We start from the raw sequence: 275457 nt of genomic DNA, 5'->3' as shown, positions 1-275457 counted from the left end.
AAAAACCCGCATTGAAGGATAGTCTTCAAAATTACTAACTTGTGCTTTTTTTTCTTTTATTTATTTTGAGAGACACTGAGACAGCGCAAGTGGGGGAGAGGCGCAGAGAGACAGAGAGAATCCCAAGCAGGCTCCATACTCGACACAGGGCTCGAACCCACAAAACTGTGAGATTATGACCTGAGCGGAAACTGAGGGTCAGACACTTAACCGACTCAGCCACCCGGGCGCCCCAGTTACCTTGTGCTTCTTAAAGGGGTCCATCACGCACCCTTCCAGATTAGAGAAGACTAAACAGACATAGCAGCTGAATGGCAAAATCTAAGTAAGTTTTGTTGTAGGTTCTGTGATGTGTCCATGTTAATTTCCCAGTGATAAGTGCACTGTGGCCTTGTAACGTCCTTGTTTGGCAGGAAGACGCATGTATTTAGAGGCAAAGGAGCATCATCTCTGAAACTCCCTGCCAAATGGTTCAGAAAAAGAAATGTGCACGTGCACAGAAAGAATACAGCAAATGAGGTAAATGTTAATATTTAGGGACTCCAGGGGCGCCTGGGTGGCTCAGTCGGTTGAGTGTCCTACTTCAGCTCAGGTCATGATCTCGCGGTTCATGGGTTGAAGCCACGCACCTGGCTCTGTGCTGACAGCTTGGAGCCTGGAGCCTGCTTCAAATTCTGTCTCCTCTCTCTCTGCCCCTCCTCTGCTGGTGCTCTGTCTCTCTCTCTTAAAAAATAAATAAATGCTAAAAAAAAAAAATATTTAGGGAATCCAGGAGATAGGTAAATGGGAATGTTTTTGCAATGGTTCTGTATATCTAAGTTTGCCAATATATAAATGATAAAAGAGGGGCTCCTGGGTGGCTCAGTCAGTTGGGCATCCGACTTTGGCTGAGGTCATGATCTCACAGTTTGTGAGTTCGAGCCCCATGTCAGGCTCTGTGCTGACAACTCAGAGCCTGGAACCTGCTTCAGATTCTTTATCTCCCTCTCTCTCTACCCCTCCCCTGCTAATGTTCGTTCTCTCTCTCCTCTCTCTCTCTCTCAAAACTGAATAAACATTAAAAAAATTTAATGGTAAAAAGAAAATACCATTTCATTACCTAAGAGAGAAAACATATTCATCTTACATCAAGTATCCCAAGTATAGCTTTAGTTACTTGTAGTTGGAGGTGTGTGCTCAAATATGCCAAGACCAGGCCCACAAACAGCCCTCCCACACCATTCCTCCCTCCCTTCTGCTTGCGCCCATAGAGCTCTCTGGTTTCTTTAGGGTTAGGGTTACAGTCTTATCAGAAGATTCCTTATATTCGCTGGGTCATGGCCCCTTTGAGATCCTGGTCAAAACTGTAGATCATCTCTCTGAAAAGAATGTACATATACAGAGGCTTGAATGTAATTTGGGAGAGGGGCAGTTAGGGTTCTCCTGAAGCCCAGGGCAATGGGAATGGTCCTGAGTTGCAGTGAGGGCCCTTCTGTGGGTCTAGCTTGTGAAAGAGATTGCCAGGAGCTGGACATGTGACTTGCATGATCAGCCAGTTTCCCGCTGATTCCACTGGGTTATGAGATAATCCCTCAACCAGGAGGGCTCCAGAAGACACAGTTTCTACTTACCGAACATTCTCTGCACGCCAGGCTCAGTGCTGGATGCTTCCTAGAGCCTGAACAACCTCAAGTTATGTGTTTTCATCTTTCATAGACATGGAGCTGAGGGGACTCCATACACTCAGCCCTCTGACACTCACCACAAACTCCCCAAACCGAATCACCTTTGGCCCCACTGGATGGGGAAGGCTGCAGTTGGTCTGCATGTCAATGAATCCTGTCTTGTCCCCAATTCACCACACACACCAGAGTCTAGAGAACACAGATTTAATGAGACAGCGGCTATGGTGTCAGTACAACCAGGTGTCCCTTGCTGCTTTTCTGTGAAGCGCTGGCCGTGCAAACTGGCTCTTTGGTGGGTTCTGGCTACAGTGCTCGGATTCCAAGACCCACACGTGATCTTGTTTAAAGACTCGGTCATCCAGAAGGGGAAGATGGCGATATGGGGGGAGGAGGGAATGGGGGTTGTTAAAAAGAAAAGGGGGCCAACTCCTCGTCCAGCAGATGGCAACTTATTAACGCTTTCTATGGACGTGGCGATTGTAACTACAATGATGTGACGTCCATTACGCGGTAAAGCCGGGAATGGCCAGTATCCTTCTGACAGAAATGGAAAGCAGTGGTGGAAAATGTGTGGATCTGGGGGTGCAGGAAAAGGGCATCTGGACCTTAAGCCCCTCTTCAGCCCTCGAGAGGAAGGGGAAGCAGGGCAGGGACCTGTTGACCCAACCTCACCAATGTTTGCTTCTCACTGTTACCCCAAGGCGGATCAGAACACTCAGCGAGAGGATTGCCTAAAGCCACCAACGGAGGCTTTTCTGATGGCGCAGAAGAGCCAGGAGGAGGGGACACGGTCTTTAGCCACCCCTCTGATCCTCCAGCAGGCTAAGCCGACTTTTCTGCTGGCTGAAGCATCTCCTCTTGGGTTTCCTAGCCAAAGGTGATGGATACCCAAGTGGCTATGTTCCCTGCCCACCCCACCCCCACCACATATGTGTGTCAACCATGTGCATCAACAGCTGACCACAATCTGGGCAAGAGGGCACAAAAGGCTGGAGAGCCACATCCTGAAATGTCCCCTTCCCACAGGACTCCCCCCTCAATGGCAAGGTCTCTAAAGCACAAAACGTCCCTGCAAACACTGAGGTTGACTGTGGCTCCACCAGTGAAGAACCTGTGGGTTCTCACCCTCTGCCTGAGGGTCCCATTTGTCAGCTGGTGTACCGGACCTTCCACATCCTGTGCTCCAGGCTTCCCGCATGGGCTCTAAGATTCCTGCCCAAAGCTCCCTTGAGCAAATACTCCCAGCACCTCCAGGCCCCAAGCCAAAGACCACTGGCTGGTGGTCTCTGGGCTGTCCAGAGCCCTCCGCAGGCACTCTGGCAGCAGCATGGAGCTCCTCAGGCAGAGAGTTCCCAGAAGAGCCACACAGGCCTGCTGCTGCCAACCCCGTTGCCTAACCTAGAATTCCCCCAGGGGCATAGTCCCTGCTCCAAACTGGGAAGCAGGACAGCCTCTCCCAACTGGACCCCCAGCCACCCAGCCTGGAGCACCAGGGTAGGCTGGGCTGAGCAGCGGCAGGGGGAGTAGGAGGAAGACACCACGGCCCCCTTCCCTCCACGTTGTGCAGAACAGGTAACCCCTGGGCTGGTCCTGTCAGAGGAGAACCTAGAGACAGAACCTCAAGAGGCAGGGGCAGAGCCCTCAGGAGACAGTCGTGGACGACCCCAGCCAGAGACAACTAGAAGCCTCCAAACAGACAAGGGGCTGGGGGATGGGAGCCTCCAGGTAGATCCAAATCATCCACTGCAGATTTTCCTCAGGCCAAGTCTGGGTGTATGTAGCCAGCATGCCCAGGGTTTGTTGGCTACTCCCACAAAGTCCTCTCTGGGTTTTCAGGGTGGCCAAAGCCCAGCAGCCTCGGCCCCAAGGCTCTTTGCCACCGGGGAGGTGAGACGCCCTTTGCCCACTCCCCTGCTTACGGAGCCCTGAAGCCTTCACAGCAGCACACCCAGCAAAGAGCCAGGCTGCACCACATCCCAGCAGATGCCTGGGAGACAGATGACGGGCCTCATGGTGCTGCTTACACCCCTCCGGCCCAGCACAAGGGAGACGTCCAGGGGCTGCACCCTTGGGGTCTCCAGAACACAAAAACACCTTGACTTTGGCAATGACCAGCAGGTTGGATGCCAGAAAGGCTTGGGTGGGGGTGGGGGGGTTGCCTGCTGCTCTAGGCATCCACATCTGGACCAGGCTCCTGGAAGAGTGACCGCTTCCGCAAGGTGAGCCGGGCACACTTGGGGCACGTGGTAGAGTTGTCATAGTAGCAGTCCCTGGGGGCGGGGGGGGGGGGGGGACAGGGGGTCAGCCCTAGGAAAGGTCCGGGCTCCCTGCATGTGAAATTCTACCGCTGAGCCTTCACAGGCTTCCTAAGTCAGGCTCTAACATCCCCCTTCTCCCAAAGGGCAGAAGCCAGGCGGGCACCCGGATGTGTCTACCGGGCCTGCGATCCGGCTCTCAGCGCAGGCCTTCCCACAGGGTCCACACCTGACCGCTGGCTACCATCCGCTGGGCGCTCTCACCGCTTGGCTTCCCCACCTGTGCTTACCACCACTGTGCCGAGCCTCCGCCCAGGGCACTGGGGGGGCACAGGGTCCTGGGGACTATTAAGATTTGGTGGTGACACAGCAATGCTTGACATCTGTCACATGGCGCACACACTGCTAGCTCAAGGGAATCCACGCCTGTAGCATGTGTTTTTGCTACGGTGACGGCAACCCCAGTTCCACGGTGTCACTGGATGCTAGGACAAACAGCAAGTGCCAGGCAAAAACCCGTGGCACAGGAATGGGGGACAGAAACGGGGGGGGGCCATCTGAGTCCAGCGTGAGAAGTCACGCAGGGCCCAGCAGGCATCACCTAGTATTAGTGACTGCGCTTATTAGAGAATTAAATTATTTTTCTTCCAACATATGTGTGTTCTTTTTCCAAACAACCCACTAAGTCTTTTTGTCACAAATGCTTAAGTTGTTTGGATCTAAGTGCTTAATAAAAATGTTGGTATTTCTTTCGGCCTAGGGATGTTTGAAAAAAAGTCACCAGGACACTGAGGGTGCCAGGAACCAGGAAGTCTAGGAACCTCTGGCCTCTGCTACGTCTCAGGTCTGGTGGAAAACGGGAGCAGGTCAGACACCGTGTGCACACCTGGGGTCTGGGCTGCAGCACCCTCCCCAGCCCCACAGGTGCTTGTTCCCAGGGGAACTTTGCATTTAGTTCACATCAGGGTCTAACCCCGTATCTAGGATCAAAGCCAAGGGCTTTGAAAATCAGGCAGCAAAGACCTGACCCTAAATGCCCCCCACTGTGGCAGGTGGCCCCCTCACCTGGCCTCAGGGTGGGTCGGAGCCACACTAACCTGTGGAAGACAGCAGAGCACTCGGTGCAAACGGACGTGTGGCTGTCGAAGGGGAACAGCACATCACCCTCTCTGCAGAGCTCGCATACGAAGCCCTTGGCCTGACACCGCTGGGGGGCAACAGTGGAGAGTGGGGGGCAGGTCAGCGCATGCTCCGAAGGGCACACTGGGCCAGGCTGTTTTCCCATCCTCCCTGCCCTTGAGACTGGGAGCAGAGGGCGATGCCCCCTGGTCCGGGCTAGGGGGCCCACCTCACAGTCCAGCTTGATGTGCTTGGCAAAGAGTGTGTGGGTCTCCGTGAGCGAGCAGCTGAGGCGGCCCGTGTGCGCATCCAGCAGGTCCTGGACAGAGTACATCTCATCGTTCTCCACAAAATGCTGCCGGTCCTGGAGCTGTGGGTCCCAGCAACCGTGACCCCAATACCAGGTGAGGGCCCCTTCCACCGCCCACCCCGACACTCCCAACATCTGGGCCCTAGGGGTGCTCACGGAAGCAACAGGCTGCAGAGGGTGTCTGGGCCCCAGGGAGCACCCCCTGCACCATCCACACCGGTCACCTTGCTGCTTCCAACACAGCGGGCACACCCCACCTCTGCCCAGCATGCCATACCTCCTCCCGGCCTGGCCCTGTTTACCACCAACATTCTGCACCTCCTTTCCCTGCCGTATCTTGTCCACAGACCTCAACCCCCGCCCCGACATTCTGCTTATTTTTCTTCCCCACCCGAAGGGTGCTCCCTGAGGTGAGAGCAAGGATCCCTACCTGTTTTGTTCCCTGCTCCCTAGGATCTAGAACAGTGAATACCCCCGAATATTTGTTGAACAAGTAAGTGAGCCTGGAAAAGTGTGTTCGTGGTCAGTCTTGCCTGGGCAGGCCTGTGCCTGGTCCACGCCTGTGCCTGGTCCACTGCGTGGAGATTCAGGTCAATACCTGCTTCTCCCAGTGTTTCTCGCACGGACGTAATCAGAGAACGCTTTTGTGGGCAGAATGCCTGTTTGCTTACTGAAGACCTCACGTTCCTTGGGAGTCTGGGAGACCCTGTGCCAAATGCACAGCACACATAAGCTATCGACTCGTCTGAAAAAGTCTTGGGCACAGCGTGTCCTCATTGCCCTGGCTCTCTGTTTCCCGTGTGCCCTCCTCCTCCCCGACCCCGGACCCCCAGCTCCCGCTCCAGTGGCCTGACCTGCAGGAGCAGACGTGCCTCCATGGCCTCCTTGCAAGTGATGAAGTATGGCTTCATGAGGAGGATGTCCTGGCGCAGCTTCTAAGGACGAGAGGGGCAGGTGGGCATTCTCGGCCAGGGGGGAACTGCACCCTGGCACATCTGGGTGGCTGAGGGGGCTGGCACTCCAGGTCAAGAGGGGACAGGATGCATCCCCTAGGTCACATCCCCCGGGATGGTCCCAGATCTGAGAGCTGCAGCCAAGCTCAAGTTCAAATCACAGCGTCCAGGCCAACTGCACTCTGAGATGCATTTATCCTCAGACACATTGTACAAAAAAGAGAAAGAATACAATACATCTCAATAATGTAGTACGTTAATTATGTTGCAATAATCTTTTGGATACATTGGATCAAATAAAATATATTGTTAAAATTAATTTCACCTGCGTTTTACTTTTGAGGCGGCTACTAGAAAATTTCAAATTGCCTCTGGGCCTACTGTCATTGTGACCGGACACTGCTCTAGTGTCTTTAACCCTAAAGATGGCCAAGGGGCCTCACTAGCCCTCAGCAGGTGGCACCTCTCCTCCCAGGATGGGGGGGGGGAGAACAACATCCACCCTGCCCCCTCCAGCCTCACCCTGATCTCCACCAGCTCCTCCACGTAGTTGAAGAGCAGAGGGTTGATCTCGCGGAGCCTGAGGACCGGACGAGACACCATCAGTGCCAGGTAGCGCATGCTGCAGCGGGACACCTGGGGGACATGATGGAGTGGCACCTCCAGCATTACACATACTACCCCCCACGCCCCCCCCCCCCAGGACCAACATCCGCTCCCCCCACCCCCCCAGGCCTGAGCACTGGCTCTCCGTCCTTGGGGCTACAGTTCTTCCCCACTCAGCCTGTATACGAGCCCCACCCCCCCCCTTCCTGCCCCTGCCTTGCGCGGCTCAAAGTCCCAGTTGTGCACAACTCGTGCAGGGATGATAGCCAGGTCATTCCAGTGGCAATGGCTGCAGTAGTACTGGCCGGTATAGTCACACTGCCGGGCCTCGCTGGGCACGCCCCCTGTGGAAGGAAGGGGCCACATACAGGGAAACAGCCACCCTCCAGACCTGACGCAACCTCTTCTGAGCCCCAAGACCTGAAGCAAATCAGGCACCCGGCTACCCTCAGCTTTGTCATCAGTAAAACGGGACAATAACCCCCACCACGGGACTGCTGAGAGGACCCCATAAATTAACATCAGTAACTCTCTGGAAGAAGGCCTAACACATGACGCACGAGCGAGCGACTATCGTGCCGTTTTTCCCGTCCAGGCGGGCTTCCTGTGACGCTGGGGCCGCCGGGGAGGCTGGAGCAGGGCAGCCTTGTGAGTACTCCCACGTGACCTAGGCGGGAGCCCGGTCTGCTGAGCGGGAAGAGAAAAGGCACCAGTAGCAGCCCCTTCTCACTCCTCAAGGAGAGAGAGCAGGACACCATCCACAGGAGCCAAGCCGTCCTTAGCGTCTGACTGATCCAAGTTTCTCACACCTGTTGGCCGGGGTACCCTGCCCGGAGCAGCCTCCCTCACCCTGCGCCCTGCTCTCTCCGGGGGCACTCACGCAGAGAGATGGGCGCCCGGCACTCCGCGCAGCGGTAATCCTGGCTGTCCAGCCCTGTCTCGGGGCAGATGTTCAGCTCGTATTCCGCTTGGTGGCTGACTTTGGAGCGCACGCAGGGCTTGGAGATGAGGTTCAAGCACTTGCTATGACAGCGGTAATAACAGCCTGGGGTGGGGAGGACCAGCAACGTGCCTCTCAGACGGGGGAGGGAGGGGATCCTGCAGCCTGGACCGGCCTTCAGCTCTGCTCCGATTCCCACATCGACCTGAGAGCTTCTCCAGGCCCCACCGCAGGCCCCAGAACTTGAAAGACCTAGTCAGGCCCCCTCCCAAGCCTTGCCCTGTGGGTGCGTGCGGGCCTTCGTCCTCAACTCCAGACCACCGGCCGTTCCCACCTGGATGCCTGAAGGGCATCAGACTCGCTCAGTCTAAATGCAATTCTCATTCTTCCTTGACAAACCCACCTCCCACACATGGCTTTCCCGCCTCACGCTTCAGTGACTCCAACCTTCCACCTACTGAGACTAAAATTTGTAAATCGTCTCAACTCCACTCTCACGCCCATTTCCAGCCCTTCAGGCAGTGCTGCACCTGGGTTCTTCTCCTCCAAAACAGCCCCACCCCGATCAGAGTGCCATCATCCTCCCTGTCCATCTCTGCACTTCCTCCTTCCGCTGGTGCTCAGCTCAGCAGCCAGAGTGATCTCGTTAAAACCTAAGCATGTCCAGCACCGACCTACGGCCCCCGGTGCGCTTAGAGAAAGTACCTGGTCGCCTCTGAGCCCACCTCTACCAACCTCCTCTCAGATGCAATGGCCCAGCCACACTTTTCTCTGCTCCACACGGAAGACACTGGACACACACCAGCCAGTGTATCTAGCCAAGTCCCCCCCACCAGGGGCATTCTTCCCCACATATACTCCTGACTTGCTCCCTGACTTCCCAGTGTTGCTTGAATGTCACGTGATGCCTTTTTATTCCACCCTAAAGTCACACCCATCACAATCCCTGACCTACGCTATTCTCTTTCCTTACGTTTCTTCAACTGTCTAACGCACCATATGCTCGTTCAGAACAGCACCATCCATAGAGATGTTCAGCCATAATGGAAACGTTTTCTTTGCACTGACCAATATGGCAGCCCCCAGCCTCATGTGGCCATTAAGCACTTGTAACGTAGACAGCACTAGTAAGGAACTAAATCGTTACTTGTTTGAATCAGTCTGAGTTCACGTGTGGCTCGTGGCTACTATACTAGAAAGCCGAACGTGGATGTGAGCCTGATAAAGGCAGGAGTTTGAGTCTCTTGTCCCTTGTTTTATGCCCAGTATTCCTCAGGGCTCAGCAAATACTGAGCACACTGCAGACAACTCACCGGAACACAGCCCAGATGTGGCAGCAGGGCTGAAGGTCTCTGCCCTGCCCTGGGGACCAGGACTACCCACCCAGAAGGAGCAGGTCTGGGGCTCAGCCCACCTGTACAGGTGTACCAGGTCTGAATGAGCCCCCAGATAATGGTGTTGCACTTGTCACAGGTTTGCTTGACACTCTTGCTCTTCTCCTTGTAGAAACGGTGCTCGAGGAGGACTCGGATGTTGGGCTCGTCCTCGTTGGGGTCCTAGAGAGACCAGACAGGTGAGCCTGCTGTAACTCCTTTCCCTTCCCATGAGCCCCTGGGGCTAGTTCTTCCAGGTACCGTTTACAGCACATATTGTGAGCTCTCCCAACATCACACCCCCTTTTCCCTTTAGCGAACGAAATCGCCAGTGATGAGTCAGGCCTGAACCACCCAGAGTACAGACTGATTTTCCCAACATCTCCTGCACCTAGGTGCTGTCCTGGGACCATGTTAGGGCCAAGGGTGTGTGAGCAGGAGTGACATGGCCTTCTCCCCCCTCCCACGTTTTTTCTGCTAAGTACAGACCCAAAGTGCCATGAGGCCATCTTGGATTCTCACAAGGACTGGAGGGCCTGGGATCCCCAACACCATTAGCTGCCGTATGGGCTCTAGGCCACCTATAGGGTTTCTACATAAGTAAAAGTATACATCTGACTCCTTTAAACCACTGGATTTGGGGCATCTTTGTTACCATACCCTTACCTATATCCTAGTGAATATTCTAGTTTCTAAGTTCCCAGGGATTCATGAGCCAGTCTGGGACCCAATGGCAGCCAAGCTAAAGAGTGCACACACTCAAGGACTTCAAGGACAGCTATGGGTTTTGGCCTCCAGAATCCATTACCCTTACCACTGTCCCCTTTGCAAAATCCTCAGGAACCACCCCCCACACACACCCACCAACTCTAGGTAATGAGTTTCGAGGCAGGCCTTACCTCACTTACTTGCTCCAGTAGGTGGCATGTGACCAGGACTGGCCAATCAAGATCAGACTAATAATAGAGAACTAGCCTCCACAAGGGGCAAAGGCCCACCCTTTCAGCCCCTCAGCGTCTGGAAGGGGAGATTCCTACATTCCCCACTCAGCCTCCATGGTAGGTAGGTCAGCACACACCTTCAGCTCCTGGAGTTTTAGCCGGAGGTGGATGAGCCGAACTACGGCATCCTTCTGCTTCTCTGAGTGCTCGGGCAGCTCCAGAATCACCTGCTTGCACTCCTCGATGGCCTGCCGCAGCTGCTGAATGTCAGAGGCCAGGAAGAGACCCTGCCCAGTGAGGGGGGGGGGGGGGGGCAGGCATCAGGTTGCATCAAATGCCCACCGTGCACGCTCTCCATGTGAAGGTGAAGCCCAGAGCAGACCTCCCTGCTCCTCACTCGCCTAGATGGAGAAACTGGAGCCTGGCAAGAGGGGCCCAAGGGCTTGCTCAAGGCCCAGGAAAGTGAACAGCACAGGTCAGAACCACCCCATGCAACCAGACCCTCAGCTGGACCTGTCTACTCACAGGCCCCTGAAAACCTGATTCAGGATGTTTTTCAAAACACAACTTCCTTCTTTCAGAAATTGAACTGCAGGGCGCCCGGGTGGCGCAGTCGGTTAAGCGTCCGACTCCAGCCAGGTCACGATCTCGCGGTCCGTGAGTTCGAGCCCCGCGTCGGGCTCTGTGCTGACGGCTCGGAACCTGGAGCCTGCTTCCGATTCTGTGTCTCCCTCTCTCTCTGCCCCTCCCCTGCTTGCTTATTCTCTTCCCCCCCCCCCCCCAAATAAATAAGTAAACGCTATAAAAAAAGAATTTTAAAAATAAAAAAGAATCAAATAGAGAAATCGAATCACTTTTCTCACTATGCTATTTTCCTTACTTCTACAGAGTTTCCTCTTGGATGAAAGCTGGGGAAGGGACAATTGGCCTGTCATGAAGGAGAGGAAGTGGCCTCTAGCTTAATCACCAAGCCCAGAGACACACCCCTGGCCCCAGCACCTCACAGGGACCCGGGGCAAAGGCCCAGCAAAGCCCCTAGTCTCAGGACACTGCTGCCACCGCGGAAGGAGACCAGGCCGCAGACTGGGCTGGGGAGCTGAGGCAGATCCCACACCAGGAAAGACAGCTGCCCTCAGGAGCCGCCCTTCGCCAGGAGACCAGGCAAAGAGAAGGTGACACCCCTACTCTTGGATCTCAGTGGGCGGCCCCTAGGAGTGGCTCAACATGTTTTTCATGAAATACATATCCGTACCAGTAAAACTTAAAGACCATATTCGAAATAAAACGTCAGTGAGAACTGGGGGCTTCTGGGTGAATCTTTTTTGACTTAAGTTACATTTGAAAATTTTTTTTCCTTAACGTTTGTTTGTTTGTTTGTTTATTTATTTATTTTAGACAGAGACAGAGCATGAGCAGGGAAGGGGCAGAGAGAGAGGGAGACACAGAATCGGAAGCAGGCTCCAGGCTCTGAGCCATCAGCACAGAGCCCGATGCGGGGCTCGAACTCACAGACCGTGAGATCATGACCTGAGCCGAAGTCGGACGCTCAAAGGGACACTCAACCAATGAGCCACCCAGGCGCCCCTGACTTAAGTTACATTTGAGTGTTACTATGTTTCTCTCAAATAAGAGCTGAAGATACTGGGGCGCCTGGGTGGCTCAGTCAGTTGAGCGGTTGAGCAACCAACCAGCTCTTGATTTCAGCTCAGGTCATGATCTCACAATTCATGGGACCGAGCCTGCATCAGGGTCTGTACTGACAGCGTGGAGCCTGCTTGGGATTCTCTCTCTCTGCGCTTCCCTGGCTCCGGCATGCACTCACTCTCTCTCTCTCAAAATACATAAACATTTTTTTTTTTTTTAAGTTAAGGATACACAGGGGGCCTGGGTGGCTCAGTCGATTAAGCATCCGACTTCGGCTCAGGTCGTGATCTCACAGCTGGTAAGTTTGAACCCCGCGTCGGGCTCTGTGCTGACAGCTCGGACGGAGCCTGGAGCCTGCTTTACATTCTGTGTCTCCCCCTCTCTCTCTCTGTCCCTACCCCCTCCCCTTGCACTCTGTCTCTCTCAAAATAAATAAACATTAAAAAACAATTTTTTTAAGTTGAGGATACCTTGCATAAAAATAAAAGATTTTCAAACTTTATTTTTTTTATTTACTTATTTTGAGAGAGAGAGAGAGTATGAAAGTGGGAGAGGGCAGAGAGAGAGGGAAAGAATCCCAAGCAGGCTCCACACTGTCAGCACAGAGCCCGATGCAGGGCTCAAACTCCTGAACCATGAGATCATGACCCAAGCAAAAATCAAGAGTCGGACACTTACATCAGCTGAGCCACACAGACACTCTGATTTTCAAACTTTTTAAAAAGAAATCATTAGAGCCCTTTAATTAAAACAAAACAAAACAAAAAGTTTCCACGGAACAAAATATCGAACAGAGGAGAATGGCCCTGCAGAGCTGAGTGGAGATGGGCAGGAGGACCCCTCCTCTCCCTCACCCTGCTGCACAGCTGCAGGATTCCCTAGGACCCCACATGGAACCACATCTGCCTCACAGGAACCTGGAGCATGGGGAGGGGGAAGGCCCAACACAGGAAGAGCAGCTCCAGGCCCCAAACCCCAGGTCAGCCCATCTCTGGTTCCCAAGCAGGTTTTCAGGGTGAGACTCGGCTGTCATGTGGTCTCAGATCCAAGGCCCAGGAGCCCCAGCTCAGGTGGACTGGGCGGGGAGACAAGAAAATGGCCAGCTCCCCCTGTCTCAGGGGCTCGCCCAGGCCCAAACCTTACCACAGGGCGGGAGAAGTGGTCCTCCGAAAGGCCGAGATCCATCACTCGCTCAGTGCAGTGGAATTCTGGCTCTCCAGGGGGCAACTCAGGCAGGGCCTCTGGAGTGGGTGCAGGGGTGGAGCACAGCAGAGAGAGAAGGAAAAATCAACCTGTGTTTCCACCAGGAGTAGGCTGGGGTGGGAAAGACCCTTGAGATGACAGAAGCCCACAGGAGGTGCTGAGGGAAACCAGGCCCTGCCCTGCAGCTGCCTTGTTTGCATTTGCCAAGGCACCCATATCCTTTACAAATAAGAGAGAGCCTTTCCAGAAAATGAGGTGGGGAGACCCTGGGTGGCTCAGTCGGTTGAGGTTGAGCGTCAGACTGTTGATTTCAGCTCAGGTCATGATCCCACGTCAGGCTCTGCACTAAGTGTGGAGCCTGCCTGGGATTCTCCCTCTCCCTCTGCCCCTCTCCCCTGCATGCACACACTCACTCTCTCTCTCTCTAAAAGAAAAAATAAACAGAAAAATAAAAAGAGGTGGAAAGACACACATAGTGCCAAGAAGAGGTGTACAAAACAGTATCAGAAAAACACCCCAACTTCTAAGGCATACTTTGCGTATGTGTATATGGGTTGAAGGCTGCTAGATGGTTGAACAACAGAATTCCTAATGATAGGAGACCTCTGTGTGCGCACGCGCGAGCCCACACACACCCCGGATACCCCGAGGTGACTCAGTCTGCCGTTCGTAGAGCTCACACCCTCCTGACCTCCCAAGCTGCTGGCTGGGCCTCTGTTCAGCGCGTTCCAACGTCTCCCTGATGAGACCTCAGCTCTGAGCTTACGCTCCAAGTGTTCCTTTAACGAGCATCTGCTATGTGCTGGGCCCTGGGGCACAGCAGTGACAAGACAGTCACAAATCCCTGCCCTCGGGAGTGTGTGTGTGTGTGAATATTTATTCTGGGGAGAGCACAAGTGGGCGAGGGGCAGACAGAGGGGGACACAGGATCCACAATGGGCTCTGCTGACAGCAGCGGGGCTGATACAGGCCTCGAACTCACAGAGATCATGACCTGAGCTGAAGTCGGACACTCAACCGACTGAGCCACAGAGGTGCCCCAGGACTGTGTGTTCTCATGGAGGGGCAGAGATAAGTAAACTAAAGAACAGGTGGGAAGTGGTTTGTGCTGTGGACAAAAGGGAAGTGGCCAGCACGAGCCCAGCTCCATGGGAAAGCCAGCGTGCTCCACAAGAGGAACTAGGAAGGGGGGGGCACAATGTGAGGGGTCGGGTTGCCCACGCAGGCCTCCCCCAGCACCCGCCTTCAGAAGCGAAGTCTGGGGCCTCCTCGCTGGCCCTCTGCTCATGCTGCCTTGGCCCCAGCTGCTTGTTGAAGGGGTTGAGATGGGCCTGCCGGAACCGGGCCAGCTTCTCATCATATTCCATAGCATCCCACCTGCAGAGGAAGAGGGGGGCAGAGACGACCGCCCGGCTCCCACACTTGTTGCTTTGCCGTCCCCTTCCCGAGTTCCTGGGGTCTCAGAGGGGATGCCTGGCCTCCTTCCCCTCCCCAGGAGGGGCCAGGTGGGGCACCCCCACACCACAGGTGCCGTCTGCTGCCCGGCCCCGAGCCAGCTCAGCCCCTTCACCCAGGCCCCACCGGCAGCACCCCCTCAGTAACAGCAACCCACTCAGATCCCACAGGTGACACAAGCAGAGCTAGGACAGGGGGACGACCTACCCGAGGGCGCCCCGCCGGTCGGAACCTAGGCCCCTCGCCTCCCGTCGGCCCCAGACGCCTCGTTCCTCCCCAGTCCAGCTGGAAGAAAGGCCTGGCTGCCCCCGTGAGACACCACCTCCCAGGACCCGGTTCCTTACTTCCGGCCCCAACCAGACGTGCTCCCTTTCTGTCAGAGCGGAGCCACCGGTGAAGACTGCCAGAGGTCACAGTGCTGCACCCTCTGGAGCCCAGAGCCCAGGCCTGCTCGGCCACCCGCAGCGTGGCCTTGGGCAGGACCCACCTTCCCAGGGCCCTCGGAGCTCCAGCTCTCTGCTGGCCACGTAGAGGAGACCCCGGCATCGCTCGTTAATCATCATGTCAGCAAGGCTGGCACCTCACTGGCCTGGATTCCCACCGAGGCTCCATGTGGCCTGAGTCAGGACATGGCCCCACACCCTGGGCTCCCAGGAAGGGGGAGGAAGTTCTTAGTTCACCACCTGGTGCTGCTTCCCCTCCCGAGGGCTCGGCTCGGTCCACAACACACAGGGCTGATGGCCTCCGACAGGGAGAAAGGGGCTTTGGTGAGGTCAGGGGTTTCCTTCCTAGCTGGGGCCACATTCCTTAGCCTCTCCCTGCCTCCAGGGTGACAGCAAGTCAGATGTTTTGTAAAACAGCTTTGTAGAAAGTGACAGGTATTAGTTGCTTTCTTCGTGTCATTTAGTCTGAAATAACTTGCGATCATCAAGGATAATCCTGTGACCCCTATCTGCACCCCCTGCAAGAGAAACAGAACTGAGCCCAGACGGATGGCCTTGGTAAGTCACCCCCCACCCCTGCCCAGTGCTGGTCGCTGTCCTGCATCTGGGTCAGAAACGCCCACACTGTGAGACCTGTCCTGCCTGTTTGGCCTCTGGAGGGAGGATGTGGGTCAGGAGTTCTGGTCCGGCAGAAACCGGCACCCACTGACTGGCTGCCCCTGGGTCAAAACACGGGAAATTACAGGTGCCATGGGCTTAAGCCTCCTCTCTCTTGTTACCTGACAGCTTTGGGTGGCTCACACAGGGTGGTTGGGCCCCCATGCCTGGTGCCTCTCCAAATGGCAGGGGCCACAGTGTCCTATGAAGCAGGACTCTGGGGTGCAGGAAGGGCCATACTCCTTCACCTCTCCTCCCCAAGCGGTGACAAAGATTCTTTACTTGACCAGACTTGAGTCAGGCTCCCAAAATCTATCACAGGCCCACCTGTGCCCTTCCTGTAAAATCCAATTTTAACAAAACCCTGCTGTTTGAGTTTAGCAAGAGTCCCCCACTCTGATGCCTGGTCAGCCTCACATCTGGTATCACCCCCAGGTGACATCTGATCACCCGGCTTGCCCTCAGCAAAGATCCTGTCGGGTGGGTTTAGCCAGAATCCTCCCCTCACCCCTGACGTCTCCCCCGCATTAAGTTTCCACACAATGATTTTAAGCTGCTCCTTGGCTATAAACTCCCACTTGCCCATGCCGTATTCGGCGTCAAACTGGGTTCAAGACCAACGGCTCTTTTCCCCTACTGCAAGAGCCCTCAATAAAATCTGTGTTTACTATTTTTAACAACTATCCAGGTCTGTGTTTTCTTTGACTGTGGGGGAGCTAGATTTTTGGCTTAGCATCCCTACAGCTAGATGTGCTCATGTGACTATGTTAAGGCCGATAGAATTTAAACAGGAAGATCTCATGAGAATTGTTCTTAAAAGGAGGCACTGCCCCTCTTCAGCTCTAACTCTGGTCACCTGGGATGCAGAGGTAATGGGTGGAGCTAGAGTAGCCACCTTGGGTTGTGATGTAGAAACCCTGAGCTGCTTCACCCCCAGGCTTCATTCAAATAAGACAGACATAAACTTCTGTTTGGGAGAGGGATTTCTGTCTCTTACATCCAAAACAGACCCTGTCTGGCCGCCCTGAGCGCCTTGTGGTAATAAAACGAATTGGTGCTATTCGAATCCCAGCTCTGCCAGCTCCCAGCTGACGTGCATGGTCTCCGGCAAATGCCTCAACCTTTCTTTGCTTTTGATTTCTCATGTTTCAAATGGGGATAATAATAGTACCCGCTGTATAGGATTATCACAAAGATTAAATACAGAGGTCTGAGCATCCTGGCCAGCACGCAGCATGCATCCAATAAATATCAGCTACAACTTAGCATCATCATTGTTCCTAATGTTAAGAATCATACGGCCCTGATTTACATTCTGGGCCTCCCAGTGATGAGGTATACATCTCATTTTCTTGCCCACAAATAAGGGAGAATACCTACCTACTGGGGTGGGTAGAAGGACCAAGTGTGTAGTTAAATAAGGCAGGAGAGCCCACAGCCCAGAGGTGCTCCTAACCGAACTGTCACTGTCATCACATGATGCCCAGCACAACCCCCAGGAAATCTCCCAGCATTTTAAAATATGGCCAGAGCAGCTCAAAGGCGGGAACACCTCTGGGCTGGAAGCTCCCTTGGAAAAGCATCTTTCATTTGCCTGCTTAGGGGTAGTGCTGGCTCCAGGCTTGGCACAGAGGCCACGGATGGATGGATGGATGGATGGATGGATGGATGGATGGATGGAGGGTCCCCTGACCCCTCAGCCTCAGTCTCTCTCCTGCCAGGTTGGAGAATCATGCCTCACTCAGGGCTGCCGAGCACAGTCAGGTGATGTCCCAACATACTGGGCCACCGCAGCCACACAGCAGCTGATTCGGACCCACACACCGCAGCCCGTGGGGTTCACCCCTCAGAGAGCCCTGCCCCCACATTCAGGCTTGGCCTCCCACGGAACAGGCAGGAGGGAGGAGACTGAGCGAAAGGAAGGAAAGCGAAAGGAAGCCACTAAGCCCACTATCCACCTCTGCCCTCCTCCCAGACGACCCTTCTCTGGCAGAAGTGAGGGGAGGACAACGCGAGTTCGCAATCGAGGGGACTTCAGGATAAAGCTCGGGGTTCGTGACTCCGCCAGCCTCGGTGTCCTGCCTGGGGCACAGCCACCAAAAAGGGTCTAGCGTCACCCCCGCCACAGCTGGAGGGGGGTTGTCTGCCACTGACGCCGGCGGAGTGGCCGCTGGCCGCCTCGGGAGCAGGCACCTTCCCCAACTTGGCTCACAACAACAGGCCACACTTTGGGGACCCCCGCGAACCCGCGGCGGGCGCGCATCCATTTCATAGGCGAGGAAACTGAGGCTCGGCGCGGCCCAGCATTCGCGGACAGTGGCACAGTCCTGGGAGGTGGCGCGGGCCCCACGTCGAGGCCGGAAGCGGTGACACCGTCACCTGGGGGGCGGGGAGGGGGCGGCATTCCCCCTCTCGGGTGACAAACGCGTCCGAGCCGCGGAGCACCGCAGCGCGGGTCGCCGACGCCCTCTGCGCCCGAGGGAGGCCCGGAGGGTGCGCGCCCCGACCCGTCGGGTCTGGATCCCGCCCCGGGTGGGGGCGGGGGTCCGGGGCCCGTGGCTCGTCCCCCGCGCCCTCGGGCAGGGGGCGCCGCGGCCGGCCGAGAGAGCCCCCGCGGGCCGAGCGCCCCTGCTCCCCGCACCCCCGGCACCCCCGCCCCTCAGCCGGCCCGCCCCGACTCCCCCCTCCGCCGCTCACCTGACCGCCGCCGCCCTCGCCACATTGGAACCCGCCCGCCGCCCTCGCCACAGTGCAGCCGCCGCCGCCCGCTGCTGCCGCCTGCGGCCCGGAGGCTCATGACAGGCGGCCGAGCCCGCAGCCTCCACGTCCGCCTCCGGGAAATGGGTGAGGCCTCGCCCGCCCTGTTCCAGACGGCGCGGCGCGGTGCTGCATTTTCTGTGTTCCCTGTAATCACAGAAGTCATGTTTATTCATTTTGAGAGAGAGACAGAGACAGACAGAGAGACAGAGAGACAGAGAGACAGAGACAGAGCAGGAGCCGGGCAGGGGCAGAGAGAGAGGGAGACACAGAATCGGAATCAGGCTCCAGGTTCTGAGCTGTCAGCACAGAGCCCCACGCAGGGCTGGAATCCACAAACTGTGAGATGGTGACCTGAGCCCAAGTCAGATGCTTAACCGACTGGGCCACCAGGGCTCCCCAGAAAAGTCATGGTTTAAATCGAAACCACAACACTTAAGGAAAAAATGGTGGTATTTAATTTCTTTAAAAACAACAACAACAACAACAACAAAGCCCAGTGGTTGAGGGGAAAAGGGAAGTGGGAATCACTGTGCGAACAGCCGCTGCTGGAGGGCACCTGCACGACCCTGGGCGGTGTTCACCGCTGCTGAGGGAGGGGGAAGGGAAGCGCTGCGTTCTGTTCCGTCTTACAGAAGAGGAAACTGAGGCACAGTGAGGCCAGGGGAAGAATCGGTGGAGGATGGGTTAAGGGACGTCGGTGAAGCCTGGATCTGAAGTAGCTGGTATTATTACTGCTTTCTAGGTTTGCCGTGCCCTTGCTTCATTTCTCTCTATAATCCTCACCACTGTCTGGTGTCCTCGGTCTCATATACTTAGTAGTAGTATTTAATGTGTGGTTGTTTGTTTGTTTGTTTGAGAGAGAGGGAGAGAATGAGCAGGAGAGGGGCAGAAAGAGAAGGGAGCAGAGAATCCAAGGCAGGCTCTGCACTGACAATGGAGAGCCCAATGCGGGGCTTGAACTCACAAACAGTGAGATCATGACCTGAGCCGAAACTGAGACTCAGACACCCAACCAACTGAGCCACCCAGGCACCCCTGCCTCATACCTTTTTGCTTACTGTCTGTCTCTACCATCACCCCTCCCCCCACCAGAAACCAAGGGTTATGGACAAGTGTTCTGTTTACTTTCTTCAGGGCTGCTTGCCCAGAACAGTGGCTGGACACAGGAGGTGCTTCCTTACATGGACTGAGGAAGGAATAAGTCCACGAGTGAGGTCAGCCTTGAGTGAGAGAGGCTTCCACAAAGGTGTGTTAGCACCAGCTGTTGAACTGAATCAGTGTCTGGTAAACCAGGCCTTGGCTGAGGTACTGCGACACAGCAGAGAAAAGACAGACAAGGTCCTAGCACTCAAGGAGCCAGACAGACAATATGCAAAGATACAAATTGATAGGAGATAGGATAAGCACCAAAAAGGAAGTAAACAGGGTGACCAGACGGTGCAAAAGGCCAGGGGAGGAGGACAGTAGGCTCCGGGTAAGACCCAAAGGGTAGGACGGTGAGAACCACTGGAGGACTGGGGAAAAGCACAGTGCAAAACACTCGAGGAACCGAAAGATCCAGGGTGCCCGTGGAAAAGAAAGCAGGTCGGTGTGGCCAGAGACTGGTAAAATGGGAAGCCTGGTGAAAGGTGAAGTGAGAAGCAAAGCTGTAGCATTTGTACCCACATCGGCTTTGATTTGTGCCAAGACAGGAGCCACTGGAGGGTTCTTTTTTCTTAACAGCTTTATTCAAGTATAAATCGAGGTCTTGTAGATAAATACCCAGAAGTGGGATTGCTGGGTCATGTGGTAGCTCTCCTTGTAACTGCTGGCATAAGCTCCACACGGCTCTCCCTCGTGGTTGCACCATTTTGCATCCCCATGAACAGTGTGCAAAAGTTCCAGTGTCTCCACATCCTTACCAACACTTGTCGTCTTTTATTTTTCTGATAATAGCCATCCTAACAGGTACGAAACGATATCTCACTGTGGTTTTGATTTGCATTTCCCCGATGATTAGTAACACTGAGCATCTTTTTTTTAAGTTTGTTTATTTATTTATTTAGTAATCTCTACACCCAACGTGGGGCTCAAACTCATGACCTTGAAATCAAGAGCCACATGGTCCTCCAACTGAGCCAGCCAAACGCCCCAACATTGAGTATCTTTTTCTATACATCTTGGCCATTTGTATATCTCCTTTGGAGAAATGTCTATTCATGTCTATCTTGTCTATCTATTCATGTGTCTATCTTGTAATCAGGTTGTCTTTTTTACTATTGAATTGTTGGAATTCCTTATACATTTTGGAAACAAACCAGTTGTCGGATATACAGTTTGCAAATATTTTCTTCAATCCCACAGGCTGACTTTCTACTTCGTTATTTCCTTTGTTGTGCAGAAGCTTTTTAGTTTGATGAAAACCTGTCTCTTTTTACTTTCATTGCCTGTGCTTTGGGAGTTACATCCATGAAATCACTGTCAAGGTCAATGTCATGAAGCTTCTCCCCTATGTTTTCCTCTAGGAGTTTTATAGTTTCAGGTCTTATATTAAGTGTTTAATTCATTTTGTGTTGAGTTTTTGTGTGTATGGTGTACGATAAGTGTCTAATTTTTAAAAATTTTTTAATGTTTATTTTTGAGAGAGAGACAGAGACAGAGTGAGAGCAGGGGACGGGCAGAGAAAGAGGGAGACACGGACTCTGAAGCAGGCTCTAGGCTCCCAGCTGTCAGCACAGAGCCCCATGCAGGGCTCGAACTTACAAGCCTTCGAGCCGTGAGATCATGACCCAAGCCAAAGTTGGACGCTTAACCAACTGAGCCACCCAGCTGCCCCAGTAAGTGTCCAATTTTAATACTCGGCATATGGATATCCAATTTCCAAATGCCGTCTGTTGAAGGATAAAAATCGCAGGGTCATCTCGATAGATGTAGAGAAAGTATTTTTTAAGACTCAATACCCCATCATATTAAAACTCTCAAAAGTTAGGAATAGATGCAACTTAGCTCAACATAATAAAGGCCATATAAGAAAATCCACTATTGCCTCACCCCTAACCCCCTGCAGCCAGAGACTTAGCCAGGAGCACAGCCAGAGGCCAGGCCAGGGCTCCAGGGAGGGTCTGGACATTCCCCCGCTCCCCTCTCTGGGGTATGCTGGCGAGTTTCCAGCGTCACTGCAACCACGGGCGACTCTCGCATTTTCTCTCTTTATTAATTTTTGTTCTATAATTTTCCTGTGACATTCAGCCATCCTGGAAAACTGAAGGTTATTACACATATGACGGGTGCTGGAAAGTGGAGGGATCCTGGAGAGAGACTCTAAGACTCCAAGACTGTCACAAATGGTTTCTGCTGGCAACGAATCCAGTCCTCCACCAAACACCCTCAGAGAAGGAGACAGGAGCCACATGCAAGCCTTCCATATTGGCTCCAGGACCAGGAAGTCCCACTCCACATCTGACCACTCATGTTTGGCCTCCACGGAGCAGCAGCAGCTTTGCTGGGCTGGCGTCTTCAAATTCAGAACCTTGAATGTTGCCACCAGAGTCCTGCTGTGTGATGCCCTCCTACGCACACCTTAGGGCCCCTGGTGATGAGCTTCCTGGCTGGTGGGCTCAGAGATGAAGACCGGGTATGAATTATGACCCTGCCAGGAGCGGTAAATGACACCATCTCAGTCGAGCACTTGTCACAGACCAAGCGTGGTAAACCTGTAAAAATGGCTTTTGTGAATTAGCATTAAGGTTGCTCTGAGTTTGTTCAAGCTGCTATAACAGAGCACCACAGGCTGGGTGACTTATAAACAATTTATCGCTCACAGCTCTGGAGGCTGGAAGTCTGAGGTCGGAGCACGAGAACGGCTGGGTGCCGGTGAGGTTGCTGTTCTGGTTTGCGGACCGCTGCTGTCTCCTGGTGCCCTCACAAGGTGGAAAGGATGACAGAAGTCTCTGGGATCTCTTTAAAAGGGCACTAATCCCATTCGTGATGGATCTACCCTTATGACCCAAACACCCCACTTCCAAGTACCATTACATAAGGGTTAGGACCTCAACATACGAATTGGGGGGGGGGGGCACAAGCATTCATTCCATAGCAGGTGCGATGCTGAGAAACCCTGCTTTTGAAACTCACGGACTGAGGAACACTGTTTGTGATCATAATAGTGGCAACGGGTGTCCAGCTCCCGCCTGGGGTATGAAAGTCACACTGGCCACCGACTCAGGGGAGCCCCAGTGTGAGCTGTTCCCCAACACCCCATATCTACTTTAACTCTGTACTTCCCCAGGAAATGGGATTCTGGTCAGGTTCCAAGTCCTGGTCAGAAGCCCATATCTTCACACTGGGCCACAATGACTCGACTTCAGTTCGTTCAGTGTTGTCTGAGCCTGCCATCCCTCCAAATCCCACGGAAGCCTGGCTCATTCTTTACGTGGGAGAACTCCCACCCTGCCCCACGCCCCACTTGCGGTGGCCGCGACGGCTGCGTCTGTCTGGCAGTCTCTAAAGGCTGGATCTCAGCAGCCTCCAGTGCATACACTCGTGTTTGTTATTATCTAAGCAAGTAGTTTTCAAAGACTTGTGCGAGCACAATGAATCTAAAGTCCAAGCAGGCACCTGATCTTTGCGGCTGGGAAAAGTGCTCTTAAGAGGGGAGATGGCCTGGCTATAAGGAGCGGGGCAGCAGCCGAGGTCACCTCCGTTTGGTGCACTCACCTTCCTCTCCTCAGGTTGCTGCTGTCCCCAGGGGTGGTGGGAATGGTGACGACTCAGCCCCCAGCCTCCTCCGTTCAAACTGTGGCCCTGCCACTGGCAGCTGGACACCCTGGGACAGTTTTGCTTGTCTCCTGCCTCAGTTTCTTCGTCTGCTTCACAGGGTCACGCGAGGAGCACACGAGAAGGTGAAGAGCTCAAGATTGCCTGACCCTGCCTGGCCCAATTGCAGGGCTGCTGAAGAGTCCTAGGCTAGGATTACTGGATTTAGCAACTGAGGCATAATTGCTCGGCATAATCATGCCCTCAAGTGGAAGGTTACTTGTTGTTTGTCGGAAATTCCAATTTAACTAACTGGGTGTCCTGTATCTGTCCTGGCCGCCCTCTCCAAGTGTGAACTAAACTCCTGGCCCGAGTACCTCCTGCAGGGGACCAGGCAGAGGGTTAGGGAGGGTTGGGGCTTCTCCCCTATGAGGGCTGGCAGTGTGCCCAGGGCCGGACACCCCCGGTCCTTCACCTAGGCTGAAATGGACAGGCGGACCTGAGGGTGAGGTAGCCAATGAAGTGGCCGTCCCAAATGCCAGCCAATAGGGTCATTCCCACTGAAGGGTGCTGGGCCAATCAGAGCTCTCGTAGGAGGGTCTGCAAGACTGGGCAGCCACTGAGCTGGCCTCTCCTGCGCCCTCATGCCGGTGCCCCTCTGGAGACAAATTCCCTTTACTAACAATAACAGATACACTTAAGAGCTTACATTTGTGGCCTTTATTATGGGCCACATGCTGTTCTAGCCACTCCCCACGCGTGTTCTTGCTTTCTGTTGTGTAATAAGCCCCTCGGAAACTCAATGGCATAAAGCATCAGCCATTTCATTATGCTTCGGGAATTCGTGAGTCAGGAACTCACGTAGAGCACAGGGCTGGCTGGTTTCTGCCCCATGTCTGCAGCGTGGGAAAACAGCAGAGACCTAAATTACTCCTCATAAGAAACTAAAGCTAGAGGTTCATGGGGGAGAGTCAGTTGAAGGAGAGGGGAGAGGGACGGAAAACAAGGAAGCACGAAGCCCCTCCCACAGAAGAAGTCTGCGGAGAAGCAGAGATGTGCCAGGGGGCCGGAAGCGATGGGCTCCCACGCCTTCACCTCCCCACACCCCCACCACCACAGTCCTCACAAACTGGCCCTGCACACTGGCGCTAAGCCGGGTTGTGGGCCTTGGGAGAAGGAAGGAAGGGATTGGCCCGGGAGCCAGCCCCACAAAGGCAGGGTGACCCAGGCAGGCCAGGCGCATCGGAGAGATGTGGAGGAAGAGGAAGTTCTTGTGGGTGCAGGTGCTCGGGAGGGAAGGGCAGTTTGGGGCCGCTTTAAGCCAAGTGGAGACGTGCACAGCCTTGGGCCAGACACGTGGCTCTTCAACTTGCCAGCTGGCAAGTGCCCTCACTTCTCGGAGCCTCCATTTATTGGCCTGTGAAATGTGGTAATAATGACATGTTCCTCGTAGCATCATCGTGAAGGTTCCCTGAGGTGTCTGTGTTGAGCTCTCAGGAGGAGCCCCAGTAAGACAGTGGACCTGGGGCCCAGGAAGATCATCTGTGAATGTCAGGAGCCAGAAGGACTTTTCTCAACACTGGGCAGGTGTCTCAACTCTTTTTGGGTCCAAAACCCTTGTAGTTGGACACTGGTCGCCCTACAGCCACAGGAGTGCCACCAGGGGGCGCCTAGGGCCAGCACATTGCTCCCTGCCAGGGGTGTGCCCAGGTGCAGTGGCCCTGGCTCCCTAACCCCCACCAGCCCCTTGCCAGGGCCCAAGACACAATCCTCCAACACACCATAGTTTTCCGGGCGGTGGGGGCGGGGGGGGGGGGTGGTGGTATGTTCAAAGTCCTCCCTTCCAACCCCCACTGGGGTCTCTGGCTGTCTGCACCCTAACTTCCAGCACACAGGTAAACCAGACAGAAGCTCCGGAGTACGTCTCCCTGTGGGAGACTAGAGGTTCTCAATCTAGGGTGAGCTGCACCTGGTGTTCGGGATGAGCCTCCGTCTCCAGGACCCCCCTTCCAGAAGCTCCCCAGGGGCTGAGCCTTGACGCACCGGCAGCCTCTGAGCATAGCCCTTCTCAGCCACCGGCCTGGGAGACGATGCCTCTTTGCCCTGCTCCCACACAGACCTCCCCGTCTGCCCCTCCTCACCCCTTCAGACCCAACTTTCCAGAACAAAATGAAATCTCCAGCACCAGGCAGGGATATCTGACAGCAATAAATTTATTAAGTATCCCCTCCCCCAAAAATATAAACACAAACCAGTAAAAAACCAAAAAAAAACAAAAACAAAAGAAACAAAATAAGCCATAAAACATCAGGCCTGCAGCTGACAATAAAGCAGACACAAAAATGGAGGTGACCTATGGCGGGAAGACAGGACTCACGTGGGGTGGGGATGCCGTAAATACTGGAGGACAAGCTCTCGGGAGCCCTAGGGTGCTGTGAGCAGAGCTGGTGGGGGCAAGCCTGGGGGTGGTGTCAGTAGCGACGTGGCGCCAGGGGACAGGCCTCGTGGCCCTGGCCGCAGCCCGGCTCGCCCCTCCAGCCACTTCACTTGGGGCCCTGAGCCTCGGACTCCTCCTCATCGTCTTCGTACATCTCGCCCTCCTCCTCGGCCGTGGCGTCCTGGTACTGCTGGTACTCGGACACCAGGTCGTTCATGTTGCTCTCGGCCTCGGTGAACTCCATCTCGTCCATGCCCTCGCCCGTGTACCAGTGCAGGAAGGCCTTGCGCCGGAACATGGCCGTGAACTGCTCGGAGATGCGCTTGAACAGCTCCTGGATGGCCGTGCTGTTGCCGATGAAGGTGGAGGACATCTTGAGGCCCCGGGGCGGGATGTCGCACACGGCCACCTTGACGTTGTTGGGGATCCACTCGACGAAGTAGCTGCTGTTCTTGCTCTGGATGGCCAGCATCTGCTCGTCCACCTCCTTCATGGACATGCGGCCGCGGAACACGGTGGCCACCGTCAGGTAGCGGCCGTGGCGCGGGTCGCACGCGGCCATCATGTTCTTGGCGTCGAACATCTGCTGCGTGAGCTCGGGCACCGTGAGCGCGCGGTACTGCTGGCTGCCCCTGGCGGTGAGCGGGGCGAAGCCGGGCATGAAGAAGTGCAGGCGCGGGAAGGGCACCATGTTCACGGCCAGCTTGCGCAGGTCGGCGTTCAGCTGGCCCGGGAAGCGCAGGGACGTGGTGACGCCGCTCATGGTGGCCGACACCAGGTGGTTGAGGTCGCCGTAGGTGGGCGTGGCCAGTTTGAGGGTGCGGAAGCAGATGTCGTACAGGGCCTCGTTGTCGATGCAGTAGGTCTCGTCCGTGTTCTCCACCAGCTGGTGGATGGACAGCGTGGCGTTGTAGGGCTCCACCACCGTGTCCGACACCTTGGGCGAGGGCACCACGCTGAAGGTGTTCATGATGCGGTCCGGGTACTCCTCGCGCACCTTGCTGATGAGGAGGGTGCCCATGCCCGAGCCCGTGCCCCCGCCCAGCGAGTGGGTCAGTTGGAAGCCCTGCAGGCAGTCGCAATTCTCACATTCCTTCCGCACCACGTCCAGGACCGAGTCCACCAGCTCAGCGCCCTCCGTGTAGTGACCCTTGGCCCAGTTGTTGCCAGCCCCGCTCTGACCTGTGGGTGAGGGGGAGAGGGGGCAGGGGGAGCACAAGACCAGTCAGGCCTCCGGTGGCTGCCTGAACAGGCCACTCAGAGCACCACTGGGGACACCCTGTGCCTGTCTCCCTCCGTGCAGTGGGGGTGCCCACACCCGCACGCTCCCTCCATGGCCCTCCATGCCAGCCATGCTGTGTGCTGGGGACCCCACTGCCTGGTGCCCCGTGTTAAGGGCTCGAGACAGGAATTGAGGACCTGGGCTTGCAGCTCTCGCTCTGCCTCCCTCGGGGGTCCTGGGTGAATCTACCTGTCCCCCTCCCACCCCCCCCCCCCCCGCAGCCCACCCACCCTCTGGCTGGCCATGCTGGCAGTGTAAGCGGTGGCCTCCAGAACCCCAGAATCCCTCACGGCTTGGGGTCTGAATGTGGATTCGAGCCCCTCAGCTGGGGTGTTGAACTCCGGAAGACAGAAATGGGGTGAGGGTCTCTTGATCACAGCAATGCTGCCTGCCCATGAACTTGAATCCTCTGGAGACTGACTCGTGTCCTGCCAGCTCTGTAGCAGTCTCCTAAGCTTAATTCTCTGCCTTACACATTGTTCTGCCTGAAATACACAAGTGGTTTCTATTCTCTGCACAGAGCCTTTTCTCTGGGCCCACTGCAACAGGGGAAGGTCATTTCTGTCCTGCTAAGTGGCGACTTTGCTCTGTTGTTTCACTGATCTGGATCTGCCTGTGATGGGGGTCTGCATCAGAGTGTGGGACAGGGGAAACTTACCGAAGATGAAGTTGTCAGGCCTGAAGAGGTGCCCAAAGGCCCCAGACCGGACACTGTCCATGGTCCCAGGCTCAAGGTCCACGAGAATGGCCCGAGGCACATACTTATGAGCTGAGGAGGAAAGGGGTGGGTTATGTGGGTCACACAGGGGAAGGGACGCCTACCGCCCTGTCCCGCCAGAGTCATGCTGTCACCATGAGTGCTCAGACTCTCTGGGACCAGAGAGGTGGGAACCACGTGTGAAACGGGGATCGTGGTCAACACCTCAGACAGCCGGGACCTCATCCTACGTCCACGTGGGCAGGCTGATATTTCTCCAGTTCGCCGTGGACATCATTTTACACCAGTTGCTAAATAGCCCCTGCTCTGGACCCTCCCAGGGGCCTCCTGCGGGACCTCCAGGACCCTGCCCAGCCCTGTCCATTCCCCTGGACTGTGTATGTGTCGTGTGACCATTACACGTATTTGAATCTCACTAGGGTGGCAGTTCCCAGGGTCCCTTGTCTTTGTTTTGTGAGTCTCAGGTTGCATCTGCCAAGCTGCTGCTAGGCGGGCAGAGATGCCGAGACCCGGCAGTCAAGAAGCCCTCTCCCCACTCCTCCCAGGTCGAGCACGGGGCAAGGTGGGAGCTCACAAGAGGCCTCGTTGTAGTAGACGCTGATGCGCTCCAGCTGAAGGTCCGAGTCCCCCACATAGTTGCCACTGGGGTCTATCCCGTGCTCGTCGCTGATCACCTCCCAGAACTGCAGGGGGAAAGGAAGGGTCAGCAGGTGCTTGCGGCCCCCACCAGGCCCTTCGCCTCCCACGGACTCAGCCCTGGGTATAGATTAAGGGGCCTGGATGCACAGCTTGCACTCACTCCTTTCGGTGACTTTGGAGAAGAGCCCCCAAGCTCTGTCATCCGCCACAAGATTGTCCCAGCAAATATGCACGTCCACTGTCCGCACGGTGGGCGCGGCCTGCAGCCCTCAGGGTGGTTCCGGGCTCAGCTGACACAGACCCGGGCCCCCAGACTCAGCCCTGCACTTGCTAACCAGGGGCCTGGGACAGCCACTCCTCCGTGAAGGGGTAGTAATAATCACCCTCGCGGGGCGGTTTTCGTTATTTCTCTTTTCAGATGAAGAAACTGAGGCACAGAGATCAAGGACTGCCCACAGCAAGTGACAGGGTCCAGGATATGTGTGCCCTTCGGTGTCAGGGCAAAGGCTGTCCAGAGACAGGGTCCGGCAGTGCCCAGGACACCATCAGCCTCAGCCACCAGGAACCACAGGGGCCCCGAGTGGGAACTGACTTGCCTGGGGCCCCCCAGCCAGTCCTCAAAGACCTGCCCGGCCCCAACCCCCGGGGCTTCCTTCCTCCACTGCCTCCTGCCGTCCACACTGCCCTCCTCCGACTCCGCTCCTGCAGCTGTAGCAGGGCCCAAAAGCCTAGAGCGGGGCCTGCATTCAGGAACGGCACCACCTCTTTCCAGCTGTGTGACCCTGGCCGGGTCCTGAGGATTCTCTGTGCCTCGGGGCCCTCATCCGTTCGGTAGGCCGGATGGTGGAAACAAGGCTTCCCAGGAGTAAAGCGAGTTAATCTGTGTGGAGCGTGTGAGTGGGGGCTTGTAAGTGAGCACACAAAGACACACTCCCCGGGGGAAGGGAAGGCTGCCCGGAGCTCTGCTCTCATCCCAAGGGCATCTCCAAGCTTTTGTGGATACTGTGGGCCCACTCAGGGAGGGTCACTGGTCACATGCCGTGGGACTTCCCGGTGCCCCTCCCCTTTGCTCCCCAGGGTTGGAGTGACTTTCAGAAGATGAATGGGATGAAGGGCTCAAGAAGTAACAGACCTCTACACGTGAGTCATGTGCTGGCAAAAGACGGCTCAGTGAAAAAAGCAGTAAGAAACCAGCGTGCTCGTCCTCATCGATATGTAGATGTCTCTAACAGGCACACAGAGGTCTGCTCCAGGGAGCTGTGCCTGGCAGTGTGGTTCTGGGCTGGGGAAGGGTTCTTTTCACTGTATACCCTTGGGGTTTTTGGAATTCTTTGTCATGTGTTAATTTCTAAACAACAACAAAAGATTAGTTTAAAAAACATTTTTAAAACCCTGATAGTTATGGGACGCCTAGGTGGATCAGTCAGTTAAGCATCCAATTTCCCCTCAGGTCCCGATCTCAGGATCTGTGGGTTCGAGCCCCGCGTCGGGCTCTGTGCTGACGGCTTGGAGCCTGGAGCCTGCTTCGGATTCTGTGTCTCCCTCGCTCTCTGCCCCTCCCCGCTCATGTTCTCTCTCTCTCCCTCTCTGTCGCTCGGTCTCTCTCTCAAAAATAAACATTAAAAAATTTAAAACCCTGATCATTATGAAAAGTGTTATTATTATAAAATGCATGAAAAGTCTTGGTAGTTCGTCCAGAGAAGGTGTGTTTGGAGGTCATCCCTCAGTGAGGACAGGGGCTGGACTTATTCCCCGTTTTGTCATTGTTAACTGTTCTTTTTACACTGTGTCTGTTAATTTTGTAATTAGAAACAAACACACAGAAATGTCACTGAGGTATTTGGGGCCTGATCAGAGCTTCCTACCGCTGCCCTCCTCAGTCCCAGGCCTTTGTGAGAGCCTGAGCCAGGGCCTTGGTCCCCAGGGCTCCAAGACACCCCAAACCTCTGGTGTCAGGGACACCCGCAGCCCCTGTAGAGGAGTGATGAGCTCAAGACAACAAGTGTGGGGCCAGCAGAGAGTGATTCAGTCACCCTGCCATCAACATATCTACAGAAAGTTGTTGAAAATGCATCTGTGAGAAGCACGGTCTTCCAGGAGAAGACGGACCAGATCCATCCAGCACCAGTCAGTGTGTGCCAGTGACCCCAGCTTTTGGGACCTCAGTTTTCTCAACTGTAAAGTGGACACGATAATAGTACCCACATCACATGGTTAGCACAAGGCCTGATGCATTCAGCAAATGTTGGCTTCATTGAGTTAAAAGGTCTTAGATGCTATTTATTTTTTTAAAAATTTTAAGTTGTATTTCTTTATTTTGAGAGGTGTATGTGGGGGGGGGGGGTGAGGGAGGGAGTGGCAGAGAGAGGGAAGAGGAGAAAAAGAATCCTAAGCAGGCCCCACAGGGTCAGTGCAGAGCCTGAGTGAGGCTCAAACTCAGGAACGCTGAGATCATGCCCTGAGCTGAAATCAAGAGTTGGTTGCCTAACCAACTGAGCCACCCTGATGCCCCTTGGATGCCATTTAAAAAAAAAATTTTTAACATTTATTTGTTTTTGAGAGAGAGAAAGAGACAGAGCGTGAGCAGGGGAGGGGAGGAGAGAGAGAGGGAGACACAGAATCCGAAGCAGGTTTCAGGCTCTGAGCTGTCAGCACAGAGCCCGACACAGGGCTCGAACCCACAAGCTGTGAGATCATGACCTGAGCCGAAGTCAGACACTTAAGTGACTGAGCCACCCTGGTGCCCCTAGATGCTATTTTAAAAAAATTTTTAATGTTTATTTATTTTTGAGAGAGAGAGAGCAAAGGAGGGGCAGAGAGAGAGGGAGACACAGAATCCGAAGTAGGCTCCAGGATCTGAGCTGTCAGCACAGAGCTTGACGTGGGGCTTGAACCCACAAACCACAAGATAATGACCTGAGCCAAGTAGACACTTAACTGACTGTGTCAGCCAGCCACCCCCCTTAGACGCTATTTAAATTTGTAAAGTCCTATGTAGAAAAAATAAATAAAAATAAAAGTTAAAAAAAGCAATATACTTTGGGGCCCCTGGGTGGCGCAGTCGGTTAAGCATCCGACTTCAGCCAGGTCACGATCTTGCGGTCCGTGAGTTCGAGCCCCGCGTCAGGCTCTGGGCTGATGGCTCGGAGCCTGGAGCCTGTTTCCGATTCTGTGTCTCCCTCTCTCTCTGCCCCTCCCCCATTCATGCTCTGTCTCTCTCTGTCCCCCCCAAAAAATAAATAAACGTTGAAAAAAGTTAAAAAAAAAAAAAGCAATATACTTTGAGATAGTGTGGTGCAGTAAAATAACATCACTGATAAAAGCCGATTCCAAGACGCATCTTTGAGGGAAAGGCATATCGCATAATGATGCATGGAGTAAAAAAGCAAACCTCACAAAAGATGCTGTATCTCTCTACAAAGATATACAGATAACATGCGCAGGAAACAGGCTGGAAGAATGGAAACAAAATTGCCCCCCAAGGAGAGCAGAACGTGGAGGCAGGAAGGAGGTGGTAGGCACTTTGCCCTCATCTGCAGTGTCTCCACTTTTTACAAGAATATATTAAGAATTGCTTTTGAAGTTAAAACTAATAAAATGTGATTTAAAATAAGGATCTTGGGGCTCCTGGGTGGCTTAGTCAGTTAAGCGTCGGACTCTGGATTTCGGCTCATGATCTCATGGTCAGTGAGATCGAGCCCCGTCTGAGGCTCTGCGCTGACAGCGTGGAGCCTGCCTGGGATTCTCTCTCCCTCTCTCGCTGCTCCTACCCTGCTGGAGCGTGCCCTCTCCCTCAAAAAAATGAACTTCTGAAAAATCTTAAGAAAAATAAGTATCTTGTTAGTAAAATATGTAATATAAAATAAAACATAATTTTGTAAATTAAGTAAAAAATTACGACCATCACTGCAGTTGAGAAAACTGCCAGATGGTGTGTGGACCCCAGGGTCCAGGCGGCATTTCCTACCTCAAGACACCGTCACCACCCCCCACCTCCGCCCCCGCGGCGCTGTCCGTGGTGCTGATCCGTTGCCGCGTCCGCGCCCAGGGGCCGGCCAAGTGTCTGGGCGGGCACAGGAGCCCCAGGCAAGTGGGGTGCAGCAGCTCCGCCAGAGGGAGGGCTAGCCGATTCAGGGGCGTTAAACCCTTTTAGGTCCTCGATGTCTTTCCCCGCTTCGAGCACAGAGAGCGTTGCCCTGACCCATTTAGGAGGCGCTGGGAGAGGAGGCGGGTGCGAGGAAACCGGAAATCCCTCCCCACACTGGCCGTCAGGGCCAGGGTCCGGGCCCGCCCCTCCCAGGCTCCGCCCAGCGGCCGAGAGAAGGGCGTGCAGACAAAGGCTCCTGGCCGGCCCTGCACCCCAGGGGAGGAGGGCGAGGCCCCCAGATTCATCCGCCTGTTGAATGGACGCGGTGGGGGGGGGGGGGCATCCCGATATATCCATGCAGACCTAAACTCAAAACTCCCGCCGTGTCCCCCCTGGGCGGGTGCCTCAACTTCCTGGAGCGACCCTTGGGAGGAGAGCGGTACCCCATCTCACCACATACCTGCGAGGTGGTGCGCCTAGAGCACCTGGCACAGCGCTCAATACGCAGCGACCATTGTCATGAGTCAGTAATGCGCCAAGCTCACCCTCAGGACAGATGTGTTCTCTCCTGGCCCCAGTCTCCCTGACTGCCCTAGATCCCCCACAGCCAGGCCCCTCCCTGGAGCAGGGACCCAAGCTGAGTCAAGCACCACCCAAGGACCTGCAAGCCTGCTGATCGTGATGGAAAGGAAAAGTTTGCTCTCTCCCCTCACCAGGGAGCCCCAAACCCCCAAACTAGTATGGGATTAGGAGACTGAAATGGCCAGTGCACTGCCTGTCCACAGGGCAGATGGCAGCATCCACTAAGCCCGTACATGGGGCCTAGCCCAGGGGGCTTTGAATACTTTCCGAGACAAGGAGGCCAGAAGGAAAGGGCTTGACAGCTGCCACTGGTCACCAAAGAAAGGCAGCGGTGGGAAAGGGAGAAGCAATCCCCCTCCCTGCAAACCCCATCTCTCCCTGGTTTGAACTGTTAGAAAGGATCAGATATTAATGTTTAAAACAACATACAGTAAGAAAATCAACCCAAAAGGAATAAAAAGTAATGAGCAATCTCTAAGAAGCAGAAAAAAAATCTCCCCGGAGGACACTGTCTGGCACTCAGGCTACTGCCTCTGCCTTTCTTCCTCCCACCCCTGCCCTCCTGGCCGTCCCCCCACCTCAGCAATACCTCTGGCGTGGACTTGCCTTTGCCTGGTACATGTCTGTCCCGGTCACAGAAGGGAGGGGTGCATAACTGGACTCGCTACACGCCCAGGCTCAGGCAGGACTCGGGACTGCCCTCCCTCCCCCCAGTGACCCTTGACACCCCCCCCCTCCCCCCGAAGCAGATGTTCAGGGCAGGCCTGGCCCCTGTGACCACATTAGTGAGCCCTCCGCCCCTCCCACCTGGCCAGGGCAGCTGTCAGTGACTGCCCCAGGAGCCCTGATTTGATTTGAGGCCATCATCCCCCGGGCCTCCCCCTCCCGCAGTCCCCTTCCTGGGGCAGACACAGCTGTCTCCTTGGGTGATTAGGGAGTCTCCCTGGTTCCACCCCTCCACCCCATCCAAGTCGCCTCCACCCTAGAGAAGTTGCAATTTACATGTCAGCCACGAGGCTGCCCCAGCCCTGTCGTAATTAGCTTTTTGTTCTTGCCTGGTTTCCATGGCAACAGCCTCCAGAGGAACCTTTTCCTAGGCCCCTTCCCCTCCAAGACCTGTCTCCTCCCACAGCCTCCTTCGGGAAACCCGCCCTCCACCGTTCCCACCCCGCGTCCCTGGCCTTGGTCCTGACAAAGCCACTCCTGCGGCCCCGTTTTGTTCTGAGGGGTGCCCCAGTGGGCAGCAGGCCCCACCCACCCAGCCTGAGCCCTAGGCTGGCCGTCTGCAGAGCGTGGCTCTGTCTCGCACTTGCTGTGTGACCTTGGGCAAGGGACAATCTCCAGGATGTGACACCTGTCTCCTGGGTTCCAGCGGGGAATATAGGACCTCTTCTTCCCCTCAGTCCCAACATCTGTGAGGTGGGCTAACAACAGTGGAGGGGAGGCGCGGGCGATGATGCAGCTGTCCATCCCGGGAGCCCGGCTTTGTTCCCGCGTCCTACCCCCAGACTCCGCGGTCCCGGGGTGGGTACTGCCCACCCAGCTCCACCGGGTGCTCTGACCAGGCTGGGCTGAGCCGAAGGAGAGTCCCGGCCCGGACCAAGGTCACCCCGACTTTGTGCCCAACCCTTCCCCCCAACAAAGGAACAGGGTGGGGTCAGGAAGCCCAGGGCTGTAAGAGGGAGGTTAGGGACACGGGGGTGGCCTGGCCGCTGGGAGGACATCCTGTTGCTGGGGGGCTGGGGGGGGGGCGGGCGGGCGGAGTGGGAGCACGGCCGACAGAATCGTTACGGCTTTGAAGGGTGACGCCCCACCCAAACCTGCCCACCCATCCATCAGGCTCAAGGCTGCGTAGGGACCCCGGAGAAGAGGGCCACGCCCAGACAGTCCCCGCAGCCGCAGCCGCTGACTCGAGCCGTGCTCCGGCAGGCCAGAGGTGCCCGGGCAGGGACAGAGGACACACGGCGTGCAGGTGGCAGGGCGGGGATCCCGATGCCCCGGTCGCCCGCCCGCCGCGGGGCCCGGCTCGTCCCTTTGTTCTCTCTCGGCTTCGCAGGGGCGAGTGCGACGCGGGGTGCGGCTCGCGGGGCCCGGGCGCCTCCCTGCTTCCCTCCCTCCGGGGCCCGGCGCGGGGTGGGGGTGCGGGGGGCGCGCGGGTCTCGGGGCCCGGAGCGGGGCGGGGGTGCGGCGGCGCGCCTCCTCACCTTGGCCCCGATCTGGTTGCCGCACTGGCCGGCCTGGATGTGCACGATCTCCCTCATGCTCGGTGCGGGCGGCGGGCGGCTGCGGGACACGCGCGTACAGGCCGGGGCTGGCTGCGGAGGCTCGGGCGTCCCCGCCGCCCGCTCTTATAGGCCGGGCCCCGCCCGCCGCGCCCGGCCTGGCGTCACCGGGCGCGGCCAATCGGAGGGCGCCGCCGCAGAATGCGGCACCGGCCTGCACCATCAGCACCGCGCATCCCCACTCGGCCGCGCGCTGCGGCGCCTCCTCCCGCCGCCGCCGGGGTCTGGGGGCCCGCGGGGGGCGGGGGGCGGGGGGCGGGGGGTGGGGTGGGCCGCACACTGAAAGGAGGGGCTGGAGGGCTCCGGGGAGGACAATAGAGGCCCCTCTCGGCTCTCGGACGCCGCCTAGGCCGCCCTCCCCGGTCCCAGCGCAGCGGCAGCCCCACCCTGAGGCTTTGCAAGGACAGCCTTTCTCCCCCACACCCGTTCAGGGACCACCCCCACGTTCCCACCCCAAAAGACCGAGATGGACGCCTCTCAGCTCCCTGTCTTGTGGCATGAAGGGACAAACAAGGTACTCTGAGCTTTGCCGGATCCCTTAGGGGTGGGGGACGCGGGGAAAGGCTGCAGCAGTCACCGAACCCTCCAGAAGAGAGCGTGGGGCAGGGCTCAGAAACGCCGAGTCAGAAGGGCGGTGGGAGAGGGTGGCAGCTTCTGCAGTGGGGGTTGCGATCCTGCCTCCTCCTCCCCCAGGGGCCTGCCACGCCATTCCAGACGGACCTTGCACATGTCACAGCGCCTGCCATGTGTCCGCTGCTCAGTGAATACCGGTGTCGGGAATGGTCATAAGGACACAAGCCAGTCCAGGGACTGGCAGGGTGGGGGGTGGTGGGCAGTGGGTTCTGTCTGCTTCACCTCCTGATTTCACTTGTACCCCTAGACCCTTGGTCCAAGTGAGGCCAGCACAACGTGGTGGGGGGGGGGGGTCTATGTGGTGAGATGGTGTGTGCCTAAGGCAGAGGGGGTGGGGCTCTTGGGGGAAAAACTGGGAGGGGGTCCCCTGGTCAGAAAAGAAGGGAGAGAAAGAAGCAGACGAGCCGTGCGGACGTTGTGCTGCACGTACATATGCCACTGGCTCGATGTTCCCCTGGGGTCAGACATCGTACTGAAACCACCTTATAATAAGGTCCTTCTGATGTTTCAGTAAGAAAATCTTCCAGGGCCTCAGTCACAGTGCCCGGAGGTTCCATAAGCAGCCGGCGGTGCGCCTGTGTGTTGCCTGGGTGTGGCTGTGCACAAGCCCCTCTTTCCCTCCTGAAGCTCTCCAGTTTGGCTAGTCCAGAAATGGGTCTTTTGTTCTCCAGAGACACCCCTCCCCCACTACATGTCCACGATGTGGCTTTCTGTGGTTGGCTTCTGGGTGTCTGGGGCCCCTCCCTGCCTCCCCCCTCCACCACCACACCCCCTGTTCAGGGGGTCGTTGGTGAGCCTTGGCTTCTGGCTGCCTGGGGCCCCTCCCTGCCTCCCCCCCCCCCCCACACCCTGTTCAGGGGGTCGTTGGTGAGCGTTTGGATCTTCCCCGGAGCTGGCTGCACCTCCCCGTCTGAGCGAAGGAAGAAGCTTTGCAGCATCCTGCTGGCCAGGACCCATTACCCACATGCCCTGCCTCCCTGAGTGATGGCATCAGGCCAGGCCAGCTCTCCCTCCATCCCCAGAGGGCTCTGGTGCCAGGTTCAAAGCTGACTCACCATCCTGTCTCCCAGCAAAGGCTGGCCCTGCCGGGAACCAGCTCCTGGCCTTGAGGCCAGCAGTCTGGGCTGAAGCTGCCAGCATGGGTGGGGACTGGCTGGGGCAGCGCTGCGGGGCGGCTGGCCGGGGGCTGCAGGAGCCCTCAGCGTTACTAGACCTGCCTTCAAACTGGCTGGTACCGTCACTTTGGCCTCCGCCGAACCTGTATGAGGAGGGGGTCGTCTGTGCGCTCAGTGTGTGTGGAGCAAACCAGGTGGGCTCTTCAGTGAGAAACGCAGGATCGCAACAGAGGGGGGACCCAAGGCTTTCTGGCACCAGGCAGCATGGTTCACCCCAGATGTCCACTCCCTTGGGGTGTGGACTTGGACAGGCCTTGGACAGACTTACTCCATTCGGGGAGGCCTTGCCTCAAACACTTCCCAGAGCTGGCTGAGTCCTAACCCCCCTTCCAGAAGGGCAGTGCTGGGGGGAGAGCAGACCCCAGCCCCCAGCCCACTCTACACTGTGGGCCCCTCCATGTTGTTCAGAGCAGACACGGAGGAGGGGTGCCATGACTGGGCCGAGAGAGGGATGTGCTCGGGCTGAGGTCACAGATGCGTCACGGGGGTCCAGCTTTGGCTGCAGCCTGGACAGTGCCGAGTCGTGTCACCATGGAGGTGTCTGGGGTGGTGCGGCTGCTGCTCCTGCTGTCTCTTTACTCTGGTTGCTCTGAGCTGGGGGTTTGCGCCATGAAGAGAAAACCGGACACGGGCTCAGAGCAGGTGTGAGTGCCTCCCCCCACCCCTCCCGCCACACTCTCCCCATGGGCCGGGCTTCAGGCACTCTGGGTCCTTTGGGGCTATGGCTTTTTTCTTCTTTCTTTCTTTTTATTTTTTTTTTAATTTATATCCAAGTTAGTTAGCATATAGTGCAACAATGATTTCAGGAGTACATTCCTTAGTGCCCCTTCCCCATTTAGCCCATCCCCCCTCCCACAACCCCTCCCGTAACTGTTTGTTCTCCATATTTAAGAGTCTCTTATGTTTATGCCTTTTTTTTTTAAACATATTTATTTATTTTGAGAGAGAGAGAGAGAGAGAGAGAGGGAATGAGCAGGGGAGGGGTGGAGAGAGAGGGAGGAAGAATCCCAAGCAGGCGCTGTGCTGTCAGCGCGGAGCCCCGTGCAGGGCTGCGTCCCATGAAGGGTGAGATCGTGACCTGTGCCGAAATCAGGAGTGGGATGCTTAGCTGACTGAGTCACTCAGGGCTGTGGCTTCTTCACCTGGGCAGGCCAGCCACGGTTTCTGGCTGGTTTCTGGGACTCACTTCACCCTGTTCATCACCCTCAACCCCACCCCTGCCCCTCCCCCTTCCTCCTCCCTCTGGCTTCAAGCAATTTCCAGAAAGAGGCAAGACGGGCGGTGGAGGCGATGCATTGAGCACAGCATTTATTACCAGGCCACTTCCCAGCCCTGAGACCCTGGGCTGACACTGGCTCACTGCTTCAGGCCGACAACCCCCGCCTTGGCCTGAGCAGGCACTGGCCGGCGCCGTCTGCCAGATACGTGGGGTGCACACAGATAGCCACCCCCAGCCCCCATGCTCTCTGGTCACCGCTGAGCCTTGGATCAGCCCCGCCCTCCGCCGGAGCCCGTGCAGACACGGTCCCTCTGCCTGAAACAGCAGCTCACTTCTTCCTGAAGCAGGGCTGCGAAGCCAGGTCCTGCTGGTCACAAAGTCCCTTTTCCAGAGGCCCTCCCGGGGAGCAGCGCTTGTCATTCGGCCCACACGGAGACTTCGCATCCCGACAGGCCAAGGGGCACAGATCCATAGACTTGGCAGCAAAGGTGGGTGTCCTCGCCTGGTGCCTGGCTGGAGGTGGAGCGCTCCAGGGGTGGGCAGGGTCCCCGTCCAGGGGCCCAGGACCCACCTCTAGTGCCTGCGGCCCCGCCATCTCCCCAGCCTCCAGTCTCCACAGCAACTCCTGGAGGTCTGTGCTCTCTCCCTTCTCGGGCCCCAGAGGGTCCATGCCTCCGCACCGCCAGAGATCGGCTCATCCGTCCCCTTTGGCAAGTGCCTGCCCCTGTCGCACAGGAATCAGGCCATAGGATATCCCCACCTCCCTCTGCCCGGCACCCTGGCCCCGAGCCCGCAGCCTCACCATGAGCACAGCAGCACCTCTTGGAGCGTCTTCCGGAGCTCCTGGCTGCGGAAGGCGTAGATGAGGGGGTCGACGATGGAGTTGCAGATGATGAGGGTGAGGAAGAGGTTGAAGTTCTTGAAGACGCAGCCACAGATGGGGTGTCGAGGGCAGAGGACCATGAGCGAGAGGTGCAGGAAGAAGGGGCCCCAGCAGAGAAAGAAAATGCCCAGCAGGATGGTGAGCGTGGCCGCGCCCTTGAGGCCCAAGCCCTGGTGGACGGGGCGCTGCCGCTTATGGAGCCGGGCGATGCCCCGGGCGTGCTGGCACGCCCGGGCGAGCATGTGGACGTACAGCACGGCCATGAGCACCAGCATGGCTACAAAGAAGCTGACGAGACAGAGCAGGACGGCCGTGTGATCGTAGTAGGCGATGAAGAGCGTGCTGGAGAGGACGCTAGCCACCCAGATAGCTGAGATAGCCCGCCACGCCCGGGGCAGCGTGACGATGCTGTGGTACCGCAGCGCGTAGAAGATGGAAATGTAGCGGTCCACGGCGATGGCGCCCAGGAAGCAGAGGCTCGACACCATGGCGCCACAGACCAGCACGTCAATGATGTCGTCCAGCTGCTGCACCACGGCGGCCCGGCCGGCCAGGGTGCCTGCCTCCAGCAGCAGCATGACGGCCGTCTCCAGCACACTGCTCACGCTCACCAGCAGGTCGGACACGGCCAGGCAACAGATGAAGTAATACATGGGCGAGTGCAGGTTGCGGTTCTTGGCAATGGCGGCCACCACCAGCACGTTCTCCACCACGCTCACCAGCCCCAGGCTGAGAAAGAGTCCGTCGGGAACGGACACCTCCAGGCACCGGGGCCCTGTCTGGTTGGCGGCCAGCCCGAGGCGCGGGGCGGCTGGGGAGGTGGAGTTGACGGAGCCCAGCAGCCTCCTCTGGGGGCCCTGCACGGACATAGTCCCGCCAGGGAACAGGAACGGGGCCTCACTCCGCGGCGTCCTGCTCAATAGTGGTGCTTCCGGCAGGCTTCATCGGTCCCCCCGGGGGCCGCCCTCGCAGTCACCGTCTCCCCGTCCGGACAAACGTCAGCTCGGGCACAATGCAGCTGGAAAGACCCCAGCCTCCCACCAGAGCGGTCACTTCTCGGCCAGGACCCCAAGCTCCCTTGTACCAACCCTCTAGTCTCTCTGGACCCTCGGCCCACCTCCCCACCTCTTCCGTGGAGGTGCGGTGGCTCGGGTCCGGACGTACGTTTTTCTATGCCTCTTGCTGCCTCGTGGCCGGCCAGGCCTCCTGCTTCCCCAGGCCCGGGGTGGGCTGAGGTCCCAGGAAGAATGAAGCCTTTCTCCGGTTCTTCCAAGTCCCCGGAGCCCCTCCTCCTGAGGGCGGCCACGTGATGGGCGTGCACCCTGGACGCACCAACAGAGAGCACCCATGGTACCCCGGCCTGCTGCCAGGCAACACAAATGGCATCCAGGGCCGTCCTCACTCCAAGGGCCCTGGACCTTCAAGGGCCCCTTCAGGGCTCGGCTGGGGATCTCCCGTCACCTGTGTTCCACCATCACTCCCAGCCTGGCTCTGCTCCCGGCATCTGTTTGGGTGTGGCGCGGGGATGGGTGTGTGTGGGGGGGGTTCTCCTCTAAATCTACCCCAAGACTTCTAACCCTCCTCCAGGCCCGCTGCAAACACCACCTCCTTCCTGGAGCCATCTCTGATCCGGGACACCCACCTGATACCACTCTGCCTTGGGAACAGCCATTGGCTGTTGACCACCCCCGGCCTGCAACACCCCCATGTTAAATGCGAAGGGTAGCCCCTGCCCCCAAGAACCCCACCCCCTTCACTGAGACCTGCTGCAGGGCATCCTGGTCACAACAGCCTTTTGCTCTGCCTCATCCTCCACTGGGGGAGGGGCAAGCCCCCATTTCCTCTGCGGAAGAAACCACTTCAAGGGCAGACCTCAGTCTGCGACCACGACCACGTGGTGCGCTGCCCAAGCCACCGCACAGCCTGCGGGCACCTCGCCCCAGAGTGCTCCCAGCGCTTTCTCACCGAAGACTGCCATCTCTCTTCTAAAGGGCGAGGGTGGGCGGGGGGATCGAACTGTTGGTTGACAGGCAGAGAAAATCCGGAGCGAGAAAGCGGAGTGACTCGTTCTGTGGTGGTGGTGGGGCCAGGAGGGGACCGGGAGGGAGGTCTCGGTGTTTGGAGCGTATCTGTGACATTCCCGTTGAAGCCAGGTGGCCTCTGATGGCAGGGCCCACACATGTGACCACACGTCAGTACCCGCTTGTATTGCTCATCACACAACTCACAAAGCTCCTTTACCCCCTTTGGTTTGTGCTCTTTATTGAAGTACCTCATACGTAAGAAGTACACAAATCATAAAAAGTGCAGGTGAGTGGGTGCCCCAACCTCCACACAGCCAGGAAAGCAGCACCCAGATCAAGCCATCAAACATGAACTGCACCAGAACCCTTGGGGCATCCCCCCTGCCCTGGGAGCCACCCCATGACCATCAGTGAATTCTGCGTGTGCTTTCCTGCTTTCCTCTGCTTTGCGCTCAGACACCTGTGCGGGTGCGAGCAGCGGTCCTTGGCGTACAGAGCACCCTGGACGTCTCCCCAGACCCGCCAGGCGTTCCTGTCCCATCTTCTGGTGGACACAGGGAAGGGCTCCCGCGGGGCAACGCCTAGCAACGCGCGGGTCTGTTTCTGGCACGAGCACTGCCCCCCCCCCCCACCATAGAAGACAAAAAGCCCAAACCCCCCAGGAACCAGGCACATGATGGAACACACCAACTCCCCCCCCCCCCCACCCCGGCCCAGCTTTATGCCTTCTGTGGACTCCACCTCCCACTCTCTCCGCCTGATGGAGAACTCCAAAGGGAGCAAAGGCTCCCAGGACCACAGGGTGGTGCCACGGCCAGTGGGGGTGGTCCCAGGACTCACACTGTGGCTGTCCATCACCAGGGACCAGCTTCTTGACCACCCTCCACATGTGGGGGCACCGACCAAGAGTCTGTCGTGGGAGCAGCCTTGTCCCCCGCCTCTGTGCCGTCACACTTCAGGGCTGTTAGTATTTCCAGCTCCACAAATGAGGCCTTTGAGATGGACGCGCCCTCCCCACCCCCACCCACCCCCGGCCTGAGACTTCAAAGGGCCTGAGAACTGGACAGCCTCTGGCGGACAACCAGTCTTCTTCCTGGTGAGGCCTCGAGACTCCCCATCTGGTTCTGATGTGCCTGTTGAGGACTTCACGGGAGGGAGACAGTCAGCGTGATTAGTTATGGTTGTGAGGGGAAGGGTCTAAAGGAAATCACAGATAATCCCCAAGGCCTCTTATAGCAACTCCGACCTCCAGTGCCCCTAAGGGAAACTGAGGGACGGCCAGGGGACAGGTGGTGGACACAACTGTCCCCTCAGAGCACGTGTCAACATGAGACAACGTGCCTGACCCACACGTGAGGAGGCTGTTAAGGGCAGGAACCCCTCAGTCGTCGTGTCCCCAGCACCGAGCGCAGTGCCAGGCGCACGCAGGCTGACAACACGCGAGCATTCGATGGGTCAAGGAGCTCCGTGTGGGGGCTGGGGTGCAAAGTCCGGTGGGATACCTGTGCCTAGCCGTGGCCACAGCAGGAGGTAGGGGTCACTGACCACCGGGCCCAGGCCCTGCTTCCTTCACAGAGGTTACCCCCCGAGGGCTGGCTAGGGGACACGGCCGCATGAGCAGACATGTGGGGCGTGTGGCCCGGTCCCCCTGACTCTGGACACGGCGGGGGGGTGGGTGGGGGTGGGGGAAGGATCTCGGGAAGGCCTGGCTCAGGGCTGGGTCACAGTGGGTTCTTTGAACTCAGGGAGGGGAATGGCTTCTGCGCCCACCCTGCAGTGTCCGCGCCAGAGACCCTGAGGTAGGGTCTGGCTTGGTGGGAGAGGGCACAACATATCAGCCCCGGGAGGAGCCGATTCACGCTCACCTGGACACGGGGTGGCAGGTCGAGTCTTAGAGCGGATGTTCAGACGTGAGACCTGGCTGTCTTCTTGTCTCCAATAGAAACAAAGAACTGCAAGTAATAACCTAAACCCAACCAGCCTGGCTGAGCACTGATGAGCTATTAGTCTCTCAGGACAGCAGGCCCAGAGGTGAGCAGTTTCATCACGGGCTGCGGCCAGCCTCTCTCTGCTTCACTACCCCTAGGACACTGGCTCTTCATTTTGGAGGTCACCGACTCCTGGTTGCAAAATGGCTGCTGCAGCTCTGGACATCACCTCCCCATCTGGATGTATTTAAGGCTGGAAGAGGCAGGGTGCCAAGTTCTCCTTGCTTGCCTGTCATTTTCAGAGAACAAACCCCTTCGTGGAGGAACCCAGTAGACTCTTGTCCTATAGGCTGAAGCTCACCGCAGGACACCCTAACAGGACACCTGTGCGTCCAGGACAGTCTGGGATGATCTCACACTCAATCCCACCTACCGAATCCGGTTATGGGGACAAGGAATGAAGACACCAACACATCTGTGGGACACATGCCCTGGCCAGGGGTGTTCAAAGCAGAGGCTTCTGTTCACCCACAGATGCTGGGAACTCCTGACAGGATAACCTCACGGATGTCCCCAACAGGTGACTGCACAGTGAGGCCAGGAAGAACGCTTCCTAGGAAGAGGGACTTCCTAGAAGGCAGGCCTCCGGACCAGGGCTCAGAAGACACCGATCCTGGCCCACCCAGAGCACACCAGCAGTACCCCGCCCACCCGCCTAGTCTGCTGCCTACAAGGGTGGGGATCAGGGCTGGGAGGGCACCCAGCAGCCAAGAGCACCCAGCTCAGTGCCCTTGGCCCTTCCACAGCCAGTCAGGCTCCTGAGTCAGAGGCAGCCCTATTTGGTAGCAAGCTGTCAGGCGGGCCAGGGCCAGGACTCGCCCCGGTGATGAGCCCTCCCCCATGCCGTGCTCACTCCCTAATCAAATGCCCCCTAGTCTCCGCCATGACGTTCTCCAGAGCGGCCAGAACAGCCTTTCCAAAGCCTGCATCTCAGCCTCCCTCCAGCTCGGGGCTGCCCTGAAGTGTCCTAATAAAACCACTCTGTCAGCGTGAGCAGATTCCGCACCTGTGGAGCCCAGCCCAAGGACTCCGGTGTCAGCCCCTACGGCTCCCAGCCAGCCTGTTCCACGTTCCCGGGGGAGGGATGGGCGGGGGGGGGGGGGTCGGGTCAAACACTGGGGCGTTCTCAGCAGGGACGCTGCACTGAAGCCTGTGGGACCTCGTCTCTGCTCTGTGCCCCAAATCGTGGAGGGGCAGGGTGGCAACGGAGAGAGCTCACACGGAGCCTGGGCGTGGCTGTGTGTGACCGTGGGTCATGTTCTCTCCTGGGAAACCTCGGGGGCTGTGCGGATCCAGGACCCACCTGCCTCACACTGGGCACTGACCCCAGCCCCGGAAAAGAAGAGCCCAGGCCACACACAGCGTAACCCACTCACATTTATAGGAGACACAAAGGAGGAAGGCGGACAACACATCAGCATTTCTACTCCAGGGAACCGGCCAATTCCGACCGGAACAGCAATCGGGAACATAATTGTACAGCGTTGGGGTGCGGCATCTACGCGGGCTTAGTCCCACTCCCCGTCCCCCTCGGGGTTGTCCTCACGAGCCGCCTCCACGTCGTGGAAGTGAAAGTTGGCCATCATGTCTCGCACGGCCAGCATCAGCCTGTTCAAGCCTTGGTTGTGGTTCAGACCCCCAGCCCCTCCAGCCTCCAGCCTCTCCCCCTGCGGCAAGGAGACTCGTCTGAGCAGGGGTTGTCCTGGGCCCTGAGGCCCAGCGCTCCCAACCCGGCCTGCCCAGGACCCTGTCGAGAAGAGGAAGCCCCCAGACCCAAACGCGCGTGTCTAACAAGACCAGGCCCCAGCACGGGGTCAGGGAGCCGCGTCCGGTGGAGGGGCCGAGGTGGTGGTTATCGTCAGGCGGGCACGTCCCAGCCTCCCGAGCAGGCCGGCCGCTGGCCCCAGCAAGGCTCTCTACCCGTGCACAATCAGTGGCCCTGCCTGAACCCGCCCGGCCGACACGTGCCCACGTACCTCCATGGTGTAGTTGGGCAACAGCGACCGGAAGAAGAGGGCGATTGTGTTTCCGTGGCTGACAGGACTCAGCCTGGAAGAGGAGGAAGGAAGGTCAGCAAGCGCCCCCGAGGGCGGGGAGGGACAGGAAGGCGGCCCGAGCCCCAGCTGGGACACGGGGTTGGACCACCCGGACTCCTGCTCAGCTCTGGGTGGGCAGTGGGCGCCCAGAGGTACCGGTGAGGGCTGCTTAGGCCTCCCGGGGAATGGCGTCCAGAGGCGGTGGGCCCTTCGGGAGCCGGCTGGTTGAGCCGAGCAGGGAGGAGGGTCACTCTTGAGGAGAGCTGTGCAGGGGTGCAAAGGGGTCGGTCACATCAAGGGAAGATGCCAGGGTGTGCTGGAGAGTGCCCCCCTGAGAAGACGCCACGCTGTAGGCAGCTCCAGCTGGACTTTTAAGGACCGGCAGCCTCTGCTGGGCACAGCCCTTCGGCCACTCCTCAGGTCGGGGCGACAGTGTCCAGCCGGTCCGCTTTCTTTCTGAACCTTCCAGTGTCACAAATTCCTGACTGTCGTCTTACTCTACTTACAAATTCAACCGGGAGCTATTTCCCTAGAAGCACGTAGTCTAACTGTTATAGCACAATTCAGTCAAGAAAAAGTGCTTCAGGGGCACCTGGGTGGCTCAGTCGGTTCAGCGTCCGACTTCGGCTCAGGTCATGATCTCACGGTCCGTGAGTTCGAGCCCCACGCCGGGCTCTTTGCTGACGGCTCAGAGCCTGGAGCCTGCTTTGGACTCTGTGTCTCCCTCTCTCTCTGCCCCTCCCCTGCTTGCACTCTCTCTCTCTCTCTCTCTCCCTCTCTCAAAATTAAACATTAAAAAAAAAAAAATCCTTCATCCTACATAAGGTGCTCTACTGAGATCTGGAAACCACACGCTTTCCCGAAATGGGCAAATCTGTCTGTGACTTCCACATCTACCAGACTGTGCTCAAGGCTCTTGGTAAGTCAATCACTCAGCTTTAAAGACTAGAGGAGAGGAAAAAGAAGCTAGTGCACGATTCAAGGCTAACCACTGTCCACAAATCCACTGCAGACTTGGGCTCCGCTGTGCTCTCACCGCAGCCCTCCTGGCTTGGCTGTGTGGGTCTTCTTTACTTCTGGGAACGTGCCCTGTGCCGTGCTCCTTGCCAGGGCCTTTGCACGCGCCGACTCTTCTCATGTACCAGCGACATTCCCTCCCCCTTTACTGGTCGAAGGTCTATTATTCCTTCACACAGCAATGACCGCGGCCTTCTCGGAGAGTCATGTGCACCAGAAGTTTCTCACTGCAGTTTTGACTCCACATTTAAGCCTCGATCCCGTAACGAACGTGTGTCCCCACTGCCCTGTGAACGCTCCATGAGGACACAGGGAATGCCTTCCTCTTGCTTCCCACCGTTACCTCCAACGCCTGCTCTAGAAGCTGACCCAAAAACGCGCCTGCTGTCGACAAAGGAGTGGAAGCACACGCCTGGCAGAGCTGACCCGCGACCCCAGACCGCACCGTCCTCTGCGGGCCTGTGTCTGCGGGAGGCAGTGAGCCCTAAAGCACTGACCTCAGAGCTGTACGAGAGCAAAGGAGCAAAGCGGGAGGCGGAGAGGTACCTCTCTGGCCTGACGTAGGAGTAGATGGTGTCCAAAGGAGGCAGGGGGTCAAAGCCCATCACAGACTGCGTGGTCACATCCTTCAAAGGGAAGCAGACCTGCCGTGAGCCCCTGCCTTCCCCTCCGCAGACTCTCAGCCAATTCCAGCCCGGACCGGCCTCTCTGCTAGGAGTCCGTCGGTCAGACAGAAACGGTCCCCGGCCGCGAGGCCATGCGTCCCGTCCTAAGCCACCGGGTGAACGGGCAGGGAGAGCCTTTCTTCCACGGGGACACCCACTCTGCCCGCTCAGAGGGCTACAGAGGACACCCGTGGGCAAAAGTGTGTGTGCCGTAGGGAAGGGACAGAATCATACGGTCACTTGTGTCAGGAGCCCCACTTTAGCGCTACGGGACGCAGGCTCCAGGGCCCCGAATGGCTGGGTCACTGCTCTGAGCCCTGTGAGGTCACAGCTCCACCTCTCAAATCCCTGGCTGTGAGGGGAAGGGCCCGGCATGTGACAAAGCTCCCACCCCCAACCCCTCTGCCTTACCGGGGGGAGGGCGGCAACGGCTTCCTTGACCTCAGACAGGACCACGTGGCGGTGGATGTTTCTGGGCGCACGCTGGTACAGCACCTTCCGCCTGGGGCCGGGAGTCAAGCGGCAGCACGTGGAACGGAGCCCGCACCGGCCCTGCTGCCCCGTGTGTGATGGCAGCACCCGAGCAGGTGGGCCTCGTCCTACGAGGATCCTGAGGCCGCCTGCCGCCCTGTCACCCCTGGCCCCAAGCCCACCTGCTCTCACATGCTTCCACCGCAGGGTCCCCGGAGTCCACCGCCCGCAGAACCTCGCGGACGTTCTCCTCCAGCCAGCTCATGGTGGCCGGCTCCTTCCAGAGGAAGTGTGACCTTCCGAGGTACAGGCTCACCAGCTGGCTCAGGGCAGGGGGCTGGCTGCGGGAGAGCGGAGCCCGTGAGCAGACTCCACCAGGGCGAGGCCTGCGTGCACCCGCCGGCGCCTATGGGCAGCGTCCGGCCCCGTCCAGCAGCCGGGGGGGACAGGAGACCGCCCGGAGGGGCTGCCGACCGGGGCAGGCAATCACCCGGAGTGGGGCGGGGGCACACACAGCGGTTGCTTTTATCCAGGGTATGTGTTTTTTAAGAAGCACAAGTTCTTTGGGGAGCCTGAGTGGCTCAGTCGGTTGAATGTCCGACTTCGGCTCAGGTCGTGATCTCACAGTTTGTGGGTTCGAGCCCCACGTCACACTCGGTGTGCTGACAGCTCAGAACCTGGAGCCTGCTTCAGATTCTGTCTCTCACTCTCTCAAAATATTTACTTTTAAATATATTTTAAAAAATAAATAAATAAAAAAGTATGAGTTTTTTAACAGCAACATAAGATAGAAAAAGAGTATGCACGTGCACGCACAGAGACGCCGCAAGAACCGCTGTGGTTTACAAACAGGGTCTGAGGGTGGCTGGCTCCCTTACTGCACGTTTTTCTGTCGTTTTCTAATGAGAAATTTGGAAAACATAGCACGTGCCATGCAGACGCATGAACCACGCTAACAAGTGTAATGATACTAACCCCACCCCGCAGCTGTGGGCACAGTGGGCCCCGTGCCCTGCTCACTCCTCACCAGGAAGGCTTGTGCTCTAGGCCGCAGGCTGCTCACGCACCGGCCGGCTCTGTGCCTGACCCTTGAGGCGATGCCCCGCCTGGACCCGAGACCCGGCCACCCAAGTGGGACAACATCCAGCCGCAGGAGTCTCGAGCAGAGAGCACCTGCCAGGCCCCTCCCAGTAGCGGGGAGAGAGCAGTGACAGCCAGACTCCCAGGGTCTGCCCCCAGGAGCGTCCCCACGACTCACACACAGGTGGGCACTGTCCTCCCAGGGCCCGTCGGTCTTTACCTTATCTCAGCATCCGGTCCGAAAAAGCTGTGAGTGGCGACAGCGGCGTCTGGCCGCACGCTGCAGTACTCGAGCAAAGGGAGGAGGGCTGCAGAGAAAGCAGGGCCCCCATAGGCACGGTGACACCAGGGTGAGGCCAGTCTGCCCACACCAGCCTCTGCCACCTTGGAGGGGGTCGTGCGTCCTGCTGCCTCCCAGTGGCCCGGTCTGCATCTGAGGGGTTACACCCGTGCCCCCCAGGCACACGCACAAGGCGTTCTAACCACTGACATCACAGTCTCCCTCCGCAGGCTGGTGGGGAGGCCGGCCTGCAGGGTTCAGGCCTGGGGCAGAGCCTGTCTCTCTCCCTGAGCAGCAGTGGCCTCCCCACCGGAGGTCACCTGGAGAACCCTGTCTTCCGAGTGACTTTACAGGCGGCTCATGCCCCGATCCCACACAAACAGCCGGTGCCCACGAAGGGCCTCGCCTCGTAACTTCACGCACCTTGATGGGAAAGGGTCGGTTGTCCTACGGCCTGGCCAGGCAGCCCCGTGTGAGCACGGATGGAGCGGGGCGGGGCCTGGACACACAGGCAGAGCTTGAGAACACTGTCCAGTGGGCGCCCCGAGTAACATGGGCCTCAGCCCTGCCCTGGCTGCCTCCTCAGACCCTCACCATGCTTGTGTTCTCTGTGTGTTCCCCAGCACCTGGTACTACCTGCCACTCTCCCCGCCCAAGGATGTGAGCCCCAGGAGCGGGGACCCTGGTCACCTCCTCTCCCGGCCTGGGACGCAGCAGGCTCACTGAGGTTAAGGGGTCACCTCAAGAGCCTGGGCTGCCCCTCCAGCTGGGGGCTGGGGGGACAGCGTGCCTAAGTCCCCACGGCCCGTCCCCGGGACTCGGCCCTCTGTGAAAATGCACGTGGTAGGAGTACCGCACTCCAGCGGGACCCTGACAGACCGCACAGCTCTGTCTCCACACAGACACCAGCCCACTACTCCAGGATGCCTGGAGGTTGTCTGAGCAATCCCGGACAACCCTGTCTCCGAGTTATTCAACCCAGTGAAAGATGGGATTTGAGGACAAGAACAGAAAGCCGGGGCCCCTCCTGCACGTTCTGCTAAGAACCAGCAGCTCACTTCTCTCTCTAGAAAATACCACACGGTGGCGCCTGGGTGGTTCAGTCGGTCGAGCGTCCACCTTCGGCTCAGGTCATGATCTCACGGTTTGTGGGCTCGAGCCCCGCATCGGGCTCTGTGCCGACAGCTCAGAGCCTGGAGCCTGCTTTGGATTCTGTGTCTCCCTCTCTCTCTGCCCCTCCCCCGCTCGTGCTGTCTCTTTTTCTCTCTTAAAAAGAAACTTAAAAAAAAGAAAATACCACACCTTCAGGAAGTAAGTTTTTCTCAGTCAATATCAGAAACTTATCCTGAAGCCCCAAGACACCTGAACGCCAAAGTCGCTTCTGACTCATTTTCTGCTTTTGAACTGTAACTACGCCTTGTCCAAAAGCCCTGAAGACACGCCCTTCTGTCAGTGGAGTGTGTGCGCTGGGGCCCGCCGCACCCACCTCCAGGGAACATGGTGAGCGCCTGTCGGATCAGGAGAGAGGCCTGTTCCCTCGCAGAGCTGAGCTCCTGCTCAGGGAGGTCTGCTTGCTGACTCAGCAGAAAATAGGCCAACGGCACAGAGAAGGCAAAATTCGGGAGCTGAGACAGGTTTCGATGAGCCTGAAAGGGGCAGAGACACAAAACCTGGAGCTCTACTGTGCAAAGACAAAAGACTCAAGACCCACAGCTGCTCCAGAGTCAGTGGATGCGCCCGCGATGAACACAAGTGTCGCGCTGGCATCCCGTCACTTGGCATGAACGAGAATTTTGTTACGTCTGGGGGCTTCCTCGGGGCAAAAAAAAGCAAAAGGCCCCGGGAGGGTAGAAAACTGCCTGGGATGGATGAGAGGAGGGGCCTGGGGGGAAGCGGAGTCAGGTGGGGTCACCGCCAGACGCCCGCCCTCGTGACGGGCTCGGCTCTGAAAGCAGCCAGCCTGTGCTCTGTCTGTCACAGCGGAAAACTGAGTGAGTCGGGCCGGCAACGAAGAACGTCCCTCCTGCTGCCAGGACCCGATCAAGTCTGCTCTCATGGCCGAGCACTCTCCTTGCCTTTCTCCACACGGGTAGGGAACAGACAACACGTGGCGTGCCGTTTCCTCCGCTAAAATGGGACCATGGTCTCCACGGTCATATAAACTTTCTTCCTCAGCCCTGTTGTGGCGGGATGGGGGTGCTCCAGGAACCTCTGTAAACCAGATCCCCAGAGGCGGGACTCCTCGGCCAAGCAGCCAAGCGACACAATTCAAATGATCTACGCAGTCATTTTTCGATCGCGCACCAACGCGCGGTGACAGAAGATTCCAGCTCGGAGACCAAGGAGGTAAGCTGTCGATTCCCTGCCCGCCACCCCCGCCCCTAACGGTGGTCAGGTTCACACGTCCCAGGACAGCAATGCCCAACAGGAACACTCGTTCTCTAGCAGCCAAATTAAAGAGAAAACAGGTGAAGTTAACGTTTACTAATGTTCTATTTAACCCAAATTCCTAAAATAGCATCACTTCCGCACGAGATCACTATGAAGGTCTCATGCCCAGTCTCAGCCTCGACGTCAGGCTGGAGGCAGAGCCCGTCTGCAGGGGAAACGGGCGGCAGTGGAGACAAAAAGGGAGGAGCACGCGGGGTGTGGCCAGAGCCTCCCCACTGCTTCGCGGAACCGCCCTGGGGCGCACAGACCCTGGACGGAGAAAAGCAGGGCGGGGGGCGGGGGGGGGGGGATCTGGCCCCGCGTCACGGCGCACACGCACGCCTACCTCCCACTCCTGGAAGAGGCGGATCAGGTAGTCGTAGTTGCGCGCTCGCAAGGCCAGGTGGTCGATGAGCAGCAGCATGCACAGAGGGTCCTCGTCCGGCTCCAGGCTTCCGGAGGCGGCCCAGGGAGTGGCGGGGGAGGGGGAGGCGAAGGGAGACAAGGGGCAGAGTGGGCCGGCGTGGACATCCACGGGCCCAGGCCGCGAGCACACAGGCGCCAGAGGCAGGCACCCACCTCAGGATGAGCTTGCAGAACTCCAGCGCCGTGCGGGGACAGCCGCGCTTCTCCAGGAAGCTCATCTGCTTGTAGAGGGCCAGGTAGAAGCTCCTAGATCCAAGACAGTTCCTCGTGAGCCAGAGCGGCAGCCGCCAGAGCCGCACTGCCCGGAAGCCTCGTCCAGCACCGCCGCTGCCCTCTGCTCCTTGGCTGCGCTGGCCATTTCCCGCGTGGCCTAATCACCGCGAGTGTTCGCAAGTGTTCCTGTGTCTGCAGAGAAGGTGACGCTCTGCTTGTTGTTTGTGGTTACGTGTGTGTCCGTGTGGAGAAAAACCAGCTTATCTGGGAGTTGCGACCATCGTGTTTTTTGTTTCCTGCTGTTCGCTTCAGAGGACAGGTCAACATCTCCTACTGTAATTACCACCTTAATTTGCCCTCAAACCTCAACAGTTGCTAGGGGCACTGCTGCTGGATGCATCCAGTTCTGGGACTTGAAGCATCCTGGTAGGCTGTTACTTGCATCAATAACCAACACCCTGCCTGTAGATGTTAGTATTTTATGACCTGTTTCTGGGAACTAAGAACTTAACTGGAGAGACAAGACTAACACAAACAAAACCAGACAATCTGTGCAGTCAGGATCAGCGTGCCCAGGCTGACTGCCAAGGTGTGGAGGGCGTCCAGTGCTGGAGATGACCACAGATGCTGGAGGCCGTGAGAGCGAGGGCACCGGACAACAGAGGACCCTCCCCCCCCCACCCCCCCGCAGCCCCATGAGGGCAAGAAGCCAGGGGGTGAGGTCAACAGGGAAGCCACCGTGGCTGTTCGGGCTCCATTAGTGAGGGCTGGTGCCAGAGTGGGGCTTGGCGAGAAGACTGGCACCCAATCCTGACCGCTTAACACCGGGAACAGGATCAAGCCAAGTGAAAGCAGCTAACTGGCTTAGGAACTGGAAGGTATGGCTGCCCGCAAAGCATTCCAAAGCATTCTAAACTCAGGTGGCACAGATCCTACTGTCCACACATACAAGGAAAACACAACTGCAGCCCCCAACATAGTGGAGTCGCTTATCAGACTCACTTGTAACAAGGACAGAAGTAACCCCGGGCTGGCCCAATCGGTGTGTCCGTGAGCCCAGCCATCCTGCATTCAGGTTGTACACAGTGAGGTGCCCCAGTGTGAGCTGGCAGGTGGGACGCCTCGGGGACAGTCCTCTGCCGTCTCCCGTTGCAGGACAGCTTCGACACACCTGCCACCGTGAAACCCACCTGTTCTCGGGTCTGCGGTAATCCAGCCGGCAGGTCCCGCTGGTGAGACTGAACAAGGGATGAAAGGCACACTCCATGCTGTAGAGCGCTCTCTCTGCAGGCCACACAAACACCAGGGGAGGGGGTCGGGGCCACTGTGTGGCAAGTGCAACCTCACCACCACCACCACCCCCCCCCCCCGCCCCGGCTCACAGAGAAAGCTCTCAGAGGGAGGAGGTCACACGGCAAGGGTTTGGGAAAAGGCGGCGCACCACAGATGTGACCCTGGGGATCACCGAAGCCACTCTGTGCGTTTGCTTCACCCACAGACCACTTGTCGGCCCCAGGGTTGTATACAAGCACACGTGCTCACAACACCCACAGGCACACGACCACAGCAGCTTGTTCACGCGATCCAGGAAGTGGAAACGCGCCGAGTGTCCCCCACATGCCGGCAGGCACACAAAACATGGGTCTGTCCACACTATGGAGCATCACTTGGCCGTACGAGAGGGGAGCTCTGAAGACGTGAGTCACAGGATTCCACTCACAGGCAATGTCCGGAACAGGCAAATGCACAGAAACAGGAAGCGCACCAGGTGGCCAGGGGCAGGGGGTGGGGAGGCGTCAGGTGACGGGCAAGCGTTCTTTTAGAGGTCACGTAAATGACCTAGAATCGGTGGTGACAAAGCTGCACGACTCTGCCAGAACCTAAACACCAGCGAGTCATACACCATCAATGGCAGCATCGTAAGGTCTATGAACCGTACCTCAAGAAAGCCGCTGTTTAAAAGACACCCTGGCAAACCCTGTGTCCCCGCCATCGCTTTATTCAACGCCTGTGCTCCGCCAGCGAAGGCGTGTGCGGGTGCGGAGGAACAGCAGGGCGGGGTGCCCACGCGCCCCCTTACCTACGAGGTCTCGGGCCATCTCCTGATCCTCCTGAAAGCGGCAAGCATCGCTGAGCTGCAGGAGCGAGTCAACGTGGTACGGGCTGGTCTGGAGCAGAACCTGCGAGGAGGGGGACACTGATGGGGCAGCAGGTGTTGCCCCTGGACCGGCGAGGCCCCAGCCCCAGGCAGGCCTTTCTCTCAGGCACGTAAACCTTGTGAAAATTTTACCAGCGGTGGCATCCACGATACCCTCACCTCGAACCAAGCTCATAACCAGGCCTGTGGTGGGAACCGGGACCTCTGTGCCCCGGGACCCCCATCTTTACCCTCTGCCACCCCCCCCCGACACAAGCAGCCCTTGGAAGATGAGGCGAGTCCTCGGAAGCATCCTGCCGTGGCCCTCAGCCCCCATGACCCGGGCGTATACTGGAGGTGAGAGGAGCCAGGAGGGCAAGGTGCTTCCGGGCGGAGTGACCACAGGCTGGGCCCCAGGCCCGGGGCACCCTGGGTAACTGTGGGGAGGGTGTGGGCTGGGCGCGGACCCTCTCGTGGGGACACACGCACCACGATGTTGTTGGGCTCCATGGACTCCACGGCGGCCAGGAACTTGTGCTGTGTCTGCTGGTACTCCTCACTGTGCTCAAACGCAAAGAAGGAGAGGCCTCTCTTGGACTCCAGCAGCCGCATCGACAGACCTGGGGAGAGTGCGGCGTCAGGCCCCGTGGCGTTCCTGGACAGGAATTTCTGCGTGCACCCAATGTGAGTCCCTGTCACAGCGTTTGCTCTCCCAGGATGCCTGGGGCTGACCGCCCACGGCTCGGTCCACACCGGCACCACGTCCCATCTACGCCTTTCCTAGGAAGATGTCCCCCCCGCCCCGCCCCGCCCCCGGGGGTGTGGATCGATCATCAATGTCCCAGGACAACAAACGTGAGGACACACACGGTGCCACCCCCATGGCATCTGGCTGGGCCTAAACGCGGTTGGAGCCCAGATCCAGGTGGGCATGGGAGACCGTGCAGGGGCTGCGGCCAGGCCTCTGAAGCAACGGCGATCCACACCCCACGAGTGGACGGCCTTTCTCTTTGTGCCACGTGTTGGGTAGAGGCCCAGTTTCTTCTGAGGAACCACTTACCTCCACAGAACAGGGGAGTGGTTCCAGGCTACCCTCGACCCAGTCCCTTCTGACGGCCCCACCACAGAGCCAGGAGCTTTGTCTGTTCAAAGTGGCTCGGGGGCTTCTGCCAGCTAAGTGGGGGTGTCCTCACTGCCAGCACACAGGAATCACGCAGAACCCCAGAGACACAGAAGCAGGGCGTGGCTGTCACACGCTCCCATCAGAGTGGGCACCCCGGCCCCTCCCCTCTGTCCCGCCCGACCGGCCCAAGGGCTCTAGGATGCTCCTCCTTTTGGTGTCGTGATGTCAACCACAAGCACACAGCAAGCCTTTCTGCACTGTGGCTGTTTCTCTTCAGATACGCGTACTTATTACATGGCAACAGAACATAAAATACCACGCTTGAAAGATGAACTTGATTGCCTCCCGTGGTACAGTATTCACAGGAAAAAAGAAAAAGGTAGACAGAAGCTGCATTGAACCGTATTTGAGAAAACACGCAGCTGGCCTGTGTTGGGGGGTGGGGGGCCCTCCGTCCTCCAGCACGAGGCCGGGGCGCACGCTCACACGCCCGCACGCTGGCTCTGCCGAAACAGGGCAGCGGCCCGGCCCAACGGGCGCAGATCCTCGCGGCCCGGTGCCGGCCCTCACCTGGTTTGGTGTACCGTGGCCAGGTGCTCTTGGGGGTCGTCAACCACGTACACTTGGGGTACACACGCTGCCGCTGCCTCGGCCTGGGGAGAACGGACACGGTCACGGCTTCATCTTCGCTGCCTGACCTCTGAGGGACCTCGGAAGCAAAACCGCGGGGAGGGGAAGGGAAGGGCACGGACAGGGCGGAATGCAACAGCACTGACAGAACGTCAGCAGTGCCCAGCCAAACTAAACGCCACATCTACGTAACCAAACAACCAGAGACAGAAAGAACCGGAAGTTTTTGGGTCTAGCAAAATGGCAGGAAAGAGAGGTAAAAAGGAAACAGAAGTTGAAAACCAAAAACAGAGAGGAGGAGGAGAGCAAGCCTGTGGACGCGATTCCCTGGGGGCCGGGCTGGACAGATGCTCCGCTGGCTGAGCACAGAGGGCAGAGGGCAGAGCTCTGTCGTGAGGCGGGTCCTCTCCTCGCCTCTCAAGACACCAGCGACGCAAGAACAGGATTTATTTGAAGAGGGAACAAGGGGAACCACGGAAGGAACCGGTGGAGGGGGGGGTGGGCATCAGGACACTGACACCAACACACTCCTGGGTGAGAACGAGCCAGGCAGCACCAGTGGGCAGCAGGGGAGGGAGGTTGAGCTCCCCGAGATGTGGCCCACAGACTGCCCTCATCCCTCAGCCCGGTGCTCCTGCCTCGCTGGGCGGGGATGTCTCCGGCGGTACCAGACCGCCCCCCGCAAAGCGGTGGTTGCAGGGAGGCGTTTCTGCTCCGTCACTGACGCTTTCTTTCTTGAGCTGAGTAACGGGCATGTGGACATGTGTATGTGATTCTGTGTATTTTCTCGATAATATGAACCATTTCGTTAAGAAAATAAAGATGAGTAAGAATCTGGCCTGCATTACAAACAGGGTAAAAAAGCAGGTTTCTTATCCCACCAAGAAGGCAAAATGCAGGAGAAAAAAACACGGTGCCTCAAAAGCACAGTCATAGGGGCACCTGGGTGGCTCGGTCGGTTAAGCGTCCGACTTCGGCTCAGGTCACGATCTCACGGTCCGTGAGTTCGAGCCTCGCGTCGGGCTCTGTGCTGACAGCTCGGAGCCTGGAGCCTGTTTCAGATTCTGTGTCTCCCTCTCTCTCTGCCCCTCCCCTGTTCATGCTCTGTCTCTCTCTGTCTCAAAAATAAATAAACGTTAAAAAAAAAAAATTAAAAAAAAAAAAAAAGCACAGTCATAGTCTGAAGAACACTCAAATGACTACCTCTAAAATGTTGAGTGTCTGGCCCTGAAACTTTCGCCAGGTTTATTTTTGCTTCTCAACCGGCATCAAAACCAACGTGAGGTTTAGAACCTGGGATAAGTCTGATCTTTGTCCACTTAACACTTCTTAGCGGTTGGCATCGTGCGGTAGATGCAGTAAGAAACGCTCTGTGCACGAAGGCCCGTTGGCAGGACTTTCTGTAGGAGGTGTGGGTGTTCAAGTTTCCAGATGCTCCAGCACGGAGCCCAGTTCTGACCGGGAGCTTGGTAGGGTGTAAAGAGGAGAATTAACTGGATATGCAGAACTGCCTGGTCTATGGAAGCCCAGGGACAGCCCGGCCCTGCAGTGAGCTGTCCGCACAGAACAGAGAGGAGGCAGGGAGGTAGGTGGGGGAGGCTCTGCTGGGGGCAGCAGGGGGCGGGGGGGGGGGGAGACAAGAGCAGCAGGAGGGCGAGTATGCCATATGCGTCTGTCATAGGAAGCTTTCCGAGAAAGAGCTGTGCACAGGCCATCTGCACGTTCTGAGACGGCCACCGGACAGGGACAATCAGAAACACACTGAGTGTGTCTGCACACAAGGGGTACGAGGGAACCGTGGCTTCTCAGGGAAGCCTTCGGTGGGACTTAAATTTTTAAACAAATCAATACCCTAAGAAGTATAATAATACTACAAAAACAATAAATGTAATTACATTAAGTACCATTTGCACAGAAACAAGACCAGGCATAAGTGTGAAGAAAACGGCAAAGACAGGCCAAGCACATGCAAACAAGTGGAGCTAGGCTGGGGAGAGGCACGACGTTCAGACCAAGAGGAACATTTTATGCATTTATTTATTTTTTAAGTTTCTTTATTTTGAGAAAGCACAAGTGGGGGGGGGCGGAGAGAGGGAGAGGGAGGGAGGGAGGGAGGGAGGGAGAGAGAGAGAGAGAGAGAGAGAGAGAGAGAGAGAATCCCAAGCAGGCTCTGCACTATCAGTGCAGAGTCTGACGCTGGGCTCAAACTCATGAAACGTGAAGTCATGACCGGAGCTGAAATCAAGAGGCAGATGCTTAAGCACCCGAGCCACCCAGGTGCTCCCCAAGAGGAACATTTTTAAGCGAAAATGTTTTTCATCAATATTCCACAAGAAGACATAAAGTCAGAAACCCCTGTGTCCTGAATAACCTAACACCAGAGATAAAACCAAAAACCATCAGCAAATAACAAGAAAAGTCCTCCACGTGTATATTATGACAGAATCTAAAACCCCTAACTCTACGACAGGTCAGAGGAGGCAGAAACACTCAGGCGGTGGGTAGGCTAAGGCACACAGGTATCTGGAAGGCAGCGGAGAGACTTGGTGCTAACACCACAGGGGAATACCCATTCCTGTGCAATTGCACTAGAAAAGACCACACGGACGCAGGGAGAGTGCGGCCAGCACACAAGCCGGCACCTGTCCCCGGGGCGAGGGCATTCCCCTCGTGCACCGGGCGTGAAAATGGTGCCTGGAATCCAACCATGAAGAACCATGCGGTGTGAGACGCCAGCAGAGCCCTGTGGTTCCGGGGAACAAGGAGTGTGTGCAGAGGGGCCCCGGAGAGGGGCAGCAAGCTGTCCTGACTGGTTATCTTCGGGGCTGTCAGAGGAGACAATTCTGAATTGCCTCAGTTTTTTCTTTTATAAAAAGCATTTAATTCTACATTTAGAAAACACACGGACAGTACTTGAAAAGACAAAGCCTCTGCCGGTGTGACAGCTCCTGGTCAGAACGGACTCGGTGCTGGAGCGTTGGGAAAGCTGAACACCCACACCTCCTACAGAAAGGTCTGCAAACAGAGCATTTCCCCCTGGGTTTACCACTAAGAACTATTAAATTAACAAAGACCAAACTGATCCCAGAACCTAAACCTCGTGTTGGTTTTGCTTGCTAAGAAACAAAAATGAAGTTGGCCAAGATTTCACGGCTAGAAGCTCAAAATTTCACGACTTCCAGAATCCCTGCAAAACGCTGGCTCACAGGCTAATAATAAAGGCAGTGTGAGGGTTGGAGCCCAATGGCCATCAAAAAGGTCAACCACCAACTTCTCCCCAGCCCCCTTCAGATCCCTCAGAACCAGAAGTCCTTAGGGTTTCCTCCTGTAAGGCCCTTTGCCTAACCTCCCCCAGGGTCTAACTGACCTGGAGAAACTCCCTCCCCCTCCCCGAGGACCCCCTCCCCCTCCCCAAGGGTCTAACCCATCCGGAGAACCTCCCTCCCTTCCTTGGGGACGAAGCCAGTGTTGATCTTACCTTTGTTCCCCCAGGACAGCTCGAGCACCGAAATATCTTTTCAGTTCTGTGTCTGGATTCAAGTGTCTAGAGAATTGAACATTTCACGAACAGAAATGAAACTGAGTTCTTCTACACTGAATCTGGGAATTCTGAAAGGTCACATAAAACCCAGCAGAGAGAACAGCTATTCTGGCAGGAAGACAACCGGCAGGCCTCCTTCAAAACCACGCTAACCTGAAGCAGAGGCAGCCGGTCCTGGGGCCAAATCAGAGCAGCCTCAGACCGGCGACTAGATCAAGGTGTGCTCACTGACTCAGGAAAAGAGATGGCTTTTTAAACACTGGCAACAATCTCTTCAGTAGGGACAGGCTTTTCATAGGCATCTATGAGGACAAGACAGGAATAACCTGTCCCAGGATGACCTCTGACTTCAGCACCTTCCGAGAAAAAAACACTCCCAGAGATCTACAAAGCTAAGTGATGGGTCCCTGGAAACAGAGGGGTCTCCCTCGCCTTCTGTCCTTGCCCCTGCTGCCTCAATGTTTGGCGATAAACCTACATCACTTTTAGATCAAGACAGTAAGTTTCCTTCTTTTTGAAATATTACCTTCCCTTTGCAAAGAGGCTCTGTGTCAGCCGGGAGGGGGACGGGCTAACCTGTGCTCCACATACAGGACGTGCTTCTTTGAGCTCAGGGGAGGCGGGCCTGGGCGGCTTAAACCACCGCCATCCTCAATCCTCTCCAGGATGCGATCAATATCTTCCAGCCCGTTTTCCTAAAAGCCCCAGAAGAACATCTTCATCACCACACAGACTTTATTTTAAGTGTAAGATCAACAATAAAACGGTTTTCACAAAGAAGCAGCATTCTCTTGGGTCTGCTTCCTGAACGCCGCACTGCACACATATTTGGAAAAAAAGGAGAGGTGCTTCGTTAGAGGAAGCTCAGAACCGGCGAGATCACAGAACCAGAAGGACTCTTGAAATGACCGAGCCACAGGCCTACACTGCTCGTCTCTCGGATGTGCCCGCCAAGCTCTTCAGGTGGGACTTGGGCCGTAACTGCCAGTGACAGGCACAGAGGGCCACAGCCTCCTCAGGACACACAGAACCGGGTGACGAGGGCCGCAGGCGATAATGAAAACAGATTTTCTGACAACCGACTGGACCTGGAGGCTTACACCTCAACATCTGATTAGTCCATCAGCACTAGAGAAAGGTCGGGGCACATGGGCAGTCCAGTGACAGAGGCTGCACCATCCAGAGAGCACCATTTCAGATGTCACCAGAAAACAGAAAGCACAGAGGGAGGTCTGACCCTCAAGGAACAAAGTGAACAAACACGAGTGAGATTTGGTAAGTGACCTTCCCTGACCCCCGAGTTAGACTCCTAACGGGAAGGAATCAAAATATCAAATGAAAATGAACTGCCCTGAGAAACAGCCAGATGCACATACCAGAATTTCTCCTGCAGTGTTTTTCTTATTTTTCTGTTTCTTTTTCTTCTTTCGGAGTTTGCCACTTATATTAGACTAACAAAAGAAGCACATTTTAGTCAAGGAAAGAGACAATAAAATCTTACATGCTGACAACTAAAGCAGCAAGCTACAGAGGGACACGGGAACACAGGCTTGGGTCCCCTCCCTCCCACCCTGAACGTCCTGTGAGCTCACCTGCTTCAACAACACAGACCTCCCACTGGCCCACAACTCTGGTTCCCTCCAAGTTTCTCCTTCCTGACAGAACTCGTGGCTTCCCAGGACCTCAAGACGCTCACAGGGTGTGAAGCATCCACCCACCTGCCCTCTGCCTTCATCTTTCACTTTGCCAACCACTCTCCCTGCCGCGCTCAGCCACCCTGGAGACTGGGACCCCGCACTGCACTCCCCCACACCCTTGGTGCCTCTGCCCGAATCGCTCTCGCCCCTTCACCTGGCCACCTCCTTCCCCGCCACGTGAAGCACTACACCACCCCAAGCTCAGGCAGGTGCCCCTCTCTACGCCACGAGTCAGGGTCCCTCCAGCTGCACTTGTCTGTCCTCGTCTGTCGCTCTCTCGACCAGAGGCCCCAGGAAGGCAGACTTGTCCCCAGAACCCGGCAGGCTGACAAAAAGCACTTACTGAGTAAACAAGCAAAAGATCTCCTGAGGGACCCTCTCCCGCACTGCCGTCGTGCACACCAGCCACAGCCCAACGCTAACCTGACCTACGTACTTCTTCAAGGCACGTCCACCCAGGGTCTTGACCACCTGACCAGAGCTCCAGACACACAGTCACAAAAAACACAGCCCCTGGGGAGGGAGGAGCAGACCCTCCCAGAGTGTGGAGGCCACTCTTGTGCCAAGAAAACTTGACTCGGGGACGCTGTGTGGGGCCTCCTCGATGCCCACAACTCGTCTTGAGGGTGTCATGCAAATCTTATCAGGGGTCCCAAGGAAAAGTGGGGACGACTGGGACCCAGAAAACGACAGCAGAGGGTGTATGTGGCTGGCACCTCCTAGTCCCCACACCTGCTCTGGGGGTGCTGCTTTGCCAGCCACTTCTCCAGCTTTCTTGGCATCTGCACCTCCACTCTGGGATCTCCTTCTGTTCCCTGTGAGCAGACACTCGGGTCTCTCCCCATTCAGCACTGGTCCCTCCTCAAGGTCCTCAATGTTTATCTGGAAGACAGATGGGAGAGAACAAGGGTGTTACAGGTGTCCTGGTCACAGATCCCATGGTGATACTGAACTGTGTTAGAGACAAGAGAGCAGGACAGGGCGGAGGTGGGGAGGGGAGGCGGGGAGACACGTTCAGGATCACCCTGAGGTCACAGGAGGAAGAAACGTAAGTCTGTGTGCCTAGCAGAGCCGTACTGCTCACCTTCTGAACAGCTCTGGTTCACGGTTACTTTAGTCAATAAACTCCAGAGAATGCTGGGCACCGTGTGGCCCCACGGGGTCTCTGTCTTCAGAGGGGACATAATGAAGAACCCCCAAACGTCACAACTTACCTCCCTTATGGAACAGAACCCTAGCACAAAGATTCGTATATACATTTGTTCTGTCGATGCATTAATATTCTTTCCTCCTACTGGAGACACTAGGTAGCTCATCTACAGTAGCAGACAGGAAAAGAACCTGGGGGAAGAAACAGTACCCAAGGACTGACCTACCTGGAAACTCTTCCCTGATAAAAGTAACACACGATAATAAAAATAACTCAGGACAGAACCTTACATAGTAGCGAAAAGGAAGGATCCACACATGCACACACTCCCGCACACACTAAACACTCACACCCTGGAGGCGAGACAGGGGCAGGGGTGGGTACAAGTTACAGGGGAAGTTCTGGCCCTTTAGCCAGTCAATGAACAAACACATAAAAGAGGTTAGCAGGAATACTAACTATGCTTCGTAAACCAGATGAGATGGGACGGACCCAATCTAGTACAGTGAAATACACAAAATACACAAAAATAAAACTGTATGTTCAATTTAGAACCTCTGAAAAATATAAAGCTAAAAAATAAAAATAACATCTATTTTTTTTATTTACTTATTTATTTGTTTGTTTGTTTATTGAGAGAGAAAACACGAGCAGGGGAGGGGCAGAGAGAAAGGGAGAGAGAGAATCCCAAGCAGGTTCAGTATCGTCAGCAAGAGCCTGACGTGGGGCCGGATCCCACGAATGGCGAGATCATGACCTGAGCCAAAATCAAGAGCTGGACACTCAACCACCTGAACCACCAGGCACCCCAAAATAACATGTTTTAACCCCCACAACCCTGAGACAATTTCTTGTTAAACTTGAGGTCACACCGCAGCCGGTGAGTTTTTCAGTGATGGTTCTCTTTTGGCCTACCGTCTCAGCTGGGAAAGTGTCAAAGAAAAGAACACGGGAACAAATTTTTGTGTCCTTTGGTTTTGCTTTCTTTACCAATGGAGCCTACCAAGGACACAACCCAGAAGTACGTGATGCCAATCTGTCTGCAAATCCATATCTGACTCACACATGCTCGACTTCTAGCACAACAGTTTCTGTCCCCACGTCGCCGATACTGTGGGGACTCCTACTGCAGACACCTTCTCTTGAGTGGTGGCATTGTAAAGCCAGAGGCCCATGTGTGGTCTGGTTGGTTTGGGTGTTGGAGCAAAGGAACAAAACTAGAACGTGGCCTCCTGGGACATTTCCTCTGAACAAGTGGGGGAGGCACTGGGGAACGGGCACCTACACTTCCCCCGGTATTCCACAGAATTCTACCCCTAATGCCTCTAGTGAAGCCGGGTGCTGGTTTACTTCAAGTCACGTCCGCTTCCTTAAAAAAATTTTGTAAGAAAAATTTTTTTTGAGACAAAGAGGGTGCATGCACACGCAAGAGCAGGGCAGGGTCAGAGGGAGAGGGAGAATCTTCAGCAAGGTCCGTGTCCAACAGAGAGCCCGGCTCAGGGCTAGGCCTCACTACTGTGAGATCACGACCTGAGTCAAAATCAACTGCGCCACCCACGTGCCCCAATAATTTTTTATTTTATTTTTAAGTAATATCTACACTCAGCATGGGGCTCAAACTCACAACCCCAAGATCAAAAGTCACATGCTCCACTGACTGACCTAGCTAGGCGCCCCACTAAGATATTATTTTTTGAGCCCCTTCTGGAAACTTGAGGTGTTCGGAGAAATTCAAATGCGTAAGCTCTATGCCAAGCTAAGCTTCACCTGAAATATTCTGGGTCTGTGCGCACATGTGCAAACCTCCAACGATATACATACTCAGTCTTGTTTCTTTACTGGAAACAGTTGCTAACTGCGCATGATTCATTGCTATTTGTATCAGCAGGCACCAGCACTCAAGGACTCTCCACCCACCATCCTGAGGTAAATCTCATTTGGTATCCAAAAGCTAGTACTTTCATCAGTTTCACGGTCTCAAATGGGTAACAATTTCAAGAGGTTCTTGTTCACTACACACATATTCTCTGCTATTCCACGGGGATAAGGCTTGATCCATACTTCAATAAACACCGGGTGGGAATTTCGTCTTTTTCGGGGGGAGGAGCACGGAACTGGAGTATAATTTACGTGGCTTGAAACAGACGCACAGTATGAGTTTTGGAAACTGCATAAGTATGTAACCCACACTCTTACCAAGATGTAAGATGCTCCCATTACCCCAGAAATATATGCCTCCTACCATCTCCAACTAACATTTCCTGCTGACTCCGGCAAACATTGCTAAGATTTCTTCCACCAGAGATGGCCTGTGCCTGTCTTAGAACTTGGTGCAGAAAGCGCCAGAGTATGCTTTCTTTTGTGTCTAGCTCCATTCACACAGTGTAATGTGTTGACGCTTATCCTGCTGGTGCCTATATTATTGGTCACCAGTACTCCTTTGTGTGGACGCGCTACGTTAGCTTACCCATCAGGCAGAGGAAGTCGCTTGAGGGTCTTCCCATCTGCGGCTGTTTGGATGAAAGCTACTGTGTGAGCGTTTTTGCAGAAGTCTCTTTGGTAAGTATGCAGAGGTAGAATCACTGGGTTGGAAGACACAAGATTTATGTTGAGGGGCGCCTGGGGGGCTCAGTGTGTTGAGCGTCCAACTTTGGCCCAGGTCATGATCTTGTGGTTTGTGAGATCGAGCCCCGCATAGGGCTCACTGCTGTCAGCGCAGAACCCCCTTCAGATCCTCTGTTCCCCTCTCTCTCTCTGTCCCTCCCCTGCTTGCATGGTCTCTCTCTGAGAAAAATTACTTTAAAAGTACTGTTTCTGTGGGGCGCCTGGGTGGCTCAGTCGGTTGAGCGCCTGACTTCGGCTCAGGTCATGATCTCACAGTTCGTGGGTTTGAGCCCCACGTCAGGCTCTGTGCTGACAGCTCAGAGCCTGGAACCTGTTTCAGATTCTGTGTCTCCCTGTCTCTCTGCCCCTCCCCTGTTCATGCTCTGTCTCTGTCTCAAAAATAAATAAACATTAAAAAAAAATAAAAAAAAAAAAAAACCACAAAGGATCAAAATCAACTCGATATCAAAGATGACACATGTTGAACACCAACTCAAAGATCACTGAACAATTTCAAGTCCTTATTCCAGCCAAACAGCAGCAGCCTAATCACCGAAACTTATTTTGGAAGAAGTTCGGTTTTTTATTTAATTTTACAACTTAGATGCTTATTTCAATTACTTTCCAGGCATGACCATTATATTGAACATAAAAACAGAGACATATACACATACAGTTAACCCTGTAACAACACAGGTTTGAAATGTGCCAGTCCACTTATATGCAGAATTTTAAAAAAGAGAGAGAGATGATTTCTAATCTAAAGCCAAAACAACAACAACAACAACAACAACAACAGCAACAGCAACAGCAACAGCAACAAAATCACCCAAGGGCTAGTTGTCAGGATAAATCCATGAACTAACAACGAAGAATGTCTCCTGCTCTGCTTCCCTCTCTCCAGGAGAGCACTTCTAAGTGCCCCGGAAAGGCTTCTCAGTAAACCACTTCAGGTCACATTCCTACCGTGGTTTTCAATTTCATTCAATACCTACATTTGCAGAGCGCCGTCTGCCCAGTATGGGCTAAAGGCGACACACGTTATTACTTCATTTATCACTCATGAAAATCCCATGAAGTGAGATCATCGCCCAGAAACAGGGAAACTGAAGCTTATGTTAGATATCTTGTCCACGTTCTCACAGCTATGAAGAGATGGGGCTGGGATCCAAACCTAGGTCCTTCTGACTCCAAAGCCTGTGCACATACATTCTGGCTGGAGACAGTACATGCTGGTCCGCTTAGAGGAAATGCTAATTCCTGCGGTAAATTTTCTGCATACCTGGGTGCCAGACACAGGGAGCAGCAAAGTCTCTGTTCCCACAAAGCTTCTACTTCATCAGAGAGCAAGGAAGGAAAGTAACACCAAATAGAAAGGACCAAGAGAGAATCTGTACGGTATGTTCTATGATAGCTGCCAGGGAATACTGAGAAAGAACAGAAGAAGGGGAATGGGAATGTGCAGATAACTCCACTTTGAAAGCAGGTAGGAAGGGTAGGCAAGACTGAGAAGGCGTCCTCTGAGCAAATCCTGAGGAAGGAGAAGTGAGACACGGGACATCTGAATACACGGTGTTAAAGGCAGAGGAGACAGCAAAGGGGACAGGTCACTATGGCTACAGCAGAGCGAGCAAGATTATAAGGAAATGAGGTGGCAGAGCTCATGGGATAAACGAGACCGGCGTGGGATCATTGGGGGTTGTGAAGAAAGGAGGGCTGAGGTCAGACGTATGTGTGACTGTAGCTGCTGCATTCAGACAGGTGACAAAGGCACAAGAAGAGAGGGACTGGGCCGAAGGGTGACGGTGATCCAGGCCAGAGGCAACAGTCCCCACCCAGGTGCTACCGGCTTCAGAATGGTCTCGTATACTGTTGAGAGAAAGAAAGATCAGGGATACCTTCAGGTTGCTGGCGTGGACAAAAGGAAAAACGGAGATAGAGAAGGCTGGAGGAGGCAGAAAGAGCAGTTAACAGTTGGACACACTGGGTGTGAGATGTCTGTGAAAGGTCTAAGAGGTGACAGACGTTGAGTTGGAGGTATGAATCCCAAGACCAGGAAGGACATCTGAGCTGGTGACACCAGTGTCAGAAAGTGGAAGGGAACACACAAACAGCAGAGTCCTGAGCAGGTACAGACCTTGAGTCCCTCTGACATGATGTCATGGGGAGGTCCACATCAGAATTCTTTTCCTCCATTCACACAGGTAAGCATCTGCCATTTTTTTCATTTCTCCCAAACACTCTGCCCCCCTGTCCATCTACCCTCCTTTCTTCTTCAGCAGGAACATTAACTTTGCTTCAGAGACAAAAACCATGACATGGTTAAGGGTACAAATTTTAGGTCAGAAAGCCTGGGTTTACTCTCCAAGTGTCACTTAGCATGTCATTTGCACAGGGGGGACTACAAGACCTCCTTCCCAGACTATGAGAATCATATGATGCAGCAGCAGCACCTGCAATGTTCAATGTCCTCCAAAGAGCAGCTGTTGGTGTTAAGGGATAAATCTTGGGGATATGGGGAAAGAGAAAGCACAAGCAGATAAAACGCCCGTGGAAACGGCTGCCTACAGTACAAATTGATTTCAGCCCGTGGACAAGTGAGATGAGAAGGAAGACTTCAGTATTTTGAGAGAAGTCAGAAAAGTGGCAAATTTATGGACACGTGATGTGACGGAAATACTGGGCAGACACAACTGGCCGTGTTTCCAACTGTGGGAGCTGGGAGATGAGCACGTGAAGGTTAATACTGCTTTTATTTTTGTACCTGTTTGAAATTTTTTATGATAAAAATGCCAAAAAGGAAGAAAGAAATGAGAAGAAACAGGTAGCGGGGAAGGAGTTACTTTTCATCTCGGAATCGGAACAAGTGGAGGGAGACTGGAGAATATGAAGAAAGCGCTTCGTCCCAACTCCCCCAGAGACTACAGGGTGAGGCTGTCTCTCACCTTAAGAGGGAAGGTCAATAATCTCTAAACCAATCTCCCAGACTGCAAGCCCACACGCCCCACACGCCCCGCCATCTTGTGATGGGTGTCTAACTTGCCAACTTTCCATAAAGCAAGCAGCAATCACAAGACCAAGAAAGAGTCACTGGTTTCTCCATGATCTTCAGACCCACTGCTGTTTGTTCAACCACTCGGGCACACCGAGGAGAGGATACAAGGTGAGCAAAACGGACACGTTACCCGCCAGAGGTCAGAGAAGCAAGAATAAGGCGATGCGCGCACATGCCAGAGTACAGACTGAGGCCAGCTAAAGAAACGCCGGTGGGCGTTTACTCCTCACTTCACATCTACGGTGTCATTTCTGTGGCAGACACTTGCTGTGGGTGCAGAGATGAGCTAAACACCATCGCAGCTAATGCAGCGATGAGGAAAACACCAAGTCCTGGGTTGTGAGAAGTAAACAAGAATGTCAGCAATGGCCCTGCAACAGCTTAACGTAGGCAATGTTCGGTCCTGAAATACAGCGCCCAGACCTGGGGACGTGAGGCCCCGCCCACTGTGATGCGGACCCGCCCCTCTACGTCAAGACCACGCCCACCCTGCAGCCCAGACCCCCGACAGCCCCGCCCAACCCGCCGTGGCCCCGCCCACCCTACCGCCTGCTCCACCCACTGGCCCCTGGCCCCGCCCCCACCGCAGCCCAGACCTGTGTGCCCCGCCCCCTGACGTCACGACCCGCCTGGCACAGCACCCCCTCCCACCACCCCCACCCCAGGCAGCCCCGCTTCTCACCAGCTCGAACCGGTTGTTGACGCAGACGCCTTCCTTCCCTGCGCCCCGGGGGCGCCGGCCGCCTGTTCCCCGCTTTGGACCTTCTTCTTCCGCATCATCGTCATCATGGAGGGCAAACTGCAGGGCACCGGGCCCGAGGGGCTCCTGGCCGCGCTGTTCCCCCCTCAGCCTCCGGAGGGCCCGGCGCGACATAGGACCCAACGGCCGCTGACGTCCGGAGACCGGGAGAAGGAAGAGCCGAAAAGAGAACGACCGGCGCGCCTGCGCACTTACGGCGCGCTGGCGCGAGCCCGAGCTCTGGCGTCTGCGTGCTGCGGTCCTCCGGAACTTCCTCTCCGCCAACAGTGGCATCTAAGAAAGTGCGGGCGCGTCCGGGCGAGTTCTCGCGCGAGTTGGGCGCCTCCGCGCGGCAGTCCTGGCTGCCCGGGTGCTGGGTGTCCCCGGGTCTTCCGGAGGCGTGCCCGGGACCGACGTCCGGCTGGGACGGGGATGGGGCCTCACGGGCTCCGAGCCACCTGCACCCGGGGACCTAGACTCTGCTCTCCGAGTGCGGGCTGGCTGGGCGGGAGGAACCCGCAGGTAGGGCTAGGTGAGGAGAGGGTGCGCGCAGGTGGGCGCGCGTGGTGTTCCAACCGGGGCGATGCACAGGTGACAGCTGGGCGACCTGGAGGGTCCTAGTGTCCGCTCTGCACGTGACTCCTCTCAGTCTGCCTCCACAGCTGCAGGTGGGACATTTTCCTCCTTATTAAAAGTAAGCAATCCAAATCGAGGAGCTTCCCAAAGCTGCGGACGGGTTTCTGGGCATCCGCCTCCCCGGGATAGACTGAAACCGAATGTTAGGGGCGGTCCTGGAAGTTTGCTTTTTGTTGTCGTTAATGCGTCCCGGGTGACTCTCCTGTTTATCTACGTATGGGAATCTGGTTTAAGGTGGAGGCTCGCCACACTTACTGTGTTTCATAACCTCCTGGGGAGATTTTTGCAATAAAGATCGAGGACATACCCCTGGAAATTCCGAAATGGCGTCAGGCATTGATTAAAAAAAATAATAATAATGTTTATTTCTGAGACACAGAGCGAGCAGGGGAGGGGCCATGAAAGAGGGAGAGACAGAATCCGAAGCAGGCTTTAGGCTCCGAGCTGTCAGCACAGAGCCCCACGTAGGGCTCTAACTCACGAACTGAGAGGTCATGACTAAGCTGAAGTCACCTTAAGCAACTGAGCTACCCAGGTGCCCCTGGCATTAATATTTTTTAAAAAGCTCTTCAGGGAATTAAAATGTGCAGGCAAGATTGAGAACCACAGAGATCTAATGCAGGAGCAAGACGATCTGGTGTGTTCGTTAGAAGAGAATACAGGGCAGCCTTGAGTGTGGAGGTGGCACTGTACTAAATTCTTACGTCCTGGGAGGTGGGTATCCCCACCTTTTAGAGGTAAAGAAACTGGGATTCAGAGAACGACTGGCCCAGGTAGGACCTGGATTTTCTGCAGATTGGTGAGTCTAGAGTTCAAATGAGGAAGGACCAAGAAAGGGAGGCCGGAAGGGGCCGGGTCATGCCCTCTCGGATCCCCGTCTCTTGACGGGTGAGCTGCACGCATCCTGCCTCCCTCATAAGACTGCATGTTCCTCTCTCAGATTGGGAATTGAGTCTCCAGAGACACACAGAGGAAGACAGCACTGGAGGGCACATGGCTGCTCTCTCAAGCCTGCCCCATGCCCCTCCTCCTCCATCCACCCCCCCTGGAGTACCCTAGAACTTACCCTCCTTCCCTCCCATAATCACCTCCCATAACCCCACTATTAAAGGGTTATGCCCAGCACAGGTGGACCCTCCAGGACACCACTCTCTCGTCCATTCGGATTGTCCAGGGCCAGGCTAGTTATTAAATAGATTTTTTGTCACCCCTAAAGTGATGTGGCCAATTTATACAGGTTTTTTTGCCCCGCCTGTGGATGGAAACTTAGGGAGTCTCCACCTGCAGGAGCTTTCTCCTTTGCCTTCCACAGGAGTGCGGCCAGGTGACACTGAAATGGCAACATCAGGCCCAGCTTGAGTGGTGCCCTCCCTGAACGTACGTTTCTGCCTGTGCTACCAAAGGCGTGGTCCTCAGTAAGGAATTAGGTTGTGAACAGTTCTAGAGAAAGCGACCTGTGTTTGTCACAGTCTGAGTTAGGTGGCTCGGTGGGCTGACGGCCCCGTGTTCAGTGCCTGGGGTCCACAGGCGGCGAGCCCTGCATTGGCTCCATTCTGACTTCACCTTCAAGCCTGCCATTCAGCCCCACTGTCCCAAGATGGGTTTTTATTTCCAAATATTCCAAATATAGGTTAGAACTCTGGTTTCCCCTACTGGGAACGTGTGCCTGCACCTGTCCCCTGGCCCGTTTCCTCAGCTGTGGAATTAGAGCAATAAGGATGGTGTTCACCTCCCAGGAGCGTCTCCCCGTGGAGGGTGCTGCACAAATGTCAGCTTTCCCCTTGCTGGCTGTGTGACCATGGGCAATTCTTTACCTTTCTGTGCCTGCTTTTTTTTTTTTTTTTTTAATGTTTATTCATTTGTGAGAGAGACACACACAGTGAGAGTGGGGGAGGCACAGAGAGAGGGAGACACAGGGTCCAAAGCAGGCTCCAGGCTCTGAGCTGTCAGCACAGAACCCGATGCAGGGCTCCAACCCACAAACATCATGACCCAAGCCAAAGTCGGGCGCACAACTGACTGAGCCAGCCAGGTGCCCCTCTGTGCCTGCTTTCTTCTGTTTAAACGGGAATAATAATACTCCCTGCCCATGAAGTACCTGGAACAAGTGTTGAGGGCTGGCTGTTTTTACTGGCTGTTGTAATTTAGTGTCATTGAATGTTCTGGACCCCAGCTGACGAAGTACCCTCCCCTGTAGGCCCATCTGTCACAAGTCCTGTGCCTCAGGGCCTCCTCTGGGCCAGTGTGGCAAACATTAGAGCCTGGCATTGGATAGGCCTGAATTGAGATCCCAAGTGAGCTGTGTATCTTTGGCAAATTCCTTCCTCCGTCTGGAGCCTTGGTTTCCTTATCTGGAAGGTAGGATGACAACAGAAACCCCCACACCCCCCCCCCCACTCTCCCCCCACCAGATGCATGAGGCAGGCAGAGCACACAGGTGCAAACCTAAAGGAATCATGTGCCCAGAGAACAGGAGTAGCCATCTGGGGATGAGGCCACAGGGTCTCCCAGGCTGGCAGGTTACAGGCCTCAGGCTGAGCCGAATGCAGCCCTGCTGGCCAGAGGACCAAGACGCCAGATCGTGAAGCTGGGCATCACGGGTAGGAGGGGCCTGAGCACCCCCATCTCATGCTGGGCATCCTGAGACGCCCGTGTGTGCCCAGTGCGCACCAGAGGGTGGGCTGTCCCTCCGAGCCCAGCGTCTGCCCTTGGAGAATGTGCCCACCACTGTGGCTCAATAGTCCTCACTCCACACCCCAGACAGAAGACTGTGAGACCACCTTTATTAGGCCAAGAGTGGCCTCGTGTACAAATTTACAGAGTTCCTCCCTGTACCGGGACCCCCGGCATCGCCAGGGCCCTGGAACCAGCACCATCTCTGGACCTCTGAGTCTGTGAGGATGGCAACACCAGCCATGTGGCATACCGGCTGGGGCGTGGATGCTGGGCAGGGAGCAAGGAGTGAGCTTGGCCTTGGGCCTTCCAAGTGGAAGGGCGTGACACCCACCAGGAGAAGATCAGCCCACTCACGGCCTTCCCCAGTGGCCTCTGCTGCCTGGGTTCCTGCTCAGAGTGCACAGGCCAGCAGGATGCTCCCGTCTACCCGGGAACCACGGTGTCCTGTCCCAACCTGGACATCTACCCAGGGAGGGGAAGCTGCCGTGTTCTCATCCTTGGGATGGAGGAAAGAACAAAAACGGGGGTGGGGGTCTCTCCAGAGCCCCATCATCTGGGATCCACTGTTGTGTCTCCAACATGCCCTTCCCGAGTGAGAAAACCCACTCCCCATCCCACCCAAGGTCTCGCAACAGGAAACAGCCTCCCCCAGGGAGGGTCCCGCAGTGAGCCTGACCCCAAATACACTCTAGGGCCAGGACAGATGTATATAAATATATAGGCTGTGTGTATATATCGTATAAATGTATCTATATATGTATATATGTACATGCACACTTAGGAGGGCAGGCCAGCAGCTGTGCCTCAGCATAGGGAGTTTCTCAGCCAGGTCCAGGATGAGCCTGGCTCCTCCTCAGAGGTCTGGCCACCTTGAAAAGCCTCTGGCTAGGTGTCGCAGGCAGGCTGAGAGCCATCACTTGAAGTTGAGAGTCCAGGTGTTAGGGATGTACAGGGACTGGGTCTGGCGGGTGCGGCGAGGCGTGGTGTTGAGGGCGTCCACACTCTTGCGGCTGGAGCGCACTACGTCTGCCACGAAGCTGGTGCAGTCACTGCAGACGTCCTTGAGGACAGAGCCGTGGGTGTAGATGTGCGGGAATGCCTCCTCCACACTCGGCCACTGGGGCCCCTGCAGGGATCTGGAGCAGGACGGAGCCATCAGGGAAGTCTCCCTCTGGTTCCTTTCTCCATGTCCACAGCCTACCGCCCCCCCTCCCCCACGCATCCTTCCCACCCACCCCCCGCCCCCAGCAAAAGCTCTTCCTCAAGAGGATCTGAGCACCCGGTTCAGTTTCCAGCTCACACTACTTAGCCCCCAGAGCTCTCTGAGACATCCCTTTCTGGACAAGTGCCTTGGACTTCTGTGTCCTGGCAGTGTCCCAGCAAACCACCCCACCCACCCCAGCTCCTGTATTACTCTCGATGCCTGATCACCACAGTGACCTCAGCAAAGGGCAAAGGAACGCACTGGAAGGCATCTCTTCTCTGGGTCGGCGTCGTTTTGGTAGCTGACACCCTCCGAGGACTCTCAAAGCCCAGCGTGTAGACAGGAATGTGTGCAAACTTCTTAGAAGGCATCTTCATCTACAACACAGAGGGAGATGTGGACAAGGCTACCCCGACAGGGACGGCCGGGGGCACAAGCGTGCACGCGGGCGTGCACGCGCACACACACACACACACACACGAGCAGCTGCCTGCTCTGGGCCTGTGGGGCGGCAGGGGAGTGTCTGCAGGGTGCCGTTGTGACCGTGTGTGCTCTCTGGATGCCCACCCCATGCCGCCCACCTGAAGGCATGTGTCTCCTCACTCGTTCCCCACACCCAACCACACGCTGCTCATCCAGACAGGCGTACCCAGAGGGCCCGCCAGCATGCCCTGCATGCAGTAGTTCCTTGATGAGTTGGAGGTTGCTCAGTGCTGAAACCGCAAAACGCAAAGGGTTTGAAAACAGTGGTGGTAAAACCCTTTTCCAGCAGGCCATGGTTCCTAGGCGGAGGTGTGGTGGGGTGACAGAGTTCTAGGTGTGATTACCCTCTACGTTTGCACACCTGCATATACCAGACATGCCCAGACTGCTACAAAGAACCTTTCCGGAAACACTCAGGGGAGATGTCGCGTCAGAAGGTAAGAGTCCAGGGGCACCTCGGTGGCTCAGTCAGTTAAGCATCCGACTTCGGCTCAGGTCCTGATTTCTCGGTTCATGAGCTCAAGCCCCATGTCAGGCTCTGTGCTGACGGCTCAGAACCTGGAGCCTCCTTCAGATTCTGTGTCTCCCTCTCTCTCTGCCCCTCCCCTGCTTGCTCTGTCTCTCTCAAAAATAAACATTAAACTTTTTAAAAATAAAAGAAGGTAGGAGTCTTAGAGGGAAAATGAAGGGTTTTTCTTGGCAGTAGCCTGCTAACATGGAACGTTAAAAAAAAAAAAACAACACCTACAAGGGTCTTTAAAAACTACAGTCTGGGAAACTGTAGGGATGGGTCTTGTGTGGAGGAAGGAGACAGACGAAGTGACTGGTGCACGTCTGACCGGCCAACAGGAGACAGCAGAGCCTCTGTCCCCCGGCTCTGCCCTCCTGGACAAGCCAAGTCAACCACAGGACACCCCAGATACCTGGGGCCTCGCTCAGACCCCAGACGATCCTCACCTTTATGCTGCAGGAAGTGCAGACAGCCCTGGAGGGAAAGAAGAGGGACGCGGGGTCAGCAGCGAAGAAGCCACAGAGAGACCATTCCCACCCGGCGAACTGCCCGCCCTTCTGCTAGAGACCAGTTACCTCAGTGCTTTACTTGTTTCCCCCCCCAAATCTTTTCTTTTCTGCCCCTCACAGCTGGCTTTTTCTCTGAAACATTTCGGCCTGGAGCTTTCCACGCCCTCTGCACTTGCATGTGCCTGACGCCTCCTGCCACAGAGGTGCCATCTGAGCCAGAGGCGCCCCAGCAGCTCAGTCTTAAGCAGTGATTAACATCTTTTGAATCCCCACTGCTGACTTAAAACACAAATACCTTCCTGTACAAATTCAGACACTAGAGAGAGCCGTGACTGCAAATCGTAAAGCCCACCCTCCGTGGCAGACCCTGGTGACGGGTTTCCCCTTCTCTAGATCTAAGTATGACGGACAAAGATACACGCTTAAAATAAAACAAAAATAAATGAAGTGGGGTGTTATGCATACTATTCTATAAAGATACATCTGGGGCTCTTCTCTGCATTAGGACAGATGGTCCAAGTTCATTTTTTAATTTTTTTTAACTTTTTATTTATTTTTGAGACAGAGAGAGACAGAGCATGATTGGGGGAGGGGCAGACAGAGAGGGAGACACAGAATCGGAAGCAGGCTCCAGGCTCTGAGCCGTCAGCCCAGAGCCTGACGCGGGGCTCGAACTCCCGGACCGCCAGATCATGACCTGAGCTGAAATCAGATGCCCAATCTACTGAATCACCCAGGTGTCCCTATTTTAGAGAGAGAGAGAGAGAGAGAGAGAGAGCGCGAGAGAGAGAGAGCGAGCGAGCACGCGCTTGTGTGCTGCAGAGAGAGGGAGAGGGAGAGAGAATCTCAAACAGGCTCCAGGCTGAGCGTGCTGGGTTCCATCTCACAACCTGAGCTGAAATGAAGAGTCAGACAGTCAACCACCTGAGCCACCCAGATGTCCCTTGTCTTTATCTTTGAAGCATACTCTTTCTTGGTTTAGGGTTTTAGATTGACAGTTTTTCAGTCCATCAGAAACGCTGGTTTACTGTCCTCTTGTTCTCAGTGAGAAGTCTTTATTTGCTGGCTGATTTTAAGAATTTCTCTTTATTACTGGTTTTGATCAATTTGATTAATAAGTGCCTTGGTATGATTTTATTCATGTTTCTCATGCTTGGGATTAAGTTTCTTGTAAGTTTATATTTTTCATCAAATTTGGAAAACTTTTTAAGCTATTATTTCTTCAAATACTTTTTCTGTCCCCCCCCCCTTTTTTCTTTGGGGACTTTAGTTACATCTATATTAGGCTTAACATTAACCCACAGGTCATTGAGACCATTTTCACTTTTTAAGTTATTTTTTCTCTGGAGCGCCTGGCTGGCTCAGTCGTTAAAGGATGGGACTCTTGATCTTGAGGTCATGAGTTTGAGCCCCACGTTGGGTGTAGAGATTACTTAAATAAGTAAAACTTTTTAAACATTCTAAAAAAATAACATTTTCTCTCAGTGTTTTCATTTTAGGTGGTTTCTATTGCTTGGTCTTTGAGTTCACTAATGTTTTCTTCTGCACATTCTTCTGGATGTTCAATCTGCCGTTAATCTAATCCAGTGTAATTCCAAACATTCATCCAAACATTCTAGTTCCAGGTCTAGAACTTTGTGTCTTTTTATCTTTCATGCCTCTAACTTTTTGAACATATGAAATAGTTTAGAACTTCAGAACTGCTAATTCGAATGTCTGTGTCAGTTCCGGGAGTCTTTCTTTTTTCTTTTCTTTCTTTCTTTTTTTTTTAAATAGTGAGAGAGAGTGAGCATATACGTGCATGTGAGCAAGGAAGGGACGGGCAGAGGGGGAGAGAGAGAATCCCAACCAAGCTCCACACTCAGCACGGAGCCCAGTGCAGGGCTGGATCCCATAAACTGTGAGATCACAACCTGAGCTGAAATCAAGAGTCAGATGCTCAACCAACTGAGCCACCCAGGTGCCCCAGTTCTGGGCGATTTTGACTGATTTTTCTATCATGGGTCGTATTTTCTTGCTTCTTGACATGCCTGATAATCTTTGATTGGATGCTAGACATTTTCTCTTGCTGAGTGCTGGATAAGATAGTTAGGAATAGTTTGGTCCTTTCCAAACTATTTCCAGGTCTTGCTTTTATGAACTTTTAGGTTTGGAACAATGCTCAGTCTGGGGGCACTTATTCCCCACTAGTGGAACAAGACCTTCAATGGTTCGTGAATTACAACATTTCCACCATGGCTGGTGGGAACACACACTACTCCTAGTACTGTTCCTTGAAAGCTTAAGCACAGGGTCAGTACGCTTTTTCTGTAAAGGGTCACAGAGCAAACATTTTGGATATGGCTAAATGAATAATAAACAAATGGGTGTGGCTTTGTTCCGATAAAGCTTTATTCACAAGGCAAGGAGTAGGCCAGATTTGGCCTGGGGGCCGGAGTCTGCCAGTACCTGCTTCAGGATGATTCTTTCCCAGCCTTCAGGAGCTTCCTTTGCTTGTATGTGCTGATTGGTCCCCTACTGAACACTCCAGGACAATCTGCTGCAGGCCCGAGGCTTGCCCTGGGGACAGCTCTCTCCCGGCTGGAAATCTGCACTAAGACCTCCGGCTGCCTTGGTCCCTCTGGCTTCTCAGCTTTACTTCCTCCAGTCAAGGAGCTGAGTGGCCTCTGGGCTGTGACCTAGAAACTCCAGGCAACTGAGGCCATCACTGGGCTCACCTGTCTCCTTCCTGCTGTTGCCCGATAGTCAATAGCTTGAAAACCGTTGTTTCCTGTTCTTTGGGTTCTTTACTTTTTATGGGTATTTTTGCTTGTTTCAGGTGGAAGGTGCCTGTTCTGATGCCTGTTACCCTACCTTGGCTGAAAATGGAAGCTGGAAGCCCCTTAGCTATTAACATGAACTTACGAATGAGAAATTAGTGTTCTGTAGTTGCACTAGCCACACTGCATGAAGAAACATCCCCACAATCACAGGAAATTCTACCGGACAGTGCTGGCTTAGAAACCTTACTGCTCCCCCCGTGTTACTCACAGCCAAGGTGCTTACACAGGCTTACCTCTTGCAAAAGAGACAGGTGGGTGGCCAGGAGAACAGCGGGAACTTGGCTCGGCAACAGCAACAAATCTGTAAGTGAAGGACCAGATGAGTTAGTCCTGCGTGGTGAGGGAGCAATCCAGGGTCCAGGCTGCCTGGCCCGCCCTCAACCCAGGGCTCCTGCCTGCTGAGGGAGCAGCTGGGTCCGGGCCACCTCACCTTCCCCTTCCTGAGACTGCTGACGAGCTCCTTGTTCTGCAGGAACTTCTCCATCTCAGCCTTTACCAGCACACGGCGCACATCCATCACTTCCTCCACGGTCAGAGCAAGGCTCTCCACGGGGTGGCTGAACTCCTGGGGATAAAAGGGTCAAGGGGTCAGTGCTCCTGAGGCCTTGAGGGACGAGGCCTTTCAGGAGTCTGTCCATAAGGGTCTCTCTTCTCTGAGGACTCTGGAATCTTCCTGGCCTCAGTCTCCCCAAACCTAGCAACTTCCTAAAACACCCCAGCCTTCAGCTCACCTACTGCTGGGACCCACACACGCTACTCCCGTCACCTGGTCCGCACCCAGCCTGCTGATGACCACATCCCTCTAGCATCCCCGCCTCTGTTCACGGTGCTCTCCAGACCAGAAACATCTGCCTCCCACCTCATTCCCCACCTGCAAACACACACCACCACCGGTCGCAACCATCCAGAGGCCCCAGGCCCACCTCCCCTCCTTCTGAAGCCCTTCACCCCAGAGCTCTCTCTCCCCTGGCGGCTGAAGGCCCTAGGCGCCTCCTGCATGCTGCCTGACTCGGTGCTCACCACCAAGCCTGCCCATCTGTAGGTGGTATGTGTCCCGCCTGCCACAGCCACCTACCCCTTTGGGCCACCACAGTGACTGTGCCTTGTTCTGCCCACCCTCCGGAGGGGTCGCTCAGCTCCTCTCCTATAAAGTGGGGTGTCTTCCAGCTTCATTGAGATAACACACAAAGTCCTTAGCGCCACGCCTGGCACCCCAAATTATTAGCTACGGAGATGAGGCATCAAGAGGGGCGGCCCCCCACGAGGGGGCCACAGAGATGGGGGTTGGGATGCGTGGTTTGTTTCTTTCACATTGCTGGTGGATTATCCTATTTAGGGTTGCTCCTGTTGGGAGCGGAGACCAGCAGGTTGCTCATCAGATTGGCCGTGAGTACGTGTTCAGGGCAGAGATGGGTGTGGAGGTTACATGAGGTCTGACAGCCAAAAGTCTCAGAAAGCACTCCTGACATCTGTGCTAAGAAGACACTTATGGGGGTGCCTGGGAGGCTCAGTCAATTAAGCGTCCGACTTTGGCTCAGGCCATGGTCTCACGGTTCATGGGTTTGAGCCCCACGTCAGGCTCTGTTGTCAGCAGAGAGCCCGCTTTGGATCCTCTGTCTGTCTCTCTCTCTCTCTCTCAAAAATAAATAAACATTAAAAAAAAGTAAGAGTGGAGCACCTGGGTGGCTCAGTCAGTTGAGCATCCGACTTCAGCTCAGGTCATGATCTCACAGTCCGTGGGTTCGAGCCCCGCGTCGGGCTCTGTGCTGACGGCTCAGAGCCTGGAGCCTGTTTCAGATTCTGTGTCTCCCTCTCTCTGCCCCTTCCCCGCTCATTCTCTGTCTCTCTCTGTCTCTCAAAAATGAATAAACGTCAAAAAATAAAAAAAGAGTACACTTATGGGGGGGGGGGGTGCCTTGGTGGCTCAGTTAGTTAAATGTCCGACTCTTGGTTTCGGCTCAGGTCATGATCTCACGGTCCGTGGGTTCAAGCTCCGTGTCAGGCTCCATGCTGACAACGTGGAGCCTGCTTGGGATTCTCTCTCCCTCTCTCTCTGCCCCTCCCTGCTTGTGATCTCTCTCTCTCTCTCTCAAAATAAAGAAATAAACTTAAAAAAAAAATACACTTATGGGACTTGCCATTTTAAAATGGGCCTCCCCACCCTGAATACTTAATTAAAGGAATACATGCGTGTCCCCCAATTCCTTGACTTCCCTTCAAGAAGTGGCCTTCCTCTTTCCCTGCCGCCCTGAGTTAAGCAGGGGCTTGAGTGCACTCACGATTCAGCCCCACCCGTACCCACCGCCATGGCCGAGGGAGGCATCGCTGCTTTACAAGAGGGGCTGAAGACCGCCCTCACCCGTGGTGGCCCAGCAAGTGGACTCTGGGGAGCTGCCAAAGCCTCACACGAGGACCACACCCATCTGTGAGTGTCCACGCGGCGGAGGCACCTCGTGCTGAGCACCAGGTCAACCTAATTACTGGTGATGACGACGAGACGCGAGGGGAGTGGGTCGGCCTCTGTAAAAGTGACAGGAAAAACCCCCTACGGTGGTTGGTTGTAGTTGTGTGGTGGTTAAGGACTACGGCAAAGAGTGTCAGGCCAAGCAGGTCGTCAAGGAAAGCTTCCAATGCAAGAAATGAGCAACTAAAAAACGTGGCCCTTGTTCCTCCCACAAAAAAATAAAGAAAAGTGGGCCTTAATCCCCGTCCCCTGAGGATGTCCTCAGTGACTCACTTCTAATGAACAGAGAAAGCTGGAGATAGCAATGAGTCACTTCTGAGACTTGGTCATGAAGACACTGGCTTCTGCCTTGCTGTTTCTCAGACCACCAGCTCTGGGGGAAGTCAGCCCCCATGCTGTGAGGACACCCGAGAGCCCTGTGAAGAGGTCCACGTGCAGGGGAAGCTCGGCCTGCCGGCAACAGCCACAGGAGAAGCCACCTTCCAAGAGCCCCCTGCGGGGAGGCCCTGAACCAGGCCGCCCAGCCGAGCCACTTCTGGATTTCTAACCCTCAGAAGCTGTGTGAGATAATAAGTGTTTGTTGTTTACAGTTTTAAGTTCTGGGGTAATTTTTAATGCAGCAGTAGATGATACAGAACTTGGTTGGGGAGTATCAGTGGTAACACTACCTTATAATTTTAGGGCACTTTTCAAGGCAATTTTAACGCGTGTTCTCATTTAAGCCTCTTGACAAAACTTCAAGGAAATGGTGGTAACGACATTGTTGACATCCGGATGCCCTGTGCTCACCAGGCACTTCACCTATCATCCCTCTGATGAAAGCATACACCAAGGCTCAGGTCCAAGGAGGGGGGCGGGGCTCAAAATACCAGCAGGTGTTAGCTCCTCCCAGTTACAAGTCAGATAAAACCCACCGCTGAGAAAGCCCAGATGCAGAGGGTAAGCAGCGTAGTGCCAGAATCATGACCCTGTAAGATGCTGTCACATCTCGCTGCCTTCGGGCACAGAGCTCCAGTCTCTCGTCTGTCCTAACCCCACAGGGAACTAAGAACTTCAGATGTCCCCAGTCCCCTTAGCAAGGTCCTTTCTTTGGCCTTGGGGCTGCAGTTCCCAGAAGCCCCAGAAGGGAGCAGCAAAGACCAACCTCAGATTTGGTGGCTCTGGAGCAGACCTAGCCACACCCACGGAAGGAACTGCCCCACCCCTGCTGGGCCCTGTCCAGGGGAGAGGTGAGGATAAGGGCCCAAGAGGCGCCCCCACCCAGCACCCTGGACAACAATGCCTCCATCACTCACCAGCCACAGATGATTGGTGTCTGGGGCTGCAGAAGCCTCCGGCCGGTCCTCTGCTGAGCCCAGGTCACTGTGTGGTAGAGAGCTAGGGTCAGGCTGGACCTGGACACTTACAGGGAAGGAACCTAGAGTAAGAGCACAGGAGCCCCGTCAGGACAACCAGGCAGAAACTGCGTGGGAGGGCTGTGCCCAGGGGGTGATGGAGACGGCTGGTCAAGCAGTAGGGGGCCATGGGGGCGATAATCAAGGAGAAGGTCATGTCGAGAGCACGTCAGTGTGGCAGGCTCAAGGGACACCTGCAGGGGCCCCATATCTTATCCCGGCGAACGAGCCAACACCGGGAGCCGCATGGCCGCCAAAAGTGAAGGCAGATGGCAGCAGTCATACAGGAAGACGTCACTAGTGCCACTCGCCGCACTTCACGCAGAGAGGGGTGGAGCAGGACGAGAGAGGCAGCTCTGAGTCTTCAGGACACTTGTGGGGGGACAAGGACAGTGAAGTACGGAATTGGCCTGGCCTGGACCTCTTCGCTCCAGAAAGTGCATCAGCTACCAAGCTGGACCACCTTGAGACTGGCAAGAGAACAGGGGGGCTCAAGATAACGCTGGGAGCAGAAAGGGTGGCCTGGCCACGTATAGTAGGAAACAGTGGATGGGGGAAGATAACCCCATGTCCCGTCAGCACGTTGTGGAGCACAGCCCTTCAACAGTGGGACAAACTGACCCTGTGTGGCCAGTAGGAGTTTTCTGTCCTCTGTGCTGAACAGGGAAACAAAGTGACAAGTCAGGTTCTAGAGTGGTGGGTGTGGCACGGCCCATCTGGCTCACTGCGGACAAGTTTTCACTGATCAGAAAAAAAAAGACCAGAAGGATCCGTCAATCATCTATCTGTCCACCTAGCTATTTGTCTATCCATCCATCCATCCACCCATCCTCCATCCGTCCAATTTTCTTTTCATATACCAATATATTACTAGTAATGATCCCTGAGTACTAGAGTCATGCGAATGTTTTAAAGTTTTTTAAAAAGTGTTTTTATAATAAATGTGGATTACTGATTTAATAAGAAAGTTTTCAAGTTAAGAAAGTGGGGGATGCCTGCCTGAGGCAATGAGGTAAGTCCGGGCTTGAACTTTAAACACCCTTCTTGCAGGTATGACCTCCCTATACCCTCTGGATGCTGCCTCCTCAGGAAGACAATGGGACCAGGCCAGGACATGGTGCCCACAGAATAGAGTCAAGGGAGAAGGGGGTGAGAGCCACCACTTGCCCTGCTCCTGGGTGCTTGGCCTCCAGGCGTGCATGCTGCCCGTGCGGGGCCGGGATGATTCCAACCCTCCTTGGGGCTGAGTGCCTGGCTGCAGGCCAGAGGCCACTTCGCTCCGGAGCTGGACCAGGTCATGCTCCGAGAAAGAGCGGTCCCGCTTCAGTGTCACCTCCCCACACGGAGACTCTTCCTCCTGTGGACACACCAGACCCAGCCCTGACCACCAGCGCCTCCTGCCTGTCCCTGGACTGAGGCATAGGACACAGGGGGTGCTGCTGGACCCACTGAGGCCATGGGGTCATCCTCTACTCACTGCCCAGCCTGACTACCCTCTAGCATAGTGGAAGGCAAGTGCCTCGAAAACCAACCCCTTCGCTGAGGCCTGTGGAAAGTCCTGAAGGTGACAGGTCTGGTGTCAGGTGCGGCCCACCAAGAGAGCTACTGCCCTAGGTCTCCCTGAGCTCAGTGGGCAGTGAGGGGATGACAGAGGGCCACAATGAGACACACCGGCTTTTCACATCAGCCAGGGGGCTGCTCAGCTTCCCAGCCCCAAGATGATGAGACACGCCCACTCCAGCCCTTTTGCACTATGGGAATAGGTGGCCCAAGGCCACCGTTCCAGTCACCCGTCTGAGCCACCAAGATGGGGAAGTGTTCCCAAGTCCCACCATGTTTGCTCTCGGGACAGACCCAGCCCCACAGCAGGACGGCAGCCCCAAAGAAGAGTGCTGCCCTCAGCCCTTCTCACTTGCCCTCTTCCTCCTCCTCCCTGGCCTCTTTCCAGGACTCTGTGGGCTCTGACCTCAGATGTGTTCATCTCCTCCATCTCAGCCAAGGTGGGCGCCTTGAGCAGGACCCGGGGCCGTGGGCGTTGGGTGTTGTTCCCGGCGTCCATGACAGACAGGTTGATGCAGGAAGGGGACTTGGTGTCCCCAGAACAGGCATTGAGGATGCAGGGCAGAGAGCCAAACCCTGGGGGAGGCAGGGAGGTAGGGCAGGACAGGACAGTGAGGGGGGGGGGAGGGGGGAGGGGGGAGGCGGGGGAGGTATCCCATGCTCACCCCGGCCACGCCAGCGCTCGGCCCCCACCGGGCGCAGCCTCCGCTCCTGCTTGATCTCCTCCAGGATCTTCTCATGCAGGGTCCTCTGCTTTTGGGGTAAGGGGCGAAGCCTTCTCTCTGAGACCTGGAGGGAGTATGGCTCCGTGAGGGAAGGGGGTGGCACGGACACAATGGAGCGGGGAGGAACCCTGTGATACAGCCACGCCTATCAGTAGCCGGCTAGGAGGGGGCAGACGGGAAGGTGCCCTATGTGCTCTTGGGGCAGGTCCATCTCGGGACCAGCCTGCCAGCGCCTCCCTCAGTGGAGACTCCACTCTGCCCTGGGGGAGGGGAGGCCAAGAGTGGAGGCCACGCACAGCTGGTACCTGTTTCAGCGGAGGCCGGGAGCGGATGAAGTCCAGGATGAGTTCATGGGCATCCTTCTTCACCCTGGGAGGGATATCTCCATCGACCTGTTGGGGAGGATGGGGAGAAGACCAAGGCTAAGGGCTTGATACCCACATGGACTGGGGCCGTGGGAGGGCTCTCTCAGCCCTGAGCAGGGCCAGGGCCTCACGCCAGCCCCCCCTTCAGGCCCCTCAGGGGCTGCGTGGCAGGCGTTAAGGGCAGCAGTGGCACCACCGTGTTCCATTCTTCACGTGGAAATGAAGGCCAGGGACACCCCAGACAGGGTCGCCAAAAGAATGGAATAACTGGCACATTGAGAATTTGTCAAGTGAGGGGCGCCTGGGAGGCTCAGTCAGCTAAGCGTCTGACTTCGGCTCGGGTCACGATCTCATGGTTCGTGGGTTCAAGCCCCGCGTCAGGCTCTGTGCTGACAGCTCGGAGCCTGGAGCCTGCTTCGGATTCTGCGTCTGCCTCTCTTTCTGCCCCTCCCCTGCTCTCTCCCTCTCTCTCAAAAGTAAATAATAAACGTTAAAAAAAGTTTTTTAATTTGTCGAGTGCAGCCAGCACAAGGCAAGAGCCGTGTAAACATAAGATGGGGCAACTCGCAGCCGCAACTCCTGCCGCTGGTCCTCTGGAACCCTCCGTGCATCCCCTCTCCCTCCCTGCCCTTGTCACACCGTGTCCCTGATGTCACACTGTGCCCAGTGAGTTATGGGAATAAGGGCCACGTCCGCCTGTGCACATTTAAACACCCGGCTCAGTAGCCACAAGCGGGCAGAAGGCCGCTGGCAGGCCCCTCCCCCACCAGCTCACCATGACCTTGCGCAGCTTATAGTTCCTGGCGCGGATGTCCTGCATCAACATCTCGAAGGGGGTGAGCTGGAACTCGGTGGGCAAGGGGTTGAACTCTCGCTCCTGCACCTTCTTCAGCTTCACTCCGTGGCGGAGCTCCCGCATGAGCTGGACCCACAGCCGGGCCTGGGCCCCCGAGAAGACGAGAACGGCCCTCAGCTCCAGCAGGGCTGCCCCAGGCCCTCCAGGCACAGACCCCGGGGTGTGGGGGCTGAGCCCAGTGCTCCGGGTCAGGAGCGGAGCCACATCTTACCCAGTCTGTGTGTCCCAGGTTGTCAAGCTCCGCCAGAGGCTTCTCTACCTGCAGTTCATCGTCCCGAAGCTTCTGCAGCATCTGCGCGTCCAAGAGAAGGTAAGAGAATGGTAGCCGCGGGGATATGGGCCCCTGCCGGTCTGTCCGTCTGGGGACATTTCCTTCCCAGTGCACTACTATTCCACCAGCTGGAAAAGGGACAAGCGGCCATTTTGGCCAAGGCTTTGGGCTCAGAAGGATCTAGAGAAACCAAGCCATTAGCTTTGGAACCACACGGGACACTTGGTATCCCGTCAGCTGTCTCTGGCAGCTTCTCCTGGGCAAGGACAAGGGTTAGAGTAGAACACTCGCCTGGCACCCACATAGAACTTTCTGGTTCGCCAAAGAACCTGCACCCTTCTCTCACCTGATCCACACAGCCCAGGGAGGCACTGTGTCCTCCAGAGATGGCGGACGCAGGGGAAAGCCCTGTTCTCCCCCATCTGTGAAGTGTTCCCAGTCTTCCTTCAGCTCCAGCCCCCAGGGCACATACACACCCACCCGCTTAGAACACCCATGGTCGCCTCTCGACACGTGATCCCAGCTGGAGTTTTACATTTATCTGTTTCTTTGACTGTTGTCTGTGCTATTGGCTCCAGAAGGCCAGAACCTCGTTTATGTTTCTGGTTTTTTCTCACCTTAGTATTCCTGCTCCTAGCACAGCATGATGGACGCTAAGTCTTAAATGACGGTTGAAAGGATGAATGGATGGCTGGATAGATGGGTGGGTGTGTGGACGGACAGCTGAATGGGTGGACGGATGGGTATAGGGGTAAGAGGGTGAGTTACTCAGCAAGTCCTGGGAAACAGACATGGGTACGTATTTCATGACATGGGGGAAATGCCGCCATCGTGGTGAGGGCCAAAGAAGGACATCAAGGGTTGTCGGGTAACTGTTCTGTGCTGAAAATTTGGGAAGCTGCTACATTCCCTGCCTTCATTGCCCTGGATCTTGGCAGCAGCTGGAGCCTCTGTCCTCACCAACTCTCCTACCCTAGAGAAGCATCTAACCTTTAGCACACAGCTCCCACCCCATCCCCCCAACTAAGACAGAACCGGTTACCCTGGCTTTCACCCCAAGCTACTTGCTAAACTGCTTTGGGACGCTCTAGAAAATGCTGCCAAGTCTCAGAGCGGCACAAGGTGTGTAATTCTAAAAATAGACCTGTGCGTGATGTGGCAGTCCCTGTGGCGAAGGGCATGAAGGGTGGGACTCTCATCCCTCCTGTAGTTTCTACCCCTGTCCCTGAACAGGCCGTTTCTTCCTAAAAGGCCAGCCCAGATGTGTCCCACCGACAGACCCTCCTCTCACTTCCCGTCACTACCAACTCCCTGGACATCTCCTGGGTCAATTACTTGGAAGTCTAGAGATGTTTGCTCCTGCTAAAGAAAGAGCTTCTATTGTCTGCATAAGGAATTGATCTCAGCAACAGAGCAGGTGACTTCAGAGCAAGAAAGACAAAAGCATTAAGACCCATCTGGGGGTGCCTGGGTGGCTCAGCTGGTTCAGCCTCTGACTCCAGCTCAGGTCATGATCTCACGGTCCGTGGGTTCGAGCCCCGCATCGGGCTCTGTGCTGACAGCTCAGAGCCTGGAGCTGCTTCGGATTCTGTGTCTCCCTCTCTCTCTGCTCCTCCCCCACTCACACTCTTTCTCTCTCCCTCCCTCTCAAAAATAAACAAACGTTTAAAAAAAAGACCCATCCGGGGCGCCTGGGTGGCGCAGTCGGTTAAGCGTCCGACTTCAGCCAGGTCACGATCTCGCGGCCCGTGAGTTCGAGCCCCGCGTCGGGCTCTGGGCTGATGGCTCGGAGCCTGGAGCCTGTTTCCGATTCTGTGTCTCCCTCTCTCTCTGCCCCTCCCCCGTTCATGCTCTGTCTCTCTCTGTCCCAAAAAAAAAAAAAAAAAAAAAAGTTGAAAAAAAAAAAAAAGACCCATCCACTAATTGGTGCATTAGAAGAACATCTCCAAGGGGTGCCTGGGTGGCTCAGTCGGTTAAGCCTCCGACTTAGGCTCAGGTCACGATCTCATGGTTCATGGGCTCGAGCCCCATGTCAGACTCTGTGCTGACAGCTCGGAGCCTGGAGCCTGTTTCAGATTCTGTGTCTCCCTCTCTCTCTGCCCCTCCCTAACTCATGCTCCCTCTCTCTGTCAAAAATAAATAAACTTAAAAAAAAAAAAAGAAGAAGAAGAACATCTCCAAGATGCCAAGGAGGAGTGGGGAGGGGAGATGGGGAGTGGGCAGAGGAACTACCCACCCTTGGGCCATCAACTGGGCTGCAGATAAGGGCCCAGTGGTGCAAGCACATCTCTGACTTGTCCCAGGCTGGGTCCCAGGCCCCATCAATCAGAACAATCCTGAGAACCTCCTCAGGCCCAGAGCTTCGGGGAAGTTGGTCAGGGTGGAACCAGGGACCAGCATCAGTCAATTTCAAAAAGCTTCTGCCACTGCCCTGACCTCTACAAAGTCTGCAGTTTCTCATTTGTGACTGCTGATGGGAGGCAGGAGTCCTTGTGCCAAGACCCCTGCTTCGAGGAAACAGGTCAGGTCCCACCAAGGGGAAAGCTAGAAAGTTGAAGAAAGACTGTCAGCTACTAATTCTGAGACCACGAAGAGACAGGACAGGCCTGGGGAGACCCCAGCTCTGCCTGTACTAGCTCTGGCTTGGGACAAGGGGACACCTTTCAGAGCCTCCATTTGCTTATCTGCAAAAGGCAACTGTCACTGAACTTCCTACCTCCCCCAAACTCCAAACACCTGGGTGCACTGAGCTACAGGAAGCAGTGCCAGTTAGCACCCGTTTCCAGAAGAAACCAACACAGGGGAGGACAGCCAGCCCCATGGGAAGATCTAAACATGAGGAGGCAACAGGAAGAAGGGCCCGGGGCCAGAGGCTGGGAGCAGGTTCCTTAACGTCCCTGAGCCTTAGCCCCTTCCTGTGCGAAACCGGTTACGAAGTAGGTGTGAGGGTTGAGTTAAAACCTGCAGAGCATCTAGGACGGTGCCCACCCTGAGTGCAGACAGTGAGGCCAGTTTATTCAGAGTCCTGCACTGAGGACTTCCACTTCCTTTGGAGAGACAGAGGGACCAGTGCGTTGGGGGGGGGCCTCGGTGGCCTCTTCCCCCTTTCCTGTGATTCCTCCCACTTGCGCACCACCTGGGGAGGCCACTGGCTCGTGCCCCGCTGCCCCTCCACCTGCTCCACCCCTGGCCTTCAGGGAGCCCCCCCACGGGAAGCCCCCCCCACCCCCCGCCCCTCCTTAGCATGTGCTCTCCCAGTCACCTCCTTGGCCTCCCGGACCCTGGCCAGGAAGGCCCGCAGCTCCAGCGTCTCCACGAAGAGGGCGCGGCACACGGCCTGGTAGTGCGCCTGGGCGCCCCGCGGGTCCGTCAGGCGCGCCGCACAGAGCCGCATGGCCTGGGCGAAGGTGCGCACGGCGCGGGGGCCGCCCTCTGCCTCCTCTTCCTCCTCCGGGCCCCCGTAGCCTTCATCCGCAGCCCCGCAGCCGCCGTCCTCACAGTCGTTGTTGGCCATGAGGTCGATGAGCCGCTCCAGCTGTGGGCTCAGCTCTCGCTCCTGGCTGTCGTCCAGGCCCCAGTCCAGCGCGCGGTAAATGGCAAAGCCCAGGGACTGCACCATCTGCAGGACAGGGGCCCAGAGCGTCATGGGGGTGGGGGGGGTGGGGCAGGGGGAGGAGAGCAGCCGCAGGGGTCACGGGACAACCCGCCCAAGGTGACAGCACAGCACAGCCTCTAACAGCCAGCCGGCCACACGGTCATGTGCCAGGAGCCAAGCTGACACGCCCACGACGGCCGAGCCGCTCCCCCAACAGCACAGCCCCCGTGGGAAGCAGGTGGGCAAGTCGGCCAGGTCTTACAATCAAACATGCCGTCAAGGAGAGAAGCGAGGGCCACTCCTCTCCCAGGAGGGAGTCTAAGGAGGAGTCTAAGCAGGAAGAAGGAAAGACACATCCACACAGGGCTGGTCCTAGAAAGGCCCAAGCACCCAAACCTGGGATGTCTGAATGTCTTCAACTGGCAGATGGCGACCAAAGCCGACCCATCCTCACAGCGGGGTACCAGGCAGAGGCCCGGCGGATCAAACCGCACATGCTCGTCTACACCCACGGTAAACACAGAACAGAGGAACCAAAGCCTCCGTGCTGCGTGCTTCCATTTACACGAAACTCTAGGTGAGGCTGATCTGCAGCCACAGAAGGCAGGGCAGCTGAGTGCTGAGGTGGGGACTGGAAGGGACACAGGAGCTTCTGAGCCAATGGTACCGGGGACACGGTGTGCACTGTGTTTGCCAGAACTAATCAAGCTCACTGAACGCAAAGTAAACCCTAGTCAATGTGATCTGAAAAATACACAACCTGGGGCACCTGGGTCGCTCAGTCGGTTGAGAGCCCCACTCTTGATCTTGGCTCAGGGCAAGATCTCATGGTTTGTGAGTTCGAGCCCCGTGTCGGGCTCTGAGCTGACAGCGCAGAGGCTGCTTGGAGTTCTCTCTCTCCCTCTTTCTCTGCCCCTCCCCTTCCTGTGCTCCCTCTCTCTCTCAAAAATAAGTATTTAAATAAACAATCTAATTAAATATTAGCTTTTAATGTAACATACCAGTATATTTTATTTTTTTTTAATTTGAAAAAAAATTTTTTTTTTTTTATTAAAAAAAATTTTTTTTAACGTTTATTTTTTTTTGGGACAGAGAGAGACAGAGCATGAACTGGGGAGGGGCAGAGAGAGAGGGAGACACAGAATTGGAAGCAGGCTCCAGGCTCTGAGCCATCAGCCCAGAACCTGATGCGAGGCTCGAACTCACGGACCGCGAGATCGTGACCTGAGCTGAAGTCGGACGCTCAACCGACTGAGCCACCCAGGCGCCCCGAAAAAAATTTTTTTAAACATTTATTCATTTTTTGATACAGAGGGAGCATGAGTGGGGGAAGGGCACAGAGAGAGGGAGACACAGAATCCGAAGCAGGCTCCAGGCTCTGAACTGACAGCACAGAGCCTGACCGGGGCTCGAACTCACAGACTGTGAGACCATGACCTGAGCTGAAGCTGGACGCCTAACCGACTGAGCCACCCGGGTGCCCCAATGTACCAGTACGTTTTAAATCAGAGGACAAGAGGGGCGCCTGGGTGGCGCAGTCGGTTAAGCGTCCGACTTCAGCTCGGGTCACGATCTCGCGGTCCGTGAGTTTGAGCCCCGCGTCGGGCTCTGGGCTGACGGCTCAGAGCCTGGAGCCTGCTTCCGATTCTGTGTCTCCCTCTCTCTCTGCTCCTCCCCCGTTCATGCTCTGTCTCTCTCTCTCTCTCTCTCTCAAAAATAAATAAACGTTAAAAAAAAAAATTTTAAATCAGAGGACAAGGTTAGCATCCTTAATAAACGCTGCTAGAATAGTTATCTACAAATTTTAAAGTATTGACACTTGAACTCATGAAAAACGGCATCCTCTCACTTCAAAATATTTTAAACTCCACATAAATTTCAATGTGTATAAATGTAACCCGAAAAAGAAAAGAACAAAACAATACTGGCACCTGGGCGAAGGAGGGGAGGAGGAGGGGAGGAGGAGGGGAGGAGGAGGGGAGGAGGAGGGGAGGAGGAGGGGAGGAGGAGGGGAGGAGGAGGGGAGGAGGAGGGGCTACCCCCGAAACAAGTGTCACAGTGACTGCAGGAGCCCAGCCAGGCATGGCCGGGGCCCACAATGCTACTGTTTGTGAGTGCTTGAAATTCTCCATAATTCTTTAAAAAAAATTTTTTTTAACACTTATTTATTTTTGAGACAGAGAGAGAGCATGAGCGGGGGAGGGGCAGAGAGAGGGAGACACAGATTCTGAAGCAGGCTCCAGGCTCCGAGCCGTCAGCACAGAGCCCGACACAGGGCTCGAACCCACGGACCGCGAGATCATGACCTGAGCTGAAGTCGGACGCTTAACCCACTGAGCCACCCAGGCGCCCCATAATTAATTCTTTTAAAAGCATATTAGCACATTAAAAAATGTGTGAGTCTTGCAGTAGGGAGACCTCTTCACTCAGCACTTCTCAATTTTACTTGGCAGGAAACCCTACTTTCACGGACCACCATTAGTAACTGGGGAATCTGTGTTCTCTGGAGGGCATCTGCCAACTGTCACTCGTTTATCTGTTCAAATGCCATCCGCACCTGACACTCCCTGCTCACAGGAACACAGCCCTGAAAAGGTCAGATCGGTTCGCACAGCAAAGCGCCACATGCAGCTGAACACAGAGGGCGCGGGCACCTCCAGGGTCCCCGCTTCTGCTCCGCACGGCTTTTGTATTTCGACATCTTCCCTTTATGACAAGGATACAAAATGACAGTGGCTCTTCTCATGTCATTAACTACTCTGAGCCCTTTGTTACTTACCTAGGGGACAACATAACTCACAAGACAATGGCTGCTTTCTAGGTAAGGAGGGAGGCACAGGACCTCCGGGCACTGCTGGCAGCGGGCAAAGCTGGACTTAGGACTGGGGATCTGCTGGCGGCCGTATGCCAAGACGGAAGGCCTCTTGGTGGCTCGTGGAGCCACGCCCTCACCTTCCACCCCCAAGTCCACTGGGCCTGAGGGTGTGGGGGGCCCTATGGCATCTCCTCTCACTTCCTGCATTGCCACCGCCTGGGGCCCGGAGGGTGGGGGCAGCCCAAGCAGAGCTGGAGGAGGACACACAGGGAGCCAACGCTGGGCAGGAGACGTGGGCAAGACAGCCTTCTCGGTCCTGCAGAAGTGCCTCAGGAAACACCCTGAGCCGGGAGGGGGCCAGCGTGGGAGGAGGGGCGGGCCTGTTAGGAAGAACGAGGCTCCAATGGAGCAAAGTTCCAGCCCAAAGTCAACACCCGTCTCCGCCGCCCCCAGCCCCACTTGGAGGCGGTCCTATCTCTGCTTTACGCAGGCAAGGGTCACAGACCCAGCTCTTAAGTCACCACCCAAAATCATGAGTTGGAGGGCACAAGGCTAGGGCCAGGGGGAGTCCTCTGTGGCATGAGATCTCCAGAGAGTACCCTAATACCCCCCAGGACTACAACTGCCCCCGGTTCTTTCTTGGCCCAGAGGTAGGTGCCAGGAAGGAGGCGATGGTGGAGGTTCACGCCCACTCAGCTCTAGAGACCCTGCCGACCCCAGGGCGGCTCTGCCCTGGTCCCTACGGCATGGAGGCAGACAAAGGGGCCAAGTAGGAAAGTCCCCCGCAGTCCCCGGTGCAGTGCAGAGTATCACCGCAACCCAGTCATGCCTCTTTCTCCTCGTAGCTGGCCTAGAGTTAGAGGGTTAACTCCAACATGAGCCGCTTATCTGATAGGTGCTCTGTTAAAAGCTTCTGTGTGCCCCGGCCCGGTCCCTGGAAACTTTCCCTGAAAGGCAAAGAGTCCGTACTTTCCCATAAGGAAAAATCTGGGCAGTCAGCCAGAGTCTCAGAACCTAAGCCCGACCTGCCTGGAGTTACAGGAACTGAACAGGCTCCCAGTAGCCACAGGAGGCCAGCTTTACCCCGGTGCCAGCAGCAAGAATCTGGGTTAACACAAGTGGCCGCCCTGCCATAGTGGCTGGGGTGGGGCTCTCATGGTTCGTTTTTGGGCCCCCCAGCACAACAGTCCAGATTCGACCCCCACGTACAAAGTTTGTGTGTATCTACCGCGTAAATACTTTCAAACTTGAAAACAACAGGTCTCCTTTGGAATGCCGGGTAGCGGATACAAACTCACTTGGGGACCCTGGGCCGTAGGGACAGCCCTGGTTGCACCATCTGAAAGGCAGGGGAGAGTGTTTCGGGCCGTGGATAAACAAAGTATCCAGAACACTCCGAGGGCAGACAGCCCTGCCAGGAATGGAGAGGAGTCTTGAAAACATGTTGTTCTTTTTTCCAAAGCAAATTACAGAAAGCAACATATAGTGACAACACCAGACCGCTTCAGAGCTCCGGTAACCACAGGCAGGGTGCTGCTGGGAAGGGTATCTTATCACTGACATTTTTTTTTTTTTAAGATTTTTTTTTTTTAAGTTTACTTAGTTATTCTGAGAGAGACAGAGAACAAGCAGGGGAGGGGCAGAGAGAGAGGGAGACACAGAAGATGGGAAGCAGGCTGTGCACTGACAGCACAGAGCCCAAACTCACAAACCGTGAGACCATGACCTGAGCCGCAGTCAGACGCTTAACTGACTGAGCCACCCAGGCGCCCCTTATCACTGACATGATGGCCAGGATGTGGGGGCGCCTGGGTGGCTCAGTCAGTTAAGCGTCTGACTCTTGATTTCGGCTCAGGTCATGATCTCTTGGAACCAAGAGACTGAGCCCTGACTCAGGCCCTGCACTGACAGAGTGGAGCCTGCTTGGGGTTTTCTCTTTCTCTCACTCTCTGCCCCTCCTACCTCGAGTGCTCCCTCTGTCAAAATACACATTAAAAAAACTGCAAGCATGTGGTAATAAGAAAAAAGAGGAAAACTCTGGGATGATTTATTATTGTTTTTAAATTCTCCACAACAGAATATGTAGCCTCTTTTGGGCTGTGACCACCCCCTACCCTTGGTGTAACACTGTACTTAATACATAAACACACATTTGCATAGAGCTTTCTTAAAGGCGATGGAATGATAAACATCAAGTTCGGGACGAACTCCCCGGGGGGCAGGTGGACACAGAGAGAAGTGTTCCTGGGAAGATCTGAATTCTGGGTCGGGCGGGGGCTCCTGGACATTGGCCACTGGGCTGGTTTTCCTGTTTGCCCCCCAGACCCACTCGGCCTGACACTCTGCACCCAGGGGCTCTCGCCTACAGACCACATCACCTTTGCTCCCTCCCCCGGCCGGTGCGAAGCAGAGCCTGGAGTCTGGGCCTAGAAGACAGGCAGACGGGGTGTCATCGATGCCCTTCCCCTTCAGGCTTTCCTGGCTTGCCAGGTTCCGCACCGCCCTGGTGGGCTCTCTGTCCTCACCTGTCCGCTCTCTTCATCAAGTCCTTTTGATTAAGGTCTTTGAGTATTTTGTCTGTGTCCCACCTCCTGGGAACAATTGTGTAACTTTATATGCTTTCTAATTTACATTATATGACACGTGTTAGTTTTAATGTGTACCAAGTAAACTTAAAAATTGTTTTAAAGGTACCTGGGCTTCTGAGCTGGCTGGTGACAACACCATCGTTGTGGACTCTGCAAGAGGAGATAACAGGCAGTCAGGACACGCCTCAGCATCCCCGGGAACCAACAGATGGACTGCCCACCCACCTTCCCCCTCAGGGACATACGGCATACCCTCCACACTCTCCACTGGAACCCCCGAAAGCTTCGACAGGCCAAGCCGCCACTCATTTGGACAGACACCTGCAGACCCATCTTTGGGCCTGGATATCCAGGTGAGGGGCCAGAGACTGACACACACCCCGCCCACACCCCACACAGCAGTCACACCCCAAAGTGACCACGCAGCGGGGAGCAGGGTCCCCTGGGGAAGCGTGCTTGGAGGCTGGAGGCAAGAGAGAATGAGTTAAGCCTCCTCCTTCATAGGAAAGACCTCATGGTCTGAAACTCACAGTACCCCGAATGTGCCCCCGAATCATAGCAGAGTCAGATGAGAAACCCAGGCTCAACAGAAACAACAGATTTTGCTCTGGAATCGCTAAGAGCTGAGCTGGGTAAGCCAGCATCCGGCCGCTACCTGCAGATTTAGAGATTTGCCCCCAGACTGTCAGCGCCTCCGTCAGAGAATCAGAGTCTCTGGGTTCAAGCCCAGGAGCTCAATTCAGCACCGTGTATTTTATTTCATCATTAAGACATGGCACTGAATTAACGTGTTTACAAATGCTCATCTGCTGTAATCCATACACAAGCCAGGAGGTAGGTGGCTCTGTTACCCATTTCACAGATGAGGAAACCGAGGTCCAGAATGTTGAGCTCATTTCCCGGAAGTTGTCACAGCTAGTAAGTGGTGAGGCCAGGCCAAGGGGCCCCGGAATCTGCCCCAGCTGCTCCCCCACCCCCCACCCCACCCCCGGGTCCCTCAAGATGCCAGGCTGGATGAAACAGAGAAAACCCACCTACTTCTGCAACCTTCCTTGAATGCAGCATGCAGGTGGAATCTGTGCTAAGAGATGAACTTGAATTGCCTTAATTCTTTTTGGAATGAGGTAGGGTATGAAAAAAAAAAAAAACATACACCATGAAATTCTCTGCTAAGTGAACCTGCTAACTCCACAAATATTTTCAAAATGCCATTAAGAACTAGGAAGATTGCCAAAGATAGAGTTTGTGTTGAGCTGATCCATTAAAGTAATGGAAAACCATCCACTCCAACATCAAGAGAGCGGGAAGTGAGCAGCAGGCGGCAGACTGTGGCCCGCGTTTGAGAGTTCCATGAGTGTTTGTAGCTGTGATTGGATTGGAGCAATGGAAAGAAGAAAACAGACTCAGAACAGAGGTGCTCCCTGGAAGAGGCCAGGGCCCTGAGTCATCCTGGGGACCAAGAAGGGGGGGGGCAGCCAGCCCTTCAGTGCCCTTTACAGACCGAGCACCGTACAGTCCTCTGGTCAATGGGAAGCCTTCTGGTTGGAATAATTTGAATGCCTGTGTCCCTGGTTTAAGCAGTCCATATGTTAACAAAAGTACGTGTTTAGTAATCTGATTGTGCTTCACGTTATAAGGACTTGGGGAGTCTTTGGGTTTTGATGAGAAGGCTGTCCCCTTGGGAGGTTCAGGGCAGACACTGTGTCCAGCTCTTTGCTGCACAACTAACAAATGTTTCATTAGGGCTTCAATCCACAACCACCACATACAGGTTGGTGCCATGACTCCCTCCTTACGGATGAGGAAACTGAGACTCGGGCAGATTGAGAAAAATTACACAAAACCACACAGCCAAAAAATGACAGAGCGGGGACCCCTCCCAAGCACTGCCAGACCCCAAAGTGCACCCTCCTGAACTGCCCACCCAGAACACCCAAATAGGACTTCACGGAGCTACGGTAACTTTGTCACCAAGCTGATCACATAGCATTGTACAAACCACCTTTTCCTTATTTCAAAAACCGTCTTGGCACACCTGGGTGGCTCATTCGGTTAAGCATCCGACTCCTGGTTTTGGCTCAGGTCCTGATCTCACGATTCGTGGGTTCGAGCCCCACATTGTGCTCTGCGCTGACAGCTCAGAGCCTGGAGCCTGCTTGGGATTCTGCTTGGGATTCTGTCTCCCTCTCTCTCTGCCCCTCCCACACACACACTCTCTCTCTCTCTGAAAAATAATAAACATAAAAAACCCCCACAACTGTCTTGGAGGGAAAGCAGGGAGACCCAGACAGAAGCAGGAGGCATCTAGGACTGAAGTGTTCTCCATGTCCACCAATGTCTCATTGAGGTAGGGCTGGACCCAGGACGCACGGTCTCCATGGTGTTGCCCCCCCACTGGGTGCTTCTCCCTCCCTGCCGAGAAGAGCATCCTCACCAAGATGTACAGGAAAAGAAAAGCCGATGCGATTTCTTGCGTATAAAATGACAAATGAGGAGAAACCAAGACGCTCGGGAGTTTTCTTGAAAATGATCATGTGTCACAGTTCCCAGAGGAAGTGTCCCCCCTCCCCGCAAGCGGGTGGGGCGAGTGGTAGGACAGGTGTCTGACAGCCTCACCCCTCTGTGCCTGAGTGGGGAGTATGGGAAGGAGTTCAGCCCAGATTCCCACCTGTGATGATGACATTGAGGGTCTTGCCTCTCACCTCATTTCTTTATCTACGGAGGCAATCTTGGGAGGCAATACCTGCCCAAGCTAACCCACGGCGTCACCCAAAGAACAGGTGAGGCACACGGTGTCACCTCAAAGAACAGGTGAGGTAACGAACGGATGCAGACACTTCTGAGGGCGCCATAGCCTGTGAGGATGTGCACGGCATCACTGTGCTATGATGACCATGGGACCGCCAGGACCTCCCGGCCAGTTTCAGACCAAGGGCATCCTGTCTGTGACTCTCTTTAGGCTTGAGGTCAGGACAGGGAGTGGCCATGGAGGAGACGCCCTCTTCAGCCCCCCAGGAGGAGACCGCACACGTGCGGGGGTCGGGGGGAGGCCAGCCAAAGCAGCAGCTACACTAGGCCTCCCAGGCCGGAACCCCCCCCCCCACCGAGGTCCCTAATTATGGACAATGAATGCAGACTCCACAAAGGGCAGGGTCCAAGCTCAAGCCCAGGGGGCCCCCGCCTTTCCAGATCTCAGGCTGTTTCCTCAGTACCCCCGTGCGGCTAAACAGCACGGTGGGTAGACCAAGGCCCTTGCAGGACCCACACTCAATGCTGGTGGAAAATGGTCACAATCCCAAGGAAGGCAGCCTGCAGCATCTCTCAAAACTTCAGCCCTGGGGCGCCTGCGTGGTTCAGTCAGTTGAGCGTCCGACTGTTGGTTTTGGCTCAGGTCATGATCCCAGGGTCATGGGACTGAGCCCCGCGTTGGGCTCTGAGCTGAGTGTGGAACCTGCTTAAGGCCCTCTCTCTCTCCTTCTGCCCCCTCCCGCTCATGCGCTCTCTCCCTCTCAAGATAAGAAATAATAATTAGGGCGCCTGGGTGGCTCAGTCGGTGAAGCGTCTGACTTCAGCTCACGTCATGATCTCACGGTTCATGGGTTCGATCCCCGCATCGGGCTCTGTGCTGACGGCTCAGAGCCTGGAGCCTGCTTTGGATTCTGTGTCTCCCCCTCTCTCTGCCCCTCCCTCACTTGCACTCTGTCTCTCTCAAAAATAAACATTAAAGTTTTTTAATAAACCAATAGATACATAAATAAATAAAACTACCACCCCTGCTTGTCTTGATTCAGCAGGTGTGCTCAGGTGCCATGACACCAGAGTCTACTCGCGTGGTGCCTCCCTAACAGCCAATCGCCGGACACGCGACACGATGTCGGCACAAGGGGGCACTGGACAGCCACCGACATGGAGGAGGCGTCCTTGGTAATGAGACGATCGGAGCCCCTACTGGGGGGAAGAGTTGCCAAGGGGCGCTATTTGCCACACGCTGGCCAACACGTAAAACACACCGGGCCTTCTCCTGCTGTGAGAAGGCTGGCAGGAGACTCCCAACGCGCTGCCTTCACACTTTCTGAAATTGGAACGTGTGCTACGGCATTAAGAAATTAATTTCCGTGCACGTGACAGTGGCAAGAACACGGCACCCACCTCGCTCTCTCACAATCCAGGACGGGAGCTCGTGGTCCGGAGCAAGTCCCTGGCTCTCTCTGAGCCTCCTCGGAGTCCTCTTTCCAAACAGCTATCAGCTACCACACAGGGGATTGTACAGATTAAGCGAAAACAGGGCCTGCTGACTCAGTCGGGGGAGCACTGGCCTCAGCGCTGAGAGTTCAAGCCCATGTTGGGTATAGAGACTGCTTAAAAATAAAGTCTTAAAAGAAATGAAAACACACGTGGTATCTGGCACCTAGCGTATGCTTCCATAAATGCTTGTCTCAATGTCAAATTTTAAAACTTAAATTAAGTAATGCCTCAGATCAAGCACTCGTGTCCAGAAACGAGCTGGCAGCAACCAAAGCTAAGAGGAAAATGCCTGCTCAAGACTGGGAAGTTGTGTGTTTGCTCAGCAAACAGAGAGCTCCGTGGGGCAACGGCGCCCGTGTCCCCCGGTCTCCGTTTCACTTCCGCCCGTGCTCACCTCCACAGGCTCTGGCTGACACCCACCTGCTTCTCCGCGAACTGACGCCGCAGGGTGGGGTGTCCTCGGCCAGCAGCAAGGACCCAGGACCAACGTCACCCGAATCAATTCCAGGAAAGACCCGAGTCAGGGAAATGCGTGTGGGCCAGAGAACTCCCACAATGCACGCGTAAGGATCAGTCAACCCTTGCTTTTTCACACAGTCCTGGTGAGGGAACGGTCAGCGTTCCTCTGCTCCTGCAGAACTTCCCCACCCAGTGCCTGCCAGTGTGCCCTGGGGCTAAGCCCGGGAAGGCCCCACTCATGGCCACAGCACACGGGCCGCAGCCTTGAAATGCAGTACGTTCTGAGGCGTTCCTCCCCGCTCGCCTAAGGATGGCTTACTTGAACTCCCTGAGTGCTCTTCAGGGATCCCCTCCTGTAGTCCTCCCCGCTGCCCCACTGCGTAGCCCGGGGAAGGGTGAGGAACTTGGCCAAGGTCACCTGGCTGAGATCCAATCCACGCCTAGCCTGGCTCTGAAGCCAACACCCAGACCGTGCGTTGTCCCCCTTGCTCACTGACCATCCCAGTCACCTCAAGTGAAAGGAGTCTTGGCCCTGGGGGTGTCCCAACACAGAGTGTGGCCTGGGGAAACCACACATGGTCGACTGGGGGTCACAGAGTGGGTCCTGGAACCAGCAGCAGCATCATGGGGAGCCTGCTGAAAATGCAGATCTTAGGGCCACCCCAGCCCCAGGCAGTATCGGGCTCATCAGGGTGAGACCTAGCAGTCTGAGGGTCTGTCACATCCACCGCTGGACTCAAGTGAGAACAGCCCCTGTAAAGCATTAGATGGAACATAATTCCAGAACCCGTGTTCTGATGTCACTGATGATGGAATCCAGGTGACAGAACAGTGACCATTCTACCCATGTGACTTTCCCCTCCTTGGTGGGCCGAATAATGGCCCCCAACCTGTCCACATTCCAATCCCCGGGACCTGTGGACGTGTTATGTTAAGTTGCAAGGGGACTGGGGTAGCATTTGGGAGTAAGGCTGCTAATCTGCTGACCTTAAGGCAAAGACATTATCCTGGACTTCTGGCTTCTCCGACTGTAACAGAATAAATTTGAGCTGTTTTGAGCAGTGAGCTTGTGTAACTTGTTTACAGCAGCCAAAGGAAACCCTTGTGCCCTGCTTGTAAACCGTTCTGCCTTCTCTCCTTTGCAGACCCAGATGCCCTCGACACCGAACAAGTGCGGTTTCCAGGCAGAGCTAAGACAGTGACAGGAGCCCCGGACTCCACGCATGCTGATTTGCCTAATTACTGGGCTGCCGTTTCCAGGCAAGTTTCCTCCTTGACTAGGTCCTCATTGGAGGTCAAACTCCCTCTGAGGAGTCAGACAGGATCGGAGCGAAACCCTGGCGCCTTCCTGCAGCTGATACTCACTGGCATATTTGTTCAAATGGCCACATCCCAGGACCAGACCAACCAAAACCACAATGCTTCCTTTGTGGGAGCCACTCACATTCTTCCGGCCCCCACAGGTCACCCCCTGGTGCCCAATTGAGAAGAGAGTTGATTCCATCACAGGGGACAGAGAGCCCCTTCTTTGTGAAGACCTGGGTGGTGGGGGTTGCAGTGGGGGTGACCAGGGCCCTGAAGGGGGCAGAGACCCTGGGGCTGTGTCTCATGAGCCAATCTCGAGGGTACACAGGGACCCCAAAGACACCTTGACAGCTTCAACCTCTCCTAAGAGCGCAGGGCAGAGGCTGCAAATGGCCAGTTAGGTACTGGGCCAGCCAAAGTGGCCACACGGGCTTCTCTTGGTCATCTGTGACAGCCAGCCCCAGGCTCACAGATGTCTGGACAGAGAGCACGGCTTATTGGGGGACGCCTTCCTGTGAGGTAATCTCTGCTCAGAGGTGAGACTGAATCAGGAATGAGATCTACAAACACCTGGCTCACACAGTCACACCCAGGCAGGTGTCCTTCCCAGCGCTCACACCCTCCCCAGGTAGAGGCCAGGAAGGTCACAGGGCACATGGACGATGTTTTACATCACCGAGAAATGCGCACGGGACCCTGACCAGGTGCGCTCTACAGAGCCCCTTCCTCTTCCAAACACTAGGACCCGAAATCCTGTGAAGGCACTCACGTGCACCTGGAGGGCTGCTGGGCGAGGTACAAACAGAGACAGGAGACTCACTGCCACTCCTGTGGCAGCCAGTGCTTTACGACACCAGGCACGTCCAAGGCTTAGCACAGCCCGTGAGGTGCAAATAAGAGTAACTCCCCAAGGCCAGGCCGCAGTCCTCACTCCCAGTCCTGCCCCACCCCTCCCCACTGGGTGACGAGATGGTTGCTTCGTGAACAAGTTTTCTCATCTGTGCGATGGGGATCAGAACAGCGTCAGGGGCGTAAACATGAGTGGGCCCAGCACATTCTTGCAAGAGCCTGAAAATGTCAGCCGCTGCCACCCTGGATTGTAAAGCAAAGTGCCCGCCTGCCCCTGGGTGGCTGGGCTTCATCTCCACACCGCGCCTTGCCTGGGTGACCCTCACAAAGCATAACCAAGGCACAAAGAGTCCCCAGATGCCAAGGGTCCTGTGTGATAGCAAGGGCGGGCAGCACAGACAGCACTGGTGGGAGAAGGAGCAGGACCTGAGAGTTTCAGCCAGAAATATTCTGACTGCGAGGAGACTTGCGACGAGGGAAGCAGGATCTCATCTTTCCAACCAGCTCTCACTGCTGCCCAGCATATCAGGGGACAACATCACTGGACACTCATCCACCTTCATCTGTGCAAATGCCATTTAAAAAAAATACTGGCAATGAGGCGCCTGGCAGGCTCAGTCGGTTCAGCGTCCGACTTTGGCTCAGGTCATGATCTCACAGTTCATGGGTTCAGGCCCCGAGTCGGGTTCTGTGCTGACAGCTCGGAGCCTGCTTGGATCCTCGGTCACCGTCTCTCTGCCCCTCCCCTATTCACACACACATACACACACACTCTCTCTCTTTCTCAAAAATAAACATTAAAAATAATAAATAATAAAAAAAAATACAGGCAAGCTAAAGAGAAGGTCCTCAGTCACTCAGGAGGCGACCTCCCAGTGAGGTCTATGGAGTCCAGCTTGAACACCTAAAGCCCACAGGACCAGGGGGCCTCCCAAACCAGCGGCCCAGAGCCAATCCTAGTGGCCACGGATCCCACCCCGTGGGAAAGGGAGAGGATGCACTGGGCCAGGAGACCGGAAGGAACACCCACAGCGGGGCCAGCAGGCCCCCGTACTTGTGCAGAGCACTCCAGAGACAACGAACGAGGGGGCATCTGTGTGTGTGTGTGTGTGTGTGTGTGTGTGTGTTGTCCCTGTGTGCACACACACTTCCCGGGCCCAGGGCTCTGTACTGGTGTTCCCTCACTCGTCCTCACCCCTCCCCAGCATGTGCTACCAGCACACCAGTTTATGGAGGAGGGGCGCACTGGTGATGGTGAGATGCCAAACTCAGCTGCTGCTCTCGCTGCCAGGCCGAGGTGGAAGAGAGAATTCCGAGCCCAAGGCACCTGGGGGGCTCGGTCAGTTGAGTGTCCGACTCTTGATTTCAGCGGGGTCTTGATCTCATGGTTCATGAGTTTGAGCCCCACATCAGGCTCTGTGCTGGCAGCGCAGAGCCGGCTCGGGATTCTTTCTCCCTCTCTCTCTGCCGCCCCCTCCCTGTTCACACTCCCTCTCTCTCACAAGAAATAAACAAACATTTCTGAAAAAAAAAAACAAAAAAACAAAAAAAGAATTCCAAGCCCCATAGAGCTCATGACACAGAACACCACCATCCAATGCACGACAGACTATCAATCGTTCCTGTGTTTGAACCTTGGGGCTGAAAATGAGATGAGTGGGAGGGCCCTGGGTCTGTGCAGTGGTGGCCACTCCGAGAGCCCTACCCTGGGGGCAGGTGCCAACGCCATGGGGGCCATGGGGGCAGCTGCCCTCCAGGCAGAAGAGGAAGGAACAAGAAGGGGCTGGAGAGGCAGATGGGGCCCGGTGGACAGGTCACGTGAGGCGCCCAAGCCGAAAAGTAGGGCCTGTGAAAAGTTTTAGTACCAAAACCGACAAGAAAAAAAAAAAATCAGAATAATAGGGCAGTGTGTACCTTAGCACCCACAGGAGGGGGAAGGTGGGAGGTGATGAGCTCACTCCCGTCTCAGACACACCTCTACCCACATTCATGTCCCACCTCTGCCTGCCCAAGAGAGTTATGGTGGACAGCCCGGTGCCTGGAGAAGTGTTTCCCGAGCAGGGGTAGGCCAGAAAGGCATCTTTCCATCGAGGTGACAGCCAAACACGGGGAAAGGAAGCAGTCACTCTCCTAGGGGGAAGTGCCCAGGACAGCATCAGGTGGACAAAAGCCACTAAAAGCATTTCAGGGTCACAGGATCACTGACCAAGCTGCACTTAGGGAATTAGCTGTGCCTCGGGGAACGGCTCCACACAGGCATTCACATCGATGCCTGACAGAGTTTCCTGCCTCAATTAAAAAAAAAAAAAGGAACCCTTTCTCCATCAAGAGGTTTTAATAATGGCCTCTTAAAAATAACTTCCCATGTGGGGCGCCTGGGTGGCTCAGTCAGTTAAGTAACCGACTGACTGACTGACTCGTTTCGACTCAGGTCATGATCCCATGCTGACAACTGGGAGCCTGCTTAGGATTCTCCCTGCCCCTCCCCCCCCCCACACCCGCTCAAATGTGCTCCCTCTCTCTCTCTCAAAATAAATAAAATAAACTTAAAAAAAAAATAACTTCACGTTAACACATTTTCCCCACTTAAAAAAAAAAGTACTCCAAGCAGTTATGAAGTCTTCAGACTAAAGGTTAGGATTCGTTTCCACTTCGCTGTTAGAGGCGAGATGTATGCTCATACATTAATCATTCCCCAAAATGTGGTGTTTTTTTTGCGGATTCCTTTAAAGTTCTTTTAAACACTTACTTAAGGCTAGATTTACCAGCACTTTGTACCGAGGGACCAGGTGAGGTAACATGAAAAGATGCTGATTTTCCCGACTGCTTTTTACAGCAAGAAATAAACACAAATCCTTCAGTGAATTCACCACTCAAGTGCCAGCGAAATGGTGGATTAGCCACCCCTGAGGGCAGTTGGTCTAAAGTTTCAGCTGATTCAAGAAAGCTCAACAAGACTGAAGAGAAAGTTCAGGGCAATCCACTCTCCCTTATCTTTACAGACCAGCACGTCATATCTCTTATCCACCTTTATGAGACACGTTTATGAGCGAAACCAAAGACTGCGTTGAATGGAAAATGGAACTGGGCTTCCTGATGTCCTGGGCTAGTAAGTCTCCACAGAGAGGCCAGGTGTGAGCCTGAAACCCCAGCCTGGATCTCTGGCCTGGTTGTGGGTGTAGAGGCAGCAGGAAGTAGGAGCTGACACATCCTGGGAACTGGAAGGAGCTCGGTGACTCCCAACAACGTTAGCCATCAAGGTGCATTTGGGAGGACCAATGAGAAACATGGCTTGACTCTCTCCCAGTTCTCACACAGAGCTGTACTTCTCTGTGAGGGCTGCGCTCTCTGCTAACCAGCTACCACTCTGTACCTCAGTTTTCCAGTCTTTAAAATCAGAGGGTCAGACCAGGCAGGCCCCTATAGTCCTGTCCCGCTCTGTGGTGCCAGGAGCCACATCTTGGGTTATACTCTTTTCTTATTAATTCTTTTAATGTTTATTTACTTTTTGAGAGAGAGAAAGAACGTGAGTGGGGGAGGGGCGGAGAGAGAGGGGGAGACAGAGGATCCAAAGACGGGCTCTGCACTGACAGCAGATATCCTGACGCAGGGCTCAAACCCATGAACCACGAACCATGAGATCATGACCTGAGCTGAAGGCACAGGCTTAACTGCTTAACCGACTGAGCCACCCAGGCACCCCATATATTGTTATCTCCAGGGATGGAGAGGGACACAGGGAGGAATCTATAGCTTCAGGAGAAAAGCTCTTTGTGAATATGCAGAGTCTAGCCGCGCCCCCCCCCCCCAACCCCCGCGGGAGGGCGGGGATAAGGCCATCCAGCAAGGGCAAGCCTCTCAGGCCCACCTACGGAGACCTTGCTCGCAAACATCAAGAGCTGGAGGCTGAATCCAAATCCTTCCTCTCTCTGTGCAGCTTTGGGGAAGCCTGAGCCTCAGCTTAACTGGTAAAATGGGAATAATACCATTTGAGTGTCTACTCACTGTTTTCACCTGTCAAATATCTTGGTGCTTTGTGTACAAAATACAGAAACTTGCAAATGTCTCATAGCAAAGGTGTAGAGGGAGGTAGGAGCAGGGCACAGGGCTGAGAAGGACCTTGGGAGAAATAGAGTGATGGTCGCAGGGCGGGTTCAACAGACCCTCCTGTGACCAGAGCAGCTATAGCTCCTATGCAGCTTTGTGCTGGTCCTTTCGCGTCCTCCATGAGGACTCGTGCAAACCATAGTCTCAGGACTAGAGAGGGCCCAGCTCTCCTCCAGCACACATAGCGGGCCTTTGTGTTTCCTACACAGTATTAGCTTTTGGGTTAATATCACCCAACATTCTAGGGGTGCCTGGGTGGCTCAGTCACTTGAGCGTCTGACTTCGGCTCAGGTCATGGTCTCCACAGTTCATGGGTTCAAGCCCACGTTGGGCTCTGTGCTCACAGCTCGGGGCCTGGAACCTGCTTTGGATTCTGTGTGTGTCTCTCTCTGTGCCCCTGCCCTGTTTGCGCGCTCTCTCTCTCAAAAATAAATAAACATTAAAAAAAAAATTTTTTTTAATCACCATATGCTCTAGACCAGTAGTACAGTTCTCCAGGGAAGAAAATACGTTATTTTTTTTCCTAAGAAAGAGGCTAAAAATCACTTAGATTCACTATTTTGAGTAGACTTCAAATATCTTTCAAGGGATTATTTGTTCTTGATGATTAAGAGCAGGAAAACCAAGCAGACTGCTCCCAAAATTTTACACACTCTTCTTGCTATTAAACCCAGGAAACTGGTAAATTCAGCAGATTCCAAAGAAGACACAGCTTCCTCCTTAGACCTTCACCTCCACGGAAAAAAGCTCCAGGAAGACATTCATTCGTTCCTTTCCAGCGTAAGGCATCTGCAGTCACCCATGCAACAAGGGTTCCACACCAGGAATCACTGGATGAAAAAGACTGAGGGCTACAGACCCCAAAGCAGAAGGAACCAGCGCCAGGTGGGGAGAGGTGGGGATAGGAGAGGCAGAATTGGGTCTATGGAAGGTACTCAACCATCAAAAGCCAAAATCCTTCTCCTGTGAGTTAAATACGCGAACCGCAGGCTGCCCACCGGCAACCAGAGGATGGTCGGCGGAGGGTTCTAGGAAAGGGAGGGGGTATCCCAACACCAGGTGAGAGAGAGAAGGATGGGGAAAAGCCGTCCAGCAAAGGAAGGGTGTGGAAGGGTACGAAAGGGGGCTCCTGCAGGGGTTCAGGACTCGGAGGGTGTGGAAGGGGGCGCCGTTCCAGAAAGGGAGGGTGCAGAGAGGGGGCTCCGGGTCCACGAGAAGGAAGGTGGGGACGGAGAGGGCTCGCACCCAGCAGAGGACGAGAAAGGACAGGAGAGGAGAGGTGAGAGGAGGAGAGAGAGGAGAGGAGAGGGGGGGAGAGGGGGGGAGAGGGGAGGAGAGGAGAAGAGAGGAGGGGAGAGGAGGAGAGGGCCGAGGAGAAGGGAGGGTCGCAGCCCATCCCCCCACACCCCGCGCGCGCGCTCCCCGGCCCCCACCCCCGCCCCCCGGAGCGACCCGCGCGCCCGGCCACACCCCCGCGCGCCCGCCGGCTCTCACCCGCGGCCCCTGGCTCCCGCCGCGCGCTGACCGAGCCGTCCCGGCGCAGGAGGATGTCTGCCGTGTCCCGGATGCGCCGCCCGCCGCCCGGCGCGCCCCGCAGCCCGCGGCAGCCCTGGAAGCACACGGCCCACGCCTGCTCCTCGTTGATGGGCTGTTCGTACGCCTTCAGCACCTCCTCCAGGGACAGCTCCCACGGCTCGGGCCGCCCCGCGCCCCCGGCCCGCTCCCCCGCGGCCGCGTCGCCGCTGGAGCTGCCGGCCCGGGCCATGGCCGCCCCATTATCGCCTCCTGCGCGCCCGGCCGGTTTCCATAACAGCCGCGCCGGGGCGGCCGACGCACCCGCCGAGCGCGGGGGGCGGGTCCCGCGCCGCCGGCCGCTGCTTTGTCATCCTCGGGCGGCCCCGCCCCGCGCAGCGGCCGCAGGTGAGGGCGGGGCCGGCGCGGGAGCGAGGGGGGAGGGGCGCCGGTCCGGTGGCGGTGGTGGGGGGGCGCAGGGCGCAGAGGGGAGGGGCGCGGTGTGGCGGGGGGGGGGGGAGGGGCGCGGCGTGGCGGGGGGGGAGGGGCGCGGCGTGGCGGGGCGGGGAGGGAAGCTGGGAAGGCTGCGCTCCCGGCCCTGGGGGGACCCGGCGGGCCAGGCGGAGTGGGGGAGGTGCGGGGTGGCTGGGCGCGCAGAGCCGGGGCCGGAGGGAGGCGCGCTTCCCAGGCTCTCTGACGCTTGTGTAAGGAGGCACCCGGTCCAAGACACTGCAGTGATTGGGGGCCTCGGCCACTATTGATGCTGGAATGCGGGAGACAGTGAAGAGGCATGTGAACCCCCACCCCGCACAAACACACATCCGACTTTGGTTCGGAGGAGCAAATGCCTGCAGTGGCCTCTGTGGGGGCCGGCTGGCAAGGTGACCTCAAGAGGTCACTTACTACAGAGCGATGTGAGCCAGGGAGACCCTGCGCTATGAAGTATTCGGACCCTTTGTACCAGGAGACCCAAGTCTGGATTAAATGCTCGAGTGTCTCTCTGAAAAATAAACAGAGGCGGAGCTCTCACTTGAAAGTTATCTGTGCCTGCATTCCAAGCCAGCTCACTCACGGGAGGGGCGGCACCCAGGCACACAGGTAACTTTACTCACGCAAATCCCGAGACCTCCTGAGCCATAGTTGTAACTGGGTCAGGATAGCAGGGCCCAAATGCAATTGGAAAATAGTTGGCCTTAAGGCGACTGGCCCCAAACCTGGGTCCCTGGGAAGAGGGGATCGCCACAGCAAGGTGGCAATTTCCACTTTGGGGAAAGGGGATGGGCACTTGGTGAGGGGTGTAGGCTGCCCCCTGGGGCCCTAATGTCACATCATCCCATCGGATGTATAATTTTCGAACAGAAAGGAATTTGATAAAGATGAATTGTGCCAAAAGTTTTTACATTCAACAGCTGGGCAACTTTCAGTTCACCAAGCTCACACAGCCAAAAATAACAGCATTGGTGCTTTGTGGAAGGAAAAGTAGAGACACGGGGTGGAGGAATGTCCTATCTCCTGAATAAATTGTGCAAAGAACCTAGGACTCAGGTTAATCTTCCTGTCTGGCCTTTGCTCGTTACCCCCCACCCCACCAACCATGGGTACAATAGGGTGAGCGAGAAATTTCACGGCTACTTTAGGACAGCAGTAGCAAGAAACCTTCAGGGAAGAGTCTTACTTAATGCACAAGCAGTAGCTTCTGCACAGTGGTTTAGGAAAGTTCCTGCCTCAAGTCACACAATGCCAGGTGTATGTGATCTGGAAACTCCTCTCCCAACACAGTGGGCCCAAATAAGGAGTGGTTTTTGCTTTCAGATTCCAGGGAAATAAAGACTTCCATTCACAACACCTCTGGTCATGTAGCTCTCACCACCAACTCTTCAGAAACCAGGGCCGTTGCTCCCACCACAGCCTGGCTGACCCCTCCCCTTCCAGGAGCCAGGGGCACCCTCAGGAGGGGCACCCTCAGGTGCAGTGAGTGGACAGAGCGGAAGGTGATAATCACTTTGATTGGAAGCCGGTTAGGTTGTAGCAAGACGTTCCTTCCCCGTTCTTCAAAGGGTCTCAGATTTCCCTAATTGACCACCTGGTTTTAGGATCTTATTTGATGAGCATGGGCCTTGCTAAGGGGCCTCATGTAGTGGACTCATACCTAGCTTACCAGTGGCCCTTGACTTCACCTGTGTGAGATGACAATACTCTTTCTGATCTGGCTCTGTTCTTTGAGGAGTCCCTGAGCACCTTCCAAGACGTTAGCCAGAAAGATTCAGAACAGGGATTTTACTGGGATTTTATAAAAGTTAGGTTCTAGGAGCACCTGGGTGGCTCAGTCAGTTAAGCGTCTGACTTTGGCTCAGGTCATGATCTCACGGTTCATGAGTCTGAGCCCCATGTGAGGCTCTGTGCTGAGCCTGGAGCCTGCTTCGGATTCTGTGTGTGTCTCTCTCTCTCTCTCTGCCCCTCCCCCACTAGCACTCTGTCTCTCTCTCAAATAAATAACATTTAAAAAAAAGTTAGGTTCTCTTTATCTTTTTTCCTTTTTTTTTTTGTTCTTAACCTATTCATTTATTTATTTTTAAGATTATTCTTTCCTAAGTAATCTCTTAAACTCACAACCCCAAGACCCAGAGTCACATGCTCTACTGACTGAGCCAACAAGGAGCTCCTTAAGTAATTTATTTTTATTTTTTTATTTTAAAAGTTAAAAAAAATTTTGGGGCGCCTGGGTGGCACAGTCGGTTAAGCGTCCGACTTCAGCCAGGTCACGATCTCGCGGTCCGTGAATTCAAGCCCCGCGTCGGGCTCTGGGCTGATGGCTCAGAGCCTGGAGCCTGTTTCCGATTCTGTGTCTCCCTCTCTCTCTGCCCCTCCCCCGTTCATGCTCTGTCTCTCTCTGTCCCAAAAATAAATAAAAAAAAAGTTGAAAAAAAATTTTTTTAATAAAAAATAAAAGTTAAAAAAAATTTTTTTTAATGTTTTATTTATTTTTGAGAGTGACAGTGGAGGAGGAGAGCGAGGGGAACAGAAGATCCAAAGCAGGCTCTGCACTGACAGCAGCAAGCCGGATGTGGGGCTCGAACTCACAAACTGCAAGATCATTACCTGAGTTGATACCATATGCTGAACCAACTGAGCCACTCAGGTGCTCCCCCCCCTTTTTTTAAATTTTTAATGTTTATTTATTTACTTTTGAGAGAGAAAGCACAAGTAGAGGAGGGACAGAGAGAGAGGGAGACACAGAATCCAAAGCAGCCTCCGGCTCTGAGCTGTCAGCACAGAGCCCAACGCGGGGCTTGAATTCACAAACTGTGAGATCACGACCTGAGCCGAAACCTAAGAAGATGCTGAACAGACTGAGCCCCCCAGATGCCGAAGTAATTTATTTTTAAATTATAAGATTTACAGTGCTTTGGCTATGCAAAATAGCATGATGGAAATCAAACCAAATCCATATGCCAAAAGAGTACTTATCTCTTGATGTTTCAAGCTTTGTCCCCTTAGCCGTGACCAAAATGAGGGACCAGAAGCATCAGTCAATTCTCTAGATGTTTGTAGAAACTACATCGTTTATTCTCCTAGGTCATTTATGCACGCAGCCTCCCAGAAAGTACCGGATGAGACGTAGATGTGGGCCTACAGTGAGGAGGAAGGCTGACATTGGCCTAAGGGTGCTGGCAGCAGTGAGAGGGATTCTAAGCATGTAGACAGGGTGCCCAAGAGCAGCTTCTAAGCCAGTAATAAGAAATGAGGCAGAATCCACTGGAAGAGAAACCTGATAAAATTTTCCTGTGGCTCTAGCAACTGGGCGCACCCGACTTCTCACCTGGTTGGTGGGAACTCTGGGTGCAGTGACAAGTTCTATCTGTTAGTCACAAGTCACAGTCAAGATAACCATGTCCTTCCTGTGGGGGAGTACCAAGCCCAGCCCATACTTTTTTTTTTTTTTAAGTTTAATTATTTATTTTTGAGAAAGAGAGAGAGAGAACACAAGCAGAGGGGAGCAGAGGGAGAATCTCAAGCAGGCTCTGCACTGACACATAGATCCAGATTTGGGGCTCCAGCTCACGAATCATGAGATCGTGACCTGAGCAGAAATTAAGAGTTGGACCCTTAACCAGATGAGCGACCCAGGCACTCCCCCAGCCCACACTTTTGATAAAAGGTAGTGAAGGGGCACCTGGGTGGCTCAGTCGGTGAAGCGTCCGACTTCAGCTCAGGTCATGATCTCGTGGTCTGTGAGTTCGAGCTCCGCGTCAGGCTCTGTGCTGACAGCTCGGAGTCTGGAGCCTGCTTCGGATTCTGCATCTCCCTCTCTTGGCTGCTGTGCTTGGGGACAGGATAGGAACACTGAGTGCATTGACCAACCACCAATGCTTGGAATTGGAGAGTTACTTATCAATTCATCACATTAGCAAAGATGCTCCCCAAATATTCACTCTATGGGGTAGGCTGTTCATGTTCACAACACTGGGGAGCACCAAGCATTCATGTCTTCTGCCTGGGAAGGACCAGTAGAAAACCCGCTGATGTCCCTCCCTGCCCCTTGTGAGCGAATAGTAGCACACAAGGAAACATGGTCTCTATAAATGGATGTGGTACAGGTGCTTGATGTGAGCAGGGAGCCCCACTGGTTATGCTGTTTTTAACCATGTGTTTGATGCTTTGCAGGGGCCTTATGTAGATCGTGCCCATACCATGGGAGTGCAGTTGGAGGGGTGGGTGGCTCACAACTGCAGTTAGCCATAGATCCAAAAGCTCTAAGAATTATACCTCTAAGGGGCCCCTGGATGACTCAGTCAGTTAAGTGTCTGATTCTTGATTTCGGCTCAGGGACTGAGCTCATGGTTCCTGAGTTTGAGCCCCGCATAGGGCTGCACGCTGGCAGTGTGGAGCCTCCTTGTGACTCTCAATCAATCTCTCTCTGTCTTTCTCTTTCCACCACTCCTCCCTGCCCCTTCCCCACTCACTCATGCTTGTGCTCTATCTCTCAAAATAAGAAAATAAACTTTAAAAATTTTTTGAAAAGGGGCACCTGAGTGGCTCAGTTGGTTCAGTGTCTGACTTTACCTCAGGTCATGATCTCATGGTTCCTGACTTTGAGCCCCACATCAGGTTCTCTGCTGTCAGTGTAGAGACCACTTAGGATCTCCTGTCTCCCTGTCTCTCTGCCCCTATCCCACTTGTACTCTCTCAAAAATAAACATTAAAAAAAACTAAAAAAAAAACAAAAAACACACCTCTGAGCATCTTGGCAGACACAGAAGCTACAGAGTCCTAATTTTAGGCTCCTGGGGTTCAAAAAGATAAGTTGGGGCTGGATTCCCATGTGCACTTGTGGATTACAGTTACATGATTCCAGGAGAGCAGTACAGGGCTCCGGGGTCCAGGGTGGCATCACGAGAGTGCTCTGCGTGTTCTGAGACAAAGTTCAGAGCGAGTCAAGTGCACGGGCAGTTCTATTCCCCTAGACACAGGGAGAACCGCTTCACCTGTGGCAAGTGAAGTGCAGAGTTTCTCTCTGCCCACACCTTACTCCACTTCCGATTGAAAAGCAGGTCAGCTTTCCCCCGAGGGACCCATACACAGGGCAGTGAGCACCCAGGCCCCCTGTGGCCGCAGTTCAGAGGCCCCTGAATGTCCCCTTTGTCATGCTCCTTGCAGCCAGGCAAGGCTCAGGGGTCTGGGAGGAAAAGCTGAAACTTGATAGGCAGTGGTTTTGTACGTTAGGTTTATTTTGGGATGATGATAAAGGCCATGAATCCCATGGGTGTCAGATAGAGCCCGGCTGTGCTTCATCTCTGAAAGGGAGCGCAGGACAGTCCCGAGGGAAGGACCCTGGGCCTGGGCGTTCCTTGAAGGCTAGTAGTTGTGAAGACACAGAGGCTAACGTGGCTGAGCCCGAACAGACGGAGAAAGCAGGAGGGAAAGGGAAGAGGAGGAAGAATGGGGACTAAAGTTCCAGAGCTAAGCCAAGATGACTGAGGAAACCCTAGGAGGTCATAGACAGCAGGCAGGGCCGTTCTGTGTGTCACAGGACAAGGAGAGGGGATCAGGGGTAAATACTTGACACTATTTGCTTCCCACCAAAGACATTCAAGGTCATTTACAAAGTTTGAATTTATTTATGTTATGAACAGGTAATGCAGGATGGTTAAAAATGAGTCCGGGACTTTCCAAATTATTACTCAAACACTAGCTGCTGTATGAACCTCTCTCTCTCTCTCTCTCTCTCTCTCTCATCACATCTTTCTCAGCCTGGAGTGAAGGAAATTTTACATCACAAGTGACAATTATCTTGATGATAGGATGAGCCTCAGATGCCTGTGTGGGGCCTGAACTCTGTAAGAATATAGAAATAACTGTGCAAATTGGTGTTGGCTAATTTGACAGGACTTGATGTGCAAAGATTGAGAAGTCTTCAACCACACACTGGCCCCAGGCAGTCACCGTGACTGATCTTTTATCGGTCCTTCCAGAAATGCCACACGCCTGCTGCAAACATACACATCCCCTTTTCACACAGAGAGAGGCACATCATACACCTTGTCCTGTGCTCTGCTTCTCCATTCATCGGTGTGGGGGGAGTGGTTGATATCAGTGTGTAAGGACCCTCTGCATCTGGCTGTGCAACTGCATATCCCTTCGTGGGGACGCCATAATCTCCCCATCCAGTTCCCTACTGGTGGGCACGTAGGATGTTCCCAGTCTTGAGTGAATAACCTTATACATAGCATGGGCTCCATGATGGCCAGGATTTTCTGGGCTTAATACTGCTGCTCCAAGTACCTCAGACACTGTGGGAGTACAGTTGACATTTATCCTTTTATATGTGTTCAGTACAGGGGTGCCTGGGTGGCGCAGTCAGTTAAGCGTCCGTCTTCAGCCAGGTCACGATCTCGCGGTCCGTGAGTTCGAGCCCCGCGTCAGGCTCTGGGCTGATGGCTCAGAGCCTGGAGCTTGTTTCCGATTCTGTGTCTCCCTCTCTCTCTCTGCCCCTCCCCCGTTCATGCTCTGTCTCTCTCTGTCCCAAAAATAAATAAATGTTGAAAAAAAAAATTATATGTGTTCAGTACAATTTTCTTTAATGTTTATTTATTTTGGAGAGACAGAGACAGAGCACGAGCGGGGGAGGAGCAGAGAGAGAAGGAAACACAGAATCTGAAGCAGGCTCCAGGCTCCAAGCTGTCAGCACAGAGCTCCATGTGGGGCTTGAACCCACGAACCTAGAGATCATGACCTGAGCTGAAGCAGACACTTAACTGACTGAGCCGCCCCTCTATGTGTTCACTCCAAATTCTAGGAAATGGACTTGCTGAATTGAAGGATATACACATTCAGAATTTTGATAAGTATTATTAAAGCAGCCCTCACGGAGGCTGTACCAGTTCCCCACTGGTAATGTTGGGCGGGGCCCGCTTGCCTAAGTTCACAGTGTATGATTACACTTTTGAATTTTTGACGGATGAAGAGTCGCTTAATTTCCATTTCTCTTATTAAAGTAAAGCTGAACAACAGATTCTTTTAAAAAATTATTCAATTCAACAAGTATTTATGTATCCATTTCTAAGTGCTAGACAGTGTTCTAACTGCTAAGGGTATAGCAGTGAATGAAGGGATACCTGTCATTGGATTTAGGACCCACCCTAGACAGTCCAGAATGATCTCATTTCAAGACCCTTCATTAGTTGCATCTGCAAAGACCCTATTTCCAAATAAGATCACATTTACAGATTTCAGGGTAGGACATGGACAGTTCTTTCCGGGGGCTGCCATAGAACCCTATAGGGAGCAAAACTGCCGGGACCTTAGCACGGATCAAGGCTGTGCTACCAAACCGTAGTAGTAATTATTACATTACATACCACCGTGTGCTGAAGGGAAAAGAGAGAGAGAGAGAGAAGAAATAAAGAAAAGCTAATTCTTCTAAAGAATTTCCTGAGTTGGGGCCCCTGGGTGGCTCGGACGACCGAGCGTCCAACTCGTGGTTTTGGCTCAGGTCACGCTCTCACGGTTCATGGGATCTGGCCCCATGTTCGAGCTGACGGCATGGAGCCTGCTTGGGATTCTGTCTCCCTCTCTCTCTGTCCCTCCCTGCTCATGCTCTCTCTCTCTCTCTCAAAATAAACTTAGAAAAAAGATAATTTTCTGAGTAAAGCAATAAAAGATGATGTGATCAAGACAACCCTTGAATCCATTAAATAAACATACTTTTATTTCTTTTTTTCTTCAATTTTTTATTAAAATTCTAGTTAGTTAACACACAGTGCAATATTGGTTTCAGAAGTAGAATTCTGTGGCTTATCACTTATGTAGAACACCCAGTGCCCATCCCAGCAAGTGCCCTCCTTAATGCCCATCACCCACCCATATATATATATATATATATATACATATGTATGTATGTGTATATATATATGTATATATATATATATACACACACACACATACACACGTATGTGTATATATATATATATATATATATATATCACATTTTCTTTATCCATTCATCAGTCATTAGACATTTGGGCTCATTCCATAGTTTGCCTATTGCAGATAATGCTGCTATAAATATGGGGGTGCATGTAACCCCTCAAACCTGTATTTTTTTTAATCCTTTGGGTAAATACCTAGTAGTGCAGTTGCTGGAACATAGGGTAGTTCTATTTTTAACTTTTTGAGGAACGTCCACACTGTTCTCCGGAGCGGCTGCACCAGATTGCATTCCCACCAACTGTGCAGATTATTCCCCTTTTCTCCACATCCTCGCCCACACCTGTTGTTTCCTGTGTTGTTAATTTTAGCCATTCTGACAGGTGTGAGGTGGTATTTCATTGTAGTTTTGATTTCTATTTCCCTGATGAGAGTGATGTTGAGCATCTTTTCATGCCCCTGTTAGCCATCTGGATGTCTTCTTTGGAAAAATGTCTATTCATGTCTTCTGCCCATTTCTTAGTTGGATTATTTGTTTTTTAGGAATAGGTTTTGGATAATAACCCTTTATCAGAAATGTCATTTGCAGGGGCGCCTGGGTGGCTCAGTCGGTTAAATGTCCGACTTCAGCTCAGGCCATGATCTCGCAATTTGTGAGTTTGAGCTCTGCATCGGGCTTTGCGCTGACAGCTCAGAGCCTGGAGCCTGCTCCGGATTCTGTGTCTCCCCTTATCTCTGCCCCTCCCATGCTCATGCTCTGTCTCTCTCTGTTTCTCAATAATAAATAAACTTTTAAAAAATTTTTAAAAAAGAAATGTCATTCGCAAATATCTTCTCCCATTCCATAGGCTGTCTTTTAGTTTTGTTGATTGTTTCCATTGCTGTGCAGAAGCTTTTTATCTTGATGAGATCCCAGTACATTTCTGCTTTCATTTCCCTTGCGTCCTGCAACATGTCTAGCAAGAAGTTGCTGTGGCTGAGGTCAAAGAGGTTGCTGGCTGTGTTCTCCTCTAGGATTTTGATGGTTTCCTGTAAAAAACATAGTTTTAATATTCTGTATCCTAGAATCCCAGGATTTCATAAAGGAGCTTTCAACCCCCTGACTACGGAGCTAGCAGTGAAATCGCTGGGTTTAGCACATAGCACTTCTACGGTACTCTTGAATCTTCACTTGGTAAGGACCCCATAAGGCCAAAAAATAAAAAGCAAATGATAATGTATGTGTGGTCTTGACCCAGCAATTTTGCTATGTGAAATTTGTCCCGAGGCAATAAAGATAATTCTGCAGTCCTTAAAGGTGCAAGGGAAAGCCGTGGACAAGGACTTATCTGCTCAGCCACAGACAACATCCTGAAGCAATTAGAAAGGATTTAAGGGGGCGCCTTGGTGGCTTAGACTCTCGATTTCGGCTCAGGGCATGATTGATGTGGGGAAACAGAAGGAAATGTGCAGAAGGAAATGGCAGGTAAAATTAAATTTCCTTGTAACCTGCAGCCCATTGGCAAATATTTGAGACAGGCAGAGTATAACATTTCTCCAGGAACTGTCTACTGTCTTGATGTTAACGCTTTGCTAGAGGGGAAAACAACCTTCCCTTGACAATTAGCTAGGCCTCCAGTGTCCTGTGATTCTTCTTTAGTATGTGAAAATCCCTTTGGAAACTTTCCCTTGCCTTTACCTCCCCAAACTCCCAAGTATATGATCAGTCACTCCTCACAATCCCAGGGCAGCTCTTTTTTTTTTGGAGAGAGAGAGAGAGACAGAGCATGAGCGGGGGAGGGGCAGAGAGAGAGAGGGAGACATAGAATCTGAAGCAGCCTCCAGGCTCTGAGCTGTCAGCACAGAGCCCTATGTGGGGCTCGAACCCACAAACCGTGAGATCGTGACCTCAGCTGAAGTCGGACACTTAACCGACTGAGCCCCCCAGAGGCCCCGCCAGTGCAGCTCTTTCCGCCCGTAGGTCCTGTTCCAGTGCTTTAATAAAATCACCTTTTTGCATCAAAGACGGCTCATGAATTATTTCTTGGTTATCAGCTCTGGTCCCCCACCATTTCAAAACCCCTTCAGTGACCTCACAGTTTGTGAGCTTGAGCCCCGCATTAGGCTCTACGCTGACGGTGCGGAGTCTGCTTGGGATTCTCTCTCTCCCTCTCCCTCTCTCAAAATATAAATAGATAAACTTAAAAAATCTATTGAAAAGGTATTTACCAAGGAGAAACCTGAAAGATGCACAGTGAAATATTAATAGTGTTTGTCTTGGGTATGATTGTGGGCAAGTCGGTGTTTCTTGGCCCCTTTAATATTATTTGTCAATGCACGTGTGTCTACTATTATAATTGTGGGGGAACGTCCTTTCCATGTTGGAAATGAATATCTCGCATCTTCCTATGCTGTGCCTGAGAAGCAGTGAGTGTGATGAGGTTTTGGAGTGATGGTGGGGTTCAGAGCTGACGGCCAAGAAAGAATTCTGGAAGGCGTCTTTGGTGCAAAAAGGTGATTTTATTAAAGCAGCGGGACGGGACCCGTGGGCAGAAGCAGCTGTGCTCTAAGTGTGAGGGGTGAATGTTTATATATTATGGAGTTGGGGGAGATAAAGGCAAGAGGAATTTCCCAAAGGGATTTTTCACATGTTAAAGGAGATTCACAAGATGTGGGAGGCCTAGGGGCGCCTGGGTGGCGCAGTCGGTTAAGTGTCTGACTTCAGCCAGGTCACGATCTCGCGGTCTGTGAGTTCGATCCCCACGTCAGGCTCTGGGCTGATGGCTCAGAGCCTGGAGCCTGCTTCTGATTCTGTGTCTCCCTCTCTCTCTCTGCCCCTCCCCCATTCATGCTCTCTCTCTCTCTCTCTCTCTGTCCCAAAAATAAATAAAAGTTGAAAAAAAAATTAAAAAAAAAAAGATGTGGGAGGCCTAGCTATTATCAAGCTAAGGTTGTTTTCCCTCTACAAGGCATTAACATCACGACAGGAGGGGGTTTCTGGGGAGGTGTTTTACCTGTATTTGCCTGAAATATTTGTCAATGGGCTGCAGGTAATAAAGAATTTTCACCTGCCATTTCCTTCTTACCTTTGTTCCCACATCGCTATGGAGGGGCGGGTGATATTAGGGCTCCAGGAAACTGAATCTATAGGTTTCTGGATTAGGCTATGGATAAGATTGCCCCTCTCCTGTAACCTGCCAAGACGTACGTAAACTGAAGGGGACTCCTGTCCTGCGGGACTGTGATCTCAGTCAACATTTGATTTTCCCTCCTCTCATGTGTTCTTGGTCAGCCTGAGTGTCCCAGGAATGTGACACACACCCCACCTGGTGATGGGGGGGTTGGTGCTGTCAGCTTGTACTTTGCCCTCAGCTTGCCTTATGCTCCCTCATCAGTGTGAGTGGTAGGGGTCCACCCGCATCCTTCCTTAGAGACCAATCCTTTTGGAAAGCGCACGCGGAAGCTCGTGTGGGCCATGGAGGTGAGGAAACACCCCCGTGCCCTAGTGGAAGGAGCGTTCTGGGTGACAGGAGGTGTCCTCACTTGCATGTCCCCTCAGCAGGTCTCAGCCGGGCCTCAGCTCCAGACTGAGTACTAACGGGCACTCTGGAGCGTGGACACAGCACTCCGGACTTGCACACACGAGGGCCGAGTGAGCAGACGGTAACAGAACTGTGGCGTCTCTCAGGCCAGCTTTTCAAATGGAGAAACTGAGCCTGAAGGTCTTCTTTGGTCCGTTTTCATTCTTGAGAGGTCCGGGAACTTACAGGAGAGGTGCTTATGAATTCTGCTTCCCCCTCGGCTTCCTGATGAAAAGAGTCCATCGCAGCGCCAAACACCTTTGGCCAGCTTTTCCTGCAACCCGACAACCCTAATGATAGGAATGTAGAATATTGGTGTCCTCGCGGGGAACTGGGGGTGGGCACTGGCCCCGCACAAGGCTTACCTGCACAGATGTAGGCACACGGGACCTGACTCAGGCAAGCCTCAGGCCACAACGTGAGGACAGACAGCCGAGGCCTGGGGTTGGCACATGCTCAGTGTTTCTGAGCACAGCCCCCGACGGGTGGGTGCTGTTTCCAGGAGCTGGTAATTTGCATAAAGCTCTTTTAAAACTTCAGCTGCCTAGAGCAATTTTTTTAGTGATTTCCAAGAGCATGGATTTGTTGTGTTTACATTTTGGAATTTGACAAGCATTAGGAAAACACGAATAAGTCTGATTTTATTCTAATTAAAATAATCAGGGGCACCTGGGGGGCTCAGTCAGTTAAGCATCTGACTTTTGATTTCACCTCAGGTCATGATCTCACCAGCCCCGATGACAGCACAGAGCCCGCTTGGGGTTCTCTCTGTCTCTCTCTCTTTCTCTCTCAAAATCAATAAATGAACTAAAAAAAAAAAATAATCCAGGGCTCCATCCCTGTCAGCAGCTTGGGGAAATTAACAGAGCAAAGCTTTTCTAGGACTGACTCATGGCCAAGTGGAAATGATGTTCCCCCAATTTAATAAACTCCCCCTTCAAATAACCTAAAGGGTGCTTAAAACGGACAGCTCTTGTTGTGGTCTAGGGTCTGTCAGAGGCATGGCCAGGGTGGAGGTGGGAAGGGGCCCAGCTACATGGGACGGGCTTCCTGACGGGGCACCAGCTCTTCCCCCCAGGCTGTCTTAGGGTCTTCCCTGAGAATGAGTCTTTGCTTTTTGTGAACCAGTCTGTTCTCTGCACTTTCTAGCCATTATGATGCACACCATCACACTTGGCCTACAGAGTGCAGAGGGTCTGGCAGAACCCCTTGTGGGGACTCTGTGGGTTCTGATTTCCTATTCCTGACCCACGCACCCAAGGCCCTGTTTTGTGTGTCTAAGTTGTTGTGCTAAGTGAGACCCGAGCAGTCAGCATGGCCCATGGGCAGATGGATAGTTCAAAGCAGGCTTCACTTTGAGGCAAAGAAGGTACACTTGCCAGAGGAGGGTGGCCCTTGTGGAGCGCAGACACCTCTAGTGCTCCTGAGGCTGCTGGGGGTGGGGTGGGAGTGGACCACCTAATGGCCTCTCCTGCCCCCCAGGGCTTGGAGGAGTATCCCCAGGGCACTTGCTTTTGTGGATTCTTGTGCGGTGAAAGCCTTTTGGTCGTATCCCATCTGGATACGGGGCTGGACACGGGGTTCAGGATCTGTAAGAGACTCGGTCTTGTTCCCAGTGTTTCCTGGCACCTTGGGCAATGTCAAGGAGACACTCATCTTCACATTCTTTCTTCTGTTCTGGGCCATTTCCATATAGACATTGTCATGAAAAGAGGCAGGGTCTCCGTATGCTGGACAGAAGTGCCAGGAAAAGGTGAGAAATCCAGGCATTGAGGACGCAAGGCAGATGCAGGAGGGAGGGAGCCAGCCTAGTTTGGGTTCTCTTTCTCAGGGATATCTCTTTCTCCCAATGCCTTGTCTTTGGGAAGGCAGAGGCTGGGGAGGAGGAATTATGTGGAGCGCAAACCCAGGAGGCTCTTCTCCCCCTTCCATTAGAGGGCTGTAGCCCCACCTGCCCATGTCTCCAGTTTAAGAGCTTAGGTTTGGGGATCAGACAGACCTGAGTTCTTTTCCTGTCTTTGCCATGTATTAGCTGTGTGTCCTTGGGCAAATCCCTTAACCTGCGAATGCCTGTTTCCTGTCTGTAAGTTGGAATGATATTCACGCCCCCTGCTCCTATGATAGATCATGTGTAAAGGACTTTATCAATGATCTGTGGCTCTGTAAGAAACCATCGCAAGACCTTAGTGGCTTAAAGTAACAGTGGTTTCCTTAGCCCATCATTCCTCTAGTGAGCCTCACTCCCACTCCTACATCACTGGCGTTTTGCTGGCAGCTGGACAGCCTGCGATGGCCTCATTCCCAGGTTCTGGTGTTGGACCGGCTGCCCGCCAGGGACTGGGACTGTTGTTGGCTGGGCCCCCACCTTTCTTCCACGTAGCCTCATCCTCAGGTAGGCTGGCTCGGGTGTGTTCCTTGGGGAGCTCAGCGTTCCAAACTCTAAAGCACAAGCTCTTCTCAAGGTTCTGTTTGTATCATGTTACTCACGTCTCATTGGCTGTCCAGACCAAAGAGATGGAAATAGACTCCACCTCTCGACGGTGGGGGAGAACTTGCGGCCATATCTTGCAGCCCACTGCCCGGCTTGTGTCGCCCCCCCGTGGGGTTTTGTGGGCATTTATCTCAGGGTGAGCAGTCCAGATCTGGGTTGGGCCTGCCAGCAGTTCCGCAGAGGGTCATAGCCTGCACACAGATTTGAAAGTGTGCCCTTTCCAGAAGTTTGGAAGACAATCCAGGAGTTGACAGCGGGGCGCTCTTCGAGGGCCTCCTGCATCACAAGAGGGCTCCATGGCTGACAGGGTGATATTGTGTGAAAACCTGGATGTTGAGCCTCAGCTGAAAGGTGATTCAGCTCTTCTAACCCTTTGGGAGAGGACAGAAAATACATATTGGTCTCTCCCTGCTGGTCCTGGCACGGAGCTCCTGAAACTCTTGTAAATTCCTAAGTGATAACAGTTGGAGCACCTTTTGTTCTGATGGGGTAACTTAGGTGGGCTCCTTGCGTGGCTCGGCTGGTCACCAGAAAGACCAAGTAATGATTAGAGAAGCTTGTAATTTTCAGCTTGGTCCCCATCTTCTAGTGAGGGAAAAGGGGCTGGAAATGGAGCTAATGATCAGTCACACCTTCATGATGATTTTACTTCTGTAAAATCCCAAAAGTACAGTGTTGGGAGAGTTTCCAGGTTGGCGAACACAACAGTTGGAGGGAAACGTACCCCAATTCCATGAGGACAGATGGCCTGTGTTTGGGATTCCCCTGGACCTCACCCTGTGTAGCGGTTCATCTCACCTGTACCCTTTCTCACAGCGTTTAATGATCTGGTAACTGTGTTTACCTGACTTCTATGAGCCACTCTAGCAAATTAATCAAACCTGAGGAGGGGGTCGTGGGAACCCCGGATTTGTTGACAGAAGTTGTGGGAAATCTGGGAACCTACCGTTGGAAGTGGCATCTGAAGTGGGCGGTAAGCTGATAAGACCGAGCCCTTCACCTGTGGGATCTGATACTGTCCCCATAAATAGTGTCAGAATTTATTTGAATTGTAGTATACCCAGTTGGTGTCACAGTGAATTGCTTAGGGGAAAAATGCCCACACATTTGGGGGCCAGACCTGTCAGAAGTAGAGGAGATACTCAGGAGGAAACGTTACGTAGGAGGGAAGAACCCGGTTTTAATACTCAGGACAACCAAGTTGGTTTTTAGTTCACCCTTCAGAAGTCAGGGCTCAGGATACCCTCAAAGCACTTTTCACTTATGTTTGTTTTATCATATATGCATAAACATGATTATATGGTAAAGTTTGTTTAAACAAATCTGTAAGTGCTCTTTCAATTCGAGGTGTTAAGAGAATCTTGTGTTATTGTTTGGCCCTTCCACAGTACATCCTAAACAGAAACGAGCCAAGCATCACTGTATACTCCCTCTGCCTCTTATTCACCAGTGTGACAGCCCTATGGCCCTCAGTCCACTGCTGGTCCCCCGGCCCCACGTTGTGTGCAAACCAGGCTCCGAGGCCTCATTTCTTTTTTTTTTTTAATTTTTTTTTTCAACGTTTATTTATCCTTGGGACAGAAAGAGACAGAGCATGAACGGGGGAGGGGCAGAGAGAGAGGGAGACACAGAATCGGAAACAGGCTCTAGGCTCTGAGCCATCAGCCCAGAGCCCGACGCGGGGCTCGCACTCACGGACCGCGAGACCTGGCTGAAGTCAGACGCTTAACCGACTGCGCCACCCAGGCGCCCCTCCGAGGCCTCATTTCTAACCTTAAGCTGCCATAGGTTTAACTGAAAAAAAAAATCTATTTGTAATCTTTATGAGATGGTCACAAGAGGAGACCGAAGAGGCTCAGGAAAAAACAAATTGCATTATATTCACAGGTCCTAGACACTGGAGGAATGGCAGGCTGTGAAAGGCCACACGAGGCAGCTCCAAGTTGGCTAGGAGACAGATAGTAAGGCTGGTTTTGATAGAGATCAAGGTCTTTATCAGAGTTTTCCCATGAAAGTTAAGGCTGAGCAGGGTAAACCGCTACGATTGGCTAGTTTGAATAGTTTTTGGTGGGCTGTGGGCTACAGCGGTGGTAGCTGCCCGGCAGCTGGCCAGAGTATGATGAAGGTAGCACACTATAGCCTCCTAGGATTGAGGCCAGACGGAGGAGGTGTGGCTCTGAATTGGACAGTTTCTTAACAACGGCAGGCTCCTGTGGGGCCCGGGGGGGGGGGGGGGGGCGCAGTCTCTCCCTAGCCAGAAAGGCTTTTAAATTTTTTTTTTCAACTTTTATTTATTTTTGGGACAGAGAGACACAGAGCATGACCGGGGGAGGGGCAGAGAGAGAGGGAGACACAGAATCGGAAACAGGCTCCAGGCTCCGAGCCATCAGCCCAGCGCCCGACGCGGGGCTCGAACTCACGGACCGCAAGATCGTGACCTGGCCGAAGTCGGACGCTTAACCGACTGCGCCACCCAGGTGCCCCCAGAAAGGCTTTTAAAATCCCAAAACATCAGAACTTACAGAAAATAAATTATATAAATTATCAGGTGTGTGTGTGTGTGTATATTTATTTATCCAGGAAATACTAGACAGCCATGAAAACAAGTTAACTACAGCTAAGCACAACATCCATGAATATCAGGTAAGAGCATCGAGGGAAAGCCACCGCAGCGACGCAGTGCGATTCCGCGCCCCACGGGACCTGCTTTCTTCGAGGTTTTAACACCTGCGACCCATTCGCATGGGCACCTGCGGCCACTTAGATTTAAATTAAAGTCAAATAGAAGTTAACAATGAGGGCTCAGTCGCACTAGCCTCAGACTGTCTGTATCGCTGCAGAAGGTCTCACTGGGCCGCAAGCAGCCCGCGCGGGTTCGCCCCCTTCCAACTCCGGGAACCCGGGCGCCCCGGATGGATGAACAACACAGCTCAGCGCTTTTTAGTCTCCTCGGTTGTGGCTTTGCCGGGTTTTTCGGCATGACTATCGGCCGGCCATTCTCGGCAGGAATAACGCACAAGGATGCCACCGTTTTCTCGCGCGTGACGCTGTTTTGAATCCGCTCCGCTCCCCGTCAACTCTAAAGTGACATCACCCTTCTCCAGGTATCAGGGTACCTGCCTCCTTCTTGCCACCACCAACATGGCGGCACACGCCGCCACCAAGATGGCCGCGTCGCGAGGCCTTCGCCCCAACGGGCAACGGGGTGTGGCCGAGCACCGGCCGGCCAATGGGGAGGCCGGGTAGCCGCCAGCCAATAGGGAGGCCGCGGGGGCCGTAGCCAATGGGGAGGCCGCGCGGGCCGGATGCAGGAGGCTGCCGAGGGAATGGCAAGTTCCCGCCATGTCGGACTCGCAGGTGGAGGGCGCCGCCTCGACCTCGGGGCTGGGGAGTCGCAAGAGGAGGTGGACCGAGCTGCTGGGTAAGAGGGCACCAGGGCTGCGGGAGTGGGCGGTGTCGGACCCTGAGACCCCTTATCTCCTTAGCCTTCGTCGCCCCGGTCCCCGGCCTCTCCTTGTCCCCCAGGACCTCCTGCCTCCTCCCAGTTCCCCAGAACCTCGGTCCTCGTCCTCTTCCGCCCTGAACCCCCGCCTCCTGCCCGCGTCCCACCGACCTCCAGTTCTCCTCTCCCTCAGTACCTAGTCCTGTGCCCCCTGTCTTGTTCCCCCCCACACCCCCGCCCCCTGGTCCTGGGCTCCCCCGACTTCCCGTCTCTTTTGCCCTCTTCCCATCCCAACGACTCCTGTTCCGGTAGATCTCCAGTTCTTCCTGCATTCGCGGGGCTGGCCCCCTTCCAACGCGACGTCAAGAAAGATGGTTCTAGGAGGCAGGGAGTTAATAACACTCTGCGTCCAGGAGTGCGGGATGACAGTAAGGGGGTCACCTTAGCCTACTCCCAGAACCACGTAACCTGACTGAACAAGAATCAACCCCTAGGCTTGGGTTTCATCAGGTTTTCCCAAAATATCCTTTTTCTGTCCCAGGATTCCACAGAGAATTGTCTAGATTTCCTCCCATCGGTGACAGTTACTGGGTCTTTGCTTACCTGGACATTTGGAGAAGTACTGGTCCCTCATTTTATAAAATGTCCCTCAGTTGGGTGTGTCTGATGTTTTCTCATGATTAGATTTGCATTTTTCATAAGAATACCATGAAGTAATGTGTCCCCAAGGTGCACCACATCAGGGGGTCTAGAATGTCACCAAGTCTTCTTACATGAGTTTTTAAGGTGTGCTGTAATTTTGTGGAACTGGTTTTCGCCCTTAGCGGGAAGGGTCAAGAGGCAAATGTGCGGTCCTGGAACAGAGCAGAAGTTACAGGAATCCGCTGTGCACCTCCTGAGACGCCACCTAAACTTGAATGACCTTCTGCTCGAGGTAAGCGGGAATTGGTTCGACCTTTGCAGGCAGATTTAAGTTTGGGTGTTTTGCATGCAGCCAAGGCATAATCTTAGAGACCCAGAAAAAGCCTTATGAGTATCTGGTAGAAGCACCCATTAAATGTTGACTCGATGAGAAAAAGGTTGTGAGCATTTATCTTTTCGGAGATAAAATGTGATTTCAGAGTGAGTTTAGTTTTTCTCAAAAAGGTTTGGTAAGATTCGCTTTTTAAAAACGTTTACCTCGAAATATTTAAGAATAGTGCAGTAGGCAAGCATTATATACACAAATTGTTTTTATGCACACACAACTTGAACTTTTAAGAATAGAGTTCTTTGTATTTGGTTTCTAGGTAGAAGGTGCACCACGTAAGACACTGTGTCTCAATCAGCTGATTGATCCTGAGGCCTGTACTAATCTTTCTAGTTCACTCATAGGTAAGTTAGAACTTAATTTTCTTAATGTATGGAGATATGGGAGAGCTTTATGTAAAGTGGTCTTGATTTGCTTCTAATAAACAAAAGTGGTTGGTTAAATGTCTGACTCTTGATTTCGGCTCAGGTTGTGAGTTCAAGCTCCATGTTGGGCTCTGTGCTGACAGTGCGGAGCTTCCTTGGGATTCTTTTCCTCTCTCTTTGCCCCTCCCCTGCTTGTGCTCTCTCAAAAGTGAATAAATAAATAAACATTAAGAGAAATAACAGTGTTTCACTCAACATAGGGCTCAGAAGCAGTAGGAACCAAAGTGGCCCTTGGAAAAACATGGGACAGTAACGTGCATTTCCTTTCTAGAAGTGGTGAAAACAAGTTGTGCTGGGCTGGGGAGAGCAGGCAGGAAACCAGAAGAATATTTCCAGGTTTGAGACTATTTCAAGGTATTTAAATTTGAGAATATGAGATCCAGGGAAGTTCTGTGGGAATAACAAAAAAATTCAATCATTTTCTGGTCATTAACATTTTATTATGAAATGACTTACTTCAGGAAAATATTAACTAATTCATTAATTTTAAAATATTTTTTTTGAGTAACCTTAAACAAATAGACTCACCTTGACAATTGATTGTCAAAGGTCATTGGTAAATGATAGTAATTTTCACTGCCATAATTACATTTGAATTCCACGTACAATGTGTCATTCTGGGGAACCAAGCTTAGCCACACACTTTCTTGTATGGATTTTGGATCAAGGCTTAAGAACTTGTGTAAAAAGCTCTTAACCTTGACTGCAGAAATATAAGACCCTTAATTCATGAATGTTTTAGTGGTTTTTCTGTTGAAGATAGTGGTTGTGTTATTTATATGATACATAGGAAATGTACGTTATATAAAAAAGATTAAAGCCTTGGGGCGCCTGGGTGGTTCAGTCGGTTAAGCGTCCGACTTTGGCTCAGGTCATGATCTCGCGGTTCGGGAGTTCAAGCCCGGTGTCGGGCTCTGTGCTGACAGCTCAGGGCCTGAAGCCTGTTTCAGATTCCATGTCTCCCTCTCTCTGACCCTGCCCCATTCATGCTCTGTCTCTCCCTGTCTCAAAAATAAAATAAACGTTAAAAAAAAAATTAAAAAAGATTAAAGCCTTATAAATAAAAACAGACACTTTCCCATGGAGACAATTCAGAAAGAAATGGCTATTCTTTTTTTTTTTTTTTTTAATGTTCATTTTCGAGAGAGAGACAGCACGCAGAGCCTGATGTGGGGCTCAAATTCATAAACCGTGAGGTCATGACCAGAACTGAAGCTGGATGCTTAACTGATTGAGCCACCCAGGTGCCCCTCTTTTTTTTGTAATTTTTTTAACTTAAGTATAATTAACATGCATTGTTATATCCGTTTCAGGTGTACAGTATAATGATTCAATAATTCTGTACATTTTTGAGTGCTCGTCGAGATAAGTGTACTCTTGGGGTGCCTGGGTGGCTCAGTTGGTAAAGTGTCCAACTTTGGCTCAGGTGATGATCTCACGCTTCGTGGGTTCGAGCCCTGCGTCGGGCTCTGCTGACAGCTCAGCGCCTAGAGTCTGCTTTGGATTCCGTCTCCCTCTCTGCCCCTCCCTTGCTCACACTCTGTTTCTTGCTCTCTCAAAAATAAACATTAAAAATATTGCAAATAATAAAAAAGTAAAATTTAAAAAAAGATACATGTACTCTTAGTTCCCAATTTCCTTTATCTTTTTGGCCATCCCTCCACCCACCTTCCCTCTGGTAACTACCAGTTCATTCTCTGTATTTAAGACTGTTTTTCCTTTGTTCATTTGTTTTGTTTGTTAAATTTCACAAATGAGTGAAATCCTATGGTATTTGTCTTTCCCTGATTTGTTTCACTTATTAGCATCATATTCTTTTTTTTGAATGTCTTTTTTTTTTTTTAATTTTTTTTTCAACGTTTATTTATTTTTGGGACAGAGAGAGACAGAGCATGAACGGGGGAGGGGCAGAGAGAGAGGGAGACACAGAATCGGAAACAGGCTCCAGGCTCTGAGCCATCAGCCCAGAGCCCGACGCGGGGCTTGAACTCACAGACCGTGAGATCGTGACCTGGCTGAAGTCGGACGCTTAACCAACTGTGCCACCCAGGCGCCCCTTTAATGTCTATTTTTGAGAGAGCGCGTCAAGGGGAGGGGCATAGAGAGAGAGGGAGACACAGAATCCAAAGCAGGCTCCAGGCTCCGAGCTGTCAGCACAGAACCTGACATGGGGCTTGAACCGACCAACGGTGAGATCATGACCTGAGCATAAGTCGGATGCTTAACCGACTGAGCCACCCAGGCACCCCCCCCTTTTTTTTTTAATGTCCAGCATTATATTTTTTAAATCCATCCATGTTGTTACCAATGGTAACATCTTTTTTTGTAGCTGAGTAATATTCCATTGTATATATACCGTATCTTTAGCCATTCACCTATCGATGGACACTTGCTTCCGTATTTTGGCTATTTTAAGTAATGCTGCAATAAACGTTGGCATGCATATATATCTTTTAGAATTCGTTTTTTTGTAGTGTAATTATTGGATCTTAGGGTGGTTCTATTTTTAAAATTTTTTTAATCTTCGTTTTTGAGAGAGACAGAGTGCAAGTGGGGGAGGAACAGAGAGAGAAAGACGCAGACTCAGAAGCAGGCTTCAGGCTCTGAGCTGTCAGTACAGAGCCCCACGCGGGGCTTGAACTCACGAACCGGGAGATCATGACCCGAGCTGAAGTTGGACACTTAACCATCTGAGCCACCCAGGCGCCCCTCTTTTTTTAACTTTTTGAGGAACCTCCACATTGTTCTCCAGAGGGCTGCACCTGTTTGCACTCCCACCAGCAGTGCACGAGGGTTCCTTTTTCGCCACATCCTCATCAACACTTGTTTCTCGTGTTGTTGATTTTAGCCATTCTGACAGGTGCAAGGTGACATTTCATTGTGCTTTTGATTTGCCATGTCCCTGATGATGAATAATGTTGAACATCTTTTCATGTGTCTCTTGCCCATCTGGACGTCTTCTTTGGAACAATGTCTATTGAGGTCTTGTGTCCATTTTTTAACTGGATTTTGTGTGTGTTGAGTTGTAGAAGTTCTTTATATATTTTGCGTATTAATCCCTTATCAGATATATCATTGGTAAATATCTTCTCCCATTCAGTAAATTGCCTTTTTGTTTGGTTGATGGTTTCCTTTGCTCTGCAAAAATGGCTAGAAATTAGCATTTTCTTCCCTTCTACCATGAATTATTTCTTGACCTCTATAATTAATAATTTTAAAAAATTTTTTAATGTTTTTATTTATTTTTGAGCAAGAGAGACAGCATGTGAGCAGGGGAGGGGCAGAGAGAAAGGGAGACACAGAATCTGAAGCAGGCTTCAGGCTCTGAGCTATCAGCACAGAGCCTGACCTGGGGCTCAAACTCATGAACCCTGAGATCATGACCTGAGCCGAAGTTGGACGCTTAACCGACTGAGCCACCCAGGCACCCCCTATAGTTGATGATTTCTAATATCGTCATTTGCAATCTTTGTAACTATTATTGTTTTCATTTACATATTGGTATGTGTTTTCAGAACCCTGAAGATAATGGGCATGTGCTACAGCTTTTTAAAAAAAATACAAAAAAAACCCTAGTTTTGGAAGTCAAATAAATGAGATGGCAGTTTGCTTGTAGGCATTACCTTCTCTAGGCTGATTGGGGTTCTCACTTGATTGAATGCAGACCAGAGGCTGGATACTCAGGAGGCTGGTGGCTGCCTGTGGGCTCAGCACCTAGGCTCCACCTGCCAGTCCGAGGGCTGACCAAACCTGTGGTCTCTACTACCCACCAATGTGTGGCACACATTTGGAAATGACCCACTTGCCAAACATCAGTATAAAGTCCGTGGAAGCAGGTCTGGTTTTGACACTGAAGTCATTGCAAAGACAGGAACCCATTGCAGGAGTCACCGTAGTTGCCAATTGACTGTGCTCCTTGGAAAACTTCGATCAAGTTCTAAGAATATATATGCCAAGCTCCCTTATTTGTGTCACACGGAGACGTTGGCACGTGCAACTGTGGGCTTCGAATGCGGACCATTGTTGTCCTGTGTGCTCCCCTTCAGAAGACCATTTTCTGGGCGGCTGCAGCTTAAAAGGCTTTTTATTTTTTTATTTTTTTTAATTTTTTTTTTCAACGTTTATTTATTTTTGGGACAGAGAGAGACAGAGCATGAACGGGGGAGGGGCAGAGAGAGAGGGAGACACAGAATCAGAAACAGGCTCCAGGCTCTGAGCCATCAGCCCAGAGCCCGACGTGGGGCTCGAACCCACGGACCGCGAGATCGTGACCTGGCTGAAGTCGGACACTTAACCGACTGCACCACCCAGGTGCCCCTTAAAAGGCTTTTTAAACGCCAGGTCGGGGCGCCTGGGTGGCGCAGTCGGTTAAGCGTCCGACTTCAGCCAGGTCACGATCTCGCGGTCCTGGAGTTCGAGCCCCGCGTCAGGCTCTGGGCTGATGGCTCAGAGCCTGGAGCCTGTTTCCGATTCTGTATCTCCCTCTCTCTCTGCCCCTCCCCCATTCATGGTCTGTCTCTCTCTGTACCAAAAATAAAAAACAAAAACATTTAAACGCCAGGTTTTCTGTTTCAGATTTTGTAGTGTGTCCCTCATGTTTTGTTCTGTCTTTAAGGCTCTGCTTTGCGGGATCAAGCTTCAAGGCTGGGTGTCCCTGTGGCAGTGCTGTCCAGCCGGTTGGTGGCCTCCAGCATCACGCAGATCTGTGTGTCTGATGGCGAGCCCTCGCACAGGGTTCTGCTGAGCGCAGAGCAAAGGGTGAGACGCCGGGCGACGGGCACGCTGTGCGCACTCGTTGGCTCTGGAGCTGTTGGGAAAAGTAGTACATTTCTTTAATGTTGTTTCAAGTGTTTGTTTATTATTAGTTTTTTTAAAGATTTAATCTCTCTTTTCAGAAGAAACTGTCTTCCTTGTTGGAGGTGGCTCAGTATTTACTGGCACACAGTATGTTCTCCCGAATCTCCTTGTGTCAGGAGCTCTGGGAAGTACAGGTAAATTGGACATTGTGGCTCTGACTTTCAGGGTTTCTCCAGTAGCCTCTCGGTTTGGGTCGAGCCCAGAGAGTCCCTGGATGTTCTCAGGGGTTCCAGCCAGCGTCTCATTAATCACAGACTGGGGGATGAAAGCATTCAGCAGATGCCTCTGTGGGTGGAAAGAAGTGCCTTCAGTTACTGGATTTGTTGGTATTCACCCATAATTAGTACCGTTTACTAGAATGTACCACAGACACATGGTGTCTTATCTTCTTATATGTAATTATGAACAATTTTCCAGGACAGTGTAGTAAACCAGAGAAATGCAATTTAATAATTATTCTTTTTTTTTCTTCCCAAAGTTTATTTATTTTGAGAGAGAGAGGGAAAGAGAAAAATCAAGCAGGCTCTATGCTGCCAGCATGGAGCCTGACGTGAGACTTGAACCCACAAAACGTGAGATCGTGACCTGAGCCGAAACCAAGAGTTGGTTGCTTACCAGCTGAGCCACCCAGACACCCATAAAAATTATTATTAAAAAAAAAAAGATCCTTATCTGTTTTATTTTTTTTGAAACATTTTTAATTCAGTAGTCTTGCAGATTTTTGAATAGTTGACAGAACTCAAGGGAATTATTTGGTTATTAAATGAGATCAGTATGAATATAGAAAAGGTAAGAGAAAACTCAGGCAATGGTGCACTCATGGCTTCCCCCCATTCTCTTATCCAGCATACATTATAGAGTTCACCTGATTTGGCAGCAATTGATACGGTCCTGGCGCTCACTGTAGTTACAGGGAGGGGCAGCTGAATGCACACTAGTCACAGGTGTGCAGGGAAGAGTGACAGCTGTACGATCGGGTGGTTAGGAAAGGCTTGCTTTTTTATTTTATTTTTTTATGTTTATTCATTTTGAGAGAGTACATGCATGTGCCAGTGGGGGACAGCAGAGAGAGAGAGAGAGAGGAGAGAGGGAGAGAAGAGAGAGGGAGAGAATCCCAAGCAGGCTCCTTGCTGTTGGAGTGGAGCCTCACATGGGTCTTAAACCCACAAACAGTGAGATCATGACCTGAGCCGAGATTAAGAGTCAGATGCTTAACCAACAGAGCCACCCAGGTGTCCCTAGGAAAAGCTTGCTTGCTTGCTTGCTTGCTTTTTTTTAAATGTTTTTGAGAGAGAGAGTATAAGCAGGGGAGGTGCAGAGAGAGAGTGGGACAGAGGATCTGAAGCAGGCTCCGTGCTGACAGAGGAGAGCCCGAGCCTGGGCTTGAACTCACGTGAGATCATGACCCGAGCTGGGGTCAAACGCTCAACCGAATCACCCAGGCACCCCTGGGAAAGGCTTTCTAAGAGAGCTGACAGCTGCATGGCGTGTGAAGGGAGAGTGCCATTTTGCTGGGTGGAGAGTAGGACAAAGCGGACAGTGGGAGACAGAGCTGACTTGAGTGAGGTGTCCTGGCGGGGAGGAGGAGGGGTGTCTGCTCCAGAAGCGAGGACCTCACTGGGATAGGAGAGAACAAGAGGGACAGAAGCTGGGTCACAGCTGGCCTGTGCTGCATCCAAGAGTCTCAGCCTTGCTCTGGAAGCTGTGAAGGGCCACTGGAGAGTTCTAAGAAGAGCAGATGTTGAGAGGTCCAGTCTTTGTTTTGGAACACATGGGAGAAAGGCACTGAAGCAAGTTAGAGTAGAGACTGGGTAGGGTGCCAGGGGGAGGGGGGAGGAGGAGGTGAAGGATGGTAATGGTGAGTGACTGAAGGCTTGGTGAGTTGATTTTTATTTATTTTTTGTTAAAAATTTGTAATGTTTGTTTATTTTTGAGAGAAAGAAAGAGACACAGAATGTGAAGGGGGGGGGGGTGGTGCAGAGAGAGAGGGAGACCCAGAATCGGAAGCAGGCTCCAGGCTCCGAGCCATCAGCATAGAGCCCGACGCCGGGCTCAGACTCACGAACCGTGAGATCATGACCTGAACCGAAGTCGGACACTCAACCGACCGAGCCACCCAGATGCCCCTTAGTTTTATTTTTTTTAATATTTATTTTGAGAGAGAGCTTACATGAGTGGGGGAGGGGCAGAGAGAGAAAGAGGGTCCCAAGCAGGCAGTGTGCTGTCAGTGTAGAGTCTGGCAGGGGGCTTGATTTCATGAACCTTGGGGTGGTGACCTGAGCCGAAATCAAGAGTTGGAAGCTTAACCGACTGAGCCCCCCGGGTGCCCCTACTTGGTGAGTGAAAGCCAAAGTGGATCCAGTGTGTATCTTAGGGCGTGATTGTTACCCCACTTTAGTTCTGCATAGAGCACAGTGCTCAGGTACGCAGCCTGCACGTTGCGGGGAAGTGTGCGCGTGACGGACTCACAGTACGGTTATTTTCTTTAGGGTTCTTTGTTGCTTGAGGTCGTGTGGCAGCTTCACATACAAAACGTTGTGAGCTTCCAAGAGCTGCTGGAAAGGTAGTGTACCGGCGATAATTTAACATTACCTTAATATTACATGATTTATTTTTTGTAATATAACCTCCTAATGAATTACTTATTTATATGTTAAAGCCAAAAATCACTGAAACTCTTCATTATTTAAAGAGAACATTTGTTATAGTTGATGTTGTGGTAATGCCCAGACTTGGTCATGTTTTCTTTTTTTTTTTTTTTAATGTTTGTTTTTGGGAAAGTGCAGGCAGGGGAGGGCCAGCGAGAGGGGGGCAGAGGATCAGAAGTGGGCTCTGCGCTGACAGACTGACAGCAATGAACCTGACGTGGGGCTTGAACTCATGAACTGTGAGATCACGACCTGAGCCAAAGTCAGATGCTCAACTGACTGAAACCCCCAGGTGTCCTGGTAACATTTTCTTTGTATGAGATATGTCATGTGATAGTTTTTTTTTTAAGATTTTATTTTTAAGTAATGTTCACACCAAAGTGGGGCTTAAACTCATAACCCTGGGGTCAAGAGTTGCACGCTCTACCGTCTGAACCAGCCGGGTGCCCTTCTGATAAAATATTGTTAAAAATTATAAAAGAGTGGTGCCTTGGTGGCTCAGTTGGTTAAACGTCCGACTCTTGGTTTTGAGTTCAGCTCGTGATCTTATGGTTCATGGGATTGAGGCCTGTATTGGGCTCTGTGCTGGCAGTGCAGAACCTGCTTATGATTGTCTGTCTCCCTGTCTCTCTGCCCCTCCACCGCTCAAGCTTTCTCTGTCTCCCTCACAAAATAAATAAATAAACATTAAAAAAAACCCACAACTATTTGTAGAGGATACCATCTTGCATATAGGAAACTCTAAAGAATCCACACTGTCAAGTATTAGAGCTACTAAGCTGGTTTAGCAAGGTTGCAGGAAACAACATCAACATACAAGTCAATCGTGTGTTTATACAAGAACAGTGAACAATCTGAAAACAAAGTAATTCCATTAAAAAGAACATTGAAACGATTAAATTAGGAATAAAGTAAAAGAAGTGAAGGACTTGTATACTAGAAATTATAAAGCATAATGGAGGGAGACGAAGACCTAAATGAATAGGCGTTTCATGTTCATGGATTGGAGCACTTAATGTTGTTAAGATAGCAGTACTCCTTCTATACACTTCCTTGTAGTGATCTATACGTTCAGTATAATCTCCATCAAAATCTAGCCTGGCTTTTTTGCATACATTGACAAGCTGATTCTTTTTTTATTTTTCAAAATTTACAACCAAATTAGCATATAGTGCAACAGTGATTTCAAGAGTAGATTCCTTAGTGCCCCTCACCCATTTAGCCCATCTCCTCTAGCACAACCCCTCCAGTAATTTTCAGTTTGTTCTCCATATTTATGAGTCTCTTCTGTTTTGTCCCCCTCCCTGTTTTTATATTATTTTTGTTTCCCTTCCCTTATGTTCATCTGTTTTGTCTTTTAAAGTCCTCATATGAGTGAAGTCATATGAGTTTTGTCTTTCTCTGACTGACTAATTTCACTTAGCATAATACCCTCCAGTTCCATCCACGTGGTTGCAAATGGCAAGATTTCATTCTTTTTGATTGCCGAGTAATACTCCATTGTATATATATACCACATCTTCTTTATTCATTCATCCATCGGTGGACATTTGGGCTCTTTCCATACTTTGGCTATTGTCGATAGTGCTGCTATAAACACGGGGGTGTATATATATCCCTTTGAAACAGCACACCTGTATCCCATGGATAAATGCCTAGTAGTGCAATTGCTGGGTCGTAGGGTAGTTCTAGTTTTAGTTTTTCGAGGAACCTCCACACTATTTTCCAGAATGGCTACACCAGCTTGCATTCCCATGACAAGCTGATTCTGATTTTGATATGGAGGTACAAGGGACCCTGACTAGCCAAAATTCCTTCAGAAAGAACAACAGTGTTGGGGAGTCACAGGTCCTGTCTGCAGAATTTACTACAAAGCTAGGCTGTGGTGCAGGCATAAGGGTAGACCTAGAGTAATGGAATAGGATTTCCAGTCCAGACATAAACCCATACGTATATGTCAGGTGATTTTCGACAAGGGTGCCAAGACCATTGGACAGGGGAAAAATAGTCCGTTCAACAAGTGGTATTGGGACAACTGAACCTACACATGCAAAAGAATGAAGTTGGATCCCTGCTTCACACAACATATAGCAATTAAGTCACAGTGCACCAAAGACCCAAACATAAGAGCTAAAGCCATAAAACTTCTAGAAGAAAATCTAGGGTTATGTCTGCACGAGCTTAGATTAGGCAATGGTTTCTTGGAAAAGTGCCTAAAATTCATGGTACAAAAGAAAATGTTGAGGAAAATTGTGCTTCATCAAGTTTTAAAATTTTTGTGTGCAACATTCTTAAGACTGTTAAGACTGTGAAAAGACAACACCTAGAATGGGAGAAATTATTTGCAAATCATGTATCTGATTATCTAGTATCTAGCGTAAAGAACTCTTACATCTCAACAGTAAAAAGACAATCCAATTAAAAATGGACCAAGGGTTTCAATAGACATTTGTCTGAAGAGCATACACGTAAGGCTAAGCACACGAAAAGATGCCAGATGTCGTTAGTCACCAGAGAAATGCAAGTCTGACTGGTGAGGACCCCTCCCACCACCCCACCCACTGCTCCTGCTTCTGGGTCCAGGCTCCAAATGGAGCTGTGCGTGCCTGATGCCCTCGATGACCACTATAGCTTCAAATCGCTGCTGTTTTGTTTTGTTTTTGATTATTTTACTCTAACTGAGCTTGCTTTGTACTCGATTAGTAGTAAGCTACTCCAAATAAACTTTTTTTTGTTAAAGCTTATTTATATATTTTGAGAGAGAGCGAGCCGGTGGGCAGCACAGAGCCTGACATGGGCCTTGATCTCACGAACTGTGAGATCATGATGTGAGCCAAAATCAAAAGTCGGACTCAACTGGGGCACCTGGGTGGCTCAGTAGGTTGGGCGTCCAACTTCAGCTCACGTCATGAACTGGAGGTTCGTGACTTCGAGCCCCGCATCAGACTCTGTGCTGATAGCTCAGAGCCTGGAGCCTGCTTCGGATTCTGTGTCTCCCTCTCTCTCAGCCCCTCCCCTGCTCATGCTATGTCTTTCTCTCTCTCTCAAAAATAAGTAATAAATGTTAAAAAAAAATTAAAAAAAAAAAAAAAGAGTTGGACTCGGCTGAGCCATCCAGGTGCCCCTAAACTTTTTGAAAATGATTATTTAAAAACATTAAAAAATTTTTTTTTAATGTTTTTATTTTTGAGTGAGAGACCGACAGAACACAACTGGAGGAGGGGCAGAGAGAGAGGGAGACACAGAATCCAACGCAGGCTCCAGGCTCTGAGTTGTCAGCACAGAGCCTGACGTGAGGCTCAAACTCACAATCCGCGAGATCATGACCTGAACCGAAGGCAGACACTTAACTGACTGAGTCACCCAGGCACCGCTAAAAAAAATTTCTTTTTTTTTGCCCCTAAAATTTTTTTAATGTTTATTTATTTTTGAGAGAGAGAGAGAGAGTATGAGCAGGGGAAGGGCAGAGAGAGAGGGAGACACAGAATCCGAAGTAGGCTCCAGGATCTCAGTTGTCAGCACAGAGCCTAACACGGGGCTTGAACTCAACCAGCTGTCAGATCATGACCTGAACAGAAGTCAGATGCCTAACCGACTGAGCCACCCGGGTGCCCCAAAAATGATCATTTTTAATGTCAGTAGCAGCTGTTTCGATACCCCGTGTATGTCAGCTGGGCCCGTTGTGACTTCTGGGAATAGCTCACATGGTCGCCAGATCGTTCTCTGTGCCCCAGCTTCTGAGTGAAGTGACCGGGGAAGAAAACGGCCTGGTAGATATCGAGGGATGATGAGCACATGGTGTGTGCTTTGTCCCTAGTCATGCTGACACGCAGGCCACAGTGGCGTGGCTCTTTAGGAACCTGTGCCTTCTGTGTGAGGAAATGGAAGCATCTCCGTACAATGACATCGCCAGTGCTATGCTTTCTGGTAAGTTCACAACAGGGGCAGGTTCACGGATAAACTTTAGGTCACCGGGAATGCTTTTTGCTGTGACAGTCTGTGGGAAACAGGACAGCCCCGCACCCCTGGCATGGGAATCCGGAAAAACAGTCCATTCGCCGAGTGGTATTGGGGCAGGTGGCCATACACGTGAAGTTGGAGCCCTGCTTCACACAACATGCGGTAATTAAGTCACAGTGCACCAACGACCTAGAAGAAAATCTAGGGCCACCACCGCGTGAGACCGTCTCCACCCAGGCTTCCCGCCTGGGTTTGCTCGTATTTGAATTTTGTGGAAGTTTCGCCAAGTCCGTCTGTTGACCCGCTGTGTCGGGGGCCGGTGGCTACTGTGTTTAAAATATGCAGATTACGATCTGCCGGACCAAGAGCTACAAGACCACCACACGGCGTCTGCAGGGAGCTCCCTCAGCTCCCATTCTGGAGAGATGAACACCTCCGGGGCCCTGTTGGTTGGAGGTGCAGCCTCAGTGTGCTCACAGAAAGGAAGTCAAGCCACGGAAATTGTTGCTTTCAGATCCCAGAAAAGGAGAGCTGCAGTTAGCTAGGGAAGTTCACAAGCGAGCGGGAGACAGGGTACGAGTGCCCGTTACTTGTGGGGTGATTGGACCTGAGGTCACCAACTTTTTATGGGTTCAACTCTAAGTGGTTATTATTTTTTTAATGTTTATTTTTGAGAAAGAGCCCATGCAGAGGAGGGGCAGAGAGAGAGGGAGGCAGAATCCCAAGGAGACTGCGCTGTCAGAACAGAGCCTGGTGTGGGGTTTGGACTCAGAAACTGAGAGATCGTGACCTGAGCCCAAGTCAGACACTTAACCGCCTGAGCCACCCTGGCGTCCCCTAAGTAGTTATTTCAAAAGGTGCCCTGGGAAAGCAAAGCAGGAAGTGTGGCAGGCATGCTAAGCTCACGGCCTGATCTAATCATCATCGGACCCTGGGTGAGAGCAGGGGCGCCATGCTGTCCATTGCCTGGACAGTAGCTTGGAGTGGCAGTTTTCTTGTCACACTTGTCTTTTCTGGGTGTCTTTCCCTTTGGGTGGGCCCGGTCCTAGGCTGCTCTCTGAGCCAGCAGAGCCTTGCCGTTGTCAGTAATTCTGAGGAATGAAATCTCCAAATAAGCAACATATTAGATGAGAAGTAGAATGTTCCACACAGCTTGTGAGTTTTTTTTTACATTACAAAAGATATGTTCCTTTTTCCCAAAGCTTTCTTGGTGATGGATGTGAGCTCCTTGTGATTCCTGAATCCTGTAGTCTGGGCTCAGAGAATTTAAATTGAAGATTAGACAAAATATTTTTGATTTCAGTCCTTTAATTTTATCAGAACTTATGGGTCCATTTCCTGCCCCGTTCTCCTGAATGTAGTGCTTCTGGGTCTTCCTGGAACAGTCCTTATATTTTGAGGTAGGAGATTGGCTGGAGAGATAATCCACATGAAACCCTTAGATGGTGTTTTTTTTTTTTTTTTTTAATTTTTAAGTAATCCCTACACCCAATGTGGGGGTCAGACTCAACAACCCCGAGATCAAGAGTCACCTGCTGTACTGACTGAGCCAGCCAGATGTCCCAGATGCTACTTTTTTGTTTAAGAGAAAAATCCTTCCCATAAACTTGATGGATGATAAGAATTTCCCTTCCAAATAGAGTGGCAAAGAGCACAGTCTGGTTCAGGAAGGGTTTTGTGGGTTGGGCTGGTGAATGCTTGTGTGTGGGGTGACGCCTCCTGTGGGTCCTCATGCTCCAGACCCCGGAAAGTGGGTTCTCTGTGTCATCCACAGCTATTTGACGATCACAGTGCGTTGACGTTTTTGGGTTTTGTGGCTTTCAGATCTTGTGCAAATGTTTGTTTTGAGAGGATTTCAGAAAAACTCGGATCTCAGCAGAAATGTGGAGCCTGAGCAGATGGGCCAGGTAGGAGGAAGAGTGATCCGAAGAGCTGGGAGTCGGTTCGTTAGGAGAATGCAAGTTTCTGGACCAGCGGCTAATATCTGACTGACCCACGTTATAGTGTATAAGCTTTGATGGGGGAATCTTGTTTTCGTGAGGTGCTCCGTGAGTAACGTTACTCCCTCATCCAGCTCTTGAGGGTGAAGGCCTTCATGAGAGCCCAGAATCTAGCTTGTGCTTTCAGACGAGTGGGAAGGGAGAACTTTGCACCAGCAGAGCTCTGCCAACCCTCTGAGCCAGGGGCTGTGGGAGGCCAGCAGGCTTCGGGCCAGGGTCCCAGGGAGTATGATGGATGCTTCCAGAAAGTCTGCCCTTTCACTGTCAGGGTCTCCCCAGCGTTGGGGTGCTGTCTAGGATGCACTTTCTCATTTTGCTGTAGAGCGACCGGTCTTCTTGTGTGATACGCATATATGATTAACGGTGACTTCTGTCTTGTGCTTTGACAGCTCGCATTTGTTGTACTTCAGAGAATGCTGATCTGTGAGTCACCTGCTCCTGCCCCAGCCTGTCCATGAGTTCGTTTGCTTATTAGGAATTATCAAGGTTTCCTGCCTTTGCATTTTAAGTACTTCACCTGAACTGACCCTCTACAGTCTCTCCTGACTTTGCACTTAATCTCCAGAGCTACAAATGACAACCAGTGTAACGGTTAATTAGGGAAGCATTTTATTGTCTATGTGTTTTGATTGATTTAAAAGGCTTACGTCTCGGGTACCACTGGGATGCATGGGGAGGACTTGTATCATGTGGGGACCTAGGAGGCCTCGGCGGTCTGTTATTTGGAAGTGGAGGAGGTTTCTCCAAAGATGCATTACCTGACTCGTCCACTAGTACTGGTTGGGGGTCGTTTTTGATGGATTGTGGTGGTGAGCTGATGTGTTTTCTGTTCCCACCATCTGTCCTCAGTCGCTCTCGAGGCTTTGGCCGCTGGCATGCAGGATGGGTCCCCACAGCACAAGGTGGTGAAGTGCTGGTAAGTCCTGGGAGCAGGCCTGCTGGGTGTGCTCAGGGGACAGTGCCTATTGCCTTAAAGGTCCTGGGTATTTGAAACAGTCCCGAAGGATCAACAGCTGGTTCCTGAACACGTTCTCTGCCATTGTGACATCAGGTGAGGACGACCTCTGGAAAGCGCTAGAAACCCTCTGGTCCGCCTGCTCCCTCTCAAGATTCCCCCTTTCTTCGGGAATCCTCCATCACCTGGTCTGAGCCCGGATCCCTGAGGGTCGTGGCGGGCGGTAGGACACTCCTGGAGCGACCTTCTCACTGCCTCGGCTCTCCCCTCGTGCTTCCCTGCCCATGCCCTCTGGCCACCAAACCCTCGGTGTGCCCTGAAGCCGGCACTCACATTCACCCGTGGTCGGGATTTGCCACGTTAGCCTTCTCTCTGCGTGGCTGTCTGGTAGTTCACGTTGAGGAGTGGTTGTTGGGGTGTCTGGGTTTGCTTCAAAGTCATGTGGGATGAGGCCAGCCCGGAAGTCGGTTCTTTCCTGGGAAACCAGGAGAGTTTTCCAGCATTCCCAGGCCTTGGGAAACCCTCTGTTCTTTCATTGTTTGGCTCCTGATTGCCTGTTCTCCGGTAATTCTCGTGACCCTCCGACATGCTGTGTCATTCGGTACTTAAACTCTGTACAACCAACACTGCTTTGCTTTCTGCATTTTCTGCTTTTATAACACGCCTGACTGGATTGCTCAGATTCCTGTCCCGAGAGTTAGGTAATGACTGTTGGCATGTTTGTTTCTTTTTAAGTTTCTTAATTAGTTGCCAGTGTTGACGATAAAAGCAGACCCCTCTCCCTCCCCGGTCCGGGCGGCCAGGCTTCCTGGCCCACGGGGGTTTGCATCCCAGTCTGGCCCTCGGGAAGGCCACCCCTTCTGCTCGGTGTCTCCTCGTTGCTTGCGTGACTGGGGCTGGTCTTCCACCCGAGAAGCTGGCTGCGGCTGTCAGCGGCTCTGACGCTGGCACAGTGAATTGCCCTCAGGGCTCCAGTGTCCGGCAGCCCCATCACCCTTTGTCACTCCTGACCTGTCAGTGATGTCCCTTGCCCGCTGCTCTTCCTTCCTTGTCGTGTCATGAGGCTTCGTCAGCTTCGGGAACCGTTGCTGCATCTGAACGTCTGTGTGCCAGGCACTCTGCCAAGCCTGGCCCAGGCCCTGCTGGCCCCTGGTTCCCATTTCACAGATGGGGAGGCTGAGGCTTTGTAACGTTTGCAGATTGCTGTGCACTGACCCAGGCTTGCGCAGGTCATTCCGATCCCTTTCTGGCTTTTCTGCTCTATGGACGGTCCCTTTCTTATTAGACCCACACTTCTCCAGACTCCCACTTCGAGTCTGTGGCACCGCGGCCCGGCAGAGTGAACGTTTCTGGGTTCTGGAAAGGGCGAGCCTTTGCGCCCCCTGAGCTGAGAGTTGGGGGCCTCGAGGTCCGTGCAGCCTTGCTGGACAGAAGGAGCCTTTGATGAGCTGTTGGCACGGCCGGGACCCTGGAGGGCCCCTCTTTTGCTGAGCGCCTCTTAACGTTGTGTTTGCAGGTTCGGCGTGTTCTGTGGACACACGTATGACAGAATGATTTCGACAGATCCTCCTAAGAGATTTTTCAGTCATACTCTGACTCAGGTGCTAACCCACAAGCCTGTGCTGAGAGGTAGGTTCCAGAGCCCAGGTTGTTTGGCTCCCGATGGGAGCTTGGGCCCAGATGGCAGGACTCTGAGACGGCTCGAGAGCATGAGGACACGTTATCCTCGAACGTCTTCATTTGAAAGTTACACATGCTCATTAAAAAAGCTCAGTACTAACAAAGTAGGGGAAGGAGAACTGTCACCCATCAGCCATTTTGTCACCACAATAGAAATATCTTTAACGCAAAACTTTTCTTGTGGTCTTTTCTCAGTAGATCATGAAAATCTAGTTATCAGAGTGAATTACTAGGTTTTGTTTTAATAAATCATATAAGCGTTTTCTTATGCACAGTTGGTCCTTGAATGATGTGGGGTTAGGGACCCTGACCCCATGTGCAGTTGAAAATCTGCGTATAGCTTTTTGACTTTTCAGAACTTAGCTCCCAACAGCCTACTGTTGACCAAAGCCTTACAGGTAACAGAAACAGTCGATTAACACAGATTTTGTACGGTACATGTGTTATGTACTGTGTTCTTACGGTAAAGTAAGCTGGAGGAAATAATATTCAGACATCATGAGAGAATGTATTACGCTGTATTTATCAGGAAAAAACTGCATGTAAGTAGGCCCACACACATTTCAAATCCGTGCTGTTCAAGATTCAGTTGTAATCACATGCTGCTGCTTTTTTTTTTTTTTTTTTTTTTTTTTTTTTTTTTTTTTGAGAGAGAGAGAGAGCGAGTGAGCGCGTGTGTGGGATGGGCAGGGAGAGAGGGAGACAGGGAATCCCAAGCAGGTTTCACACTGTCAGTGCAAAGCCTGACGTAGGGCTGATCCCACCACCCTGGGATCATGACCTGAGCTGAAATCAAGAGTTGGAGCCCGCCAGGCCCTTATATGCTTTTCTTAAAAGTGGTTAACGGCATATCATCCTCCAGTGGGTGTCCTGTGGTTGGTGTCACCATCTGTTCGGTGACAGTGTTTGCAAGTTTTCACTGGTACTCAGGAGGTGAAAATGAAAACCTTGCCCAGTAGGCTTTTTCTATGTGCAGCGGTGTGTCCTGGGCGGGGGGGGGGGGGGGGGGGGGGAGGGTTCCTCCAGCAGCAGTGTGTCCTGGGGGGACGGGAGAGGTTCTTCCAGCAACAGTATGTCCCGGGGGGGGGGGCAGGGGGGGTTCCTCCAGCAGCTGCGTGTCCTCGGGGGGAAGGGGGGGTCCTCCAGCAGTGGTGTGTCCTCAGGGGAGGTCCTGCCCCAGGGAGGGATGCAGGGATGTTTCCAGCAGGTGCTGTGTTAAACTTTCTGAAGGGCCTGCTCCAGTCAGCGACCCTTTCAACAGTGTCCTCAGTGATTGCTTAATGACACAGGGTGTAAAGGAGCGAAGTTAAAATGTAACTAATGGATTAGAAACCATAGCAGATATGATGAAGATTACCATGTAACTAATGGATTAGAAACCATAGCAGATATGATGAAGATTACCGGCAGGGAGCTGGGCCAAAGATACAAGCATTTGATAGAAAATGGGGAAAACAGGGAAATGGTGAACTCAGGTAACAATTGAAAAATGGAAATTAAACCAGGCTTTTTTGACATTGAGCCAAGGCACAGCTTTTCATGATTACTGACTTGACCTCTTTGTCTCTTCTCGTTCATGAATGAAGTTTCTGATGCTGTTCAGATGCAGAAAGAGTGGAGTTTTGCGAAGACCCACCCTCTGCTCACCGGCCTATACCGCAGGGTGGGTGTCGCCGTGCTCAGACCGGATGCCCCCTGCGCCAGGAGGCACTGCTGCCGCGAGCCTCTGTGGCTCCCGCCCCGGGGAGAGAGGCCAGGGGGCTCCGTGGGCCCCGCCATCCACACCTGGACCCCGGGGGCCCCCGAGACCGGACGTCTCGCTTGGGCAGAGCACCTCCTCACCTGCCCACACGTGTCGCCGTGTCGACCCCACGTCGTGTCCGACGGGAAGTGGGACGGAGCTGAGGCCCCACCGCCTGACGAGCGGCTTGTTTTGACACTTCTTTCAGCTCTTCACGATGCTAAGTCCAGAGGAGCTAGTTGGCCATTTGCAGGAAGTTCTGGAAACACACGAGGTGAACTGGCAGCATGTGCTCTCCTGCGTGTCCACACTGGTGATCTGCTTACCCGAGGCGCAGCAGCTGGTTAAAGGTGCACCTGGGTGGGAGCCGTGCGTTGCGTGTGCGTGCGTGTCCTGTAGTTTGTGGGTGAGCCTGTCCGTGGAATGCGGGCTCCGCTCACCGGCCTCGATGGCGCCCTGTGTCTTTTTGTCTGTGCCCTTGGTCCGCCTCCCGTGGTGGCGATCTTGCTACAGCCTCCCGTGATCAGTGTTTGGCTCTTGGGGTCACTCGTTACCCAGGCTCTTGAACTGGGCACTGCGCGTGCGTGTTCTCCTGACTGCCGTGCCCTATCCCTGGCGGGACGTCTGCGTTTTCTTTGCTGATGCCCTTGTCTGCCAACTGTGACTGTGGTCGTTCCCTCCTAGATTGGGTGGCCCGATTGCTGGCCCGTGCGTTCGAGAACTGCGACCTGGACAGCATGGTCACTGCGTTCCTGGTTGTGCGTCAGGCTGCGCTGGAGGGCCCATCTGTGTTCCCGTCCTATGCAGACTGGTTCCAGGTGAGCTGCCCCCCAGCAGCCACTGGTGGGTCTCTGACTCGCCGTCCTAGGAACAGATGCACTCTGTGGGTCAGGTCTGTTCCTCTCCCTGCCCTCCCCCCGCCGGAGCCCCGTGCTGCTCTGTCTGGGCTTTGCTCCCTCCTCTCATGGCCTCCTTGCCTGCCCAGTCAGGTCTCCGAGCACGGGAGTGCGGTCAGGAAACCAGGAAAACAAATGTGCCCGCTGCCCTTGGCACAGTGTGCTTATCCCAGAAGGGTGCCCCTCACCTTCCGCGCGGTCTTCTCTTTGTTTCCACCACATCTGTGCAGCTGTGCACGGCCTGCCGAGTCTCGCCTCTGAGAAGGCATCTTCCAGACATCAACTTTGAAGGTTGGGTGTGTGTAAATCTGTCATTTAAAAGGCTGTCTAATTTGGGCGCCTGCGTGGCTCAGTCAGTTAAGTGTCTGACTTCAGCTCAGGTCATGATCTCAAGGTTCGTGAGTGCGAGTCCCACTTCGGATGAGCTCACACCCTGGGTGAGCCCCGCTTCTCTCTCTACCCCTCCCTTACTTGCACCCCCCCCCCCAAAAAAAAAGCTATCTCATTCTTCGTTGAGGTTTTGGGTTTTCTTGCCATGCTGCCAGGGTGGTGTAGTTGGTGGTGGTTTGTGGGGAGCCCATCTTCCTCCAGTTCTGAGCATTAGCTGCACCTGCACAGACACCGGAGAGCCTGGATCGGCCCCTGCCTGGGGCATTGGTACAGCACCGTGGTTGTGGGATTCTTTCTTTGTTCTTTTATTCCTTGGAGCTGATTCCGGTCAGCCCTGTGCTCCCCCAGCAGTGGGCTGTCGGCCCAGGAGCACCCACGGGACGCACATGGGGCTGTTGGCAGTGTCCACAGCCAGGGGACCCTTTGTGGTCACACTGGCCTGTTTCCTGTGTCTGCTGTGCCTAGGTGATTCGGTCACAACCAGGTATCCCCTGGCCTGGGTTTTGCCCACTTCTCAGGACAACACATGGACAGGAATGCTTGGGAAGTGCTGTGTTGATTGTGTGTTTTTTGTTTTGTTTTGTTTTGTTTTTCCTTTTACCTTTTAAATCAAGTTTATGGAGATAGAATTTACATAAAATGTACCCAATGTAGGTGAATGTTTGTGCGAGTTTGACAGATGTTTAAGTGTATGTTCAGTGTTTAAAGATCTGTTTTAATCTTTATTTTCAAGAGTGTTGGGGCGCCTGGGTGGCGCAGTCGGTTAAGCGTCCGACTTCAGCCAGGTCACGATCTCGCGGTCCGTGAGTTCGAGCCCCGCGTCGGGCTCTGGGCTGCTGGCTCAGAGCCTGGAGCCTGTTTCCGATTCTGTGTCTCCCTCTCTCTCTGCCCCTCCCCCCTTTATGCTGTGTCTCTCTCTGTCCCCCCAAAAATAAATAAACGTTGAAAAAAAAATTAAAAAAAAAAGAGTGTTAATGTAAATAGGCCAATGTGATGATTTTAAATTTGAGCCCTTTGGGGTCCTGAATTACGGTTCTTAGCTGATCATGGTATGTACTTAGATGTAATTTTTCTAATGAAAAAAACTTTTTTCTCTGAAGTGACACTAAATGCTGTTGTAACCCCAGATTTGGAGGTGTGTGTGTTATTTTAGGTACTTGACATAAATACTTCGAATAAGCTGTGGGTCTCCTCTGGTGGCTTTTTTTTTTTAATTTTTAAATTTTTTTTACTTGTTTCTTTATGTATTTATTTAGAGAACATCTTCCAGCAGGGAACAGGCAGAGAGAGAGAGAGAGAGAGCAAGAGAGAATTCCAAGCAGGCTCCACACTGTCAGCATGGAGCCCCATGTGGAACTCAAACCCTTGAACTATGAGATCATGACCTAAGCCAAAATCAAGAGTCAGACGCTCAAGTGACTGAGTGGTGGCTTGTTTTTCTTCCTGTTTCCAGGGTGTCATTGAGGCTCACTCTTGATTTGAATGGATGTTGCCAAGGGTCGGTAACCCTTCTGTGTAGACAGACACCTTAGAGGAGGGAGTTGGTGGCCCTGTACTTGGGTGGGACCTGAATAGTGATGTGGGGGCAGTCCTCAACTGACTCAGCCCTCAGGCACCTCTGTTTCCTAAATTCCACATATGGGTGAAATCAGATGGTATTTGTCTTTTCTGACTGACTTATTTTGCTTAGGATAATACGTTCTAGCTCCATCCACGTCTTTGCAAACGGCAGGATTTCATTCTTTTTGATGGTTCAGTAATGTCTATGGTGTATGTACCACATCTTCTTTATCCACTCATTCCGTGGACATCTGGGCTCTTTCCATAATGGCTGTTGTAGATAATGCTACTGTAAACATTGTTGTGCACGTACCCCTTTGAATGAGTATTTTTGTAGCCTTTGGATAAATAACCTAGTTGTGTAATTGGTGGGTAGTAGGGTAATTCTATTTTTAACTGTTTGAGAAACCTCCACACTGTTCTCCAGAGCGACTGCACCATTTTGCATTCCCACCAACTGTGCAAATTGTTCCCCTTTTCTCCACGTCCTCTCCCACACCCATTGTTTTTTGTGTTGTTAATTTTAGCCATTCTGACAGGTGTGAGTTAGTATCTCATTGTAGTTTTGATTTGCATTTCCCTGATGATGAGTGATGTTGAGCATCTTTTCATGTGTCTGATGGCCATCTGTATGTCTTTGTAGAAAGGTTTGTTCATGTCTTCTGCCCATTTAAAAAAAATTTTTTTTTTAACATTTATTTATTATTGAGAGACAGACACAGAGTGTGAGCAGGGGAGGGGCCGAGAGATGGAGAGACACAGAATCTGAAGCAGGCTCCAGGCTCCTAGCTGTCAGCAAAGAGCCTGATGTGGGGCTCAAACTCACGAACCATGAGATCATGACCTGAGCCCAAGTCGGATGCTTAACTGACTGAGCCACCCAGGTGCCCCTTTTCCTCTATTCTGAATAGAGTATATGAATAGAGTATCCCTTGCTGGATAGAGTATTCTTGGTTGAAGAATTTTCCCTTTCAGCACTTTGAATATACCAAGCCCCTCCCTTCTGGTTTGGAAAGTTTCTGCCGAAAAATGTTCTGAAAGCCTTATGGGGTTTCCTTTGTATGTAGCAGTCTTCCTCTGTTATGGTTCTTTTAAAATATTTTCTTTCTCACTATATTTCACAAATTTAATTACAATATGTCTTAGTGTGGATCTGCTTTTGTTGATTTTGATGGCTCTTTTATGTGCCACTTCGATCTGGTTATCTATTTCCTTCCTTAGATTAAGGGCATTTTCAGCTATTATTTCTTCAAAGAAATTCTCTGCCACCCTTTCTCACTCTTTTTCTTCTGGGACTCATTTAATGCTAATGTTAGTACATTTGAAGGAGTCACTGAGTTCCCTAAGTCTGTTCTCCCTAAAATGTTGCATAATTTTTCTTTCTCTCTTTTGTTGAGTTTCGTTGCTTTCCATTACTCTGTCTTCTAGGTCATTGATTCATTCCTCTGCTTCTTCCAGCCTGCCCTTCATTCCATCTAGTGTGTTTCTTTCTTTCTTTTTTTTAATTTAACCCTTTATTTCTGCTGTGTTATTCCTTATGTCTGTGTTAATGGTCTCACTGATGTCCTCCACTCTTTCTCAAGTCCCGTGAGTATCCTTAGGATTGTTGCTTAAATTGGCCATCAGCCATGTTACTTACAGTTGCCTCGCTTTGATCTCCAGCTGTGGTCTTGTCCTGTCCTTTCATTTGGAACAGATTCTTTTGTCTTCTTATTTTGTCTAAGTCTCTGCACCTACTTCTGTGTGTTAGGAAAGTCAGTCTCCTGATCTTGAGGGTAACGGCCTTCTGAAGAGGTCCCGGACTGCCCTTCAGTGTCATGTCTCCTGTCCCCAGGGCGCTCAGCAAGTGTCCCCAGTGTGTGCAGCGTGTGCTCTGCTGTTGTGTCCTGGCTGCTTTATCCTTCAGGCCAGTTGTCTGCAGAGGCTCTTTGCCTCTTGTGGGCGACGATTGGTCTGAATGTGGCGCGTTTTAAGTAGCGGTGCTCTGGTCTGCTTGTGAAATGAGATTGTGGAAGCGAGGCCTCGCAAAACTCCCTGGTGGCGAGACAGCGGTGTGAGCAGGGGTTTGGGCCGGTCTTCTGGGGGAAGGGAGCCTGCTGGGAAGGGCAGCTGCGCTGGAGCGTGTGGCGGGGGTGACGGGGTGGGAGGGCGGGGGTTGAGCGTTTGGTGTGAGCGAGTTAGGAAGCAAGTGGTGCCCGACTCCGCTGGTTCCCGCAGGCGTCCCTGTGCTTGTGCTGAGGGGCGGGAGGGAGGTGGCGCCTGTCAAGTCTTTGTTCCTGGAGGGGGTCTCTCTGTGAGTGGTCTCTCTGGGCCCAGCCCTCTGAGATGAGCAAATCACCTCGCCCTGTGTGCTCCGGGGGCTCTTCAGGTCTCTTCAGATCATGGTTTCCATGCCTCCGGTCCCTGGGCTGTTTGCCTGCCTTCTCTCCAGGAGCAGCACAGTGCCCTCCGGGCTCTCCCTGAGCCAGGCCCCTGCGCTTTAGAACTCTAGGCCTGAAGCCCTGCTGATTGCAAGAACTTGAATGGGCCCTCTCGCTTTCCGAGCCAGTTGCTGTGGGGCTCCGTCTTCCCGTGAGCTCCCTGTGTGCATTCTGTCCTCACCCTTCCCCGCAGAGGCGGCTCCGTCCCAGCACAGTGGCCGTCATCTGTTTCTCCCCCAAAGCACATCTCTTCTCGTTCTGCCGGTCTTCAGGTTGATTTCTGGGGCACTTGGGATGATTTGATAGTTACCTCGTTGTGTTCGTGGGACGAGGGGGTCTCGGGCCCTCCTACTCCGCCATCTTCCCCGTATCTGGTGGCTGTTTGTGTCTGCCTGTCTGTCTGCGCCCTCCTCCCACACAGGTATGTTGTGTGCTCTGACAGAAGTGCTCGGCCGGCCTCCCGCCACAGGAGCAGTGGCTGCATAGTTCTGGTGGGCTGGGCTGGGCAGGACCTGGTGTGGCTGGGTGTTGGGTTCTCTTGGCAGAGGCTCACTGGCTCTTCGGGTCCATTGGCCGTTCTGGAATTCCCGACACTCCCTGGGAGCCCTCGGTTCCCTCCCAGGAAAGCTGGGTTCGGTGTCCTGAGGAGTTGTCCTCCTTGGCCACTTCCCCTGCAGTGACGTTGTCTCCTCACAGAAGAGTGAGAGTTTCTGTGTGTTCAGAAGTGGCTTCATCATGTAGAATGTGTATGTTTAGGAAAGGGTCCTTGTTAGGGGAGCTAATGCACTGTGCCTCCGAGGGTCACAAAAAGATGCCACAGTTACTGTTTTCTATAGGAATGTGTATATATGGTACTATTTATTTATTTATTTTATTTCAGAGGAAGCGGGGGTGGGGACAGAGAGATGGGGGGAGAGAGAATCCCAAGCAGGCTCTCTGTTCAGTGCAGAACCTGACTTGGGGCTCGATCCCACAACTCTGGGATCATGACCTGAGCCAAAACCAAGAGTTGGACATTCAACTGACTGAGCCACCCAGGTGCCCCTATAGGAATGTATTTTTTTTTAATTTTTTAATGTTTATTATTTATTTTTGAGAGAGAAAGAGCACAAGCGGAGGAGGGGCAGAGAGAGAGGGAGACACAGAAACCGAAGCAGCTCCAGGCTCTGAGCTGTCAGCACAGAGTCTGATGCGGGGCTTGAACTCACGAACTGCGAGATCATGACCTGAGCCCAAGTCAGACACTTAACTGACTGAGCCACCCAGGTTCCCCTAGGAATGTATTTTTACCTTTTCGTTTTAAAGGGTTTTTTTTTTTTTTTTTAATGTTTATTTACTTTTGAGAGAGAGAGAGAGAGAGGAAGTGTGAGTGGGGGAGGGGCAGAGACCAAGCGAGACACAGAAACCAAAGCAGCTCCAGGCTCTGAGCTGTCAGCACAGAGTCTGATGCGGGGCTTGAACTCACGAACTGCGAGATCATGACCTGAGCCCAAGTCAGACACTTAACTGACTGAGCCACCCAGGTTCCCCTAGGAATGTATTTTTACCTTTTCGTTTTAAAGGGTTTGTTTTTTTTTTTAATGTTTATTTACTTTTGAGAGAGAGAGGAAGTGTGAGTGGGGGAGGGGCAGAGACCAAGCGAGACACAGAAACCAAAGCAGCTCCAGGCTCTGAGCTGTCAGCACAGAGCCCGACCCGGGTCTCGAACTCACGGACAACATGACCTGAGCTGAAGTCGGCCGCTTAACCGACTGAGCCACGCAGGTGCCCCATAACTTGTCGTTTTAAATAACCCCTCAGCCCGTCTCTTCAGTCAGGCAGAGCCATAGCGTAAGATTTCAGGGCCCCAGGCGGCTCTGTTTCCCTTTCATTGCAATTGAGTTTCTGTTTATGTGGCGGAGGCACGGCTGCCGCCAGGCGCCGTGTGACAGATCGCTGTGTGGCGGGCACAGCCCCTCGTGGAGCCGGCCACCTGGCCCTCACGCCGGCCTCTCCCTCCAGGCCTCCTTTGGGAGCTCAAGGGGCTCCCACTGTTGCAGCAAGAAGACGCTGGTCTTCCTCTTCAAGTTCCTGTCAGACCTCGTGCCCTTTGAGGCGCCCCGGTACATGCAGGTGAGTACAGTCCCAGCCGCCCGGGCGTCCCTCCTCCGTGCAGGCCTCAAAGGAGGGAAGTCATCGTGCCCTGGGCACCGGGGCCACGTTTGGGACAGTCGATCGCCCGGGAACCAGCCGGTGCGCGTCGCTGGCAGGTGGTCGGTGAGCGCGGTGTCGCGTGCAGAGGGTGGGGCGGGTCTGTTGCGGGCACAGGAGGGTGTCCCCAGCCCCCGCTCAGCGGGAGGAGCACGTGCATGTGCGGTCCAGCCCCATGTGTCTGCTTTTAAAATGATACGTCTTTTTTCCTCCCTCTCTCTCTGTCCCTCTTCTGCTCATGCTCTGTCTCCTCCTCTCTCTCTCTTAAAAATAAATAAATGTTAAGAAAAATTTAAAAAAAGTTTTAAAATAGGTATTTTTTCTTTTTTGTTCTTTTTGTAGCTTCATGTTTTATTTAAACTCCAGTTACCATATAAAATGATACATTTTTATATCAAGGAAGAACTGGAAGGATATACCCCAAAGTGCCCATGGCCTTTACTTCCAGGGGGGAAGACCTTCATAATTTATTATCTTTTAATTAAATGTCTTAAGTTTATTTATTTTGAGGGAGCATGCACAGACGGGGAAGGGGCAGTGAGAGAGGGAGACAGAAGATCCGAAGCGGGCTTTGCGCCAGCAGCAGCGAGCTCGACGTGGCGCTCGAACTCACAAATGTGAGATCGTGACCTGAGCCAAATGTGGACGCTCAACCAACTGAGCCCCCTAGGTGCCCTGAGTGTGCATTTTTAGTAACAAATCTATATGAATCTGGTTATTAAAAATGCCTTACTGCAAGCTTTCTTTTTTATTTTATTCTATTAAAAAAATTTTTTTTAACATTTATTTATTTTTGAGACAGAGAGAGACAGAGCATGAATGGGGGAGGGTCAGAGAGAGGGAGACACAGAATCTGAAACAGGCTCTAGGCTCTGAGCTGTCAGCACAGAGCCTGACGCGGGGCTCGAACCCACGGACCGCGAGATCATGACATGAGCTGAAGTCGGCCGCTTAACCGACTGAGCCACCCAGGCGCCCAGGCTTTCTTTTTTAAAATGAGATGACTATAGCCAGCATTCTTTGGGCGGGTAGGGCACCTGGAGTCTGATTTTCACTTCTTTTTTTGTAAATACGACATTTGCCTTACGTTCCAAAGAATACATCTGACGGAATGGAGGAAGGAGAATAAAGAACTTGCCACCACTGAGTGAAGCCCAGAACTTCCTTCCCACCCTTCCGTGGGGACTTGACCCCTTGTCTCCTGGGCACTGCTGTGATGGTGCTGTAGCCGCAGCCCTGGAGGACAGCGCCTGAGCGGGGGCGCTGGGGTGCGGTGGGTGACGGGCCATCTCTGTGGGTGGGCCCCACCCCATGCTCTCCCTGGCATGGCCCTCTTCTGAACGCCTCTTCTGGCCCTCTTCTGCTCCATGGATGTCCGTGGGAGCAGGTAGAGACCCTGGGATTCTGTCCCACCTCTGGCTTCAGCCCCCAGGGTCTTGGGCTAACCCTTGGACCCTCCCGACGTCCAACAAGTGCAGCTTTCGGAAGCGGGCTGTTGCTGCCTCCCCGGAAAGTCACCAGCAGTTCACGGGCTGGTGTCACCTGCTCTGCCATCTGCCCACAGGCGCACATTCTCCACCCACCGCTGGTGCCAAGCAAGTACCGCTCCCTCCTCACAGACTATGTCACGCTGGCCAAGACGCGCCTGGCCGACCTGAAGGCGAGTCCTGGCCTCCCCTCCCCAGCAACAGCTCCTTCCTCAGCCTTTCCCCGCAGAGCCCAGAGCCCGCCTGGTCCTCCCATCCCCAAACACGTCTCCTCTGCAGGTTTCTCTGGAAAACATGGGCCTCTACGAGGATCTGTCTTCAGCCAGGGATGTGACAGAGGTAATGTCACCTCGGTTCTACTGCCCCTTGAGGCCTGTCGCCTGTGCTCACCAAGCTCACTCTGAGCTGAGCGTTTGAGCCTTTTCTTTCTGGTGCAGCTTGAGGGTGGGAGCTAACTGGCAGGTACTTACTCTGTGATGCTCTGCCCTTTTCAGAGCAGGAGCAGAGCAGGTCACTGTGTGAAGGAAAGTCTGTCATTTAGATCTTGGTTCATGTGGGTTTGCATAGAGCAGGAGGTCTTTCAAATGGGGTAGGGGGAAGATCATGTTTTTCTGAGAATTACAGAAAAAAGCGTTAACTATATTTACGTAAAGCAGAAGTCAGAATGCTGTGTGGTGTTTGTATGCATTGTTTTGAGAGCCTCAAAAACTTTGTAAAAGCTGTGAGCTGCCGGAGAGCCCTCACAGCGGCCCGTGACGCGTTCCGTGAATATTTGTAAGTGTTTAATGCAGCTGTCCATTTAAGATGTCTTGCTGCTCATAAGTCATTTCACATTTTTTTTTAAGTCTCAAAAGTTAAGACTCTTACCCTTCCCACTTCAGATCTTTCTTTAGGCCCTTTTATTCTCCTAGGGGGACCTGGGAGGGTGGCAGAGGGTCCCAGACGTGTCGAGTGGTTAGTGGGGCGGCTCATTGCCAGACGCGAGCTCTCTGAGAGCAGGAAACAGCGGCTGGGGCCTTTGTGTGGTCTTGCTGGTAATGGTTGGAACGTTCCCTTGCCGTGCTGGCAGTGAGCACTCGCCATCCACCCTGACATGGCAGAGCTGTGCTCGAGGGGAGGCTCATGACACCCTTCTCAGTGTCTTTTCTTCCACATCCTGTGTTCCCTTCCCACCCTCCCTGTACGGAGCCAGCCCCACAGCCAAGCGCACCAGGATGTGGAGAAGGCCATCGCGGTGTTTGAACACACAGGGAGAATCCCCTCTGCGGTCATGGAGGCCAGGTAGGGTCGTGCTTCCCCGAGCCGTCCTGTCTGTTCTCAGAGCCAGTCGGAGTAGAATGGCTATCGTGTTTGTGGGTCTCCAAGGGTAGATGTCCAGCAAAAGTCGTGCAGAGCCTTTCTGTGAACCTTGTTTTCTTGATAAAAGCTGACAGGTAGTGTGGAGAAGAGCCCCCACTTAGGGGGTTTAGGGCAATAACTTTGTTACTGATGCTTCATGGGTGACCGAAGTGCAGCCAGGACAGAATCGAATAGCAAGGTTGTTGTGGGTTTTGTGTGGTCCCGAAACGTTTTCAACTGTGGTTACTGTCAGTGTGCGGCAGCTTTTCGAAGGCCTTGCTTCTCAGAGCTGTGACCTGACCCCCGCTCCCAGGATTCCGAGCTCAGCCCCAGGGGAGCGCCCACAGCTGACCTGAAGTGACCGGCCCAGATCGCACGGCTGTGCGGCGGGCAGAGTGCCTTCCAGATTCCCTGGGACGCGAGCTTGTTGCTTCCCTGTGTGGGAAATGTCCCAAAACGGTGAAAAAGAAGACTTAAAACTGTGGTGTGATGTCACAGTCACGTGATAGGATGTGAGACAGCCTCTGAAATGTAGTGGCTGTCCGTGGAAATGGATTTCGTCGTTGTCAGTAAGGGCCTCTAATGCCTGTGTCGTCTGACCGAGTGTGTGACCCTCCTACCCCGCTCTCCTGTGCTGCAGCATCTTCAGGAGACCCTACTACACGGCTCACTTTCTCCCTGCCCTCCTCACGCCTCGAGTGGTCAGTACGTGCGGTCGCGGGCCTGGGGCCCTGCTGGCAGAGAGCGGGTGCCTCACTTGACTCCCATCTTCCCCCGCAGCTCCCGAAAACGCCTGATCCCAGAGCGGCCTTGATCGAGTCCCTGAGGAGGTACGTGAGGACACCTGCTTCCGGGAGGGTTCTTGACAAATGTAAAGGGTTGTGCCTCTCGTGTGGAGGAATGCGTTTTATCTCATGGGTTTTATTTATAAACTATTGGTGGGCGCCTGGGTGGCGCAGTCGGTTAAGCGTCCAACTTCAGCCAGGTCACGATCTCGCGGTCCGTGAGTTCGAGCCCCGCGTCAGGCTCTGGGCTGATGGCTCGGAGCCTGGAGCCTGTTTCCGATTCTGTGTCTCCCTCTCTCTCTGCCCCTCCCCCGTTCATGCTCTGTCTCTCTCTGTCCCAAAATAAATAAAATATTTATAAACTATTGGCTCAAAATCGGTTAAGATTTTAAAAATAAAATATTTTTGATACTAACTATCATTTTTCACTGAGGATTATCAGTGTGGGGATTTAAGAAAGTCAGGCGATTGCTCCATAATCGCTGTGAAAGAATTTAAGCCAAGAAAGAAGAGAACAGGGAGACTCGGAAGCCTTGCTCTGCAGCAGGTTCGGCCGGACCTGACACCGCAGGGCAGGGCACGCAGCCTTGGCTTCCCAGCTCACGCTAAGACCTCCCCCAGCCGAGAGTTGACCAGTGTCCCTGTCCTCCTTCCTGTAAATCCTGCTTCCCAGTAACCCTCTGACAACACAGCGATAAGAAGGTTGAGGAGAATGAGGCGAGAACATAAAAGTAAACTTTGTCATCTTATATATAATAGGACTATTCTCTGGGATCCTTATGTTTATTTACTTTGTGTGTAAAAGAATCCAGAAGTACAGAGACCAGTGCAAAAAGTGCTCCTGTGCCTCACTCACATTCATGCTTTGCTGTGCCTTTCCTTTTTTATGTTTTTGTTCAAAATAAAATTGTATAGGTATTGTTGAAACCCTTCTCAATCCAGCTCCCTGACCTGCTTTCCATTTTCCCTCTCTAAGGAAACCATTATCCTGAGGTTCACATATAATCTTTTTATTCGTTTTTATTTTTTTAAGAAAAATTTTTTTAATGTTTTTATTTATTTTTGAAGGAGACAGAGCATGAGCGGGGGAGGGGCAGAGAGAGAGGGAGACAGAATCCGGAGGAGGCTCCAGGCTCCGCCGAGCTGTCGGCACAGAGCCTGACACAGGGCTCAAACTTAGAAACCATGAGATCGTGGCCTGAGCCGAAGTCGGACGCTTAACCGACTGAGCCACCCAGGCGCCCCTTTTTATTTATTTTTTTAAACATTTTAAAATTTATTTTTAAGAGAGACAGAGTGAGCCAGGGAGTAACAGAGAGGGAGAGAGAGGACCCCAAGCAGGCTCTGCACTACCAGTGCGGAACCTGACACGGGACTCGGACTTTGAACCATGAGATCATGACCTGAGCCTAAATCAAGAGTTGGACGCTTAACCAACTAAGCCACCCAGGTGCCCCAATCTTTTTCTATTTTTAATTTTATTACATATATTTAAAGGTAAAAGTATGTGTGTATACATGCACATATCACCCCGTGTCCCTCTGCAGTTGGTGTTTTCACTCACCCTGATGGCTCTGGGTCACTTGACCAATAGCATAGAATTCTGTTCTGTGGCAACCAGCTGCCATGTTGCACAACCCCGGGGGTGCTATGGCCTGCAGCGTGACTACCTTGATTAATTTATCTGTCACCTAGAACAGAACTCTTAGGTTAACTCCATTATAATGCTCTCTTAATAGTGCTTCAGTGAACATCCTTGGATGTGTATCCATGAAAATTCCAAATTTTTAGGGGTGCCTGGGAGGCTCAGTTGGTTAAGTGTACGACTCTGGGTTTTGGCTCAGGCCATGATCCCATGGTTCGTGAGATCGAGCCTCACGTTGGGCTCTGTGCTGACAGCACGGAGCCTGCTTTGAATTCTGTGTCTTCCTTTCTCTCTGCCCCTCCGCTATTTATTCTCTGTTTCTCTCATTCTCTCTCTCTCTCTCAAACTCAAAAAATTTTAAACTCTGAATTTTTAGTGGAATTTCCTTAATTTATGGATTAATAATATTCCTTAAATTATGGATTAATTAATTTATGGTTGACTTTATTGTAACTTTCTTTCTATGAACGTCGCATATGTATTTAAGCTTTTCAGTAGTAGATTTTTCTATCTTGTAAATTTTTAGTTAGATTTGCTACTGGGTACCTAGATTTTGTTGTTGTGAATAGCATATTATCTTCTGGGGTTTAAAAAAATTTTTTTTTCATTGATTATTGAAGTATAGGTACTCCTGTATCAAGTAACCCTACCGAACTTATTTATAGTAGGTGATTAGTTGATTCTCTCTGTAGATGAGCACAGTAGATTTCTATGTCGAATAAGTTTGTCTTTTCTGATTTTTATACCTTTTAGTTTTTGCCTTGTTAAATTGGGTGGGCTTCTTAGTGTAACATGAAATTGTAGAATAAGCTGGCATCGTGTGTTGTTTCTGACTGAAATAGGAATGCTTCTGATGTCTTACCACTATTTCTATTTGCTGTAGTCTATATATTAAAAAAAAAAATTAATGTTTGTTTATTTTTGGGAGAGAGAGACAGAGTGCGAGTCGGGGGAGGGGCAGAGAGAGAGGGAGACACAGAATCCGAAGCAGGTTCCAGGCTCTGAGCTGCCAGCACAGAGCCCGACACGGGGCTCGAACTCACGAATCGTGAGATCATGACCTGAGCCAAAGTCAGATGATTAACCGACTGAGCCCCCTAGGTGCCCCTGTAGTCTTTATATTTTCATTTCCTTTAACATATTCAGAAAATTCCCTCTGCAGATTTGCTAAGGACTTTGAGCATCAATTCATGTTTTTTTGCATCTCTGAAGGTGGTTTTTGCTGCTGTGAAATCTGTTATGTGATAGATTACAGTGATTTTTCCACTTTCCTTGCATTGTGGATCACCTACTTTGTAATGATTTTTTATTACATGGGCTGTTGAATGTGGTTTAATGATGACTTTATTTAGGATTTTTGCATCTGTGTCTCATACTTTTTTTTAATTCATGTTGGCTGCTTTGGCATCAAGGCTATATTCCATTCTCATGGAATGAATTGGGTAGCCTTCCCTCTTTCCTGTCTTCTGAAACAATTCATGTAGCACAGAGATTCTGCGTCTCTTAAAGTTTGATAAAACTTGGCTATAATATCTTTTCCTCATGTCTGTCTCAGAGGCAAACTATTGACAACTGAATCGGTTTCTTTCTTTCTTTCTTTTTTTTTTTTTTTTCATGTTTATTTATTTAGAGAGAGTGCATGAGAGCCAGGGAGGGGCAGAGAGGGAGAGAGAATCCCAGGCAGACTCCGCACTGCCAGTGCAGAGCTTGACAGGGGGCTCAGGCCCACAAGCTGTGGGATCGTGACCTGAGCCCAAATCGAGAGTCGGAGGCTTTACCTACTGAGCCCCGCGGGCACCCTTATTATTTCCTACTTTCTTTGACTTCACGCTGTCGTTCTTAAGTTCTTAAGCTGGTTGTTTAACTCAGTGTTTTACAGTCTTTCTTATGTTTTAGTTTTGTTTTGGTTTGGTTTGGTTTGGTTTTGCTTATTTATTTAGAGAGAGAGGGAGACAGGGCACAAGCAGGGGAGGAGCAGAGACAGGGAGACACAGATCTGAAGCAGGCTCCAGGCTCTGAGCTGTCAGCACAGAGCCCGATGTGAGGCTTGAACTCATGGACTGTGAGATCATGACCTAAGCCGAATTTGGACGCTTAACTGACTGAGCCACTCACGTGCCCCTCCTTCTTGTGTTTTAATAGAGGCGTAGCTTAATAAAGTTTACCTCTAAGTGTTACTTCAGTGCCTTCCAGAAGTTTCAACGTATAGTTCTTACATTGTCATTCAGTTCTAGATATTTTATTACTTGCATTATGGTTTTCTTGTAATTTATGAGTTAGTTATAAGCGAATTAAAACATTTTCCGAACATATAGGTGTTTGCCCCTGAGCTTTTATTGTTAATTTCTAATTTAATTACATTATTTTCTTTTTTTTTTTTTTTTTCAACTTTTATTTATTTTTCGGACAGAGAGAGACAGAGCATGAACGGGGGAGGGGCAGAGAGAGAGGGAGACACAGAATCGGAAACAGGCTCCAGGCTCTGAGCCATCAGCCCAGAGCCTGACGTGGGGCTCGAACTCCCGGACCGGGAGATCGTGACCTGGCTGAAGTTGGACGCTTAACCGACTGCGCCACCCAGGCGCCCCTAATTACATTATTTTCAAAGATGATTTGCTTTTTATGGATTTTTAAAATATGTATGTATGTATTTACTTATTTTGAGAGAGCGTGAGTTGAGCAAAGGGCTGAGAGAGAGGGAGAGAGAGTGCGTATCCCGAAGTGGGGCTGGAATTCCTGAACCATGAGATCATGACCCGAGCCTTAGTTGGATGCTTAACTGACTGTAGCACCCAGGCGCCCTGATGGATTTTTTTTTGAGACTTTCCCTTAGATCTCGTACGTGTTCAGCATTTGTAAACATTTCCTTTGTATTCTTTACTTTGGAGGTATAGGGTCTGTCTGTTAAATTGTACTTGTTCCCAAGTTTTCTGTATCTTGACCAGAATTCTGTCACTTTGGTTTATCAGTTTATTAAGGATGTTGTTGTGGTTTTGTCATTTTCTCCTTGTAATTCTGTCAGATTTGTCTTTATGCATTTTGAAGCCTATGTTACTACTTGCAAACAAGTTTTTATGATTGTTAAAATAAAGCCTTCAAAATATAGCTGCCTTGCTGGATATTTTTTTATTGTGTAATGTCTTTATTAGGCTTTATTTATTTATTAGGCTGTTAATGCCAGCTTTTTTTTTTTTTTTTCCTTTTTGGTGTTTGCATGGTATGGCTTCCTAATTTTTTGACATTTATTTCTAGGCTTTAAAAATTGTTTTTGTCAAAGTTCAGTAAGAATGCAGATTGAAGAGTCAGTTCTATAAAGTTTATTAAGAGAAATAGTCATTCCCTCCCCTCCACGCCTCCCTGCCATTTCTTTTTCTCTGGAGGCAACCATTTTCAAGTTTTGGCTGATTTTTGTTATTTATCTCCATATTTCTAAATAATATTCTTATTTTGCGAGCAACTTAGCACTTTTTTTGTTGTTTTAGGCCATATCAATTGGTTTTCCGCTATTTGAGGATGAAGACCTAGGTTTTTTGCTTCTACCCACACAAGTAGATGTCCTTCATACAAAAAAATGTTTTAAATTTTAAAACTCACTTTTTTTTTTTTTTTTTTTTTTTAGGGCTATGTAAACACTATTCAGAGTTCACCATTAGGAATGTAACTACCTTTCATTTTTCTGGGGCTCCTGATTATCTTTGTTTTATCTTAACCTTTTGTGTGTGTGTCATTCAACTGCTATCCAAATCCGCCATGTCCTCTCACTCAGACCTTCAAGTGCTCACTCTGTCGCTTCTGAGAGAGAAAGGCCTTCTGGAGCCTCCTAGCTGGCTCCACTCTGAATTGTTAGTTTTTTCTGCGATCCTCGTATCTTCCTTTGACTGCCTGGGAGTGTCTTTGATTCTTCTCTTTTCTGGACCCTAGACCATCCTGTTTCTGGATTTACTCCTGTGTTTTGGTGGGACACATCCTACTGAAGCTTTTTAAGAAGGGTGAATGGGAGGTAGCCTTTTTTTTTTTTTTTTTTTTACATTTTATTCAGCCCTCACATTTGATAGTTAATTTGACTGGGTGTAGAAATGAAGAAATCTTGCTTGGAAATATTTTCCCTCACATTTTTAAAATATTGATCTATTGATTTGTAGCTTCCAGTGTCGCTATTGAGATGTTAGGTTTCTGATTCTTTGCACGTGACATGTGTTTTTCTCTCTGGAGATTTGCAGTATCTTTTTTTTTTTTTTTTTTTTTTTTTAATGTTTATTTATTTTTGAGACAGAGAGAGACAGGGCATGAATGGGGGAGGGTCAGAGAGAGAGGGAGACACAGAATCTGAAACAGGCTCCAGGCTCTGAGCTGTCAGCACAGAGCCCGACGCGGGGCTCGAACTCACGGACCGCGAGATCATGACCTGAGCCGAAGTCGGACGCTTAACCGACTGAGCCACCCAGGCGCCCCTGCAGTATCTTTTTTATCGTTTCCTGGGTTTTCAAATTTCATTGCAATGTATTTTGGTGTGGGTCTAATTTCATTTCTTGGCTAGGCGGATGGTGGGCCTTTTAATCTGGACGTTCGTGTCCTTCAGAACAAAGAAGTTTTCTCGGATATTTCAAAACCTTTTGTTAAGAAAAATTTAAGATAGAAGTGTAGGATAGTACTTATGTAGCCCTCAAATTCCTCTGTCCACCCACCATTCTGGGCCATTTTGTTTTTATTTTTAGGGAGAGAGAGTGCATGTGTGTGCGCACGCAAACGGGGTAGGAGTTGAGAGAGAGAGAGAGCAAGAATCCCAAGCAGGCTCCATGCCCAGCATAGCTCCTGACGAGGGGCTCGATCTCATGACTGTGAGATCATGACCTGAGCCAAAATCAGTGGTCAGACACTCCACTGACTGAGCTGCCCACACACCCTCTTCTGGGCTGTTTTGAAGCAAACCACAGACATGGACTGCTTGATCCCGCTTACTTCAGAGCGGGTCTCCTTTCCTGCCTGGTTTCGTCTTGGGGCTCTTCCTTTTCAGACATTACACCGCCAGGATTGTCTCCTGACTTGTTCTCTGTTACATTTTGCATGTCTGGTCTTTTGGTTGTTTTTTGTTTTTTTTTTCTCTCCTTTCTGGGAGATTTCTTCTGGTTAACTTGCCTGTTCTTTCTGTCACTGGATTTTTCTGTTTATGGAAATCCATTCTCCTCTAATAGCTGCGGTGTTTGATCTTAGGTCTCTGAGGATGAGCGATGTCTGAAGTGTTCTTTTCTGTGAATTTTTCCATTTCCTTAGATGTGCTCTTTTTTTTATTTGCATTGATTGCTAATCTGTAAGCTACCCACCTTCCAGTCTCTGGGGCAGTTGCGTGCTCCTCCGCTCCAGCCTGTCCTCTGCCTTGCTTTGGCCTTTGATGGCACTCCCATTCTGGAAGACGGCCACCTCCCTCCTCCTTTTCCTGGCTCATCATCAGGCCTTGCGGCACTGTCGGCAGGCCTCCTTCCTGCCTCACTGCTCACTTGGAGACTTTGTGTCCCGCAGGCTAGGCCATTGCCCGTGTCCCATACTTGGGCTGCTCTTCCGAAGGTGACTCCACAGCTCTTGTCCTTGGACTTGTCACTGTGCCATGAGAATGTGCCAGCCAGGGGTCCATGCCCTGCAAAACCCTTATCACAGGACTTTGTTCTATAATTCTCTGTATTTCTTTTTTTTTTTTTTTTTTTTTTAATTTTTTTTCAACGTTTATTTATTTTTGGGACAGAGAGAGACAGAGCATGAACGGGGGAGAGGCAGAGAGAGAGGGAGACACAGAATCGGAAACACACTCCAGGCTCTGAGCCATCAGCCCAGAGCCTGACGCGGGGCTCGAACTCACGGACCGCGAGATCGTGACCTGGCTCAAGTCGGACGCTTAACCGACTGCACCACCCAGGCGCCCCATAATTCTCTGTATTTCTAATGACATCAGTTGGGTGCTTTTCTCAGTATTCTTCATTAAAAGTAATAAAAGTCCTCTTTAAAATTTGGAAATTACCCAGACTTTAACGAGAAAAGTAAAAATCATTTATAATCTCACTACCCTATGAAAACCACGGTTGGCAGATATGTGTACATGGCAAATTATGAAACACTAAGAACCCTTTGAGTCCATGCACATAATGGGTTTTTTCTAAAAACAGAGTCCTACCATAAGGTATGGATAGTAGACTATATCATGTATTTTTGTTTTATGATAGTTTTTGAAATTGTAAGCTTGCGAACTAATTTGAGTCCTGGTGGCTTGGTTTTCATGTTTTCTCCTGATCCAGAGCAGATAAAATTCCCCCGTCTCTGTACTCCGCCTACTGCCAGGCCTGCTCCACTGCCGAAGAGAAGAAGCCAGAAAGTAAGGTCATGGGTCTCTCCATCCCTGTGTCGGGCACTTTTCAGCATCCCGGGTCCTGAGGTGTGGGGGTGACAGGCACCTCAGTGCGCGTGGTCTGGTTAAGTCGGGACGGACGCGCCCTAGTCGTCAGGTCCTGGGCTCCCAGCCTGGGAGCCCCGGAGGGTTACCTGCCAGAGCCCCTCCCTGAGGTTCTGCACGAGGCCGGGATGTGCTTGCTGCTCGCCTGTTCTGACGCAGGCTTTAAATTCAGGGGACGTCCCGGACTAGGAAGCCAGGCTTGAAGTCGGTCGTGTCGGTTCTGACGCGTGGCATGGTGGCTGGTCTGCGGCGGCTTTCTCTTTGGACGGTTGAGTCCTGTGGCGGGCCGGGGATCGCTCGGCTCACAGGAGTCAGTGATGTCGACCCAGGTCCCGTCTGTGGCAGCGGCGTGCGTCGGGAGACCTCGGTGCTCCGAGCGGCTGGGCGGACTTGCTGGGCGGTGGAGCGGCCTGTGTCTCGGCAGGAGCCGTGCCGTGAAGCCGTTCTTGTTCGCTGCTTTAAATCCTCTGACATTTGCGGGGCCACCTGGGCCGAATGAGGTGGCGATTTCTGGTTCTGTCTGCCAGAACCTTCCTGTTACACGTGTGGGTGCTTTCTCACAGTCACGGAGACCCGGGAGACTTGAGTGGGCAAAGAACGACGGTCCCGGGTCCCCTGCTCGTTCGGACCAGTACTGCAACAGCTCACCATTGTGGGGCTCCCAGGAGGCAGTGGGGCTGCATCCAGTGTGGTGGGGGGGCGCGCCCCTCCGTCCCCGGCCCCCTGGCCCTGCCTTAGGGGCCTCGCGGATGTTTTGTGTCTCATCCGGCAGGGCTTATAAACGAAGACTCATCACTTCTAGTTTCGTCTCGGTGTCTCCAATGTGAGGCTCGCTGTGGACACCTGGTGTCTTCTCCGGCGACACCAGAACTCGAAGTCGTATTTTTAAAACATCTGTGGTGTGCTTTTCTTTGTATAACGACAATTATGCGTTTGGACTCCTGGGCGGCTCGGTCGGGGGAGCACGTGGCTCTGGATCCCGGGGTCGTGAGTTCCAGCCCGACCTTGGGCACACAGCTTACGTTTAAAAAGTTAGAAAACATTTTTTTGAAGAAGTATCTTTGTTTTACAAATATGTGATCAGATCTAATCTTTTTTCAAAAATCTCATAGACATGTTGAGAGCTGATGATCATCTCTTGTATATTAATTTTTAAGTTTTCTCCTTTACATCTTTTTTTTTAATATCCTATTATAAAAAACAGTAGGACATTACTTAAAAGTTTTAGAAATGGAACAAATTATGACCCATCCACAATTCTCCGTACCCACCGAGACCCCCTCGCCATGCTTCTGGTCCTTCTTTACATATGTGTTTTTCACACTTACGGCAATGTTGCGCATAGAACCATGTTTTTTCTTTCTTTTTCACTATTTCTAATTAAAAAATTTTTTTTGTAAGGTTTATTTTTGAGAAAGAAAGAGAATAGAGCATGTATGCTAAAGCAGGGGAGGGGTGGACAGAGAGGGAGACCCAGGATCTGAAGCAGGCTCTGTGCTGACAGCAGAGAGCCTGATGTGGGGCTCGAACTCAGGAATTGTGAGATCCTGACCTAAGCTGAAGTTGATCGCTTAACTGACTGAGCCACCCGGGTGCCCCAAATCATGTTTTTTCTTAAATTACTACATTTATAAACAAGTTTCTGATACCAGTGACGGGTGCCCAGCAGTGCAGCACCTCGTGGAGTCCTGGCGCCTCTGTCTGCCGTGGACATGGAGAGGCCGCATCCAGCTGTGCGTGTCCCGTCATTTCTCAGGCGCAGCCCCGGGAATGAAGGTGGAAGCTGTCTGTGCCGAGGGACCCTTGGGACCACTCGCAGCCGCGCTAAGAGAGCTCAGAGCCGCGATGACGGACCCCACGCAGTATGACGGTGAGGACATGGCTGTGCGCAGGGCCGTCTGCAGTGGGTGTTGGGAGGGACGAGTGGACGTCCAGCCGTGGCCAGGGCTCAGCGTGACGACAGCGCTGGCGGATGCTGAGGACTTGCCTCCTTTCACCTGGGATGGGATGGGAGACGGGTCTGTCGTTCAGGCTGTCACAGACCTTCAGCAGATTGAATACTCTGTCTGCTCTTGGAGCTCCTAGCAGAGCAGGTAATGAGGAGGAAGAAAAGTAAGGGCACCAAAGTGTGGGGTTTTCTTTCTTAACTGAGTAGCTGTAACCCTGAACACTGGGTCTCTGCTTCTGCGTGACCATTTTCTGTAAAATGGTGACTCGTGAATGATTCACCTCATGTGGTGTGTGGCAGTCCATGAAATAAAATGCTGACTTCCCCTACTTTGGAGATTTTTGGTAGGGAAAATGTAGAATCTAATGGAAAAAAGCTGTGTTTTTCCTGGTACCTGTAAGAGATTTTTATAGATGATAAACCCATTTTATTCAAACCAGGACAGAATATCCCACGAGAGCCTCACAGAGGAAATATTAACGGCACCGCCTCAGTTTCCCTTGCTCCCTGTAGCATCTCCTCTGCGACCATAGGGGCATGGCCTTGCCGAACTGCCCTCCTGCAGAATTTGGCGTGAGGGGACACTGAGGTCTGTGTCAGCCTTGTTGCTCACAGTAGTTTCCGTCTCCAGCCAGCACAGTCGGCCTGTCGCCTGACCTCCGGTGCGCGGAGGCTGTGGCTCCTCGCCTTTGGCAGACCGATCGTGGGGCGTGGAGCAGACGTGGTGCCGTGTGGGAGGGTTGGCCTGTGACTTCAGATGGAGAACATGCATACAGGGTGAAAGAGAACCGCCCAGATGACCTCAGGCCGTGAGGACAGCGGTCATGCTCACCCTCAGCGTGCTCCCACCGCCCGGCTGGCAGAGGAGCGCCGCCCTGGGGCTCGTGGCCCTGGTAGCGCCGGAGACGGGGCTGCCGGAGACGGGGCTGCCGTGAGCCGCTGCGCGCAGGAACGCCGGCGCCCCCTGCAGGCAGCCCGTTGCGAGCGGGAACGCCACCGCCCCCTGCAGGCAGCCCGCGTTCGCCTGCTCGTCTAACTGGGTTTCTCCACGTGCAGTTGTGGCTGCTCGGGTGGCAGTTGTTTCTGAGCGGCTCGGCGCCGCCTTGGGCCGCGCTGAGGAGGACGGCAGCTCTGGGGGATCGCAGATTCAGCTCAGCGTCCTCACGCCAGGCCTGGAGCAGCAGGAACGGGAGGTGAGTGTGGGATGCCTGGCCTATGCTGCTGAGCGGGGCCGGATTGTGTAAGAAGTCCCGGGTGTGCGGGCCTCTTCTCCACCCCGTGTTTTGCCAGGCGAACCGTGTGCGTGGAAACGACACCCGGGAGCCGGGCAGTGTCGGGCCTGGGCTCAGCCGGCCCTGGCCTGTTTGTGTACAGACCTTTTAAGTTTCTAGAGGAGAACACACAGTGGAACCCATCTGTGGCCCCGGAGCCTAAAACAGTTTGCTCCTTGGCCCTGTGCGGGCGAGGTGTGCTGAGCCTGTTCTCTGCTGTGAAATTTCACAACGCCTGGCCTGCTGTCTCCCAGGACGTGGGAATGGGGTTCTGGTGCCAGTTGGTGTGATGCTTTCCTCTCCAGACGCAGGCCTGCCTTACTCACACATTGCTCTCGGGGACTCTGAGCTCTCGGTGACCATCTGTCTCTCTCAGGTCGCGGACCTCCTGCTGACGTGTTTTTGTCAGAACCTGATCGTAGCTTCCAGCTTCGCCTCGCCAGACAGGTAGAGGCTGGGGGTTTTCACTGGGCGCTTTGGGGCTCTGCTGGGGGCGGCCGGGGTGCTCGGAGCAGGCCTCCCTCGGGGAGTGGGGTTTCTCCCTGTTTTCTGTGATGAGGGGCAGGGCTGCCCACTCCTTGTCCACCTCTGACCCTTGGTCCTGGATCCTGCCTTCTGGCTTCTGTACTGGTTGGGGGTCCCAGGTGGGGTGAAGGGGCAGTGCGGAGACTCGGCAGAGATGAAGCATCTCCCCCGGAGACCTCGCCGTTGGGGGAACAGCCTACGTCTTTCTCGGGCACCCTTCGCTCCTCCAGAAGAATCCGTGGGACGGCCGTGCAGAGCCAGGAGTGGCCAGACTGCTGGTCTCTGGCTGTCTCTGCAGGCAGGGCCCCTGGGCTTCTCGCTTAGTGACGGCCATGTGTGGACGCAGGCTCCTTCCTGTCGTGCTCACCAGGCTCTGCCAGCTGCTCCGTCACCAGGTACGGCCGCCGCCTCTGTCCGCCTGCCTGGGAAGTGGGCTCTGCCCTCCTTCCTGCAGAAACACTCTCTCCCGTTTCAGGGCCCAAGCCTGAGTGCCTCCCACGTGCTGGGGTTGGCCGCCCTGGTCGTCCACCTGGCCGAGTCCAGGTCTGTGCTCCCAGAGGTGCGTGTGGGCCTCCCTGCCCCCGCCGAGGGCCTGTCCGTCGCAGAGTTCTTCAGTAGCCTCCTGACGTTTAGGACCTCGGAGACCTCGCTCTTCTGCCTGAAGTGAGCTGCCCTCACATCCGCTGTGCCCCTCCGTGCTCGACAGAAGTCACATACTCACCAAATGCAATTGGCCAACACAGACATGCTCCACGGATAATCATTCTGGAGTCTTACGTTGTATTTATGTGTCTGTGTTTCTTTGTTTACAAAAATGAGGTAGTGCTACCTTAAAAACTGCTTCTGAAGACGTTAACGACGGACTGTAGACGTCCTTCCACGTTGGGAAGGGTTGTGAGCACTACCGGGTTTTGTCTTGGGGGCGCCTGGCGTGTGGTGGGACCCGTCCCTGGTTCCCCTGTGGTTAGCAGCTGCTTCTCTGGAGTGAGAACCTGCACGTGGAGCTGCCCTATGTAGAGAGACTTGTCTCAAAGGGTTTCAGGACCCATCATTCTACAGATCTGTGCCAGCGTGTACCCCTACTGCCCCTCATTCACCGCTGTGGGCCAGACCCATTCCAGGACTGGGGTGGAGTCCCACCCCTGCCTTCTGTGTGGGGGCACCTGGCAAGTTGATAGTGTGGCGTACGCAGCATGGCAGGTGCTGGGGCAGGGCCCTGGGAGTCTAGGCCGAAGCGGGTACAAGGTACATAGAGGAAGGGTCAGGGCGGGAGCCAGGAGGCTCCGGAAGAGTTGTGCGCAGGGGCTGGGACCGCAGTTCATAGAAAGAACTGACAGAAGGCACAAGGGGATCGTAACTGGGCGAGGAGAGAGAACACAACGCCTGCCCTGGACCACGGCCCCCGACACCTGTGCCACCCCCACGGGAAGCACAGCGGCCCAGCCTCTCGGGCTCTGGGCAGCACGGACAGGCAGGCCCTGCTGGCGTCAGTCCTGACTTCCCCTGGGCCCCACGGTCAGTCTCTTCTCACGGGGCCCTTCCCCTCAACGCCTCACAACCCACCACAGGCGGGCAGAGGCTCCCCCTGAGTGAGGCTGAGTTTAAACGTGGGCGTGCTGCTCTCTTGTCCTGAAGACTGCTTTTTTTGTTTTTTTGTTTTTTTGTTTTTTAATTTTTTTTTTTTCAACGTTTATTTATTTTTGGGACAGAGAGAGACAGAGCATGAACGGGGGAGGGGCAGAGAGAGAGGGAGACACAGAATCGGAAACAGGCTCCAGGCTCTGAGCCATCAGCCCAGAGCCCGACGCGGGGCTCGAACTCACAGACCGCGAGATCATGACCTGGCTGAAGTCGGACGCTTAACCGACTGCGCTACCCAGGCGCCCCTTTTGTTTGTTTTTTAATGTTTATTTTTTGAGAGAGAGTGGGGAAGGGACGGCGGGGGGGGCGGTGGTGGACAGAGGATCCGAAACAGGCTCTGTGCCGACAGCAGAGAGCCTGACGCGGGGCTCGAACCCATGAACTGTGAGATTATGACCTGAAACCAAGTTGGACGCTCAACCGAGTCACCCGGGTGCCCTGTTCTGGCCGTGGCTCTTCGGCATGCAGTGACCGCAAGCCCTTATTTGCATAGTCTTACTGTTTGTGTGTTCTCTGGGTCTGTGCCTTCAGTGTAGATAGAGCTCAGATCCACGGTTGTGACTTGGGGGCGTTTCCCCGAGGCCTTGGGAGCTGGCCTGGCCTGGAGTAGAGGCCAGGGGCTAATCCTCAGGCCATCTGGTTTAGAATGCACTCAGTTCACTTGGGCGAAATTCACACTTTTATTGCATTCCTTGTTATGCACGGGTCGCATTTCTACATTATTTGTTTTCTATTTTCAGATTTTGTACAGCGGTGATTTCTTACTCTTTGTGTAAATATTCTTCCTTATCACGGGATACTCTGTGCAGCTGCTTGTCTCCAGCCCTCGTGAAGAAGGTGAGTCTGTGCAGTCCCTTTTCCCCATTCTTGGAGTCTCCCGTTTCAACGCAGGTTTCTAGCCAAACGTCGGAGGTCTCTTGTCTGCCCACCCACGTCTCTGTGTGCCCGGTGTGCTGGTTAGTTATCAGATCATCTCTTCTCTGGGCTGAACGCTGCGTTTTTCTTCTGTTCTCAGAGTTAAGATGAAGGGATGAAAGATGACAAGGACCACAATTGTCCCCCACTCCCTTCCTCCCTCCCCCCTTCCCCCCTTCCTTCCTTCTTCCCTCCCCCCTCCTCCCTCCCTCGCACCCCCATCTGCCCTCCCTCCCTCCCTTATTCATTCTAAATGTTTTATTTATTTACTTTTTGTTGTTTTCACTTATTTATTTTTTGAAAGAGAGAGAGCAAGCTGGGGAGGGGCAGAAAAGGGGGGAGGGAGAGAATTCCAGGCAGGCTCCACACTATCCGCGCAGACCCTGATGTGGGGCTCGAACTCACAAATGGTGAGATTGTGACCTGAGCCGAGATCAACGGTCTGAGGCTTGACCGACTGAGCCACCCCGGCACCCCCAAACGTACGTCCCATTTTTAAAAGAAATAGATACTGATTTTTGTAAAATAGGTACATTAAAAGGTAAATATTCATGAAAAGTATCTTCTTATTTAAAGAATTCTGAGTTTTGTCCAGAGACTTCCCTCATCTAGTGAATGCTTGTTATATTTATTCTAAGGCCAGAGAAATATAAAGATGCGTGTCAGAAGCCTTCAGTGGCAAAAGTGAGTTTGAAGTTACAGTGGGAACCAGCATTCTTACTCGGGCGGAGTTTTAAGGGACATCTCATGGTGTTCGGTGCACATCTCCGTTGCGGGCGCCATTAGAATCCGCTGGGCTGGCCCTCCCCGGAGGGTGAAGTGGGGGCCGGGCACACTTGTGCCCCCATCGTTGGCGTTGAGGAACTTAGTCCCAGCTGCCAACATTTTGAAACATGGAACAGAGATTAGAAGTGGCCCAGACAAGGAAGTCCCTGACTCCACGTGTCCCTGGGGGCCCTCCCCCCGCCCCCTCAGCTCAGTAAACATGGGAAGAAGTCTAATCTCCTAATGGCAGAGATAAATAAATTAATTCACCGACACAGTGTTTTGCTTGTCCGGTCGGCACCCTCTCTTAGTGCAATCTCTGGTGCCAGCAGCGGTCTGGGAAGACCACCGTTCGCTGCCGTGGGGTCACCACCGCCGTGTGGAGGGCAGCTTGGAGCCCGCACTTCTGCCTCACGTGTTAGGATTTACGGACAGGGCTGCTGACCGACGTGCCCTCTGTAACTGCACACGGGGTGCAGGCCGCGACGGGGAGACGGCCCAGGGTCTTCGGGCTGCCCTGCCCCCTGCGCACGGCCGGGTTACTGGCGTATCTTCTCAACTGCTTGCGACCCATGTGACACTGTCTCTCTTCAGTTTCAGTTCATTATACTGAGACTGTTCCCAGAAGCCCGAGATCCCCTCTGTCCGGAGGACACAGCCGACCCTCCCTGGAGGCCCTTGTGCCGGCCCTCTGCAGACTGGCAGCAAGCCGCCCTCTGTCTGTGGAAACAGAGAACCTTCCAGGAACTGTTGAAGGAGAAAGAATTTCACGTAGGTCCCGCTGCCCCTTTCCTGCTTCTCCCCTCGTTCTAACTCACAAGAGTTTGCGGGGAGATTGGGGGCCTCCTGAGGATATGGCGGGCAGGCAGCTGGGCCTGACCCAGTGACCCTGGAGGAACACAGAAGTGGCTTTGATTGAAATCGTTAATTGGGATCGTTGCAGATTCACACAGTTGTAAGAAATTAGAAAGGTCGTTTCCACTCTGCCCACTTTTCCTCGGCACTAACATGTTGTGGAAGATTTTGAGGGTGAATGAAACATACTTCACACCTACCTGCCAGGCTCCCGTTTGGGGTGGGCTCCTCTGGGCAACGTCACTGTGAGCCTGGCCTGCTCCGGCCCCCCTGCCCACGCTGCCTCTTCATAACTTCTCATTTATTCCGATGTTTATCTCCTTATTTTGGTCTTTAGAGGAAAAATTCTCAATTGTTTTATCATATATTTTTTCAGTTCTGCTATTGTTAATCCCATGAATGACCCCAGAGCAAGTGCGACAGTCTTTGTGCGACGTAACGAGTCAAGAGCAGGGAACGCTAGCCGCCCACCTGCAGCGTAGCAGGTGGCTCAGGGCTGCTGTCCCGCCTGGGGGTGATCACGGACGTGCTTCTCTTGGTTTTACCTGCTCCACATCACCGGGCTTTGGTCTTCACGCGTAGGCAGCGTGCTGTGCGCGTGTTGCTGTGATGTGCCTTTTCACACACACTGTGAGGTTTTGAGATTGGTTCGTGTTAATGAGTGGAATTGTTCCAAGAATTTTATTACTTTTTAAGGTTTATTTTTTTTGAGAGAGAGAGTTGGGGAGGGACAGAGAAGGAGAGAGAATCCCAAGCAGGCCCCGCACTGTCCGCACAGAGCCCAGCATGGGGCATGAACTCACGAACTGTGAGATCGTGACCTGAGTTAAAATCAAGAGTCAGACGCTTAACGGACTGAGCCCCCTAGACGCCCCCCCAGGAATTTTAAATTAAGAAATATGCTACCAGGGGGCGCCTGGGTGGCGCAGTCGGTTAAGCGTCCGACATCAGCCAGGTCACGATCTCGCGGTCCGTGAGTTCGAGCCCCGCGTCGGGCTCTGGGCTGATGGCTCAGAGCCTGGAGCCTGTTTCCGATTCTGTGTCTCCCTCTCTCTCTGCCCCTCGCCCGTTCATGCTCTGTCTCTCTCTGTCCCAAAAAATAAATAAACGTTGAAAAAAAAAATTAAAAAAAAAAAAAGAAATATGCTACCAGGGATATTTGGAGCATGTTACTACACATTTATTCTCTAGTTAACTTGCCCAACTCAAGTGGACTAGAAGATTATTTCCTGCCTCTGTTGTGCAGTAACCTGAGAGGTTTGCAGATGCCGCGGACCAACTTCAGAACCAGGCGGTATGCTGGAGAATTCAGTTTAAAAGTGCCAGTTGGAAATGTTTCATCAGCTTCGCAGTCAGACGTAACCTACGCAATATGTGGGGGCTTGGCGCCAGCACCTCAGTCAGTCGGCAGGAAGCGGCCGAGAACGGACACGAGTGTAGGCACTGCGGCCTTCCTCTGAGTCTTTCTGCTGCGATGTGTGACATCGGAGGGACTGTGCAGCAGACTTACAAAGCTGACCTGTGCTCTCCGCGTCCCATCCTCACCGTCGTGTTCATTTGGTCCTTTTTCTCTCAGTTAACTTACAGAGACTGGTTACGGCTGGAACTAGAAATTCAACCTGAGGTCGACTGTCTTTCAGATACAGAAAGGTAAGTGTTGAAAGGGATCTGCCCTTGACAGTGGTACAAGGCTTTACGCATTGTCTTAAAGCCTAAGTCTTGTCGTTACATCTCAGTGTTCAATTTGATATATATACCTATGAGCGCAGTTTCATTCATTCATTCCTTAATTCAAGAAACGCTTATGGAGCTCCTAGTGTGTGCCACGCACTTCTAGAATGTTCTAGAAACTGGGAAGTGCGTTGTGATGAGGCAAGTCTGCCCATCTGGTACCTTTGTGCGCTTCTACTCCAACGCCCCTGACTGGGCACCCTCGCCAGGTGTAAACCTGAGCAGGCCGGGTGGCAAGCAGGCGGGCAGACAAAATGGATTAGAAGTAGGGATGTACACTCAGGACCCCACGGTTAGGGGGTGCATCAGGGGCAGATGTACGTGCCTCAGGTGGGAGAAGAGCAGGCGGGGCGACTGTCGAGAGGGGCTGTGGTGAATCCTGGCCCTCTGGGGTCCTGAGGGAGCTTGCCGGAGTTCTCAGCTGGCGCGGCCAGCTGGGCAGGCAGAGGGCTGACGGGTGCCGTGTGCAGTACTGGCTCTGAGCTGGTGGAGCAGGTCCCTGGGCCAATTACTCAGACCATAGGGACGGCGGATGTGCTGTTCTGGGCGTGAGCGTGGGGTGCTGACCAGCCCCTGCATGTGGGGCTGTGGGAGTCAGGGAGGGAAATGTGCTGTAGGTGCAATGGAGCTGGTGGGGCACAGGAACCCTGGGGGCAGCGGAGGGCAGGGGTCAGCGTGAGCCGTCCTGAGCCACTGTCCCTGTGCAGTCAGAGATGCGGCTCGCATGCCGGGGGGCGGGGGGGGGGGCGGGATTCTGTCCCGTGGTGTCAGATTGCAGAGGAAGTCAGAACCGTGGAAAGAACTGCTTTTCCGACAAGGTGGACGTTTGCTTGCTTCTCGGGTCTGTGTGCAGCCAGCTGTGAGTGCTTTCTGCGCAGGCGCATGCGCCCTGGGGTCTCCCCGCTCTCCCTCCTCTCTTTCCACTGGGAAAAGGAAAAGAAGGAATTCATTTTTTGGCGTGAGGATCCATAATAAGCATTTCTTACCCTCAGGTCACTGTGTGCTAAGTTGTGCTTAGACCTTTTCTGTTTTCATTCAACAGGCAATGCTCAGATACATTGTGTAACAGTTTCAGATGGCCTGGGCGAAGCACCAGCCTTTAAAACCTCTGTTCCTTGCCCACTTGTGGGTTTATGCAAACGTCTTACTCGTGGCTCTTTCTGCATAAATAGACTACAGTGTCACGTGCCTCTCTTGCTGCGGCTTTAGTTAGTACATCCTCAGGATCCTTCCCATGAGCACCTGCAGAGTCTGGGCCAGATGTGGGCATCTTTGCTGACGGACCCTGGAATCACGACCCTGGGAATGGCCCCCGAGGAGGCCTTGATTGCAGTAGAGGGCCTTCCCGCCACCCAGAAGCCCCAGATCTCGCCACCCGCCATTGTTGTGCCGCTGGCTGTGGGCTCTCGTCCTGGCTCCCGGAACCACCGGTTTACAGCCTTTCCCAGCACAGACCTTGGTGTTTGCTGTTGCAGGTGGGACTTCCAGCAGTGGGCGATCCATGAGTACTTCCTCCCCAGGCCCTCGGCTGTGGGCGGCTGCGACGGGGACCTGCAGGTGGCGTGCGCAGTTCTTGTCGACGTGCTGATAGACTTCCGCCAGAGGTTGGGAAGGCTGATGCCAAAAAGCATCTTACTTTTAGTCTTGATTCTTCCAAGGTGTTTTGTCTGTCCACTTTGTGTTTGACAAAGCACAACTGAACACGTCCTGCTAGTGGGTCTGAGTCTGTGCGGAGTAAAGGTAAGCTTTCTGGATCCGTTTTCTTTGTGTGCAGATTTGCCAGCGGCAGTGACTTGTCTTTCTGCTGTCATCCGACATGTGGGTCGTAAGCGTAAAGGGTGGAAGAAGTGGGCGGCCGGTGGTACCCTCCTAGAGGGCTGCAGTGCGGACGTGGGCTCACTGCCGTGGGGCAGAGCTCCCGTACCGTGGCCGCTGGGCTGGGCCGTTAGCATCTTTGTCCTCCTATTGTGTGAAGATGATGAGTAAAATCAATTCCATTTTCCACATTTTGGGGGATGTATTACTTCCATCCTAGAAAACCAGTCCTGTTACCCTTGTTCCCCTTTACCTCCCGCTGCGCCTCTTCTCCACAAGGATCTGTAAACGTATCGCCTGGTTAGCGGAATTCTTATGAACTCACGTTTCAATACAACCAACAGCACTGGAGTTCTTCCTACCAGCGCCTAGTGGCTGGGAGCAGCACGTACGGCACCAGGCAAACGGACGTTGGGGCCAGGCCTCTTGTTCTCAGTTTTTCTCTTGGGAGGGTAAACGAGTATGTGTGTACAGAATGAAATCAGTGTCTCCATTCCTTCCCTGTCCCCCAGCTCCTGGCCACCCTGAATCTATTTTATGTCTCTGGATTTGTCAGTCCTGTCACACAAATATGTGTGTGACACATTGTGTCTGGCTTACTTGGAATAACGTTTTAAGGTTAGTGTATATTGTAGCATGTCCATCGAGTGACAAATGGATAAAGAAGACGTGGTGTGTGTGAAATTTTATATATATATATATATATATATATATAGAATGGAATATTACTCGCTGATCAAAAAGAATGAAGGCTTGCCACTTGCAACCACATGGGTGGAACTAGAGTAGATTATGCTAAGCGAAATAAGTCAGAGAAAGATAAATATCGTGATTTCACTCATCTGTGGAATTTATGAAAGAAAACAGAGGAACATAGGGGAATAGAGAGAAAAATAAAGAGACAGGGAGGGGGCGCCTGGGTGGCTCAGCTGGTTAAATGGCTGACTCTTAATTTCGGCTCAGGTCACGATCTCATAGTTTGTGGGATCGAGCCCCATGTCAGGCTCTGTGCAGACAGCACAGAGCCCATTTGGGATTCTTTCTCTACCCCTCCCCTACTTTCTCCAAATAAACATGAAAAAAATTTTTTTTTAAAGAGAGAGGGAGACAAACCATAATATACTCTTAAATACAGAGAACAGACAGGGCTGCTGGAGGGTGTTGGCTGGTGGGTAGATGGGCGATGGGCATTAAGGAAGGCACTTTTCGGGCCGAGCACTGGGTGTTGTAAGTGATTAATCACTAAATTCTCCTGAAATTATTATTACACTATATGTTAACTAGAATTTAAATAAAATTTAAAAATCGATATATCGTAGCATGTAACAGAACTTCATTCTTTTTATTACTGAGTAGTATCCCATTGAAGGATGGACCACATTTTGTTTATTCATTAGTTGATGGACATTGGGTCTTCCCCTTTTGACTATGAATAATTCTGTTAAGAACATTTGTGTACAGGCTTTTCTGTGGTCCTGTGTTTTCATTTCTTTCGGGCATATGCCTAAGAATGGGGTATGCTGTGTTATACTTTAACTTTTTTAGGAACTACCAGACTGTTTTCCAGCATCAGAGGGTTCCAGTTCCTCCCCGTTATCATCAACATAGTTGTCATTATCTTTTACTTACACCCCTCCTAATGGACATGCATTGGCATATATCATTATGGTTTTGATTTGTTTTTCCCTGGTGGCTATTGATGTTGAACATATTTTCATTTATGGGTTGGCAATTTGTGTATCTTCTTTGAAAATGTCCTATCCTTTGCCCATTTTAAAATTGGGATGTTTTATGGAGTTGTGTTCCTTATGTATGCTATATACCACATCCTTATCAGATATGAGTGGCAAATATTTTCTCCCCTTATGGGGCGCTTGGGTGGCCCAGTTGGTTGAGCATCCGACTTCGACTCAGGTCATGATGTCATGGTTTGTGGGTTCAAGTCCCACGTCGGGCTCTGTGCTGACAGCTCAGAGCCTGGAGCCTCCATCAGATTGTGTCTCCCTCTCTCTCTGCCCCTCCCCTACTCATGCTCTGTCTCTTGCTCTCTCGAAAAGAAACATTAAACATTTTTAAAAACAATAATAAAAATAAATTTTGATGAAGTCTAATTTATCTTTTTAATTTTAGCTCTTAATTTAGGTCTTTGATTAATTTGAGTTAATTTTTGTATATGGAATAAGGAAGGGATCCCTTTTCATTCTTTTGCATGTGGACATCCAGTTGTCCCAGCACGTTTTGCGGAAGAGACCGTCCTTCCCCATTAAATGGTCTCAACATCCTTGCCGAAAATCAACTAACCATACGTGTGAAAATTTGTTTCTGACCTTTTCTTATTGAGATGGTGTTTATGTCTGTTCTTATGCCAGTATCGCAGTTTTGATTACTGAAGGCTTGTAGGAAATTTTACATCGGGAAATGTGAATCCCTCAACAACCCCCCCCCCCCACCCCGCCCAAGATTGTTTTGGGTATTCTAGGTCCTTGCAATTCCATCTGAATTTCAGGATCAGTTTGTCAGTTTTAACATAATCAGCTGGGATTCTGCTAGGATTGCACTGTATCTGTAGATGCATGTCAGCACTATTACCATTTTACCCATACTGAATCTTTCTATGTGTGAACTTTCTTTCAACAGTATTTTATAGTTTTCAGTGTACATGTCTTACACCTCGTTGGTTAAATTTATCCTCAAGTATTTTATTCTTTCTAACACCATTGTAAATGGAATTATTAATTCCACTCTTGGTGGTTTAGAAAAATACAACTGATTTTTGTATATTGATTTCATGTCCTGCAACTTTGTGAACTTACTTGCTTTAGTAGTTTTTTATTGGTGATTCTTTAGGATTTTCTATATACAAGATGTCATCTCTGAATAAGATGGTTTAACTTTTTCCTTTACAATCTGAATGCCTTTTATGTCTTTTTCTGAGTGAACTGTCCCAGCTGGAACTTCCAGTGCAATGTTGTATGGAAGTGGGAGAGAGGACAACTTTGTCTTATTTCTGATCTTAGGAGGAAAGCTTTCAGTCTTTCATCATTAAGTATGATGTGAACCGTGGGTTTTTCACAGATGGCCTTTATCAGGTTAAGGAAGTTCCTTTCTGGTCTTAGTTTGTTGAGTGTTTTTATCATGAAAGGGTATTGAATTTTGTCTAATGTTTTATGTGTGTCTATTGAGATGATCGTATGGTTTTTGTTTTCTTATCCTATAGATATATGTGTTACATTGATTTTAGGGTGTTGAACCAACCTTGCATTCTTAGAATAAATCCCACTTGGTCATGGTACATAATTGTTTCAGGATGTTGCTCGATTGGGGTTGCTAGAATTTTGTGTGTATGTTTTGTTGTTCGTTGTTGATGACTGTGGGTGTCACATGGTCCTCTGGGACCTCCTGGCTCTGTGACCACACACCAGTCTGGAGGCGGGAGGGGAGGCTGGAATGCCCACACATCAGGAGATACTTAGGAGGCTTTTGTTGTGTTTTGTTTCAGTTCAAGGAGTTACAGCTACTCAGAGAATTCTGATTTGGTTCTCAGTGGCTGCCCAGGAAATCGGGATATTTTTTCCAGATTGCAGGTGAGCTAGAATATGTGAAACCCAGTGTTTCACTGCATCTATGTCATCTGCTATTAAGATTATTTTTATTTTTATTTTACAGAGAATGTGAGCCAGGGAGAGAGGTTTTTTTTGTTTTTTGTTTTTATTAATTTTGAGAGAGAGTGCACACAAGTGGGGGAACGGCAGAGAAAGGGAGAGAGAGAGAATCCTCAGCAGTTATGCTGTCAGGGCAGAGCCTGATGCTGGGCTCGAACCCACAAACCATGAGATCATGAACTGAGATTAAGTCAGATGCTTAACCGACTGAGCCACCCAGGCGCCCCTTGGGAGAGAGAATCCTAAGCGGGCTCCACACTCAGCGTGGAGTGTGATGTGGAGCTGCAGTCCACAACCCTGGGATCATGACCTGAGCCGAGAGTTGGACACTCAACTGACTTAGCCACCCAGGCACCCCGAGATGTTTATTAGAAATATCCGCAACGGGTCCTGAGGCTCCCCAGCAGAATGAAAACCAACATCATGCATATAAGGTCCCAGACCCAGAGGGACAGTGTGCTCACTTCACCAGTGAGTATCACAAAAAATGCAGAAACAAAAGCTGTGGTGCCAGAACCATCTCCGGGCTTTGGGACATTTAGAATCTGAAAATAGAGGCAATTGAGCAAATAGCAGCTTCAGTAGTAACATGATTGCTCTGCACCGCTGTCTGCTTTTTAGCTCTTGGCTGCTCTGTTTGGATGCCAGCCTCTGAGAAATGACGTAGCTAGCCCCCCACTTGCCAAAGGAGGGCTTAGAGACTGTTCCACAGGGTCACCCGGCACCTCCACAGGCTGGCGGGTTCTCGTCACCAAGGCAGGCGCACTTAAGAGGGCGTGGAAATGGGGCTCTCGTTTTGAAATGAAAAGTATAGTTTTCCAGTCCGAGTACCTGTTCGTCTCGGGTCTTTTCAGGGTGCTTAAAGTCGGACCCTGTGAGTGGCCTCTGGGGTCAAAGTGCAGACCGTGCTCGCTCTGGTTCCATGTCCACAGCGTACACGGGGAATCTGTACCTCTGGAAGTAGACGGGCAGCTCCTCGTTAACAGGATTTTGGGTGTGGATTTCACGCTTCCTCGTGGTGTTTCTGCTTTCCAGGTGCTTGAATAGAGAGAATGTGGGGAGTGACAGAAGCCATGGAGGGGGAGGTCTGGAACACTGGGGAAATGTACCTACCAATGAATAAAACATCCCACAAAGAAGAGCCCCCAGCCCCCTCATCTTGCCCTTCTGTCCGCGCATCCGTCATAACTGGCTGTGGTGGGGGGTGAGCGGGGAGGGCAGACAGTGCATCCTGGGGTTTGGGGTCACGTGTGGCAGGGACAATGCTTTGAAGTGGGTGCTTGGCTTTTTCTGTCTCTACATCTGAATGTGCGCAGACACCGCACACACTTTGTGCTTTCAGTCTACAGGCATTTATTGAGTGCCTGCTGTGTACGTGCCTCCCGTCCGTAATTCGTCCTCAGATTATGTGCACGCACACACCTGTGTGTAGTAAAAGAGCAAATGATAAACAGTAAAATGTTAGCCATCGGTGAAACTGGGTCACGGTGTTCTTTGTACTGTTCTTGTTCTATTTTTGCAACTTTTCACTGATTTCCAAGGAAAAACGCTTGTCCCGGTCATTCCTAGCTCCTCTTGGGAGACTCCCCCAAGCCCACCCAACCTCATTTCAGAGTCCTGATTGGGGCTGACCGTCAGCCCTGAGGACTTCCTGCCTTCGCTCTTGGGGACGACCACCTGGAGCCAGCGATAAAAGTACGTGACCGTTTTGGTCTTGTTTTTTCCAGGAGATGGCTGCTGGCCTGGAGCAGGGCCCGGGGGCACCCCGTAGTGGCTCTCCTCCTCAGGGCCACTTCCTTTTCGGAGTTTTCCGCAGACGGCTCCAGGCGCTGGCAAGCGGGTGGGATGTGGCCGCCCGCCTTCAGAGACAGCGGGAGCTGCTTGTGTACAAATGGTAACACAGCACTGTGGAGAGATTTTGTCTTGAATTGAATTTCTTTTCCATCGGTGACTTGTTTCCGTCCCCTATCCCCAGCCTGTGACGGCGTCTTCTCCTTGGTGTTCCCATTGGAGATCAGGGTTTGAAGCTTTGCGTTAAAGCCTTCCTCTTCAGACTCAGGAGCTGCTTTGCTGAAAGCTGTAGCCTAAAGAATTCATGTCAAAATAAGGAAAACCCTGTGTGCCCAGAGATATTCATTGTCGCCACATTTATGAGTAGGAGGTCACGTTATCTCCGAGTTCTAGGGAATAGCTTGCTTAGACTATGGGGCACCTCTTACTTGGCTATTGCACAGCTTTAAAATGGGTCGTGGGGTAAGACCTCGTGCATGTCGGCAGTGGGTCCAGCAAGGCAGTCCCAGGGAAGGACTCCAGTTCCAGGAGCGGGTAGGGAGGGTGGTTACAGACCAGAGCCCGAGCTCCCAGGGAGCGACGTGAGGCCAGGCCATCGCTGCTGACGCAGCTCTTTTTTGCCAGGATCCTCCTCGGTCTGCCCCCGTCTATTGTCGTCGGCCGCCCCCAGGCCGGCCGGCCAGCCGCCCCTGACTGCACCGAGTTCTTCCACTTGGTCAACTCTGAGCTGGTAGGTGTGGGCGAGTGACCGTGGGACCCGGGGACGGGGGGGATCGATCACTGGTTCTCGAAAACTCACGAGCGCATCTGTGGTCACTTGGAGCCAGTCACTTGATTGTGTGTCGGACCACGTGGGAGTGCTGAGGGAAAGAATGGGGTACTGCTCCGGGAGCCAGCAGTCGGGGCCTCTGTGTGCCCAGCCTCGTCCCACAGCCGGAGCCGGGGCCAGCGAGGCGCAGGCATCGGATGTGGCTCCCTTCCTCGACAGCTTCAGTCCTTTCCGGAGCTCTCCTCAACTTTCAGCCGCCACGATCTGTGGAGTCTTGCACACCACGTGTCTTCGCTGCTTTCTAGTTTTGACATTTCGGGGGCACAGAAGCCAGAGGTGCCGCGAGGACCACAGGTCCCACCAGTCTGCCCTGCTTCCGGCGTCCACACTGCTCAGTGTCGGGGGCTCCATGAGCTTAAAGTGTCCTTACTTCTTAAAAATGTACAAATATGACTAGAGATTGAACTGAGGCCCCATTCTGTCACAGCTTTAAAAGGTGACTTAGAAGTCCGGGGAGATGAGACTAGGTGTTCTTTGGGTTCTTAGCAAAGGCTGCTTTCCTCAGAGCTCTCAAAAGGGCCCGTGAAGGCTGGCAGATGTGGAAACGGGCAGGACAGAGACGCAGACAAGGGGTGGAGAGGCGAGTTGCCATCCTGGCAACAGGGCCGTCAGAGTGCCGTCCTCACCTCCTGGGCCGTGTTGGGGCCGAAGTGGGCAGGCTGGGGGCTCTGGCTGCACGGAGGAGCCATGTGAAGAGGCACTGAGCCATGCAAATTCTGGGCCAGCATGCCCGAGGACAAAAGGCCAGATCTCCGGTCAGCAGTGGTGCCTTGACCCGGCTGCCATCTTCAAGGCGTGTTCTCACAGCTGGAGTCTGTCAGCAGACCCCCCCCTCCCCCCACCACCGCCGTCGGTTCCTTTCTCACTGGCTTATGCTGTTTTGCAGAGAAACTTCTCCCATGGAAGCGCATTGACCCACGACCTCACAGTCCACTTCTTCAGGGTAACTGTCTCCCTCTGTGCCTCCCCAGTCTCCTGCTCGCACCAGTTGGGCCACATCCTCTCACTTGTGCTTTGAGGCCACGGCGTCTTCCAGGGCCGGGGTGTACGTGCAAACCGCTGAGCTTCTGGCATGTTCTCTCCTCCAGGGGCTCCTCAGTGCCTGTTTACAAAGTGGAGACCCCTCCCTGACAGCAGACCTGGTCCTGACCGCGTGCCAGACTGAGTGCCCCCTAGTCCTGACCTCTGCGCTGGTAGGCACGGCCGTCTGCTCAGGGCGCTCCCGGGGCTGGCGTGGTGACCGGGGACCCAGTTCGTGTCATGCGGGAGAAATGGGGGGAGGGGCGAATAGAACCGAGCAGAACGTAGGAGGGCAGGCTTCCCTGCCTGTGCCTGCCGGGAGGGAACGTGGGTGTGGGTTCACTGTGGTTCCGCGTTGGCACAAGGCGACCCCTAGTTGCCTGTGGTCCCCCACCTCAGTTTCCCCTGTTCCGCCAGACCACCGTCTCGGGGCTTCAGAGAGGCGCTCAGCCTGGCCCTCGTGTGGCCTGACGTTCTCGGGTTGAGAGCGTAGGCTTCTTTCGGGTGTCTTTTTAAGTTTATTTTGAGAGAGAGAATCCCAGGCAGGCTCCACGCTGTCAGCACAGAGCCCACCGCGGGGCTCCATCCCCCGAACCAGGAGATCATGACCCGAGCTGAAATCCAGAGGGCCCCCCCCCCCCCCCCCGCCCGGTGCCCTGTGCTCTTAGATTCCTGACAACAGGCAGCTCCCCTGGTTTCATCAGCTGGAGCCCAGGCTCTGGCAGCCACAGGAGCCGAGCTGCCGCGCCCCCGAGTGTCTCCACTTTTCTCTTAGTCTGTGGCTCATTTGGGTGGCGTTCCCTGCAAGAGCCGTGGCGTGTGTCAAACACCCGCTCCGTCGTGTTATCTGCAGAGGAAGAGAAACCCCTCCTGGCACTGCCATGGACCCAAGTGCACAGGGCACCGCCCGAAGGCCGGAGGCGTGGGCGGGACGTGCGCCGCGCTGAGCGGTGCCCACCGGCGGGTGGGCTCCGTCTTCAGTGGTCACCTGAGGGTTCAGCATCTTGGCTGCGGGACTGAGGAGGTGTCCGGGTAGAGCCTCCCGGGACCCGCTCACTGGTGATCTCTCTCCTCTGGAAGTTGTGGTGGCCACGTCTGGAGCCTGAACTCCGTAGTCGGTGGAGGAGATGTCTCCAGGGCCCACTGCCCCAGGAGCTGCAGAGACTGTGGGAGGCCCAGCGGTTTGGCAGGAGGTGAGAGGGACGAGGGGACGGGGCGTGGCTGTTCTTTGGGACCCGCACTGGGTTATCTCCATGGACACGTTGGCCTTGACAGGCCATAGGGACAGGTCTGCCAAGAAAGGGAAGAAACAGACGCGACCTAGCAGGTTCCTGTCTGAGAAGCTCGAGGATGTTTCGGGAAAGACTGATGTTAGCAGGCCCCTGCCCAGCTTTGCTGCCCACCTACGCCCCCCCTCTCCTCTTACGCCTGCAGTCGGCCCAGGACTGATAGTGTCGGCATCACGGGGATGTGTTCGAGAGGCAGATCCGGTCTGCCCAGCTGGCGGTCTCCGGTGTCCGCCAGACTGGGGGACAGCTGTGTTCCTAGAGGCAGTCAGGAGGAGCTCACCCCACCCAGCCTCCTTTATCCCTGAGGTGCCCCGCGTACCGCTTAGGGTCACGAGTGCCTGAAGTCCCAGAAGACCAGGAAGGCCAAATTCCTGCATTATATCCCATTCATTTTTGGCCTGGTTTTGAACCTGCTGGAAACCCTTTCTGGGAGAGAACCCGAGGGTCTGAGTGGCGGGGTCCAGGTCAGAGGTCTGTGCATCGCAACCCTCTTGCAAAGCTCAGCTAGTCGGCCCCACCCGTCCCCATGTCCACAGCACAGAAGCCCGTTAAGGAGATGGGAAACCCGTCTCTAAGCCAGGGATGAGCCTGACACAGGCATAGGGCTCTGCCGGGGGTTGCTGGGGACACAGACCTTGTTTCTGCTGGCTCTGAAGCCCCTCCCTGCACGATGTGAAGGTGGGCAGGGCTGGCATCCTGACGGTTACGGGACCGAGGACTGGAGGTTTTCGACCACAACGGGGTTTTGAGGCTTCTGTGGTGACACACGTCCCTATCTCCTAGCTGCCTCCTCCCTGACACAGCATCCCCTGCGCCTGGCCCGGCCTGGCTCTCTGCTGCCGCACTTTACTTCGAAATCCAGCGAGCTGGGAAAGACAGCGTCAAGAGCCAGCTGGAGAGGCTGGGCTGCCAAGGAGAAGAGGCAAGATACGAAATTCTCTCACTTGTCTTTTCTGGCAAGCTTGCTTCTGACCCGTGCTCTGACCAGCTGCGTTTCTCATGGTTCACCTGAACTGGGCTTTTCCAAGGAGAGACAGGAAGGGCGGGGTCGTCCTGACTCGATGAGGAAGTGAAGTTTACCAGGTTGACAAGTTTAGTAATACTTGACCATCAAGTTCCCTTTTGATCTTACTCGTGTCCTCTCCACAAGCCGCTGCCCCGCGGGGCCTTCTGCGCTCCTGTTTGCACAGCCGGGGTCCCTCCAGGGTCTCCCCAGCTAAAGCGCTGGTAAACTGGAAAGTCAGAGCACCCGGCCAGGGTGGGGGTGGGGGGGATGTTCAGTCGCTTAAGCGTCTGACTCTTGATTTCAGCTCAGGCCAGGACCTCAGGGTTCCTGAGTTCAAGCCCCGCCTCCATCGGGCCCTGTGCTGACAGCGTGGAGCCTGCTTGGGATTCTCTCTCCCTCTCTCTGACACTCCCCCGCCTGCACGCTCTCTCTCTAAATAAACCTAAAAGTCAACCTGTCCAGGCTCTGGACATACACACCTGCCTGAGGTTTTTGGTAACTATAATTTAATGTGGAAAAACCCACAAGGGAGTTTCTTCTAAGTTTATTTTATTGAAAGTGATTTTAGTGGCTCCAAGTCTCCCAGGCCTGTGTGAGCTGAGGGGACAGTGTCCAGACCCCACCCAGCCGGGGTGTGTTCCAGCGGGTTGGGGCAGGTGGGCCCCTGCCTCTGGTCAGGGTGGGACGTATGGGTTTTTCTCTAGGGATTTTATAAACTTCTCCACAAGAAGCTAAGGAGTGAGGCTGGGCTGGGCGTAGTTCCCTGCAGCTCAGGGACAGCAACAGCCTGGTGTTTCACTGCTCTCACTTGTGCAAGCCATGTTTAAAGGCTCATATAAAATGACCCAGTCGGTAAAAATTTATTCTCAAATTGTCTCTTTAAAATTTTTCTTCATAAGATCCACTGAGAGGAAAAAAAGAACAATGTCCTTACTTAGAATTACTTTTTGAGGATACAATGTAGGGAATTTTATTTAAGTTTATATATTTATTTTGGGGGAGGGAGAGAGAATCCCAAGCAGGCTCTGAGCTGTCCCTGAGGAGCCCACACGGGGCTTGATCCCATGAACCGTGAGGTTCTGAGCTGAGCCGAGCCATGAGTCGCCCCAGGAATTTAATGTAAGTGCACCCGTTTTGTTTGCAGCTGCTGGTGTTCCTGTTTTTCTTTTCCTTAATGGGCCTGCTTTCATCACATCTGACCCCACATGGAAGACCTCGTCAGGTAAGGTGACCTTTCCCAGTGCGGGCCTGCATGACACCTCCGAGACCTCCTCAGTAGGGTGTCTGGGAGGACAGCCCCGGAACCTCTGTCTTGAAGGGTTTCTCAAAAGCGAGAACCCCTAGGCCTGTCCTTTGAGGTCTTACTTCAGGACTCAGGCACGAGGGTCCCTGGCCTGTTCCCCCCCCAGTCACCATTTAAGGCTCACAGGACACACGAAGGCTCCCCAGCGTGTGTGGCTGTGTGGATACTCACGACCTTCTAGTCAGCCTCCCTCTTCTGTGGGCCACAGGCTGTTGACACCCCGAAGGCTTTGGACATTTGTGCTGAGATTCTGGGGTGTTTGGAGAAGAGGAGGGTATCCTGGCTGGTGCTCTTTCAGTTGACAGAGACAGGTAAGAGGCCACTGAGACTTGATAGCAGGGGACGACGGCCTGGATCTGTCCTAGTTAGCCATCCGGGAACACAGGTGACCCAGCAGAGAGACAGGTTGCGATCCCCACCTCTTAATCTTTCTTCAGAATTAACTTTCAGATGGTTAAGAACGGGACTTTGGGCCTGACTTTACTAACTCATTTCCCAAAGTGTATCTTCTTGCCAAATACATAAGCCACATCTTGGGATAAATGCAGAATAAACTCGTTTAAAGGACAAAAGAATCCCATGGGGGTGCTGAGTCCCAGGGTGCCGCTAGGCCTTCAGGTGGGGGACAGGGGGTCTGCCTGCCTCCGCCACCAGCCCCGCTCTCCAGAATGAGGACGTCGCCCCTCGTCGCCAGGCTCCTGACGTTCCGTGAACGTGCCGACCCTAGGGTAGGCGGGCACCCACGGAGCTGGCTGAAGCCATCCCCTGTCGGTGTTGCAGGTGGCAGCCTGGGCCACGTCCTCCTCCGCCTGGCCCCAGATCAGTACGTCAGACTGCTGCCGTTCGCCTTCTACAGGTAACTGCACCGACTTCCCGGGCTGCTGCCAGAGCAATCCGGGAAGGAGTTCGTGCCCGCAGGGTCGTGCGTGGTCAGAGGAGGTGGTCCTCCCCTTCCCCCGGCCCTAGATCTCAGTACCACGGCGTGTCTCCCTCCAGACGGGACAGATGCCTATGACGTCATTCCTCAGATGAGCAGCTGCCGTGCTGATTGCCACTCACCTCTGTGAGGTCTTAGAGTCACTTGTGTCTCCTTATCTTCAGCCTTCTCTCCTACTTCGACGAAGACGCCCTCACCAGGGAGGATGCCTTCCTGCACGTTGCCGTCGACATGTACCTAAAGCTGATCCGTCTCTTCGTGGCTGGGGAAACCGGCGCACTCTCCACCGTAGCCAGCAGGAGCCGGGAGCGCCGGGGCCAGGCAGGTGACACGCCTCACAGCCCCGTGCAGCCAGCTCTCCGGGGCTTGAGGCCTGTGACAGCCCAGCCCCTAGTGGCACGGTGAGCAGATGGGGGCATCCTGACTCATCACGGGATCCCCTGACCTGCGGCTTTACCTGTCCTCTCTTCAGGGTGACCCTGTCGGCTTGATAACAGAAGCTCGTCGTTTTCTGCTGCGGTCAATACCTAGATGCCCAAAAGAGAGCTTCTCAAATGTGGCCGAGGTAACACGCAGACGCTCACTCTGCTGTGTGTGTCGAAGAGCAAACGAGAGTGCTGTAGATACAGCACTTCCATTAAGAGGAGAACCCGGGGGTGCAGCACTTGCACTGTGGCCAGGCCACTTACCTGCTGGGCTGTGGTTGCCAGCTTCCCTGTCCCCAGGCCCCGGGTGTCTGGGGGCTGCACTCGGCTGAGCACAGTCGGTTTCTTGCAGCTGCTGGCCACCAGTGCGGACTGTGACCCGGACGTGAGGGCCGCCCTCCTGAGCAGACAGCAGGCCAGGCCGGATGCTGACCTCTACCGGGAGCCCCGGCTCTTCTGACTGGACCCTGCGCGGCGCACAGCCCGGCTCCTTTGTAAATAATTTATTACGAGCATAACACGGAGCTCTTGCACTAGAAAGTGGATTACAAATCTCCTTGATTGCTTTAGTGGGGAATAGGAATCAATGATTTAAAATCCATCTGGCCCCAAGGTCAGTATCGTGGGTAAATGCTGGTCCCAGAGCGGACGCTGGAAAGGCTACGGGAGTTGCACGGTGAGCCCCCCTTCACCGTACTGCTGTCCAGTGCCCTCCTGACACACAGGTGAGGGGACACGGCAGGGGGGCTCCAGGGCAGCGGGCGAAGCTGTGCCATCAGGTCTCAAATGAAAGAACTATTGAAACCGTCTGAACCCCATTTACCCGCCTGAGTTCAGGTGGGCTCAGGCTTCACAGCCTGGCCCTCCGTAGTCCCGCATGGTGGCTCCAGGGGCAGGGCCTTGTCCTGGGTCTGCGTCAGAGGGTGGACCATGGACATGTGCACATTGAGGTTGTGGGCCTTCTCGAACCGCCGGCCACACTGGTCACAGGCAAAATCCAGCTCGGTCTCAGCCTTGTGTTTAGTCATGTGGTACTTCAAGGATGCGCGCTGCCGGCACTGGAACCCACAGACTTCACACCTGGGGGACAGGGCCAGGTGAGCAAGGGCGTGGGTGCCAGAAGCACGGCCATGTGGAGGCGTGCCCATCCCCACACTTACTGCAGAGGCTTGGCTCCTGAGTGGCGCATCTGGTGGACGAGAAGGTGTTTCCGCTGCTTGAAGGTCTGGCCACACTCATCACAGATATAGTTCCGCACCTCTGGGGACCAGAGAGGACCAGAGATGGCATGAACACAGGCACGAAAATGCCCAGCCCTCCCCGGGGGCCTGGTGGCCCAACGTGGTGTTTTCCTTACACTCAAGGCCCAAGCAAGGGGCCTGTGCAAATCTAATTTTATTCAGAGATTTAAAAAAGTTTTTCAAATCTGAGAGAGGGGAGAGAGAATCCCAAGCAGGCTCCATACAGTGTCTGCGCAGAGCCCGACATGGGGCTCCAACTCCTGAACCGTGAGACCATGACCAGAGCGGAAATCGTCAGATGCCTAATCGACTGGGCCACCCAGGCGCCCCAATGAAAAACATTTCTAATACAGAGTTTCTTATTAATAATAGAGCCCTCCAAATTGCTTGAAAATGTCATCTCGCTGGGACTTCCTCTTCATCAGATGGGTCCATTTGAAGCCTGTTTTCCTCAAGGGAAACTAGATCCGCTGAGCAGAAGTTCCTCGAGGAAGCCCAGTCTATAAAGCTTCACAGGCGACTGCCACCTTACAAACTCTACAAACCATACTGGGCCCTTGGTCGGGGAGGGGATGTCTACTTTGGAGATCAGTTTCTTAGGCTCTTGGACAAAAACTGAACAGTCCCTTCTCCTGGACACGCACCTGGGGTGGTGGCCACAAGCTTCTGCCTCACTGCCATTTCCAATCCCACCTGCTCAGTCATCTACAAGCACCTGACACAGCTTCCCACATGGGCTTGTCCTGTGCTAGGTACGATCCCCCTTTACAGCTTAGGCTCTCCTCTTGGGTGTTTCAGGAAAACTGCTAATGGTTGTGATCACTGGGGTCTCGACTGAGACCAGCAGCCTGAAGACCCAATTTAAGGGAATGTCCAACAAGGCTTAGAACAAAAAACACAGGAAAATGGTTTCACTGTGAAACCAGCAAATACGACCCAACCATAAAATGGGCTCAGTGAAAAAAGTAAACCAGAATGACTTCCTACAGTAAATTTTTTTTTAAGTTCTGGGGCACCTGGGTGGCTCAGTCGGTTAAGCGTCCAACTTCGGCTCGGGTCGTGATCTCCTCGTTCGTGGGTTCGTGCCCCAGAGCCTGGAGCCTGCTTCAGATTCTGTCTCTCTCTCTGACCCTCCCCCGATCATGCTTGCTCGCTCTCTCTCAAAAATAAACATTAAGAATAATTTTCTTTAATTTTGAGAGAGGGAGAGAGAGAAGCCCAAGTAGGCTTCATGCTGTTAGCTCAGAGTCTGATGTAGGGCTCGATCCCATGAACCATGAGGTCATGGCCTGAGCCGAAATGGAGTCGACACTCAACCAACTGAAACGCCCAGGTCAGGTGCCCCTACCATTAAGTTATGTGTACAGTTACAGTTTAGGGATAAATACAGATTCAGGGGGCGCCTGGGTGGCTCAGTCAGTTAAGCGGCCGACTTCAGCTCAGGTCATGATCTTGCAGTCAGTGAGTTCAAGGCCCACGTCAGGCTCTGTGCTGACAGCTCGGAGCCTGGAGCCTGTTTCAGATTCCGTGTCTCCCTCTCTCTGACCCTCCCCCATTCATGCTCTGTCTCTGTCTCAAAAATAAATGTTAAAAAAAAAAATTTAAATACAGATTCAGTGCATCAATCTTCCTTTTCTTCCTTAATAGACTTGTTTTTTATTTTTGAGAGCAAGCAAGAGCATGAGGAGGCAGAGGGGGAGAGAAGCCCAAGCAAGCTTCGCGACACAGAGATCGCCCCGAGCTGAAATCGAGGATTGGGTGCCTGACTGACCCAGGCGTCCGTCTTTTAAAGGGGGTGCTGCCAACTCAGGAGAGCGGCTCTGTGAGCAGCAGCAGTGGTCGGAATGCGGCACACGTGTAGCTCTGGGTTTTCTAAGACCTGGGGGTGTGGGTCACGTCGTTAAAACTGGAGGGGAATCAAACCGTGACGGACGCGCGGGGTCGTCACGTGCAGAAAAGGCACTGGGGTTTCCTCACTGCCAGTTCCAGCCGCTTCTGCCCGACCCACGAGGCGGCCAGACACGGCCCCAGGCCTCTGGGAAGGGCGGCTGGCCCACGGGCCGGCGGAGGTGAGCGTGTGCCAGAGCAGGGCCCGTACCTGTGTGGATCAGCTTCACGTGGCGCTGCAGGTAACGATCGATCATGAACACCTTGTTACAGCCGGGGTGGGGGCACGGCCTCTCCCGGACCTCCTCGTGGTGCTCCTTTATGTGCTTCTGCGGGGGCGACAGCAGGGCCCTGAGCGCCCCGGCCGGGACAGTCACCCCCTCCCACGGGTCCTGCGCGGCCCCCTCAGAGGAAGAGATGCAACCACTCCTCACACGACGAGAGGCGGGTGCTTTTCCCAAGAGCGGAGGGCTCCCCTGGGCCCCGGCCCGCGTGAGCCCTCAGCTACAAGTCTACACCGGGCTCCACGCAGACGTCTGGTCCTCCGGGTCAGCTACAAAGGCCGCCCCGCGCCCAGGGCGCTGCCCCTCCTCACCTTCATGCCGTCGGCCCCGCGGTACACGGCTGTGCAGCCCTGGTAAGGGCACTTGTAGATGGTGGGCAGCTCCTCCCTGCAGAGCACGGCACACGTGGAGTTGCCGCCTCGACAGGCGACCTCCCCCCCCCCCCCCCGACCCCTTACCCCCCACCCCAGGCCCTCACCTCTCACAGCGAAGCTTGTTCTTCCAGCCCGGCTTGGGGCCCGGTTTCTTGCGCATTTTTGGTTCTTCAGCCTTCTTGGCTTCTTTGCTTTCACTCTTTTTACCAGAGACCCTGTGAGGGGAAAAGAAAAAGAGACGTCATCAGACTCTGAGACGCTTCTCCCTCCTCAAACGGGAGAGGTGGGGCTCCTGCCAGGCTCCCACGGCAACCTGCTTGCGTCTCCGTGCTCACTGGTGGCCTTTGGACCGACCCCTGGGCGCCAGGGCGGGAACAACCCCCAGCAAAGTCCCAGACTCCGTACTGCTACCTCGGGAAGGCGAGGTGTGGGGACGGGGACCATGCTAGCTACAGGAGGGGGTTTTCAGGACAAACTTCACTCCTGAAACAGAACCAAACGTTATTTGGAGACGTCATGCTAAACAGTGAAGTGGAGAAGTTTTAGGGGTCAGTCCCCCCGTCAAAACGACCACTAGGCTAGAAAAACATCAGAACCAACACTCTGGAACCCGCTGGGAGGCGCACAGCTCCAGGACCAGGCGAGGGCTCAGAGGGAACAGTGTGGTCTTGGGGACAGAGCTGTGAGCGGGCAGTGAGGACCTCCCAGTCTGGCAGGTCCCTGAGGGACCAGTTCAGGCCCAGCAACTAATCCCCTGTGGGGGTCTAGTGAAGATTTAAAGAGACATGCACACTTTTTCTTCCCACTTGTTCGATCCGGGCATTTAAGGAAAACTGTCGAGAACAACGGGGAACTTGAAGGGCGTTATATGGCAAGTGTAGAGCTAATGTCATCCTCAACGGTGGAAGATTCAAAGCCTTGCCCTCAGATCAGGACCAAGTAAAGGTGCCCGTTTTCACCACTGCTCTTAGAAGATTACCCCTATGCACAAACGATATGATCTTGTATGTAGAAAACCCTGAAGAATCCACACACGCAAAAATAAACGAGTTCAGCAAAGTGGCAGGGTACAAAATCAACACACAAAAACTAGTTCTACCTCTACACATTAACAGTGAACAAAATGGAAAGTTTTTAACTCATTTGCAACCGCATCAAAAAGAAGAAAATACTGTACTTAGGGACAAACTTAACCAAGAAGGTGAAAACCTGTATGCTAAAAACCGCAACGCACTGCTGAAAGAAATTAAGACCTAAGTAAGTGCAAAAACATCCCACGTTTATGGACTAGCAGGATTTAATATTGTTAGGATGGCATTACTTCCCAAGCAATCTACAGATTTGATCCCTATCAAGACCCAGTGGTGTTTTTTGCAGAAACAGAAAAAGCTATTCTGTTTCACACGGAATTTTAAGGGATACGGAATAGCTTAATAATTCTGAAAAACAAAGCGGGAGGACTCAAACTCCCTAATTCCAAAATTACAAAGCTACAGTAATCAAAACCGTGTGGTTCTGGCACGGAAAAACAGATATAAAGACTAACTGAACAGAACTGAGAGACCGAGTATAGACCATCACAAGAAAAACGAACTGATTTTTGACAAGGGTGCCAAGACCACTCAATGGGGAAAGGACAGTCTCTTCAACATACGGTGTTGGGAAAGCTGGATGTCCACAGGCCAAAGAATGCAGGTGGGCCCTTCCTTTGCAACATACATGACCTAATGGACCAAAGACCTACACATAAGAGCTAAAACGCTCAAACTCTTAGAAGAAAACGCTGCCTTTGATGTGACAACAGTTTCTTAAACGTGACATCAGAGACAAAGCAATACAGGGGCACCTGGGTGGCTCAGCTAAGTGCTCCAACTGGCTCAGGTCATGATACTGTGGTTTGTGGGTTCAGGCCCCGCGTCGGGCTCTGTGCTGACAGCTTGGAGCCTGGAGTCTGCTTGGGATTCTGTGTCCCCCTCTCTCTCTGCCCCTCTCCCGCTCATGCTCTGTCTCTCTCTCAAAGATGAATAAACGTTAAGAATTTTTTAAATAAATAAACAAAAAGAAACTCTCTGATGACCTTACAGGCTTCTCCTCTTCTCCTTATCTAACAACTGTTCTTTGAGGCTTTGCCGTGTGTCCCCTCCTCATTGGCCTCCACCCTCTTTTGTGCGGCTCAGGCACCCTGTCAGAGCCACACTGTGACCAGGGAGTCATCATTTCCCTCCCACGCTAGATCACACGTCTGTTGAGAGCAGGCGGCTTCAGAGAGCCTGTGGGTTCACAAGTGCATCCTTGACAGGTATGGGCTGAAGTCCTTGGAGACACTGGAGGACCCTGCTCCTTGCTCTCCCTTTCTGCCCCCTCGGTCACTCAGGCTCCTGACTCTCACTTCTCACCGGAGCCGCGGGGCCCTAATTAACACATCCTAAGTCCCTTCTTATCTGCCCCAGCTATGGACCCAGACAGGTATGTCTGCTGAAACAAAGTCCCGTGCACCAGGGAGGCTCAGAGGCCCTGTCCCAGGTTTCCAGTTGTGACTCACACTGTAGTACCTAAGGGACAACGTGGCCATCGGGCCTGAGTGTGCTGGCTCCGAGCTGTGGTCAGCCCACTCCAGCTGGCCCCACCTCCCGCAGAGCCTGGCTTCGGTTTCTCTTTCCACAGCCACGTCAGAGCCCAAAGGAGAAGGAAAGTCAGGCTGGCTTCTGTTTCTGGGCTGCATCCTCCTGGGTGATACTGTTGCACTCTCGTGTTTTTATTCTACTGTGAAATGCTCCTAACGCTCAGGTGGGGCAGCAATTATGCGCAGGTGTTCTGGGTGTTCCTGGGCATGAGGTTGGGAGAAAAGTGACCCAGGTAAACATCAGCCTTCCCTACCAGGATGCTACATCCAGAGAGAAAACCCAAATCTCGGAAAAGGGAAGGTCAAGACAAGGCCACAGAAGCAACTCTCTAAGGAGGTGGCACAGAAATCAGTGCCAGAGGCAGATCTGAGAGGAACTGCAGGGCTGGGGCCCGAGCCTCTGAGGGCCTTGCTTGGCACAGAAGCAGAAAGAACTGCAGGGTGGAGGTTACTGCAGGAAATCCGTGGCCGACGGGAGACACTAGTGTGGTGTGACCAAGGGTTAGGGCTGGCAGAGAGGAAGGCGGGAGCTCCCCAAATGAGGCTGAGTCACAGCCACAGGCCTCCTGCCACTGTCACGTGCCACTGAGACCGGGTCCTAGCACTGAACGAGGAAAGCCTCCCCCACCCCCCAGAAGCCACACTCAACGGGCTAAGGGGGTCAGGCCGAAGAGCAGCAGAAAACGTGCTGAGCGAGGGCAGGCCGGGAAGGATGAGCCTCCGTCCCCTGCCCCCACTACTCCCGCCCGGTGACCCTACCAGGCAGACGTAGGTTTCTAGGCTCCCAGTGGTGCCCCTCCCAGACCCCAAGGACACGCGGCAGGACTGTCCTCCTTACTTCTTTTCTGGGTAAGGTTCAAAGGATTCATCTGACGACTGGGTACTTTGCTTCTTGTCATTTTCGTCTTCACTCAGGATGTCTCTAGGGAAGAAGAGAGCACCTTCAGCAAAGGCCTGGGGTGCGTGACAGCTCCAGTGACACTTCCTGTCTACAAACACCACCAAATCTCCATACTCCGTGTTTTAGCTCTCCTGCAAAGGTCTGAAGAAACCTAAAATCCCCAAATCTCTGATCACATCTCCTAACAGAAAGGGCAGGCCAGGGTCACTGAAGTCCCGCAAGGCGACAATCCCCCAGAAGCCACACTCCCTTCACACCAGGACCCTGAACTTGTCGAGTCTCTCTCTGGGGCCCCAGGCAGCACAGGAAGACCTCAAGGAGGTGGGCTTCTCCAGAAGTGGACGTTTAGATTATGAGGCACCTACTCCCCCTAACTGGGAGCACCTATCCAGCTGACAGGTCAGATGTCAGCTGGCCACCTTGCAAAGTCACAAAGGCCAGAAAAATATCTGCGTATCCATGACCTTTACCCTCGAGTGTGAGTAACTGCACAGTCTCTGCAGGGCAGCAGACGGAACGAAGCCTGGCAGGGCACGGCCTTCCCCCACAGGCCACCACTCATCTGCAGGAGACTCGAGGCTGGCCGGCGGCCTCTAGGACAGCCTGCGACCACTCCTGGTCCCGGGGGTGTTTCTAGCAAACCCACTTGGGTTCTTCCAGCATCTTGTTCACCATCGACAGACACCCCACAGGAGTCGTGCCACAAATCGTGCTGTCTTTCTCCCTGTTCAGACAAGGGTGCACCTGCGTTCCAGCCACAGATTACGTGGCAGTGTGGAAAGGGGGTGAAGGCCGACCAGTGTGTGGCAGCCACCATGAGTGGTTCTCAGCCGACAAGCAGGAGGCGGTCCCAGCAGCGAACAGTCCCCAACAGTGGCTCATCCTCCTTACAGAGCCTCCGCCCCAAGTCACGATCCCGTCATGACACAAGGCCAGAGACCAACTTCCCATTTTAGTAACGTCTTTGGCTGGCACGAAACCACGGCCTTGAAGGAGACAAGGCAGCAGCAGCGAAGGGGCAACCATAGGGCTCTAACTTCCACACCACCCTGGTCGTGCTCCCCTTCCAGATACGTCAGGTCTAGGAGGCCCCCGTCAGGAACAAGGAGCCTGGAAGCACCCTCGGCCATTCGTCTCCTTCCAACTGAGAGAGGGAGAGGGCCCCGGCCCGGACACAGGCAGAGAGCACACAGGTTGGCGGAGTTTGATTTTCCAAGGAGGAATGTTAGGCTATTTAAACCCACTCTTCTCTCACCCCTCAGAAAGGTCACTGAACTCGTCTTTTACCCGATCATCCGAGGTTGAAGACGGAACCTGCTTCTCACCCAACCGCCCTGAGAAACAAAGAACAAGGCTCCCATTACCAACACACAGCGCAGGCAGTGCTCCCCAGCAAGGAGGCGTGTGCCCATCGGACAACAGAGCCTTCCCTGTGGGGAGCCTGGGGTCCTCCAGGCTTAAATCCCACCCGCCTCCCAGTCCCGCCCCCCATAAGGTCCCTACACAGCCCAAGAGGCCACCCCCATGTCTAGCACAGGCACGGACGGCACCAGGCATCAGAAACCCGAGCCAACGGTTCACGTCAGCAAGCCCAGCCCTTCCCAGAGGTTCGGATCCAGCTGTGTCAGGCAGGGACGACTCACACTTTGTGGGTGTTCCAAAACATTAAAGAAACGTTAATATCAAACCATTAATATCACACTGCATGCACGCAGTTTAAAAGGCCAAGCAGTTCAGTTCTGGGGCACCTGGGTGGCTCAGTCGGTTGAAAGTCCGACTTTTGATTTCGGCTCACGTCACGATCCCAGGGTTATGGGATGGAGCCCTGAGTTGGGCTGAGCACTGAGCGTGCCGCCTGCTTAAGATTCCCTCCTCTCTCTCTCTCAACCATCTGGGCAGCTGCATTTTAAAATGCTACCAAGAGCTGGACCACAGGAGCAGCCCAGCGCTCCACGTAGGCGACTGCACAAACAGAGGCTGAGGGAAGAGGGAGGGGGAGCCAACTCCGCCACCTGAACGCAAAGTCCGTGAGCAGCTGCCCCCACACCACAGCACCGTGGGACCGGGTCCCACACAATGGCCCTGTGTTCCCTCTTGGCCACTTGGCAGAGGAGCCCATCTACGCAAGTCCCACCGGGATGTCACCAGGACGCCGGCGGAGACCCAGGGAATGACCCGCAGCTGGCCCAAAAGAGCCTCAGAGGTCCCAGCTGCCGTCTTCTCCCACGTCCCACAACAAAGACCCCCTTCTTCTCCCTCCTTTGGTCCCCTGGCCCCGAACAGGCTTAGAGAGGAAGACCAGACGGCAGATGAGCAAGCCTTTACAAAAACTGCTGGAAGAGGGTCCCCGGGCCCTCCCCCTGTCGCTCAGGTCGGCTCCTCATCACTTCCCCCGGAGCCTCCATACGCAACACAGTGACCACTGCCCATAACAATACAGACACCCGCCCCCCACTGCGGGCCTGCCTCCAGACGAGGAATCCTGATCCAGTAACCCAGAGGAGCTCCTACCTGGGGCCCCACTTGGGGGAAAGCTTGGCTGAGGTGGGGGGCACAGGCCAGGCCCTACGGGGTTGACATCTGAAGGAGGCGGGGCCACGTCCGCGCCGGGCAGGGTCTCGGTCTCGGCTGGAGTTGTGGTCGCTCTGCCCTGGGAGCTCTGAGGGGCAGCCCCAGTAGGGTTGGACCCCCGATGCTGGGTGAGCCACGGGGCCATCTCCTTGTCCCATGTCCATTTGACTGCCAGCGCACTGTCCAGCAAAAGAGCCCCGCAGCTGGAGTCGGCGTCCATGGTATAGTCGTGGCCTTGGTCACAGCCCCACACGGCTTGGATAACACCGCAGTACTCGGAGGACAGTGTCCTCTGGAGGCTAGGCAGGGCCCCGCAGCTGGCTGCGTGTCCGTGCACCCAGGCCACCAGGTCGCGCAGGCCCTGGGGGCTCGAAGTGATCAGGTCCACTGAGGAAAGGCACAGAGACGCCACACCCATGGCCAGTCAGCACCCAGCCCACCTCGAGCCTAACCCACAGACCACACGCCGAGGGCACACTCACCCAGACACGCTCCCTCCTCTGCCCCTGGCGGGGGCTGGGCACCGACCCTGTAAAGCATCAGCATGGCCGTGAGTGGGGCTGGCCGTGAACAAGATGCAGGTTCACCAGACTCCTGTCACGGGCCGCCTCTCCCACATGCAGTCTGACCTTCTACTTCCAGAGGTTGTCTCCTTACACCCACGGCCCTCTGTAGCCCTCACCTCCCCTGAGCACGTCTGTCCGTCTCCCTCACACCAGCCACGCTGGTGGTCACCCGTGTCTGCTGCCCGAAGCAGGACCGGCTCCCCGCTGCAGAGGTTCCCCGGCGCTCACTGTGCCTAGACCAGCCCCAGCACACAGGGTGCCTGGCCCCTGAATGCCCACCAGATGAAAGGAGGAGGGGATGCCTACTTTGTGCAAGTCTTCCGGTGGCCCGCGGGGGAGACGTTGACTCTCTGCAGGAAGGACTTGAGGAGGCCGTGGCACTGGTAGAACTGAGCGTGGCAGTTCTTGCAGACAAACTGAGACAGAGCTGGGTCCTGGTGGACAGCCACCCCCAGCAGGTGCTGGAAGTCCCTGATGAAAACACGCTCCCCCGGGGGTGGTCTGTCTGCGCTCTCCCCAGGTGCCCTGCCAGAAATGCTGCGGAGACTCCGTGAGGAGAACTTCCCGTGGCAGAGGCGACAGTGCCCCATGGCAAGAGCCCGGCCTGTTCCTGGGCAAGCACAGAAGACACTGAGTCAGGCAGGGCTGCTGGCTGCACAGAGCACTGGAAGACACGTGCTCCTCGGAAGACAGCAACGTGGCCTGGGGAGGTGAGGCCCAGGATCTGCCATCCTCCCAGTCCTTGAGGGGGAAGAACGCTCCACGGCACTTCCCCAGACGCATCCCAGAAACACAAGCCCACGTCTGAGCCAAAGGCAGGGCTTTGGGCTCTGGGCTCTGGGCTCCCAGCTGAACATACAGCCTTTTGGGAGATACGGTCAGTGGAGGGTCTTCTGGTCCAGAACACCTTCCAGATAATTCTAAGTGCATCTAGAACAAGGCCACAATTACTCTAATAACAAAACCAAACAAAGACACCACAAGAAGAGAAAATTACAAGCCAAGATCCCTGATGAATACGGCTGCAAAAATCCTCAGCAAAACATTAGCCAACCAAACGCAACAATACTTTAAAAGGCTCACATGACATGATCCAGCGGGACTTATTCCAGGGGCGCAAGGATGGTCCGACATCCACGTATCAACCAACGTGACACAGTAACAAAATGAAGGATTAAAATCATGAGCATCTCAATAGATGCAGAAAAAGTGTCTGACAAAATGCAACGCCCATTCATGATTAAAATTCTGAACAAACTGGGTATAGAGAGAATGTACCTCAACGTAATAAAAGCCACAGATAATAAGCCCACGGGTAACATCATACTCACAAGTGAGAGCTCTCCTCTCAGATGAGGAACAAGATAAGGGTGCTCACCCTCACCATTTTTATTCAACACAGTGTCAGAAGTCCTAGCCAGAGCAATGAACCAAGAAAAATAAGAAATATCCAAGTAAGTAAAAAAGGAAAAAAAAAACCTGTCTCTGTTTGTAGATAATATGGTATTATATATGGAAAACCCTAAAGATGTCACCAAGAGATTCTAAGAATAAACAAACTCAATGAAGTTGCAGGATACAAAATCAATAATGAACTATCAGAAAAACAAATCAAGAAAAGTCTCATTTACAACTGCATCAAAGGAATAAAATACCTAGGAATGAATTTAACCAAGGAGGTGAAAAACCTTATGCTGAAAAGTGTAAGACACTGATGAAAAACAGTGAAGACGTGAACAAATAAGTATTCCGTGCTCGTGGATTAGGAGAATTAATACTGCTAAAATGTTCACGCTACCCAAAGCCATCTACACATTCAATGCAATCTTGGTCAAAATTCCAGTGACGGTTTCCCAGAAACACAACAATCTTAAAATTTATATGAAACCACAAAAGATGCCAAATCGCCAAAGTAATCTTGAGAAAAAAGAACAAAGCTGGAAGCATCATACTTCTTGATTTCAAACTATAGTACAAAACCACAGTAATCAAAACAGTAGAGAACGAGCATAAAAAAAAAAAAAAAAAAAACATAGGTTGACGGAACAGAAAAGACAGCCCAGAAATAAACTCATACGTATGTGTGGTCAATTAATTTACAAGAAAGGAATCAAGAATATATAATGGGGAAATGACATTCTCTCTAAAAAATGGGTGTTGGGAAAACTAGACACGCACATGCAAAAGAATGAAACTTGATCCCCATTACTTAAACCACAAACAAAAATAAACTCAAAATGGATTAAAGACCTAAATGTGAGACCGAAAACCGTAAAGCTCCCAGAAGAAAACACAGGTAGTAAACTCCTCATCGGTCTTGGGGATCATTTTTTGGATTTGACACCGAAAACAAAGTCAATGAAAGCAAAAAAAATAAACAGGTGGGACTACATCAAACTAGAAAGCTTCTGCACTGCAAAGAAAACCATCAACAAGATGAAAAAACAACCTACTGAAAATAGGGAAACCTGAGAAATACTGAAACCTGAGAAAACATCTGCCTGTCGCATCTAAGGAACTAATATCTAAAACAAAAAGAACTGACACAGCTCCAAAGCAAAAACCCGATCAATTAAAAACCAGGCAGCAGACATACATTCTTCCAGAGAAGACACACATACAGCCGGCCAACCAGCAGGCGAACGAGCCCAGGTGTGCGGCCGAGCGCTCAGCACCACTGCTCGTCAGGCAGATGCAAATCAAAACCACAATGAGCTGTCACTTCACGCCTCTCAGGATGGCCGTTACCAAAAAGACAAGACACGACGAGTGTCGTGGGGATGTGGAGAAGAGGCAACCTTCGGGCACTGCCGGTGGGAACATAAACTGGTGCAGCCTCTATGGAAAACGGTATGGAAGTTCCTCAAAAAAACTAATAAAACCACCATTTGGACCAACAATTCCACCTCTGGGTATTTATCCAAAGGAAATGAAAACACGAGCTCAAAAAGGTAGGTGCGCTCCCGTTTTCACAGCAGCATTATTTACAACAGCCAAGGTGCGGGAACAATCTAAGTGCCCACTGACTGAGAAACAGATTTAAAAAAGCGGGGGTGTGTGTATACACACACACACACACACACACACACACACACACACGCTCTCTCCCACAATGGAATGTTACTCAGCCATAAGAAAGAAGAAAATCCTGCCATTTGGGACAACACGGATGGACCCTGAAGGTACTACGTTAAGTGAAAGAAGTCACACAGGAAAAGATAAATACCATACAATTTCACTTATAGGTGTAATCCTAAAAATACACAAAAAAACCCCAACTCACAGAGAGCAGACTGGTGATAGCCTGAGGTGGGTGGTGGGGAGGGTGCGGGACGGGATGCAGACGATGGAGGAAAATGGTCAAAAGGTACAAATTTCCAGGGCGCCCGAGCGACTCAGTCGGGTAAGCATCCGACTTCGGCTCGGGTCACGATCTCGCGGTTCGTGGGTTCGAGCCCCGCATCGGGCTCTGTGCTGACAGCTCGGAGCCTGGAGCCGGCTTCGGATTCTGTGTCTCCCCCTCTCTCTGCCCCCACCCTGCTCGCTCAGTCTGTCTCTCTCTCTCCCTAAGATAAACATTAAAAAAAAAAAAAAAAAAAAAAAAAAGGTACAAATTTCCAGTTCTAAAACAAGTCAATCTTGGCGATGCATATCGTATAGCAGGGTGACTACAGTTAATAATACTGCGCTGTTGGGGGCACTCAGGTCATGATCTCGCAGTCCGTGGGTTCGAGCCCCGCATGGGGCTCTGTGCTGACAGTTCGGAGCCTGGAACCTGCTTCGGATTGTGTCTCCTCCTCTCTGCCCCTCCCCACCCGGTGCTCTGTCTCTCTCTCTCTCAAAAGATAAATTAATTAAAACCAAGAAAAGACACAGGGCACCTGGGCGGCTCCGTCGGTTAAACGTCGGACTCTTGAGCTGTGCTCAGGTCATAATCTCAGGGTTCCTGAGTTCGAGCCCCGAAACGCTCTGTGCTGACGATGTGAAGTCTGCGTGGGATTCTGTCTCTCGTCCTCTCTGCTCCTCCCCTGCTTGTGCGCTCTCGCTCTCTCTCACAAAATAAACAAATAAACTTAAAAATATATACACAAACTTTTTTTTTTAATAATTTTTTTTCAACGTTTATTTATTTTTGGGGGGACAGAGAGAGACAGAGCATGAACGGGGGAGGGGCAGAGAGAGAGGGAGACACAGAATCGGAAGCAGGCTCCAGGCTCGGAGCCATCAGCCCAGAGCCTGACGCGGGGCTCGAACTCCCGGACCGCGAGATCGTGACCTGGCTGAAGTCGGACGCTTAACCGACTGCGCCACACGGGCGCCCCACAAACTTTTTTACTAAATGCCTTCACAGCTACAGAGCTTCAAGAAAGAAGCTAGAAACTTTCTTCCTCCTCAAACCTTGCTCCTGAGACCAGCCCCGAAGAAGCCTCCTCCAGGATCTACCCCCCGAGCCTGTCAGCAAGTGTAGACGAAGCCACCCCCACCCCCACCCCCAGGGGGATTCAACGAGAGAGCACACAATCCATCACACGAAAGCAATGTGCACGTTCTCGCAGACACCACCTGCCAGGCGAGGGCCTCTCGCACTTTATCCACTCAGCTCTGTTTTAAGGAAGACGAAACAGGCTCAGAGACGTTAAGCATCTACCTCAAGGCTACAGAGCACACGGCAAAACCAGGATTGACTCTGGCCGCTCGGGCTGCAAAACTTAAGCAATAATTACTTAATAAGCCGAGACTGGGCACCGAAGGGTCAGCGGCCTTGCGAAACGTCACCCCGGACGCCGGGCAGAGGCCGCTCTCACCCCTTCCCTGGGGGGAGGCCTCGTCGGCAGAGGGGCCCAGGGACGCCGAGGGGGAGAAGGCTCCCGGGGGAACGTGGTCCCCGGGGAGACGCCGCGGTCCCGGGGACCCCCGGCTCCGCCCGCCCACCCGCGACCCGCCCCCGTGCTCCCGGCCGGACCCACCTGCCTCGTCGGCGCCGTCCTCGCCCGTGTCCCCGCGGGCCCGCGCCAGGCCCCAGCCCAGCCGAGCCGCCACCAGGGCCGCAGCCTCGTCCACGCTCGGCCCGCTGCGGGCCGGGCGGCCACGGGTCCGGCCGCTGCCACAGGCGCCGCCGCCGCCGCCGCCGCCGGAGCCCCCGCGCTGCCCCGCCGTCCCGGGAGACAGGAAGCGACCGAGCCGGTCCCGCTTCATGGCGGCGGCCGCGGCTACAGCCCGGGCCCGGCGCTCCGCCCCGCTAAGTCCCGCTGGGCACGGCTCGGCTCGGCTCGGCTCGGCTCGGCTCGGCCCCGCTCGGCTCCACTCGACCCTATTCGACCCAGCTCGGCTCCACTCGGCTCAGCTCGGCCCCGCTCTGTTGGTTGGGCCGCTAGGCCGGGGTACGTCCCGCTCGGCCCAGAGCCTCGCGTCAGCTCAGCTGGACTGCGCTCGCTCGTTTCCGCTCGACTCCGCCGTTCGGCGCCGTGGGGCCCCTTTCGGCTCCCTGGAAACGGGGCGGAGCAAGAAGGGGTGGGCGGGGCGCGAAGGGAAGGGCGAGGAGAGGGGGAGAGGGGGGCCGGGGCGCAGTGAAGTCAGCGAGGGGCGACGCGGCAAGGCCCAGACGTTTGGCATGTCACAAACGTGGGATGTGGGTGCCGACTGTTGCACTTACGCGCTCGCATCTACTTCGCGAGGCTACTTAAGACCGCCGCGGCCCCTGCAGCAACGGGAGCTCTGGGGGAGGCGTGCTGGGGCTGGGGCCGCCGGAAGTGCTGCCACGCCGGCCCCGCCCCTTCCTGCGGTCCAGGGCTCGGGCGGTGCCGGCTCCCGCGCAGGCTGCGTTCCGGCCTCTGGGCCGTCTGTCCCGCCCTCAGCCGCCGCCGCCGCCGCCGCCGCAGCCACAGCCTCCCCTGCCCGGCGCCATGGCCGCTGCGGCCGGGGACGGCGCGATGAAGCCGCTGCAGTGTGCCATGAAGCTGGCCAACGGGGCCATCGAGCTGGATACCGGCAACCGGCCCCGGGTGAGGCGACCCAAAACGAGGCGGGGGCGGTCGCCGCGGCGGTTCCAGGCACCCCCCTACCTGCAGCCTGCCCGGTGGGCGTGAGCGAGGGCGGGGCCCGGGGGTGGGTGCCGTCCAGGACCCCTCCGGCGTTTCCCGGGGCGCTGGGCTCGGGTGTCTGCCTGTGACCTTGGACAGCTCCCAGTCCTCTCCCGCCGTGTTTTCCCGTCGTCGCAGAGTAGGAATTAGAGCCAAGGTTTTATCTGTAAAGGGGATTCAAGAGGGTTGAAGCAGCCCTCCAAAATATATCTGGCGAGAAATCCCATGTGTAATGTGTATTTTTCTGAGAAGACACTGTAGATTTAATCAGATTCCCCAAAGGGACGGAACCCTGAAAGGGCTCATTCGTGATGCGTCTGCGCAGGGTAGTATGGCTTGTTACTGAGAATGGGTGGGTGTGTTATTCCGAAAGGTGGCAGCCAAGTGGAAAAGCAGGCTGAGCCACACTGGACTGTCCAAGGAGGGGAGGAAGCTGCCTATGTCCAGGAAAAGCATCCGGGTCCCTCAATCTGCTGCTTTCCCCAAGTCAGTTTTCTAGGACAGCAGGTGCCCCCACAAGTCAAAAATCCTATCTGGAATCCATTTTATCCTGAGGTGTAGATTTAAAGATAGTTAATCTGAGAACTGGGATGCAACAAAACGTCATGTGGTGCTTCCATTTTATCCTGAGGTGTAGATTTAAAGATAGTTAATCTGAGAACTGGGATGCAACAAAACGTCATGTGGTGCTTCCAAATGCCCGTGCCCTGAACCTGGTCACACCCTTGAAACTGGCAGTATTCTAGTGTTGCAGATTGCTGTGTGCCCGCGGAGTACTTATTCAGGGATTCGGGAAGGGGATTTCCCAGAACCTAAGCCAGAAAGTGATTTCAAGATCAGCAACAGCACTCCCTCATTTACCTCTGAGGATTTTTTATTCTTTTAAGCCACTGAATAAATAGGCCCTGAGTTGCACAGGAAGGAAACTCATTGCACAGAGTGACAAATGACAGCAACTGCTGTCAACTACTTTGCCTGGCCCGCTGAAAGAGAATCTCTTTTCTTCCTGTGCTGGAGAGAAAGGCAGTGAGAGGAGGGATGGGTGCCCAGCTGGGCATGTTTTCCCTTCGAGTCTGGAGAAGAGGGATGCTATCGGTACAGATACCGTGCAGAACGTTACTGATTAGACCCGGAGGAATTACCAGCTAACTACCTCGGGTTAGGTGCCTCAGGTGAATCTCAGGAGATCAGCAGACACCACTGTTTCTATGTTTCCCACAAGGGCATAAACAGGCATGACGGAGTTGTTGGCCACTACTGGCCTGACCCCTGCCATTTCTCTTCCCTGGGCACAGGAGGCATATACGGAATACCTGAGGAGCATCCACTATATCTCCCAGGTGCTGTTGGAAGAAGTGGAGACAACCAAAGGTACAGATCTCAGCCTCACTGCTTCTTCCACGCTGAACAAATTCTGGACTGCTTGGCTCTTGGTGGGTCTTAAGCCTGGGGTTGTCCTGTGTCCTACCCATTGGTCGTTAGCAGAAAGTGAACTGGTGAGCTCTCAGCAAGCATGAGCCGTCATAGTGTGTTGCGGGAGCAGGCGGGGATGGGTGTTGTAAGAGGATGTAAACGGGATGGGGCAAAACCGGAGATTGGACACTGAGCCCCAGCCCAGGAAGGAGTGAGCTGCGTAAAGGTCAAGGGGCAACACCCCCAGCAGAGGGATGTGTAAAGACTCTGAGATGAGAGTGGGGGCTGAGTACAGGGAAGAGGAGGTTCAGTGGGGGCAGGCGTGGCCTTGCGTGGAGCTGGGTTGTTCCGGTGTAAGGAAGCTCGTAGAGGCTTTGTGGGAGAGGCCGGCATGGAGGCAGAGCCTCCAGGAGGCTCCCACAGTGAGGACAGCAGTGGTGGGACCACTTGGGGATGGAAGGAGTGAAGGGCCTGGGGTCGTGCTTTCAAGGTGGACCTCACAGATTTGCTGGGTGAGCCGCTGGTTGGTGGGGCAGGGGGTGGAGACAGTGAGCCCCTGGAGGGAACAGTGAGCTGCTGGAGGGCAACAGTGAGGTACAGGAGGTGCTGTGGGGATGGGCGGGAGCAGACTTGTATGGGCAGAATAGAGAGCTCCATCGTGAGCACCTTCTGTTTGAGGCACTGAGCACCCTGACGATACAGGAGCACAGTGGTTAGGGAGAGGTCGGGGTCACCAGAATCAGAGCTGCCCCAGAGAGCCAGTGAGCTTAGCAGAGCTCTGGGCACTCCCAAGGTTGGGGACTGGGGGGAAGACACAGTAGTACGCCCAGGGGGATGTTCTGGAAGAGAGACACCTGGAGAGGTTGGGGAGGCCTCAGAGAAGGGCTTGACGGGAGGGCATGAGAGAGGGTGGTCTCAGTGGGAATCAGGTGGCTAAAATGGAGTGTGCTGAGGGGCTGGCTCTAAAGGGGGCAGTAAGTGGCTCAGAAACTAAGGCTGGTGGGGTGCAGGGAAGAGTTTTGAGTGGCAGCTCCTACAGCATGCACCTGCCAACATGAGTGGTCCCCAGAAGAGGGAATGCAGGACAGAAGCCCCAGGGATGTGCCAGGGGTGAGGTCAAGCACAGCCAGAGGGCAGGAGATAGGCAATAAAGTTGTCCCTGAAATGGTCCTCATCCACTGCAAGGCCCACCCTGAGGAGGGGCCGTAAGTACAAGTAAAGGCCCTGGTGAGCAAAGGCCAGGTTAGGTAGAGAGAGGGCTCTGATGGTCCAGCTGAGATGACAGGACAGTCAGCTGCTGGGCTGGCCAAGCTCAGCGCCCACATAGCGTCAGGAGGTAAACCCAGAGCAGGTGATCAGAAATGAGGAGATGGGATCGCCTAGAGGTCAGAGATGAGGAGGGGGTGGCGACCCGGGAGGGAGAGATGAGGAGGGGGTGAATTTGTCCTTGTTTTTGTCTCGGCAAGAATCGGCTTAATAATAAAGGTGATGGTGACCAGCTCTCTTTTCTCTTTATCCCCAGAAGGTGGGGAAACTGTGGCCCCGGACACCTCAAAGATGCTGAAGCTGGCCGAGCAGTGTCTGGAGAGGGCCCAGTCAACAGCTGCCAAGCTCGGTGGGTCTCTGGCAAGTTTTCCTGGGGCATCTCCCCCAAAGTCTGCATCTCTGGAACGTCGGATTCCATGCTGACCCTTGCTCATGTATGTGTTGCAGGGAAAACATACCTGAAGCCAGCCATGCCCACGGCTGCTCCTGTCCCCTCACCGACCAGCCGACATCGCCGGGTGTACTCAGATGAAGGGGGGAAACTCTCTCCCTTTCTGCCGCCCGAGATCTTCCAGAAGCTTCAAGTGGTAGAGGCACAAAGTTCTAAGAAGTAAGCTGGGGCAAAACGGAAGGTGGGCCGAGCCTGGGTTTGAAGTCCAGGCAAAGTGAGCTAACCACAATGAATTCAGTTAAAGTGGGTCCCGGAATGGAAGTACCCTTGCGCTTGGCAAAAACAGATGTAGATCCCCTTTGGACAAAAGCATCTTCAGCATGCACAAATGATGCACAGTGAGAGATAACCAAGCACAAAAAGAAACCAGAAATTTACAGAGTAATAGCAGACACAGACTTGCCAAGTGTTCAGGGGAAGTTACCAGACACACATCACAACACAGTCATGTTGTCCTCAGTTACAAAAGTGAAAAGCAAATTTGAAAATAGCTGCAGGCAACAAAAGGCCAGAGAGTATAACCCAGCAAATAAAGAACCACGTTGAAAGGAAACAGAAAATATAATACCAAAATTGTTTTTAAAAACGAATTGGAAATAGTAACAAATTATATTCTCCGGTGAAAACACACACATGCACACAGACTCACGTGGTCAATATTGTACCAACAGAGTAGATGTAGTTGAAGAAAGAATGAGCGAATTGGTTGAAAGATCAAAAGATATCCAGAATGACTCTCATAGGGGGAGAAAAGAAGACGAAATCTGAGACAGAGCTAGGAGATCTGACACGAGATTATTGGAGTTCCAGAAAAAGAGAAGAAAGAAAGAGAAAGAGAGGCATTATTTGAAGAGATAACAGTATATAAGCTTCTGGAACTGATAAAACTCACTTAGACACAGACAGAAGAACCCCCAGGAGGATAAACAAGGCTGGCTCCTCCTGGCGCTGCTGCTGCCAGGCCTTGGGGGCCACTGCTACCTCATTTCTGCATGTGCCATCGCGGGGCGGGACTCCCCACGGGACTCCCACCCCGGGACACATTTTCCCTTGCCAGTTGGCATCCTCACAGCTTACCCTCTCCTACCACAGAAGCGTGAAGACATGTGACACCAGCAGTTTGGGTGGGGGCATGGAGGTCGGCCCTCGGCAGCTATTTCTAATAAGCAGGCTTTGGTTCTCTCTCCCACGGGTGGCAAAGTTATCTAGCTGTTTGGCTCACATGATGCCCCTAAAAAGTTCCGTGTTGTTGCCCAACGTGTGGATGCGGAAAGCGCAGTGTGCCGCTTTTCTTGAAAACGCAGGAGGCCTGGTGACTGCAGGCCCAGGTTTCAGCAGGACAGAGGTCTCCAGCCCACCCTGCACCTCCTCCCTCCTTCCCATTTCCTGCCTGCCCCCATCACCGCCTCCTTCTGGTCTCAGAGCACAGTCAGGGGGGCACTCCAGGGCTTCCTGGGGCCTGGACAGCACAGCAGCTCGTCTCTGTCTGCAGGGAGCTGACGCCCCTGCAGGAAGCCTCTCTGCAGAACCAGAAGCTGAAGGCCGCCTACGAGGCCCGGATGGCTCGTCTGGACCCCAGCCAGGCCCTGCAGAAGACCTCCCTGGTGAGCGGGTCCCAGGGAGGGTCTGGGTTGCCGGTGGAAGAGGAACAGGCTTTATTTTCTCCTTCCCTTCCTAGACCCTGTCCCTGCAGCGGCAGGTGATGGAGAACCTTGTGATCGCCAAAGCCCGGGAGGAGACCGTATCCTTTCTGTCCTTCCCTGGTGTCCTGGCTGAAGGAGGCGGGGAGGGGGGAAGTGAAGGTGCCAGGGTCGGAGTGTGGGACAGAACTCTTCCAGCCTCAGAGAGACTGCCCTGGAGTGGCGGCTCCTGCCTTCCTGGCTTTCACACGGTCGGTCGGTCGGGCATTCTGTTCCTCTTAGCACCCACGGGCTCCTCCCCATCCTTCAGGTCAGCTAGGGCTTGCTCCCTTCCCTGAGTGAGCACCCGCCCTCAGGCCCCGCTGCCCCGCCCCGCCCCGCCCCACCTGGCCTCACCTCCCGATGGGGGTCCTCAGGACAGACACAGCCTTGACCCTGCTGGCACAGCTGCGGAGGAAGAGGGAGGAGCGCCGGCTGCGGCTCCAGGAGGCGGCCGACAGGTGCGTCTCCTCCCACAGGTCTCGGGGCCGCTGAGTGGGCTGCTGGGGGCTCCCTCCCCTGCCCACCCAGCTCGGAGGCCCCCAGCCCCTGTCTTCCTCCCCAGGAGGTTCTGCAGTCAGGTGGCCCTGACCCCGGAAGAGCGGGAGCAGCGGGCCCTCTATGCCGCCATCCTCGAGTACGAGCAAGACCACGTGAGTCCCCGCCGCTGGGCACGGGGGGTGGGGTTGTCACAGGTTGCTATTCCGAGGGGAGGGGGGGTGGGAGGGGGGTCCTGAGGCCTGTTGGCGTGGGCCTTCCCTACGCCCCAGGGAGGACACGGACAGTGTGGCGCTGGCCTGGGGTGCGGCCTTGGCAGGGAAGGTTGTGGGGACCCCGCCATGCCCTCCAGAGACTCCTGCCCTGCAGGACTGGCCGAAGCACTGGAGAGCCCAGCTCAAGAAGAGCCCGGGGGACCTGTCGCTGGTGACCAGCCTGGTCTCCCACCTGCTCAGGTACCAGGGCCTCCCCCCACCCCACCCACCCCCACCCCCACCCCCGGCCCCCTGGTTGGCCCTGACAGCGGCCAAAAAGATCAGAAAGGGAGGGGGTGAAGGAGGCGGGCGGGGGTGGCCGGACGCGGAGGCGGACGCGCCACGCTCAGGCCCCCTGGGCGGGGCTGGGCTTGCAGACACCGGCCATCCAGCCGCCCTGCTGGTCTTTTAGCGGCCAGGGGGGTCGGGTCAGACTTTATCTGCCACATTCGCTCCCGAGGAAACCATTCAAGGGTTGCTCCGCCAAAACCCGTCCAGCGGGGCCGTGCTGTAGGCGGGTGGACTTCCGGCGAGGGCCGGGCCCCGCGCCACAGCCCCGCGCCTCTTCCTCTGCGCAGCGTTCCCGACCACCCCATCTCGCAGCTCCTGAAGAAGCTCCAGTGTGCGGTGTACCGGGCGCTGTACCCCGTCGTGAGCAGGGGCGCCGCGGGCGCCGCTTCCGCCCCCGGCTGCTGCTCCTTGTCCCCAGACGCCGACGGGCTGCGGGCTCCCGGGAGCCGGCGGCTCCGGCCCTCGCAGAGCCTCTACTGCGTGCTCTCCCCCGCGGAGCCGGGCCCCGCCCCTCGGCCCCCGGACGGCACCCACGGCAGCCCCCCCACGCCCCCGCCGCACGCCGGCCCCCCCGAGGGAGGGGCGGACGGCGGCCCCGCCGGGCCTGCCTCCCCCCTGGCACACACCCCGCCGGGCGTGCAGAGCAGACACAGCTCCTTCGAAGACCTCGAACACTTCTTGGCCACTTCTGAGGGGTGGGGCCGGGGGCGTGGGAGGCCGCCTGAGCCCCAGGCCTCGGGGGTGAAGACGGAGCCGTTGTCGGAGCAGCTGAAGAGTACCGTCAAGGACATACACAACGCCATCGGTGAGGGCCGGCGTGCCCGCAGGACGGGCGTACGGGGGAGGGGGCTGCTCCGACACACGCAGCACAAAGCTTTCCACAGGCCCAGGATAGGCCCCGGGAAGGACAGGCCTTCCTCTGGATGGCCGAGGTCATCCAGATCTGCAGAGCCCTCTGCGTCTGCCCTTCTCTGGGGCAAATCCTCGCGGAGCAGACAGGAATGCACCCTTCTGTGAGAGCAGCTGGGCCAGCTGCCATCCCTGGGTCCCTGGCCGAGGTCTCCCCAGTCCCTGGTTGTCTTCTCACTGGGCTGCTTCGTTCCAGCCTCCTGTTTGAGGAAGGGCCTGCTCTCAGAGCCTCTGGCTGCCAGGTGGTCCTGGCTGGCCCGTAGGGCTGGGCTCTGGTGATTCTGAACCAAGGACCATTGGGTGTGTGCAGCCTGGTGGTGGTGACAACGGGCTCGTCTCTGCAGCCTTTTCCATTTTTGAGAATAGTGTGTGGATTCTCTAAGGGTTGGGTGCCTAGGGTGGCTGGGGACTCCCAAGGAGGAAGGCTTTCAGGGTTCTCCAGGGGTCAGTGAGGCAGACCCGACAGGGCCCAAAGCTCTAGCAGGGACCCTGGATGGGCCTCCCATCTCCCGGGGCCTCAGGTCTTGTCTTTACATATGCCTCTAAAATTCCTCCAGGTTCCCACAGTTTGGGGTGCAAACCCCTTCAGAAAGAGGCTGTCCTTTGCTTTTTCTCAGCCTGTCGTCTTAGTTCCTCGGGGGAGCTGGGCATGATTCTGTGAGCTCCTAAGTGCTCTGACCCCAGGCCCCATGGACACAGAAGTTGGGGGGGGGGGTGAGGGGAGTGGAGGGAGGTTCAGGCAGAGCGCTCTCCACTGAGCCGGAACCCTGCGGCTCTGCCCACACTGCGGCTGGCTCTAGGAGGGTGGGAGAGGGGATGACAGGTGTGGGGCCCACTTGGGCACCCCGGACTGGCTGGGGACGATCTCCAGGGGCTCCCAGCCTGGGGCCGGAGGGCCTGGCTGTCCCCACAGTGCCATTGTGCCGGCTCTGCTCCCGGCAGACAGGCTGCTTTCGCTGACTCTCCTGGCTTTCGAAGGCCTGAATGCGGCCGCCTCCAAGGACCGATGCCTGGCCTGCATCGAGGAGCCTTTCTTCTCCCCACTGTGGCCCTTGCTGCTGGCACTCTACAGGTATGATCCCAGTTTCAGGCCCCCACAGGGGCCTTCCCCGCTCGTTGATCCCTGAGGCACACTTTTGACCATGCTTCCAGCTGGTGCTTTACTCTGAGGCCATCCTTAGATGTTTCTGCTTTGCAAGAACCTGTGAGTCTGGAGAGCTTTCCCTAGCCCCGCTTCTGTCCGTGGGGCAGAGCCCCCCGGGCCGCTGAGCCTGGCCTCTCTCTGCCCCAGGAGCGTGCACCGCCTCCGGGAGGCCGCCCTGAGCAGGAGCATGGAGCTCTACAGGAACGCGCCCCCGACGGCCATAGGCGTTCCCACGAAGCTCCTGCCCCGGGGCCTGGAGGCCACAGGAGCCGGTGCCTTCCCCTACTGTGCTGCAGCCCAGGAGCTGGGGTTGCTGGTTCTGGAGAGCTGCCCCCAGAAGAAGCTGGAGTGCATCGGTGAGGGGGCTGCAGTTTGGGAGGACAGGAGGGGGAACGTGGTCGGATAAGGTCCCTTCCCAGAGGGTGACCTGGGGTCTCTGTGTGCCTCTGAAGTGCAGACCTTATTCCTGTCAAAATGGGGGTGTGTCTCACAGGACAGAAGCGGTGTGAGAGCAGTATCTTCGGGCGGGAGCTTCCCAGTTCTGCCAGCTCCACTCGTGCCGGGAGGGGCCGGTGCCAGGGGGTTGTTCTGGGACTGGCTCCCCTCGGCCCTCTCCTGAAGCCTCACTTTTGGGCCACAGTGCGGGTCCTGCGGGTTATCTGTGCCTGTGCCGAGGGTTACTGCCGGGCCCAGGAGGCTGCGTCTGAGGCCAGACCCCAGCTTGGTGCCGCAGCCATGTGAGTCCCAAAAGCCCACAGCCCGGGGTGGGGGTGGGGGGGGCAGTGAGCAAGTGAGGGGCTGCCTGCAGAGGCCTGGGGGGAGAGAGAACCCTCCCGTCCTGCCCCGAGCACCGGGACCACAGCTTCCCACCTGGTGTCTAGCCCCCCTGGGCCCCAGCATCCTTGGGGCTACAGTGAGCTTCGCAGGGCTTATCCAGGAGAGTGTCCATTTCCACCAAGGGCTTGGGGCTGCAGCCCCCATGGGTGATGCATTCCTGCCTCTCTGGGCAGGTTACTTAGGGGTCAGGGACCGCCTGGCTAATCTAGTGCAATTTAGCATTGTTTGTCACAGGAAAACGGGCTCAGTCCCTCAGCTGCACGCTTTGGGGAGGCAGCTCCAGCCTCCATGAAGAGCTTGCTCTCGGTGCTGAGCCCCCAGACCTGGGGCTCCTGCATCATCTATGTCCCCACCGTCCGGAGGCAGGGCAGGCGTTTTCTCTACCTGGGGCTCTGGCGCCTGGTCCTGTCTCAGTCTCACCTGGACCCACCTGGGACCAGCAGCCCCACCAACCCCAGGGCCGGGTACAAGACCTCAGCTTCTGGGTCGGGCTGGGGGAGACCCCTTTGCCAGTTCACCATGCGGCTGCTGCAGAAGTAGCTGTCGGCAAAACAGTTGTAGGACTCCGCGTTTCTGAGTCCGGGCTACAGCCCCACGCCACCTGTCTCCTCTGTGCGTCTGAGGAGCCAGTGAGGGCCATGTTGTAGTTTGTCCGCGTTTCTGCAGGAGTGTGGTGCCCAGGGCGGTGGAGGCAGGGCCGCAAGCCAGAGCTCATGGTGTGTGAGGCCTTCCTGGCTGGGGGTCACACTCAAGCCACAGGCTGCTCTCATGCTCTTCCCAGAGACTGCCGCCCGTGGGCCCCTTGGGCCCGGGTGTTGTGTGTCCTGCAGGGCCTCCCTTGGCACCTTTTCAGCTCCCTTAGATGCCTCTTCCGGAGGATCGCCGCACCTGGCTCCGATCCCAGGTGTAGTAAGCAGGCTGCCTGGGACCTGGGCCATCCCCTCCATTAGCCTGTTCCCCAGGTGTGGGCAGGCTTGCAGGGCGAGCCTGTGAGGTTGGGGCTACCCGATACCTCCGCTGTGGGGGCCTCTGCTGACCCAGCCATGGGCTCTGCAGCACAGGGTCCCCATTCGGGGACAGCGTTGCCGCTTTTAGTGGCTGCCGGTGCCGCTGGCCTGAGTCTACTCCCAACTCCCCCATGCAGGCGGGCAGGAGGGGTGCAGGGAGAGCAGCCGGCAAGCCCAGGACCAGTCCAGAGGCCGAGCTGGGGGCTGCAGGGTTATGGGGACTGAGCAGCCATCATGGCCCCCGGAGCCTACCGGCCAGCCGTGCCTCTACCCAACAGCGGTGCCGACGACCTGCTGCCCATCTTGTCCTTTGTGGTGCTGAGAAGCGGTCTCCCCCAGCTGGTGTCAGAATGCGCAGCCCTGGAGGAGTTCATCCATGAGGGGTAGGAGCCCCCAGCTGGAGTCGGGCCAGCACGGGGCACTGGGCACCTGCTCCCAGGCTGGGGGTCTGTCCCTTGAGCAGCGTGTGTCCTCCAGCCCAGCCTCCATGACAGACCCCTGTGCGACCTTAGTGTCCAGGTCCTGCCCCACGAGGGCAGACACCCCCGTCCAAGGTGCTGGGGGCTTCTTTGCATCCCCTGCAGGTAACAGGTGCTACCCGTGCCTGTCTCTACGCAGGTACCTGATCGGAGAGGAGGGTTACTGCCTGACGTCACTACAGAGCGCCCTGAGCTACGTGGAGCTGCTGCCCCGGGGCGCCCTGGGCAAGTAGAGCAGGACAGGACCTGCGGAGGACCACCAGGAGTCACCTGCTCTGGGTGGGGGGGGGCGGCAGCAGGCCAGCTGTGGCGGGGCTCTGCAGCTCTCACTCGTGCCCTGACCGGACGTCTGCCCCAGGGCCTTGAGGAGGCCCCTGTGCTCTTCAGATGATAGATCTGAGCTGAATCAGCTCCTGGGAGCCAGGCCCTTCTCTTTCCTCAGCCTGACTTTGTGCAGGGAAACCAGAGCTGTGGACTCCCCTGGGGCCTGTGCGCCCTCACAGACCCAGCCACTCAAGGGTAGGGAGGGAGCCGTAGGCCTGGCAGAGGGCAGGTCTGCTTTGTCTCCCTTCCCATCTCCTGTGACAGCCAGCTTCCGGTGCCAGTTTCTTGTTGGGGTCAAGGAGAGAGCCGTCCCCATCCCCTGCCTCCAAGGCCTGGAGCCCAGGTGGTCTGAAGCTATACTGTTTACTTACGGGGCATTGAGCACTCCCCTCTCCTCTGTAGCCCAGGCCTCCCCAGGGTGCCCACCTGCATCTGGGGCCTCTGAGCTGTGCCCTTCCTCCGCAGTAGGCATTGGACATCCTGGGGCCTCTGGCTGATTCCCGCCCTGCATGTCCCTTTCTGGGTCAGCATGAAGCCAAGGGTCAGCGCCTGCCTGCAGCGCAGCGTCTGCTCTGTTACATGCCCCGGGCAGCCACTGACACGGCCAGAAATAAAGAGGTCACTGATGTCTCTCTGCATCTGTCTCTCTCACTGATACCTCCCACTGGTCGTGTGGAGGCCCAAGCAGGGCGACCACCTCCCCTGCTGACCAGCAAGAGCCAGACTGTCACAGAGCCCACTGAGCTCTACCACCCCAGACCCTGGGCGGGGCGGGGGGGGAGCAGAAGAGGGATCCCCCTAGGGCTGCAGCCTCTAGGACAGGACACGCTCTGCAGGGCCTAGGGGGCCGGGCAGGGCAGAGTCAGACATCATCACTGGACAGGACCTGAGGCCGGACCTCTTGGCCTGAAGGGCTCTCAGGAAAACCTCTTCATTCTCCAGGTGGGAAATGCACACGGGTGCCCTGAGTTGTGACAGGTGTCACCTCTGAAGAAGAGAAAGCAGGGAGCCCAGCCCAGATGCTTCAGGCGGCATCTGCCAGGGGAGGAGGGTCTCCTGGCAACCTGAGTGCCACTGAGGCAGGTGGTTTGGGCCCAGCCACCCCAGAGGCCAGTTGTGGGTCTAGGGTCCATCCTAAGCCAGCATGACTTCATCCTAACTTGATGACACGTGCAAAGACCCTGTTTCCAAATATGCTCACATGCCCAGGTTATAGGTGGACATGAACACGGGGAGACATTCAGCCCCATGAGAGGTCTCTCCATGTGGCTGCCAGCTACCCCACGGATGGCTGGATTCCAAGAGCGAACGCTCCAAGACAACGAGGTATTTTAAGGACTCAACCTGGGAAACCACACAATGTCACTTCCAGTCTGTGTGGAAGCAGCAGCAAAGACCCACCCTGATTCTAGTGTCACATTGAGAAGAGCCACATGCCCTAGAGCAGCACAGAGCAAGTGCCTGGAGTCACACACAGCAACAGAGACGAATCCCAAACAGCACCGACTGCAGACTCGAAGAAGCAGAGGGCAGAACACCATCTACTTAGAGCCGGAGGTCCTGCCCTGCAGGCTGTGCAAGGGTGCACTGAGGACGCCCATTCACCACACTCACTGGTGGTCTTTTAGGGATGGGGCTGTGGCCTTGGATGAACGCAACATGGGGGGCCTTGCATCCGAAGACCACTATGAACTCAGCGGTGAACTGAAGAGAGTGGTTAAGCTCAACCCTTCTGCACATAAGCAGGAGAAGGTGACCAGAAGCTACCTGTCCCCTCAGGCATGGCGTGGCCCTACGGTTGGGCTCAGTACGCAGTAAGTGAAATACCTCCACGTTGGGTGGTGGCCGGCAAAATGGCTCAAGGAGATCGATCCCTCGCTTCATTACCGTGTTTTTTCCAGAAGTCCCATTTGAAGAATCTAAAAACAATATTGCAGAGCACTGCCGAGGGAAAACTCAGAGACGTCTTCCCAGGTGGGGCCAACAAAAAACTGTCCTGGAGAGGCGAGGGGCCCAGAAACCCAGCTGCAGGGTGCCCAGGGAGGGAGGTCTACGAAGACCTTCCCTGCGCTGAGCTGGGACTCCCGAGGACCAAATCTCTCCCATCCCTCGTCCACCCAAGTGGCCTCGGCGCTGAGCGGAGCCCAAAGCAGAGCAAGAAAAAATGTCCCCAGGGAGTTGTGGCCGGGATCAGACCTGAGCTTCGCCGGCCTCGGCTCAGGGGCCTGGAAACGACGCTGGCCTAGTCAGGAAGGGACCTTCACGCCGCCTCAGGGACCCCCAGATGATGCGCTCACACACCAGGAAGGTGAGCCCGCGGAGAAACTGAGGCCGCCCCGCCCACCCGAGGCTGCTGTTCTAACCACGGCGAAGCTCACCTCCTTGTGCGCTGGTTGAGCGCTGGGCCGGAGCTGGGTCGCTCGAGGGGCGCCGGCGCTCCAAGCGCCTGGCTCAGAGGGAGCGGCTGCTGGGACGCACCGTTCCTCGTGTGCCCGCCCGAGCCCCGGCCCAGGGTCGGCCAGCAACGGCCCCGGCGGCGCCGTGGGTAGACGGGAGACGAGGGGGCAGCTGGCCGTACAGGTGCGCGGTGCAGGTGCTCAGCTGGGCGGCACAAGGCCCCGCCCCCCGGCTCGGCCCCGCCCGTGTTAGCAGAGGGGGCTGTGCCCCGAGCAGGCCCCGCCCCGAGCGTCACGGCCGAGGCCGATGGGCGGAGCCGCAGGCGGCGGAAGAGCTCCGAGCCGAGAGGTGGGGACCCGCAGGTAGTGCGGTCGCTCGCGGGGTCCGCAGCACTCCCTGGTGGGCGAGGCGGGGTCTCTCTGTTCGGGAGCGGGGACGCAGCTGGCGGGGTGCTGTAGGCCCTGGGGTCCGCTCAGCTGACGAGGTCGCCGGGCTGCGGGGGGACCATGTGGATGCTGGGTGGAGGCTCTGGGGGGCGCACAACTGGCGGGGAGAGGTCTCTGGTTCCTGACACGCGACCCCCGCCCGCCAGAATGGGCAGCAGCTCGCTGTCCGAGGACTACCGCCTGTGCCTGGAGCGTGAGCTGCGGCGCGGCCGCGCGGGCGTGTGCGGGGACCCATCGCTGCGCGCGGTGCTGTGGCAGATCCTGGTTGAAGACTTCGACCTGCACGGGGCGCTGCAGGACGACGCGCTGGCGCTGCTCACCGACGGCCTGTGGGGCCGCGCCGACCTGGCCCCCGCGCTGCGCGGCCTGGCCCGCGCCTTCGAGCTGCTGGAATTGGCCGCCGTGCACCTGTACCTGCTACCCTGGAGGAAGGAGTTCACCACCATCAAGGTAGGGCACTGGGCCGAGAGGGCTCCCCTACCCAGGATGCTCTGTGCCGAGGTCAGAGTTCCCTGGGGGATCCTGGAAGCCTTGGGGGCAGCTCTTGGCCAAGGTCCCCCTGGACACTCGCAGGGCTGAAAACATGGTGTGGGTGGAGGCCACCCACCCTGGGTGCCTGCCTTCTGGGTTGGGCGGGGCGGAATCCTTGCTCCTCGAAACTGGAATCACTGCTCTCCCCAAAGTGGCCCCGCGGCTCCTGTAGCACAAATCCTAGGACAGGTGCACGAGAGGAACTTGAGGTTCCATGATCACTCTAATCCCTCCATGATCCCATTTATAGAGGAGTGTTGGGCGGGTGTATCCCCTATGAAGTAGGCACGAGCTGGGGACCCTGCACATCCTGGGGGTCTGGACTAAGTCCACCACTCGTTCAGGTACGGAGGCTGTGTCCAGGGCTGGGCTGACCCCGTAGATGAGCTGCCAGCCTGCTGAGGGGGCAGGCATTTGGCCCTCAAAGCTAATTTGGAAGAGTAGGAAGGTGCTGATGTCATTGGGCACGTGGGCGAGTCCACCTCCGCCGGTTGCCATGGCAGCGGCCGCTTTTCTGTCTCCCCCGCCCCTCCCCCCTCTCTCAAAGGGTGAGCTCTAGAGCTTTGTTGCTTCATGGGGACACCTGCTGGTCAGAAGTTCAAGGGCTTTAACATTCGGATAACGGGGCGGGAGGCACCCTTCAGTGTCGGTCAGACCTGGCTGCAGTCTGGTCCTACTTCCTCTTGGCCGTGTGGCTTAGTGCAGGTTACCTAAGCTCCCCGAACCCGTTTCCTTGTCTGTCAAGCGGACACAAGAATAAGCCAGTCCTAGGTCTGTTGTGAGCCCTGAGTACGATGCTTGCACGCGGTAGTGCTCAGTCTGCGGGACGTGTCATCCTCAGCTAGAAGCAGAGGAATGCTGACAGGGTCCCAGAGTGATAGAATTTTAGGACCGGGAGACCCACATGACCGTCATCCTCAAAAAATGCGACCCGGGAGGCACTTTCCTGTCTGGCGTTCCCGGGCTCTCCGCCCAGCTGCACAGTGGAGCCTCCACACAGTACAGGTGGTGCACCCACGTGGTGGCAGGCACAGCTGGATAAAACGCGTGGCTAAGCCTCGGTCTCCATGGGAAAGGCTCTCCAAGACAAGTGCAAAGGCGAGTTCAGGACGTGTTGGGGAGGCCACCTGATGAGAAGGGCAGATAAGCACCCCTATTTGTGCAGGACCAGATCTCAGCAAAGCCCTGGAGGTGACAGGAGGTGGAGGAGACCCCGAGGGAAGTGAGATTTATTTCCCTCGCCGGCCCCAGCAACTAAAGCGGGTCTCGGGAGGCGGGCCCTAGCACGCGTTGCCGAGAAGCTCCTCCCATGGGCGTGTCAGCACAGCCCGAAACTGCCCCGGTTCTGGGGTGAGGCTGGTGGCCCCTGGAGCCGGCCAAGGCCAGAATGGAGGTGAGTGTGGCCTGCTGGTGACCGGGACCCTCCTCCGCAGACCTTCTCCGGGGGCTACGTGCACGTGCTGAAAGGTGCCCTCTCGGAGGACCTCCTCATCCAGAGCTTCCAGAAGATGGGTTACGTGCCCAGGGACAACCACCGCCTGACGATGGCTGCCCTGCCACCCGCCTGCCAGCTGGTGCAGGTAGCCCTGGGCTGCTTTGCCCTGCGGCTGGAGTGTGAGATCCTGGGCGAGGTGCTGGCCCAGCTGGGGACCAGCGTGCTGCCAGCGGAGGAGCTGCTGCAGGCCCGGCGGGCCAGCGCGGACGTGGCCTCCTGCGTGGCCTGGCTGCAGCAGCGGCTGGCCCGGGAAGAGGAGCCGCCACCTCTGCCCCCCCGGGGCTCCCCGACCGTGTTCCAGACGCAGCTGGACCTATACCGGGACCTGCAGGAGGACGAGGGCTCGGAGGAGGCCAGCCTGTATGGGGGGCCCTCGCCGGGCCCCGACTCCCCTCCCCCAGAGCTGGCCTGCCGGCCTCCACTCTGGGGACAGAGCGCCAAACTGTGGGGTGCCAGGGGAGGGGCCTGGGAGCCACTAGGGGAGGCTGAGGTGCTGCCGCAGGCCGGCAGCCCGCCGTACGGGGCCTTGAAGGAGGAGCCGGAGCCAGAGCCGGACGCCTTCTCCTTTCTGTCGCTGCGCCAAGAGCTGCTAAGCAGGCCTGGAGACCCGGGGAGGTCGGGGCGGGCCAGCCCCCAGCGTGGGTACGGGCCCAGCCCCCCACCCCCCGGCTACCAAGCACACGGCTGCCTGGCTCCCGGTGCCCTGCCCACCCTCTGCTGTGACACGTGCCGCCAGCTGCACGCCCCGCACTGTGCCACCCTGCCCGCCTGCCGTCTAGGTCACGCACTTCGTGTGCTGCTCGGTGACACCCAGCAGCGCCTCTGGCTGCAGCGTGCACAGGTGGACACCCTCCTCTATGATGGGCCCGGGGCCCGACCTTAGGCCCAGCCAGGCCCTGGGTCAAGTGCTTTCCAGAGAGTTTCCATGGTGCTTCTCTGGGCCTCATCACTCCTCAGGCCTGAGCCCTGGCCACCCTGCCCCCGGGGACTCCTGGGCACAGCAGGGTGGGGGAATCCAGGCTTCACAAAGCAGGAGATGGGCTCCTGCCTTCCATGGAAAGCTCTTGCCTGGAGCTGGCCGGCTCCCCACCCCCTGCTCCCAGTGTTCCAGACTATGTCCCAATGTGCTGGGTGGAGTCTAGTTTGTGTCCGCGTCTCACCACCATGCCTACTCCCACGAAGGGCCCTCTCCCTCCTCTTTCACCCCTCCCCCAGCCCACTGGAGGGGCCCAGCACCCAGCCTGTAGCTCTTGACCTATCCCTGTAAGTTGTGGTTCAGGACATGTTGCCTCCCTCTGAGCGTCCAAGGGAGATTCTCCTCACAGGGGTGTCCTTGGAGGCCCACAGGTGACACCGTGGGCCACTGAGCACCACCGTGACCAGCCCGGGGGCTCTGCCAGGTACGTGGCTCACCTAGCCTCTTGCCGATGGAATGAGCCGAGGGCTGGCCCGAGATGAACCCACGTGCCCTGGTCAGCGCTGGGCTGGGAAGTTGGGCCCACATGTGGAAGAGAAACAATCCGATCTCACAGCAGAGTGTGCAGGCTCCCGAGGAGTCCAGAGAGCAGGGAGGCAGGCAGCAAGTGGGGCCTGGACAGGCTGTGTCGCTCGCTTCCAGGTGGAATGTGGGGCTTCTGAGCAATCAGCACCCCACAAGCCACCTTGCTGGGGCTCTCTGCTGCACAGGCTTCCCACCTGATCATTCACCCTGGGCCCAGTGGTAAAGATGGGGTCCAGGCTCTTGAGTAGCCACCTGCTCAGACAGACTCTCAGGGCGCAGGCAGGCGGAACCCCTTTTCCTGGGGGGGAAGGGGTCCCAGAACATACTAACCCACAGGACTGGAGGGGACAGGTGCCTGTTTCTGTGCTGGCCCCTCCTCACTGGGCACTCTGCCCGTCTGTCTGTCCCACCTCTCCTTCCCAGCACTCAGAGAACCACCTTCACGTCATGAGTCAGAACCCAAAGTTCATTAAAGGACATTGAACCTGTTCACGTCTGTTAGAAAAACTTTCATCTCTCTGAGCTTCTGTTAGCACCCACTCGTGCCCCTTCCCGTCTGGGCCTCAGTGTGGGGGCAGGGACAGGGCCCAGACCCCAGTCCATCAGGCAGGATGTGACCCACACCCGACCCCTCCTTCCCATCTGAGTGTCACCAGCCCTGCCGCTGGGGCGGGGCGGAGGGGGAGGCTTACCAGAGCCTCAGACAGACCCTGGGGCCCAGGACGGGATGCAGGCAACCATGTGGGGGGTCTGCCCATCCCACGCTAGCAACACCCACTGAGATGGGCCCAGCGGCCCTTTGCTCTTGGGAAGTGAGGGCCTGAGCTTCTGCACAGCTGTAGAGGGCCGGCTGTGGGCGTGGCCACGGGTGCCAAGACTGAGTGTCAGGCCCTTCTCGGGTGCACCCACCCTGCTCTTCTGGAGAAGGGAGTGCAGTCAGCTGGAGCAGCTGGTCAGTGTCAGTCAAAGGGCGAGCCGGATCCTAGCAGCGTCGTCAGCCCGGACTGCAGAGGCCTCCTGCCGGTCATGGTCACGGCTTGCAGCGCTTGCTCTGGGCCTCACACGTGGCCGGAACAGCCCGCTTGTTGCGGTGGTGGGGGAAGGTGGGCATGAGCTCCGGCTCGCAGGCTGCGGGGAGAGAGCCGTTCAGCGCCGGGTGGGTGGGGGATGGGGAAAGAGTGTGCTCCAGGTCTGAGAACCCCGCTCTGCATCTGTGATGGGCCCTGGGGTTGCGTCTTCCTCTGCTCCCATCAGAGAACAGTTTGTGTGGCCAACAAGCATCCACACCGGCCTCAGCAGGCAGCCCCTGCCCGCCCAGGGCCCACCCTCTACCTGGGCTCCACCAGGAGCCCACCACACCACCCCTTCAGGGGCTTCAGCAGCTCTGCGAGGCCGTGCCCCAACACCCCACCCTGGACTACAAGGGCCACAAGCCAAGCCCCCTGTGGAGCCTGGTGGGGGTGGGGGTGGGGGTCTGGGAGACTCACGCAGGGGCTTCTCCTTGAAGTAGGAGCTTTCCAAGCCGTCTCTGGCCGTTGCCCTGGAGAGGAGGCCTTGCTGTTAACAGGACCCCCAGATGCCACTGAAGCTAGTGTCCCTCACACCTGCCCGGCTCCGCGCCCTCTGGTTCAAATGTCCCAACGACAAGAGGTGAGTGGCAAGTAGGGGACTGGGGCCCAGAAACAGATGGGAAACTCAGAACGGGCTCCGTGACCTGGGTGGGCAGAGACCACCCAAACCGAGCGGCTGGCCCTCCGTGCCTGAGTCCGGGGGCTTCTCTGCAGCAGCGTGGCCTGTGTTCTGAAAATCCCCCTATAAAGGGCCCGGGTTTGAGGTGTCCCCACTCCTGCCCGCAGGCGAGGTCGGCACCTTTTCTTGGGGTCATACATGAAGAGGAAGTTCAGCAGGCGCAGGCCGGCCTCCGACAGCCACGGGAACTTGTGCTTCAGGTTGTTGTAGGGCTGCTTGCGCAGGCTGTACTGGCCCACCAGCGGCAGCCTGGAGAAACCCTGCGGGAAGCGGGAGGTGGAGCCACAGGGCTTCACGGCAGGTGAAGCCGGCCTCGGCAGGGGGGTGACGAGGGCAGAGGCCAGGCACTCACCGGCCAGATGTTCTCACTGGGTGTCCCCAGCAGCTGTACAATCAGGTCCACCTGGTGGATCTCAGAAGTGCCGGGGAGCAGGGGCTTGTGAGCCAGCAGCTCGGCCAGGATGCACCCCACGGCCCTGCAGAGGAGAGCGGGCCTCACTTCCCGCACCGGCTCGCCGTGGCCACACACCTCCGCCGAGTGCCACTTTGACGTGAGCCGCTGAGGGCAAGTGCCGCCCCACATGCCTCCCACGTGCTGGGGTCAGGACCGGCTGGAGCTCGGGAGGTCACCACGGAACGTGACCCGGTGCCAGATGGCCTCTGTGGGTGGCGAGGGCCGGCCTTTCTGCTGCAGAAGCTATGTTCTCACACGTCCCCTTGGGATCCCAGGTTTCTCCCCACCAGGAGCTGGCAAAGACCCCAGCCCTGCTCCGGCCCCTGCCGGCCTCTCCCCCAGGCTCTGGGAGCTGCCTTCACCCCTCACCACATGTCAATGCTGGTGGTCTGTGTGGTAGTTCCCAACAGCAGTTCGGGGGCCCGGTACCTGCAAAGAGAAATGCACTCCGCAGTCAGTCTTCCTGAGAGCTGGCCTGGGCGAGCGGATGGCCAACCCCAGCTCAGGCCCCCTCTTCCCCGCAGTGCTGCAAACGTGGACGGCACGCGCGGTCACGGCAGCTGCTGCTGGACAGCCCCTGTGAGCAGCGAATTCTCTATGCCATGCGGGGGCTGGCTGACACATGGCAGAAGGTGTATGATTTCCACGTCCTCTCTGTAACCACAACCCTGCTGTGCTTCTTAAAAACACGAGAAGCAACTCCAGAAAGCTGCGTCACCCACCCACCCTTCTGTCTGAATCAGGCTGGGTGTCCGGCTGCCTCGGGCAGGGCGGTCTCACCAGCCTTGCTGTCATCTTGCTGTCTCAGGAAGTGTCCTAGACCCAGCCTCCAGGAGTGTGTGCAGCCCTCTGGGGCTTCGAGACCCTCAGGGTCCTTCTGCAGCTTTGGCCTGATCAGTGCCCCACACTTCCCTCCACCAGGGACACCTCGTCCCGACAGACTCACCAGAGCGTCACCACCTTGGGGGTCATCGGCTTCACTGGGATGCCATAGGCCCGCGCCAGGCCAAAATCCGCTGCGACAAAGGCAGAAAGACGAGGGGACGAGGGTCACCGGGGGAGGGCTAACGAGCTGCTGTGTGGGAGCCAGCCCTCAGCCTTCAGGGTGCTTGTGAGGACTGAGCTGCTCCCCTGCCCAAGTGGCCACACCTCCCACAGAGCCAGCGGCCTGCACCCACCTGTCTTCACACAGCCTTTGTCAGTCATGAGCAGGTTGGAAACCTTCAGGTCCCTGTGACAGAAAGTATCACTAGTTCCCAGGAAGTGAGCTCCATGGGGTAATTACGTTGTCTCCTAATTGTATGTCACAGGCACACTCAAAACACTTTTTCTCCACATCCTCTGTTGGAACTTTTTAAAGTTTACTTATTTTTAATAATCTCCACACCCAATGTGTGGATTGAACGTACAATCCTGAGATCAAGAGTCACACGCTCTCCCGACTGAGCCCATTTGAGCTTTCTGGGCACCCCCGTTTAAAACTTTTTATTATTTGTTAATTTGAAATTAAAAAAAAAATTTGTAATGTTTATTTATTTTTGAGAAAGAGAAAGAAAGCATGTGCACATGAGCAGGGAAGGGGCAGAGAGAGGGGAGAGGGAGACAGAAGATCTGAGATCTCAGCACAGAGCCCGACCAGGGGCTCAGACTCACTAACCATGAGATCGTGACCTGAGCCAAAGTCAGTCATTTAACTGAGCCACCCAGGTGCTTCTTATTTATTTTAAATATTTATCTTAGAGAGAGAGAGAGGGAGGGAGAGAGAGAGAGAGGGAGAGAAAGAGAGAGAGGGACGGAAAGAGAGAGAGGGAGGGAGAGAGAGAGAGAGAGGGAGGGAGAGAGAGAGAGGGAGGGAGAGAGAGAGAGGGAGGGAGAGAGAGAGACAGGGAGAGAGAGAGAGAGAGGGAGGGAGAGAGAGAGAGAGGGAGGGAAAGAGAGAGAGAGAGGGAGGGAGAGAGAGGGAGGGGGAGGGAGAGAGAGACGGAGGGAGAGAGAGAGGGAGGGAGAGAGAGAGAGGGAGGGAGGGAGAGAGGGAGGGAGAGAGAGAGGGAGAGAGAGAGAGGGAGAGGGAGAGAGGGAGAGGGAGAGAGGGGGAGAGGGGGAGAGGGGGAGAGAGAGGGGGGGGGAGAGAGAGGGGGGGAGAGAGAGAGGGAGGGAGGGAGGGAGGGAGGGAGAGAGCATGTGCAGGGGAGAGACAGAGACAAAGGAAATCAAGAATCCCAAGCAGGCTCTGCACCGTCAGTGCCAAGGCTGATGTGGGGCTTGATCCCATAAGCTGTGAGATCATGACTTGAGCCGAAACCAAGAGTCAGACACTTAACTGCCTGAGCCACCCGGGCGTCCCAGAACTTTTTAAAAACAGGGAAGGTGGGCAGCAGAAGGCCATCTGGCAGCTGGAGTAGCAGAGCTCTCAGTAACTTCCTCAGGAAGTGGCAGAGCCAGGCAGCAAGCCCAGGCCTAACTTCCTCCCGTGCCCATCCCCACCCAGGGCTGCACCAGCTGCTCCAAGATACAAGAAACCACTGCTGTGGGCCTGGAAGATACCCCCCTCCATCCTCTTCCAGTCATAGCATTTTCTCGTGCGTAACGAGACTCCAGGAGGGATGTGTCCACACAGTCAGTCCCCCGGGTGGAAAGCAGGTGCTGTATGGGCCTGGATCCTGCCCCAAGGAACAGTTAGAGAAATGCATCGAAGCCAGGTCACCTTTCCCCTGCGTCACGAGGGCACATTTGTCCCTTCGGCACCCCCCGCCCCGATGATGCCATCCCCCACCACCTGAGGCCCCTCCTACCTGTGGATGATGAAGTTCTGGTGCAGGTACTGAAGTCCTCGGAGCACTTGAAGGACAATGCACTTGACCTACACAAAGGCAGAAGGCATCAGTTAAGGCGATACACGTTTGGCGCAAATGTGGAGGTGCACCTGCTCCGTGGCCCCCAGCCTCACACCTGGGCCTCCGAGAACGGTGTCGGCATGTTCTCCAGAAGGCTGGCCAGGTCTTGCTCACAATAACCCATCACCAGAAAGATGCTGGAAGGAAAGGGGAAACACACGGAGGCTCGCACGTCCTCCTAGGCCACAGGACCCTCCCGGATTGCGGGAAGGACGAACTGTGCTTGGGGAAAGCACAGGGAGGGGACGGGCAGGGCGGGCTCAGCAGACTGCGTACCTCTCCAGGTGGTTCCCAACAACCACCTCCTTCAGCTCCACAATATTCGGATGGCGAAGGCGAAGAAGCAGTGTGATCTCCCGAAGGCTGCTGATGGGGACCCCTGCAGGCAGACCTGCAACTCAGCAACCCACACCCCTGCACACAAGGACCCCTGCAACCAGACCTGCAACTCAGTAACCCCCACCCATGCAACCAGACCTGCAACTCAGTAACCCCCACCCATGCAACCAGACCTGCAACTCAGCAACCACAAGTCCTGCAGACAAGGACCCAAGCAACCAGACATGACCTCAGCAACCCCACCCCTGGAGACAAAGACCCCTGCAACCGGACCTGCAACTCAGCAACCCCCCACCCCTGAACACAAGGACCCCTGCAACCAGACCTGCAACTCAGCAACCCCCACCCCTGCACACCAGACCTGCAACTCAGAAACCCCCACCCATGCAACCAGACCTGCAACTCAGCAACCACAAGCCCAGCAGACAAGGACCCAAGCAACCAGACATGACCTCAGGAACCCCACCCCTGGAGACAAAGACCCCTGCAACCAGACCTGGCCTCAGCAACCCCGACCCCTGCAACCAGAACTGCAACTCAGCAATCCCCACTCCTGCACACAAGGACCCCTGGGACCAGACCTGGCCTCAGCAACCCCCAGCCCTGCACCCAAGGGTCCCTGTAACCAGAACTGGCCTCATGAACCCCCAGCCCTGCATACAAGGTCCCCTACAACCAGACCAGCAACTCAGGTACCCCCAACCCTGCACACAAGGACCTTTGTGACCAGACCCAGCCTCAGCAATCCCCACCCCTGCAGACAAGGACTCCTGCAACCAGACCTGCAACTCAGCAACCCACACCCCTGCAGACAGACCTGCAACTCAGCAACCCCCACCCATGCAACCAGACCTGCAACTCAGCCACCACAAGCCCTGCACACAAGGATCCCTGCAACCAGACCTGGCCTCAGCAACCCCCAGCCCTGCAAAGAAGGACCCCTGGGACCAAACCTGGCATCAGCAATCCCCACCACTACAGGCAAGGACCCCTAAAACCAGACCTGGCCTCAGCAACCCCCAACCCTGCACAAAAGGACCTTTGCAACCAGACCTGGCCTCAGCAACCCTCACCCCTGGAGACAAGGACCCCTGAAACTAGACCTGCAACTCAGTGATCCCCACCTCTGCAGACAAGGACCCCTGCAAGCAGACCTGGCCTCAGCAACCCCCACTCCTGCAAACTCCTGCAGCCAGGCCTGCAACTCAGCATACCCCACCCCTGCAGACAAGGACCCCTGAAACTCAGCAACCCACACCCCTGCAGACAGACCTGCAACTCAGCAACCCCCACCCCCACATCCAGACCGGTAACTCAGCAACCCCCACCCCTGCAACCAGACCTGCAACTCAGCAACCCTCATCCCTATGACACACCTGCACCTCAGCAACCCCCACGCCTGCTTCCAGACCTGCAACTCAGCTACCCCCACCCCTGAGAACAAGGACCCCTGAAATTAGACTGCAACACAGGAATCCCCACCCCTGTAACCAGAGCTGAAACTCAGCAGCCCCCACCCTTGCAGACAAGGACCCCTGAAATTGGACCTGTAACTCAGCAACCCCCACCCCTACAAAGATCCCTGCAACCAGACCTACAACTCAGCAGCCCCCACCCTTGCAGACAAGGACCCCTGAAATTGGACCTGTAACTCAGCAACCCCCACCCCTGCAGACAAGGACCCCTGCAACCAGACCAGCAACTCAGGAACCCACCGCTGCAGATGAGGACCCCTGAAACTAGACCTGTTACTCAGCAACCTCCACCCCTGAGAACGAGGACCCTGAAATTAGACCTGCAACACAAAAACCCCCACCCCTGCAACCAGACCTGCAACTCAGCAGCCCCACCTCTGCAGACAAGGACCCCTGAACTAGACCTGCAAATCAGGAACCCCCACCCCTGCAGACAAAGACCCCTTAAACTAGACCCGGAACTCAGCAACCCCCACCCATGCAGACAAGGACCCCTGAAATTAGATCTGCAACTCAGGAACCCCGACCCCTGCAGAAAAGAATCCATGCATCCAGACTGGTAACTCAGCAACACCCACCCCTGCAGACAAAGACCCCTGAAACTAGACCTGCAAATCAGGAACCCCCACCCCTGCAACCAGACCTGCAATCAGCAGCCCCCATCCCTGCCGACAAGGACCTCTGAAATTAGACCTGCAAATCAGGAACCCCCACCTGTACACACAAGGACCCCTGCAACCAGACCTGGCCTCAGCAATCCCCATCGCTGCACACAGGATCCCTGTAACCACACTTGGCCTCAGGAACCCCCACCCCTGCATACGAGGTCCCCTACAACCAGACTTGCAACTCAGCAATCCCCACTCCTGCACACAAGGAACCCTGTAACCAGACCTGGCCTCAGCTACCCCCACCCCTGCACACAAGGATCCCTGTAACCAGACTTGGCCTCAGGAACCCCCCCTGAATACAAGGTCCCCTACAACAAGACCTGCAACTCAGCTACCCCCACCCCTGCACACAAGGACCTCAGCGATCAGACCTGGCCTCAGCAACCCCCACCCCAGGCCAGAAGGAACCTTGGGCAACTGGCACCTTTCTACCCCTCCCACTTTGAGCTCACCGTCCTTCTCTTTGTCCATCCGCACTTTCTTCAGGGCAACAATCTCATCCGTCTGGGTGTCCCGGGCCCTATCTGGAATGGAAACTCATCCATGATGGAATGGTCAAATAGGCTTGATCCCACATCACCCACCCTTGTGCCACACAGGGGCCTCGTTCAGAACCCTGCGGGTTCCCTTTCCCTTCTTTGATAACTGGATGCCCATTGACACTAGGTCCTCACCATGCAAGCAGCGCCCGCATCCCCACCAGACACAGGCTCTCTGGGGGAGTCCTCTCATCTAACCTGGGTAGAGGGTGCTACTTACAACAGGCTCCCTCTCAGTGTTTCTCCTTAGAGTCAGGATGCGGGTCACTGCTCTGCTTTCTGTTGTTACTATGTTCTAACAGCAAATAAGATACTTTATCCAGGAAAAAATCCCTTATATTGTGCCAAGGAGGCTCCTCAAAGCCCTGTGCTAAAGTGCGCAGCTTCCGAACCCCAGTAGTATAAGGTATACCAACATCTCAGCTGCCACAGGCTGCAGCCCCGGCTGCTTCTGGAAGTTCTGCATTTTGCTGTAACAGTTGCCCCAACTTGCAGGTCACGGTTGCAGATGCAATTTGAATAAATTACATTTACTCAGACATGGTGTGGAATTTATGGCAAATACACCACAGATCCGAGTTCACTTGTAGAAATTCTGCCCTGGCTGTGGAGCAATGGGTGTTAAGTTCCTCAACTGCTGGGACAGTCCCCTGAACCCCAGACCTCCCATCTTGGCCACTCACAGACAATGCCATAGGTGCCTTCCCCGATGCGGTTCAGCTTCTCAAACTCCTTCACACTCCGGCACCGTCCCAACTGAAAGACAGAGGTGCTGGCAGTGCAGGGATTGGCCAGCTAACGAACAACTAAAGGTGGACATTTCACATTTAATTCGTACCGGGGAGCTCACTCGTGTCTTGCTCACCAAACAGAAAGACAACCACGCACTTGGGCTTTACAAGTGAGAAAAGGGGGACGATGTTACTGGGGGAGCAGACGCTTCGAATGCATCATCACAGATAGCCTGTCCCCTTCCAATCCCACGGTCCAGATGTAGGCTGCCTGGAAACAATAACCACTGGCCATGGATGGTTAAAATTAACTAAAATTAGTATTTCATTTCCTCACTTGCCATGTGTGTCGTGCTCCACACTGCTATGTGGCTCACGGTAACCATACCGGACGAGTCAGAAAGCAACATTTCCACAATCACAAGAGGAATAGTGAGCAGCATTGGTCTAAATTATGCTTTGGAGATGGACAAAGCTCCTAGATCCTCACAAAGCATCTATCAAACGCAGTGGAAACTCATCTGTGGCAGAGACGAGCCATCCCCAACATCCACGCTGTACTTTTTCTAGTTAGGAAACACTGTCCAGTGGCGTGAGGCCAACCTGTTGGTAGCTGGATTTCTCAGCCTCCCTTGCAGCTAGGTCTGTCCATTTGACTCAATTTTGGCCAATGGGATGTGAGCAGAAAGGACCAAGGCCTCAAGGAAGGGACTTCCCGGTCAAAGGAAGTTGGTTGCCACCCACTCCTTTTTGCTCCTGAAGCAGGGTGGGGTTTGAATGACGTGGAGGGAGATCTACAAGGCAGACAGCTTGAGAGCCTGGCCCACCTCGTGGAAAACAGCTGCCTCTCTCTGGAAAGTTAGGGGAGGGAGAAAGAAAGTCCTGTACTTAACCCACTATATTCAGGGGTTCCTGTCCTAGCAGAGAGCCTGTATCCTGATGCACCTTTGTAATGCAGTACTTTGGTAGGTGGACCGAATGGGCATGTCTCTTTGGGTCCAGGAAGCACATGTGGCAAGTTTCAAATTCTAACAGCCTCTCTCTGGCCTTGCTGCCTCTATTCTCTTCCCAGCCCTTGCCTTCCATCTCCTCCCTTCCCACCACCTCTGGAGCCAGGTCAGAATCACCCAGACTGAGCCCTTCCATGATCTCACCTCAGCTTCCTCTGCCCACCAGTGCTTTCTCACATCCTCTCTCCTGGGGGAACCCCTGGTGCTTCCTAGTCACACTGTGTCTCTTATCTCCGTGAGGTTGCGTCTGCCACTCTCTAAATCTGGCATGCCAGGCCTCTTTGTCTCTGCACGTCAACATCCTAGTCACACTTACTAGCCTGGCAGAAACGCCACCTTTGTACAGATTTTTCTTTTTTACTGTTTATTTATTTTTGAAGGAGAGACAGACAGACAGACAGACAGACTAAGCATGAGTGGGGGACGGGCAGAGTGAGAGAGGGAGACACAGAATCCGAAGCCGGCTCCAGCCTCTGAGCTGTCAGCATAGAGCCCGCGGCAGCTCTGGAACATGAGCCATGAGATCATGACCTGAGCCAAAGTCCCATGCTTAACCGACTGAGCCACTCAGGCGCCTCCACGCAAATTTCTTTTACAAAAAAATTTCCCCCAGCTGCAAACAATTCTTCCCCTAAAATCCCGATACTTTCATATCTTGAAGCACCTACTATTGTGTACTCTGTCCTCATCTGGGTATGTCCCAGCTCCCCTCCGAGAGGTTTCCCCTCACTCCTGCACCGTACTCGGAAAGCTGCGCGCACCTGCTGTGTGTGTGAGTGATGTATAACGGCCAGCGACTGCTCCAGGTGGCCCTAGGTGCGCACTCCGCCAGTGTGCTAATGACGCTTTCCGGCTTCTCAGCACCAGTAAGTAGTTAAAACACTAGGGTTCAAACCTGCACCTGCACGAGCCGTCTCCCTTGGTAAAACCACTCCACACCCCTAAGCTTCACTGTCCTCACCTTTATAAAGGGTCGCCGAGAGGACTAAATGACAGTAACACACGCAAAGGCCTCGCACAGAGCAAGACACAAACGGAAGCTGCCGGGTGTCAGGCGGGGCCCGGCCACATCCATTTAAAGCCAAGGGAGACCACGCCTCCAACTCTTTCCACGGGCCAACTGCCCCCTGACACAAAGGGCTCCCGGGTCAGCCCGCAAAGCCCGGCCCCGGCGCAAAACGAAGGGACGCCCGCGGTAGAGCCCAGAGCCTGTTCTTCCAGAGGAGGCCGGCTGCTTGACAGCCCGCCCGTCCCTCGGCGGAGCGCGACCGGCCCCGCGGCCCGCCACCAGCCCAGGCCCTCGGCCCAGGAGCATCGCCGCCGGTTTCCGCGCCGGCCGCGAGGAACTCTGGGACTGTCGTTCCCGCCCGCGGCGGCGGCAACCTCAACGCTTCAGCGCGACACTAAGGGGCTCCAGGGCGTTTCGGTCCCGCCCTGCCCCCGGCGGAGCTACGGCGAGCGGCCCCCCCGTCGCACCCTGTGTTCTGGAGGCACCGTGAAGTAGCCGTCCTTACGGATACACTTCAAACGGATCTGCTCAGGCTCTGACTCCGGGTCCCCCATGCCGAGCGCGGCACCCTGCTCCCCGTGTGCGCAGGCGCAAACGAGGTTCTCGCGCGCTGGCGCTTGTTCTACTTCCGGGACACGCCCACTTTAGCAAAGGTTTCCCCGGAAGCCTCCCGAAGGCTCCTGGAGGACGTCGGTTGCTGCTGTCTCCTCGCAGCACCGAGGTTTGGGCCTTATTTTAGTTTTAAGCGGGGGCACCTGAGCCGGCTGGCGCGCTGAGGAACGCCTGCCGGAGGAGGGGGAGGCCGAAGTCCGAGGAGCTGGGGAGTCCCTTGGAGCTCGCGAGGGCCGATCTGGAGCTACGCCGGGAGGGGCTTGGGCTGGACCTACGGGGGTCAGGGAGCGGAGGGCGCGTCGGAAGGGTGTGGAAGGCAAGAATGGATGGGACGCTGCGACGGACGTCCCCTGACCCATGAGTGTGGAGCACCCACTACGTGTCGGGCCCTGTCAGGCTCTGCCCTCGTGGACCCTCCATTCTAGTGGGACGCAGCCAAACGAGGTAAGTAAATAGATGGCCCGAGAGTTGCGCGTGCTAAAGAGAAAACTGAGGCAGGGCAGTGAGTGGGACGTGCCGGGCGCGGGGGTGGAGCGTTAAATAGGGTTCCAGGAAAGGCCTCCCATGCGTGGGACTACACTGTAAATGCTAATATTAATATAGGCTAAGGACATTTGGTAATCATGAAATTAATCATAACTTAGAATCATTTTAGTTTAAACTAATTATGTTCAGTTCATTCCAGCCCCTTTTTAATCATTCATAAGCTAAGCCTCTAGCTAATAACGAAATTAGAAATAGTGCCTTGGTAGGTATAGTTTTTAGATTGTTTGAGATTCTCAGGGCAGGGGTAGGAAGAGGGCAATTTGTAGGTCAAATAGATTTTTTTTTTTTAATTTTTAATGTTTATTTTTGAGAGAGAAACAGTGTGAGCGGAAGTGGGGAGGGGGCGGTGAGAGAGGGAAGCACAGAATCTGAAGCAGGTTCCAGCCTCTGAGCTGTCCGCACCGAGCCGGACGTGGGGCTTGAACCCACAGACCGTCAAGATCGTGACCTGAGCCGAAGTTGGACGCTTGACCGACTGAGCCACCCGGGCGCTCCTTAAATAGGAATTATTGGGTACTAGAAATTTTAGGGAGAAGGTAGGTGTGCTGGCCCAGTGCGGTCAAGTCCACATTTGCATGGGCTTGATTCTTCTGTACACACACTCAGTTGTGACAGGATGTGTAAGTAAACGTATTGAATACAAGTAATGATGTTAATAACGTGTTGTTAAACAATGTCAGTATGAGATTTATTATGTTGGGGTTTATACTGAAACTGGAAGTCAGTTGTACTATTTAATACTAAAGGGGTATGATTCTCATCAACACACAGAGACAGAGGCGTGCTTGGCTGGCTCAGTAGGTGAAGCGTGCAATTCTTGACCTCGGGGTTGTGGGTTTGAGCCCCACGCTGGGTGCAGAGGTTGCTCGAAACACAAAATCTTTGATAGAGACATGCAGACCAAGTGTAAAGCCTGCTGACCGTTCTAGCAACCAAGGAGACACACACATTCTGTTACGAGACTAACTGTGTCGGACCAGACAGGGCGGGGTGTTCCCTCCAGCCGCTCTGGAGGAGAGTGGAGCCTGACCCGTGAGCTGCCAGTTGTGAGGGGACGCCAGCAGGGCTTCCCTGAACAGCCCCTCCTGTTGGGACCCCTCATGCACAGCCAGAAAGAGGGGACGTTGTCAGCTCCCCTCCCCCCGTCCCACGGCAGCTCTGGCAAGGCCACTGCCCAAGTTCTACGTGCCATGGGTGCCCCCACCCCAATTCCACATTCTTCGTCTGGATCCTTTAATACTCGGCATCAGCTTACAGTCAAGCTCGGAGCCCGTGGGCCCCGCAGGGTGACTGTGCACGTCCCTGTTCTGGGACGTGACACCTTAAAGTGGAGTCCTCAGAGTCCAACCTTTTGTCCAAGTGTGGGGGACGTCTCGTTCACCGTAACTGCCGAGTACTTACGCCACACCCCTTCGGAAGTGAATGGGAAGGATTTTAAGTTGCCCAGCAAGAGACTGGGATATGCTGCCTGCCATTTGTTCATCACTCTGCACCGGCAGTGACACCAGAGGGTTACTGATTCGCTCGTTGCCACAACGTTCACTCTCTGGGCCAGAGGCACTCTTGCCCTCTGCCAAGCTGCCAGCAGCTCTGGGGCAGGTGAGCCCGAGGTGGTCACTGGGGGACCTCATTCCCCAAAGGGGCAGCTGCAGCTTCTCACAGGGCAGGTGGCCCTTCTGCCGTCATCGCTGAGACTCAGCACAGTGAAAATCGACAGCTCCTCGGGGCACTTGTTTATTCTCGTAAACCATAGGCGTCTACTGTGCTAGGGTTTCTGTGTCGGTGGTAGGGGCCCCATTCAGCCTGCTCCTGAATGGTTCTCTGCTCTTCACTTCTGATGGAACCGTAGCTGGTTAGAGTCTCTTGTGAGGCTTTAGTGATGATGATCTGTGGAATGACAGCTTTCTTCTTGCTCGAGTTTACCTTTACATCAGGTTTCTCTAGAAGGAAGAAAACATCCAGGTATTTAACATGTCTGTGGAAAAGCCCTTCCAGAAGGCAGAGAATGTCTGTGTTAGGGCCAGAGCAAAAGAATTAGATGTGTGGTTCAGGAAAAGAAGTGGTCAGGGTCAAAAGCAGTCAGAACATGTTACAGAGCTTTCATGGATTGACAGCTCAGCCAGGAGGGTGGTGAGTACTCGACGCCTCTTTCAAGGAAGAAAAAGGGAGACACGCTTCCACCATCCACCGTGGAGGGTCTGAGCTGCTGGCTGGCTCGTGCAACAGACCTGGAAGGAGAGAATGGAGAAAGAAGACAAGAGGCAGAGTCTGTCCCAGAGGTGAAGGTTCAGATCCGCAGTTTCCCCTGCACAGAACCTTATCAGTCAGAACGCTGAAGAATGAGCATTTCTGATGTCGGCCACGACATCCTCTTAAACTTAAGCTTCCAAGGGTTGCGCAGAGCTTGCGAAATGCCAAGGTTGTCTCAAGTTACACAAGACGAAAGCAGAAGTGCTTTCTTGCCTCCAGGGTTGTGTCTCCCAGCCCCCTCCCTGGGGTTACAGGTTTGAGGCACAGCCTTTCAGGCTTCTGTCGAGGCACTACAGAGAAGTCTCTTTCTGTGCGTGTACCCAATAGAGCAGGGAGAGTTAGAATAATCGCGCTGCCGCAGAATTGTTACAAAACGCGATCGCACTGGTTCCATTGCTTTGTCCCCCGCTTAAAATACCTCATGAACCCAGCTACGGGCAGGGGCGGGTGGATAGTTGCTCGTTCTGTGTCAGACATCATTCTGAGCCCAGAGTAATGATGACGGTGACTTCCAGCTCACAGCAGTTTCTGAAGTAGGTCCTCTTATGAGCTGTGTTTTACAGGTGAAGGGACTGAGGCACAGAGAGGTCATGTGCTCAAGGCTGACGGTACAGTGAGATGCTGGGGCCCCGAGCTCCCTCCTTCTTCGTCACCGCATCCACAGCTCCGATGGTTTTAACTCCCAGTGAAGGGCCCATGGCCTGCACCAGGCACTGAGAGTGTCCTTTTTATTTTTATCATAAGTAAAAAAAACTGCATTTCATCGTATTTTGCATTTAAGTTGGGGAGTTCATGTTTTTTATATTAATACACACTTTTTGCGTATTAAGACTAAGAGGTGACGACTATGCGACTTAAAAACTGCATATGGAATGATGTGCACGCACTGTTTGATGCTTTTAGGGTCACATTATGGAAGGGGGAGTCCGGCAGCTGCTCGCAGGGCTTGGCTGAGCCCCATGTTTGCACATACAGGGGTGGCCTCTTCCACGGCAGCCTGTGTTCCGCCGTCTGGGGCCCATCCATTACACAACCAGCTCCCTTTAATGAACATGACTTGGGTTATTTGCAGTTTTTATCTTTTTCAAGTGATGCTGCAATGAACATTCTTTCATTTATGTACTTGCACATTTGTGAGGGTGTATCTACTGGGTAATTTACTGGAATGAAGATTTTGGTAAGTATTGTCCAGTTGGTTTTTGTAAAGATTACATCAATACATATTTCCACTAAGACTCTATAAACAGGACATGTCTCCATCCCCTCCCCTCATCCTTGCCAATTTGCCAAATCTTTTCCCATTTGTATGAAAATGGGAAGTACTGACTTCTGCCCCCACTGGTCCCGGTCGCCTTCCCTGAAGCTTTACCTTCGCGTGGGGAGGTAGCGTCTTGCTGCCCATTCACAGTCCAGTGGTGGTTATTTTCCTGTGAATGCCGGTCACGTTCTTTGCTCATTTTGCACTTGGACCTTTTTTGTGCGCAAGAGCTTTTTGTACATTTGGAAATTTGCCATTGGCGCTGGTACCGTAAACGGTTCAGACACATCGGTCTCTTTCTTCTGGCTCTTAGAGTCTGTCAGAGTGAAAAGGTGCTCCCTCCACCCAACCTGCAAAAACCGTCACTGTTTTACTGTGTTCAGTGTTCTGGTTCCTGTAGAATTGGGAGTAGGGACCGAGGCAGCGTCGCTGCTTTCTCAGTGGCCCAGTCAGCTGTCTCTGAACCACCGAGCGAACTCTCCCATCTTTCCTCCACTCCTTCCACTTGGCGCCTTCATCACGAATGCCGTGACGGTGCGACACACGTGTCCACCCTGCTCTCTCCACGGCAACACACTTTCATGTCAGGGCTCAGTCCCTCTTGTGCCTCTGCTCTTCCAGTTTCCTGCTATTTTTACGTTTTTATCTACTAGGTAAACATTAGAATAATTTGGTCCAGTCCCCAAAAAGAACTGTGGTGTTCTGATTGGGGTCACTGATTTTATAGACTAAGGGAGAGTTAACATCTTTACATTATTGAGGTTCTCTAATTCAGAACAAGAGTTCTTTAGAGTTTTAAAACGTTGTCATGTAGGAACACGAATCTTTTTTAGGACTCTTGATACATATTACCTGTACTAGTTTTCAATTACTGTCTAACAAATCACCACAAATTTAGTGGCTGGCTTAAAACAGTACCTGTATTTGTCATCCCCAATTCTGTTGGTCCTAAGTCCAGGCTACGATCCAGCTGTCAGCCAGACTGCATCTTCTCGCGGGCCTGGGGCCTTCCAAACTCATTCAGGCTGCCGGGTAGAGGTTCGTTCTTTACGGGTGAGGGACTGACGTCCCTGCTTTCTTGCTGGCCGTTGGTAGAGGTTGCTCACAGCTCCTCTCACAATGTGGCAGCTTAAAAAAATTTCTTTTGAGATATGATTGACACGGTAGCTTCCTTCTTCACAGCCACCTGACACTGACTTTTTAAAAAAGGCTTCTCTGGTTAGGTCTGGCTGACCCAGAATGAACTCCATTTGAAGTCAAAACCAATGGATTACTAACGGGATCACAGGAGTAACACCCGTCTTCTTCACAGGCCCCGCCCACATTCAAGGGGCAGGGATTCTTCAGGCGTTGTTCCTGGCAGACAGGGATCTTGGGGCCTGAGAATCCCGCCTACCACATTACCAAGTTGTCTTCAGGAAAATCGGTATTTTCATCAACACTGTGTCAGAGCACTTGATCTGTTGTGTGTTACTCTTTGACCTCTCGTATGATGCAAATATTTTTTGACCTTACCATTTGTTTTACGCTTGTTTGTAGAGGATTTGGGGAGATGTTTTACTTTTTAACGTTGTCAGATTCTTCAGTTATCTCTTTGCAATGTCTTTGTTTTGACTCTTAGAAAGACGATCCCCACTGAGGACTCATATTAAAATGTACCTATTTTTGTAGTCATTTGTTCTTTGTTTTAAAGTTTATTTATTTTGAGAGAGACTGCACAAGTAGGGGATGGGCAGAGGGAGAGAGAGAGAATCCCAAGCAGTCTCTGTGCTGACAGCGCAGAGCCCAAAGCAGGGCTCGAACCCACAAAGCTGTGAGATCATGACCTGAGCCGATACCAAGAACCGGTTGCCTAATGACTGGGGCCTCCAAGGCGCCCCTGTAGTCACTTCTTATATTCACTCTCCCCTAGCTGGAATTTCTCTGAGCACATAGCAGGAAGTTAAAATTCAACATGAGCTTTCCCTTAAAATGGTAAGCAATTCTTCTAGCATAATTTATTGTATAATTCTTCCTTTGCCACTTACTTTTGGTGCTAATTTTATACACACACACTCATAGTAAGGTCTTTTTTTTTTTTTCTTTTTAATGTTTATTTTTTGAGACAGAGGCAGAGACAGGGCATGAGCAGGGGAGGGGCAGAGAGAGGGAGACACAGGATGTGAAGCAGGCTCCAGGCTCTGAGCTGTCAGCACAGAGCCTGACACAGGGCCTGAACTCACAAATTGAGAGATCGTGACCCAAGCCGAAGTCAGACGCTCAACTGATGGAGCCCCCCCCCCCCAGGCACCCCAGTAAGGTCTTATTCTTGTCCATATTTTGTTTCATTGATTATACCGGAACTATATTATTTTATTTATTACAAATTTTGATGTATTTTTTTTAAGATTTTATTTTAGTTTATTAAAATGTTTTTTCATGTCTATTTTTGAGAGAGGCAGAGCGAGAGGGAGACACAGAATCCCAAGCAGGCTCCAGGCTCTGAGCTGTCAGCACAGAGCCTGACCCGGGGCTCGAACTCACGAACCTCGAGATCGTGACGTGAGCCGAAGTTGGACGCTCAACCAGCTGAGCCACCCAGGTGCCCCTTAGATTTTATTTTTAAGTCATCTCTACACCCAATGTGGGGTTCGAAGTCACAACCCCAAGATCAAGAGTCACATGCTCTACAGACTGAGCCAGCCAGATGCCCCAATTTTGATACATTTTTAAACTTACAAGTTTGAAGTTATAAACTCACAGAAAGTTCTGAAAGTACAGATAAGTCCCATATACCTTTCACCCAGTTTCCTCCAATGGTAACATCTTACGTAATTACAGTACAATGGCAACACCAAGATGTTGATTTTGGCACAGTTTGTGTTCTGTGCCATTTTATCCCATGTAACCACCACTAAGATCAAGATCACTAAGATCCAGATACACCACAAAGACCTCCTCTTTGCTAACCCTCTACAGCCACACCTTTCTCCCCTCCCCCCAACCATCCCTAATGACTCTGGCAACCACTGGTCTATTCTCACATTTCTGTAATTTTGTCATTTGGAGATTATATAAATGGAATCCTACAGCATGTGATCTTTTGAAATTGGCTTTTTTTCATTCAGGATATTTGAAATAGCTGACTTATTGCAAATAGGCACACTCTACCTTCAAAAAATTATGGACATATTCAGCCACACATGGAAACAATAGTATAACGATACCCATATATGCATCACCCAGATTCAATGTTTTGTCCCTTTGTTTTGTCTGTCTTCCTCTGTTTTTCCTGAGTACTGTCAAGCAAATCTCAGACATATAATTTTACCCATAGTTAATGCAATATGTTTATCAAATAGGGATTATTTTTAGCATAAGCACAATAACCTTGTCACATCTAAGAAAACCATTATTAATAACTAATACTCAATTTGGTATCTCAAGAATGACTTAGCCCAGGCCCACGCTGTATTTGGTTCCTAGGTCCCTCAAGTGTCCTTGCACAGTCCTCTCTGCTATGGACTGAATGTTTGGGTCCCTCCAGAAGTCAGGAAGTCGAGTGTGAAAGGCCTAACCCGCAGCGGGATGAAATGTGGAGGTGGGGCTTTGGGGAAGTGATTAGGTTGAGACGAGGTCATGAGGGTAGAGCCCCCATGATGGGATCGGTGCCCTTACAGGAGGAGGAGGAGGAGACCACAACCCTCTCTCCCCAGCCATGTGAAGACACAGCAGTCTGGGGCACCTGGGTGGTTCAGTCATTTAAGCATCCAACTTCACCTCAGGTCCTGATCTCAGGGTTTCTGAGTTCAAGCCTGGCATAGGGCTCTGTGCTGACAGCTCAGAGCCTGGAGCCTGCTTAGGATTCTGTGTCTCCCTCTCTCTCGCTGCCCCTCCCCCACTTGTGCTCTGTCTCTCTGTCTCTCTCTTAAAAATAAATAAAACGTTGAAAAAAAAAGTCTTCACAGGCAAAATGTATCTGTTTATCCCCCTTGCAAAAAAAAAAAGACGACACAGCAATTTGATGGCTGTTTGGAGGCCAAGGAGGGGTCCTCACAGGAATCGAATCAGATTGTTGGGACTCCTCCACCTCTAGAAGTAGGACGAATAAATGTCTGTTGTTGAAGCTACACAGTCTATGGCATTTTGTTACAGCAGCCAGAGTAGACCTTTTTTCCATGTCATTTATTTGCAGAAAAATCAGGGTCATTTTTTTTCCACTAGAATTTCCAGCATTTTGGAAGTGGCCGATTGCACATTTTTGTGGTGTGTTAATGTGTGGTATAACGTGTGTATGTGGGTTTCGTAATGCAAAGGTGTAAGTATCTACAGAAGTAGCAAGACAATGAACCCATCCCACAGCTGCCACAGGTCAAGCGCAAGGTCAGACTCCACCTCCGCCCCAGTGCTTACCCTCCATTCTAGTTACCGCTGCTACGTGACAGCTTACCCCAACCCGTAGCAGCTTGAGACAACCGTTGTATTTTCTCACAATTTTAAGGGTCGGGAATTCAGGACAGGTTTGACCGGGCAGCTATGGGTTATGGTCCCCAGGTGGCTACAGCTGGATGCTGTCTGGGGCTGTGGTCTCTGAAGGCTCGGCTGGGCTGGACGTGCAAGACGGCGGCTCCCAGGGCTGGTCACTGATGCTACTGCTATGTGGTGTCCGGTGGCTCGGCCGGGGAGACCCCTAGGCGGGGGGATGGCCAGAATCACCTGAAGGTTTGTTCAGTCGCAAGTCTGGCCCTTAGGCTGGAAGGGCTTAGAGACCAGGGCCGCGAGGCCTCCCCAGGGGGCTGGGCTCTTTCCAGGCGGGGTGTGGCGGCTCAGGGTTCCAGGCGCCGGTCTGCGTTCTGGAGAGCAAGGCGGGACGGCATCGCCTTTCCCGGCCCAGCCTCACAAACCACTTTTCTCCACCTTCTATTGGTTACAAGAGAATGTCAAGCTGGCAGAGATTTAAGGAGAGGCTACAGGCCCCGCCCAGGTGGGAGGGGCATCAAGGTCACACGGCAGAACCGGAGGCGGAGCAGGGGCCGCAGCTGCCTTTGGCGAATGTCCTCAGCCGCACGCACTCTTTCCAGTTCGCAGCACATCTCAGACACCATCTCCGTCAGTCGCATCGATTTATACTTCAGTCCTTTGGGTGCAGCTCTAAGAGACAAGGACTGGTGTGTATTCCGTGCGTTTTGAAGCACAATTCACAGAAGATAAAATGCCCAGTCCTTAACTGCACAGCTGGATTCGTTTTCACAATTGTATGCACCTGTGTAATCACCCCCAGGAGAGGCAGAACTTTCTACCACCATGCAGCGTCCCCACAGGCTCCCTTCCAGTCAGCCAGCCTCTCCCTCTCTCATTCCTACCCCAGAAAGAACTTTCTGGTTTTTATCCCATAGTAGTAAGACCTACTTTTATTATTTATGGGATACACAGCATTTTCGCCTCGTTAGGACTCTCCATTGCTCTTAGGCTTTTGTAGGATTAGGTTAGTTGAAGGAAACTTCGACTCCCAAGGCCCTACTTTTTCCAAATCTAATAGGGAAATTCTTCAGCTTTACAGCACAAATGTGAGAGAGAAGCTGCTCATGCCCTAGTTTAAATGTTCCACCTGGCAGACCAAGTGTCTGCAGTTCTGATCGCCGGATCCTGCTCTCTGCAAGGTGACCAAGACCCGCTGCGTCCGCCTTATTGAACGCAGCCTTTTCTGGGTTTACTTGATCTCTTTGCAACATTTAATGCTGTTGACCAAATTACCTTCTTTCTTTTCTAACAGCTTTGTTGCGGTATAATTTACATACCATAAAATTCACCTGTTTGAGGCATACCATTCAGTGATTTTTCGTAAACTTTCAGTGTTGGTCACCCATCGTTCCAGTATTGAGAACATTTCTGTCACCTTCAAAAGACCCCTTGTTCCCATTTATGGCTGATCCCTGCTCCCACCCTTAGTCCAGGCTTCCCTTTATATAAATTTGCCTTTCCTGGACACTTCACATAAAGAGAATAACGATACAGGTGGTCTCTTACATTTGGCCTCTTCCAGTGGACTATCAGGATTTGGGGACTCCCTCACGGGCACGATGTCAGTAGCTTGTCCCCCGTCACTGCTGAGATGCCGCCTTAGATGGAGAAACCACTCTTCGCCTTCTCTCTTGAAACCCCACCTTCACTCTCGCTCTCTGACCTTGCCCCTCTATATCCACCGTCTCTCTACCCTCTGAAAGGAGGGTGTGACGGACACTAGGTGCCTCTCCAGCTGACACCCACCTGCCCACACCTGCCTGTACTGGCAGAAGTTCAGCCCCAGAACTTTCACATCTGAGCCTGTCCTGGCGATGCTGGGCAGGTGAGACCCTCCAAGGGAAGGTTCTTGCACGGAGAACGGCCTCTCGTGAACGAGACAGCAGTCCAGTCTGCACGTGACGCCAAGGGCCATCCAGCTCTCTGACAACACTGAGGGTGGCAAAAGCGTAGACCCAAACAGTCCTTGATGCCATGGCATGCTGCTGAGCAAGCCACCGTGAGTGCCCTCTTGTGACCCTTCATTTGGGAGGTGTTGAACCCCTCAGCAGTACAGCCGCATCTTGTTAGCTGCTCTGTGACTTGCAGTCAGAAGGCTCCTGACCGACCAGCAGCGTTCTTCAAACCTCCTCCCCAGGACGCTGGCCCTTCCTGCAGTCTTCCACTCAGGCAAGGGTTCATACAGCAGGATCTGGAGTCCGGGCCTTGCTCCCAAGCCCAGCATCCTCATTTCAAACGGCTTCCTGCCCTTGACCTCGCAGGTGCCTCAATCAGAGCCCACCCGTGCTCACCAGGCCAGCATCGTCTGACCTACCAACCATTCATTCCTAGGTCAGTGATGCCCCACGTCCCCTCCAACAGCAGGGTCCGCGGGTCCTACCTCCCACATCCTTTCAGAATTCCTACTGCCAATACCTCATTTAGTTCCTACTCCGTTGCTGCCACGGGCCTACGACAGGTCCCCTCACTGCCCCCGAGTAGCCTCTATTCTGGAGAAAGACTTCTCCAAGGCACAAACCCCATCACACCTGCCTTGTTTTAGTTATTTAACAGTTCCGTTTCCATAATGCACATGATAAAATTGATTAAAGGCTTCATATTCTGGCTGCTTCTGCGGCCTCATCCCCCACCCGCCCCCACCTGCAAAGGTCTGGCCACACTGGGCTGCCAACAAAGTGAATACATTTACCAAACTGACCTCTCTGTCCCACCGACGTCCTAGTTCCTCTGATCCCTGTGCCCCGGGTTGAGTTCCCACATCCCTTCTTACAGGACTCCCAGGTCCTGTTCCAGTCTGCGGAATGTTGAGGGAGCAACAGTCCTGCCCAAAGACACTCGGCCCTCGGGAACGGTGGGTCTGCCTTGCAGCCAGACGCTGCGAAGTCCCTCTGGACTCTGCTATGCATCTACCACCTGGAAAGTTACCCAAACCCTTATCCAACTGCTGTTTTCCGCCGACAATTCTGGATATTTACCTCCTACAAAAAGGTCCTAAAGCCACTCCCTCACTAGGGCATGCCCCCTGCCACTGGTATGCCACCACTCAGGCTCCTTTCTACACCACCCCCACATTCCCCGGCCTCAGGTTCTGTCCCCTCCTGGGCGTGCCTTACCTTCGACTTCAGATGAAGGCCACTGTCGCTTGGCTGCCCCTCTCTTTCCATGGAGGCTCTCTGCAGGCTTAGTGTCCGGAGGCTTCTCAGACTCTTGAGAATGCCTGCCCGTCGGCCTTTCCTTGGCCTTGGGACCTGAATAGACGCGCCCCTTCTGCTCCTCACCTGAAACACACGGACAATTAGTCCTACAGTTTACTGGATCCCAATCCTTCAGTTGGCTGCTTTGGCCCACAATGAAACAAGGAAGCTCGCAAGCCTTGGGTCCGTCCGTCCCTCTGAACGTGGGTGTTTCCGTGGGTGAAAAGACTCCCGAGGCACAGTCCTCCCCAGGGAGGACTCAGGCGCCTCACTCAGGAGGGAGGAGCGGGGGCGGGGGGGGCGCCCAGCACCCCCAGCCCCCGGCGTGGCGGACCCCGCCGAGCGCCCCTGTCGCCCCGCTAGCCCTGCGCGAACCGCGGCCGCGGGGCCTATGAGACGACGGGCCGACGGCCCTTTACCTTTCCTAGGTTTGTGTTTGCTTTTGGAAAGCCCCATAGGTGAGCCCACCGCTCCCCGGCGCAGCCCCGCACTCCGTACCTCTGCTCGCGCGCCGCGGGAGTGACTCACAGAAGCTAACCCGGCCGACCTGCGCGGGTCTCCACGGCAACGGCCCGCCCCGCCCGCGGGACTTGCGTCGTGGTCTCGCGAGAGCTGCCGGTCGCCGGAAGTGGGCGGTGACCCCGGAAGTTCCCGCGCGACGGAGCTGTTTGGTGCGATCGACTCGGCCCCGGGGTTCCCGTCAGTCGGTTCCTGCGAGGGCTGCCCCTGCCGGACCTGCCATGGACGGTAAGAGACCCCGCCCACCGGGGGAGGGCGGGGCTCAGCCGGGCTCCCCCAGGCCTCAATCTCCGACAGCCATCTCCGATCCCTGGGCCTAGACCCCAGACCCCGAGACCCGACCAGGGATTTGGATCTCCGGCCCTGGACCCCGATCCTCGATCCCCGGAGCTTCGAGCCCAGAACCCGATAAGGATCCTCGACCCCACACCCTGCCCCCAGACTCCTCAGCGTCCGCCTCCCAACCCCCAGCTCCTATACCGGCTAGGGACATCGGCCTCCTTGGGGTCCTGGGATGTCAGGTCAGAGGGCACCAGAAAAGGAGACAGTTGCACCACTGCCCCCAAAACACCACTAAGAAAAATAGGAAGAGCTCAGGCGAAGAGCACTTACTGTGGGCCAGGCACGGTTGTGCATGTGGCCTACTGCACAACAGCTCTTGAGATAGGAACTTTATGCCCCAATCCTGCAGATGCGGAAAGAGAGGTAGTCATCTAGCTCCCTCTGGTCCTGTCCTCCACTGTCTACAGCACTGACTCCGCCCCGTCCGTGCTCGGGGACACTAAAGAACAGGAAGAATCAGTGGTAAAGTGAGGTACATACATTTGCTAGAACGTTTAGGGGCTGGTGTGATAGGTTTCAAAACTCACTTTGTGAAACGTAAAAAAACTGTACAACCGTGTCGTTGTCACAAAGGAAGTTCTACGGCAGTTGTTTCAGCACCACACACCCAGCTCTCCCATCACCACAAATGTTGGGTTTTGCCCCATAGTTTACCCAGTTCTTGGGGGAACTTTCTTTTGGCCGTTTAGCTTTTTTCCTGGGTTAGGTTTTTCCTTAACAGCTGTTTGCTCTCCAGAGCCCGTTCCTGCTCCTCACATGCGAAGAGGAGGCAGGGAGCCAGGGTCACATCGTAAGGTAGAGGGTTGGAGAGCCTGCCAGGAGTGTCCCTTAGCTCTGATTTACAGATTCACAGGCGGCTTGGCCTTGACCAGGGCCTGCACTGATAGGTGGCGGATGCACGGGGCTACCTAAAACCCCACTGGGTTCTCAGCGGGGGGCGGGGGGTGCTTGCCTTGCATTTGTGAACACTCAACACCCTCCTGGTTGCAGGATTTCCTTCCTGCATTCTGGGCTAGTGCAGCAAACCCTTTCAGACATCATTCTCCGAATCTGGAAGTTGCATAAATAGAGAGAGTTTCCACGTGAATCTGGATCTGTCTGGTCCTTGAGTCTGGGTGTGTGAATAGCAAGAGTGAGCTGTCAGTACTGCCATGTCTCTTTGGTTCCTCTGTGTCGGGAGGGAGGCTCCTGAGCCTGAGCTGATGGCCCAGGTATGCCAGCTGCCATGCAGGGTGGTCTCTGTAGGTCAGCTCTCCGATAGCATAAGAGTCCTCACTCTGCTTTTTTTATCCCTTTACTTTTGGGCAGAAAGTGTCTATAAAATATCCTCCAGTACCGAGTTGTATTAGATTGGGAAAGAGTCCCAAAGGTCTTTGTAAAGTTGCATTAATTACAAACGACACCTTGGGTTTTCACTGAGGGCCACGTGCTGCGTCCATGACCTCACTGGCCTGCACACTGATCCTTGAGGCCAGCCGGTGCCATCCTAGTGTTCTCTGGAAGGAGTCACAGGTTAGGGAAACTGTGTTTGCCCAAGCCCTCTGGCCAGTGGGGGAACAGAGGTAGCACACGGTCCAGCTTCTGCCTCCAGTGTGGGCTGGGCTTCCAGCAAGGCCCCATCCATGCCTGCGTCCTGATCCGGCTCCTTGTGTCCAGGAGGGTCTTAGCGGCCCCCTCTGCTTGTTAGAAGTGCCCCCTTGTCTTAGCTGGAATCCTCAGACCATCTCCTTTTTTTTGCAGATACCCTGTTCCAGTTGAAGGTATGTACCAAATGACCTTTCACCCCAACCCTGTCCTGGTGGTTGGCAGATGAGGTCAGCTGCTGGCAGTCGCAGTCAGAAGCACAGATTTCTGCACGGTGCTCACCCAGACTGATGACGAAGGGGGGCATCGAATCGGCTCCATGGCACATTGCTTCTTTCCTTGTCTTGGGCTGAGCAGAAGCAGCTGAGTGGGCGAGTCCATGAGACAGCGAGCATGTTGAAAAGACACAACTTGGGTGTTCGGTGCGTCCCCTGATAGGCACGTAGAACTGTGCTTTCCAATTCTTTAAAATCCTATCGAAGGAGAGCGTTCTAGGCAGCGGAGCCGGCCTCTTATGACTGGCCCAGGGCAAGCTTCTCCATAACCACCAGTGGTTAGTTGGGACAGACCGGGCAGGAGTGACGTGCAAAGGCATTCACAATAGCTCGTCTCTGCGTCTCGCTGGCTCAGCTCTGCCGGGGGTGGGGAGTGGGGAGCACCTGGCGGCACCCAGGCACTTTGTTCGGCAAGCTTCCACCTTGTGGACCGTGCTCAGGGCTGCATTTCCGAGCCAGGAAAATCTGGATTTTTCCCTTAAGCAGAGGAGGAGTGTGAGGTGGGCAGACAAAAGAAATCCTTTCCAGTAGGACAAACGGCCCCGAGAGGGAGCATCCACCCGCCCTCTGCAGCGGTGAGGGCTTCAGATCTGTGCTGCCCTCCGCCAGCCACACGGAGCCCTTGGAATGTGGCTGGTTTGAGGAACTGAATCGTTACTTGTACATCATCTTAGGTAACTAGAACTTAGATAGCCCTATGTGGCTAGTGGCTCCTTTGCCGGACAGTGCGGGCTTACCGAGTCTGAAGGAAGCAAGGTCGGGATGCTAGGTGCAGCAGACACTGATGTAAAAGCACCTAAGCAGTGAATGGGAATGGCTGGGCGACCTTCGAGAGCGTGCCCTGCCCTGTGAGCCCAGCACTGTGAGCACAGCACTCGGGGAGGTGGGTTTTCACAGGTCGGATCGTCTGAGTGAGAGGTGCAGGAGCAGTCAGGAGGGCCCGTGTGACGCTGGGTGACGCCGGGGCCCCACCTCTGCATGTGCTCCCAGGACTGGCCAGTGGAACACGTGGGCTGGTGCCTCAGAGCGCGTTGGCGGAAGGACAAGGGGCTACATATAGAAAAAAGGCGGGGCTCCTGGGTGGATCGTGGGGTCGAACGGTTTGCGAGATCAAGCACCGTGTGGGGCTCTGCGCTGACAGCATGGAGCCTGCTTGGGATTCGCTCTCTGCCCCTCCCCCACTCACGCATGCGCACGCTCTCGCGCTCGCTCCCTCTGAGATTTTAAGAGAAAGAAAGGGAGGAGGGAGGGCTCTGGGGACAGAATTCTCTCGCAAAGAGGGCCATCCTTGGGTATGTGACACTTTTGCAGATTGAGATATATTTCAAGTAGATGTCGGGTTGCCTCAGCTGGGCCGTGTCTGGGATGTTCCGGGACAGAAGTGGCCAGTGGGGGGACGCCCACGAGAGGGCGGTGTTTGTGGCTCCAGGTCAGGCAGCGGCCCCTCCCCCACCCCGCCACATCCAGCGAGTGCAGGGGCCCCCCGTGGGCTGAGGCCTGCACGTGGGAGCCCCGTGCCACATCATCCTGCTTCCAGACCGGGCTTCCCAGAGGGGCTGCGGTACTTGGCAGGCAGGTACCAGGGCGACGCGTTCGCTGCCCAGCAGCCCCTCCCAGACACGGTACCGTGTGACCAGAGCACACCGAGCTGTGTGTCGCCTGGGAATTGTGAATTATTCCCCAGGCTACTTGGGGTAGCTTGAAACACACACTGTCAAGTTTTTTCCGCGTACGTTGAAAATCCATAAGTAGTGGCGATTGCGTGAGTTGCCTTTTTAACTTCCCACTCCGGGGGAGGGTTTGGGCAGGGTGTTCTGGGCGAGGACCTTGTAGGAAACCCTCACGGCCCTCCCTCTCCCCCGAGCCTCAGAGACCCAGGGAGCCCCCTTCGTGCAGCCCTGGGCCGTGAGGACACTGGCGGAATGGGGGCAGGGAGGTGCCGGTGAGGGTGGGGGGCGTGCCGGAGGGCAGGCTCTGTCCGACCTCAGTGTCCTGCTTCCGCTCAGTTCACGGCAAAGCAGCTGGAGAAGCTGGCCAAGAAGGCAGAGAAGGACTCCAAGGCGGAACAGGCCAAAGTGAAGAAGGTGAGGCCGCGTCTGTGGTTGTGCTGGCGCCTTCTTTCCGTGTGGGGGGCGCTGCCCGCGGCTGTTCTCACAGGAGCCAGCTCGAGGCCTGCGGTGGCTCCGGTCTGCCCCCCGGCCCCCCGAGAGTGTCCAGAGCCAAAGGACCGTGCCTGCCTTGCCTTTGTTTCTTTGACTGTCCGCGCCTTTTATTCACTTCCAAAGTGCTGAACCTGCTTTCTCACAAACCGTGTGGGAGGCGGGCTTCCGGCCACCCCTGCCATGACCCCTCCCGGCTCTCTTCCTTCCGCACCTGGTGCCTCGGGCCTCAGAACCTGGGCAGCGGTGAGGCAGCCCCTCCGCCGGCGAAGGGCCGGGCTGGCGGTGTGCACGCTGCGGAGGGGAAGGTGGGAGGGGTCTGCCAGCTCTCAGGCGGGCCTTTCTAGCAGCCGTTTACAGGTGCAGCAGATCCTGGGGGTGTTGGATTTGGGGGCTCCCAGGGCAGAGGGGAAACTGGACGGCTGGCTCCACTCTGGGTCCTTCGTGTTCCCCCGCGGTCGTGCTGGCTTCGGCACCAGCGTGTCCCGCCCCGGTTTCGTGAGAGGGAGCGCGGCGGGAGGAGAGAGGCCGGGCCCGGCTCTCCTGCTCAGCCCTCAGTGCGGGCTGGTCTGGCGCCCGGCCTGGACACCCCAGCTCCCGGATAGGCTTGGGGCCTAGCATCTCTGCACTTTCACGAAGCCCGCAGGCGGAAGGGGCTGCCCCACGCTAGCGCATCTCGCCCTCGGCAAAGCCAGGACCAGGTCCCTGAGCAGGGCGGGCAGGGTTCGGACAAACAGCCATGTTCTCCCAGCTGGTGCCTCCCCGACTTTCAGGCCCTTCAGCAGAAGAACGTGGAGTGCGCCCGCGTGTATGCCGAGAATGCTATCCGCAAGAAGAATGAAGGTGTGAACTGGCTCCGCATGGCATCCCGCGTGGACGCGGTGGCCTCCAAGGTGCAGACGGCCGTGACCATGAAGGGGGTGAGTGCTCGTGCCCGGGGTCGCCTGCCACAAGGACCGGCCTCTGCCGGCAGGCCCGGGGGGCCTGGCTGGGCCGGGGGAGCCACGCCAGATCCCTTTGGGCGTGGAGTAGGGATCACTCGACACCGTCAGGGCAGCACCAAAGGCCGGGACGCGGCGTCCTCAGTCTTCTTCAGTGCCCACGGTCTGGGGACCTGCCAGGAGAGAGCCTTGCAGCCTGTCCTGAACCTGGCTTGGCTGGGCCGGGCCTGCAGTCCTGTGGGCCTTGTGGGGGGGGAACTGCGTGCCTGGGGAGGGTGCAGAGGGCCCTTTAGTCCTTCCTTTAGTTCTGTCGCCGCCTCACGTTCTCCCGTGCCAGGTGACCAAGAACATGGCGCAGGTGACCAAAGCCCTGGACAGGGCGCTGAGCACCATGGACCTGCAGAAGGTCTCTGCGGTGATGGACAGGTTTGAGCAGCAGGTGCAGAATCTGGACGTGCACACGTCGGTATGTCGCCCGTGGTCTGGGTGTGCAGGGGTGCATCCGGGGGGGCGGCTCGTGGTGGGCCACGCGTGTGTTTCCCTAGCGGTGCCCCGTGGCGGGGGGGGAGGGGGTCACCTCCAGAGCACCCGAGTCTTGTGGAGGCTGGAGTCGGCACACGGAGGCCTAGCAGAGAAGAGGGAGGCCCAGGGCTAGGGTGTGGGGGCCTCTCCCAGTGATTGGCCAGAGAGGCTGTGTGCAGACGTGTCAGCTCAACACCCAGGGAGCTAAGAGCGCTGGAGGAAGCGCCCTAGAGAGAGTGGGGGCGGGAGCCTCGTGCGGGTGGAGGGAGCGGGCAGGAAACGTGGTTGAGATGGGTGGCCGGAAAGAGGGCCGCGGCGGTCCTCCTGAGGCTGCAGGGGAGGTTCCTGGGGCCTGCACCCACCTGCCCAGAACGTGACCCCCAGGTAATGGAGGATTCCATGAGCTCGGCCACCACGCTGACCACGCCACAGGAGCAGGTGGACAGTCTCATCGTGCAGATCGCCGAGGAGAACGGCCTGGAGGTCCTGGACCAGCTCAGCCAGCTGCCCGAGGGCGCCTCCGCCGTGGGGGAGAGCTCCGTGCGCAGCCAGGAGGACCAGCTGTCCCGGAGGTGGGCTCGGTGCCCCAGAGGTGCAGCCCCGGTCCCTCCTCCATGCTCTTGACTCTAGGGTTGTGGGGGAGGGGCTCGGTGCCCCCGACCTGTGCTCTGATGTGGGGGAAGGGAGGCGCAGCAAGGCCTTAGGGGGAGCGCTTGTGTGGTAGACTTTGGCCCAGCGAGTACCGCTCTTTCCAGGAGGCCCCCGCCCCGAGGCCCAGTCCAGGGCCCATCTGATCACTCTCTCCCCTGCTCCTTGTTCAGTGTCTGTGTTGTGTGTCAGCCATGGTGCTCCCACACCTGTCCACTGCTCGCTTGAGGAAAGGCGGTCTCTGCTGTCCCTAACATACCAGATTCTTGACAACGCATGGTCATTCCCCGAGCCTTCCTCTGCTGTCCCCACGCAGCCATGCAAAGCTGAAGTTGAAAGGAGAGGGTCACGGCTCCATGGATGGGTGCGGGGCCTTTGGCACCCAGGGTGGGCGTCTTGTCCTTGAGCGCACAGCAGGTCAGAGTGCTTCTGCCCCTCGCCCTCCCTCACAGGAGTTATGTTGGTTCACAGGTTGGCCGCCTTGAGAAACTAGCCGAGATCCTGCTGCAGGGCCCTGCGTCCCCCGCCTCGACGTGCGGGAAGGGCCGGGGACGAGGGCTACATCTCCCCCCACCCCCCACCCCACGCCTCTTGCCTTCCTGCACGCCCTGCAGCGCAGCCCTGACCTCCAGGCCTGGGAATTGTTCCTCTTAGCGTAGACGGTGGCTCTGTGTCCTGGTGGGTGAGTTTGCACAAACTTCTGACTTCTGTAGCTTATTTCTGTGACTTCGGGCTGACCAGCTCGGGGTTCTGCAGGCCTCCCCCTCTCCATCTCCTACTCTCTGAGGAGTTGATGGGGACTGACCAGTGGACACTGTGTGGACCGTGGGGGCCTCCGGACTCCGTGCTGTTGGCAGTCAGCAGGGGTCAGGGCTGCTTCCTGCTTCGGGCCGCGTCCCCACTCGGGGTTTCGGTGTAAGCCTCCAGGCTCCGAGTCCAGGCGGGCCAACCCGGGGGCGGGGGGGGGGTGGTGTGTGTGTGTCTCGTTCCACTGCCGCCTCCGGAGGACCTGGGCCCTGAGAGCCGTGTCATGTGTCCTCCAGGAACTCAGGGTCTGCACCGAGGCCCCTCCCAGCGGGGAGCAGACTGTCTCACACTCCCGGTCGGGTGCTGCCCCTGCACCGTGCTCTCCTGTACTGTAAATAATAGGTGCCTCCCCGCGACTGGGCTCTCCTCCTGCCCACACCGTCAGACCTGGAAGTCAGAGTGGCTGGCCGGAGCTCGGGGACTGGGAGAGGTGCCCCCGGCAGGGCCGTGGCAGCCACAGCCGAGCAGCTGGCTGCAGCCCCCTCCTGAAGATTTTCCGTGACGGGCTGTGGTTTCTAGTTTTTTCATGTCCTGAAGTTTACTTTGTTTTCTTGAAGTTTCCTGGGTTTTTTGTTTTTTTGCCAAAATAGGAGCAGGCAGCAGATGGGGGGTGTTGGTCCAAGCCTCCTTCTTGGCACAGGCTGGGGGGGGTGGGAGGGTGGGTACTTAGTGGCTGGTACTGAGCAGGGCCCAGCTCCGTGCTCGACTGACCCCCCGACCAGTCCTCCCCAGATGCCTTCAGCTGCCGGGGCTGCCCTCACACCCACGGCTCTTGTGCACGGAAACGTTGGAGGCCCTTACCGTGACTCGCTACGTCTGATCTCTTGGGCCTGGTGGCTGTGGGTGTTCTGTGAAGTCCGCTGTGTTGGCCTGTGCACTCGGGACGGTGATGGGAGACCCCAGAGGGAGGGTCAGAGTGCTGGCTTCCCTTCCTCAGTGCCAACCTCGCCTCACTCCCTGGCCGTGGTCTCTCAGGGCGCCCATGTGCAGGGGTGCAGAGAAGGTCCTGAGAGTCCTGCTGCCCAGGGGGTACAGGGCTCCCTGGCTGTGGCTCATCAAAGAGCAGTGGGTATGTTTGCCCGGTTCCTAAAACACTGTTGTGAGTAAACAAATTGATCCCTGAGAACTTTCTCCAGCTTTGCTTTCCTGGCTTTGGGTCGGGCAGGGGGCCGTAGGTGGGGCCGTAGGCGAGACCCTTGGAATGGCTCTCTGGCCCCCATTTAGGAGGCTGAGGAGGGGTACCTAGAGGAGGGCGGGTGGGGTGGGGGTGAGGTATGCATGTTCTCAGGCTCCGCCCCCACAGATGGAATTAGAATCCGAAGTTTTAAGTTTTTACCTTGAAGTGATTTTAAACACACATAAAAGCGGCAGAGCACACGGTCTGTATACCCTTGTGTTTACCGCGCCCTCCGCGTCCCCTTCCTAGTGAACCGCACGTAACCCGCTGTGTCAGGAAACCACCCTGACAGCTGTCTGCTTGCCCCGCCTCCGTCCACCCAACCTGGGACCGTCCCTCCCATCTGTCTCTGGCGCCTGGGTGACCCTGAGGCCTGCCGGCCAGCTGTTTTGCAGACCGTCTCGCCACCTGGGCTGATGGGACGTTTTCACACGATGACATTGAGGTCACAGCTGTAGGCAGGAACCCCACAGAAGTGGTATTGCGTCCTCAGTGCCTCACACCAGGTGCACGGCGTCACTGTCCTACTCACCTAGGACAGGTGGTGTGGGCCGGGCATCTCCCCCAGAAAGTCTCACTTTCCTCGTCTGTTGCATGTCCTGTCGGAAAAAATCGTAAGGCTGCCAGCATCACCTGCAAACATGGTCGTGCTTTGTCCCGACCTCCGTGTCCCTCCGTGAATCTCCTGGTGACAATATTCGTGGTGATTTCCCATGTGCAGTTCCGTTGAAGAGTTCCTTCCCTCCGTTTACTTTTACTTACTCCGTTGCTTATGTCAGCGTGGACCCGTGGGTGTTTGTCCCCTGAGCGCCAGAAACCACCACTTGCTGTCCTCAGGCTCCCTCTCCTCATTTGGAACTTTGACCGCAGAAGCCTGCCGCACACACTCCCATCTTTGCTTGTGTTTGCACAGAGCGCTCAGAATTGCTGGCTGCACCTCTGAGAGAAACCCCTCACTGACCAGAGGCCCCCCGGTGCTTCTGTTCTCGTCCACAGCCACCTTGGAGTGGTTGTGTCCCTCTCCTGTTAGAATCACGATCTTCCGTTGTGGGTGCTCCCCATCCTGCCCGGTGTGGATGGGGGTTTTGAACGTGTGAGACGTGACCAAGGCTGACAGCGGGAACCGAATCGTGCCCCTGCCCCTCAGCCTCTGGCTGCCCAGCGGCGTCCCCCACCTCCCACCCCCACACCCGCGCGTATCTGCGGGGCAGCGGGGTCCTTGGAGCTGCTTCTGCACCCTGAGTTTGAGAAGTGCTGATGTGGGCCTTGCCGGGGGATGGGTGGCCCCAGGCGCAAGCTGCTCGCGTCCTGAAGGGCGTCCGTGCTGCAGGGTGCGTGCCCCTGCCTACTGCCTCTATGGCAGTTATCAGGGCCCCAAGACACCCCCCCCCCCAGTTTTATTTACTCCTCAGGAAGGGGCTTTTGGAATTGGACAGCAAAGCACTCCCCGGGACCAGATATGTTTCTGGTGTGGCGCCCGCAGCTGTGGTGCTCTGGAGGGATCCGGGTCATTTTAGGACAAGTAGTGAAGCCTGGGGAGAAAGTACTTCCAGGTTAGCAGAATTCGTGTGCCGCCTCCGCAGGCCACCAGGGGGACCCTCCCCACAGTCTCCACCAGACGAATCCCCTGTGGCCCAGTGGGGGCTTTGGGCAGAATCTGGCCAATTCAGGACAGAGACCCTTACTTGCGGGTTCCTCCTTTAACACTGAATCGATCCAAAGTAATCAGCAAATACCCACAAATGTCCCTTCTGGTCACAGATCTGCCTGGGAATGACAGGGAGGGACCTTCACGGCGGGGGGGGGGGGGGGGGGGGGGGGGGGAGCCGAGCAGGCACCTGTGGGCCGTCCACCTTCAGGTTGGGAGCTGCAAGGGGCCGTCCACCTGTTTGTGGGTGTCTCAGGGCCCGGGCGCTTGGGCACTGGGGCTCCTGCTCAGGAGTCTGAGGCCATCCAGACAGAGCATTCTGAGAGGCTCCAGCCTGGAGTCGCGGGGTGGTTCAGCCCTGCTCCAGACCTGGCTTTCCCCTCTGAGAGCAGCTGAGCCAGGCGGCAGGGGTGTGGTCACACGTGTGTGTGCGTAATGGCGTGGGGCACGCAGGTATACATGAGTGTGCATGTTCATTCATATGGTGGTGGTGGCGGGGGGGGGGGGGGGTTCTGAAGCCCAGACCGTGTGTTTTTAGACTTCAGCAATGTCCATGCAAATCTCTTTCCGGAGGACCCAGGCACGCCTGAGTCTGGGGGTCTAGCCTGGGACCATCTTGACAAAATTTGCCCTGGGTGCTCAGGAGCCCCCCTCCCCACCCCCGCAAGGACTGGGATGCTGAGAACACACAGCCTCATGGCTCGGAAGGGTTGTTGCCTTTATTAAGGGTCCACTGTGTGTCTGTGTCTGGAACTGTCCACAGCTTCCTGCCCTCAGCTGAGCCCCGGTGCCTGCTCAGGAGAGGCCGGGCCTCGCGCCTGGGGAGCCGGACTCTCCCTGCCCCGATGCCACCATCTCCCCGGGGCCGGAGGAGGACCCTAGAGGTCCGGGCCCCAGGGCGTCACAGAAGGCCCAGGCCGAGGAGGACGGTAGTGAGGGAGGCCAGCAGGGCCCCTGGCTGCCGGTGGAGGCTGGGGGCCTCTGAGTAGCCGTACATCGTCCTGCAGGAAGCCTGCAGCTGGTCCGCCGGGATGGGCTCCTCTTCAGGACTTTGTGTGTGATCGCTCACCTGGGGACAGACACTGCTTGGGCCGCCTGCCCGCCTTCCGGCAGAGAAGGGCGGACGGGTGCACCGGCCTCTCCTTACCTGTTCCACTGCCTCAAAGACCCTGAGCAGGTTGTTGGCCAGGGCGCCCCTGACCTCCGTCTCTGTCCACCGCCTCCTGAGTAGCTCAGCCACCAGGTCTGGGTACTTGGACACATCCTCAAGCCCCACGGGGAGCCTGAGGTGAGGGCAGAGAGAACCGGGCCCTGCGTCCCAGGGGTCAGGGCCTCGGGCCTGTCCACCTCCCCACGACCCCCTGTGGCCCCCACCCCAAGGCATTGGGGGGTCCAGTGCAGTGGCCTTCAGACCCAGACGTGCTGGGCCCGTCCGAGCTTCAGACCCTCATGACATGTTTGGGCGGGGGTGGGGTGGGGTGGGGGTGGGGTGGGGTGGGGTGGGGGACGTGGTGTGACCTTCCCAGGTCAGCCACAGGATGTAGGCCTTGCCCCTTACCTTGAAACACCATCAAAGTCCCCACCAAAGCCCACGGCTCCAGCTCCTGCCACCTTCTTGATGTGGTCCAGGTGGTCTACCGAGGAAGGCGGCGGGTGTGGGTCCCGGGAGTGGCCCTCCCCCGCCCAGCTGCCGTGGCCACTCACACGCACCAACCTGCTACTTGGGACAGGGTGGCTTCCGGTCTGCAGGAAACGTAGTCGTTGTAGAAATTAACCATCACCAGGCTGCCCGTCTGGTTCTGCCCAGGAGAACAGTGGAGTTGTGGGCACGGGAGGAGGCGGGGCACTCCGGGACCACCGCGGGGAGGGGCGGGGAGGGAGGGCCGGGCCGCAGCCCCTCACCACCAGCCGGAGCACGTCGTCGGGCACATTGCGCCGGTGCTGGCACAGGCTGTAGGCTGAGGAGTGGCTGAAGATGACGGGAGCCGTGGACAGGCGTAGGGCATCCTTCATGGTGGCCACGGACACGTGGGCCAGGTCGATGATGACCCCCAGGCGGTTCATCTCCTTCACCACACTCTGTGCCGACACAGGGCTCAGGGGTCGGGAAGGCTGCACTGGCCACACTGTCTGCACACCCGGGGTTCACCGCAGCCCCCCACACACACACCCCACGAGTCCCGGCATGGCGGGCGGGACATTTGGGAAAGGTCCCCTCGCTGGCCAGGTGTTTGTGGACTCTTCAATGGCTGGAAGATGCCCAGCCGCTCCAGCGGGTACCCACCCTGGGATGGCCCTGGGGCTCCAGTTTATAGGTAAAGAAACAGGTCCTGAAAGGCGAGAAACTGCATCCTGGGTCACTTCTCTGAGGGTGACTGTGGTCCTTGCCTGACGCCCCCCCCCCCCCCCCACCGCCTTACCTGGCCAAAGCGTGACAGGCCTTGGCTCTCAGCCTTGTCCTCTCCCGTGTCCACCAGCCAGTTGTCAGCCCTAGGAGAGCGGAGAGCAGGTGTGCCAGGGATGGAGTGGTGGTCGTGGCCCACCCGGACCCAGGGCACTCGGACGGGGAGGAAGGAGCCGGAGGAGAGCAGGCCTAGGGATTGGCCCTGCCCCGCGGCCCTCCCCCTCCCGCGCGGCCTGGCGGCCTCCCCGGGGTCACCTACCACGGCGTGTTGCAGCTGTGGGTGAGGGTCAGGTACCGCATGCCCAGGCGGTAGAGTGTCCGCAGGACGCCCAGGCTGCTGTCTATGGAGTGGCCGCCCTCCACGCCGACAAGGCTGGCCACCCTCCCCTCCTGGAAGGCCTGCCGGATGCCTGTGAGGAGAGCTGGCTGAGGGCGTCGGGCACCTGGGCGTCCGGGGAGTTTCGACGTAAGGCACACCCGGGCGGCCCTAGCCACCCTGCCCGGGGCTGGGGCGGGCAGCGGCAGGGGCTCAGGAAGGCGGGCCGGACCGGGACCCACCTGCGCTGTTGGTGACACACACAAAGGTCTCCGGATACATCTGGCACATGCGCTGGATGACGTCGATCTGCTCTAGGGTCCTCTTCACGGCATCCTTGTTCTGGGTGTCGCAGGGCGTGTACGCAGACCAGAACTAGGGGCCGCGGGGGAGGGCGGCTAGGACCGCTGGCCCCCGGCCCCACGCCACACACGCTTCCCTCCTGCCCCGGGAGCCCTGGGACGGCCTTGGTGGCCACCAGCGTCCCCTTCCAAAGACTTGTGGCCCCAAGGGCTCAGGAGGGACACCGCCCCGGGCACGCCTGCACCCTGGCCAGGACACGGTGGGGAGGGAGATGGGTGGACGCCAGCGTGAGCGAGCGTGGGGCCGGGCTGAGCCATACCTGGCCCCCAACAAAACCAGCCCTCAGCTTGGGGATGTTGGTGTGTGTGTTGGCAAGGATCGTCAGGTTGGCCCTCTCGCTCTGAAGCTGGTTGTTGAACATGGTCAGCAGCCTCCAGGGCAGGTCATTGTGCCTGGGGGTGGGGGTGGGGGCGGGAGAAAGGGCCAGGGCCGAGTCAGGGTGGCCACTCAGGCCGGGGGCCTCCGAACTCCTTCACAGGCTGGGAATTAGAGCCGGCCACAGGGCTGGCGGATTGCTCGTGATCCGAGCACGCCTACGCGCAGGTGAGTTGCTCGACTGTGCCCCACACCTGACTGTGCCCCACACCCAGGCCGGGTGACTGTGGGCGGAAGAGAGCCTCTGGGAGGTGTTCCCTCCAAGGGCCTTCCGCTGCCCAAGAGGCAAGGGCAGATGTTTGTCTCCAGAATCGTCCTGGGGAACGGGCAGGGTTCAAACCACCTCCATGAATAGTGCTGGTTGACACGGGCAGCTGGGCGGGGGAGTCTTGAAATCCTCCCCTTGCAGGGAGGGGGCAGGGAAATGGGGGTGTGGCCCGTCTGGCACCCCCCCCCCAACACACACCCCGTCCTCTTGGGGCACCGGGGCCTCTATGACAGCTCTGCCCATGCTTCTATGCGCCTATGGAGGGAGAGAAGGAGGGGAGGGAAGGAGGAGGCGAATGGCAGGGGCCGGTCTGGGCTGCAAAGGCAAGAACCCACAGGGCTGGGCAGATTCAGCCCTGGACCCAGGAGCCAGGAGCAGCCTCGACGGGGAGAGACCTCTGGGCTGCCAGCACCCCCTAAGTTCACACATGGAAGAAGCAGGGGCCGGGGAAATGCAAAGTCTCAGACCTGCGAGGTGGAATCTGCACTTGGATCAGCCAAGCCTGGAATACGGGACACCCGTGGAGAGCCCCTGCGGGATCCCTGATGCACCGGCGAGGGCGAGGGGCCTGGTGCCTCACCCACCCCCCCCCCTCCCGCCCCACTCCTGCTCCCAGCCCCATCCCAGGGGCCACTGCTCTGTTTGAGGGGCCGCTTCTGCTTTCGAGACCCCTCCCCCAGCTCTGTCCTCAACCCCCATCCAGTTCCCACCCCCAATCCTGGCTCCTGCCTCTCTGGCCTCAGTTTTTCCACCTGTAACATGGGGACGCTTTGGTACTTGGCTCAGAGACGAAACTGTGAGCGCCTGGACCTCCTCGGCCAGCCGTCCTGGGGTGAGCCTTTCCAAAGCAAGCTGGCTCCAGACTCTGGAAGCCCCCCAGCTCTCTCGAGGGCCACCGCCACAGCTGTGTTTTGACGTGGTCGGGTGTGGGCTGGTGGTCAGAACGCCTTTGCTGACCGAGCGGGGGCACGTGTAGGTGAGCCCCGAGTGTCCGTGCCTCTGGGCAGCACTGGGCAGGGTCCCTGGAGGGGACGTTCCTCCCGGCCTAAGGACGCCCCACCCTCCAGCCGGCAGCCAGGAACCCACCAGGGGGGAGGGGCACTTTGCTCCAGCCTCCTCCCCTCCTGCCTTCGCGGGCCGGAGCCCGGAGTGGGGAACAGAGGTCACATTTGCCCCGCGGCCAACAATGCCCTTCTGGAGCCTGGATCCACCCTCCTTATCTGTGTGGCCTGGGCAGCACCCCCAGTGGTCAGAGGACCCTGCTCCTACTCCAAGGGGGGAGGTGACCATTCCAAGCACTTGAATGTCAGCCAGCTATTGTAGGAGCGACTGCTGGAGGCCCGCTACCCACTCTCCGTCTTTTTCTTGGTAACAGAGCCGCCTGTTTTTAGCAGGAAACCTGGCCATTTGAAATAAAGCGACTTCGTGTCCCTTTACTGCTGGGTGTGGCCATGTGACTAAGTTCTGCCCTTTGACAGCTCCCAAAAGCTCTCCTTGACTCGCTCACCCTCTGCCCTTTCTATGTCCCTTCCTCCTTCATGCTGGCTGGCATGCAGACATAAAGGCCGGGGCTGCAGCGGCCACTTTGAAGCCTGAGGTGGGAATGATGGCCGCTGTGTCACACTGTGGAACAGCCAGGACTCCCTGGGGCTCTTTCTCTTGTTGAAACCACTTACCTGAGTCTCTTACCTGCAAGAGGAGCTAATATCACAGTGTCGGTTTGGGTCCTGTCACCTGCTCTTCACTGTCTGGCTCTTGGGACAATCCCGATTCCCAAATTCCAGCTCCTTGAGAATTCCGGGCTGTCTAGGCTCTTGGAGCCACTTACCCCCCCTGCAGTCCTCCCAACCCCCAGCACCTGACCTTGCACCCCGCTCTCTGTGCCCAGCTGCCCCCCCCCACCCCGGTGGGTCCTCAGAATGAAGGAGCACCTTCCCGGGCTCATACTGTTGGCCTCTTCTACCAGACAGCAGGGGCTCCATCTGGGGTGGGAGCCCAGGGCAGCAGCCTCTCAGCAGACCTCTCTTTGCCTCACTCCCCTTGAGTGTATACGAGGGGACCCCAGGGCCAGGAAGGAGGTACGGGGGAGGAACCAGGGGCAGATGGGGAAGGGCTGGCGGCCCCTCCCTTCTCTAGGGCTGCCACAGCTCCCTGGGCTTCCTGTATAAGGACACACCCCATTTTCTCTGCTTTTCTTGCAGACTATTTTGTCCAACAAAGCCCAGAGGCGTCTGCCAAATAGTCACGACCGCAACATTTATCACGCACGTACTGGGTGCCAGACAGGCACAAACAGGTGCTCCCCTAACACTTCCAGCGCCCAAGGGTGTGTATATGTGTGCCACACGGCCCTTCAGACTGAGTGCCCAGGGAACGGGGTCCTCGCTCCCTGCTGGTATGTTGGAAATGGGACAGGAAAGGAAGCGGGAGGGGCAGGGGTGTGTGTGCCCAGGTGGCGTTTCACACGGGGGCCGGGAGAGGTAGCCCAGAGCAAAGCCCGGGAGGAGCTGAGGGAGGCAGCCTGGACATGGGGACCGGCAGGGACAGCACGAGCCTGCCTGGGGCACCCGGGAGTGTGGGGATGGCTGGGGAAGGCAGTGAAGGGTCTTGAGGTCCATTGCAGGACTTAGACAATACTCTGAGCTCAGTGGGAGCCGTGACAGGTGGGGAGTTTGAGCCAGGGGACGGGAGCTGATACTTCTGTCTCCCAGACTCCCTCTGGCTGCAGCCCTGAGACCAGACCTCCGCTGGTGGAAGGAAGGACAGCCAGAGGCTCACCAGATGACCCAGCAGAGGTGGAGATGGGGGCAAGGGAGGAGGGCAGACGCACTGGGCATTGGAGGAGACAGGCCCTGCCAGCTTGGCTGTGCATCAGACACAAAACCACAAGGTGTCACCAGGGTCTTGGCTAGAAAGGGGTCTCCCTCTGTGGGGGTGGGTGGGTCAGTGGACATGCAAGTAAGGTCAAGCTGGGCACACAGCCCAGAGGTGACCCGGGGACCCTGTGCCTGAGGACGTCTCCCCAAGGCGGATGCAGGAGAGGGAGAGGAATGAGAAAGGTCTTGGAGGAGGGTTAAGGAGGGGCCTCCCAGGGGAAACTAAGGCCCAGGGAGGGAATATGGCTCCTTGGGCTACATGGCTAGCTCGAGGCGTGCCCTGGGCCAGGCCCCAACCTCCTCTATCCCCAGCACCCACTCTGAGCTGGGAGCTGGCACCCAGGGTGCAGGGAGTCAGCTTGTAGGGCACCCCAGGAGCTGCTGAGGGCCACAGGGGCCTTTTAACTGCTCCATTCCCTACAGACCATCATCTGCTGAAGCTTTAGGGGGGCCCTAAGAGACCCCACGAATAAGCTGAGGCCAGCAAAGGCAAAAGCCATGTTGTGGTTGAAGAAACTGAGCCCCAGCAGAGATAAGGCAATGTCAGTGTCAGGGTCACATGAGCTCCTAGCCCCTCCAGCCCCGGACCCCCCGTCCCGTCCCCAGTGGCCACTTACCCGTCAATGACAGGTGTGCCCCGCATGATTCTCTCAGCCTCATCCCGGAACTGGTCTCCAGTGCAGACGGCCACCAGGGCCCAGAGCCACCAGCTGGTCCCCATGACACAGCGTCCAAGGGCCTGCTTCGAGCACTGCTCTGGCACGTCTGGCCTCGCCTGGCCGGCTTGTGTGTGGGGTCCAGCCAAGGCTAGAAGGAGCTGGTCTGTGAGCCAGAAGAGAGAACAGAGGCCTTTGGTCCTGGTGATTATTGCCGGGGGATGTCCCATTTAAGATTCATTCCAGTGTTCAATCAGTAACCAGCACTCCCTCGGGAGGGGGGTGGAGGATGGGAGGTCCTGGACCCTGTGGGCCGGGCGTTGTTGTCTGGGCCAGGCACAGGCATAGTAGGAGGCTGCTGACCCCAGGGGAGCAGAGCCAGGGTGAAAGGGCAGGCCTGGGAGGGGCGACCCTGGGTAAGGTCTCAGCCTGCATTAGTGGTACTGTCTTATTCCCTCTGCAAACTCAGGACCTGGCGACCTGTCTAAGATCTGCAAACAAGAACTGAAACATCATTCAGATTTGCCTCTTGTAATGTTTGCCTGTAAAAACAGTCTTACATCATCATGGAAGACGGAATGCAGCCCCCCAGGATGCTCCCATCATACCACCCACTGCTGGGGGTCGGGCCCTGGCTCCTGGCCCTGCCACCGCCTGGCCGTCCAGCCACCCACACTCTGGCTGCAGGCTTCTGGCCGAGCAGGCTGGACTTGGCGGGTCAGAAATCTGGAGGGTCAGCGTTTCCTTAGCATGGAGGTGGCTCTCCAGGCTTCTTGGGCACTCAAGGCTCTTGATGTCTTTGCTGGAACCCATGGATCCTGGTCCCAGGGCTGGGCCAGCGTCCAGGGTTCCAGTGGGCACCCGGGCTGGGAGAGAGCCAGGCCAGGAAGGCTGCTGAGAGGTGTGGGTGAGGCAGGGAGGCTCAGGAGGGCAGGTGGGCAAGCCTGGGGGTGGGGGTCCTTGGACCCCATCCCCTCAGCAGGCTCCCTGATGCCTCTGCACCTGGACGGTGCTGGAGCCTCATGCAGACCTGCCCTGCGGAGCCCCCCCTGTGCCCCCCCCCCCCAAGGATGGATCCTTCCACCAGCCTGAGGAGGGAGGTCACGTCCCAGCCCTGGCTCTGCCCATTAGCTGGGTGTCCGTGCCTGGGCCCAGCCTGTGTCTCCTGTTGAAAGGGCAGCACGAAAGGATGCGGGGTGCAGGGTGCTGAGGGTAGCAGCCCTGGTCTGCTCCAGCTCCTCCGCACCCCTTGAGAGGAGGAGCAGGGACACAGGGACATCCTCTGTGCCACTGGCCCCAGACCCCATGTGAGACTTTCTCCGCCAGGATCCCCATCCCACCAGGGAGACCCTCACCCACCCCCCACTCCGGCCACAGGCTCTAAGCAGACCGCGGGCGCTGGGGAGAGGCACTGGGGAGGGTGAGGAAGCCCAGGGCCAGCTGGAACCAGGAGTCTCCGCGGAGGTGGCTGGCACACATCTGCTTGCCCTTGGCCGTCTTCTGCACAGCCACTTGGTCCACTCACCTCCAACCTCCCGACCTGTCTCCTCAGGGCCTGGACGCTTTCGTGGGCGGAGCTCTGGTCTGCTTACACCGGCGGGCCGCCCTCTCCACGGGGTCCCTTTTCCCGGGATCTCTCCCGAAACCCGTTCCCTGCTCTTATTTTTTGCCTGCCCCCGATTTTTCTATTTATGTTTAACTTTTTTTTTTTTTCTTATCCGTTTTGTTTCGGAGTTGGGTCCTCAGAACGTGTAACTGTATTTGATTTCTCAGCCTCGTCTGAACACGCTGTCTTTACACGTGATCATTCAAGCCAGAATAATGATGGTGGTGGTGCTGGGCCCACTGTTTCTTGTCCCATCTCGAAGCTCCTCCCCTGTTTCTTGCTTTAGCCAAAATTTTCAGGGTATTTCAATTCCCTGTCTCCGGGAGTCTCACTACTTTGCTAGCGGTGATATGTGTAACAGTTGTATTTAAATCAGTATTTCTCCGGGGCGCCTGGGTGGCGCAGTCGGTTGGGCGTCCGACTTCAGCCAGGTCACGATCTCACGGTCCGTGAGTTCGAGCCCCGCGTTGGGCTCTGGGCTGATGGCTCAGAGCCTGGAGCCTGTTTCCGATTCTGTGTCTCCCTCTCTCTCTGCCCCTCCCCCGTTCATGCTCTGTCTCTCTCTGTCCCAAAAAATAAATAAACGTTGAAAAAAAATTAAAAAAAAAATAAAATAAATCAGTATTTTTCCTTCAACAGAGAAGTCCTTCCCAGGAGGTTACAGCCAGCCGTGCGCTGAGCCCTTGATTTAAATGTAACTATGTAACTACACCTTGCCCTGGATCCAGTTTCCTGTGCACTGTATTTGCTCCTGTCTTGAGATATTTATTCTAACTTATCTCTGGCTCGTCTACAGTACTTTCTTGGGCCACGCCCCAGGAACACTTGCATCCCGGTGAATTCACGCAGGGGCTTCTCACGGCCACTTTCCAGCACGGCAGCCACGGCAGGTCAGATTCCTTTGTACACACACAGTCTCGCGGCTGTGAGTTCTTCTCTAACCCTTCATCCGTTGCCACACAGCTCCATGTGTCTGTCCTTCGAAACCTGCCTGACCCTGGATTTTGACCTTCTCTCCATCTTCAAGTTCAGGATTCGTTTACGTTATTTATTATTATTATTATTATTATTATTAATTATTAAATTCTCTGGTCAACCCTTTGTAATACTTTATTAGTTTAAAAGCCCAACAGAAAAGGTCTTAACACACCCTCATCCCACCCCGCGGTGGGAGGTGTACCCCATCACCCCTGAAAGGTGGGCTACGTGCCTGTTCCTCTTTTCCCAGCTTTGCACGTCACACCTTGACTTCCTCTTTCCTCTCACAAGTTTGGTTCTCTCCCGTTGGTCCCTGGTTCTCCCCGGTACCCAGGTAGCACAGGGCTGGTGGAGTGTGAGGAGAGCCAGGCATTAGCTTCACATGCAAATTTCAAAGTGGGGGGGGGGGCACAAAAACTTGAGCCATCGAGGTCAATAGTATTTTCATGCAATATTTCTAAAAATAAAAATTTGTGCAAAAAAAAAATCCATGCTGGACAAAATATAAACTTTTATTTATTTTTATTATTATTATTATTTTTTTTAATTTTTTTTTAACGTTTTTATTTATTTTTGGGACAAAGAGAGACAGAGCATGAACGGGGGAGGGGCAGAGAGAGAGGGAGACACAGAATTGGAAACAGGCTCCAGGCTCCGAGCCATCAGCCCAGAGCCTGACGCGGGGCTCGAACTCCCGGACCGCGAGATCGTGACCTGGCTGAAGTCGGACGCTTAACCGACTGCGCCACCCAGGCGCCCCCAAAATATAAACTTTTAAGTGCATGCAGGGCCCGAATTCTGACTTTTCCGTTTGCCCCCAGCTCCAACACAGTCCCACCTGCCTCTAGTCTCAGGGAACATTCACATTCTATTGGCTCAGGACAGAGGACAGCTTTCCAGGAGCTGAGCTGTGGGTGTGACTGCACTTAGGTGCTGCCCAGAGGAGAGGACTCAAGGCCACCGGGATGCACCAGGTGGGAGGACCCGTGCAGCCTTGTCCTAAGAGTTCACAGCGTCACACTGAGCACGAGTGGCACTGAGCCTGAGGGCAAACCTTCTGGGGGCCCGGGTTCGGGTGTGCATCATTCCTTTGACTCACGCGCTGTGGGGGACAAGGCAGCAAGCCTTGTGCGAGCTGCTCAGAGCCCTCAGCCTCAGTATCTCTGTGAAACAGAAGTCATTCCAGTCCTGTTGGAAGCGCTAATGTGTAGAGCTCCCAGCGCACCCGGCGGATCAAGGCATTCTCAGCTCCCAATTCAGCTTGCTTGTTCCATATGGTTTTATTGTTCACCTGGAGTTTCTGGTTGCTTTTATTTATTTTTTTTTTTTCATTCCACTGGGCGCTGTTAATCATATTCTCTATCTTCTAAGCTCTGTGCCTCATACCTACAGCCCCTAGCTTTGGATTGATGGTTTCTACTTAATTTCTACACTACGAGTCTGCCTCCTTTTGGGTTTATGTTCTTACTTTATTAGAGCTGGTCCTCAAATCATTCCTTAGTAGTGGGTGTGTGGGAAGTCCAGATTAGAGTCCCCGGGGGTTTGCACACGGTCAGCAGTTTTGCTGGACAGGTACCACTGAGCTGTAAACCATTTTCCCTTGGAGCTTGAGGGTGTCCGCACTGTGTTGTTGATGGGGCATCCAGTGTTGGTCTGAGCCCCGGGTCTTTCTGGGGAGAGGACATGTTGCTTTTTCTCCACAATCTTCGTGAGTCACATCTTCGTCCTGGGGTTCTGCCATTTTTCCATGGTGTGCCTTAATTTGAGGCTCTATTTTTCATTCAACTAGCTCAACCCTCAGGTTTACTGATTGGAAGTCTCTTTCTGCCTTTATCACAGGGCACCATTTCTTCTCTCCCACTTACTCTCTCTCCTCTCTCCTGGCCCTGCTCTCCACCAGATGCCGGATCTCCTGTGTTCATCCTTTGTGTCTCGTTTTAGGTTTTCTTGTGCTTTTACTCTGTGTGCTAAGAGATTTCCTCAATTTTGACTTTCAGCACTTGCAATGTTTTCTTTCAGGGATCATAGATTTAATCTTCCAAGACTGGTCTGTGGTTGATGTTTTCCCCTTGGCACTGTGTTTTTGTTACGGAAATAATGTCTGATATCGGGGGTTCTGTTTTCATCTGTTTACCAGACGATCGCTTGTTTCTTCTGAACTCATTTTTTCCCGTACTTTATCCGGACCTCGTGTTGCGTTTGCACACTTCCCTTAGCCACTGGCCATCTTCGCCACTTCACACTGAAGAAGGCAGTGACAGCAAAGCTGGGTGTGCTGTGTGTGCCCAGACAGCCTCCTGGCTTCCGGTTTGGCATGAGGTGAGCACGAGGGAGGGTCACATCACACAGAGGACCCCTTAACACCAGAACTCGACTCGAGCACTTGTAATGCAGCTCCGGTTCCCAGACAGACAAAAATGTTAAGGGAGGCCCTCCTGGTGTTCTGGTGTTTTCCACCTGGCTGTAGGATCCGAGCATCCATGTGAACAGCTCCCCTATCACGTCCACCCCTGCAGCGTCAGAGCCGAGTTCCCTTCTGGGTTCTCCTGGGTGGGCTGTCCCCCTCGCGCCCCTGCAGCCCCCTCCACAAATATTCCCGACGGTTCTCCCTTCTCTGCTTCATAGATGGCCTCTTCCAGCCTGTTTTCAATCCCGGAAATGTGTTGAAATCTGAGTGCTGATGGATGCTTTCCATTCTCTGATGTCGCAAGTTCTGTTCTCAACCCGAATGCGCCAGAACAGGGGACGTGCATCTCAGCCTCCCACTGTGGCCTGGAGGACGCTGGCGTGGTACCACAAAGCCTCTTCAGTGTTTGCTTTTCATTCCAGTCGCCTCCACTTGGCCTGGTTGCTGCACATGGCACCCATCTTTTTGTAACTTTTATTTATTTTATTTTTACATCTGTTTTGTTTTTGAGAGAGAGAGAGAGAGTGCGTGAGAACGAGTGGGGAGGGGCAGAGAAAGAGGGGGGCAGAGGATCTGAAGCGGGGCTCAAACTCATGAACTGCGAGACCATGAATCAGGGCTCCAGCCAGAGTCGGAAGCCCGACCGACTTAGCCAGGCAGGCGCCTGCGGCCGTCTTTCTCATCGTCATGTTGTAGTGGTTCAGGCAGAGCCAGGGGCTGGCCTGGCCCAGGCCATTCGTTTTTAAGGTTCACTGTGAGGAGGGAGGTCAGGGCTTTGTGAACAGCACACACTTCAGAAACAGACGGTCCTGGGTTCGAACCCCTGGCCGTGGCAGACTGCATTTTCCAGAGACGGCTGCACCATTGCCTCGTGGCCCACAGGCTCTCCTCACCGTGCGACGCTGGCCCATCTGTGGAGAGGTGACTGGCTTGACCTACCAGCCGCTAGAAGGTGGGAGGTGTGACTTCTGTGCTCCTCCCTGGCTCTGTCTCCTGGGACAGTCCTCCGGAAACCTGGCCTGGCTGCTCTTGTCAACAGGGCCAGCGCGGTGTCAGCCGACGGCCAGGCACCAGCCTTCCGGTCATCCGAGCAGCATCTCCCGGCTGGTGTCTGGCCCCCCTGACCTGATGAAGCCCCAGCCCGCAGGAAACGGTGGTGCGGACACGAGCCCTGTGCACTCGCTGCCAAGTTTTGGGATAATTTGTTACGCAGCAGCAGAGAACTGACACGCGGGCCAATTCCCCGTGACCAGTGACTTTGGTTTTCTTGTCTGTGGAATGAGGGCGCACGGTCCCAACCTCACGGGCCCTTGTGAAGCAGCCTGCCTTCCTTTTTCCCCTTCATGATGGCCATGTTATCTGTGCCCCAGGACTGCTTCCCCGTAGTAGAGAGAAGCCTCTTGTGCCCATTCACATCTTGGTCTCACCCAGACGACGTGGGGCTGGTGTGGCTGGTCCTCAACCAGTGGGGTGGAAGCCAAGGACAGGGCTCTTGCCAGCTGGTCCCCGGGGAGGCCGCCCTGACACCCCCTCTCAGATGCTCCTCTCCTCCTGGCCACGGAAAGGGCCACGGGGCCACTTCCCAAAGAAGCAGACTCCTCCCAATCCTTGCCTCAAGCCCTGCCTCAGTAGTTTGCTTTGAATCGTTCCATTTCTTATTTAAGTAAAGGGCAAAGTGTTATTAGTTGGGAAGTCAGCACCACTTGCCATAAACAGAAAGAACGCAGTGATACCCAAAACAACTGACACATTCAACGCAATGCCTATCAAAATAACACCAGCACTCTTCCCAGAGCTGGAACAGACAATCCTAAAATTTGTATGGAACCAGAAAAGACCCCGAATAGCCAAAGCGACCTTGAAAAAGAAAACCAAAGCAGGAGGCATCACAATCCTGGACTTCGAGCTGTTACAAAGCTGTAATCAGCAAGACAATACGGTACTGGCACAAGCAGAGACACTCTGATCAACGGAGCAGAATAGAGAACCCAGAAATGGACCCACCAACGTATGGCCAACTGATCTTTGACAAAGCAGGAAAGAACAACCAATGGAATAAAGACAGTCTCTTCAGCAAGTGGTGCTGGGAAAACTGGACAGCGACATGCAGAAGAATGAATCTGGACCACTTTCTTACACCAGACACAAAAATAAACTCAAAATGGACGAAAGACCTCAATGTAAGACAGGAAGGCCATCACAATCCTCGAGGAGAAAACAGGCAAAAACCTCTTTGGCCTTGCCTGAAGCAACTTCTTGCTCAACACGCCTCCGGAGGCAAGAGAAACAAAAGCAGAAATGAACTACTGGGACCTCATCAAAATAAAAAGCTTCTGCACAGCGAAGGAAACAATCTGAAAAACTGAAAGGCAACTGATGGAATGGGAGAAGATATTTACAAACGACCTATCAGATAAAGGTTTAGTATCCAAAATCTATAGAGAACTTATCAAACTCAACACTCAAAAAACAATACTCCAGTGAAACAATAATCCAGTGAAGAAATGGGCAAAAGACATGAATAGACACTTCTCCAAGGAAGACATCCAGATGGCCAACCGACACATGAAAAAATGCTCAACATCACTCATCATCAGGGAAATGCAAATCAAAACCACAATGAGCTACCACCTGACACCTGTCAGAATGGCTCACATTAACAACTCAGGCGACAACAGATATTGGCAAGGATGTGGAGAAAGAGGAACTCTTTTGCATTGTTGGTGGGAATGCAAGCTGGTGCAGCCGCTCTGGAAAACAGTCTGGAGGTTCCTCAAAAAACTAAAAATAGAACTACCCTAGGACCCAGCAATCGCACTACTAGGAATCTATCCAAGGGATACAGGTATGCTGTTTCGAAGGGGCACGTGCACCCCAATGTTTATAGCAGGACTATCGACAATAGCCAAAGTATGGAAAGAGCCCAAATGTCCAACGATGGATGAATGGATAAAGAAGATGTGGTATAGATATAAATGGAGTATTACTTGGCAATCAAAAAGAATGAAATCTCGCCATTTGCAACTACGTGGATGGAACTGGAGGGTATTATGCCAAGTGAAATTAGTCAGAGAAAGAGAGATATCCTAGGACTTCACTCATACGAGAACTTTAAGACACAGAACAGACGAACATAAGGGAAGGGAAACGAAAATAAAATAAAAACAGGGAGGGGAACAAAACAGAAGAGACTCATAAATATGGAGAACAAACAGAGGGCTACTGGAGGGGGTGTGGGAGGGGGGATGGGCTAAATGGGTAAGGGCACTAAGGAATCTACTCCTGAAATCACTGTTGCACTAGATGCTAACTTGGATGTAAATTAATTAATTAATTAAATTTAAAAAAGAAGAAAAAGGGGTGCCTGGGTGGCTCAGTCGGTTAAGCGGCTGACTTCAGCTCAGGTCACGATCTCGCAGTCCGTGAGTTCGAGCCCCGCGTCGGGCTCTGTGCTGACAGCTCAGAGCCTGGAGCCTGTTTTCAGATTCTGTGTCTCCCTCTCTCTGACCCTCCCCCGTTCATGCTCTGTGTCTCTCTCTCTCTCAAAAATAAATAAACGTTAAAAATTAAAAAAAAAAAAAAAGAAAAAAGAAAAAGAAAAGAAAGAATGCAGTGAAAATAAACACGTGGCAAGGGAACAGTGCTGTGGAGTCCCAGCCTGAGCCGCAGGGCGGTCACACTGGTGGTGCTACAGCCTTCCCGGTCACCGTCAGGGCCCAGCGGGTTGGCAGAACCTCCTTGCAAGCCGCCTGCCCAGACCCCCAGGGGGCTACGAGCGCTAGAGGCATCAGGTCCCCTCAGAAGCACCGGGGAATGAATTATCAGCTGAAGCTCACCAAAGACTTTTCCAGCAAAACAGCATCATGATGTGGGGCCCAAGAGAGCCCCCCACCAAAGTTTCTCCCGTGCTCACGCCTCCAACCTTCCAAGGGAGGTAGCTCGCAGCAGCACGGAGGTCCCAAGACCCGTGACCCACCATCCCGCATGGACACACAGGCCGTGGCGCCTGAGCAAGCAGAGGAACGCACGCACCGACACGCGGAACGCAGGCTGCCACGCACCCGCCGTGTGCGCGTGCATTCACACCCACACACGCACATGGGAAAAACAGCCCGACACATCCCACGTACACACGCACAGCTAGAGACACACACACCCCTCACTCGCATGCGAACACCGTGTCCGATCGCCCACACACAGCACTCGTAGCAAACTCGCGCAGACCCCACCCACATCGAGACGTCACTGCGTCCGCACAAATGGACACGTGACCCACACACTCGCGCACGAACCGCAGGGGCGAGAATGCTTGGACTCATCCTCCGGCCGCACCTGCGGACCTGTAGCGCACTCACGTGGTCAGCAGACACTCGGCTACCCGGGCGTGTGCACGTACGGACACACACGCAAGCGCTGGACAGAAGCCCACTCACACCCAGACGTCGGCACGTGTCGGTGATGATGCACCCGCATGCTCAGCGCAGGCCGCAGGCCGGTCTTTGAGTCGGTGTGCGCCACCTGGCCCCCACGCCCGCCTCAGCGCACGCGGCACTGCCCTCAGCCCGTGGCCACCCTTGGAGCCCGGTGTGCAGTGGCCCCCAATCAGCTCGGAGAGAGGACGGAGCAGGTGACACGTCCCCGGGAGAGCTTGGGGTACAAGGGCAGCTCCAACCATCGTCCCAGGCTACCCTGGATCGGGGCGTCCTCAAGCCCCTCAGCCTCCCAGGCCCAGCTACGAGGCCACCGCACTGACCTCTGTGCCCCCCAAAGCCTCGCTCCCCAGTCTCCTCACAGACGACACCTGTGTCTGCCCGCCCTTGGGAGTTGTCTTCGGGCTGGTGGCTTTGCCACAGCCCTCCTGGTCCTGTCTCGTCCCCTACTCCCCCGGGGAGACCACAAGACCCTGCGGGCTGCCCCCACTGTTCTGGGCCTCGCGACCCACCGTCCACACAGAATTGGGTCCCTCCCTCAGGGGCTTCCCCCAAGACGCTCCTACGAGGTCCTGGCCCCTTAGCCTCAGCTGGGAAGGGGGCTCTGGCCTTGTCTCACCACCTCTCGCACCTCAAAAGTGACGTTCTTGTCCATCTGCTGGCACCGGGTCCCCTGCTCCTCTTCCCCTCCTCTCTCCCAGGAACCCCGACCCCCAGCCCGTTGGGCCCTTCCCGTCCCCCACTCCCAGTGTGCTCACGTCTCAGGTGTGGCTGAACTGGTCTGTCTCTCCCCAGGTCGGGCTCAGAGGCCTCACTGGGCATACAGCAGGCACCCACTAGGGAACGCTCCCCAACCAGGTGGCTCTCCGGCGGTGGAAGGAGACAAGTCTTCTGGACCCCTCAGAACCCTGGCCCCAGCCCAGTTCCCAGGCTCCTGGGACTCACCGTGGACAGGACGGCGCGTCTGTCTCCGCTGCTTGCTTGCCGCTTCCAGCTCATGAGGCCTGGGGGTTGTTTCTGTTTTACTTAAGTTCGTCCCTCCCTCCCTCGAGCTCTCCACCCAGCTTCCCTCTCACATAAAAAGCCACCTCTTTAAAAACAAATTCCCCCGGGGGCCTCCGCAATGCACCACTCCACGAGAGCAGGACCCAGGGGCTTAATGTCTTACACATGTCAGCTGGTTGTAGTTCCTACATGAGGCCTCAGTCAGGCGTGCGCGTTTGGCCACCCACCCCCACCCCTGGGCCCAGGCAGGCAGCACTGCATTGAGTGATGAGGAAGCAGGGTCCCCCAGACAGTGATGTGGGGGTGCTGTCAGGCAGGGCGTCGACGTCAGGTGGGAGGACCGTCGGGAGGGTGCTGGGGGCTGGAGGCTCGGAGGGCACCCAGAACCCTCCCACCAAGCTCACCCCGACTGGGGATTCCCACCCGGATACTTTGTCCCTGCCCCCTAGCCTCTGCCCAGTGTCCTCATTCCCCGGGGTCGAGAGGGACCTTCTGTGCCCAGTACAGGAAGAGGGTTGGCCCTCGCCTGCCCAGAGGCTGGGGGCCCTGGTATCCGTGCGTGTCGCAGGGGGAGGGTGACCTCCCCCACATTCCCAGCTATCACAGGATCAAAAACAATCATGAATCAGAACGTCCTCTGGCAGAGCTTGGGGACTTTCGAAATCGGGAAGATCTGTGTAGGGCCTGGGCTAGCTGGGGGATGCCTTCACCAGGTGGATTCAGAACTCTGAGGCTGGGCTGGGGGACACACGCTGGAGGACTCCCTCTGGCGGGCAGCAAGTTGTCCCGACCCCACAGGGCAGGGGCCACGCAGCTGGGCCCACGCTGGGTCCCAGCAGCCCGAGGCAGGGACACAGTAGCGGGCACAGCCCCCTGCTCCCTTGCTCCGGCCCGCCCTCTGCCCTGGCTGTGGGACCCTCCTGTGCCACAGTCACCCGTCTCTGAACGGGAGCAGCCCCTTAGTCAGGCACCGTGTGGAGGGTTCATACCAGACTTAGAAAAACGCGTCTCAGTGATGAGGCCTGGGGTCTGGGCGGGAGGGGGGGTGGGGGATCTGGACCGAGGAGGGGGCTCTGACAGAGATAGGGATCCAAGCTGAGGGCAGAGCTGGGAGGGCCCGCCGGTAAGTGGTCCGGAGTGGGGGGCGGAGCACGGCTCTCCTCCGGGGAAGGTGGAGGAGGGCTGCGTGTCCTCTGGGCCTCCCGGAGGCTCCAGCCCACCCGGTTTTGTTCACCCTCTCTGCCCTGTCCTCAGCTTCTGGAAAGAGAGTATAGGAGGACAGTTAATGAGGACAGAGGAGTGGGGTCGGCAGATCACAAACGCTGTTCAAGCCTGTAAATACCAGCTGTCCCCGCGTGGGCTCTGAGCCGCCTGTGGCCACGCCACCAGGTGCCGGACGGAGTTCCCCATAAAGGACGTTCAGGTGTCTTCAGGTGGCTGCTGGGCTTGGCGTGTTTGAGGGTAGGAAACACCTGTGGGTAACTTTCAAGGCTGCGCACCGTGCCGGGTCCAGGGCTGCTGGGTCCTCGATTCTGAGGCCAGCCCTCGATTCTGAGACCGCCACGGTGCTGGAGGCCCTAGCTGAGGGCGCCTCCCGCAGGGGTGAGGCCGCCTCAGCAGCTGTTCGGCCAGCAGATCCCTGTCCTGAGAGGCCGACGGTCCTGGGCGCGGCCCCACATCCATAGCCCCTTGTTCCAGCACAGTGACAGGGCAGCCCTGGTCATCCCCTGGATAGCTCCGCCTCCCAGCATGGTCACTGACCCCGGCCGTAGCGGGCGGCCTGCTGGCCTCAGCCCCTGGACGATAAAGTGGGGGAAACCGTGCCCGGCATGGGGACACTGTAGATTTGAGGAAGACGCGTGTGAAGTGCTCAGGCACTCTTGAGCACTACGTGTGGGGACCTCTGGGTCCCTTGTGAAATGGGCCGAAAGCCCTAAGGTTGACCCGAGGCTGGTGGACACTCTGGGTCCTGGCCAGGGGCTCAGGCTCAGTCCCCCTCACACCCTCAGCCCTCAGGCACAAGCCCCAGGTGTCCCTGACCACCCCCCTCCCACCTTCCGCTGCTGTCCTCTGTCGGCCGGGTGGGCTCCTGCAGGTGTGGCCCAGGAGGTGACCGGGTGGGGTCGGCACCCTGCAGACCCCGGGGGCCCAGGACTGCCGCTCAGGTGCTGGTAACCCCCTTTTCCAGCTCTGGAAACTGGGCCATGGTGGACACGTGCCCAGAACACAGGGTTCCAGGGCAGTGCAGCCTTGAGTTACCACTCAGGACAGCATGAGAGGAGAAGGGGGCCCGGACCGCCCCTGCCTGCCCTGTCCCCCGGGTGCCCGGGAGCCCCTGGCTACACGGAGGCCACGCTCTGTGGCTTCCCGGAACCATCCCCGTGCCCCTGCTCCTGGCGGGTGCCACACTCGGATGTGTCATGTGGACCCATCAGGACCTTGGGTGAGTCTGCCCTTCCACAGACAGGAGACCGAGCTCTGCGCTCCCAGGGGCATGTCTGGGAGACACCCGCATGTCAGGGGCACCAAACGTTCCCTCCTGCCCATGACGCCGAAGCACCGGCTACCTCCTTGGGGCGGGACGCAGGTCAGGGACAATTCTGAATCCCAGGGGAGGCTCCACGCGTTACGTTAGCCTCCGCCCCCTGAAAATAGCTCTACCGTATATGAATGTTGCCACTTCCAAGCTCCCCGGGCACCAGGCAGTTTCGCCCCGCCCGCTGGCCTGGCTCACACCCACCTGTCCCCACACACGGCCCTGAGCCCCGGACCCTGGCTCCTACTGTGCCTGTCCCTGGCTCCCTAAGATGTTCAGGGAGGCCCCTGAGGTCCTCTTCCCTTCATACGCAGGGAGTGCACCTCTGTCCCCTCCCAGGATTTGTGACAGAGATGTCCAAGGAAAGAGGAGACTGCGTGAGAAAAGGAAAAGTGATAGACTCCTTATTAAATAATCTTTAAGCCATGACTTCACATGATGTAGAACTGGCTTGAGACAGTAATTCCAAGGGGACACGAAGGGACTGGAAGGCATGCTGTCCTTAGGGGTCACTGCTGACTGTGTTAGGTCTTCAGGAGGGAGGCGGCCCGGGCCAAGGTGGGAGGAGCAGGCCCCAGTGACCAGCCAGGCAGGGTCCCTGGCGGGGGGCTCAGAGCCCACCCATCCCAGGTCCTCAGCTTCAAGCCAGGTGACCATGGGCTGCTCTGCTCCAGAAAATGTCCTTGCTTCCAAAGGGAAGACAAAAGACTCAGACTACATTAGAGGCAAAGAATATGTCCTGAGCATAGTTTGACTCTATTTTGGGAGTTACTGTTGCAGGAAGGTCTGGTTCTGCCTCAGGAGGGCAGAACATTCTGAGGGCTGCTTTGCTTTTCATTCACGCCTTCATTAATTCAACAAGCCCTTTCCGCCTGGTGGAGAGACAGCAGTGGGCAGGGCAGGGACCCTGCTCTCCGCCAGGCAGAATCCCAGGACAGGAAGACTTCCTGGAGGAAGGAGCCAGTCGATTGAAGCCTGAAGGGCAGGTAGCGAGGTCGGAACATTTGCGGCACAGAGGAGATGTAGGAAGGCGTAGGCTGGAGGGGCCTCAGGAGCCTAGCCAGCCTCGGTGGGTCTGGACCTCGTCCTAAGAACAATACAGAGGGGCTCTTGACTCAAAGACACGTCAGGCGAGCCTGTTTGCTGTCTCCAAATGACGGGGCTGACCACAGCTCTCCTACCTTCTAGAATCCCGTTTCCAAGGCCACTCGTCTCCTGGCTGTGTCCTGCTGAGACTGGGCTCCAGGAGCAGGCACGAAGTTCTGGACAGAAATCCCCAGGCAGCGGCACCCCACTGACCCCCAGCCTGCTCACCGAGGCCTAGGGGACGCAGGTGTGTCCCCACCAGGGGCTCTCCTGGCCCGGGCCAGCCCCTCCTCAGGACCTCACAGCTGGGCCAGGCTCCAACTCCAGCCACCTGCCTGCCTTCCCAGGCCTCTCCCCAGGATGGAGAAAATGCCCCGTTGGCCCTGGGTCTCTGAATGTGGGCAAGGAGGAGTGGGGGAGGGGAGGGGAAAGAGCGGGTCTGAGAGAACCGGATGGGCGGACGGAAGGCAGGGTCACACACACGCCATGAAACTCCCCCCCACC

General features: G+C 54.5%; 11 protein-coding genes and 1 long non-coding RNA gene across 40 annotated transcripts; 4 read left to right on the top strand and 8 right to left on the bottom strand.

Moving 5' to 3' along the window:
* Positions 1-1852: 1852 nt before the first annotated feature.
* On the bottom strand, positions 1853-18329 carry DEF8 (differentially expressed in FDCP 8 homolog). Of its 4 annotated transcripts, none has more exons than XM_043599961.1 (12): positions 18261-18329; positions 14252-14385; positions 12949-13046; positions 10299-10448; positions 9262-9403; positions 7788-7952; positions 7124-7251; positions 6824-6937; positions 6203-6283; positions 5268-5408; positions 5017-5126; positions 1853-3934 (listed from the first exon to the last, which is right to left on the bottom strand). In XM_043599961.1, the coding sequence occupies exons 2-12, from the start codon at positions 14373-14375 to the stop codon at positions 3832-3834; spliced, it is 1356 nt and encodes a 451-aa protein (XP_043455896.1). In that variant the 5' UTR covers positions 14376-14385; positions 18261-18329; the 3' UTR covers positions 1853-3831. The 4 variants fall into 4 exon arrangements, with proteins under 4 accessions (XP_043455896.1, XP_043455894.1, XP_043455893.1 ...); XM_043599959.1 differs by lacking the exon at positions 18261-18329 and adding an exon at positions 14951-15130 and having other exon boundaries at positions 5268-5357; XM_043599958.1 differs by lacking the exon at positions 18261-18329 and adding an exon at positions 14951-15122.
* Positions 18330-25252: 6923 nt separating this feature from the next.
* Positions 25253-41603, bottom strand: LOC122494330. The gene is made up of 8 exons (XM_043599392.1): positions 38913-41603; positions 38444-38757; positions 36773-36975; positions 35193-35363; positions 35007-35149; positions 28069-28177; positions 27435-27545; positions 25253-26676 (listed from the first exon to the last, which is right to left on the bottom strand). The coding sequence occupies exons 1-8, from the start codon at positions 39861-39863 to the stop codon at positions 25601-25603; spliced, it is 3078 nt and encodes a 1025-aa protein (XP_043455327.1). The 5' UTR covers positions 39864-41603; the 3' UTR covers positions 25253-25600.
* Positions 41604-41711: 108 nt separating this feature from the next.
* TCF25 (transcription factor 25) lies at positions 41712-68627 on the bottom strand. Of its 4 annotated transcripts, XM_043599956.1 has the most exons (19): positions 68244-68604; positions 61485-61634; positions 60432-60506; positions 59632-59750; positions 58993-59058; positions 55455-55537; positions 54251-54381; positions 53705-53804; positions 52815-52908; positions 51565-51657; positions 51332-51437; positions 50042-50201; positions 48496-48583; positions 47378-47536; positions 47136-47226; positions 46606-46685; positions 44983-45055; positions 42884-42946; positions 41712-42161 (listed from the first exon to the last, which is right to left on the bottom strand). In XM_043599956.1, exons 1-18 carry the CDS (start codon positions 68592-68594, stop codon positions 42923-42925), a joined length of 2043 nt encoding a protein of 680 aa, XP_043455891.1. In that variant the 5' UTR covers positions 68595-68604; the 3' UTR covers positions 41712-42161; positions 42884-42922. The 4 variants fall into 4 exon arrangements, with proteins under 4 accessions (XP_043455891.1, XP_043455889.1, XP_043455890.1 ...); XM_043599954.1 differs by lacking the exon at positions 41712-42161 and having other exon boundaries at positions 42198-43235; positions 68244-68605; XM_043599955.1 differs by lacking the exon at positions 41712-42161 and having other exon boundaries at positions 42198-42946.
* A 3075-nt stretch (positions 68628-71702) lies between these two features.
* On the bottom strand, positions 71703-106586 carry SPIRE2 (spire type actin nucleation factor 2). Of its 2 annotated transcripts, none has more exons than XM_043599952.1 (15): positions 106234-106586; positions 93881-93924; positions 88039-88395; positions 84717-84797; positions 84425-84589; positions 83590-83676; positions 83225-83348; positions 82966-83135; positions 82167-82356; positions 80901-81022; positions 77572-77706; positions 77375-77442; positions 74257-74284; positions 73053-73193; positions 71703-72748 (listed from the first exon to the last, which is right to left on the bottom strand). In XM_043599952.1, the coding sequence occupies exons 1-15, from the start codon at positions 106502-106504 to the stop codon at positions 72659-72661; spliced, it is 2073 nt and encodes a 690-aa protein (XP_043455887.1). In that variant the 5' UTR covers positions 106505-106586; the 3' UTR covers positions 71703-72658. The 2 variants fall into 2 exon arrangements, with proteins under 2 accessions (XP_043455887.1, XP_043455888.1); XM_043599953.1 differs by having other exon boundaries at positions 73078-73193.
* Positions 106587-123531: 16945 nt separating this feature from the next.
* On the top strand, positions 123532-186890 carry FANCA (FA complementation group A). 8 transcript variants are annotated; one of them, XM_043599927.1, is made up of 43 exons: positions 123532-124150; positions 124996-125105; positions 125461-125545; positions 130242-130384; positions 130522-130617; positions 132973-133046; positions 136949-137058; positions 138916-138998; positions 139481-139514; positions 139941-140007; positions 141563-141675; positions 143313-143389; positions 143676-143817; positions 144152-144285; positions 150735-150845; positions 152488-152583; positions 152690-152749; positions 153603-153691; positions 154389-154449; positions 154529-154578; positions 162463-162539; positions 164374-164487; positions 165622-165758; positions 166213-166283; positions 166660-166756; positions 166837-167024; positions 168743-168839; positions 170277-170453; positions 172114-172187; positions 173744-173872; positions 177583-177667; positions 179473-179639; positions 180161-180266; positions 181252-181308; positions 181454-181558; positions 182466-182578; positions 183458-183596; positions 184825-184902; positions 185192-185294; positions 185764-185839; positions 186085-186241; positions 186393-186485; positions 186698-186890. In XM_043599927.1, the coding sequence occupies exons 1-43, from the start codon at positions 124072-124074 to the stop codon at positions 186803-186805; spliced, it is 4362 nt and encodes a 1453-aa protein (XP_043455862.1). In that variant the 5' UTR covers positions 123532-124071; the 3' UTR covers positions 186806-186890. The 8 variants fall into 8 exon arrangements, 5 of the variants coding, with proteins under 5 accessions (XP_043455862.1, XP_043455863.1, XP_043455861.1 ...); XM_043599928.1 differs by lacking the exon at positions 186698-186890 and having other exon boundaries at positions 186085-186245; XR_006300223.1 differs by lacking the exons at positions 185192-185294; positions 186698-186890.
* LOC122494627 lies at positions 168664-170281 on the bottom strand. The gene is made up of 2 exons (XR_006300226.1): positions 169639-170281; positions 168664-169007 (listed from the first exon to the last, which is right to left on the bottom strand). It is a non-coding gene; the product is annotated as an uncharacterized LOC122494627 (long non-coding RNA).
* On the bottom strand, positions 186834-202002 carry ZNF276 (zinc finger protein 276). Its single transcript, XM_043599931.1, has 11 exons — positions 201760-202002; positions 197099-197402; positions 196709-196755; positions 196167-196613; positions 194911-194989; positions 193593-193676; positions 190236-190346; positions 190069-190144; positions 189685-189802; positions 187506-187605; positions 186834-187425 (listed from the first exon to the last, which is right to left on the bottom strand). The coding sequence occupies exons 1-11, from the start codon at positions 201986-201988 to the stop codon at positions 187179-187181; spliced, it is 1842 nt and encodes a 613-aa protein (XP_043455866.1). The 5' UTR covers positions 201989-202002; the 3' UTR covers positions 186834-187178.
* A 69-nt stretch (positions 202003-202071) lies between these two features.
* On the top strand, positions 202072-214056 carry VPS9D1 (VPS9 domain containing 1). Of its 6 annotated transcripts, none has more exons than XM_043599935.1 (15): positions 202072-202173; positions 204168-204243; positions 205811-205900; positions 205999-206161; positions 207495-207606; positions 207681-207743; positions 208090-208142; positions 208247-208334; positions 208549-208634; positions 209012-209529; positions 210576-210705; positions 210925-211133; positions 211418-211514; positions 212900-213004; positions 213240-214056. In XM_043599935.1, the coding sequence occupies exons 3-15, from the start codon at positions 205843-205845 to the stop codon at positions 213331-213333; spliced, it is 1776 nt and encodes a 591-aa protein (XP_043455870.1). In that variant the 5' UTR covers positions 202072-202173; positions 204168-204243; positions 205811-205842; the 3' UTR covers positions 213334-214056. The 6 variants fall into 6 exon arrangements, 5 of the variants coding, with proteins under 5 accessions (XP_043455870.1, XP_043455869.1, XP_043455868.1 ...); XM_043599934.1 differs by having other exon boundaries at positions 205808-205900; XR_006300225.1 differs by lacking the exon at positions 202072-202173 and adding an exon at positions 202605-202794 and having other exon boundaries at positions 205808-205900; positions 212759-213004; positions 213240-213258.
* Positions 214057-216078: 2022 nt separating this feature from the next.
* Positions 216079-220282, top strand: SPATA2L (spermatogenesis associated 2 like). Of its 3 annotated transcripts, none has more exons than XM_043599940.1 (3): positions 216079-216169; positions 216414-216717; positions 218232-220282. In XM_043599940.1, the coding sequence occupies exons 2-3, from the start codon at positions 216415-216417 to the stop codon at positions 219174-219176; spliced, it is 1248 nt and encodes a 415-aa protein (XP_043455875.1). In that variant the 5' UTR covers positions 216079-216169; position 216414; the 3' UTR covers positions 219177-220282. The 3 variants fall into 3 exon arrangements, with proteins under 3 accessions (XP_043455875.1, XP_043455874.1, XP_043455872.1); XM_043599939.1 differs by having other exon boundaries at positions 216101-216183; XM_043599937.1 differs by having other exon boundaries at positions 216155-216717.
* CDK10 (cyclin dependent kinase 10) lies at positions 220260-243608 on the bottom strand. 6 transcript variants are annotated; one of them, XM_043599946.1, is made up of 14 exons: positions 243524-243608; positions 242945-243109; positions 228599-228671; positions 227829-227900; positions 225168-225270; positions 224947-225028; positions 224790-224857; positions 223176-223228; positions 222944-223013; positions 222367-222426; positions 221896-222019; positions 221664-221803; positions 221282-221334; positions 220260-220922 (listed from the first exon to the last, which is right to left on the bottom strand). In XM_043599946.1, the coding sequence occupies exons 2-14, from the start codon at positions 242993-242995 to the stop codon at positions 220825-220827; spliced, it is 1047 nt and encodes a 348-aa protein (XP_043455881.1). In that variant the 5' UTR covers positions 242996-243109; positions 243524-243608; the 3' UTR covers positions 220260-220824. The 6 variants fall into 6 exon arrangements, with proteins under 6 accessions (XP_043455881.1, XP_043455883.1, XP_043455880.1 ...); XM_043599948.1 differs by lacking the exons at positions 242945-243109; positions 243524-243608 and adding an exon at positions 231171-231264; XM_043599945.1 differs by lacking the exons at positions 242945-243109; positions 243524-243608 and adding an exon at positions 231133-231259 and having other exon boundaries at positions 221682-221803.
* Positions 243609-243659: 51 nt separating this feature from the next.
* Positions 243660-251945, top strand: CHMP1A (charged multivesicular body protein 1A). The gene is made up of 7 exons (XM_043599950.1): positions 243660-243772; positions 245627-245646; positions 247752-247829; positions 248678-248824; positions 249183-249311; positions 249752-249939; positions 250487-251945. The coding sequence occupies exons 1-7, from the start codon at positions 243766-243768 to the stop codon at positions 250506-250508; spliced, it is 591 nt and encodes a 196-aa protein (XP_043455885.1). The 5' UTR covers positions 243660-243765; the 3' UTR covers positions 250509-251945.
* Positions 251946-254346: 2401 nt separating this feature from the next.
* DPEP1 (dipeptidase 1) lies at positions 254347-275212 on the bottom strand. 3 transcript variants are annotated; one of them, XM_043599942.1, is made up of 11 exons: positions 275049-275212; positions 260867-261071; positions 256990-257122; positions 256610-256742; positions 256311-256494; positions 256068-256137; positions 255550-255726; positions 255362-255446; positions 255206-255281; positions 254795-254930; positions 254347-254716 (listed from the first exon to the last, which is right to left on the bottom strand). In XM_043599942.1, the coding sequence occupies exons 2-11, from the start codon at positions 260968-260970 to the stop codon at positions 254549-254551; spliced, it is 1266 nt and encodes a 421-aa protein (XP_043455877.1). In that variant the 5' UTR covers positions 260971-261071; positions 275049-275212; the 3' UTR covers positions 254347-254548. The 3 variants fall into 3 exon arrangements, with proteins under 3 accessions (XP_043455877.1, XP_043455876.1, XP_043455878.1); XM_043599941.1 differs by lacking the exon at positions 275049-275212 and adding an exon at positions 271272-271397; XM_043599943.1 differs by lacking the exon at positions 275049-275212 and adding an exon at positions 271272-271396 and having other exon boundaries at positions 256311-256461.
* Between the last annotated feature and the right edge of the window lie 245 nt (positions 275213-275457).

This window comes from Prionailurus bengalensis, chromosome E2 (genome assembly GCF_016509475.1).
Source record: "Prionailurus bengalensis isolate Pbe53 chromosome E2, Fcat_Pben_1.1_paternal_pri, whole genome shotgun sequence".
NCBI lineage: Eukaryota > Metazoa > Chordata > Mammalia > Carnivora > Felidae > Prionailurus > Prionailurus bengalensis.
Note: the sequence above shows the minus strand (reverse complement) of the source record. Positions and strands in the feature narration are given on the sequence as shown.

Excerpts from the sequence above, each read along its gene's own strand:
- DEF8 (XM_043599958.1), bottom strand. The coding sequence starts at position 15,009 with ATGCCGGGGTCTCCTCTACGTGGCCAGCAGAGAGCTGGAGCTCCGAGG. Across the intron at positions 10,449-12,948 it reads ACCACTTCTCCCGCCCTGTG|GGTCTCTTCCTGGCCTCTGA; the intron begins GTAAGGTTTGGG and ends CTCACTGGGCAG. Across the intron at positions 7,252-7,787 it reads CCGGGCGCCCATCTCTCTGC|GGGGCGTGCCCAGCGAGGCC; the intron begins GTGAGTGCCCCC and ends TTCCTTCCACAG.
- LOC122494330 (XM_043599392.1), bottom strand. The coding sequence starts at position 39,863 with ATGTCCGTGCAGGGCCCCCAGAGGAGGCTGCTGGGCTCCGTCAACTCC. Across the intron at positions 38,758-38,912 it reads AGGTGCTGCTGTGCTCATGG|GGAGAGAGCACAGACCTCCA; the intron begins TGAGGCTGCGGG and ends GGGCCCGAGAAG. Across the intron at positions 35,150-35,192 it reads CCTCCGATTGGCCGCGCCCG|AGCGGGCGGCGGGGACGCCC; the intron begins GTGACGCCAGGC and ends CCGGCCTATAAG.
- TCF25 (XM_043599957.1), bottom strand. The coding sequence starts at position 68,594 with ATGCCACTGTTGGCGGAGAGGAAGTTCCGGAGGACCGCAGCACGCAGA. Across the intron at positions 61,635-68,243 it reads TCAACAACCGGTTCGAGCTG|ATAAACATTGAGGACCTTGA; the intron begins GTGAGAAGCGGG and ends TCTGTCTTCCAG. Across the intron at positions 60,507-61,484 it reads AAGCAGCACCCCCAGAGCAG|TCTAATATAAGTGGCAAACT; the intron begins GTGTGGGGACTA and ends TTCTTTTGTTAG.
- SPIRE2 (XM_043599953.1), bottom strand. The coding sequence starts at position 106,504 with ATGGCCCGGGCCGGCAGCTCCAGCGGCGACGCGGCCGCGGGGGAGCGG. Across the intron at positions 77,443-77,571 it reads GCAGTCTCAGGAAGGGGAAG|ATTTGTTGCTGTTGCCGAGC; the intron begins GTGAGGTGGCCC and ends CTTCACTTACAG. Across the intron at positions 72,749-73,077 it reads CAGAGAAGAGATGCCTTCCA|ATCCCTGCAGGGGCCCCAGT; the intron begins GTGCGTTCCTTT and ends GTCCTGCTCCAG.
- FANCA (XM_043599926.1), top strand. The coding sequence starts at position 124,072 with ATGTCGGACTCGCAGGTGGAGGGCGCCGCCTCGACCTCGGGGCTGGGG. Across the intron at positions 130,618-132,972 it reads AGGAGCTCTGGGAAGTACAG|GGTTCTTTGTTGCTTGAGGT; the intron begins GTAAATTGGACA and ends TATTTTCTTTAG. Across the intron at positions 150,846-152,487 it reads AGGCGCCCCGGTACATGCAG|GCGCACATTCTCCACCCACC; the intron begins GTGAGTACAGTC and ends ATCTGCCCACAG.
- ZNF276 (XM_043599931.1), bottom strand. The coding sequence starts at position 201,988 with ATGAAGCGGGACCGGCTCGGTCGCTTCCTGTCTCCCGGGACGGCGGGG. Across the intron at positions 193,677-194,910 it reads TTCAGTGACCTTTCTGAGGG|AGACATCCTGAGTGAAGACG; the intron begins GTGAGAGAAGAG and ends CTTCTTCCCTAG. Across the intron at positions 190,347-193,592 it reads GAACCTTACCCAGAAAAGAA|GGTCTCTGGTAAAAAGAGTG; the intron begins GTAAGGAGGACA and ends TTCCCCTCACAG.
- VPS9D1 (XM_043599932.1), top strand. The coding sequence starts at position 202,696 with ATGGCCGCTGCGGCCGGGGACGGCGCGATGAAGCCGCTGCAGTGTGCC. Across the intron at positions 208,335-208,548 it reads TCGAGTACGAGCAAGACCAC|GACTGGCCGAAGCACTGGAG; the intron begins GTGAGTCCCCGC and ends CCTGCCCTGCAG. Across the intron at positions 208,635-209,011 it reads CTGGTCTCCCACCTGCTCAG|CGTTCCCGACCACCCCATCT; the intron begins GTACCAGGGCCT and ends TCCTCTGCGCAG.
- SPATA2L (XM_043599937.1), top strand. The coding sequence starts at position 216,328 with ATGTGGATGCTGGGTGGAGGCTCTGGGGGGCGCACAACTGGCGGGGAG. Across the intron at positions 216,718-218,231 it reads AGGAGTTCACCACCATCAAG|ACCTTCTCCGGGGGCTACGT; the intron begins GTAGGGCACTGG and ends CCTCCTCCGCAG.
- CDK10 (XM_043599944.1), bottom strand. The coding sequence starts at position 231,219 with ATGGGGGACCCGGAGTCAGAGCCTGAGCAGATCCGTTTGAAGTGTATC. Across the intron at positions 221,335-221,663 it reads ATGTATGACCCCAAGAAAAG|GGCAACGGCCAGAGACGGCT; the intron begins GTGCCGACCTCG and ends CCTCCTCTCCAG. Across the intron at positions 220,923-221,281 it reads CTTCAAGGAGAAGCCCCTGC|CCTGCGAGCCGGAGCTCATG; the intron begins GTGAGTCTCCCA and ends CTCTCCCCGCAG.
- CHMP1A (XM_043599950.1), top strand. Across the intron at positions 248,825-249,182 it reads CGGCCGTGACCATGAAGGGG|GTGACCAAGAACATGGCGCA; the intron begins GTGAGTGCTCGT and ends CTCCCGTGCCAG. Across the intron at positions 249,940-250,486 it reads GAGGACCAGCTGTCCCGGAG|GTTGGCCGCCTTGAGAAACT; the intron begins GTGGGCTCGGTG and ends GTTGGTTCACAG.
- DPEP1 (XM_043599942.1), bottom strand. The coding sequence starts at position 260,970 with ATGGGGACCAGCTGGTGGCTCTGGGCCCTGGTGGCCGTCTGCACTGGA. Across the intron at positions 256,495-256,609 it reads GTGTGTCACCAACAGCGCAG|GTGCCCGACGCCCTCAGCCA; the intron begins GTGGGTCCCGGT and ends CCGGACGCCCAG. Across the intron at positions 255,447-255,549 it reads ACGACGTGCTCCGGCTGGTG|AACCAGACGGGCAGCCTGGT; the intron begins GTGAGGGGCTGC and ends TCTCCTGGGCAG.